Source organism: Onychostoma macrolepis, chromosome 20, assembly GCF_012432095.1.
Source record: "Onychostoma macrolepis isolate SWU-2019 chromosome 20, ASM1243209v1, whole genome shotgun sequence".
Taxonomy (NCBI): domain Eukaryota; kingdom Metazoa; phylum Chordata; class Actinopteri; order Cypriniformes; family Cyprinidae; genus Onychostoma; species Onychostoma macrolepis.
Window position 1 is genome coordinate 18,114,116 of NC_081174.1, and position 256,952 is coordinate 18,371,067.

Sequence of the window (256,952 nt, forward strand, 5' to 3'; positions counted from 1 at the left end):
TTCCTGGGAGGTTCGCACCTCCGGGAGGGACGATTATCCTGTCAGGAGCATCTTCACAGCAACTTAACAGGATCATTTCAAACCCCTGAGTTGTTTTCACAGCCTTTATGGGAATGGTCATTCCAAATGGTCAGAAGGGAATGAAGCAATGCTACATGGGAAAGTGTATTTAAATAACAACAAGGACTCTGAACTCTGACCTTTAGGTTCTATTCGGGCTAAAGCATGACTTCAATACGAGTTAAGCCCAATCGAAAGCATTTGTAACAATGTTAATTATCACAAAAAAAAAAAAAAAAAAAAGAGCAAAAATCAAGGTTACAATGAGGAAAGCAAAAGGGGACAATTTTTGGATGATTTAAAAGGAATTTCAAAAAGCTTGTTTTAAAACTTCATAAAAGACATTTTATAAAATTACTTATATTTATAAAATTACATAAAATGTGTAGTACTTGAGCTGTAAAACTGTTCTTGTAATTTTTAATGGTCATTTTACACTGACAAGGGAACAAAGCTGCAAATTGGATATACAATACAATTCAAAAGTTTGGGGTTAGCAGTTTTGAAGAAATTAATACTTCTATTTAGCAAGTATGCATTAAATTGATCAAAAGTGACAGTAAAGACTTTCTTTTAACTTTCTATTCATAAAAGAATCCTGAAAAAAAGCTTCCACAAAACTGTTTTCAGTATTGATAATAAATGTTCCCTGAACAGCAAATCAGCATTAGAATGATTTCTGAAGGATATAATCACAAACAACTGGAGTAATGGCTGCTGAAATCTCAGGTTTGCCATCACAGGAATAAATTACACTTTACAATACATAAAAACACAGAGAAAAGGTCCGTATGTGATCATTTTTCAAACTAAAACCATGTTAACACAAATATTGTGATTATACTATTAAAAAGTGCCTCATTGTAACCCAAATTATTTCTTTATTTTAAGAAAAAGAGGAAAATATCCATACCAAAAGAAATTAGTTATCAACAATGACAGATTTGCCATCATTTAAGGTTAACTTGTACTGAACCCAGTATATTCATTTAAAAACAAGGGGAATTTGTGTTCTTAATCATTGCTGACAGTTGCTTTTTTAAAGTGAAGGGAATGTTTCACTGTGTGTAAATACAAAGCAGCATGAACACAAATAAACAAATGGGAGGTTTCTCTTTCCTTTTCCCCCAAACAGGTAAACTTGAATGACAACTCTTACAAGTGTCTATGCAACAGGCAGCGAGTTCCTATAAGGAACTTGCAGACTATTTAAATAATACAGAGGTGACATGTAAAACATTTCCTCAGAATATGTAAAGGTTAGCAGAATCCTAAGTAAAGATAAACACAACAACAAAAGTTTTGTGTTCCACAAAACCACAGTAAGAGCTATAGTGTGATGGATGTTCACAGCAGCTGTGCACCAGAAATACTGTGAAACTGATATTGCAGGATATTGCTTCACTTGCCTTCTGTTGTCTGACCTCTAGAAAGCATCTACTTGGTACAGACCACCACAGTATACATTTCCACTTCCCTTTTATAAAAATTTAAATGCAATTCAGAAATCAACAAAATAACTTAATTCAAGTACTTCATTTTTAAGGAACATTCATCGCTTAAGTAACCAAGAAGCTTTGTGATGCTGTGAATTCTGCAATAAGAGCTCAGATAAACTTACAGTGAGTTCTGCTTGACATCCCGACAAAAGCAGGAACACAATTAAATGCTGACCCACCAAGAAGTAAATGAGATGGATTAGCATAATCCCTCAAATGACCCACAACAATGGTGGCAAAAAAAAAGACCTACTTTAAAAGCTGAATGATGCACTGATTCTCCATACTTAAAAAAAACAAGAAATTAAAAAAACAAAACAAAAAAAACTATGTATCAAATAAATGAGTATTATAACTTTTAAAACAGTTTTATTGTTCATGTTTTCACTTTGATTTTTAAATAGGAAAAAAAAAGATAAGTTACTAATACAATGACCATTTAAAATGTCATATGATCAAGAGTATCACAGGAAATCATTAATATCATTAATATAACAAACCTATTTGGTTCCAGTTACCAAAAAAAATGGCACACACGTCCCTCTAGTGGTTAAAAATGTCAGAATCAGAAGGAAACAAATCACTGCAATATTAATATAGAAAATTTTTAAAACCTATACTACAAACTGTAAATGGATACAACATGTATCTAACAAACCACTACATGTAACAGAAAAATGTAGTGTTGGTGACAACACAAAAACTACTAACAACACACTTATGGTTCATTCTTCGTATTTCCAATCTTTATCCTGTTTCAAAGAAAGACTGTCTGTAGAGTAAAAGAAATGGAGCCATAAAATATTCATAGACACAGAAATGTGTCAATTAGGTAAAACATGTATAGTATGAAGCATAACATGAATCATTACCTCGGTGTCATCTGGACTGTGCAAGAATCTCTTGACAGCTCCTGTACATTTGAACCAAACAATTCAGCCGAGGCTTTGAACTCTGCCGGAAGAATGCAACGTGTTAATTTACAGACTGACATGCCAAAGATTTCTATAATCGTGCCTTTGCAATAGAACAACAGCTGCTTCATACCGGGAAAAGAGGGACAACACTGGTCACGGTCTCAGGATCTGCTGGGTCCTTTATCAGAATGCACAGATAGTATATAATGCTGTGCTGAGGTGGAAACATACAAGGGTGATTATTTTTGACTATTTCTAGATCACAATGTCAATCACGCACAAAAGTCACTGGAGAAAACGGCATGTTTACCATATAAACAGCCTCGTTGATCACGATGTCTTTCAGCTTGTTCATCTCAATGAATATCGTACTTTCTCGACCAGATGCATAAGATGAAGAGAGCTGGACACCAAGGGAACCAATTATAAGAAGGGTCTCATGGTCCACCTTCACAAAGTGAATATGAATCATCATCCCAGCCAGAGTGAGGATGATGGCACTCGACAGGACAGTCGTGTTCTAGACATTAAAAAAGAAAAAAAAAGTCATTAGTAGTGGAATAATCTCATTTTAGTATTGGAACATAAGCTTACGAGTTCATATTCTTGCTATTCTTACCTCGGTGAAGAAAAACACAGCATAAGCAAATAACCAAACGAAGCAGGTGTAGATCATCACCTTGCGCAAGGACAGTTTCGGTGAGGTGACTGTAAACTCTCTGCAGAAAGCAGAGTGAGATTGACAGTCTAAAGAAATCGAGTTGCCATTTATGTCTGTGAACTCTTCCTCGGCCATGATGATCACAGTCAGAACATTATATGAATAAAGATTTAGGATTGAACAGCTTTGCTTTGACAGTCATTTGACAACAAACAGTGGAATCTTCTTCTTATGGGGTATGGTGTTGAAACACGAATAGAAAAGTGTTTTCCCGCCACCTAGTGGACTGGGGTGTGAAAAAAAGTAAGAATTTGTTCTAGTTGACCTTTTTCAGGATAGAAAAGCCCATTTAATTTTACGTGATTAAAAATGAGGGCCAGACAGTCGGTTGTTGCTACTTTGTGAAAATGAACACAAGGGACTTTAAACTTTAGGACACTTTTTTTATTTTATTTTTTTAAAAAAAAAGAGTACTTGTTACAGAAATAATATTCTTTAAAACAATATAGCCTACTTCGACAAACATAAGTGTGAACTACATTGTATAGGCTACTATTTACAATGAAATGAAAGTCTAATAGCTTAAACTTTACATTTGACATTAAATAACAGTTAAAAACTTTTAATTAAGTACTTCACGTGCTTTAAAATGTCAGTCTACATATTAAGTATAATTCTTTAAAGCACATCAAAATAAGTTAAAATGTGCTTTAAAAATAATTTGACATTTTAAAGTGCACTTTTTTAAATGTTTGTGTTAAGAAACATGAAAATGTATATTAACGTAATTTCATTAATATTTTCTGCAAGTACAGTTTAAAACAATTTTAAGATCAAGTACACTTAAAAAAACAAAAACAAATTAAGCACACTTCTTTTTCAGACAGGGATGCCCAATGGCAAGTTATTATTCTGTCTCCTCATATGTTCCCACGGATGTTCCACTTGCACCATCTTGTTTTTGAAATCATATAGCTGTTGACCTCTGCCCACCCTGCAAGTAAATACTGCTTGTGGCGAATGGACTCCGTTTCCCATCTGGCTTTGCGGCTGGTAACCTTCGACTTCCGCTCCAGTGAAAACAAGCCGATCAGCTGATCTGACCTGGCAACAACATTCACCCGAATCTACCGGGGAGGGGAATCATTTTACAAGCTGGTGGGGAAAAACAGTTATCTTGACATCAACCGGCTTATTAGTTTGTGTTTATCAAAGGGTCGTTGTCGTGTGCGATGTTTCAGGGAATGCAGCAGCTTGTTTGATGTAAACTGCGGTGTGATTCTGGCTCGAAATCAGCTTGTTTTGTTCGGTCAAAGCTGGGTTGATCAGTGTTGTTGGGTGAACATACTTTAAGGACAGTCTGTACGATACTAAACCATTATTAATTCAGCTGCATTAATCATATTTCTAACCCCCTAGTATTTGTAGTCTTTGAAATTGGAGGTGTTTTTATAGACACGTATGCTAAGCTTAGCTAGCTTGAGTAACAAAGCCCAGGACGATAACACCCGAATGTAGCCGTTTTCTTAGTGTTTACATCTGCCAATAAATACATGTCGATTGTCGTTGCTTGTAGTTCGTAAGTTTAGACACTTTAGACTGCTTGATTACTTTAAAGTCAACCAGAAAGCTAGACAAGTCTGACCTAGTGCTATACGGATGTCAACTGATCTATTTATAGTTCATATTGAATATTTGATTTTAAGCCAGTGTCATAATTTGACATCACATTTCGAATTCCAGTGATATTCAAGGAAAACGAGTAAAATATTTTGTTCTCTCTTGTTATTTTAAATCTCTCTTGTTGATTGTACATTTAGGTTGGTCTCTGCTGTAGTTAGTGCAACTTTGAGGAATATCTAGTCAGTATATTTACTGAAGGATTTTAGTACTTTAAATTCGGTCGCTTCCGTTCGGTTCGCTACATCGCCGTTATATTTAGACGTATAATGAGCAGTCAGGGCTCGTCGGTGGAGAAGGGGTGAACGGCGCTTTGGTTTGTCAGGAGAGTTACGCCTGCGGTGGCTCTGACGAGGCCGCCTTTGAGTGCGATGAATGCGGCAGCCTGCAGTGCGTCCGCTGCGAGCTGGAGCTCCACCGACAGGAGCGCATGAGGAACCACGACAGGATCCGAATCTCACCTGGACACGTACCCTACTGCGATTCATGTAAAGGGGACGGGGGCGTTCCGAACGGGGGTCGCCTGAGAGCAGTGGTCCGCTGTCAGGGATGTAAAATCAACCTGTGTTTGGACTGCCAGAAACGGACTCACAGCGGGGTCAGTAAAAGAAAGCACCCTCTCACCGTTTACCCGCCCTCGAAACCCGCGGAGAAGAACTGCAGCACTGGAGATGAACAGCTGGATGCGTTCAAAGCTAAACTGGAGCAAGTCAACAGCTTTCTTCTAGTGGATGAAAAGGAAGATATGCAAGTAAGTCAGCTTGTGTAACTTTTGAACTTTACACCCGTTTTCCATTTTATACAACAGGGGTGGGGAATGTTGATTCTGGAGCTATCCTCTGGAGGGCCACTGTCCTGCAGAGTTTAGCTCCAACCCTGAGGAAAAAAAAAAAAACTACCTGTATCCTGAAGACCTTGATTAACTTGTTCAGGTGTGTTTGATTAGGGTTGGAGCTAAACTTTGCTGGGACAATTCTGGTCCTCAAATTTGATTGGCTGAGTGGTGTTAAACGGGTGCTCATTGTGAAGCTAATTGAATAAAGCTAGACCAGGGGTGTCAAACTCAGCCTGCCTCCCAATGTGCATACTATCCATCCTACATTCTATGTGACATTAGTAATTTTCAATACTATTTAGGGCAGATAGGGTGGATAGTATGCACATTGGGACGCAGGGTCAGTTCCCGGAGGGCCAAAGCCCTGCAGAGTTTAGCTTCAACCCTGTTAAACACACCTGATCCAGCTAATCAAGTCCTTCAGGCTTATTTGAAAAGTACATGATATGTGTGTGGTGGAGCAGGGCTGCGGCTCTCCAGGAACTGAGTTTGACACCCCTGCTTCAGAACTACTTATTGGAACAAAATCGCAAATTATCAAAATTAAGTTGAGCATGAAATTTGTATTTTATGCCAAAATAAATAAATAATAATAAAAAACGTGATACAAGGAAAATGTGTGATATTGAGTGAGATTAAATGTAACACATTATTAAGCAACATGTTCATTTCCACAACCTGAACAGGTGAAGGATGAGGAGGAGTTTGTGAAGAAATTAGGCTGCAGGCCAGAGGAGCTCTTGAAGGTGGTGTCCATTTTCGGCAACACTGGAGAAGGCAAATCCCACACTCTCAATCACACTTTTTTTTTGGGTCGTGAAGTTTTCAAGACATCTCCAACCCAGGAATCCTGCACCGTTGGGGTGTGGGCAGCACTGGACCCTGTCCATAGAGTGGTGGTTGTTGACACAGAGGGACTCCTGGGGGCAGGAACTAACCAAGGACAGCGAACCCGCCTCCTTCTGAAGGTGCTTGCGGTCTCTGATCTGGTCATCTATCGGACACATGCTGACCGGCTACATGATGATCTTTTCAAGTTTCTAGGAGATGCATCAGATGCATATCTAAAACATTTCACAAGGGAGCTGAAAGCCACAACTGCACGCTGTGGTTTGGATGTGCCCCTTTCGACTTTGGGTCCTGCTGTTATAATCTTCCATGAGACAGTCCACACCAAGTTATTAGGCTCAGGTCAGTTTTGGATGTTTTCTACTTTGCTGTCCTTCTTACCCAACAATAAGTCAGGAATGACACTGAAAGATATGGTAAGCAAAATAATAAAAGCATAATACCTCTCTTTTGCACACACTGTAGACAAGCCATCAGAATCGGCCGAGCGGCTTCTTCAGGAACGTTTCAGAAAGCTTGGCCTCTTTCCGGAAGCATTCAGTTCTGTTCAGTACCGGGGCACTCGAACCCACAACCCTCCGACTGACTTCAGCGGTCTGCTGCGCAGCGTGGAGCAGCAGTTAGACAACAACACTACACGATCTCCACGGTCTGCCGGTGTCATCTATAAAGCCTTGCAGGTTATTTTTTTTTTTCGTTGATAATCTCAATAACACTTTTAGCTCATCAATGACATGAAAGGGTGGAAGAGTTGGTTTGAAATGTTCTCAACTTTTCTCTTAGAACCTTTCCTTTCCTTTTTTTTATCTACTGAAGTGGCCTGTTTTTGTCACATGACTATTTACAAATCTTAAGCTCTGGCCTTGACATATTCCAAAGGACATTTGTGCCATTTCTAGTTATCAGTTGTAATGTACAGTAGTTTGTGTGGCTGATCAAGCTCTTGTTCTCTAGGCTTTGAGTGAGTGCTTCAGTGGAGAGATTCCTGATGAGCATCTGGCAAGCAACTCTTTTTTTCCAGATGAATACTTTACCTGCTCCAGCATCTGCCTCAGCTGTGGGTAAGTCTTCACATCACTACTGATTTCAAATCTGTTTCACATTTTTAAAAGCAACAGTTACTTAGAAGAACATACTCTCTGCTGTTCAAGAGTTCGGGGGCGGTATGAATAAAAAGAAAAAAAAAAGAATTTTTGTAAGTAGCCTCTTAAATTCGCCAAAGCTGTTTTTATTTAATTAAAAATACAGTACAAACAGTAATATTATGAAATATGATTATACAATTTAAAATGACAGTTTTTTTTATTGTAGTATATTTTAAAATGTAATTTATTTCTGTGATGGCAAAGCTAAATCTTCAGCAGCCATTACTCCAACTTTCACTTTTGATCAATTTAATGTATCCTTGCTGAATAAAAGTATTAATTTCTTTAAAAATATATCTTACTGACCTGATTAAATGAAATATGGTAGTAATAATAATAAGATTGATTTAATTCACCAAAGAACTTTAGAGCCTTCTATCTTAAAACTTTGAATTTAAATTCTGCATTTCCAAATTTCATGTGGGCATATTCTCTTCAAATGATCGTTCAGAAATAAAAAATAAAAATAGAGATGCAATGCTCTAAAGGATCCCTGAGCAACATTTAAGCATGTAAAATGAATATTTTTACCTCCCAAAGAAAGTTCTATTTTTACAATTGAGTAATTTACATACACTGAGAACTAAATGGTAGAATCAGTTAAAAGAACCGGTTCAAAGGAGTTATTTGTATGGCTCCACTAAGGTGGCTAAACTAGTAATTAGATGTTTGACTATACTATTTTGACTCTTGTAATGCAGGTGGAAAATTCATTGCATTTACACTCTCCTAAAACCTGTTCTGAATTAAATTTTTTTTTTTTTTAAGTATTAATTTCCTTTTTTTTTATTTTTAGCTCAGGCTGTAAAAACAGCATGAATCACCTACGAGAGGGTGTGGCGCATGAGGCCAAACACCGCTGTCGCTATTCAGTCCACTATGATAATCGCATCTATACCTGCAAGGTAAGACATAAACGATGAAACACATGACCTGACCCTGACACATGCTCTGTGACTGCACAGGTCTGATATTATGTGTGTAAACCTGCTATTCCAGGCTTGTTATGAGAGTGGCAAAGAGGTAATTGTGGTTCCAAAGACGACGGCATCCTCTGACTCACCATGGTTTGGCTTGGCCATATACGCCTGGTCCGGGTTAGTCGTGTTATTGAATTATATTCATAAAAGGTGCATTTAGTTCAGTTCATTTAGATGTACAGGACTAAGTTGGGCTTTTTCCTTTGCAGATATGTGATCGAGTGTCCAAACTGTTCGGTGATCTATAGAAGTAGGCAATACTGGTATGGGAACCAGGACCCTGTTGATACAGTGGTTCGGACTGAGATCCAGCATGTCTGGCCAGGGGTGAGCTGCTGTTTGTCCCACGTATCAATATTTAAATAGCAAAAAGAACAAGCTTTGTTTACTTTCACATTTACGTCTCAGTCCGACGGATTCCTGAAGGACAACAACAACGCTGCGCAGAGGCTGCTGGATGGTGTGAACTATATGGCTCAGTCTGTTTCAGAGCTAAGCGTCAAGCCTGCCAAAGCCGTCACTGCCTGGTTAACAGACCAGATTGCCCCTGCTTACTGGAAGCCCAATTCTCTCATCATTGTGAGTTTTAATGCTAGGCCATTTTAATGTGGCTTTTTTAATTAAGAGAAGTCTTCACTAAAACACTTAAACTTTTTACAGAGATGTAAAAACTGTGGAGTGGAATTCCAAGATAATGATACAAAGCACCACTGTCGGGCTTGTGGAGATGGTTTCTGTGATGGTTGCTCCTCTAAGACACGGCCAGTCCCTGAGAGAGGTTGGGGCCTGGCGCCTGTGCGAGTCTGTGACGCCTGCTTTCAAAACAGAGGAATCCCAGAAGGTATACCAGAATGTAGATAGATAGGTGCCCAAATTTGTGGCTAAAACTGACAGATCTGAAAATATTGACCTTTTTTGCCTCCAAAACATAATTTCATTTCATAATGTTCATGAAACATGCAGATGGTTGCTCTGAGCACAACAAATATCAGATGAAGTGAGTCGTATGGTTTTTAATCTACTTTTAAATGTAATCTCTCTGGAATAGTGTCAATATATTTCCTGAGAAATTCAACACTAATGTTATCCCATGCCTTCTGCAACTCAAGCAGAAGGCTTTCCTTTGAATGTACAATAGCTCTGTCCAGTTTATTTTCCAACTCGCCCCAAATTTGTCCGGACTTTGAGGGGCCAATTCATCATTTTCAATGTTCCAGGAGATTCCTTTCTTCGCAGGTAGTTCCGGCAAAAGTTCGTTTTATGGGTATTGTAATGGCCAATTCAACAAAAACAACTGAAACCTCTTAAATATGTCAAGTGTTCTAACAATTATATAGATAGATATATAGACATGTATTAGTGCATACTGAAATTTCAAAACTAATGAAGAATTTAGTTAAAAAGTGATTGTTTTTTCATAATCTACCTTGCCGTTACGCAAATCAGAGATAATTAATATCTTAAATTACGCCTTGCTAAATACTATAAAAAACAATGCATGATTTACATGGGTTTGAATCATTTTGAAAGTACTACACACTTGGTGTCAGATACTGGTGCAACATGTTGTGATATAAACATGCAGTGTTTCAATCTATAATATCATAATGTAATTGTTTTACTTAGAACTACTGGATGCAGCACTGGAAGAGGAGCAAGGTGGGACTCTGATCGCCAGGAAAGTGGGAGAAGCTGTTCAGAACACATTAGGAGCGGTAGTCACTGCTATAGACATCCCTCTTGGTGAGTTCTTCACTCCTCTAAGAGCCTATAAAAAAAGTTAACATGACAGTATCTTACTACTAATATAAATGCACACTGGAAACTCAGTTAAGTATCAATCTATTATAATGGTAACTAATAATAAACCTTTGGTTTGTTCAAGGAACCTCTTTTGTTATCTTTAGGATTAAGCATTTTAATTTCATAAGAGTTACATACTTGCGTAGGAATATCTCAGCGTATATAAATTATCAAATGCGTTTACTAGGTCTGGTTAAAGACGCCGCCCGTCCAGCATATTGGGTCCCTGACCAAGACATCCGTTGCTGCTACCAGTGCCAGCGTGAGTTTAATGTCCGTCTCTCTATCCATCACTGCCGTGCATGTGGACAAGGAGTATGTAACGACTGCTCCCCTGATCGCCGGGCCGTGCCCTCCAGGGGTTGGGACCATCCTGTGCGGGTGTGCATCACCTGCAACCAGAAATCTGGAGAGCTCTAGCAGAACCGAACATTACTCCGCATAATAAGACACCCCTGTATGTGGCCACAGTGCTTCAGGACGGGTTGGGAGGGAAAAAGCACTGCTCCCGAACCAATGAATCCAATGAATGATTGTTTGAGAGGAACATCTCTGCTTTTTGTCCCAACACTTCATTCACGTCATGCTCCTCAGCTCTACATAAGCTGTTCACAGTTTAACATATGTAATGGCCTACATATTTTCTTCTTTTAAAGGTTAAATTCAGCAAGAAAATAAATCTGTCAAACCCTCGACAATCCTTTGTCTACCATGCAATACGTTACCTGTGGGCAGGCCCAGATGGAACGTTGGAATGAGCGTTTTTGGGAAAATCAGCAGAATGGGTTTAAACATGGTAGGAAAAAAAAAAAAAAAAAAGTGTTAAACATGATCAAAGGTGCAAAATATGAATTAAGTCCTGTGGCTGCAGATCCATATGGGCCTTCCTGTGGGTAAAGGCAGCTAACATATGGCCTCTACATGATACATAGACCGGTGCACAATTATTAATAATATTGTTTACCGTCCTGTTGTGTTGCTCAATTTTCAGTTTAAGGAAAGATTCATTTGCTTTTACCTGTTTAAAACACAAGGTTGTCCATTCCTTTACCCTCCAAGAAACCCTAGTGTAGATTTTAGATTAATTCCTATTTGTCTCTCTCTATTATTTGCTGCCTGTTATGAAACAGATCTGGCATGATCATGCAAAACTATCAGATGTTGTTCAGCATAATTTAAGGACTTCTTTATCATTTGTTTTAAATGTGTGTACTCGAGCAGAATGTTTTTGTTTGACGTTTTTAAAAACGGACCTTTTTATTGAATCACTACCACTGTTGCCGAATCAAACTGCATAGTGACTCTAACACAAAGCCATGATGAAACCACACAGAGGATGTGGCTCTGCATTATCTGTCAAAAGAGATGCCAATCCACATAAATCTCATGTTATCATATGGTAGTTGCTCTTATTTAGCCCCAGGTATGTGTTCTGATCATTGTCACTTAAATTGTTTTCTTGGCCAAACAAACAACAGGTTATTGTAGGCTCAGTGAGGCATTATGTGTGGATGACCGAACATGGCTGACAGACATAAGAAACATGAATATCATTTTATGTTATTTGCACCTTGTATGCCAATTAAATTAAACTTGAGTACCTCTAAGAGTGTGGCTTAAATATAAAAGTGTAAATGCATATTTCTACTTAAAGGGACTGTTTTCTTATTTGTCCATAAAATGAAATTCCTTGGGGTCCAATGTTGTTTTTCATTTTATGGACAAAAACAGTTAAAACATTAAATTCATGTTGGGATTTGAACTAAAGATACAGATAAACAAAGTTTGGATTTATTTTGAATTGAAGAATGGTTCCCCCTCTTGTTTACAAAAAGTTCCAGCACATTTCAAGTAAAATATTTCCAGAAAAACAACATAACATGAAATTGCACTTTTAGGAGGTATGTTCCAAGTGACTATAATTGAGATCTTATATCTAATAAGCTTTTCCAAAAATGTATCTATTGATGATATAACAGATAAGAAGTATTCTGATTCCATCGCAGTCTAATCTAGAATATTACTGAAAAAGCAAAACTAAAGGCAAATGGTAAAATGGCAACATTTTGGTCAGTAAGACACAGTAACAATGATGTATTTACCACACAGTAGCCTGTGTTTTTAGATGGCAAATGTTAGCACTGACCCTCCAGTGTTAGACTGTCCTGATAGTCTTTGTTGTAAGAGTAGTAGTACAGATCATGATGGACAGCCATAAGGAGTCCAGGAAGTCCTCTACTACCACCCAGCTGGGAGGAAAACACCACATTTGGGATCGAGTCTTTCCCTGCAGGGTGGGGCGAGGGGATGGTCCTGAGGAGACGGCTGTCATGGAGGCTCCAGAGTCGGGTGTAGCAGTCCTGACCCACTGCAAACGGCACACAATGAGACGCATTACAAGTATTGTGATAGAACTGACCTGAAACTATGGTTTAAATTTAAAAAAGATATACCAGCAAGCAGCAATCCTTCTGGCTCATTGACATGAATGGGTAGGTAGGCATATTCATTGAAGTGTCCTTCATACTGTTTGACAGACCGCTTAACACGGATGTCCCACAGCTTTATCTGTTCAGTGACGATATAAAGGGAGAATATAAATTAATAATTCAATGCTCTAAACTGTTATTAATAGCATGATGGTCTGTGGTCATTTTAGTTGTTTATCATGGACAGACCTTGCCCAGCATGTCAGCAGCGAGGAGGTAGTTCTCATCCTGTAGCAGTTGGACCGAGGTGATGGCTGACTCCTGGAAGAAGCGGCTGGTCTTCCAACCGTGACTGCGACCCCTGTCACGCTGACGCAGGTCAATGCTGAAGATCTCTCCTGAGCGACAGCCGTTGAACAGCACGGGAGCCTAAAATACAAAGTGTCACACAGATATCTTTGCTCACATGCATAAAGTAAAAAAACGTGAGAAGATTGATCAAATTTACAAAATCTTATTATTATTGAGAGCATCAGCAGCAACCCATGCATACGTTGTGCTACTCTCGTGAAAACACTTTGAAGACTGACATGGAAGAGAAGAAATTGTTGAATAAACTCATTTAAATTTATTGGCGCACAAAAAGTTATCTCGTAGCTTCATAAAATTAAGGTTGAACCGCTGATTTCACATGGACTATTTTAACAATGTCCTTACTACCTTTCTGGGCCTTGAATGTGGTAGTTGTGTTGCTGTCTATGCAGGGTCAGAGAGCTCTCGGATTTCATCAAAAATATCTTAATTCGTGTTCCAAAGATGAACCAAGGTTTTACGGATTTGGAACGAAATGAGGGCGAGTAATCAATGACAGAATTTTCATTTTTGGGTTAACTATCCCTTTAAATAAATATAAATAAATATAATTTTGCATTAACTTCGTATTTAAAGTTGTTACACATTTCTAAGGTGCACTCTTTTTTCGCGTGTTGTCGACTTGGACTTGTTCTCAAATTTAGTGGTATGGATGCAGCATTACACAATTACACAATCATTAATTTCTGTAAAATGTTTTAATGAGGTAAAAATGACAGAGCACTTTAAAATATAGTAAAATTGAGAGGGACTGGAAAGTAGGAGGCGACAGAAAGAGACAGACATGATGCAGGTTAGACTCAAACTGCAAGCATGTGCACTACCATTGCGCCAAGACTTCAGGGTTGCTTGGGATGAAAAATCATTGTTCTTTTCTCACCCTCAGGGCAAACTGTTGAGCTAAAACATCACTGCCTGCGAGGTATGTCGCTCTGCGTCCAGTCACAGCATCCGTCACAATCACTCGTCGAGAAAGGCCTAGGTATATAAATATATAAACATAATATATATAAACAGTAAACTGTCATAATATGCAATATTACTGTTTTCACCATATCATTGGTCAAATAAATGTAGCCATGGTGAGCATAATTTTCTTTCCAACAGCATATTGCAGAAACGCATTCAAAAACTCACCAGTGCTGAAGGTTTTATCAGCCTGTGGGTTGAGGCACCATGCACATGACCAAGCTGTGGAGATCTTAAAACTGCACAGCATCCCTGGTTGATCTGATGAAAAAAGTAACTTCAGTTTAATAAAGGGAAAACAAATAAAAAGTGTTTTTAATTTAAAAATGTGGGAGACCCAAAAGGAAAAGATTTGTACCTGGATTGAAGTTACTGAAAAGAGAAGCAGGTAATAAGCTTACACAGCCTGGGGTCTGAGAAATTCCCACCAAACACAACCTGAAAAAACTTGTCAAGAAACACTTTCTCATCGATTCGAGATGTTTGTGACTACTTTATTTGATTAATTGTCATTAATAGAGTAAATATGCAGGTATGCTCCTATTGTAAAGATATAGTTTACACACTTTATTCAAACTTTCACCTACATTCATATAAAAGTATTTTACATTTAGTCATTTTGCAAACGCTTTTATCCAAAGCGACTTACAATTGGGGATTTTAGAATTAACGAAGTGAAATCTGAATGAAGAAAGACTAAATATTTTAAAATTAAGAGGATATTAACCAATGCCAATAATTGCATATCATAATAATATAGTGTGTAAAGTCCTTCTTCCACCTCCACATCTGTTTTGTGGTAATGTTAACAATTTATTGACCATTTATTTTATTAGCCACTGATTGTGAAAACCCCTGACTCCCCATTACAATTTCAAAATAAGCATAAAAATAATTGAAGATGTAGTTTTTAGCATTTATAATGTTTGAAGGATACAGAACATGAGAGTCTGTATGTGTTACGGACGCCCAGCACACAGAGTTCACCTGAAACAAAATGAAAAGGAAGTAGTTTTCAGTACTATAAAACATCTTATTTTTGGTGAAAGGAATTCATTTTAAGTTCCCCTGGTTACCTTGCGGTTAGTGAAATAAAGGTTATCGCACATCTCCACCGACAGAGAGCCTTTTCTGCAGCCGTGGAAATTCATAATGCCGTACTTGCAGCCTCCGTGTGACACATCATTTACTGTGAAGACTCGCTCACAAGCTGAATCTGCCTAATAAGATGCATCCAGAAAAAAGAAAAAGAAAAACACAGTCAGACTGCCAAAACTTAATCTTCCTTCTGCTAGTTTTTCAAAGAACAGACAACTGGAGGCCAAAACCTCCAGTAACACCTGCCAGCAATCCATTTCCATGAAAACAAAGAGTAACCCACAAATGGTTTGACTGTTCTCAAGTTGCCTGTCCTCAGCAGAACATGCTGTTTTTCCACTGAGAACACATTTAAATGGACTGAGTTGCCTCAGAAATCAAGTTTCAAGTTTTTCCATTAAATGAGAGGCTTACAACAATAAGATGGAAGTTATCTGTGTTCGGGCTGGTGGAGTTGGAGCTCTGCACCTCCAGTCTGTGACGCTGCATCCCGCTGACTTTCACTTCATGGATCAACCTGCAAAATGAGAACACCCTTGGAATCAAATTCATTTTGGGATCCAATTTTTTCCTGGCCAAGAACTTTCTGAAAAGAAGTTGCATCCATAAGACATTTTATGTCATACCTAGAATAGGAGCTTGGGGGCAGCAGACCCAGATGTCTCTTCTGTAACAGCGATGCAGAATTTAGCCCAGTCCTGGGAGCTTTCTGAACATATTAGGGAGAAACAAGGATAAAGTGAATCACCTGCACATCTCAATACAATGATTTATTACCAAAACCCATCCAGCTACTCCAGATATGCTCGTCCATAAAACATCCATAGATTTTTCTCAAAGAACTATACAGTTGGAATTCAGTTCAAAATGGGATACAAGCATTGAGGAATATCCATTTAAACCACATTTACATATAGCTAGAGGACATATTCAGTAATTCACCAACTCGCCTTCCTAGGACCATCATCCTCTGCCAGCAGCGCTGATCTCTTTTTCTCCTCTTCCTTTTTCTGAAGCCCTTCTTTTGTCAGAGGGTTACAGTTGTTGTGCCCAGGCAGCAAACGAAAGTAGCGGTTTTTCTCTGGGTCAAAGTAGAAACCTGGCAACTCTATAAACAATAATGGTCAATGGTTAAGTGAATCATTTTGGAATGACAGGACAAAAAGACGTAAAGGGAGATAATGTAAGTAAAAGTTCACCTGGTGCAGATGAGGATGTTGAGGATGAACTTGCATCACCTGCTGCACTGTCAGAACTAGGAAAATTAATAATGTTAATGGCTAATATGAAGCTAAATAGAAACTTAACTGAAAATAATCCAACTAAAATTTGACCGGAAGGAACAGAACTGCCAAAATCACTGACTCTAGGTCTCAATACTTTAGTATGAACACACTTGCTGATTTGGAATGCAACATACACATTGAAGAGATTGATCACTAAAATAATGACTCACCCTTGTGTTGTTTCAAACCTGTTTGACTTTCTTTTGTGGAACATAAAAGCAGATGTTATGCAGAATGACAGCATTCACTTTGACGGCATCTTTTGTCCATATGATGAAAATGAATATTACTGAGGCATTCATTCTGCTTGACATCACCTTTTGTGTTCCACAGAAGAACATAAACATGTCTGCAACAACATGAGGGCGAATAAATGACATCATTTTCATTTAAAGGTGTGTCTAGGTGAAAAATGATAGACTCTGTCTGTATTAGTTACCTATATTCCCGCTCATCGTGGGCTGAACGGTGTCTGCCTCGCCACTGTGACTGATTATGGTGTCGGTGACGGTCCCTGCCACTCGATCGCCAGTTCCCCCGCTTCATTTCTACTTCTCAGGAGTCATGCCAGTATATCTCAAAACAGATCAATGCCTTTATATATAAACAAAGAGGGGGAATTGTGTATTAATTTTGGTTTTAGCACATATGAAGGAAAACCCACTTTCTGGAGCATTATTTAGAAACTGAGCAGTGATGAAAAACACTGATTTGTTATGGAGCTAAACATGGAGCTAACACGCTAAGATTACTATTATGAACACGCACGTGGCTCGTTCATGTCAACGGTCACTCTTGCAGAAGAGAACTCACGTTCACATATTGATTGATCGCTGAAATAACTTGTAAACTTTACGCAAAAAGAAGAGTCATAATAAACTTAACGTTACCTGAAAAAGATGCACTCGTGCTGACCTCTTCCTGTTTGGAAATATGATTTCCTCATGACACCGAGAATTCCCGCCTCCTTACTGTTCATTGGTGGAACCCTGAGACTTTGCGATATTGAAGCAATGTGACTGGACAATGAGCTGTCAATCACGTTAGGGGCTGTCTCGTTGACATACAGAAACATGCACGAAGCTAAAGGAATTAATAAAAATATAAATAGTTATAATTAGCACAATGTAACTGTGTTTTAATTATGATCGTTGTATGTATTTATATTTAAAAGAAAAATAGATAAAAACAATATAGGCACAAACATGTATACTGTTTATTTATCATATATAATAGTGTTAATTAATTACATTTATATATTTAAAATAGGCCCTATATAAATCCCCAAGCACAAATTGTGTAGTAATGTAGCAACTGCAATAACATAATTAAAATTAAAATCTAGTTAAAACTGACAGATGAATCTTATTTTTCTAAAAGCTACAGGAGGCTCTTATTCTGCTGCTGAATGTAAAACCAACATATGCAGTTTGCAAAAATAGCGTTACTTTATCTCTTCAACTTGCCAAACAAGTAATCTAAGTAAAGATGTTGAAATAATGTTTTATAATTTTGACAGCTCTCGGAAGCCACGCCCAGATTCTGATTCCTAGCATTGTATTGGTCAGACTGCCGGACACTGAGGTCCGTATTGGCTGCTTTTCTTTCACAAGGTTCCCAAAGAACTCAGAGATTTGGAATATTGGGTTACAGTGTGGCAAAATGGCGACTGTCATTCAGAATCCGCTGAAAGCGTAAGTAATTATAAACATTATTTTCGCTCGTTTTCGAAAATGTGTTGTATTCCGCGTGATTTAGAGCGTGGGTGCAAATCGAGTCTCGAAATAGGACTGTACGGACCGTGCATTTTGTATTTCAAGGAATTCTGTCCCAAACGAATAACTGTTTAATCCATGTAGTTTGTCTTTGTGTCTTTGTCTTACATATGTAAATACATTAGAAGCGTTGTGTTCGGATATTAATTTCGCAAATATGCAATATGTGTGCCTCAGCATTCAGCCTCTGATGGTCAGTGTTAGTGCAGCATTATTTCGGATGCAATGCTTTGAGAGTGTAACGTTACAGACTCCGTTGACTTCTTTGCAGGACACCTAGATAAAGCCTTGGCCATATATTAAATCTGAGCTGTCATATGTCTACACGCGCGCTGTATGCCACGCTAAACAACTTAGAACGTAAAATAATCATTTAAAGATTCAGATGCAACGTGGTGAAGTAAATTGATTATATTGTCGTTTTAAAAATGCCTATAAGAAGGCATCGAATAATTTCCCCGTTGTGGCCTATGGAGAACTGACAGACCCTGTCACATAGGCTACACATTTTTGAGAATTGGAAAGTGTCAAGTTGCAGAACGAGTAAAATATGAAATATGTTCATTTCCCTTAAGAATTAATTAGATAAGTTTCTCTAACGCAAGCCCTTTCGTTTTTGTGCACCCACGTAATAGTAAACATTACATCGGATATTGTTTAATATACATTGATATTTGCGTCGTGTCTGGTGAATAAATGCCGTTTTATTTGTGATGATATATTATAGTAATATAAAAAAACAGGCTAACAATCATGAAGTCAAGAGATAAGTGATGAATAACAATGGAATTCCTGTCCTGTTCTCTGTTGTTTGTCTGTTGAAGTGCACGTGACAGAATTCCAGGTTCTATCACATTACATTTATTAGCGCTTTAAGAAGAGGTCAGAAGAGGTTGCCCTTATTAGGCTACTGGCATTTGTCAATACCTTTTGGTTTAGACTGAGTAGTCCCGATGTGGAACTTTGCAGGAATTGTTTTAAGTATTTGATGGAGGAAGAAATTATTTACTTCTAGTGTGACGTCTAATAATCAGTAATCTTGACATTAATAAAGCAAATACATGTCACCCTTTGAATTTCACATAGGCATTTATCTTAAGCTACTCCTACATTGCATAGTGAGTGGAATATTTGAAGTTCTGCAGGCATTTAAAAGAAAGAAAATACTCATGCTATATAATAAATGTTATTGCATTTATGCAATATCTAGTCATGTTTTATATAACATATTATTATATGTGTATGTGTGTATTGCATGACTATATTGCATGAGTAACTACATTATTTACAAAAGTATTTATTTTCTTTGGTCATGTCTTATCTTGCAAAGGAGTGAGCTAAGATTGCATCTGGTGCCTCCTCAAAAAAAAACAAGGTTGCATTACATCCTTGGATTCATACCCGCCTAAATCATAGTTACTTTAGTGATTTATCTCCATTCAAACTCAAGCTGATTTGTCGATGTAAGTGTGTACACTGAGGGGGATGCACCATCTCTAAATGCTGTGGTGGAGCAGATTAGCAATATCCCAGGATCCCTCAGTACCCATCTGTTCCGATGACTAGCTGCAGAGATGTCAGTGGGCAAGAGACGGAGCCCCATCTGCTCCAGATCAGGGACATAAAGCTCCCCTCCCATCCCACCAAAAAGACATCAGGGGGTCACCAGGAGCAGGAAAAGGAGCCATATTCACCTGTCTGAGCCCACCTTTATGTTTTTCACTCTTCCCAGTGCTATCATTCTAAATGCTTTGCGATAAAACAGTAAGCATTTTCCCTTATTGTGTTATGGAGGAATCTGTGAATGTTGGATTTGGTTAACAAAGACTGTTGCTGGTGTAATTTGACTGTTTTGGCTATGCTGTTTTTTTTCCTCTGTAAATCTCATTATGTTGCCCAGGCAATTAATGTGTTTCTTGTCTGGTTGCTTGTTCATTGTGAATGAGATTACTTCCCACCGCCGTTAAACACAAGTGTTGTTTTCTAGCAAGGAGCAGTCATATATATACTGTGTTCAACAGCATTTAGTCTATTCATTTATTAGTGTCTGAGCGGGGTCAGGTGGTTTGTGGTTGTTTCATCTCATATAAATCGAGGGGGCGTTGAGGAGGTGAATATGTGGGGTTTAGGTTAAGGCGCTTGCAGTAGCCTGCTCCCCTCCCCCGTCTTCGCTGTCTGGATGCATTTCGCTTTCGCATTACAACTGCACTACAAACACCGTTGAGCCCGAGGTCTTTGTGTGTCCAGGAACAGGGGTTTGTGCTGGGATAGACTCCACTACTCTAAACCCTTTTCCTGTTTAGCATTTGTTTGTTTTTTTGTATATGCTGTACATATTTTTAGTCAGCTGAAATAATATGGCTTGTAAAAGAAAAAAAAAGAATGGACATAAAAAATAAAAGAAATTAAAAAAAAAAAACTGAAAGGAAAGCATATTTTACATGCCTCTCTTCATTCCATTCCATAATCCATTTGCAAACAGTCTAGACCTCTACATCACCTTTTTTCTTTTCTTTTTTTAAAATCAAGACACTAAATATTTGCTAACAAGGCCGACAACTGCACACTTCAGGACTTCTTCAAGCTCTTCTGGCCTCTCTCTCTTGCTCAAGGCCCTTTCTTTATTCACCACTGAGGGGTTTCTCTCAGAATGTGAGTGATATCATGAAAGCTCAGCGGTCTGATGGGGCACCTATGTTTAGCTTCCTCACAGCCTAGATTTGCTTCAAACTCTTCAAGACTGACTAAAGAGGTTCATAGCAGAGCTGAATTAGGCATTGCATTTCCATTACTGTCACATGATTTCACAAGATTCATAATAAATTGTAAAACTGCAATTTCTGGGTACAACTTGCATGTGAATTACCATCAGAAAAGGAATCTTCTAAATACTTACACTAGTCTGTGGGTGAGTAAAAGCTTCAAGTTTGTTTAACTGTACGTGATTTACCCTTTGAATAGGGATAGGAGGACATTGAAAAGTAATATAATACACTAAGTTTGGGGTCAGTAAAATTAAGAAAAAGTAATAATAAATGTATTCAGCTGGAATGCATTGAACTGATCAAAAGTGACAGTGATTTTTACACTGTTACGAAAAAAATCGATGTCAAATAAATGCAGTTCTTTTGAACTTTTTATTCATCAAAGAATTGAAAAAAATAAAAAATAATAATAATAATATATATATATATATATATCATATTAAGCAGCGCAACTGTTTGCAACATTGATTATAAGACAAGATTCTTAGGAAACTGGAGTAATGACGGCTGAAAATTCAACTTTACAATCAAAGGAATAAATTAAAATGAATATTGTTGTTATAAATTATAATAATCTTTCACACTATTATTCTTCTGTATTTTTTGATCAGTGCAGCATAAGAGGCTTCATTCAAAAATATTACAAAATCTTACCGACCAAACTTTTGAACAGTATATATTTCCAATATTAAAGGGGTAGTTCACCCAAAAATGAAAATTCTGTCATTAATTATTCACTCTCATGTCATTCCAAACCTTTGTCGGAGACGAATTGTTGAATAAAGTTGTTATTTTTGTTTTCTTTGCGCACAAAAAGTATTCTCATAGCTACATAATATTATGGTTGAACCATTGATGTCACATGGACTATTTTAACGATATCCTTTTCTGGGCCTGCAAACATTTCAGTAACATTGCTGTCTATAGAGGCGAAAGCTCTCGGATTTCATCAAAACATCTTAATTTGTGTTCCGAAGATGAACAAAGGTTTTATGGGTTTGGAACGACATGGTCACAATATATCATGTAGTGCTAAATATGACAGTAAAAATAGTCTAGGTATGTCTTGTATGCCATTAAACAAAAAATGAAACCTGCAATTAATGATTAAAATAAATTGAAGCTACATTGTTAAATGCCTAAATTCTGTTGTAGAGGATCAATGCTTTTTGGTATGGCAACTGTAGCCCCAGTAATTAATGGTCAATTGGATTAACAGGCATGTAATGAGTGAATGTAGTGAATGTGGTGCACTCAGTGCCCTGGGTGTCCAGAGAGAGAGAGAGAGAGAGAGAGAGAGACTACAGCTTCTGTTTTCAGCCTCTTCATCTCCCCATAGACACACAGAAAGGAGCTTGACTGTGATGGATCACTCTCTCTCTTCTCACTATGCACTGTGGATGGCAAATCCCTATTCATATCAGCACCTTCCTATCCTCCGGTGCACCACAGACTGTTTTAAAATACCCATACAATCACTTAAAATGCTTATTCTGTTTGGAGAGGGGGTTGACGTTAAAGTGAGAGGTTTTAAGAGGTTTAGAGGTGATGTAGCAGATCAGATCATCACAGAAAGCCCCGCCTCCAAATTAGCACCATTGGTTGAGCCAAATGTTGCTGTGCTTAACATAAAAAATGGCGCACTTCATCTGGAAATCTGGACTTATGATAAAGCATTTGTAGTGAGATTTGTGAATGAGTGATTCGAACAAGAAAGCCATATGATTCCAAAAATTCTAATACAGCATTTCGGTGAAAGCAGATCTTGTTTATTCGCACTGATGAAAAGCTTCCTTAGGAAGTGCTTTGAGACAAGACGTCTCTGTGCTGGTCTGTGTTAACTAATGAAAGCTTAATCACATTTGGAGAGCAGGTTTACAAAGCACGTGTCTAATTGAAATGCAGTGCTGATTATCACGACGGTATGCATATGTATTTGAAAGCGAACAACAATTCTCTGAGCAACGCCTACCTAAGCCAATGATTATTCATGGACACCTGTCCTTAGAGAGAGCATTCGGATTAAATCAAACTAAAGGGGTCATTTGAATATGAAAGACATCTTCTACATCCTTATGTTCTTTTGAGACACAAAGGAGACACCCCTGTTGTTCAAGTAATATGAATATAGACGCTGGCTGAGTAAAGGGGCCTCCAGCCTCTGAGTTACACACAAAACTGTGAATGAGCTGCAGCTCTGCTCTGTTGAATAAAGAATAGGTATTAATTTCCTAAGAGCAGCCCAGGGACAAAGCACATGGCTCAGTGCAGAAGGTTCATTTACAGTTTTCATCGAGGCTGAAACAGGCTGATAGAAAAACGCTTGTTTACAAATGCATTTGAATTGGATGTGTGAAGACTGAATAAATGTTTAGTCTGCAGCTAATTTTCTTTGCTCTACTTCTCAATGAGAACATATTGTCTGCTGCTTTTTGGTCAGACTCAGTGCATTTTCCCTATTTATTCCTATATATATTCTTCTGAATTTTTTTTAGCCTTCTTGTAGCTCAAAGAATAAAGCTTCTGCCAAATGCATGAATGTAAATCATATATTCTTCTAAATTAGATATTGGGTCTAACAATCAGTGCCACCATTTATTCTCAAGTATGAAACATTATTATTAATCATTTATATCATGTAATATATAGTAACAACAATCTTGATAAATCTCTAGTAATATAAAAATGTGAAAATAATAACATACATAAATAACAACCAGAAATACAATCATAGTTGCCATTATTATTAATAAAAATAAGATAATGCTTTTATTGTTCAGTATAATTTTTTTATTATTATTTTGTCAAAATGCAAAAACTAAGTAATAATGTTCTTTTTAATAATAATGACAATTTATTTAATATGAAATATTTTATTGAGTATAAATATACAGAATTAAAATTATGCATAAATAACAAGAACAAATGATTGAATCAAATGATTATCATTATGCAAATGAAGATAATCATATTTTCATTGTTATTTGTTATTTTATCAAAATGCAAAAATACCGAACACTTAATATTTAGTCATATTTTAGAATTAATAATCAAGCAATTAAAGAAAATGAGTTTTACTCTTTTCTTTCTTTCTTTCTGAATTCAATAATATTTGTTTGGTGATTTATTTTATTTTATTTGATTGACTTCTTTAATGATTAACAACATAATCTGCGCAAAATTAAGGTCTAGCCTTTTTCCATTCATCATGCATTCACTGGTCTACATATCTTTAAAACCTCTCAGCTTACAGAAAAAGTGAAATCCATAATGCCTTGTTATGACACCTAGCTGAATGTTTACTCTAAAACATTCCAGTGTCGTGCCAACCCACAATTTTGGTGAACACACAAAGACTTAACCTTTCGCTTTCAAAGTTAAAGGATTTTACTTTACCAAAGTCACATTTCTGTTTCCTGACCACACACTTGTAAAACATGAATCATCTATAGTAGCTTCATGCTCTTAGGGTTGTGGAAATCAAATACTGTGACAGATTTAATAAACATCCCTTCTATTCTCCTCAGTCCATAACTAATCGACATTAAAAGAGTGAAGATCTCAACGACCTTCAAGAGGCTCTCTTCATCCGTGCCTCCAGGGAGGTGGCAGAGAGAATACATGTCTTCCAACACGCCAGTCTAACTGTTTACATAACTGCTCCACTCTGTTGACCAGAGTCCTTGCCTCGAGTGTAATACAGGAGGCCGTGAACACACGGTATGTTTATAGTAGAGGGGGAGGCTGTATGAAGCGTGGTGTCTGTCCACACACAAGCTCTCTCCTTAAGATGGTGCTGATAGACACCGTCATCATCAGCCGCTCATTGGTAAGCACTTGTCATCTCTAGGGGCTGTTATGGTTTTGTTTAAGGTGCTGAAAAGTAGTTATAGATCGGCTCTGAGAGGAAACTTGAGTTGAGAGCCATCAGGGCCGTTTAGTCCAGTGGAGCATGTTGATGATTATGGTGATAGCGGCTTTCCTACAGGTCGTGGGCGCTCTAATGCGGGCCTCTGTCACTGCGACTTACATAATGACTCCTGCAGTCTCCAGCTGATAGCACAGGCATATCGTTGCAGGGAAAAAATGCTCACAGGAAGCCCAGGAAAAAGGGTGCAGTGGAATATAGTGAATGCTGGAGAAAGGAAGAAATGTAGATGTAATCTGGAGGTTTTCGAGATGAATGACGAAAAGAATCAAGAATTCAACAGCTGATTTGGGAGAGGATACTGTTCTCAGTGTCTTTTGGGTAGAGACATAAGGAATTTAATGATTCCGGTTTCTAGTTTGATTTCAAATATCAATTTTGGTTGGTTGGATTACTTTAGTCACTTGACATTCACAATGAAATTCATATTTATTACATGTAGCAATTGGTATATCTCACCTAAACGCATACAGTACAATTCTGTCATCAATTACTCACTCTCATGTCATTTTAAACCTGTATGAGTTACACACACACACACAAACAAACATTTGAAGAATGTTTGGACAAAAACAGTTGAAACAATGAAGCTCAATGGGGTCCAAAATAGGGGTGTTGCAATATATCGGTATTGACTGTGATATTTTAAAAGTGAAATATCTATTTTGTGTTAATAATACTAGTATACATACAGTAATACTGTAAATAAAATAACTTGGAAATTTGTATTTGAAATTTGGAAACTGGTTGACACTCCAACCAATTTCCAAATTAGTCGGTGTTGGTTTCATAACACACTGGTTACTACCCATCATAAAACGGAAAAAAGATTTTTGAATCCTGTAATAACAAAAACAAAACAACAAAACAGGGCATTAGACCCGCCAGTCTGCATGAATTTCCAGTCAACAGCAATTGTTTTTTTTTGGTATGCATTTGTATAGTTACTGATCACAAACTCCACCTCCATACACATATTTTGAGTGTGATTCATTAGGCAAGAAAAAACCCCCAGAATAAACAAAGTTAAAGAAAAATTTTACTGATAGCATTTTTCTCCCAGAATTTATATGGATATCGCAGTAATATTGCTATTGTCAGTTCTTTTGGCCTGGATAATTATGTAGTAAAAATCTGATAACGTGACAGCACTAGTCCAAAACAACAGTGGACTGCATTGCTTTCCAAAATATCTTCTTTTGTGTTTTAGGGAAGAAAGAAAGAGTCACAGGTTTGGAATGACATGAGGGTCATGAACTGTTTCTGCTCATATATACAGATGTTCCAGAATGGTGGCAGTTTTATTTTAATGGAACTGGTTCTGAATAAGAACTGGTTCTCAATTCTCAAAGCTACTTTTGTGAGTAGACAAGGCTATCAAATGTTAGTTGTCTCATTTGTCTTTCTCAGGCCTTTGCTTTTCATACCTGCCTGCTCTTTTTCTCTCCTGCCCCCTCCAGACACTGAGGCTCTTTGTGTCACTATGCTGGGTTGGAATACTCCTCTTTGTCCAGCCCAGCATTCCTCACATATCTGTGTATCCTCTAGTCCAGAGAAGAGTGATCTAATCGAAACAGGAGGCAGTTATGGGGAGAGAAGCCATGCGGGCTGACTCAGGTCCAGTGTATCTCCTGTCTTTCTGTTTGGAAGTTAGTAGTCACATCTCTGTGCCTTTTGACTACCTAGAGAATGATACGGATAACACTGTGGCAAAATGAATTGTGAAAAGAAACATGACCCGAAGGCTCAACAGCACAAAACACTTGAAGCTGCATTTATCTGAAGTGGTATTAGCCAACAGAAATAGCCTTATCTATCTGTCTGACTTAACGTATGGAAGTTTTGCCTGCAATGAGGTCATTTGGATACATTTAATTACTAGCTGAAGGTCCACATTAGTACGGAATGGCATGGTTGATGCTAAATCCAGGTTTCCTCTCCAAATGTGTCTTCCTCAGGCTCGGGGACCAGTTCTACAGGGAGGCCATTGAGCACTGTCGCAGCTACAATGCCCGCTTGTGTGCGGAGCGCAGCGTACGCATGCCCTTCCTGGACTCTCAGACGGGCGTAGCTCAGAACAACTGTTACATCTGGATGGAGAAGAGGCACCGGGGGCCAGGTAGCACATTCTGCATTTACCTTTAAAATAACATTAACGTTAAAAAGTGAAAAGTCAAAATAAGAAAAGTCTTTTATTATTTACTTACCTCCATATTCTTACAAACCTGTATGCTGTTATTATTTTTATTATTATACAATATATTTGTTAAGAGTCTTCACAAAAAAGTGATATTTTTCATACAGTGACTGTTCACAGTCTGTTAAAAGGGTTATATGACGATGCTATAACATTATTTTATTCTAATAACATTATTTTGTGTATTTGGTGTAATGCAAAGTGTTTACATGGTTTAAGGTTCAAAAAACACATTTTCTACATACCATACATTATTGTTGTTATATATATTATTATATTATATATAATTAATATAATGTATTACAAAACACATACAAGGCTTATATACAAATGTAATAATGTTATATAACAAAACACATAAAAGGCTTATATATAATAATATTATAAGACATTTATTAAAACACTAAATAAATAAGTGGTCCACCATACAGTAACTTTACTTTTTAGTTAACACCTCAGTGGACGGTAGGATTATCACTGAATAATGGGTTACATTTCAGCCTGTTTCTGTTGAGAACTATTGAATGGTAAAATTGCAATTTTATGTTTTCTTTTTTTTTTTTTGTGTGTGTGTGTGTGTTTTTTGTGTTCTTGGAGCTTAACAGCCAGTCAGTCATATGAGATTGGGATGACACGATAGTGAGTAAAAGATCTTTTGGGTGAACTCTCCTTTCAATGAAGAGGTGTGGTGTGCTAGCATATATCAGCAATATTTTACTTATACTGCATATGTGTTCATGTGCATTAAATGAACTACAAATTGGATGAAGTGGTTTGTAGGGAGCTGTTGTCTCAAGACACAGTCATCTAACCAAATGTTTAAAATTGGTAAACTGCATCATGTCCAGTCGTTGTACAGTTTTTTTTTCTCACCACAGGCATTTGGAAAGTTGGACTTTGGCAGTGTACACTTTGATTTTAAAATCCACTTAAAATACTGCTTGACTTAACGATAAAGAGAGTGCAATTAAACTGTGTTGGTGTGTGTTTATACAGCATACTAGTGTTTAGGAAATTGTAAGTTTGTAACATGTTAAACAATGCATTGCACTATTCAATGTAATGGGACAGAAGTATGTCTCTAGTCTTTCCACCGCATTCCTTTCCTTATTATCTAACCAAAACAGCCAATATCTAGACATACAGCTGCCAAAGGGAACAATATGCCTGCCGAGAACCGGACACAAATAGAGTCAGCGCCTCGCAACTAAAAGCTCCATAGCCACACCCTACACTTTGTGGTAGACCAGTGTTTATTGGATGTTTTTTTATTCTGGGTTTTTCTTGCTCTCGATTCCTCTATTTTACCATTAAGAGACTGGATACATGAATAACTAAGAGACCATGTACCTCACAGATCTATATAACTGCACAGAATATATGTTGGCCCTGTGAAAACCCCTGATGCCAGCGTTTTCATTTAAGATGTTTTATTCAAGTTCTTGTGTCTAAAGCTCTATCCAGATAAGACTAGTTTTGTGTTTCCCAGAGTGATGCCTGCAAGTGAAAATTTACATTTACATACACTGTCCTTCAAAAGTTTGGGATCAGTAGGATTTATTTTTTTAAAGAAATCGGTGATTTTATTCAGAAAATGTGCATTAAATTGATCAGAAGTGACAGTGAAGACAATGTCACAAAACATTCCTATTTCAAATATATGCTTTTCATTTGAACTTTCCATTCATCAAAGAATCAGAAAAAAAAAAATTAAGCAGTACAGCTTTTTTAAACATTGATATAAATAAGAAATGTTTGTTGTTGTTATGTTATGTTATTTATTTATTTATTTTTTGGAAGGTTTTTATGGACTAATGACTACTAAAATGTAAGATTTGCCATCACCTAAATAAATGACATTTTAAAATGTACTAAACTAGAAAACAGTTATTACAAGTTGTAATATTATTTCACAATAATTCTGTTTTTACTGTATTTTTATCAAAATTAAATGTTAATTCATGTCAATTTTTTTTTTTTTTATCATTTTCTTCAACCAAAGAGCACTTTACATCTCATAACATCCACATCCAAACAATAGATTCTAATCCAAACTGATATATGAAATTACACATATCCTCCATTACTAATTTCAGCCTAAACTTTGTCTACAAAAATAATCCCATCCAAATGGTGCTTATATTGAAACCGTGCTACTACTGTCTAATTGCAGGGTTGGCAGCAGGTCAGATGTACACCTACCCAGCGCGTTGCTGGAGAAAGAAGAGGCGACTTCACCCGCCACTTGACCCCCAGCTTCGCCTTTGTGAACTCCGACTCGGTGAGATTATGATTGCAGCTAATTGTGTGATTTCTCTCAAGCTTAGATTTTGGTTTTGAATTCTTTCTTGCTGCTCTTTTCTCTCTCCATCCTTGCTTCTTTGCTCTAAGGTCATTCAGAGGCTGTAGAACCGGCCCATCTGGGTCTCATTATCCTTCTCTGTGTCTGTGTGTGCCCTGACCGGGCCCCTTTAATCATTTGGCCATGCAGCATTAGAATGTAAGTCTTGGGGACTGATGGGGGGCTACAGAAGGGCTTGAAGAACTCGATAAAGGCACATAAAGGCCTGTCTGTGTCAACAAGAAAGCCACTCTATTATTTTCTTAGCTGTCCCTGGAAATACAATAGGAGTAAAGCAATATAAGAAGCCCTGACCTTCACTTGGAGCTCAGCCAGCATGAGTTTGGCAAAAAAAAAAAAACTGTGAATAAAACCGATTCAGGCCTCAAGTAAAGTGTGATTGCTTTCCAATAATGCAGATATCAGAAGGAGGATTTGAATGACAAAGCAACTCTGGCCAAGTGTCATGCAGGATCCGCAATTCACTCCTCAAGTCACACGACTGCTCTCCTGAGCCATTCAGACATTTTGGCATGATGAATAATTAAGATGCATTGTAGTGTACTCTTAGGGATAGTTCATGCACAGATTAAAGTTCTGTCATTATTTACTCACCCTCATTTCTATATGACTCTCTTTCTTCTGTGTCCTTCTGAAATTTAAATATTTGGGGTATATTTTTGCAGAGGCTGCATTTATTGGCTCAAATATACAGAAAAAATAATCATATTGTGAAATATTTGTACAGTTCTCATTTATTTCTGTGATGGCAAAGCTGGATTTTCAGCAGTCATTACTCCAGTCTTCAGTAACACATGATCCTTCAGAAATCATTCTAATATGCTGATTTGGTGCCCAAAAAGCTTTTTTAATATTATTTTCAATGTTGAAACCATGATACGTATTTTTCAGGATTCTTTGATGAGTAGAAAGTTAAAAAAGAACAGCATTTATTTGAAATACAAAATCTTTTGTAACATTAGAAATGTCTTTACTGTCATATTTGATCATTTTAAAACATCCTTGCTGAATAAAACTATTGATTTCTTCAAAAAAACTCTACTGACCCTAACTACAGTTATCGGGACTGGAGCTTTCAAGCTTCAAAAAATATGTAAAAACAGCATAAAAGTAGTCTCTGCACTACTCTCCATGTTGCTTGCACAGAAGAAAGTCAGTCAAACTGCTTTGGAACAACATAAGTAATATAAGTAAATAATGACATAATTTTCATTTTTGAGTGAACTATCCCTTTAAAGGTATGTGTTTTCCAGAGTCCTGGAATCGTAATATTTACACTATAGCGAGGCATAATTCTGCTCAGTTACAGCAGGACATCGTTCCTACGCTTCCTGTCTGAAATGTGTTTGTGTTGTACATTTCTGGGTGCTCCGCCACTGTAAACAGGTTTGGTGTCCAATATCCAAGCCTGGTTCATAACGACAAGCAAGCAAGCTCGATTCCAATGTAAACCTTCATATGCTGTCTTTTTCTCCACAGCAGATATGGCATGTAGAAGAGCCTTTAATTCAATAAACTGATTCAATCAGCCTATTTTGTCTGCTATATAATCATGCCACTATGACAACACCAAATAGCTGCATCTCAGTAAACTGATATATTCATTATGCACTACATTTGCCATGTGAAACGGACTCCTCAGAGTGATCTTGCTAAATTCTTAATTAAAAGCAGTACATAGTCTTTCCAGTCAGCGCATGCCTTTTCGGTGCCAATGTCGTGATTTAACGGCATGCATAAATATTGCAGTGCTGTATTATATTGCGATGATTAAGACCTTATGATTTGTGTCTGTAGACATCAACCTCTCTTAGCCTCTTGTTCATGATTGGCGGCTGGAAACGGGGGATGGGCGGCTGCAATCAGCCCCTGACTGGCAGTCTGTGCTATTTTCAGCTCCTCTCCCAGGGGAAGAGTGTGTCTCGGCTCAATCAGACACAAAGAGAATAAAGACAAGGACAGAGATTCATAAAAGCATTCTCAATCATGTACACACATACGGAGTAGGAGCATCTCACAGCAAACACATGATATGGCCATCAGAAACCACAGCTTCTGGGAACACTTTAACTCCACTGATGCAGATTATAGATCAGAAAACAATTCAAATATTATGACAGACCTCTAAGGGTGTGTTTCAATCCACTCCTTAGTTTACCAATAAGTGCACTTCTCAGAGAGTCATCCGTTTCTAAGGCTCTCCATTGACAAAATGGTTCCACTGCATTGAAACGTTCACTCCCTACCCAGAATGCACGGTGACAACCAGTGAACATCAGATGTTCCTCATGTGCAGTAAAGGGGAAAAACCTAAGCCAGTAAAAGGTTTATACGGTAATTAGAGGTATTAAAAGAAGACAAAAATGTATAAAGAAATGAATATATTTATTAGGCCAGAAATATGTACAGTTACAATGTTCCAAAAAATTATATTCCAAATAAGCACTGTTCTTTTGCACGTCCTATTAATCAAAGAATCTTAAGAATATCACAGTTTCCTCAAACATATTAAGCAGAACAACTGTTTTCAATGATGATAATATTAAGAGATTTTTCTGAAGACTGATGTAATGGCTGCTAAAAATTTTGCCAACTTTGCCATCATAAGAATAAATTATTTTAAAATATATTGAAATAGAAAACTGTTATTTCAAATTTTAATACAAAACCACATTATTACTGATTTATTATATAAATTGTATTAATAAAACAAATAAATAAATAAAATAAAGCTGCCCTCTTAAATATTGTGAATTTGTTCAAAAAACAACTTGCTGTCCCCAAAACAGTAGTATATGTATATTTTTTCCTAAGGTACTACTGATATTTATTTGTAAGTATTTTGTGTCTTGCTTTATTATATTTATGTATGAAAGTTAATATATGTACATAATCAGTTTTGCTTGATTAACAAAAATGCAAGACAAGCACATACTTCATAATGGCACTGTACATTTAAACAGCTAACAGCAAATGCATGATGCATTATCCACTTTTTATTCATAAGAAAATAGCTTACTCCCATGTTGCAAAATAAGGTGGATATTGCAATGTTGAAAATATCAGATTCAGCTATGTTTGGATGCATGATCTTGCTGTTATGTCATATGTAAATGAGTCACAAATGTCCAAATGCTTAGTGGATCCAGGCCTTTGCTAGTGCTCGATAGTATTTTTATGATATACCAGTTCACATCATAAAGATATAGGGAGGGAAATGAGACACAGCTTTCTCCCGCCTTTCCCTCCATACACACACATCCTCCATTTTATCTTCAGCACCTGGAGCTTTTCACCTTTAATGAGCCTTGAAAAGCTATCCACCCTATAAAAACATATTGATGACTGATGTGTCCAAGAAACCTACCCAAACTGATGGTGGAAAACACACACACACACACACACACACACACACACACAAACATGCGAGCACGCACACATACACACAAACTCTGTCTGCCTGTGTGAAACCGATACCTTCATGAAGTGACTTCAGAAAAGTGATTCAGTGCACTCAGTGTCTTTAGCTGATTGTACCTCTTATTTAGATATACAGTGGGGTCCAAACTCTGGGAAAGAAACATATAGAAACACAGAAATACTACATAATAAGTAATGTATTACAATTTTTTTAACACACCTTTTCACACAATATTATGCAAGTAATATAATTTGTCTCAGACATTTGGACCTCAAAAGGTCCTAAGAAGCTGCTTCTACTGGCTGTTTACCAGACATTCTCATTTTCTACTTCTTTTTTAATGTTTAGAGGCTGAGCTGATGACCAAGAGAGAAGCCCCTGCGACAGAGGCCACGGCCCTGGAGGCACTGTTACGTGGTGATGGGATCTTGGACAAGAGGAACAATAACTCCAAAGAGGAAGAGACACTACTGGAAATTCAGGTAACACATCCAGCTCCAGTTGTTTTGGAAGTGCACGATAATGTATTACAGAGTGGTTTTCAATTGCTGGGTCACAAACCAAAAATAGATTGTAGCTAGGGCTGCAAAAGGATTAATTGCATTCAAAATAAAAGTTTATGTTTACATACTATATGTGTGTGTACTGTGTAGATTTATTACGTATATATAAATATACACACATACATGTATATATTAAGGAAAAATATGTTAGGTTTATATAAAAAATATTTACATACAAATATTTTTTAAAATGTATACATATATGTGTATGTATTTATATAAATATAATAAATATACACAGTACACATACATCACTAATCACGATTAACCGTTTTGCAGCCCTAGTTGTAGCTCTGTTCTGAAAGATTCACAGACAGCAAGGGGAAAAAACAATAATATACAAATAATAAAATGTAACTAACCATATAATCATGAATAATTAGGATATTTAAAGGTGCACTAAGCGATTTTTGGCAAACGATGTTGATATTTGAAAGCACCAAAACAAACACGCCCACACCCCAACAGGACCTCGCCCCATTTTGAAATCTCCACCCCACACGTACGTACACAACCCTGGCAATGACAATTGCGGAAACAAGCGAAGATGACACACAAGCATATTCAAACAAAAGCCAACACAGATAAGTTGTGTGAAACAAAGCAAAATCAATGTTACTCACCTATCAGGAAGAAACAACTGATATTTTCCTCTTTTTTTATCTTCCATCTGTCTATAATCCGTCCTGTGCACTCAAACTGAGCGCTCTCTTCTCGCTATCATAGGCACGCCCCTTACTGCTGATTGGCTACAAGTGTGTTTTGGGACACGGTCCGACACTGTGGTCAAAAGTGTTTTTCAAAAATTGCTTAGTGCACCTTTAAGGCAAAATAAATAGGCCTATCAACTTTTAAAAATGTAAAATACCTCCTATTTCCCTTTTGTTGTGTAGAACTCTACAGTGTTTGGGTGAAAATACATTTCATTCATTTGGTTAAAATGGCGAATACTAATCAATAATTTGGCACAATTTTGGTTTTTAATATATTAAAATATGGTAAATAATAGTTCTGCTGTCATTCATACATTTACAAATTATCAATAATTTTTTAGTTTAAGTCATATATCGAATTTCCACTTTCAATTTTAAAGAGATAGTTCATCCAAAAAATTCAATTCTGTCATTAACTACATGTCGTTCCAAACCAGTAAGACTTTCGTTCATCTTCGGAACACAAATTAAGATATTTTTGATGAAATCCGAGAGCTTTCTAACCCTAATTTTTGTGCGCAAAGAAAACAAAAATAATGATTCAACGATTTCTTCTCTTCTGTGTCAATCTTCGTGTCAGTCTCACGTTCATGAGAGTACCATGACGCATGCATGTAGTGTTTTCAAAAGTATCGACGACGATACCATTCGGTACTGAAATTTTAAAAACATATGTTTCCTGCAAAGATTTGAGCTCTGTTGAGCAGATTCTTAAACAGCACTGGTTGGTCATTGCGTTCATGCGCTCAACAGATACGTCTGTGATTGGCTTCAATTATCATCGCTTCACCCTCTTCAACGAGGGCTCACACAAACACACGGGAGCGTTTGAAAACCGTGTCTATCAGTGGATCCGTCTATGGGCAAATATATTATGGATTGGCTGACGGTGATGGATCAGCTCCCGTGTGTTTATGTGTGAGCGCTCGGTGAAGAGGGTGAAGCGATGATCACTGAAGTTTCATTTACGTTTGTTTGATAAATAATCATTTTGGTTTTGGTTGGAGTGCCACTTGGCATCTAATGTAAAAATATATCATAAAATTTGCATGGGAAACTATTCCACTCAAACATCTAGCACCATAAAAAGCTTCTTTACTAGCTGCATTACTGTATGGTTCAAAAGTACTACCAAACCCAATAGAGATGCTTTGCAAAATTTTAAGGTGATGGCACAGATCATTTTAAGATGCAATCTGCCATCAATCAGCGATATCCGCCATTCACTGTCGCTGTAAAGCCCAATCCATCATCTGAGACCCCATCCACCCCAGCCGAAAGCTGTTTTGCTTCCTACCTTCTGGCAAACAATACCGCATTATTAGGGCAAGGACCACTAGACTTGACAAAACACAAACTGCAGCATGCTTTCTACACAATGCACTTCACATTGCTATATATTTTCACAATATCACACAAGCAAGTGCAGGGCTGCGAGTATAATCTTGTTTTCACACAATAGTTAAATAGAAGTTAATATTAAGTTAACTTACATTTTAAACTCAATTGTACCAGTTACATGATCTGTTTATGCTTCCAAGCGAAGCCACAGGAGAAGCAACACACAGTAGGTGCTGTTTCATTCCTGAATGAATCAGTATCTTTGAATGAATCGGGTGAATGAATAATTCAATGACACACTCATAAAAACAATTCACTTTTAGTGTTTCTTATACTATGTTGCTACGAAATGCCAGCATTTTAAGGACCCCATTGACCATATATGGCAATACATTTCTCCACTTTCTCAATATGCAGACTATTGTCTTTTCTTGTGCAGTGCATTGATCTCAGTCATCTAATCGCTTACCCCAACTTTCTTCATTCTCTGCAGAGGGTGCTTGAGGCAGATGAAAATGGGGATGGTTTCCATGACGATGAAGATTTTGAAGTGGACACACCAAAGAGGAAGCATCGAAACAAAGGCAGGGTGAGTGATGAGCATGACTCATCAAAGTCTGTGGATGGTGTGAAGGAAAAAAGGCAAGTGAGAGCAAGAAAAAGAGACAGCTTGAGACAGGGCGGACGGACACCGGAGAGAGAAATAAAACATGAAAAAGAAAAACTTGTGTTGATCTCTCTGACTAATGGTGTGTGCAGAGACTAAGAAAAGATGAATGAGAAATGATCTAAACAAAAAGAAAGTGATTATATAATGTAATTGTCTATTATTTGTTGATCAGGGTCGAGGCTCTGGGCGCAGGCGAACAGAGGCAGCGGCCAACGATGATCAGGATAAACCCTACGTGTGTGACAGTAAGTGTCAAGTTCATTGCTTTCATATGCAACATTTGTGCCTTAAAGTCTAAGCAACTTGAAATAGATATCATTTTGCATACATTTGAACTGCAAGAGAAAAACTAATTAGGAAAAAAATCATTTGTAACCTAATTTGGCATTATGTATTTGAGTCCAAAAGTCTGAGGCCACTTAGAAAATGTATTTTCAAAATCTTTTTGAATTTACAGGAATTTTATAAAAGAAAAAATGAATTAGAAATATTTACAATTAATCAAGTGACCAAATTTCTGACATTCACTCAAATTAATTGCAGATAATGTAATTTGTATTTAATTATTTTTAATTAAATTATTAAAATGTGGTAAAAGTAGACAGAGACATTAGAGGTCTCAGATTTTTGGAGCCCACTGAATATTAGTATAAATCAGTAGATGTATAACAGTAATATTTATTTTTCATTCCACACTGCTGTCAAATAAAATAAAGAATGTTTATTGTCTCTGACGTCTGTTTTAATCATGGGATTTGAACTATTGTGAATATACTGTTGTTGACTGTCCTACTTTGGGTCCTAAAAACCATCTTTCATTTTTTTCATATGGTACCTGCCTGTGTTTCTCATCTTGGCATGGTGGCCTGTGATAATATCAAAAGCATGTGACTACCCGAGGAGATACTTTGGGTTCCAGAGGCCTCTCTGAATGTAACTTACTTCCTGTATTTTTTTTTCTGTCTCTTCTTTTGCTTTGTGTCTCCTCTGTTTCAGACAGATACAAACAAAAGCATAACTCAAAAACCGCTGACTCAGGTATTCAGCCATGTTGCCATCTTGCTCTTGCTCGCACATGTGGGCTACGCTAATGACAAGGCTAAACACTTAATGCTCATGTCGGGGAGGGATTATTAACATGAATCAGCTGGTTCGGTCTTTTCTCTGTAGCTGCTGCTAATATTCCACTCTGCTTGGCCAAAGCTATCACGCATGGCTAATAACACCGCTGCTAACATAGCATAGTTTGAACACGTAGCCTTTTCATTGCCGCGTCTAGATTGCAGGTCCTGTTCTAGGTAAAATCTGCTGCATTGCTGGAATGATTGACACTGGATGTGCAGTTTGCGGAAATTAAATGCATGTAGTTGCTTCCCTTTTCCATACTATATGTTCTGCCTGAATAATTCCTGTGTCCATCTATATGATTCAGCAGTCTGTACAAAAATAACATCTGTTACATCAAATATATACTAGTAAAGCACATTTTCCACAGAATACCTTGAATATCATTTTAGCAAATATGATTATAGTGATTTAGAATCACATTAGATGAAGACATATTACTGACCACTAAAATCTCACTACCCTTGTGAAAAAGTAGTACATGCTAAAGTACATTTTTAGCATACTTTTTAAATAATATACTTGACTTGAGAAATTAATGTTAAATGTAGGACATACGTAAATTGTATTTTAATTGCAATTAAATAAAAGTGTATTATAGTTTCATAATTTAATGTGCTTAAAATATGTGCATTAGTATGTTCATCAGCACATAAAACTAAGTGTACTTTTTTTTTAGAGCACGACAGAAATGATAAAACAGTGATTTAAAATGTACTTCAAATTAAATTTGAATTGAAAATGACCAAATGCTCTTTTTAAGTGTGTTAAGAAACAGTTGTGAAGGCGTACTCTCTTTAAGTACACTTAAGTGGCTATTATATTATCTACAAGCACAGTTTTTACAAATTTTTCAGATTTGAAGTACACTACAAGTAGACATTTAATACAGTTAGGTCCACTATGGTTGGATACGTAGTGCTCGTTTAAGCATAAATGTGACCCTGGACCACAAAACCAGTCTTAAGTCACTGGGGTATATTTGTAGCAATAGCCAAAAATACATTGTATGGGTCAGAATTATCCATTTTTCTTTTATGCCAAAAATCATTAGGATATTAAGTAAAGATCATGTTCCATGAAGATATTTTGTAAATTTCTGACCATAAATATATCAAAACTGCATCGCTAAGAACTTCATTTGGACAACTTTAAAGGTGATTTTCTCAATATTTAGATATTTTTGCACCCTCAGATTCCAGATTTTCAAATAGTTGTTTTTCAGCCAAATATTGTCCTATCCTAACAAACTTATTTATTCAGCTTTCAGATGATGTATAAATCTCAATTTTGAAAACCTGACACTTAAGACTGGTTTTGTGGTCCAGGGTCACAAATGTAATAATGAAACTTAAAAACAACACAAAAACAGCATTCAAAAGCATTTAACTGTAATACAGTTAGAGTAAAATAAACAATCATCAAGACAAAATGTAGGGCGGGACTTTACCTTATCACACTGAAATTTGATTGGACAGACTCACCCTTGTTTTCTTTCAAATGAAAGTAAATGGTGTTTATGGTAATGTATACAATATTTTGAAAATTAATTAAAATCCTTATGACATTAAATATAAATAAGCGTATTACTTATTATTGTCTTTTAAAATCAAACAAAAATTTCTTCAAATACTGTTCACATGCTTTACTTGGTTTGTCCATCCTTTTTTTTTTTTATAGATTTGTAGTGAGAGAATTTATTACTGTGTGCTTACCTTGCTGGTATTGCAGTCTGCAACCCACAGATGCTTGACATGTTTACTGTATCCACCTGTAGAGAGAAACAAATCTTTTCTGTGCTGAGCTTTACATAATATGACAACCTAAACCAACATGTTCAATAACAGCAATTCATTTGTATACTGTATCCAACACTATGATATAGTTATGTCTGTAATCTAATAGTACAACTAGCATTAACATGTGTTTTCAGTGATCGGATCACAGTCGGATGGTATTTGACCACATTAAAAGCTACATAATTGCACCCAAGACATACAGTATCAGTGACGGATTCTGACCGCATTTAACAGAGGTGTTATTTAATGTATATGTAATATTCATAGTTTTGTTCTGAGGTGGTCACGTTACCAATTACACTTTGTGAATTCCTACAATTTACAGGTACAGTCAGTGCAGAGCACTTGCTACGACGCCTAGCAGCACCTGTACGTGTTCATGAAGACACACTGTGGGGTTGCAGTGCTAATACTGTGCCTTAAACACTGTTCTTACACCCCGCATGTCTCTCTCACTGGCTGAGAACATGCCATGCAGATTTTGTGATAGCGCTTTGACTCCACAGCTAGCTGCTTTGTGAACTCCTTAGATGTGTATTAGCATCCCAGCTTGATTATTAGAATAACTCATTTGAGACTAAATAAGCAGTTTTTGCCAGTAAAATGAATTTCATCATGACTAATTTTCTTTATCATAGTTTGCGGGAAGCGTTACAAAAACCGCCCTGGACTAAGCTACCATTACACCCATACTCATCTTGCTGAAGAGGAGGGTGAGGAAGAACGAGAAACTGAAATCCCCCAATCTCCTCCTGTCCACCACGAGAATCATAAGCGTAAGTTAATATTCATTTGAATTTAAAATAAGTGTTTTGATATCTAGGACCATGTAGATTTTAGACATTTTATGAATGTTGTGTTTATTGTGGGTTACTTTGTGTGTTGTGCCTGTTTTCTAATTGCATATTAATAACATTATTGTAAACAATTCATCCATTCATATGTTTTATTTAAACAACTTTAGCATAGGGACCAATTCTCACTATTAACAAGTTGCTTATTAGCATGCATATTATTAACATATTGGCTGTTTATTAGTACTTATAAAGCACATATTCTGCATGGCCATAATCTATATCCCTAATCCTACCCAATACCTAAACTTAACAATTACCTTACTAACTAATTTTAATAAGCAGCAAATTAGGAGTTTATTGAGGCAAAAGTCATGGTTAATGGTTTGTTAATCATGAGAATTGGACCTTAAAATAAAACTCTGCCCCTTTGCCTTCATTCAATCAACAACTGATGGATTGAATTGTGTTCTTTTTCGATAACCCATTTCACTCAGTTGTATGTTACAATATGAAGAAATAATATGTCGCTACTTATGCTACATTGCAACTTTAATCGTGGTAAAATAATTGTAACACAAATTATTTCTATAGTTAACATCCCTATGTTCTCTTGTCCTTTTTAATTTGTACTCTTTTTACAGCACAGAAAGGGCCTGATGGTGCGATCATCCCTAATGACTACTGTGACTTCTGTCTGGGAGACTCAGGCTCTAACAGGAAGACAGGCCAGGCTGAGGAGCTGGTTTCCTGTTCAGACTGCGGCCGCTCTGGTGAGTCCCTTCACATCACTGTATTCTCTATTACTCACAGTTACAGTATCTGCCCATGTTAGATCAAGAAGGGTAGTTTCACCTCCATCTTGTTTTGATTTCACTCTGAGGGAGATATTTACTATGGCATAGCCAATAATAATCTGGTTGAAATTATAAAAAGTAAGATTTTTTAAAATGAATTGCCAGATGTAGTCAGTAAAAGTATTCAGATCTCTCTCTCTCTCTCTCTCTCTGTAATCAATGTAAAAATCTGTGGTGCTCTAAAATGGGCCAGATTACAGTATCTGTATTTCAGGTCAATAAGACTTTGTCTACAAATCAGATGTTAGTTTTATTGACATAGTAGGTTAAAGACATGTTAGTCTTCGATTTAAAAGAAGCAGAAATGAATAATCATTATACACACACATTATTCTTGCTTTTAAGAGAATTAAATGTGGAAAATTTTGCACACAACTGTAAAACGCCACATAATGATATACATTTATATATCCTAGAAATGTAAAAATCTGAAAAAGCTTTAGTACATTTAATAAAGCCCATATTGGTATATACGTATCCACCAAAAGAAAAATCCCATTTAATGCTTTATCATGTCATACATCAATAGCACATTTCATCAGCTTGTTTGTGCATATCCCATCTTTTCGTGTTTTTTGCTAGAGCATGTTTGTTTGTTTATTTTATGGAGTTTCTTTGAGTTGTTGTGATTTGGGTTTGGCTTGGTATAATGGTGTCATATAGAAATGATTTCCCAGACACAGATTAATTTTACTAGAAAGGCTTTTTAATGGAGAGTTGCCATTAGCAGTGATTTAAACCCAGACTAGACTTAATCTGTGTCCTGGAAACCAGCACAGTAGTTTAGAGATGGGCAGATTACCACTGTTTCCATGCAGTTGTTTATCTGTTGCAGTCTTGGTGTTTATTCATGATAATTCTTGCAGTATTTACAAACATGCTGATTAAAAGCAACATGCGAGGAGAGATCGCTCAGTCGTTTTAAAAATGAATTCCAGTATAAATTACTTATTAATTACTAAAAATGTAATCAGTAATGTAACACAAATACCACAATATGAAAGTAACAGTCTGACTGCATTTGAAAACTTTTGGATTTACGGTGCGTTTCCACTACAGCGTCAAAATATGCGCTCAGTGCCGCTGGTAACACTACAAATGTCAAATTTACGGCAGAGCACGCCTCTGAAAACAATGTTTACACCCTGTTTGCGTTTCATCTTCTTCTTTTCACAGCGATTGGTTGTCACCCGGCGTTTTTCGCTGGATATTTGCATAAAGTCGAGGAATGCCGAACCTTTTTGATGCTCTCGGCCGCTCTCAACGCTTTCTCCGCGCCGCTTTCAATCCCATAATAAGCGAGCATTTACGCTCAACTTCTATAGGAATGAATTGAAAACGCTCGCTGCGTGCCAGTGGAAACGCACCGTTACCCTGCATGTGCAATGAGAAAATTTTATATAAAAATTAATATATCATTTTTTACTTAAATATCTTTTGTGCAACAAAAGATACCATAGTGAAAATAATGCAACTACAATTAATGAATAATATAAATATAAAAAAAATAATAACTATATATTTTTTCTTTTTTGTTTAATTAATATTGGAAATGAAAATACATTTTTCATTAAAAACGTAATCTTTTTTGTTATTGCCTCTAATATAAAAAGTCCAGTTTTACTGCTAAGATTGTTTTGTTATCATACAAAAGACATATAGGCCTAAGTAAAAATCATCTAGTTGCTCTGACTGTTTTGACCAAGGCTAGATCACAGTTCGTTCTAATTAGATTTGGAAGGGAAAGCAGGTGCAATTCTGTGAAAGTGCTGTGGGCGTGTCATGGGATTCAATCGAAACGGAAGAAACCGTTAAGTCATGCCGTTTTTCATGGCTGATGCCAAGACTACAAGGTGGCAGACCTGAGAACATTTGCTCTTTGTAATTACCCAACCAATCCACATTGGTCTTTAAAAAAAACAAAAGAAATTCTGATGAAAAAAAGAAACAATTCCCATGCTTGCATTTAGAATGTGCATTGTGTCAAGTGTAGACACGTGAGCCAAATCCTGCAGTGTTGAGAATGAGCATTTATATGTGATATGGCCTTTTTGTTCATCTCTCTGAGTGCTTGTGTTTTGCGTCTTTTGCTAGCAAATGATCCTGGAAGGGTCCCACATTTATTTTCTTAAATTATTTTGAACTCTTAACATGCTCAAAATTCTTAACTGTTTAGGGCATCAGTTATCTCAGTTCATGTGCGCAAAATATTCTCATATTTATTTTGCTCATATGCTTCCATTCTTTATGTTTTTCGTTCTTGGCTGTGTGATCCATTGCCTTCTCATAATCTAATGGTATAGCAAGAACAGGGAGAGACCAAATGATGTATTCTTCAGTAAAAAAAAAACAAAGTTTATAGGGATAGTTTACATAAAAATGAAAATTCCTTCATTATTTATTCACCTCAAAACCTGTAAGACTTTGTGTTCCATCAGCATCAGTCAGTGAGTAAATAATGACAGAATTTTCATTTAGGGTGATCTATCCCTTTTCATGATTCACTTACAGCTATTAATGCGCTGCAACTTTAATCCACAACCAATGAGATAAGCACATGTTCAGGCAATCAGACATGCAAGCCGTAATGCCTTAATGTATGAGTAACAGCAAAGACTGCAAGTTGTCCAAAGCTCAGAGGAGTGTGAGTCCTAGCTGACTGCAGTGTTACTTGTGTGTGTTTCCACTGTGATGCTGATATGTCCGTCATGCATGTCAGCTGATCGCGTCGGTGGGACCAGGACGAAGAGGAGGACGGGCGGACTTCTGGACATGTTCGGCGACACATCAGAAAGCGAGGCGTCCACCTTTCACGGCTTTGAGGAGGACGACCTGGACGGGCTTCTGTCCGACGACAGCACAGGCTCACCTCAGTACAGATAGACAAAGGAGAAACCTCAAGAAAACAGCATCAGAGAAACTCTCGGCATGTGTCTGCTGCCTGTTTTTTTTTTCTTTTTCCTTTTTTCCTGTTGTTTTGCAGCAGCATGCATAACGGATTCACAACTCCAGACACAATGTTAACTTCAGGAATTGCTTTCAAAGGACAATTTGCAGCCTTTTATAAATTAAGGAATGTTGTTTTTATTGCTTCACACTTCTGTATACTGAGAGGTGCTAGTTATCGGAGGAGCCATTACTTCTGGACTGTTTGTTTTCCGTCATGGAAAATTGCAGGGACGTTACCGATGTGTGGATTACACTTCGCCATGTAAGATAAAATGCCTACTGTGTGGAAATTTACTTTAGAAATAGAAATTAAAGAATTTCAAACCTCAAGGAGGAGAAAATACTCAACATGTGTCTGTAGGTCGGATAGTGAAGAGGGTTTTTTTTTCTTCTTCCTACCTCTGGATAAATACAATATTTGCAAAGAAAGGGATCACGAGAAGGCAGAGAATGGGCTGAGGCCAGGCCCTGATTGGATCCAGAGGGAAGGGAGGACAGTTTGCAGAGAGGTAAGAGCCAGTTGGCATTTCAATGTCCATCTCTCCTCCTTTCTCAGGACAGCTACAAGAACAAGAACAAAAAGTGACAATGAAATTTGAAATCCCATGTTTGCTGGAGGATACATGAAACTTGGCCTCTCCCTAGTTTTGTTGAGTAAGAAGAAGAAAAAGGACTCGTATTTTTGGAGTAACTTCCCTTTACTATTCAGGAAACTCTCCTTAAACAACAGGTACAAGAAGGGGTACAATTGTAGCATATGTGCAATGATTCTCATGAAGGCTTTGTTTTGCAAATAAAATCTGGACCATTCACCTCTGTTAACAGATCCAGCTCTGAGGATTTGACTGTGTATGTGTAAATGCAAATAATAATAATAATAATAATAATAATAATACACTGGATTTCAAGCACATAAGCTTCCTACGTTCAATAGGAAAATGCAGTAAATGTGAACTAGAAAACAGAATACATGCAATAAAAGGCACAATACACATAAGCCACAGGGACGTCACCCAGTTAATATGGGGATATTTCAGTGTATCCATTTTGTATGAACAAAATTAGCTATATTTGCTCTTTAAAGCTCTTCTATTTATTGTTATGGTGAACTCATGTGTCACTTTTGAATTGAAACTGTTGCGAAAAATGTTCCGTATTTCTGCTTTCGATCTTGTCTCTATTTCAGGGCGTTCATTTTTTGAAAACGATAATATAATTTATTAAGATATTGTATAATGTATATAGGCCCACAAACTGTTGCAGGCTAAAGCCGTTGTTCTATAACATCTCCTGATGATATTTCTCCCAGTGTTTTGATGTCTAAACTTTGAGAAAATGTTTCAATGTTTAACATTCAAACTTTAGTTCATTTAATACTAAGCCAAAGGGCAACATGGCTAGAGATGATGCTTGTAACTGCTTCTGTGTCATGAAGACCTGTGGCACAAACCACACAAACACACAGAACACACTTCATGCAACCTGTCATCCATGCTGTGGCCGCTGCTGAGTCCTGTTACTCCAAATGTCAGCCTGCAAGTCTTTCACTGGATTTTGTTACTGAAAAACATTAAACATTTTACATTTTATGAATTACTCTTTGAGTTAATTTTGTTTCAAGGAAGGAAAACAGGGGAGAAGTGACCTCTAATAGTATTTGTACACTTAAGTCACACTTAAAAATGTCTGATTGACACTAAAATATCAAACTAAGTCTGCAAATAAATAATGCTAAACATTATCTCAGTACAAACCACTTTTATGAGCCATTTCAACTGGTTCAAGGTCATTCTAGTGCATCTATGAAGTCAGCTCCCATGGACATTGTTATAACTGTCTTCATTTTGAGTAATATATTGTTTTATCATTTGAAACCTAGCAAACTTATTATTGTGAAATATTTTCTTTACAATGAATAACACTTGGCTTTTTATTTTCTTAATGCATTACAGACATTCATACATGTTTAAGTATGGCTTGTGTCAAAATAGTTTTGGGGGCCATTGTAATCTGTAATTTCAATGCAAATATAATAGACCTATATCAAAATATTGCACATAAAATATTTATTTTCAGTTATTTTAGATAGTTTTTTTCATATTTTATATGTATTGCATCAAGATCAAAATCTTAAAAGGTATAGTTCACCCAAAAATTTAAATTACCTCATGATTTACTCACCCTCAAGCCATCCTAGGTGTGTATGACTTTCTTCTTTCAGATATATACAATTGATATAATACAATTGGGGTTACATTAAAAAAATGTCCTGGCTCTTCCAAGCTTTATAATGGCAGTGAATGGTGGTCGAGATTTTGAAGCAAAATAATGTGCATCCATCTATTATAAAAAGTACTCCACATGTCTCCAGGGGGTTAATAAAGGCCTTCTGAAGCAAATTGATGCGTTTGTGTAAGAAAAATATCCATATGTGACCCTGGACCACAAAACCAGTCTTAAGTCGCTGGGGTATATTTGTAGCAATAGCCAAAAATACATTGTTTGGGTCAAAATGATTGATTTTTCTTTTATGCCAAAAATCATTAGTATATTAAGTAAAGATCATATTCCATGAAGATATTTTGTAAATTTACTACTGTAAATATATCAAAATGTCATTTTTGATTAGTAATATGCATTGCTAAGAATTCATTTGGACAACTTTAAAGGCGATTTTCTCAATATTTGGATTTTTTTGCACCCTCAGATTCCAGATTTTCAAATATTTGTATCTCGGCCAAATATCCTAACTATCCTAACAAACCATACATCAATGGGAAGCTTATTTATTCAGCTTTCAGATTATGTATAAATCTCAATTTCGAAAAATTTACACTTAAGACTGGTTTTGTGGTCCAGGGTCACATATTTAAAACTTTATAAACCGTAATCTCTAGTCGATGACGTAGGCCTAGTGTAAACTCCAGTGAGAAGTGACGAACGCTGAAGCGCAGAGGAGACAGCAAAACAAAACACTGGTTGCGAATTAGAAGTTTAAAACGAGGATTTGTAAAGAAAAATGTCAGAGGATTTTGATATAAGCCAAGAGGAGACTGGTTTTCCTTTGCTGTAAACAAAACTTGGTTCTTGCGAGACTAGCATATTCTCACTGGAGTTTACGCTACGCCTAGATCCTACATCATCCGCTTGAATGCAACTCTCTCATGAACATGCATACGACAGTTAGCGGGCTCTAGACATTACGGTTTATAAAGTTTTAAATATGGATATTTTTCTCACACAAATGCATCAGTTCACTTCAGAAGGCCTTTATTAACTCCATGGAGCCACGTGGAGTACTTTTTATGATGGATGGACTCACTTTTATGGGCTTCAAAATCTCGACCACCATTCACTGCCATCGAAAAGCTTGAGAAAGGCCAGCACATTTTTTTATATATCTCCGATTGTATTCATCTGAAAGAAAAAAGCCATTACGCTTAGCTTGAGTGTGAGTAAATTATGTGGTCATTTTCATTTTTGGTAAACTATCCCTTTAAATCAGGCATGTTTACCTACACTTGCAAGAAATAAAATCAAGACAAACGATGTATGTCTAAATGTCGGCATAATGTGGCTTAATATATTCAACATGGTTCTGCATGTGAATACCAGGGACAGAGCCATGAAGAGGAATGAGGTAGCAACGCTTATGAAACTCCCTGTAGGGAAAGAGCTTCACATAACATCCGACTTCAAGCCAAGGCTCCACATGCTTTCCAAACTGGGAAGACTGCACATGCTTTACTGGGCATCCAAGCAAGAGGAGCCTGCTGTTCTCACAGTTTCATTGAGGAAATGAGCAGGCCGAGGAACTGACACCTCCCTAAGAGACAGAAAGACAGAGAGAGAGAGAAAGACAGACATGTGAGGTTACAGAACCATCTGCCATTTTCCAAACCTGTGCTTACCCTCTCTCTGTGTGTGGAGGGCAGAACAGAAGGTGGAGGTGTTTAGGGGAAACTTGTTTGTTCCTTCCACATAAATCGTGTGGATTTTTTTTCCCGTTCATGTTCCCGTCATTATTAATTTAAAGGGATGGTTCACCTGAAATGAAAAATCTGTCATCGTTTACTCACCCTCAAGCTGTTCCAAACCTCTATGAGATTCTTTCTTCTGCTGAGTACAAAAGAAGATATTTTGAAGAATGCTGGAAATCAAACGGTTGACGGTAGCCATTGATTTCTGTAGAAATCAATGGCTACCCTCAACTGTTTGGCTTCTTTTTGTGCTCAATAGAAGACAGAAACTCATAAAGGTTTGGAACAACTTGAGGATGAGTGAATGATGACAAAATGTTCATTTTTGGGTGAACTATCCCTTTAATGCTATCTATCTATCTGAAAAAAAACTATGTCTGTCTATCTATCTGTCTGTCTGTCTATACCTCCATCCATCTGCATATCAATCCACCTTAAAGTACATAAATTACATTAAGAAACTTTCTAATGATTAGTCTTATGACATTTTATGTTGATTTATGTTTTTCTAAATTAAATTGATTATAGTAAAGCACATCTGAAAATAATCTAATACTCTGAGTTTAGCTTCTCTTCTTTCTGTCAGATTATTCTTTCATCTTTCTCTTTCACCAGGCCATCCTTCATGTCTGCAGTTCACAGACAACATGATGCAGGCTGTTCGGACGTACCAGTGGCAGTGCATCGAGTGTAAATCCTGCAGTCTGTGTGGCACCTCAGAGAACGATGTGAGTGTTAAATCCTAGGGGATGTGTAAAATAGCGTGTGATCATAAAGAAATACTATAGGTGATCTGACATCTCAGACGAAATTTCTCAAAGCTCTTTTCTTGTTTGATATTATCGACACAGCGTGTTGCTAGTATGCATGTTTCAGCAAGCCTGCTCATATGGCTGAGTGTGTGTGAGCTAACAGCTCGGTGACGCCCTCTAATTTTGTAGGATCAGCTTCTGTTCTGTGATGACTGTGATCGGGGATACCACATGTACTGCCTGAAGCCTCCCATGACACAGCCACCTGAGGGTAAGATCACTTCACAGCAGTTTATAACATAATAGATATTAAAAATCATTAATAAATTGCGTTGTTTCAGTTCTTAAATCTGCCAGATTGGTATGGATTGTTGCCTTTAATGCCTGGCCTATAATAACACGAATGCATTAATAATGATTAACATGCAATAATAACGATATTATTTATACAAATGAATAAACCATGTTTTTACATTGCAGTACTTACACTGAAAATACAATAAAAAAAAATTATAATTATTGATACTTTGAGTCGTGCATTTTGATTTTACTAAATATATTTTAATGTGAAAGGAAAAATTAATCCTTTAGCTGAACCTTAATTTCTTAACTTTTAGGTTTGGTGGAAGTTAAGAACTTAATGTTTAACTTAAAAACTCAATATTAATTTGTTAAATGAATATTTTTTTTTTCTTTTTACAAAAATTAGTCAAAAAATACATTTAAAGGGGTCATGTACAGTTCTCTGAGGTCAGCTTATAATGTTATCAAGATTTTTACATCAAAAAACAGTTTATAAGTAATAGGCTGTCCCCCCTCATCAGAACGCTCGGTTTGAATTGGCGTGGAGGATTGTAGATACGGAAGTAAACACCCACTGCTATGATTGGCTAATAGTTGTGTATGTTTGACAGCCTACATCCTACATTGATGAGCGCTGTGGAGCGACATCAGATCCAATATAGTCAGCACAGCATCGTCGTTTAGTTTCAATCTTTCTGAAAATCCTGCATCGTATTGTGCCTTGTTTGTAAAAAAAAAAAATCCATGGTAAAATGAAGTGAACAAAGGACCAAGTGCTTTCTGATGCAGTCTGGAAAAAAATAAAGCTCATGAAATAAAGTTTATTATTTGGTTTCTGCGTAGACTTGCATTTGCGTCTCTTGTCATTTACCTAGTACACGCACAAATTGGTGGGCGAGGCTAAACAGGCAGTGATGTAGAAGCAGGCGTTGATGATCTTCTGCGGAGTTGGTATTTAGCCACTCTATTATGTCTCAAAAAGTGGCATATTCCACAAGCAGTCGTTTTTACAGATTTGCTTCAATATTAACTGTTTTTAGACTAACGAGAAAGTTCTGAGTTCTGAAACTTACAGACTGTTTTTATAGCACAATGACCTCTTATATATCAAAAGATCAAGGAATTTTAATTTCTCAGTTCATGACAAAATAATTTACTGACCCCATGAAATTCTACTGACCCATTACTGAAGACCCCTGTACTACATAGTTACATATATATATATATATATATATATGACACTGATTTACAATAAACCACATGGACAAGTAAATAGATGAGCAAACAGTCACACATTAAAAAAAATACACATGCTATACATGTGAGTCACCTTAGTATCGGTTTCATCCACAGGAAGTTGGAGTTGTCATCTGTGTCTTGATCTGCTGAAGGATAAGGCATCTGGTTTCGGAGAGCCGTAAGCATTGTGAGAAGGTTCTACACAGATACACACACAGACACGCACAGCAGACTCAGGATGAATGTTTGTCTTGGTTTTGCTCTGTAGTTCTCCTCCTGTAGTAGTGTGCAGTGGAGTCTTCCTCTACCTCTGTGTTACAAACATTTTTCTCAACCAAGTCTAGGCAATCGGTAGTCTACCTCACATCCTGCTCACTAACAAATCTAAAGGCAGGTTTGAGTCCAGATTGTCCAATTACCTAGAAACATGAGTCGTTTTATATATAAAAAGTACTTAGTTAAATAGCAACACCAGCACAATAACTATAATATTACAAATGAATGAAGTGATAATCAACCTCTTATACACACATTCTAAGCTATTTTTAACAAATAGCAGATTTTTAGATCAAGTTATCTGCTGTTTCTTCTCTACGTGCAACATGAACTTACTCAGAGACACACACCAGTGGTATAAAGCAAAATCCTTTTCATTTAAGTCTGTTTCTATTCACTTTAATCATATTTTTAATGTGTCTATGATGTTTGTAAGCCCACATGATTTCTAGCAATGACATTTTTGGCTCATAACAAGAAACTGTTTGATGTAAAGAGGATAAATGTGATTAGTATCTCATCTTTCTTACTGGGATCATCATTCAGGTAGTCATTTAGAGCATAGTATCTATGAGTTATTGTGAAAGCAATCTTGAAACTTAATGGCAAAAAATAGTTTTTCCATGTATTGAAGCAGCACTTAGCTTTGACTTCAGGACTGGAAAATAATACTGTTGAGTGTCTTCATTTGTTCTTTTACATATATAATTTTGCAGACAATCGTGTGGTTGGTAAATGACATGATAGCCATCATATAATGCTTTTCCTTGTGCTACGATAGTACTTGCATGCTTTGTTTTGCCTTTTCAAGCCAGCTTTTTTTCTCTAGGTTACATTTTGTAATTATTAAATGTGAATGCATTAGACTGTTTAATCTTTCGTTACATTGTGTCGGACATATCTGGTTATGCTCCAGGAACATTCCAGTTTTGTGTGTCCTAGAACCTTCTATTGTTTCATCTGCCTGTTTGGAGCCCTTCATACCTCTCTGAGTGAAACATCTGTTCACTCCATTTTGTATTTCTTTGCTCGTGATATATTAGCATTTCTATTTCCATCTGGACATTCTCTCATGTCATTCCCACCTCCTTCACCTGTATAATACATTAGAGGCTCTATTTTCAGAGCCAATTCATCAACGCTCTCCAGATCTTGTGATCTGTTGAATATTTTAGCTATGCATTTTTATCTATTTTAAAGGTCATCTACATCACATTTACATTTGTTTTTCAGTTTAAAAAAATTATTAAAGCTTCCAAAATCAAACTAGTTTGATGATGTTTAGAGTCCATTCATATAACCATAGTTAGGCCTTTGGAATAAGACTTTTGTTTAGAAAAAAACAAAACAAAACAGACAGCTGATACATTATGACTTTTCGCACTTAAAATTGTTAACCCATTCTAAATATAAACCTTCAGGTACCTTTTTTCATGTTTTGTAATAGACTGTACATTTGTAAACCCCGGGTTAATGTTCTTTTATGGATATTTGCCTATAATATGAATATTTAATGAGCAGGTGCTATTCAGGGTTATGATTGGTTATTTTTTGCTAAACAACTACCAGTTATATAGAGTGCAGCAGTCAAAATAAAAATCCAAATCCATTTTCTCTGTACGGGAACTGATTTTTAACAATTTTAACTTATAAATTGCTAAAAAAAAAAGAAAAAAAAGTGAGGTTGTTAAATGATGGTATTTGGTGGTATGTTGCTATCCTCATATACCACCATATACCATACAACATTATCCATGATTCTGCAAAGCAAATTGCACCAAAAAGACCCCTTATTTAGTTTTATATTTCTCCATTGTTTTGTCATTTGATTGACTCGTTCACAATGCGTCATGGGATTATAGTTTTTATCCTCATTAAAGCTGTCTGGTACCAGTCTTGTACCTTTGGCTTCAAATCAAAGTTTGTTATGTTCATAGCTTATAATTCTTTAATGAGAACTACAAATCCTATGGGAAAATACTATCTGAACCAAGGGCACTTAAAAAAGTGGACGGGCACTGTTGCACTCCTTGAAAGGGAATTTAACTCAAGATGTTTTGCTCCAGGCTTCATAACCCACTGCTAAATACCCTTCTAAAGTAAAAGTGCAATACTTTTCTTTGCCCAGGGTTGAAAGCAAGCTTTAAAAGACGATAACCCGGGGTTAAGCTAGAAACAGCTCCATTATACCAACTTACCAACAATGACATTTCTTGTATATAATCATCTGTATTCAAACACAAATGTTGACTTTTTAATCCTTTGCAATCACAAGAATCGTTTTGTACTTAGTTTTTTATTATTATTATTATTTCTTGTCTTTTACTTTTATCCTTGTTGTAATGTAAATTTTAATAAAAAATAAAAGTAAAACCAAGTCGATGCTGATTTCACGATTTCTGCCATGCTTACCACTAGAGAGCAGCACGTACACATTAACAGATGAGCAGAGACGCCTCTTCCTCTGTAATGTCATTGGGTGCTTATCTCAGTTCAGTATGATTATGAAATCCTACCACACTAGCTTTATTGAAGTCAAATCTAGCTTATTGAAGCACAATTCTCTGATGTACTGTAGCTATATGTGTATTGCTATGTTCAACTTTTAATAGATGTTTAATGGACCATCACAAACAGTTTGAGCTAAACATGTGTGACACAAAATGCTGTCCATGCAGAGAAAAATGAAAAAGCATTCCAGAGCTCTCCAAACTGAATGTTTATTGAATGTCTCAGGACTTCAGGTCCTACTTTCCATTATCTTGACCTACTGGATCCTCATCTTTGCCAATGAAAAAAAAAAAGCCTAAAAGCAATAAAACTCTTTAGAAATATTTCATGCATAGTTTTGTGCTGAATATGGCACTTGTGCCTCTAAGTTATATTCCACGTTCAGTATTCTACACAGCATTTTCCATATCCAGGATTGCTGCAAAGTCTATACATTCCATTTCAACCTAATGTACAGTTATGAGTCAACAAATCAACTACCTGAAAATGTGTAAAGGAAACATGCTATATCAGCTGCACACATTTCTGTTCTGCCATTTGAATATGTGTTTAAATATGTGGGCTAAAGACAACTGAGAGAATTCATGTGTTCCAGCAGTATAAGTCTATGTCTCTCTGGCAGTGATGCTGCTTCAGGAAACGACGCAAGCAAAAAATACAGAAATGCGACTGGGTGTCCTGCAATGAAAAAACACCTTTCTAATGGGTAGCAATCCCACAAAAACACTTGTCTACTGTTGATATGTTGAAAGTGAAAGGCTGTGATCCCCATATGTTTGTGTTCAGAGCAAATCATCATCATCATACTAATCACAACACCGACACAAAGCAACATTAAGCGCTTACATTCTACACTACAATACCATTCATTAAAGCAAGGGACAAACATAGTTTATAAGGACCAATGTATTGGTTTCAAACATACAGTAATATCAGATGCTTATGGAACCCCATTTCTGCCACACAAGAAAAAAAATTGCTTTGGTAAATCACAATTATGACACACTCAGTCATAAAAGTTGACATTTTTGTAATAATTATGACTTAACGCCAATTATGACTTAGTATCACATCATTTTGACCCGTCATAATTATAAACTAAATAGTCAAAATGAGATACTAAGTCATAACTATGAGATAAAATCAAAATGATTACATTTTTGTCGTCATTATTATTTTTTGTCAATTGTATTATTTTTTTGTCAGTTTTCATCATTTTAACTTTTTGTTATAGATTTTGACTTTTTTTTAATCTAATGATGTATTTTCGACTTTTTCCCTCAAGATATTATGAAATCTCATCATTGAATCTCATAATTTCAATTTATGTCATAATCGACCCTTCGCAAAGACCCGCCCCCCTTCATTACTGTTGTTCGACAAGCCATGGCGCTCTAACGCCACACATCATGTTCTCACGCAGTGAAAATACATCGTGGAGCAAAGAGGAAACTGACAACGCGCTGACAGATAAGACAGAGCAGGTTAGTTTTGGTATGAAACAAAGTCTCAGCTTTAAAATTTTGTAATTTTTTAAGAAACTCAAAACAATAAATGCTGTTTTGTGGCTGTCGTGACAGATCGCTGTAGTGCCTCAGTTCAAGCGGTATGTGAACCGCGTATTTATAGCATGAAATCAACATAAAAGAACATTAGAACTCAGAAGGTATCTTGTTTCATCCGCGGAAAGACGTCAATACACACCATTTTTCAAGTTCAAGTCCACCGAAGTTAATCTACTCTCCTGCCTGGTTTGTTTGTCGGACAAAAATGGCGGATTCGGCGTTATGATTAGTCAGATCGCCTGTCAATCACACCCCTTGCGAAGGGTCAATTTAGATTTTTTTTAATGTTATAAAATAGGCCTCCATAGATGCTCCTAAATCATTTAACTTTGTTATTTGTTTGGACATTTTGCTGTAAAGCTGTTCAGGAAACACACTGACAAAGCAGGACTTGCATCTCCGGGATCCAGCATTCCTCACTGGCGCCGTTTTTGTGCAAAAGCAATATTCTGTGCTCTGAATCATCCTGAAATACTACCACTTTTTATTATTTTTCCTCAATAAAACTGAGTCTAAAAGGTATCGCTCTTCATTATTTTCTCATCTCAGTTAGAAGTATCATGTGCTAATACAGTAGGTGAGTATAATCCTAGTTTCTTCAAAATGGCAGGAGTAATAATGTGCTTTTCCAAACCCCTTCGTTTCCACTTTCATTCTTCATATTCAATGACTGTCCAACAAAAAAATATATGGCGAAAAGTTCTGTGCAAACCTTGACTGAGGGAACAGTCACTGAAAGCCCTTGTCAAGTTCTTCACTCCTTTGGAATGCTCTGAAGATTTGAGACCCATCCTCACTTCATCTAAATGCTTAGCGTTGACATTACAGCACACCTTGTTTTCATATCTGACAATGAATGTTTTTTTAACAGTAATCCAGGGAGACAGTCCCGTCCTTGCTGCAGTTTGGTTGTAGATATCAAATAAACGTAAAATGGTTCTCTAGATGGTACTGATAAATCTGACATTCATGTATGCGGTCTTCGTAGTCACCGATTTAATAGACATAGCACTGTCGTCGTGTGGAGATTTTTTCTTTTTTTGGACTTATTGCATGCTGCCATCTAGAGTCGGTAGCTGTGCGGTGTTCGGGTGGGTTTTGGAGAGAGGGTGGTCCATACACGTGGTCTGTCATGGCCACAATCCTTCCACCCCAACAAACTGCAAACTGCAGAACTCGTCAGGAGGACTGCATGAGGCCTGTCAGTCGTTTACTTGTCAGAGACTTGCCCTGAAACACAATTACAATTAATTAAATATGGACTTTAAAAGTTGTGGTCTTGGATTCGACTAATAATATTCATCAGTAAATTCCAAATATAACAAATAGTATATTTATACATAAATATACTATTTTAATCTGGTCTGACTACCTTCCAGAAAGCCTGATTTTGAAATAAATCTAGAAAAAGACTGGCGATGGTTGGGTTTTTCTAGACAACAGGTGCCACTCACCACACTGCGAGTGAATTTCTCCAGGGATGTGCGTCGACCTTGCTCAGTCTCAGGCTGTTGAGCCGAGGTTAATGGAGGGGAATGGGGAAGATACAGTGCACAACACCAGGTTACAGTGTTAGTAAATAAAAGTAAATGGAAAGCAAAAAAAATTTTTAAGAAAATTCATGTTAATCTGAAATAATCACAATCAAACTGTAGAATGACTCTGAAGTGCTCATGTTTAATCATTACAAGTTGGCAGTGGAGTAAGTAGGCCATTTGATGAGTAAATATTAAGTTGGCTTAGTATGTTTTAATAGGTGCAAGCTGAACACTGAACACTCGTTTGCAAGCAAAGAAAAGGAAATCGTTCAATTCAGGACTGATGTTTTTAGTCAAAGAGAAACTTGAAATATTGTCTCTTATGAAAGAACTGTCTCGGAAAAATGCGCTGAAAATGTACTCGCCCTCAGGCCAATCAGGAAGTACAGTTTGTTTCTTCATCGGGATAGATTTGGCATAATTTAGCATTACTTGCTCACCAATGGATCTTCTGCAGTGAATGGGTGCCGTCAATAATATAATTGCTTCCTTCAGTGAAAAACTGTCACATCAAAATTCATCTACAAATTTGTTTAAGGCTGTTTTCGACTGTTTCGTCAGTGTTTGATATGTGCCTATTTCTTTCCTGATTCTGACTAGACAAGTTCTTCACCGGAAAAAGCAATATTATGGATCGAGGACTTTAGCTGGAAGCAACGGTGTGAAGTAAAAAAATAAAAATAAAATAAATGTGTTAATGATTGATTAGTTTCTTACAACCACACAGATTTTCACTTTACAAGACATTAATTGTTGGAATGGAGTTGTACAGATTACTTGTAGTCTATTGTCATGTTTCTATCTGCTGTTTGGACTCTCATTCTGACGGCACCCATTCACTGCAGAGGTTCCATTGGTGAGCAAGTGATGAACTGCTGAATTCCTCCAAATCTATTCCGATGAAGAAACAAACTCGTCTACATCTTGGATGACATGAGGGTGAGTAAATGTTCATTTTCAATCTTAATTTTAGGATGAATTATTCCTTTAACGGAAAAAAAAGAAAATTATCAGTATCTTTTCTGTTTTTCAACATTTTTTTCCCTTACAGTACTCTAGGAGCGCACTTATTTTAGTTTTTATGGCTGAATGGTATGTGAAAAAGAATACTGAGCGATACTGAAAACAAAAATGCAGAAAAATGATTCAGATTCATTACACGCGGCAGAGAGAGATTGGAGATTGAGACGAACCTTCTTTCTGGCCAGCAGGAGGTCCTGGTAAGCATTGGAGCGCAGGAAACGAGGGTAGCTGTCACTCTTCATCAGCTTGTAGATGTGGTCCTGAAAGAGAAAAAACATTGAAGGCTGACAGTGAGTTTGCAGCCTGGACGAAAGGAAAGTGCCTCATTGCAAAGTAATGAGAAAGAGCCAAGAATCTTCACAAAAACTGCTTTTTGTCCTCATGATCCGGCTTCTATTTCCTTTCAATCATGGCATCAAATATGCACACATGAATAAATATGTAGTAGGTTCTCCAAGGGATAATGTATATCTTGCAGCAGGATTAATTAGACTTCGCTGCTACCTATGACGGCGATGAAGGTGCATGTTTTTTTCCTTACAGATTATTAAAAAAAAAAGCATAATTCACTTGACAGCCTCCTAGCAAGTACCTTGACAGATTCTAAGCAGTGGATTCTGCAACACATTCTTCAATTTTTCTACTTTGTCACTACAAGCTAACTGCTTTCAGAAAGTTCAGTTTCTGGAATAAAATGGATTTCATAATTCCAGAGAGACTTTTCACCCTGGTTCTGAACATTGCTATGCATGTTATATTCTGTCTCTCATCAATCATGTAAATGTAGATAAATGAAGGAGACAGACACAAGGCAAACTCTTTTGAACAGAGCCATGAGGACAAGGACAAGGAACAGATGATCCATCAGCATTATTGTACATCAATCTCCCCGAATAGCCCAAAGCCCTCAACTTCCTATTTCATCATTTCAAAGAATGAAAAAGATTCTGCCTTGGGCACAACTTGTCCCTGAGTGCAGCTTTCATACTTCCTCCGTCCACCAAAAAACCTAAAAGCCCTCAATCATCTGTGAAAAGAATGATTATTGGACATTAGAAAAAAAAAAACATACAACTGTTAGATATCTCCAGATTTCTTCCCATTTAGTTCATACAGTAGGATAATTTTCTCCAAACGTGCAGAAAGGGTGTGGAAATTGTTAAAAGGAACAAAAGCCATCAGTGGTTGAGCTGTACTTCCTGTGACAGTTACTCACCTGGGCATCTTCACAGCTGTAGCGGCCTGGGTCCTTTAGATTCTGACTGGTGCGCTCGTAGCTGTGCGAGTCCAGATTGATGGCATTGGGAGCTCCCTCAGCAAGAAACTCTTGCCAGATCTCCTGAGCACGAGCTGCCACTTCCTGCAGGGGGCGGCACTTCATGTCCTGCACAGCCAACCAGAACCTAAAGAGAAAATAATAATAAATGTCAGCTGTTCAGTGTGTGCATAATTATTAGGCACGTTGATATTCTGGTCATATTTTTTCCCCAAGCACATTTTACCAATTCCAAACCACATCAATCTTAATAACTACTATTAATATTGTATTTAATCATTTATAAGTGATATATATTTGTCCATGAAGGCTGGAAGGGAAATACTTTAAGGTGTGCATAATTATTAGGCATGTTTTCTTTTACAGATAAAATGAGCCAAAAAAAAAAAAAAAAAAGAGAGATTTAACTCCGACTGAAAGTAAGTTTTGGGAGTTCATGTAAAAAATGAACTCCCAAAACTTACTGCCAGATTCTGGAAGATAAATTCTTGAAAGAGTGGATGAGGATGTGGTGCTGGTCTTCAAGAGTCACTCTCAACTTATCTGTCCATAAAGCCTATATCAAAAAATCAGTCTTCATGTATTTCACAACACTTCAGCATGTGATTCTTATTAAGTGAGAGTCATTTTTTTTTTGGGTTATCAACTTTTTATTGTTTTTTTTACATACAACATCATAACATCCATTCAAAACAAAAACAAAACTACAGACATATAATCAATACTTTAAAGAGTCCAGTCAAAAGGGAGAGAGAGAGGGAGGGAAAAAAAACAAACAAAAAAAACAAGTCATTTAGTCTTTATATAATCACGTATGTTAAAGAAAAAACACTGCCAAGCATCGATAGTAGAGGGCTCGGCCCCATTAATTCGCACTGTTGTACAAGTCAGGAGGCTAAGTGATAGTCATTTTTTTAGGATTTTTACCCAAGCAAAGTCTCTGAGAACCGGACACATTGCATATCTGGAGACTCCAGGAAGGTTGCAGTTCTGGAAAATGGTGGCACTGGAGACTAAATGGTTCCTGATGGTTTCACACCTAATTCTTCACCTCAAGTTTTAATTATTTTGCAGTTAACGTGTCTTTTCTTCTCCATCTGTTTTTTTCTGATCATGCTGACCCAATGAGCATTTCGCTGTCCTATGGTCATGCCTTAACTTTGCAAATTCTGGTATTGCATTAGTATTGCATCCTTCTCATGGACATTTAATTATTTTTGACTTTCAGACTGAGTTAAATCTCTTTTTTGGTTAATTTAATCTGTAAAAGAAAACATTCCTAATAATTATGCATACCTGAATATAAGAAGTTTTTCACTTCCAGCCTTCATGGACAATTATATATCACTTATAAATGATTAAATACAAAATTAATAGTAGTTATTAAGACTGGTGTGGTTTGGAATTGGTAAACTGTGCTTGGGAAAAAAATATGACCAGAATATCAATGTGCCTAATAATAAAGCACACACTGTATCGGGCATGGAAGAATGGTGCAAATCAAATTAATTTTGACATGTAGTTTTATTGTAAAAATAAAAATTCTAAATATATACACTAAAAATTCAAAAGTTTAGGTGTAGTAGGATTTTTTTTTAGTACTTTCATTCAACAATAATGCATTAAATTGATCAAAAATGACAGTAAATACTGTTTTTTAAATACTGTTCTTTTGAACTTTCCATTAATCAGAGAATCCTGAAACAATGACCATGGTTTCCACAAAAATATCAAGCAGCACGGCTGATTTCAACATTGATAATAATGATTTCTGAAGGGTCATGTGACGCTGAAGACTGGAGTAATTCAGCTGAAAATTCAACTTTGCCATCATATAAATAAATTATATAGTAATACATTACATTTTTAAACACGCTAAAATAGAAAACAGTTGTTTTTAAAGTGTAATAATACTCCACGATATTATTTTTTTCTCATATTTTTTTATTAAAAAGTCATCTTGGTGAGAGACTTCTTTTCGAAAACATTTAAACATTTTGCCAACCCCAAACTTTTGAATGATAGCATTTTTTTTTTCTGTGCCAACATTTGTAATGTTGATCAATGGCATTATGAGTTTGTTCTCATATTTTGGTCTTCTACCTCCTTATTTCCATGAGAGGCATTTATGTTACATTTTATGGTAAACAAGTGAAGGCCAGACTATCTACAATCTGATTTCAATCATGCATTATGTTGCTGTTCCACAGCCAAGTTCCCTCCCTAAAGCTAATTTTCACTCCCAATTAGCACTTGGCGTGTGTTACTTTTGGCCCTGATGGCAATGGCATTCCCAAAATCCTCAGGAACAAACACCGGGTTAATTATGGAAGTCAGTACACACACAGCCCTCGCTACCCGAGATAGAGGAAAGCAATTGGCCAGTAACTCCTTCTACTCTCATATCACACTTGCTCTGTAGCTCTATAGATCTCTGCAGTGTAGAAGTGGTTTAGGCCCTAATGGGCCCAGGGGAGAGTCAGGCAGTCAAGAGGACACATCACTTTCACTCTCCTCACAGACTGGCAAACATAAGACAGCCCCCACAGAGGCTATTAGATGCCTAGCTGGGGGATACGCAGAGATACGAGAGGGATGAGAGATGCATGGAGACAAGCAGCATTTTATCTCTCGCCCAGTCACTTTACGGCTCCAGTGACCTGCGTTATCTCTGCAGCTCCCTTCGGGGCCTTGCTGTCCTGGTTGGGCATCTCCTGGGGCCTGCTGCTGCCTCATTTGCCCCACAACGCCCATGGTTTGCAGTAGCTTATCACAATGCATCAGCGATCATGCTTTGGAGGTGGTAATGATCATGTATCATCAGTGGATTTACTCACTCTTTCTCATCGCTGATATTAAAGGTCTGACCTTTTGCTTGTCCTGTTCTGCTACATTTTGTGCAAGTCATTAATAGCAGAGTGGGAGGTTAAGACAGAGGGGAAAATGTCACAGAAGTGCAAATGAAAGGAGGACAGAGGAATAAAGTGCTGGAAAACTTACAGCAGGTTCTCGGAGCTGAATTCGGACTCCAGGAATTTAAGAAACTGCTCACGGCCCACTGGGTCCTTTAAAGCCTCGTCCAATGAGAAGCCCCACTTCTTTACTCGCTGTTGACTCGGGTCCTTACTGAGAGAGAGAGAGAGAGAGACGGAAAGAGAAAGACGGTATTTTATTTATTTAACTTGCATTGTTCTTTGCGATATCTACTGACAGCAGCTAGTGCTTTGACAACACAATGTACCATTGTTTGTCATATTAGCAAGACGAGGATAAAAACAAAGAGAGAAAGAGACTGTGTGAGTGTACACGAGATCACTTAATCACGTCTAATAATATCTTGTAAATTAGTTTTTGAATAAGTAACAAGAAGTAAACCACCACAGGAATGCTAATCGTTTTGAAAAACCTAATTCCAACAACTGTTAATTAATTTGATAAGGTAAATTAGTCAACTTCATTTTAGCATAATTAAGTGACAAGAGTTACATTGGTGAACAATGTGAACAGTTACATAGAAAGAAACCCAGAAAAGAAACACTAGGATGAGGGGGTGTGTGGGAGGTACTGTCAGGGCATCTTTGAGGAGCTGCGAGAACGGCTCAGGCAAGCGGAGATGAAGGAACCTGCAGTGTTTTATATAATTCAAAACAACAAAGACTTCAACAGACTTAAAAGTACTTGTGATATTCAGAACAAGGTTCTACATTAGTCGCAATCCTATAGAGAGCTCCACCAATCAGAGTAGTCACTGTTACTATGAAGACATGACACTCGCTCTGCGAATAATGTCATTAAATCAGTCCCCTCACACTCTCAAATTTTCCATCCTAGAGTTTCTCTTGGGTGACCATACATCCTTTTTTTTCCAGGACATGTCCTGGTAGGGATTGCTAAATTGTCAAAAATGTCCATGTTTTGGCTTTTTTTCCCTACTGACATGCTCTACAGTCCTCATACATTATATTTGCATTGCTTTGACAGTTCTCTGTAGATTCCTCCTCCTCGCACGCCACAATTGGTCGACTATGCCTGCATGCTATTATATTACTACTTTTCAGTCATCGCCTTCAGCAAGCAAAATGCCAGATTTACAAATCAAATACATTCATATTAACAGATTACAGCTTTCACAATGGGAGCACGGGCTGTGTGGTGTTGATCCCAGAATTCATCCCATTCATCAAAACGAAAACACCTCGCTCACGCAGTATGTATAAATCGCACACAAAAATTCGGGATCACATTAGCCAAAGAAGAAAATGTTTAAGCTAAATTAACTAAATGAAACACTTCACAATAAGCCTATGCATTGGGAATCACAATGAACATTACAGGACATGTATTTTATTTTATAAATGAATAAATTATTGTTTGCAGACCTCCATGTTATTTTAAAATTGACCCCAATTTGAGAAGAAATCAAGTAAGTAACAAAAGCACAACATAATAATGATACAAGACTTTCGAAATAAAACCAAAAAGAAGCATAACAACAAAACAGATAATAGCGTTTTGACAAATGTGACCCTAAAAATGATCAACGTAATCAATTTCCTCAGCAGCAGTTAAGTCTCTCAAAATGTAAGACAAAGACTCTCAGTTAAGATAAGTGAAATTAAGAAATTCAGACATCCTGATCCCTCTCCCTTTCATCAAATGAAAACTAGACTAGAGAAGAGAGGAATCAATAAAGAGAGATGTGGTGTTTATGTTTTTTCATACCTGGCCTCAAGCTCCCAGAAAGTGACATCATCACTGATCCAGGGGTTAGCTGGATCCGGTACGGTCACAAAGGGGTCATAGTCAAGATACTGCTCTGTGTAGCTCATCAATCTGCAAAAATGGGTTGAAATCCAAAAATGGGTTATTATTTCAAATCATTGTATTAAAGTATTTTTGTCTGTTTTTTATTTTTGGAACCAAATGAACTGTTTTCACACATATATTCCTCCGCAAACGTGGATGGTACACTGTACTGAAATACTCTGACAGAGTTTCCCACACAACCGCATTTATAGCATTAAACTTAATGTGGTTAGATTCCTGAATCAACAGTTCTTATGAGCCTGATTTTGTTTAGTTTATCAAAAACATACAGCGCAACCAATGTAATCTGATTCCCAAATAAATGAATCAAACACATACAGCTTATGATTTGACTGTTTGTTGTAAAGTGAAATTCATACTCTTTGGCATCTTGTAATTAAAGATACACATGAGTTTTGTCTGAAGTATTTTATAAGAATTAATATAATATGTTGACAAAATTGTAGTTTTCGTATTGTTGTTTAATCTGCATGGTTACTGCCAATTAGTCAAATGCAGTAAATGTTGTCTCTAAAACGATTCTTATGAAAATGTTTACAATAGACGTTTCAGTCTAACCATTTGGGAATGGAACTGCATTTCTTTTTTCTCTAAAGTGCTAAAAGAAACATTAATAAAACCAAAAGAGAAATCTGAACTGAACCAATAAATTCTTTATGATACCCATCTTTAATAAGCATAATGTTTCTTAATTAACACATTATTAATGGCAAGTATTAATATTTACTGAGAAAAGTTTGAGTTTCATGGACAGATCAAGAAAGAGGACTTACGTCTCAGCGACTTTGGACATTTTCATACAGTGTCGATCCAACTGTGTGTTCAAGAACAGAATCTGAAAGAGACAGAATACCGTTGCTCACTGCATCTCCACTTGAGCAAGTGAGTGATCGTGCTAAATATTAATAGCTGCTGTGAGGCTGTCGAGAATCAAATTCACACCGTCGCTCGCACACACCTCTTTCTCTACGTCCTCTCTGGTGTCCTTGCTGCTCGGCTGGGAGGGTGTGTGTACAGGACTCTGAGTCTGTGTGTCATCCACTACCCCATACACTGACTGCAAGACAGAGACAGACACAAGAGACAGAGACGGGTCACAATGCAATCTGTCTCATACAGCACACACACAAATACTAAAAGCATAAGCACCTTTTTCACCCTTTGAGGATTCTTCAGGCGGCGGCACTTCCTGATGTCCATCTCTGTGGTGTTGACACACCCAGGCTGACACAATCACATTTAAATCAACCATATAAAAATCGATGATACATTTTTCATTACAATCTTGATTCACACAAATTGCAGAATCCAATAATTATACATATTGTTTCATTTTCTTTCCTTAAAAAGAAACTGAATGTGTTAACAGATCTGCTAACTATGAAAAACTGAGATTAATCACACTTAAATATCTGGTAACACGTTACAATGGGGTTCTATTCATTAGTATAAGCTATCGGAACAGCTAAAATGAAAAAGAGATGAAGGGATAAGTTCACCCAGTAAATTTAAATTCTGTCATCATTCCTCACGTTCCATACTTGTACGACTTACTTTCTTCTGTGAAACATGAGAGAAGATCCTTTGAATAATGTTAGTTACCAAACTGTTTTTCGTCACCATTGATTTCTCAAAACATTTCTTGTGGGACACTTGTGAATGCACTGCGTTATTAAAATAAAGTTATTTTTGTTTTCTTTGTGCACGCAAGGTATTCTCATAGTTTCATAAAATTACTATTGAACCACTGATGTCACATGGACTATTTTAACCTTTCTGGGCCTTGAACGTGTCAGTTCCGTTGCTTTCTATGCAGGGTCAGAAAGCTCTTAGCTTTCTTGTCTTACTTTGTGTTCCAAAGGTCTTATGGGTTTGAAACGACGTGAGGGTGAGTAATTAAATCACAGAATTTTCATTTTTGGGTGAATTATCCCTTTAAGTATCCTGTTATGTTCTTAAGGAACTCTGGTATGCATTTTAAATGTGACCAAAAGAGTTTAATTTTAGTTACTAGGAACCTTCACAAGTCTTTAGAGTTTGAAGGAACTTCTGGGTTCCAATTAGCAAGAACTGGCCTTTTTAAAAAGAGCCTTGAGATTTTCCAAAGTGGTAATCTGAGGAACCCCAATGGTGTTTTAAGTATTTCATTTTTACAGTGTGAAACACAGAAACCCGTCCCACACTGCATCCACCCCTCACACACCACAGGACGGTGAACATCCCAGAAGGCTCTCTCTTGACTATCCAGAATCTTTCTCTCCGTTTTGTCTTTTTTCCTGTCGATCCTACAAAGTCAAAGAAAACACAAAGCTGCAAGATATTAATATTAAACAAAGAGCAGGAAACCTTCCCAATCCACACACTCGCACGTTAAAACATACAACGAGCGAAGCCCTTGTGCTCATCAAAGTTGCAACCTGCCTGCGAGCAGAGCTAATTCATTTCCATTCCTGCCACTTCACTCTTACGTAACTGACATTTGCTGCATCACTCTCTCTATCTCTCACTGATCCTGGTTTTGAGCCCTGAGACTCTTTCATTCGTCTCTCTTTCTCTTCTGTTCTTGCTCTCCCCAAAATTGGGGTTTGCGTCATGAAAAGGGTACTGCGGACTGTGTGATGATAGCGACAGACTGATGATCAAAAATCACAGCAGGGTTGACTTGTGTTTGCAGCCCTCGGCCATCAGATGAGGCTCTTCAGCTGGTGTTTGAAGAGCGAGAGACTGCTTCAATCAATGAGGACCACTCCAAATCAAACACACATGCTAATACGTCTCGCCACTAACAACTGCACTTCAGCAATATTATGATGTTACAACATAATGAGGGCTTGTGTATATACAGTATGTCTTTGTGTGAATGTGTGTGGGCTGAAAACAAAGGGTAGATGTGTCTTCAACACAGAAGAGAGCAGGTATGAGTGAGAGCAAGTGTTTGCATAGTTGTCCTGACAACAGCACTTACTTGACCTGTGCCTCAGCCTGCATGAAGATGAACTCCCACTTCCTTGCAAAAGCCCTCTGTAGTCTCGCTAGATTCTCCTGAATGAGATAAATGAGTAAGTGAAAGAAAGAAAGAAGGAAAGACAACATTTCACTTTCGGTTCATCCATATGTAAGGAAAGCTGTGTTATAGCCTGCTATTTTGACAAATGTAGTAAGTCATCTAAATATTCAGGGCTGAATTTGGAAAAGCATACTACAACTCTATTACTATTAGTATTTCTGCCATATATATGAGAAGAAATGGTACAAACAGTATTTTTATTGTTTTTTTAAAGAAACTACTACAAATAATTAATAAGAAATTATATTTTATTTTACACATTTATATATTATATTTTAATGTTACAAATCTATTTATTTATAATAAATGCTGTTCATTTGAACTTTTCATTCATTAAATAATCCTTAAAAACATTTATCAAAGTTTCCACAAAATTATTATTTTCAACATTGATAATAGACAACTAAATCAGTCAATCAAATATCAGAATGATTTCTGAAGGATCATGTGACACTAAAGACCAGAGTAACGTTTGCTGAAAATTCAGCTTTGCCATCACAGGAATAAATGACATTTTAAAACATATTAAAAACAGGAAGCAGTTATTTTACATTGTAATGATATTTCATAATATTATGGTTTTAACTGTAATTTTAATTAAATGATTGCAGCCTTGATGAGCAAAAAAAGACCTCAAAACATTTCAAAATCTAACCAACTTAAAATTTTATATAGAATTTTGCATATAAAATGCATAAAAATGTATATATTTTTATATTTCTTATTTGTTTTCTTTCTTTTATATAAATATACATTATAAATAGTATATCAACTTTTTTTTCTTTATAGTATAATTGAGACAAATATTTTTGAAAAGCATAAAGCATGCTGACTTTGGCATCACAGCTCAGAATAGTCACTTCAGTCAATCTGCATGTCATAATGCCATTTCAACAACAACAAAAAGTTCAGAAATGAGCATCCATTAGCAAAGACTGAAGCAGGCATTACAGAGGTCCTTGTTCAAGCCACTTAAAAAAAAAAAAAAAAAAAAAAATCAAAAAATCAAAAACAATGTCAAAAGCTCCACAGAGGCACAGAGTTTACGCTCTTTGAGGGAATCAATCTACAAATGACCTACTTATCGTTACCTCTGCACATTAAGCAAGGACAGGAGAAATAAATGACACACTTCACCTTTAATTCTCAATGACAAGGGCTCATAATTGGTATTTTCAGGTATAAAATAACATCTGTCAATAGCTGTGAGAATCCAAACTGAGATGCTTTTGCCAGCAAAACACTTCCATTTTCTCTGTCGGCTGTCATCGCAGTGGGTCACTTACCGCCTCATAGTCCGCCAGCTCCAGCCGGGTCTTGTTCTGCATGGTCCGTTTGCACAGATAGATGGCTGTGACAGGCAACAGAGAGAGAAAGAGACAGGCAGAGAAGAGAGAAACAGACAAGAGGCCATAAGAAACTTGGCCTTATCAACCGTCATGTATAATCCCACCCCTACACACACACACACACACACACATCCAGTGTAAGCCCTTGATTGGATTTAGTATTTTCCTCTGCATCTATCATCTCTGCTTGGCCAGTTTACAGACAGTAGGAACTGAGAATGAGTCACTATTGACCATCAGTGAACATCTGCCCACAGTCAACACATTCTCATACACCTACTAATGCTCGGCAGTTCTCCCTGACTGTTCGGCTGTCAAACAGAGCTGTAATAATCCTGGGAAAGCAGACTGTGGGCTGAACACTGGGTATCCAGCGTCTCTGGGACCTTATGAGTTGTATTAGCTCTCTGAACAACATCTGCGGTAAAGCTATGTGTGCTCTTACGTCACTGTGACCATGCCCAGGAGGGTCCTTCTCTTACCGTAGTCTGTGTTCTCTGGCTCCCAGCAATTAGAGGGCCAAAAGTATGGAGCCTGGGTGGGAAAGAGAGAAATGATTACTCTTTTGTAGATGAGCAAAATTGTAAAATTGAATAGGCAGACTTTGGAGTGTGAACAAAATCTTACTCTAGCCAAAATACACTCAATTGCACTGCTCATTTCTCATATTTTTACATTGAGATTTCCTTTGATGTCATCTAACACTGACTTTAAATAAATCTGTAAAAACACAAATAATTTAATAACACTGTTAAATCTAATCTGTAATCTCACAATGAAATTCCTTTTTTATACTATAAAAATGATGCCTGAATTTACTTGTTAGTTTTTTTTGTGTTTTTCCCCCTTGTTTAGACAAAGTCTATATTAAATGAACACGAAAATACTTATTGGCTCATTGCTTTGGCTAGAATTGTAATATTGGTGCATATTAATAATAACGATAATGATAATTATAATTATATATATATTATAAGTATATATATATACTGGAATCCCAAAATGAATAATGGTTAATTGACTTAATATACAGCTTCAACATTCCCAGTTTGAGTTAATAAAAATATTTGGTAATACTTTATTTTAAGGTGTCCTTGTTACACGTTACATATACTTACTATTATAATAACAATAAATTATGCATAATTACATGCAAGTAAACCTAAGCCAAACCCTAATCCTAACCCTATAGTAAGAACATGGTGTTAATTAATTTTACTCCGTACTTAAATGTATAATTACACTGTAACAAGGACACCTTAAAATAAAGTGTAACCAAATATTTGAAAGTAAGCAATGTTGTCACTAAAAGCAGAGGTCACACATAATATTAGGTGTACTTAGATCCAAAAATAAGTACAATGTACTTATTGTGTTCTTATTTATTGCAAAACACGTTTGCTTCTATTGAGGTATGGGTAAGGTTAGGGACAGGTTTGGTGGTATGGGTAGGTTTAAGGGTAGGTCAAGGTGTAAGGGATGGGTCAACAGTGTAACTATGAATGTAATTACAGATGTATTACAAGTAGTTATTTTTTTAAATATAAGAACAATATCAAAACATGTATGTACACAGTAAGCGTATTGTTTCATTTAAATCATAGTACTTAAGGCCACCTAATATAAAGTAACTACTCTATTTAAAATCAAGTGAGTCTGAAAGAATGTCTGCCATCTGTTTACTAGCCAAAGCTGAAGCTGCAATTGTGATTCTTTTTCCGTGCAGTTATTATATGAAGATATTCATGTTATGAAAGCTATTAACAACATTTGTAACAACTGAACTAACTCCCTCGCCTTTGTGGAGCCAGTCTAAAAGACTACAGGCAGCACAAAGCAAATGATGGTGCATTGAGATCATTATCGTCAGGCAATGAGCTGAGCCATACTCCAGAGAAACAGAAACACTAATTCTCTCCTGAGTAATTAATGAGCGTACAAAAGAAACTCAGATTCATTCATTGGCTTATTGATACTGTATCAAGCTTATTGGAAAGATAGCCTAATGCCATTATCCGAGAATTCGGCTAAAACTCTGGATAAATTACAGTTGGTGTGTTGGTTGATATTGAGAATATATTAATTTAACAAGATACTTCAGTACTGTAATTGAGTATTGATGCATAATCATTACACCTGCACCAACATTTAATTGTATTTTAGTAAATGCTTTGCATGTGACTGATTTTTTTTTTTGTCTCTTTAAAGACAAATTCCAGATTGACATGGTAAATATGGTGGATCAGTGTAATTGAGTGCCTATGAGTAAAGATGGCAGATTTCGAATCAAGCTGTCAAGCTCCAGCTGAGCGACTGCCATTGAGATGAATGGGAATGCAAATTGATAGCTTTCTCCAGGTATTATAGAAATCTTTGGCTGAAGAGAATCTGTTCAATGTTGCAATCATTTCCAAATGAAATGACAGAGCTTTTCACAGCTTTACCCAGCAGTGTTTCTCCTGTGAAACATAAGAGTTACATGAGCTAACGACGCTCAAAGGAAGATGTGCCCTTGGCCATCTCCTCACTAATCATCTAAATCACTGAAAAATTAAGGATCAGCCTTTATCAGATAAGTATCCCCCTTTTTCTGGAGGAAATACTTATTAACACCTCAGATCTTAAAGTGCCCCTATTATGGATTTTTGAAAATTACCTTTCATGCAGTGTGCAACACAGCTCTAAGAGAATGAAAACATCCTGCAAAGTTTTAAATCTGAAAGAGCACCGTGTATAAAGTTATTGTCTCTCAAAAGAAAGAGTCGACTCTGAATCATTGAAACGAGTCCTTTTTAAAACGAATCTTAAGCAGTTTCATTTTGACGTCAACATGAAACATTAGCATATTGCCCGCCTACTTGTTGCCACTAGGTGCCACTTTTGGAGCGTTAAAAATAGCTGTTTCCCCGGTAACCAGAGATGTTCTTACTATAGGGAGATGAGAGGGTCTGTATTACTTATTGGAGAAAGCGTAACACCATGTATTTCTAGCGAGAAATTAGTATTACAGTAATTAAATATTCGTTTAGTTATCACCAAAACTCTTTCTATTTTGTTGTAGATCATTAAACCGTTACGCTGCCTCAGAAGCCTGTCCGAAATCAGTTTCGTGAGATGCCTTCGTGCAAAAACGCTGCCTGCAAAGTCATTGCCTCATAAGGCAGCGAGGCAGCAAGTCAGCTGCCTAAGTTTTCGGATGCAGCCAATGAGAAGTGCCGTAAGCTGAATCCCACTTGTCGCAAAAAGTCAGTGACTTCTCTTATAAAATTGCATTTTTTTCGTGGTAAACTCAAAAAATTGTTCATTCCAAAAGTATTGTTTAGTGTAAAACATGTTGAAGATTAGCAGATAGGCTGTTGATTCATTAAATGATAAGCCGTTTCCTCTAAAAAAGCTGTTTATTCAGCATAGTGAAGCCTCTTCTCCATTGACATCCATTAAAAAAAAACGGCCTCTGGTCTCCTTTCCCACGTACTGCCAGACCGGAAGTGTTAGCTTTAGCCGTTACGCGTTTTCGGCTAATGGTTGCAGGCTTGCCTTCTAGTGGCTTTGCAGTAACGCTGTACACAAAGCAGCACTGCACTGCTTTAAATGAAATCGACTAATTGGACCAATCACTGCAGATTAGCGTCAAGCAATAGACAAACATAATACAACTGTTCAAAAGTTTTAAAATATTTTTTAAAGTCTCACCATGGCTGCATTTAATTGTTCAAAAATATAGTATACATAAATGTATAAATGGTGATACTTTTTTTATTTTTTAAGATTAAAAGAACAGAATTTTTAAATAAAAAAATAAAAAAATAAAATCGGACACTGCTGTCACTTTTGATCCATTTAATGCACAATGCATCCTTGCTGAATAAAAGTAATAATTTCTTTCAGGTTATGTATTTATAGTATGTTAAATAAATCTCAGTAATGTGCTGCCTATATAGAGAAGTGCTTAATAAAGGCAGCTGCACTGATCAAACACGGTCCTATTTGTTCAGTAGGTGTAAAGGTCAGTGGAGCTTCTTCATAGTGTGTCTTAGGTGTGATTTGCACAGTAGATTCAGAATCTCGGCAGTGCTGAAGTGAAACAGGATCACATCCTGGAAACCACAGCTGCCAGGATACAATCCACGTGTTGGTAGATGGATAAGCACACCTGAAAGCGGTATAACGTCCCATCATCCTTGAGGGTGAGAACATGATCAGAGATAGGGAATATGTAGCCTTGGGAGGCGATCAGGCTGCCGATGTGTATGGCCTCCGCTGTAAAAACAGAAAATAATGCATTTGCTTTCACAAACGATTTGCAATCATCAATAAGATGTGTATCTTTCTTCATATCAACACCTACCAGGATCATCTATGTTGAGGTTCTTCATCATCCACTGAACAATGTCAGAACCTGACGTTTAAAACAGGGAAACATATCACCTTATTTTCACATGCAAATGTATGCATAAATTCTCAAAGCCTTGATAAAGATCAAAATCATCACGTGTGTCAAGACACGTTATGGTTTAAAATTCAATGCGTGTCAGATCATTCAAGCTAAATCTACATTAACACCATCTCAATCATGTACAACATCAACGCTTTAGTTCCAAATCAGCTATTAGTTATCCGGATGTGGGCCTGCAGGCATCCATTTAGAGCTGCTCACTGTAGTAATTGTGTTTAGCGATGTGTGCAAATCAAGCCATATCTTAAAGTTTATTCTCTTTGAGGGTTTATAAGGACAAATAACTGTTCTTCCAGCATTCATTATCACACACTAAAGGAATCTGTGAAAGTTAAAGTGGTTAGTAGGATCGACCACAGGGGCGTATGGCTCCTGATCTGTCACCGATTTAAAAAAAAAAAATGAATAAAAAATTCCTCCCTCTGATCTATGAAATGCCCTGGCAACTAAGCACAACCCCCTGTACATATTTTATCAGCACTGACAGTGATATCAATTTTTAACAACATATTTTTAAAAGCATCATTAACTTAGATAAATAAGAAAACTGCTGTTTGAAAGGTGCACTCAGTAACTTTTTCCTCATTAAAAAAGTTTTACACCAACTGTAATGAATAATGCTTTTGAAATATATATTTATTAAAATCAGATGAAGACTATTGTGAACCTATTATGAAACACTTTTGCTTACAGAATAAATTAATCATGTCTGACTGCTAATAATAATTCTGATAAGAGAAAATAAACAGGCTGAAAAGCGAAAGCCAAATATTACTAGCCAATAGAATAAATAACTTGAATTTCATAAACAAATACATACAAGCAAGCAAGCAATCAAACAAACAAACTTAGCAGTGTTCATCTTGTTGCTATACTGATGATTTTCTAATTTAAGTAAGCAAATTAAATTATTTAATTATTTAAAATCAATATTTCATGTGAATGTATTTGTTTATTTACATTAGCTGACTGTACATTAGCCCTTATATATTGATTATTTTACTGAAGGTATAGAAAATATTGCTAAGAAATTGTTAAAAAAATGTGTACAGCTCAACTGCTACAATTAAACTGTACTGTACTGTTCTATCAAATCACACACCAGTTTAAACCCAAACTTTCCCACTCCTGCCAGTATACCTGTAACAACGCTGGGAATCTTGGACAGGAAGCTCTTGACCGTTCTGACAGGCACACCTTCAGTTTCATCTTGGAGGCGTGTGATGATGTCCTCAATCTACAGGAAGAGGGAAGAAAGAGAGTATGTCTAGTTAGTTTGGCTGACTCACATCTACAGTCTAGGCCTGTTTCACTTTTATTTCAGGACCCATATTGACAGGATACAGAATTAACACAGCCCACAAAAGCAGCACAGCAGAAGCGTAGCTGCAAGTGGAGTTGACACTGAATCTATTTTTGCTGTATGTCGTGCGCAGAATTCAGCAGAAAATGCAATGATCAAAATACAGTAAAACAGAAATACTGTGAAATATTATTACAATTTAAAATGACTGTTTTGTATTGATTGTATTAATTGATTTCATTCTTGTAATGGCAAAACTGTATTTTCAACAGCCATTACTCCAGAAATGTATTAAAATATAAACTCTTATACTATTTTCAAAATATTAGTGTTTTTACTGTATTTTTGATCAAATAAATGCAGCCTTGGTAAGCATACGAGACTTCCTTTCACAAAAATCTTAACACTCAACGTAGTAAACCAGAAATCAGCTGTTTCACACTGTCAGTATGAAAGCACAATGCTTATTTTTATTTACACCATTCATTTACACTATTAGACTAGATCTGGTTATTTTACAGCTTTCTCCATGTGTTGTGTAGTATCACATTCTAACCAAACTGTCAATCATGATAGGTGTAAACACACACCTACGTCTCCTGCTGCACACATTACTAAGTACTTGCACGCAAAGCATTGGCCAAATTTATTTATTCCATTTCTATTTATATTCCCAAAATCTTCAACAGCCACAGAAATGCACCTTTCACTTGTGATGGGAACATCTGTTCTCGTTCCTCTCTGGTTACGCAGGCGTCTAAGCATCGGTGGAGGCCTTTGGAATATACAAGCTCACACCTACAGTCTATAAATAATCCCGGCACTGATGAAAACAGCTCGTGGTTTTGCAGGAGAGAGGGAGCGTAATGAGATTAGGTAGCTTTCTCTGCTTTGGAGATTGCATGTTGTCATCACTGCTCTGTGGCGCTCGACGCTCTTTTTTTGCACGTGTCGTGTAGGAGGCGACATCTCAGTTGCTTTGGAGACATTTAATGCATACAGTAGCTATATATAAACAATCAAAGCCAGCCCCCGACCCTTGTGAGCCCATGACAACACGATGCAGCTAAAATAAAGCAAAGCCACTTCAATTCGAGTATAAAGAGAAGGCACATGTCGAACAAAACATACAGCTGTGCTACATGAGGACCCGCCCTCATTATCCCAAAAAACACTCTAGTCATCCAATCCATTACCACGTGAGACTAATTTCCCCTCTCTACCCATGAAAGCACTTCACTTCGTTTAATGCTCTCTATCTAGTGGCTAAAACACGAGTCTATGGCGCAAACTATTCTAAATGGGCCGATGAGTGTTGGCTTGAGTCCCAAGAGAGATCCTGGCTGTAGACAGACAGCACTGCCAGACAGGAAGTCCACCTCTAAAGCCAGCAGCGACAGGGTAAGCCAAAGCAGAGCGTCTGCTTAATACTCAAATCAATACAGATAAAATACTACATAGTGTTTAGAGGACAAAAAATGACACCAGTGCCTGCCCAACAAAATTCTTAAGTTTCAGTAAGGAATCATGGGAAAAGTAGGCCTGGATTATGGCCCCATATACAGTGCGACTTGACCACTAGGGCCCAAGCGCCTATGTTTAGGGGCCATTCATGCAGAAAGCATTTTTACATTTAAAACACAAAAAAGAAAAATGTATTAATTAAGCAGCACAACAGTTTCTAACTTTGATAAGCACCATATCAGCATATTAAAACGATTTCTGAAGGATCATGTGACACTGAAAACTGGAGTAATGGCTGCTGAAAATTCAGCTTTGAATACAAGTGAAACACAAAGCACATTCTTTAGTCTAAAATCTAATTGATATCTAATACGCTAATCTAATATTTAACCTAACAAAACATGCATTTTCTAATTTTGTCAAATCATCCTTTTCGCTTAAAGTAGGATAAATGGTCTGTTACAAAAGCCAGCAGGACTATCCCAGAGGAAAAGGGCTTAATTTTGAGCAAATTTGCACTCGTCATCATAATGAAGCCATGTATCTATCCTTAATGAGAGTGAATGCCATTAAATGAAGTTAACGGATGTCATGCCTTATCTTTTTGAGAGACGCTCTTCACTCGGCTTCATGCTGGTTTGTCATTCTATTTCAGTACAATCAGCAGCACTCACTAGAGAGCTCTTTTTAAGATGGGCCCTTGAGTTGGTACCAACCCAAAGAGCACTTACATATGTCATATTCTGTCAAAACACTGTGCCGAGTTCTTATTAGGTTATCACAGTACCGTCCCCCTCAGAGGCCACCGCAGTGTGTGCTAAATGTAGCAATTAGCGCTCTTGCTTCTTCAAGGAAAGCTGGTGAACCAGCCTCCAGTTCGGGAAGTGTCTGTCATCATTTTCCAAAGAAAAATGACAAGCCCTGGCACATTATTTCACATGTGAAAGAAAATAACAATAACAATAACAATTAACTGTTTTGATGCAGTTAATATTAAAATAAAGCATTAGGCAAGGAAATACAAACTCAAATGGCTCAAATGGGAGAGCATAGCACTGGCAACACCAAATCAGGAGTTCAGTTCCCAGAGACTGCATAAAAATATGTTTTTCATGTATGTACAAATTACCAAAGAAAGAATGTATTGCTAATAAACATTTTAAAATACAATACAATATATAATATATAAAAATATATTTACACTACCATTCAAAAGTTTGGGGTCTGTCACTTTGAGGTCATTAAAAGTATCCTGAAAAAATTGTCACAGTTTCCACAAAAATATTAAAGTCCGCATGAAATCAAAATTTACTTTATTAGCGCACATGTACAGTGGCCGAGAGAGCTCAACGCGCTGCAAATAGAAAAAACACCTGCAAATTAAGAAAACAACTTCATCAATTTGACAACGCACGCGCTGCAAATGCTCAACACAACCAAATAAATGAAGGCACTGCAAATAGAAAAAAACACCTGAAAATTAAGAAAACAACTTCATCAATTTGACAACGCACGCGTTGCTAATGCTCACAACACATTTATTTGCATGTGTTTTCTGAAGTTGCAGCGCGTTGAGCTCTCGGCCACCGTACACACTGCTAGTCTTGATTTGAACAATTAATCCGTGCAAGTTAATCCGCTGAAAATTTTTTTTTTGTTTTGGTAATCTTTAATCAAAATCGGAACATTTGCTTCGGCTCTGGAATGGCATTCCTTCTCTGATGATGTCAGTTTGACGGCTTGGCCAGAATATCCTTAAACACACCCCTCCAACCGTTAGGTTGCTATGAGTCAGAGACAGAGAGGAGGAGCGCAAAAATAAAACCACGCCCTATTCAATATTCCGTTTCATCTGGAAATACATCACTACACTGAAATAAAGTCGGGCAGCAACTTCCGGTTCACACGGACTTTAAGCAATATAACTGTTTGCAATGCATCTTGAGCATCATATTAGAACATTAGCATATTAGAATGATTTTTGAAGGATCATGTAAAGTAACAGCTGCTGAAAATTCAGCTTTACCATAACAGGAATAAATTCATATTCATATTCATATATATATATATATAATTTTTCTTTTTCTTTTATTACCATATTATTTCACAATATTATTGCTTTTACTATATTTTAATAAAATAATTGCAGGCTTATTGAGCATACAAGACTTTAAAAAAACATCTTAACCCCAAACCTTTGAAGTGTATACTGTCCAAAATATATTTTGTGATTGGATTTAAAAGTTTAAATTGAATCCATTTGCTATATTGAAAAAATATATTTCCTAAAGGAATGCTGTTTGCAACATATGTAAAGCATTTATTTGAAATATATTTTAGCAAGGAAAAAGCTAAAAAAAATAAATAAATTAAAAAAAACATCACAAAGTGCCTCGCAAATTGAAAAAAAAAAAAAAAAAAAAAAAAAAAAGAAAAAAAAAAAAAGAGTTCTTTTTAATATCAGTATGTGTCTTTTATTGTTAAAGTGCATGTGGTCTCTTTGGAATTCAGCAAAGTATTTTAAGTCAAGTAGTCCTGTTATAATGTCTTTGTGACACAACTGCACTGCAGATTATCATTGGGGACATTTAAAAGAGAAGCATCAAGTTAGGATCAAGCAACACTCACTCGTCACTTTCCTAATAGAAAAATGGGCACCAAAAGGGCAAATTTCTTTGATCGGAGAACGCTCACTCTGTGTTGCCTTGAGCTTGCTGCAAATGTCAAACACATCGCTGTTTACAGCCTTTTTATTAGGCTTGCTTGAGTAATAAATAAACACTGCATACTGAGACAAACACTACAAAAATTACAATAACTAAATACATTTTATGCAATACATAATATATACATATATATAGTATTTTGTCTATATGGAAACATGTTGATGACGGCATTATCTCGCTGTCTCCAAGAGATCAGAATGAGAGGCAGCCGCAGATGTGGGTGGCTACATATCAGATTCACCCATAAGAGCCCCTTCTCAATCAAGCCCATCTTTCAAACTTGATTACAGCAAGTCTCAGAGCCTGTGAATGGCACTCTTACAGAGGAGAAGAGAAAAAAAACAAGGACAGATTTCCACCTCTACTGAAGCCACTTAAGAGGCAGGTCATTTCTCAAGCAAAATAGATGGTGGAAAAGCACCTTCTTGTGCACTAGCTTGTCTTGCTTGCCAGGTAAATCCATGAAATTAAAACACGCCACTTTGGAGATGCATCAAGTTCGGGCTGTGTAGCAAAGCAGCGTGAGTTAGTTCATGAGACAGGTTAGTGTCGCCATAGATAACAGCATGGGAAGCGCTCCTGATTATAATACCTTTGCAGCATCCTGTGGCTCATCTGCTCAGTCCCTGCAGGAGATATGTGAACAATCGATGCTGTTGATTTTCCACAGCCAGGTCCTGATGAATGACACTCAACCATGTCTACCCGAGGCGCATACTGACGTGACAAGCATTTCTTATACTGAGAGGCGGCATTATGACAGCTTCAAACCCCACAGTGGGATAATAATGTTATGAAATGTGGTCAAAGGATGCCCATAAAGAAGTTAATTGCAAAAAGATTTTGCAATGAACATAACTTGCCAATTAACATCTAATATTGTGAATTCTGTCTCATATAATCAGATGAGATGGAAGTAAACATTTAACATGCTATATCATACTTGGTCACATAGCAACTGACACTAAATAGAATTAAAAAAAAAAAAAAAAAAAAAAAAAGGTAATTGTAACTTTTTATCTCACAATTCTTAATTTTTTTGTTTGCAATTGCAAGTTTACATCTCGCAATTTTTCTCAGAATTGTGAGATTTAAATTCATAATTCTGAGAAATAAAATTGCAATTCTGAGAAATAGTCAGAATTGTGAGATATAAACTTGCAATTGCAAACAAAAAAATGAAGAATTGTGAGATAAAAAGTCGCACTTTTAAACTTTTTCTCAGAATTGCGAGTTTATGACTTTATAACATGCAGTTCCAAGTCATTAAGTCAGAACTGTGAGATATAAACTCGCAATTCAAATTGGACTCAGAATTGGACTTTATAACTCGCAATGGCAAGGTTATATCTCACAATTCTGAGAACAAAAAGTCAGAATTGCAAGTTTGTGTCACGCAATTCTGAGGAAAATCTGAATTGTAAGATAAAAACTCACAATTACCTTTTTTTAATTTATTTTTTTATTCAGTGGCAGAAACGGGCTTCCATGTGGACCTGGCTGATTTAAAGACAATATGAAATAAAATAAATAAAAAATTACCCTGTACCAATTTTCATTGCTGCCTCCCATGTGCGATGAGTGCGGTGGGTTGAAACTCCCAAGTGCATCCATTATGACTTAAAAAATCCTGTATTGTAGTGTCTGTACTCGGTACTGATTTTCAGTTCCTTGCATGCCCCAACAAAATTTGTACCACAGTCAGATCATATCTGTTTAGCTGGCCCTCGAATGGAGAAGAATCTCCGTAGAGCATTTATGAAGCTTGATGTGTCCAACGATTCAATCACTTCAATATGTATAGCTCTTATGCTCATGCATGTGAATAGTACTACCCAGCGTTTGATGTTAGCTTCACCTCTTCTAGTTCGTTGTGCTGTGATCTTCCATGGTCCAAAAACATCCAGTCTGACATAAGAGAAAGGGGGATCAGTACTCAGGCGGTCTATAGGTAAAATCGGCCATTTTTTGTTTCTCTATCTTTCCTCTCAATTTGCAGTAGGTGATGCACTGATGGGTAATGCTACTAATTCTTCGTTTGCCACCAATTATCCACAGACCAGCAGCTCTCAAAGCACCTTCTGTGAAAAGGCGTCCTTGATGTCGAACCTGGGAGTGATACTGTCGAATAAGTAAGGTTGTAATGTGACTACGACCAGGTAAGATTAAAGGGTTCACTTTATCTTTCTCAAAGGCTGACTGGGATAAGCGGCCACCAATCCTGAGTAGGCCTGACTCATCTATGTATGGGCTCAGATTGAAGAGAGGACTGTTCTTAGATATGTTTGTTTTTCTCTCAAGGCACTTTAGTTCATCCTGAAAGGTCTCCTGCTGCAGGCTACGTATTATGACCTCCTTAGCATTTTGTAGATATTCTACTGAATGTAGTTTATGACAGACGTGCCATCCTCTGCATTCCATTGATTTGTTGTCTTTGCTGAAAGAGTGAGCAATGTGTTTTAGTCTTGAAACAGTGTGTAGAAGGCATTGCCAGTCTGAAAACTTCTCAAAGTACATAGTGTCAAGTTAATGGCAGACAACTTTAGAGGCACAAACGCTGATGTCGGGGCGAATTTCATCATCAGATTCAGGATCAACAAGTGACTTGCCATGTGCTCTTCATTAGGTTTTCAGCTAAGATAGATCTTGAAGCAGGGTTGTGGTCAGTAGGAACATACTTCCATTGCTCTGGGCATGTGGATCTTCTTATACACTGTAGTCGGTTGTTCACATACACATAAAATCTTCTAGATTCATTGTGGATGTATCCAAGAACAACTTTACTATCCGAGTAGAAAATAACAGAATCAAATTTGACATCAATCTCATCTGACATTTTCAGCCATCTCAACGGCGACTACTGCTGCACATAGCTCAAGTCTTGGAATTGTAATTTCAGGGCATGGAGCGAGCTTGGCTTTTCCACAAATGAAACCAACGTTTACTTTGCCATCTGTATCAGTGGTCCTTAAATAGGCAACAGCAGCAATGGCAGTGGTAGAAGCATCACTGAAAACACACATTTCTTTTCTCTGTGCGTTGTTGAGAGTGTCGGAGGTGTATGCTCTGGAGATGGTCATTTTTTCCAGTTCTTCCAAAGAGTCTCTCCATGATTTCCATTCTTTGAACATCGGTTCTGACAGAGGAGCATCCCAATCACATGCCTCCATGGTGAGCTCTCTGAGCAAAGATCTTCCTTTAATGATTACAGGTGCTGCAACTCCAAATGGATCAAATAGGCTGTTAACTGTAGATGAGGCTCCACGTCTTGTGTACGGTTTCTGATCATTTGACACCTGAAAGGTAAAAACATCTTTTGAAACATCCCAGCTAACTCCTAAACGTCTCTGCATATGTGGAAAGTCAGCAGCAATGTCCAAGTCCTTCATGTTCTTTGCTAAGTTGTTTTGAGGAAATGCTCTCATCACTTCCACTTTGTTTGAGTATCTTGTGTAGGCGAAGATTTGAAACTGCCAGCATGGCTTGGGTATTTCTTAGGAGTGTGATGGCCTCTTGTTCTGTAGGAAGGGATATCAGGGCATCATCAACATAAAAGTTCCTTTCAATGAACTGTCTTGCCTCTGAACCATGGTCTTTCTCTCCTTCCAGGGCTGCTATCTTGAGTCCCTACATAGTCACAGCTGGTGAGGGACTGTTGCCGAAGACATGCACTCGCATTCTGAATTTTACAACTTCATTTTCTAGGTTGTTGTTTTTGTACCAGAGGAAATGCAAGAAGTTACGGTGGACTTCTCTGACTACAAAGAAATGAAACATTTGCTGGATGTCAGCTGTTATGGCAACTTGTTCCTTCCTGAAGCACAGTAACACCCCAAGTAGGCTGTTGTTCATGTTGGGCCCAGTCAGAGGAACACTGTTCAAAGACACTCCTTGATATTGAATGCTAGAGTCAAAGACAACCCTAATTTGACCTGGCTTTTGTGGATGATACACCCCAAAGATTGGAAGGTACCAGCACTCTTCATTGTCTGAGAGAGATGGTGCAAGTTCAGCATGTCTGTTTTCAAAGATCTTAGCCATGAAGTCTAGAAAATGGTCTTTCATTTCACACTGCAGGCTAAAGTGGCCCAAATCCAACTTTTTGCCCAAATGTGACCCATATCTGATTTTCTTATGACAGTCTGAACAGCACAAATCCGATTTTTTCAAATCAGGCCCAGGCTACTTTGATATGTGGTCCTAAATCGGATACATATCCGATGTTTTGCAATGCGACTTCTGTCTGAACGGCCATGTCGCATTTCATGCGATTTTTACGCCATTGAAATGCGACAGACGTCACAATTCTGCGCTGGAGGAAATCATGCTCTCCTCCTTCTTAATATTCCTCTTCTTATCACTTCGTTATTTAGGCTCCGATTGCACATTAATTTAAAAATTGCTAAACACGCGCAGCATCCATTTTTATTTCCGCAAACACAATGCGCTGCGTCTGATGTCACATCTCCTTCTGCGTATGCGGGTCACTTCAGGGCCATATACGGTTCACACATGAGACTGATGGCAGTCGCATTTAAATGACAATGTGAACAACAGCGCAAAAAAAAAAAATCGCTAACTTCTGAGCAAAAGGAGCATGTGGAGGACCATTGCGCTGTTCCAATACTTTGTGCACCTCAATGATATCTCTTCCAAGAAGGAGAATCTCCTCTGCCTCAGGGTCAAGTGAAGGTATCTTACAAGCTATTGATTTGAGATGAGTATGGTTCCAAGCAGCATCAGGAGTAGGAATCTCGGCTCTGTTGTCAGGTAGTTCATTACATTCAATGAGTGTGAGAAGTGTGAAGCTAGCACTGTTATAGATGGATTCCACAATGAAACCTTTTGCTCTGCGACCCAAGATTTCACATGTTTTCATTGTGAAAGGAGATGCATTTTCAGTCACACTGAATTTGTCCAATAAAGCAGACTTTGCTAAAGACTTGTTACTCTGGTCGTCTAGAATAGCACAGGCTTTCAGCTTCATATTAGGATGATCTTTGCAATATACTTCCTCTGAAACCATTCCCACAGACCTTTGTGCAGCTGGATGTAGCGATAGTTGTGGTAGGGTGTTCATCATCCTCCCCGCCATGCTGTAAGGCAGGGCTGAAATGTTCACCTTTAGACCAGGGTGCTAGACCAGGATGAAGGGCTGCTGTGTGTTTTTCACGGTCACACTCTGAGCAACGGATCATTGCAGTACAGTTCTTTGCTTGGTGTGATGTTGAAGAGCAGCAGCGGAAACAGTAAGTTTTCTTTCAGAAAGGCTTTACGCTCATCTAACGGTTTCTCCCTAAATCCTCTGCATTTGTAGAGAGGGTGGGGTTTCTTGTGAATTGGACACTGTTTGCTGAAGTCTTCTACTGCCAGCACAGACTTTCTTTTAGGAATTGCATGGTCTACTTCTGTCTTGTGCACAGTAACAGGGAACCATTTGGCTTTGGAGGAAAACTTCTGTCCTGTAGGTGGTGTTGTGTTTGGTACAGTAATTGTAAAACTGGGGTCATTTCTCATATGTGCCTCATTCCTGATGAAGGTTGAAAAGAATGAGAAAGGAGGAAAGCTAACATTGTGTTCTTGCTTTTATCTAGACCCTTGTTGCATCCACTTCTCTTGAAGGGCAAACGCAAGTTTCTCAAGAATAGGGGCGATGCCTCATGCAGTGTCCAGGTAAGACAAACCAGGTAGGTATCTTTCCACTTTGGCAGACTCAGTCTCTAACAATAAACCTGCTAGTTCTCTCAGACATTGAGGTTCTCTGTTAGAGAGTTTGGGAAAGCGGTCGATTTTATTTAAGAGTGCAGATTCCATCGCTTCAGCTGACCCATAGCACTGTTCCAGCCTTTCCCAGATCCTGCTGAGTCCTACAGCAGGGTGAGTAATATGAACTGACCTTATTCGTCGAGCATGCTCCGCTGATTCTGGACCAAGCCACTTAGTTAGCAAGTCAAGCTCCTCACAAGGCTTTAAGTCAAGGTCTTCGATTGCATTTGAGAAAGTTGATTTCCATGCCCAGTAATTCTCTGGCTTGTCATCAAACTTGATGAGACCAGCAGTGAGTAGGTCTCTGCGTGCCAGGAACTTGGCTAAATTTAATATCTCTGAGTGTTCAGGCTTTGTAACATATGGCTCATTTCTCATGTTTGGTGAGTAATACCCATTTGAGGTATAGCATTTAGATGGATGAGTATAATGAGTTAAGGCCTTTCCACACTGAGCGTGATGCGATTCGCCCGCGAATGTTGCTGTCACACCGAGCGTGAAACGAATGTTCGCCTTCTGCTAATTCACGCCTGCATGCTATAGGTGGCGCCGACCAACAATGCATTTTTTCTTCATGTCGCGTATGTATCTTGTGTGGTTTACATCGTCTGCTGCTCAATATACAGCATTAAATTAAGATAAATAACTTGTTTTTCTTCATCAGAAACACAAAATATCCATAATGCTTACACGAATACATCTGAAATAATTAGAGGTAGGCTACAATTAGCATCAAGCTACATTTTTGCTCAAAACCCACTTTAAATCACTGAGTGCTTGTCATAACTTCCGATTGTGATCTAAAATGGATTTTGATTCTATAATAGGCAGACATGCACTCTTTGTATGTTTTATAATGGACTGATCGATACTTGCTTGTGTCATAAACATCCTTTATTGTTAAAAAAAAAATAACGAGCTGCATTTCGCTTTTTCACGCTCAGTGTGGAAAGGCCTTTATTGTGTCTTGGCTCTTCGCTTCTTTTTCAGGTGCTCTGACAGGCTCAGAACTGTCATGTGAATCCTGTGACTGAAAGAGTGGCTCACCAAATGAACTGACATGTTGTGGTGTTTCATGAGAAAACTGAATAGACTCTGAGATGGGAGAGCATTTTGCTGTTCTCTGTCGTTTGACTGAAACAGTGGTGTGACGGTCTTGTATGATGCATGATGATCTCTGCTTTTGTATGTATTTTGATCATGAACATATTTCTCAGTTCGCTTAAGTGAGTAGAAATTGGAGCTGATTTTTTTACATTCATATTCAGATGATTCTTCTATGTCAGCTGCATCAACTATGGCCTCAAAGGCTGTAGCTTCAGCTGAGGCTGATTCTGCCTCTTTCTCTTGCTGGAGTGCTTAATGTAGCCTCTTCTACTTGAAGTTGTGCTTTCTTTACTTTTATTTCAATCTCTCTTTGTGCGTATGCTGCTCTTGTACGGGCAGCTTCAGCTTTAGCTCATGCCTCTATTGCAACAAGACTGACTGCTGATCTTATTGAATGTGTTGATCTGGATGATTTAGATGAGCGTGAACGTGAACACACTGACCTGTTCGCATGGTTCACATTTTCCTTTGAAAGCATTTTACTGTAGATTCACTGAGCAGATGAGAAGTTCATTCACAATTGCTGTAATCACTGTTGAATCTGTCTTTTCACTATTCTGCCCTCACTCTGGTGTCTCTCTTCCCAAAGTTAGACAGATAGATAAACTCTTTCCAACACGTAGACTTGTGGGAGAATGCTGCTTTATTCCACACCACGTTGACTGTGTATGTTGAAACAGAGTGAAACTACAGAAAGAAGTATAGTGTAGCTATAGTTATCTCTAAGAATACAATAACGTCTCAATTTACTGTTATTTATGGTATATAGTGCTTTCATAGCTTTAGAAACAATAAATTCAACAAACGAAATCCAAATTAAACAAAAACTTGGGAAAAAAATGCTTTCTACAGATGATCACAAGATGAATTGCTACAAGACTGTAGTGTGAAGTTCTACTTAAATAAGGCAACTAACTGAATTTAACTTAGACTGTTACTATGGTAACTATATTTTAAAAAGGAGCTACATGACTAGGTATCAGAATTATATTCACTACAAACATTAAACTCAAATAGATGATCCAGAACACTAATAATTTAAAAGTGTTCATTGTCAACATTTCTGAAACAACAGACTATTTAGGAATTATGTTAGCGCTTTCAAATCTGACTATATTCTGGAATAAAATGTCCTATTCAAAAGTTTAAGGTCAGTAGGGTCTGCAAGGATGCAATCAAAAGTGACAGTAAAGACTTTAATAATATTACAGAAGACTTTTATTTCAAATAAATGCTGTTCTTTTTACCTTTATATTCATCAATGAATCCTGGAAAAAATTATGACTGTTTCCACAAAAATATAAAGTGTCTTCAACGTCGATAATAAGAAGAAATGTTTCTCGAGCACCAAACATTTTACAATGATTTATGCAACATTAAAGAATAACCATTGATTTTGACCCATATTTGACAGCATTTGATAGCTATTCACCGTCATACAGGTTTGGAATAACATTAGGGTGAGTAAATGACAGAATTTTCTTTTCTTTTTTTTTTTTCTTCTTCTTAAAGGGACATCGACCTCCCTATCACATCGACCTACGCATTCTCTCTTGAGTTAAAAATGACACCCACCTTCAAACTTCTGGCTTTCTGTGAGTGACTTCCATGACTTTAAGAGGCTCTTCTGTTTTAAACACCTGGCCATGCAGCTGGCAGATGAAAAAGCAGGTATGCAGGTGAAAGCTGGTCTCTGCTGATCTCATCTCTCATCAAAAAGCACTTCTGTTCTCTGTACGTCAGAAGCAGATGTCTAAATGCAAACTCTCCACCTGGACGTTCAAGGTTTGCAGGATTCAAAGTCCTGCATAGAGCAGGCTGAAAGAACTCAATAGTCAGTCGAAAGTCCCTGAGGTAGAGGCTCAGTCCAAAACTATACCTTATGGATTGCTCTCTTTAAAAACTCATAAAACTCTGTACGGTTTTGAGGTCATTTCTGGCCTCGGATGATCATTTATGCATGCACTCTGAGATTAATTTTTTTCATCCAAAGGGTTTGTGAGAGACTGCATTACTTCATCAATTCACAATAGGAGCAGATTTAAAAAATTTGAGACAGAAAATGTATCTTATTTGCTGTGCTTTTAATTAAACCACTATTTGAGATACTCAAAGAATCTGCACACATATGACAATGATTGAGTTAAACTATGATAAATAGGCAATATTTCTGTTAAACGCTTTACTTTTTTCCCCAAAATGCATTTTTTGTTACTATATGCTATATAGTTTTGGTATAGCTGACAAGCATCAAAAACAGAGCTTTTGCCATTTCCACACTACATTTTGCTCTTTGCACTGTACGTGGCTGCTTCACCAATTCATTTCAGCTACAATGTCACGCTCTTTCACAGAGAAATGAGATTATATTCATTTAGCCGTCTAGATGATGGTTATAGCACCAGAACTCATTCACACTCTCATAAATGTGTAAAATAACATGCAAAATTAGCATATAAACTGCAATAATACCAACTCACAAAAAACATGTATGCCAAAATGTATTCTTTTATGCTAATTAATGTTAAACCCCTTATGAGATAATGCTCTATACTTTGGCTCTATGTTGAATTTCTGAATAATTTAAGGCTTTTATTTTGCTTCATGATTAAAAAAAGTAACAACACAGAAGGGGGTAGCAAGTCTTGGACGGCATTGAAAGAACTTCCAGGTAGCCTGGACCAAGTAGGCTGATCTTACTGCAGAAATCAATGCTCAGCAAGTCAGTGATGTAATAGTGTAGTACAGTGCATGTGAACCGCAGCTCTGTTTCAGGCTTCCATGATTTGCAATCAAATGGGTCTTGGTTAAGCTGGAAAGATTTGCACACAGGCCCTGCAAAACACCACAGGATAATCCACAACCCTGAGGTCACCTCTTAAAAAAATCATTATAATCGCAACAAAGCCTGTGTGTTAATCGCCAGGTGAATGGATTGCCGATCGCTGCAGGTTTCTCCAGTAATTCATAATTAAAGTTAAAAAAGCTCCAGTGTACAACTGCTTTTGGATCACATGAAGGTCAAGAGCAGAGTCGGAGCTTTGCAGAGAGCCCAAGTGCGCACGGCTGATGCTTTTGACAGCAGCTGTGAGATGTGTTTCCTAATGGAAATATGATGACAGGGTCGTCAGGCTTTGAAAAAAGCCTCAGACAGTTTAACAACCTGGATCCCGTCCTTTATGGAAATGCACACCCTTGATGTGGGGCTCTTAAAGGAATATTCCTGCTTCAACAGAAGTTAAGCTGAACTGACAGCACTTGTGGTATAATGTTGATTACCTCAAAATATCTATTTTGATTTGTCCCTCCTTTTCTTTTAAAAAGCAAAAATCTGGGTTATAGGGAGGCACTTGCAATGGAAACTAATGGAGCCAATTTGTAAGCATTTCAGCAATACACACGAGACAAATGCACATGATTTTAGTGTGAAGAAATTGCTTACTAACCTTTTTTGTGTAGAGTTATATACACACACTTTTACAACATTTTGACAATCATGTGACAACTAAAAAGAAGAAAAAAAAAGATTTAAACAGCTTTACAGCTCAAATAATACAAAGTTTTGAAGACAAATTATGCTTTTATAAAATTACAAGCTTCACATTTTAACTTTTAAATGTCCCAAATATCGGCCACATTCAATTCCATTCTTAATACCTTACCATAATCTCTTTTTTTAACCTTTTTATTACACCATTATGTCACAAATGCTTTTACAGAGATAGTTCACCCAAAATTACAAATTTTCTCAATTTACTCACCTTCAGTAGTTTCCAAACCTGAATGAATTTCTTCTTTTGAACACAAAAGAAGATGAATTGTAACTAAACGGTTGCTAGCCATTGACTTTCATAGTATGGAAAAAAAAAAAAAAACCCAGCAACTTTATGGTTACCAACGCTCTTCAAAATATCTTCTTTTGTACTCAACAGAAGAAAGAAAAGTTTTGGAACAACTTGAGGGTGAGTAAATGACAGAATTTTCATTTTGGCGTGAAATAGACTATTCATTGCACTTAACTTGTATTAAACCCTGGATTTCATTCACTATGTTTCAATTACTCATTTGTTCATCCATTCATTCTTTGTGCTGGTGGCCATTCCAGCAGTGTTTTTGTCTTCTGTTGGTATTGTAGGGAGCGAATTTATTTCCTTATAAAATTAATTCTGAGGCCAAAACTCAGGAACTCTCCCAAAGAGAGCCATGCAATAAAGCCATGAAACTAACCTAGAGAAGATATCTCCAAAGACAATGAAAGATCTCCAAAGAGAACAAAAGATCTTCAAAGAGAACAAACACCACCCTGGCCAAACTTATCTCCTTGATTATTTACGACCCCATTCTCCCCCTGCCGTCTCTACCTCTCTCTCTTTCCCCCCCAAAAAGTTTCACTCAAAGTTCATTGAGAATAGCTATATACCTATCATGTATCTTGTGAACCCGTTGTTTTTCACCTCCATGTTTGGTATCATTTTAAAGGTCTCTGTGCGATTGGTAAAGTAGTCTCAATTTCACAGTAGTCACTTATATTATGGGAAATACTGGAAACTTAAGTGAATTCTGTACCTCTGTTGTGGGGGCAGTCTCCTTTCAAAACCTGATAAACATTGCTCTACAGGTGTGACCATTTGGGGCACGAGAACAGCTCCTAGAGAGGTTTCTCATCCCCCACACACAGATCTAATCTGTTTGGGGGCAGAGAATAAATGTTTATGGGCCTTTTGTTCTGGTAGTATTTAAGGGAAAGTTGCAAATCAGTCAGCGCGATTCTGTAGCCAGATCAGCCCGTAGTGTGGAGGGTATTTAATATGTTCCATACTATGTATTTTCTTCTTGAATTCAGGTAAACATTTTACTCTTAGATTCATATTTGAATAACTGATGTTATGTATTTTCTTATTTTTGAATTCGCTTCTTATTGTTTTATTATGTAATTGGCATGACACGTTTACCTGACTAATAATAAATTGTTATATTTGATTTATTCTGAACTGTCCTGAAATCATTATGACTATTAGACTGTGAGGAGGCTTTTACGGCCAGGATAGGTCAAACTGAAGGCTCATGAATGAACGGAGCAGTAGGCACGTCATCGGAGACCTCAGATTTATGTCTATCGCTGATGTTGGCAAGTTGTACGAGAAAAGACTAAGTAAACTACACTTTTTGTCACAAGCAAGCAGTTGGCGGCAGACAATTAGGTATTAGTCTACCTACATCCTCTGACTAACATCGGACTGGAGAATTTGTGATCATGAGACCGGCGCCTTCGGCCGACGCTATAGGCTCAAAAGAGACATTAGGTCCCCAGTGAACGGATAATTGAAAGTATGGGATGTCGAGGATAATCAAATATCTAAATTAATATATAAGCGATATTTGTGATCAGATTTGAATTAGAAGTACAGTCTCAATTTAATGATCACTTGGAATTGGAGTCAGATCAAAATTGAAACTAAATCCTGATAAATTCAGAAGCGCAAGTAAAAGACCGAATGCACATTAAACCTTCGACCAGGCCGCTGGATTCCGTTGTTTGGACTAGCGGGTGGATCCTTACAGTATCTACTGTAAAGTGAAGAAAGAACGATCTAAAGTTTTCACCAGTCGCACTGTTGACTGATTCAGAGACATGAGCATTTCCTTAAAACAATTCACTGCTCTCTAATCTCAGTGATTCTCATGACACGGCCCACTGGAGCTGAACAGCAGTGGCATCTAAACAGAGCCTGAAGCAATCCAGCCAACAATGTCAGAACATAGCACACATGAATTAGACACAATAGCAAGACTACAGCAAAGGAATCAATGCCAAAACTGACAGAAGCTCAGCGAGCACCAATTTAAGACAACAAGAAATTACAACTGACCCTGTTGACTTTATTAATAAAATGCACTGGCAAGAGAGAGAAAAACTTTCTCTGCCTCTAAACAACTTATATTGAGATAAATAGGAATGGTAATGTCTATAAAAGAATAAACGGCAATATAAAAGCCCATTTTACTCTCCAATCAATTCCTGATGGATAAAACAGGTCTCTCTTTATTTCACACCGTATATTCTGTTTCCAAGTCATCCAGGACACCAAATCAGAAATTGCAGTAGCTTGAGCTCAGTGCACTTTTATTGCATCTGATCCTCACAGCACTTTCAGGCCCATATAATTTGAACACACTATGCAAACATCCTGAAATACAGCATGAAAAAAATGTTTTATGGTGAGAGGATTGAACCTGGAGAAACCAGAGCCTCTGAGATCCAGTGTTGTCTCAGAGATCAAGCTACACCTTCTTTAGCAATATAGATAATTAAAAAATAATACGAGATTGCTTATTTGAATGATTTTTACTCAGTGAAGTTACAGGTGTGATTAGGTTAATTTACATTAATTATGTCATAGCAGGATAATCTTAGGAAGAAAAACAAACAGACAGAACATGTCATATCACCATCAACACAAGCTACAAACATTTTCTATCTTTGCTTACAAAGTAAATATGACTGAATATGAAGGTAATAATGGGGAGGATAGCATGTTAACTGCTGATATGTAGCCATGGCAACATAAGGTCCAAATTATTCGAAAGATAGAAAAGAAATGCCTAATATAGCACTGGATAAGTGTGTAAATAAACAACACATTAAATTCATATTTATTAAATGTAGTATAACTCTTATAAAATTGCATTTCATTCTAGACTCCCCAAAATAATAGACATCAATCAAGCTTGATATTAGTCTCCATAACAAGCCTGTTTCTGTAAATAAAGAGCTATGCCTACGCCATACATGACTGACCATCTTTTCCCTTGAACAGAAGGATGACAATTTTTCCACACAACATTAATATTTACAGTGCAGTGCCATCAGCCAACTGGCTTTAAAACATCGCAGGTGGCTGGGTTCATTACATTCTTGTCTATAATTAGATGACTAGTGATGACAGATGGACAGAGAGTAAATACTTTAAAAACATCCTGACACACCACATTTTTTTTCTGTGGCATGTTTTAGTGCCATTATTTTTGGATTTTGGTCACATTTTAAAGGCAGACACAAGTAGAGGGGGGACAGGCAATCATCAGACTTGAGCAAGGGGGTCCCAAACTTTGACCAATAATTTTCCATGACTAAAGGTCTTTATTTTTTGAGATCATAATCATCAAGAACAATTTCTGAAGAAACCTTTTAAAACTGAGCATAACTAGAAAAATGTGCACTACTGTTCAAAGGTTTGAGGTCAGTGAGATTTTTATGTTTTTGAAAAAAGTATTTTTTTTTTGTTCATGTCTGCACTGACTTGATTAAAAATGGTAATATTTTCAACAACTGTTTTCGACATTCCTGAGATGGCAAAGCTAAATTTTCAGCCAATAATCCAGTCTTCAGTGTCACATGATCTTTCAGAAATCATTCCAATATGCTGATTTGAAGTTCAAGAAATGTTCAAGAAACAGTTGTGCTCCTTTATATTTTTATGGAAACCATTATACACTTTTTTCAGGATTCTCTGATGAATAGAATCAACTTAATGTAGTAAATATTTATTTCTTTCAAAAAATAAAAAGTAGTGAATGAAATGTACATAACCTTTACATAAAGATTTTTATTTTTATTTTTTATTTTTTTTACTTTCTGCATGAGAACTATGAATCCAGATGTGGCCAATGTGTCTGGAGCTCTGAGGCCACAGATCCAATGTAATAGTGGTCCCTCCAAAACCCTGTCTAGAAATACAGTGATTGATTACAGTTTCAAATGTGAAGTACAGTAGAATAAACCTACACTGGACCTTAACAGAGCATGTTGTGAAGCTGAGAAGATCCCAGATAACACCACAGATATAGACCACAATACCGGCACATTAAAACATTAATCACTAAAAAAAAAGAGTGTGACAATACTTCTGCAGATATTAATCACTGCATTTCGTTTTGCTGATATCAATCACTGTATTTCACTGACATTAGCAAGCGTTGCATTTCATTTTACTACTTATCGACATTATTTAAATATGTCAATATCAATCACTGTTTTCATTTCACCGAATTACTCTACCGACATTAAGGCTAAATGTGTCAAACCTTCAGAAGCTCATATGAGAGAGTTCTGGGTGACTGAGCGAAATGAATGGAGCAGACTGGGATAAAACAGACAATGTGGGAGTCGTGAGTGGGTAGAACTCAGCCGGAAAAGCCTTGGCAAGGACTGGAATTGAATTTGTCTCTGCGTATCGGCACATTTTTGATTCTCTGCAACTTTCATTTCAGGAGAGAGAACGTAGGATGTGTGGTCTCTATCAGATCAGATTGAAGGAAAGGGAAAAAAATAACTGAGAGGGGGCACTGTGGAAAGCAGAGCAAAACGTTTGATATTGACCTATTCTTGTTTTTTTCTGCGAGATGAAATGAGACAGCTGGTGTACGCTGTGCTTGCTGTCAGTTGGACAGCTTTCTTCTCCACCCCATTTGCTTTGGACAGTGTTCAAATCAGTAGCATCTGATTCCACATTCTCATTGATCAGCCACCGCCAGACATAAAAGTGGGATACAAAGGGAAGGATGCTTGGCAGCGACCCACTCAGCCAGAGCTCGGAGCCATTTAGCGGACTGCAAATTAGACAAGGTGAAGCTGGACCGTGGCCCCTGAGATCTCGCCCTAATCACCGAAAGCAAATGGGTGATGTGTGAGAAAACTAGACTGAAATATAAAAAAAACTGATTTGGCTGATTTAGACCGATAGATGTGGAGAACTTAGCCAAAGCAAAGAGGAAATTCTTAAAAAGGCATGAAAAAGTACAGCCTCTGCATATTTCACATAATTGTTAAACATTTATACAAGCATACATTAGTATGACACTCAAACAGCATGTTATAATCGCAACAGTCCAGTGAACAGAATGCTTTGGCATGAATGTAAAAAGAAGCATGGCAAACAATAGGGACCCTTTCATCTATTATTTCCAAAAGAGACGCATCTGATTATCTGCCTGCGTAAACATAAACAACATCCACATTCCACAAATCCACATTTCCTGTGCTTGTTATACATCTGTGGCCATTGTGAAGCGCTGTCAAAGCTTTGCCTTTGAAGACTCGTAGAGAAAAACAGCAAAAGAATTGGAATTTCATTGGTAAACAAGCATTAAAGCTTGAGCTCAGCCAGTTTAAGGGAATTAGTGTTGAATAATCATTACCAAATCAGATACACATAACATAAAATATTACAACTTATGCACACACACAAAATGCAAAAGCACAAGTGAACTTCATCAAGTCAGAATGTGTAAGTCACATTGTTAATATGCACTACAAGGAATGAATAATGCATAAAAAATTCACAATAATGTATTACAATAGAGTACTACTTATTTTAATGTTATTTCAGCTCAAGTTTGAGAACAAGGACAGATTTTGTTAAATATTCAAATGTTGTTAACACGTTTAAGATAGTATTTTGTACTTTCTCATTTAAATACAACTTGCACAGTAACGTTCAAATGTTTGGGATCAGTACGATTTTTTTAATACTTTTACTCAACATGGATGCATTAAATTGATCAAACGTGACAAATTATACATTTATATTGATATAAGTGATTTCTGTTTCAAATAAATGCTGCTCTTTTTTTAACTTTCCATTCATCGAAGAATCCAGGAAAAAATGGGACCCGGTTTCCACAAAAAATTAAGCAGCATAACTGTTTTCAAGATTGATAATAATAATACATTTTATTGAGGGCCAAATCAGCATATTAGAATAGTTTCTGGACTGAAGTAATGATGCTGAAAAATCAGCTTGGCTTTCACAGGAACAAATTACATTTTAAAATATATAAATGTAATGCAGCCTTGGTGAGCATAAGTCTTCTTTCAAAAACAAACTATTTTTACTGATCCCCAAAACTTTGAGCAGTTGTGTAAAATAAAATAAAAATAAAACATCATAAACTTTATTAAATTAGATTCCATCTTAATAAAACGGACTCAAATTAATGAATATGATATAAGAAAATATTATACTAGAGTATTAGATCTATTCTACATTTTCAGTATATTTTTAGACAAAAACGTGACTGGAAAAAACAGTGTAAAAATGATCACTGGTCTGGGTTGTTCACCTGGAGACTCTCACTCACAAGGGGTGGAAGGTCATGCTTGTGATTCTGATAGAGATCTTTCCTTCAGTTTGCACCTCCTATTTTTACAAGATCCCTCAGAGGCCCAATTACAGCATGCACTCTCCTCACCTATTTGGCTATTGAACGGACCGTCCAAACTAAAGCCTACTGATTGCCAAGCAGTTTTGGTTTTGTTGGCCTTATAACATCATTAGAGACATTAGAGGAAGCAGTTAGCCCGTCTCCGAAACCCTTGACTAATTAAGTCCCTTGTTATTGTCCTGTATCTACACAGGTACACCATGCTCTAAAGTCCAGCTTCAGACGCTTTGTGCAAAAAGGGCCAAACAGAATAACCAGAGCCAAAGGCTACAGTTTCGGCAGTAGATAAATTGGAGAGGAAGGGAATTATTGATGTGCAACTCTACTGAAATGCTGCTGGCTCAGCAAAGCCCAAGCATCTCATTCATTTTGGTGGTGAGGGAATGTGTGTTGTAGCAGCAGATTACGCCAGTTGTGTTTGACAAATGCATTAGGCTGGATGGATCAGCAAACAAAATATGATCCCTGCAGTCCTTTTAAAAGCCTCCAGCTCATTTATTGCCATTATCCTGGAGGTAAATGGTACAGAAAATGGGTATTTTCAGAAAGGACACCATTAAAGGAAAAGTGAAAGCTTCCTTTACAGGATATATACATATGCAATCTCAACTGACCCATTGACAATCAATAAAAGACAGATAACAGCCTCCTGTTGTTTGATTTTGGAAAATGAACATGCCAATGACTAAACATTTCTCAGCATTGAGCAAATTCATTCATTTCATGCCTCATTTTGATCAATATTCCTATATTTAAAATAAATACAAAAAAATCAATTACAGTATGTCCTCTATTTAAGGTTCATGTTACCACAAAAAAAAAAAAATCAGTGCCTTTTGCAGATCTATGAACGGGACCCCAGAAAATACACATGCACCACAATAACAATATTTCGAAAGATTAAATGTTATTATACACATTAATATAGCATATCTTAACATAATACACTATCGTTCAAAAGTATGGGGTCAGTAAGACTTTTTGTTTATGAAATAAGTCTCTTTTGCTCACCAGGGCCACATTTTATTAGATCAAAAATACAGTAACAGGAGCAATATTGTGAAATATTACAATTTATTTGAATATATTTTTAAAATGTTATTTATTCTTGTGATGGTAAAGCTAGATTTTTACACACCCCTCATTTTCACAGAAGAAGCTGAGCTGTGAGCTGTATAGTGTTTTAGACATAAAAATATATTAACAATATAAATGGAAACAATATAAATTTTTATATCCAGGGCTTATCTTGGTTTACTGAAGTACATTATCTACAGTGTCTGAACAAGGCACCGTTCCCTTTTCATCAAATAACTAATTTTGTTTGTCTTGGTTAGTCATAATTTTAGTCTCTTATGACCCGTCACCATTGGTAAGCCATGAAACCTTGAAAAATTAAAATAAATGGACTGATCAGGGACATTAAACAACAATTTCAACCTACTGCACACTGTTAACAAATCATATGATATATGAGGAAGAAAACACAGCAGCAGGAAGGAGCCCTGGCTTCTCCCTGCCTGACATCCAGTAGTATTTAGAGGAGCTGAGCCGTGATGGCTCCATGTCTCATCCTCACGATCTCCATCGACCCATCTGTTCAGATAAATTGATGGAGCTCAGAAAGCATCTTCTCCTCTATGAAGTCCCCCCATGAGCTAGCAATTAATTTGCTCCCAGACCTTGAGTTACTCCCAGTGCTTGCCAAAAACAGGCACACTGATTTGCTGGCCTGTTCTGCCACAGAGAGCAGTTCTGCTCATGTTTACACGGGGTTAACAAACACATATCTGTTGGTTTGGACAGGCTTTGCGAATAAAATAAAAAGGAACAAATTAAAAAGGTTTCCTTTACAGAGGATGCCAGTAAAGGAGCCTGCCAGTCATATGAAGTTATTGTTCAAGGTATGAAAGTATTGTTGATTGCAATGGTGAATGGCTTCATACGTGTATCCCACTTCTCTACCTCTCACTGCCCGCTTTTATATCTTCTGCTACCTGTCAGTAAATGTTTATATGCTATATATACACACTCCTTCAGGATGTGAGCCCAGGACATCTGCCTTCAGCTTGTTTTTGTATCTATTGTGCTATATGCATCATCATTCATTTTTGTTTTTATTTGTCAACTCATTATTGCATTGCATCTTATTCCCCCCACCCATTTATGTCAAGCAATAGTTCAGTTGCACAGCAAAGGCCAGCCTCAAGGTCAGATAGATGGGTAAAAGCCTAACTTGTGAAGTTCTGAAAAGAGTCATGGAAGACATGGCTACATTCATTAAAAAGGAATTAAGATGAATAGCCATTGTAAGGCACTGCCATCAGAAAGTAATTTCTTTTCAGCACAGTACGACCAGAGATAGTGACAGGCCATTACAAGTTTAGTGCCTGACGCTGATGTCCTACGGGAGGACACAGAACAAAAGAGACAGAGGCAAAAAGTAATGTGAGAGAAGAATAAAGGCGAAGGCAGTCAAGAGTAGTAAACAGAGTATTAGGAAGAGCCTAACAGGGAAACGAGTGACTATTCTCAAGACCCGGTGATGGATGGTTTTGTCAGCCACGGTTATTTTCGGTCCTCTGGTGATCTCTTCATTATTAAGGTTTGGATGCACAAGCATGAAGTTACATTTTCGGGCCATTAGCCTCTTTGAGAAACCATTAACCCTGACCACTTTAATGTAATCTAAGGAAAACTGACCTTGCAAAAAAAGGAAAAAGGAGAGCAAGAGAGACCTGTGGTGATCCTGAATGGTATGCCGGGATTCATGATAATTTTGTTTTGCCGTCTTATCTCTTATGGTGCAGTAAATTATTACAGTCACTCAGGAACCATGGCTGAGTATTGATCTGAGTATAGGATTTGCATGGAGCCAAACCCTTATCTATCCATTCTCTAAATGAAATAAAGAATACACAGATGAGGGAAAGAATAAGTCCATTAACATCATGCAGAGCAAAGAAATGAGTCAAGTAAAGTTTAATTTAAAAACAGCATCATCCAATTAGCACAAAAAACAGTCCCTTTATTATCAGTGCGTGTTGTTTGCAACCTTCCACGGTCTAGAAATAGTTATATATACACACACTAAAAAAAAAAATTAAAGAAATCTCTTAAGGCTGCATGAAGCTTCAAAGGCTGCAGTTATTCAAATAAAAATACAGTAAAGACTGTAATTTTTACAATTTAAAATAACTGTCTATTTTAATATGTAATTTATTCCTGCCATGGCAAAGCTGAATATTCAGCAGTCATTAATCCAGTCTTCTGTGTCACATGTCAGTCACATAGTCTGAAATCACTCCCTATTCCTTATATAGTGCACTACAGTTTTGTGCATTAAACTATGCAAACTGTAGTTTAGGATATTAGGCCTTATTCTTCATTGCCATGTATCCCTATAATCTCCAAATCAGAGTACTTTCCAGCTCATTAGCCACTAAGAACATTAGTGAAGCTTTGATTGGTGTTCAAAACTAATTGAATTTACATATTTTACATAAATCTGACTTGTGCTCCCCCATCAACTTTTTTCCAAACCTGATGATCCACACACAAAGAGATCTCCCTGTCCACAGCATGACATACACATATAATTCCACTATGATTATTATCACAATGATGACAAGGAAGATGCCAGCTGGTTATGAAAGCTTATCATAACGTTTGAACCAATTAGAGACATCCTGGTGTGAATCAGTGACAAATAGGTGACATGTGATGTGTGTCCTAAAGCAACAAAGTAATCACTCTGCAGCCAGTCTGCCCCGTGGGTCCCAGTACTGCTGCAGGAAAGGCTCAGTGAATCTATCTGCCTGGATTAACATGCTCAGATAAGGCTCGAGTTGACAGAAAAGCCAATTAAAGCTTTATGAAAACCTGCATCTATGCACTCAGTGGTTCAATGAATTGTGAAAAACAAAGTCAATATTATCCCATGAAACTACTGCAAGTTAAAGCTGGTGGTCAGAGCTGCATTTATTCAGCACAGAAGGTCATTATTTGTATAAACAGCAATGATATTTAGGATAGTTGAAATAAATGAAAATATTTATATATTTTAAATATTCATATATATTTTAACATTCATATTTCAGTATTTTTATACAGTATCAGCATATTAGAATAACTTCTGAACGATCATGTGAGACTGAAGTAATGGCTGCTGAAAATTCAGCTTAAATATATAATTAGTATTATAATATATATATATATATATATATATATTTATGTATTTGCGATCAAATAAATGCAGCCTTGGTGAGCATAACAGACTTCTTTGAAAAAACTTAATTATTAAAACTTATTCTTAATTATTCCAAACTTCTGACACATTCTCTCTCTCTCACACACACACACAGATTGCAGTTGGATTCAAAGACTGTTGTCATGTTGAACAGAAAAGCTAAGGTAAGCAGAGACAAACATAATAACAGTGGAGGATGACTCATACAGTTCATTTAAATCAACAAATACAAATTTTATGGTGCCCTAAAACATTACATCATGTTATTAAAACTTAATTTTACAAATTGCATATTCAGAAGCTCTCTTCACTCCTCCACAGTTTGGCTGGTTCTACGCTGTAATCCATTCAAACAAAAATGAGCATTTAATATGACACAGCAATAACATTTACCCCAGAGGTAGTGCAACCAGCATATTCTCCCAGCCTGTTGGAAGAAAATACATTCAAATGTTGATACTGCCTAATGCGATACTGCTCATTTACAGATTGATTGTTTCACACTGTATAAACAACTACATTTTCTAGACATTTCTTCACCATTATTCTAGTATTTGGTACAACTGATCATTTAGAATATTTTTTCAGTATGGTATTACAGACCGTACAAACCCTTGAGCATCTGCAGGGACTGAATATCTCTCCTAATGTATCAGTCCCAAAACAGACCAAATGTGGCCACATACAACATACTGATATTTGGGACAGTTGAATCAAAAATAAAATGCTTCTAGATAATGTATATATGTGTGTGTGTGTGTGTGTGTGTGTGTGTACATTTCTTGTAATATAAAGTGATTCCCTTGCTAAAGCACTATATACAGTAAATATACAGAGAAAATATGCAAAATTCTCTTCGAATACACATAAAAATGTATAATTCATGTATACATTCTTGCATCCACCGCATTAAATCATATAATGAAACAAATATTCACACACCCAGCATTTGACCAACCAACAGATCTAGGTCACTTTCAAAAATGGAACATTTAATTTTCCAGTTGCCAGTACCAATTCCAGTTGCAGGATATTGGATCATAAGGAACCGAAAAAAGTGTTCAATAATGCAAGACTTCCTCTCATGAACGACAAAACCAAATTCATCCAGTGGTGAAGCTGTGAATGGATAGAGGATCTGCTTAACTACAATGTGAACACTAATGTGATTTATTGTTAAGGTGTTGAAACATTACTCTGTGGCAGCTCTTAATATAGATACACCAAAAACTGAACCTAAAAGTCACACAGACAAAGAAAAAGGAGAGTGTGGGGGTGGTGTACAGTACATTGCATGCAGTACGAGTTATGTGTCTCATATAAAATAGCATATGTTAAGATCTAAATTCTGTCCATGACCCAAGCCAGCTGGGCGTTGAGTCTCTCTCAGAGCGCGCTGACAGCACAACAGGTAAAGAGAACAGAACAGCCGGAGGCTGAGCAGAGGTCAGTCTTATTTTTTTTTTTAAGATAACCTGCTATGAGACTCTGTTTCAGAGGCACAGATCTTCTCCCAGTTCTCACTGTTAAAGCAACCGTGAAAATTACCTGACCTCACACTTCTAATATTTAGACATTACAAAAAATCCTTTTAATCAGTAATTTGGTCTTTTTTAATTAACAACAGACTTGCTTATTGGTTATGTATACACATACATACACATATTCATACATGTGATTTTCTTTTTTAATACATGTGAAATTCTTTTTAATTTATTAGTTGTAATAGTTTTTAAAAGCACTGTGCATTACTTTCATTTAAAGTTTTAGATGTCATTAATTATTTTTTTCTCTTTGTTATGACTGTGTAAAGTACTCTGAATTGCCATCATGTATGAAGTGCTTTATATAAATATACATTTTTTCCTTGCCTTAAGCGTAAAGGCATTTTTTGTTGTTGCAGCACATACACATATAGGGTGTGTTTTCACCCCACCGCTGTCCATCTGCTGCTCAGACGGGAATAAACTTCACCCAGTGTCAAACTCATGAATTTCATGTCAAGTTCAGAGCATGAAACAGCAGCATCCTCTGAATACTCGATTCCGTTCCATTTCCCATATCGGTACCCACGTCCTCTCTCACGAAGCATAATGTAGCGTAATTAAAAATCCATTAAAAAATAATGACCGCAAGGTGCAAGACAGCAAAAGCACATCTTGGATGCAGCCACGCTGTCTGTGTTTTCACGCCCTAGTTTCCTTGAGGCATCACAGAGACCACTGGTGATAGATAGTCTAACACATGCAATGAAGGTTACCACAACAGGTATGTAATTATTATAGGCAGCGTCAGAAACAAGCTTCTTTACACCCGTTTTTTCTCACATTCTTCAGCTTGAAGCAGGCTGACTTTTTTAATCATCTGGCCTGTGTGCTTTGCACACCTGTATAGAGTTTTATAAGTAAGCATTTCAACTCAAGTCACAAATACGGCTGTGACATTTCTCAGTATTTATAGCACATTCCCAGATCTTCTGAATTCACTCCAAAGATGTTCTTTCTACACATTCCTTTATAAATATGACAAAAGAATGCACCAAAACAGGGAATTGGCAGACTTGCATATTGCACTTCACACCAACTTAAAATAAGATAACTGGCTATTTCATTCAGCAACCTAGCAAGTTAGCTAAGAAATCACAGTCTGCATTAAATAAATATTTGCTAGATGTACCCTGCTGAATTAAAGTGGATATTTGTGAATAAACTAGTGTTTGGCTCAGTTTTAATCAATGCGGTCTCAAAATAAACAGCTAACCCTTCTGCATGATGCGTTGAGACATTGTGATGGCCTCACCCAGCTTGAGCATAAGGAAAAATCTTTTGAGGTGAAACGAAGTGTTCTCCACTCAGTCATCCAATTTAATGGCTCTCTATGGGGTGGAGACTGCTAAAATCCCTGCCCTTCTGTTCTGGGTTCAGACAGACTCCTTAGGTCTCATTGATTTTACTCCTTATTAAATCTGTAATTATCTGCAAAAGTGGTGTGTTAAGGTGAACTTAACCCTTTCATGCACTGTGATCAGTTATTTAAAGGTCATGTTGTTTAGGTTTAAATGGCACAGTTGTATTATGAGGTAGACATTACTTTATAACATCATAAGCACATTTAATGCAATTAAATCATTATAAAGTTTAAAAAAATGACCATCAGAGTAAAAATGATAGATAGATAGATAGATAGATAGATAGATAGATAGATAGATAGATAGATAGATAGATAGATAGATATCTAATACATTAAAGTATTTATGGAACTAACCATGAGGAAGACAATGTCATTGTTCATAATGAGACTGAATTAACACAAATGAAAGCTGACAATGCAAAGGTGATTTCAAAACATCAGCAGTTCTTACCTGCAGAGAAAGCACAGTCTGAACGTGCTTTGTTTGATTACTGTCCTTTGTGTAGTCTGCTATTATTTTTCCTTCAGATTTATGATAAAACCCCCCCAGCACTTCTAACATCACATCATCTAAGGGTGACAGGCGCAAGATAAAATGTCCTAATTGTTAATGCACCACTATGGCAACTTAACCGCCCTCTAAAACTCATTCAAAGTGTTATCGACAAATAAGTTATTTTGTCGAGCACACCCTTTTGATGAGCACAGACTACAGTAAGAAAAAAAATATGACACAAAAAGCGCCGTTTTGACAAGTGCAACATTACCGTAAGCCATTTCGCTGTGGCTTTTTAGAAACATAGCAGAATTTCACAATGTCAGCAGGCCTTATCAAAGCAATTAATCACAGCCTTGAGTGAGTTACATGAAAAAGCATTCTTCTCACTCATCACATCAGACTCACAAAACACTGTAATGTGATGGTGGAAACTCTCATCACCTCTAATAACAACCAGCTTACAATAACCCCCCGGTCAACTCTGTAATCATCGGGACCAGTGGTTCAGGCCGGTTCCTCCGCCTGTAAATACAGGACCAGCGCTTAAGCAGAGCAGTTGTGGACGTGGTTTTAAACAAGGTGAGGTGCATTTGCTGCAGTCCTGTTTTGTGCTTCAGCTGGTGAAATGGTACAAGCAACCTCATTAGGGCTGACACACCAGCATCCTCCGAGGGTGCCCGGGAAAATTGACAGGCTCATTACCGCAAGTCTCCTTGAGTGTCGAAGTTTTGTTTAAGGAGAGATGACAGTTCTATTTACCCAGAGCGCCTCCACTTTACCTCCACTCTCAGACACAGAGGAAAACACCGCTGATATGGGGATTTAGGGTTTGAAGGTAGGCATTGCACTAAGCTGCTGTTAATATGGAACACTAAAATTGTGACATAAGCCTTTTGGATTGTTTGTCAATCATCTATGCGCATGCTAATTGACTCGCATGCAGGGAGCTGTGGACCTTCTTTCATCCATTGTATTCAAACCCTCATGAATCTGACGCTGAATGCTTTCATCTCTTTAAGGAACTCATCCAGTGTGGTTGGAATGCTTTGCCCTTGATAAGGGAGCGAACTGCTGTTCAAGAGAATCATTGTGATCGTTAGTAGCCTGCAATTCACATGAGAGAATGAAAGCTCTACAGACATCCCCTTCTGACCAAGATAAAGCAAGCATCTGTTTGAATGATTTCAATGAAAGCTCGCTGGAATATGAACCACCTCTGGGTTAATGAAGCTCTGCATTCCCAGACGAGTTTCTGTAAGTCAGCTGGTAGTTCCCAACCAGGGATACACATATCCCAAGAGGTACTTGAGCAGGTTTTAAAGGTTATTTGATAAGCAAATACATACATACATACATACATACATACATACATACATACATACATAAATAAATACGGCAGAAAGAGTAATTGTAGCATGTTATTGTGAATTAACTCAACCAGCTAGCATTAATCATTTGCTGACTGTGATGAAACAAGAATATATTGTTTGATTTTGGTTTATTAAATCTATAAAACAGAAAACATGCCTTCACTATCACAGACAGAAAAGAAAATAATAAAATATATGCAATGTGGGTAAGTTTTGTATGAATTTGTATGGGTAACACTCAAATATTTCAAATTGCAACAAAACACATGGAAAAAGTAAATAAATGTTGAATGCAAATTTGCAATTGTTTCCCCACTATTTATGGATTTGTATATGTAACAGTTTCTGCCCCCCTGTTGCAGAAATCCTTTGATGATGTTCTCATTAGCATTAAGTAAAATAAGTGAAGTACATGCTGATAAAATGCATACTTTGACCATGATTAGAATAAAACTGTGTCAAATGAATACATGTAAAAGTAAAATATATTTCCTCAAGGTTAAGTGGATCATTAAAGATTAATTTAAAAACAGAAGGCTGGATGATTACGGCCTCCATCATCCTGTACAAACTAACAATCAGAGGCTTACTTCAACATTACAGAACACTCACATCTGACAGCAGAGAAAGAAAGCCGAGTCAGATCCGTAGGGGGATTTTTTTTGCATTCTGTTGCTAAAGGCATTAGGATCATTATTCTTCAACCGAGAGGAGACTCACTTAAAAGACATTAGATGCACATAAAAATAAGGGGAAAAAAATGTGTATCTAGTGTTTTTGCAGCAATGAATTAATTGTTTTTTTTGATGCTCAATTTAGAATGCAACAGGCATGGCGAATGTGCATTTAACAGATGTTATTGCAATTTATAGTCTCATCAAATTTAATTTGCTGTGTTAATTTTGGCTTAGGGCCAGGTAACATTTGTAAGTGACTTAATATGAGAAAGATTAGGAAAGGGTCACTTGTCCTATTGATGTTGCAATTAGATTGTGGTATTTGATTGCATTTAATTTTGGTAAACGAATAGATCCTGTCTAATTGATGCATGGAAATGCAACTTGCTCTTTTATTGCATTTCAAGTAAATGCAATGAACATGAGGCTATAGCATTTCACTGGCAAAGGCTAGTACTGTAGGTCTGTGGATTTTGCATTCATTTTAGCTCGAGGAGTGTTCGGCGAATTGCAGAGTGCGAGGAGGTTCAAACAGCCAGTGAGTCATAAGGAGACTCAGTTCATTATTAGGGAAACAGTCGATTCTAAAGTCAGGAGATGCAGTATAGAAGTAGGAGCATTTTTGTGACAATAGCAAAAAAGAGGGACAACAAGCAAGCTGTAGAGAATAGAGGTGTAAACTTACAATGCTGTGGATGAGGACAACTGTAATGGTCACCGATGAAGGAAAAATATTCCAGCATGAAACCATATTTTCACAGTTATGGGGAGTCCCTTTAAAGGAATAGTTCAACTCAAAAATTTAAATTCTGTCATCATTTACAAATCCGTATGAGTTTCTTTCTTATGTTGAACATAGAAGAGGATATTTAGAGGAATGCTGGTAATTAAACAGTTGATAACTTCCTACTATAAAAGTCAATAGGGTCCAACAACTGTTTGGTTCTTCAACATATCTTCTTTTGTGTTCAACATATAAGAAAGAAACTTATACAGAGTTGGAATGACATGAGAGTGAGGAAATGATGACAGAATTTTCATGAGGTAAACTATTCCTTTAAGGCAAATCAATTCACTTGGTGGCCATTTTGGTAATGCCTCTAAGCAGTACATTCTAGATCAGCTGTTTTTAACCTTTTTAATTGGAAGGCCTTCCATTGTTCACACAATATTCAAAAGACCCCCATATTGGTATATTTAACAAACTGTTAACCAATTAACAGGAACTGGGAATGTTGATTTATTAAATGAAATAACCTGATTCATTTTGTGATTTCAGAATTTTCAAGATTCCAATTCTTTGTTTTTCAATGAAAACAGTTATTGAGGGTAAAAAAATATGAACCTCATTAATACTTGATTTTATTTATTTTATTTATTTATTTTCATTAAACAAAATAATCAAAAGGCAATTGTAGATGCCATTTTAAGCATTTCTAATTCAAGTAGCTTCTCTCCATTATACAGTTGCAGTGAATATCTAATTAAGAGTAGTGAAACAAACTAACCTTTTCAGTAGCTTATTTTATTTATTCAGTGTAAATGTATCGGTTCAAATTTCAGATTGGTTTATTCATTCAAGAACTCTCGCTTTTCTTGTGCCAGAAAAATAGATCTGTATTTAAATGATAAAATCATCATTAGTTAACTTATATGTTTAAAAATGACTCCAAGAAGGGGCATCATGATGGGATAGATCAGGCATCCTCAAATCTGGCCCACTCCTGCAGAGTTTAGCTCTAACCTGAAACAAACACACCTGAGCATGCTAATCAGAGTCTTCAAGATCATTAGAAAATCACAGGTAGGTGAGTTTGATCAGGGTTGGAGCTAAACTCTGCAGCAGATTGGCCCTCCAGGGAAAGATTTGACAAACCCTGGGATAGATTGTAGCTTGGTAAAGTTTTCCCCCAACACTGACATATGCATTAGCAATTATCTTTAGTTTAGATTTGAGAGTGTGTCTAAAAATTGTTCCCATGCAGCAAAAAAAAAAAAAAACCTCCCAGAAGAGATAAGCACCACAGCAGCAGCAACCATGTGTAAAGCATAAAGCTGTGTGCGAGTTTGCGTGCGTGTGTGTGTGTGTGTGAGAGAGAGAGAGGATATGGAGTGTAGGAGAGCGACAGCAAGACAAGTGAAGGAGAAAGACAGAAAAAGAATGTTTGTGCATCAGTGTGACAAAAACTGAGAGCAATGGAAGGAGAGAGAATGTGAACGCCTGTGCGTAGGAGAAAATAAAGAGACAGAAGAGAGGAATAGAGGAAGATGGAGTGGACAGCTGAAATTTTGCAGAAAGAGTGAAAATGTGAACAGGCTTGTCATTTATTTCAGTATGATGGGCTAATGAACAGTGGCTGTCATTCGAGACGGATTGTACCATGTCCAGGTCTTAATAGAGCCCACAGACGGAGGAGAGGGTGAGATATATAAAATCTATACTTATCTCTTGTGGGCAGAGCATCTGCTCAATCTTGCTTTGGTTTTTTTTTTTTTTAAAAGGAGCATGGGCATATGCCTTGCATTCACACTGAAAACTGGAAGCATATGGACGTGGTGCAGACAGACCTCATGTGATTTGATGTCCCCAGTCCAGAACAGAAGCTCAGCCTGGGCTTGCCCCACTTTGTTGACATGTAGCTAAAGCAATAAAAAGGTGTCAAGCACACAAATATGCTCTCATTTTATATATTACAGATTATATTTTTAATAGGCCTGGCGAAGATGAAAGTGCGCAATAAAAGTAAGCAATATGATTAACACAATTAACTTATTTGTAAATGCTGTTATGGAATAGTCGTCGCTCTATCACGTCGCTCCAAACATCTATGACTTTCTTTCTTCTGTCAAACACAAAAGATATTTTGAAAAATATCAAAAACCAATCAATTAACTTCCATTGTACGGACAAAAAAAAAAAAAAGCACTGAGGCATTTCTCAAAATATGTGTTGTGTTCTGCAGAATGAAAGTTTGGAATGAGATGGGAGTAAATTATGACAATTTTAATTTCAGGGTGGACTATAACTTTAAACATTTAAAGGCTTGGTTGACAGTTTTTTTTTCTAGGCTTGATTGTGTTTATGGGGTGCAGACTAACGTGTTAATGCTTCGTTAAAAAAAAAAAAAAAAAAAAATATTATTTTTCACATAATTTACCTTTATTCCACACCGCTTTGTCCCTTCTCCTATAAACGCGCTGATCATTTCCTGCTTTTATGAAGCCCCTCCCTCAGAAATATGCAATGGGCTCTGATTGGTTAGCTAGTCCAGTGTGTTGTGATTGGCTAAACCTCCTCTAGTGCGCATCCTCTAAATGTCCCGCCCCTCACCTCAGCTGCATGTGCTCTGGTTGTGTTGTAAACAATGGCGTCGTCTATATTGCTGATCAATTTGAGCCCAAATGAGACCCAGAAAATATTAGTGAAAAGGATCGCGCAGAACCTGTGCAAGCACGGCTCTTAATGGTATGTTTTTTTTGTTTGTTGTTGTCTCATACTTTTAGATATGCTGTTATTTGTAAATGCTACTGCTTCTGTTAGCTTTTAATATACGGTTTTATCCTGATTAAAGCTTTAATACAGTACGGCAACCGCACGCGCGTTCTGAGCTGGTGATCTGAATGAGAGATTGGAGATAGAGAGAGAGAGAGATGCAGAGCAGGGTGACGAGAGGAACGAGATTGAGAACCGTTGCTTTAGAACATTGATTTTGAAACTTGTGAATCCTTTGGAATCGTTAGAAGACAGAATCGAGATTCATATATGAATAGATTTTTTACGTGCATCCCTAGTTTTCTTCCTCTTCTCTAAAGCAGTGCAGCATGGCCTCGCTCCCTTTGTTGCGTGTTCCCGGGGGCGGGTTTTGTCTGGGTTTGTGATGTCGCGAACCCGGGAAGTAACACGTTTTAGTCCCTACAAGCCGTTTTTTGTAGGCATTAAACTGCCAGAATTTTAAAAGGCGAGATCTTCGTTTGCATTGAACTTTCAGCGCTGCAACTTTGCAGATATTGTTTATGCTCAAACAGCAACATTACACACTAACTAGCGTTAAAAAAGTGAAATCACAAATCAACCACCCCTTTAAATTTGACAAATTTAATTCTGTTCTTTGCGATTTCTGAAAACTGACAGGCACGTTGAGTCTTATATCTGTTCCTCGCATTTGCAACGTCATTTACATTTATTAATTTAGCGGACACTTTTACCTCATGTCGTTCCAAACCTGTATGACTTTTGTTATTCTCTGGAACAATCCCCATACAATGACAGAGTGAATGGGGTACAGTGTTATTTTGGACCCCACTGACTTTCATTATTCTACAAAAACAGTTGCAAAAAAAAAATAAAATCTTTCGTGTTCCACAAAACAAAAGAAAGTCATACAGGTTTGGAAAAACAAATGTGAATAAATGATAACAGATTTTTTGTCGGGTGAACTATTAATGCGAATACCAGCAGATGACATTATCAGTGGCAAATATGTCCTAACAATTTATTTTTTCAGACAACTAAAATAAAAACAACAACATTCACTTGCATACGTTCCAATGACAGGCCAGTACTTTCATGTCACAAAACAAATGAACACACAGAAATCTGAAGGCGGTTCTCACTCCTGTACATTTTCCTCTGTCTCCCTTAGGCTTTCTTCACAATGGACAATGGACTCTGCAAAAGCATCTTAATGAGCTCTTAAACTGTCCCACAGCTGTCTTCATCAACCATTCATGCACACATGCGCTCAAATTTACAGAGCTGCGCCCTTCAATGCCAGCCTCTAATCCTGCCATCCCACACTTCAATTATTTATCCATCACCCAGCCCGGCTTTCTGGCACTTTCTCTGTGATTACGGCACTTGTCTCTGTGGCGTGACTATGTGAGACAGTTCAGTACAGCAGTGCTCTGCCCGTGTTGAACCAACCTGGATTAAATGCACCATTACACTGGGAGCTCAAATAGGCTTGATTTCAGAAGCCACCTCAGAAGCATACATGAGAATAAAACTAATGTAAACTGAGGTTACTGCCTTTTGCTGAATTAAACAGGAAAGTCGCAGGTCAAGGTAGGTAGCTGGCATACAGAATGCCAACGAGGTGCAGGCTATGACTTAGTGTGGACAGTTAAAATGCCAAGGGCAAGTGTTTCATTACTGCTATGCTAATCCTTCAATGCTATATTGGGCTAAATGCTGTTCAGATAGCCTAACCTTTAGTAAACATGCATCAAATGTCACAATCAGTGCTCTTCACCTAAATCCCCCTTTCCCTTTCCCTTTTCCGCTCCCTATCTCACCTTTTCTTCCATATTTAAAAGAAACAGCAGCCCACTGGCACTCGATTACAGCTCACCAATTCAAACAGCAACCAGCCTTATCGGTGTCTGCCAGTTGAAACACTTAAAAGGGAGTGTGATGACAGGAGAGACATTCATAATCAAGGGTACTGCATTCTGGATCACTGAGGCTTTGAGTCTCCGTTAGATAAGATGAACATTTCGCTCGCAGCCAATACATTGACTGCAGCACATCATCAATCCATCTACATGACTTACGAGAACAAAGATTCTCTGCGTCAACCAGCCACAACAAAAAAAAGACCTAACATTCCTCACTGAGGTTACAGGACGGAGTATCACAGGCCTAAATTTAGAGTTGTGTCCTAAAGCATCATCCACAAGAACTTAGAGCAGAGGTCATCGAACTTATGACATCAAGTGCCATTTAAAAAAAAACTGCGCCATATCATCCCCTAAAAAAAAATAATGCTGGATGTTGTGTTTCCCATCATGCACCACGATATGAATAAATCATGTAAATTACTGCTTCATTGTTTACTGTTCTCTGCATTATTTGCACTTGTAACTTGGAGTGAATCTTAATGATGAATTGCTCACCGTAGCATCTCCTCATTTATACAATGTATTTTTCTAAGAGCAAATAGAAAAATGCAATAGACTGAACTACATCACCATCATGTGGGACCCACTGGTTTACTTGCACAGCAGTTTATTATGCAGCAGGTTTATCTGAAGTGTAGCCTCCATACTCCTCATAAAGCTATGTGAGAATCAGGATGGATTACTGTAGTATTTTGGCATACAAATGTGAGGTAATCTGGCATTGCTAAAATAAACAGATTTAATATTAATCTTTCACACTCTTAAGCCAATGGCATTACCCCATATGTGCATAAGTATGATGATGCCTGACCTACTGAGAAGAACTGAGAGAGGAAAGGATTGAGGTGCTTATACTTGTGCATAAAACTCCTCCAAACAAGACCATATGGGAAGGTTGAGCAGAGAAAGAACTAGAGCTAATAAAAGAAAAAAAGAGAGAGAAGAAGCGTAATCTAGAGAGAAAGGTTTTTCAGTGTCCATTACTGGAGCTCAATCCCTTAGGACAGTGGCTTCCTGCTGGTGTCTTTGAGGAGCAGCAGTGCTTGTCTGGGTAAAGTTTGCATTTATTAATCATGGTTTCATGAATGGCATCTGCTGGGAATCCTATTTATTTGACAATAACACAGTTTAATCATGTGTCAGTTATTTCTATGAAAATAAGCTTTATAAGCAAGGACAGTTCTAGAAGAACTTTTGACATGTCTTGCACCAGACACTTTTTATACATCACACATCTGGCCTCTGTACAACAATAGGTTTTAGGATGTTCTCCATAAACACAGTGAGACATTAAAAAAACTTGTATATACTCACATTAAAAGGGTCATGAACTGATAGATCAAAATTCCCTTGATCTTTTGATAATATAAGCAGTCATTGTGCTATAAAAACATTCTGTAAGTTTCAGAACTCAGAATTTTCATTAGTCTAAAACCAGCTTGTTTAAGCCAGTCCGCCAACATGACAGGTTGTAGAATGTGACACTCTATGATGTAATAGTGTGGGTAGACACCGCCTCTGCAGAAGATCATCAACGCCTGCTTCTACATCACTGCCTGTTTAGCCCCGCCCACCGATTCGCACACGTAATGTAAATAAAGAGAGAGGCAAATGCAGGTCTACCAAGAAACCAAACAATAAACTTTATTTGATGAATTTGGACATCCATGTGCTGACTATATTGGATCCTATGTTGCACCACACAAGTGTGAGTAACTTTTCATTACGTGATCACTATTGCTTTGTCTGTTATTACAGATCATTTGATATGTACTCAGTATTATGCTTTTTTAACTTAAATCATAGCAGCATCCATCCATGAAGGATCTAGGCTGATAAACATACACAACTATTAGCCAATCATAGCAGTGGGAGTTTCCTTAAAAAAAAAAACATACATAAAAATAGCCTATTACTTCTAAATTATGATGTTTTTTTTGATAACATTATTGATAACATTATAAGTGGACCTCATAGAACAGTACAAAATAAAAAACAAAGGCAGTTCATGACCCCTTTAAAGTGGGACTCAACAAGTCACATCCAAGTCTTTGGGGTGTCCCCTTTTTTACTTGGGGCTCTAAGCATGTGCCCAGCAGCCACTCTGAACAACTTGGCAACCACCTAGCAACACTCTAACAACTAATAAGAATAACTTTTCTGAACAGTTTATGTTACTGTGAATTTTTCAAAATGACTCAGCACATACCAACTCTACTCAAATATCTGCTGAGATGTGCTGTTTGGAGAGATTGATTGTGTAACCTTTGAGAAAATGTGTGTGTGGGCTAGCTTTTCAGACAATAAACAATTAGGTACATGACGAACCAGGTGCTCTTTTGAGAAGGTGCATTGTAAGTACAGGTGTATCTTTCTATTGTTCACGAAGAGCCTTCGATAAAAATCTTTACACCTAATGCGTGAGGCCTGGCTCATAACAGATTCACAAGAAGTGGTCTGTGCGCACCCATAGTATGAATAGGTCTTCATGCCATTTTCATAGAATGGCTGCCTTTGAAATGGCCGCCTTCATTATACTCGTGAAATAACACCTTGGAAAGTACGGCTCTGGGTCTTTTTAACTGCAAATGATGTGATTGTTTCAGCATACAATAACCTGCATACAGCCATATGCTAATGTGGCCCAATAGCGGATTGTCCAGAAAAAAACTGCATACTGCAACAATATTAGCATCTGTTCTTCTTATTCTGAGCCTAAACACAACAACAACTGAGGCTGCTGATACTAATCTCATTGTGATTTTAAAGGGATAATCAAAAATGAAAATTCTGTCATTGTTTACTCACCCTTATGTCTTTCCAAACTTGTATGCATTTTTTTCTTCTTCAGAACACAAAAAAATATGTTTTGAAGAATGTTGGTAGATAAATGATCTCGGTTCCCATTGACTTCAACTGTATTTTTGTCAAAACAATGCAAGTCAATGGAAACGGAAACTGTTTGGTTGCCAACATTCTTCCAAATATTTTAAGTTTCACAGAACAAAGCAAATACAGGCTTGGAATGACATGAGGGTGAGTAAATAATGAGAGAATTTTCAGTTTTGGGTAAACTATCCCTTTATTTTTTAGTAGCTATTAGGTCAAAGAGGTCGTTGTCTTTTAGATTTACTATGAATATTCATATGACAAACTAAAAAGTAATGCAGCTTGTCTATACCAGCCGATATGCATAAATTGAAAAACAGAGATTTAGGATGCCTGCTCCACCTCCCCCCCACCCCCACCTCCCCTCCTGAATGTCCTTCATATTGGAGCGTTCCGCCGGGATACATCATCATGTCGTGACAGCACTTCAAGGCCCCAGCAGATCAATAAGTAAATGACTCTTTTTGTGTGCAAACAAATAATCAAAGGGTGAGAAAAACATTGCCAGAGCTACAATGACCCTGATATATACTGTAGCCATCATGGGGATGGAGGCAGGAGCTAACACGCCAAAAAGAATACGGATGAAACATGAGGCCTTCCTCTGACCTCAAATGAAACCGTATAATTGCTTACTCGAGAGTTTAATCCAGTTCAGCAACCCCCTCGAATGCTCCTCAAATAGTGCAGGTGAACGGATCCAAATCCCTGCCACATCCCCAAAGCCCTAACAACAAATTCTGTACAAATTCAGCATTTGCTAAAGTCCTGGAGGCAGCATCTGAGGATAAAGAGGGAAACATGAATTGATTGTGTAAAGCACCAAACAAAATGTGCAGATTTGGCATTTTATATTATGTGCAGAGGCGAAATGCTGTACATTTGAAGGATGGCGAACTGTTATCTGTCATAAACTAATTGGTTAAGTGTAGAAAATAACACAAATAAGAAATCCGCCCAAAGAAATACTTGCCTGAATAAGTTCAACAGAGCTTGAAAGATATAATTAACCGAGCTGTCAGAATTCACACAAACACTCAAGGATAAACCTGCTTACAATACACACACACACACACACACACACACACACACACACACACACACAAGCAAGAGCACAAGAACAAAGCAATAATGGGGCAACAGTCCTTTCTGTCTGCTTGTGTGAAGTGGTAATGAGGAGCACATCAAGCTACTGTACTGCTGTTTTATAATAAGTCGTCTCACTTCATCTGTCTATCTAGCACCAGAACGCTCTTCTTCAGCATCTCCCCACCCTCCGTTTTATCATTACCCTCACTTCATTTTCATGCCAAATAAAATATGGAGAGAGACATTTTTCACTATGGTTGTTTCTCTTCGAGGGGCCCTGAGCCAAAAATGGCCACTGTAGCGCAGACTATGGATGACAGTAATTAATTACAGCTGAATATGGTATGATAATAGGCTCCACTGATATAATTAGCTTCAAGAGCCTCCAAAGTATATTTCTGCCCACCTGGTTCATCCTTTATACCTGTAATTAAAAAAAGATCATTTGGGAAAGATTTGCTTTGTTGCCTCTTGATTAGATCTAGCAACGTTCAGCATGTTTTTGTCATGGTCTCTCAACAGGACACAGTCGCAGAAAACCACATGCAAATTTGAAATGGTGGTCGTCTAATTTGCTGACACAAAGGTTGCAGGTTTAATCCAAAAGAGGTCTGACCCAGAAAATTGAGTTGCAGAAACCCCAACACTGTTCTGTGACCACTGGGCTCTTAAACAGGACACTAAACTCCAGATTGCTCCAGGGACGGTCTCTTGTACAACGCAATTAGCATCACTCTGAATAATAAAAGTGGCTGCTAAATGGAAAATAATTTACTTTCATTCACAAATAAAATATTAAAGTCATATTCATCATAATACGTCTGACTATTGTCTTTTAAATTGTAAAATTGGTCTATTAATGTCACTTTTTGCTCGTATAATATAAGGCAATTTAGCTATCATATTTTAAGTTAGGTTTGGTTAAGCTACAAGTGAACAGCGGTATATGATACTGACAGGCAATGTGTCAAAATGCACTGTGATATTCCCTCAGTTCAGACAGTCACACAGGTCATATCTGTGGCTACCTGCAAATCATCGGCTCAGTTCCCTTAAAACAAAAAGAACAAAGCTTTAGCGATTCCCTAGTCAGCTATGTTTTCCTGAGATCGGCCGGGAAAATTGCCTGAGCCTTTCTTAGCTGTAAACATGAACGTGAGACATAAATCTTGTGAAAAATATTTGTCGGTTATCTTCTGCTAGAAAACTTCACTTGATACAAATTCCCCAGCATGCCAGACACCAATACTCTCTGGCTAATTTATCCATTCGCTGTTGGGTATGTGTTCTGGTTCTGATATAGTGAGCCTATTGCTTGAGTGAGACATCTCTACCGTCGGCAGCTAGCTGGAATCAACAAACCATTGAATGGAACAAGCCTGTTTCAAAATTACAAAATGGTTGTAAAACCAGCGAGCCTACAAAGAAAGGTTAAAAGGTGCATGACCTGTTCAATCATAAAATGACAATGAGAAGAGAATCAAGGTGGACACACACTGAAATGAGACTGACAGTGATTTAAAGGGCATCTGAGGTCAGCACAGAGCTGGTGACACTTGAGATGTGACGGGAGAAATAAACGTTCCTCTGAATCCATCCCTCTGCCTGATTAATTCAGCTGGCCATATTCCATTCCACTGTACAGAACTGCTCAAAGGATCTCTGTCTACCTCATTTAATATAGATCACATCCAACCTTACCCAGCTTTATTCGATTAAAATTATTTGATCCAAAATACAGTACATTTTGTGAAATACAGTTTTCTATTTCAATATAATTCCTCTAAATTGAATTTTCTGTCATTATTGCAGTCTTCAGCGTCACACAATTCTTCGGAAATGATTCTAATACGATGATTTTCTGATTATTTGATGAATAAAGTTCAAAAGTACAGTATTTGTTACATTTTTTTGCAACATTGCAAATGGCTTTGCTTTATCTTTTACTGTCTTACTACTTTTGATCAATTTAATGCATCCTTTCTGAATAAAATCACTAATTTCTTTCAAAGTTTCTGCTGATCCCAGATATATATATTTGAGTATCTTAGCAACATATCTCACAGGAACTTTAAATGTGCTGAAAGTTCAGCTTGCACATTCCAGAGATGGAAAAATAGCATGGGAAAAGATACATTACTGACTTGTTGATGACTTTCACCTGCAGCTTATGTTGGAAAAACAGCTTCCCATTCTAATTGCTGTTTTGGGGAAAATTGGCAGATAAGTTTCTGCAGAGGCAGACAAACAAATCCACATATCTCGCTAGATAAAACTGCACTGGGAACTGCCATAAGAAACAAGATCCAAAGGATATTACATTTATATAATACAATAAAGCCTTGAAGGTTGCCAAGGAAGTCAAATGCACAGAACCACTCTAAAAATACTCCGTTGCCCCCAACAGAATTGTTGATAAGCGTGTCAGATTCTCACTTAGTTCTGTACATATTTGAAAGGGTCAGTGGATGTCAGGGAAACAGACTAACCTCGAGGCATTTTGTCTCATTATATTTCCTCAGAAACAAATAATAGCCTTCATACAGTCAATAAGGTTGATTTCAAAGCATTTTCTCTGCCAAAAATCAGAATAAAAGTAGTACAAGACAACCTACTGGTTGTGACCATACATTTATTACTCCCCATGCAGGGGGAAGAATGTCTTTTTCAAGCCGTAAGAACACAGCATGTGTTCGCGCACCATAACAGAACACACCGAGCTTGCTGTCTGCTGGAGAAAAGCTGACTGAGTTGCATATGGGGAAGAAAAAGGTCTCCACAAGCCACTGAACTCTCTCTTCCATAGTCTCACGCTTGTTCTCTGCATCTCTCGCACATGGTAATGATGTTCGCCCCGTGGGGCTTTGCATGCTCTGTTAATGAGTAAATTCATCTAAGTCAGTCCTGTTTCACTGCGCATCCAGGTTAATTGTGTCTGTTTACACATGCACATGATATCCCTTCTTGTTTCTCCTCCCAAAGCAGAGCAAAACTAAGATGAAGTGTGTACCAAGACGCGACATCCACTGCAACAGTGCGCAATAGAGCAGTCAGCCATCACTGCGCGCTCTTAAAAATAAAAGGATTTTTTTAAAGCAATGCCATAGAAGTAACAATATGGGTTTCACAAAGAACCTTTAAGTACATGCACACACAGTTCTTAAAAGACCCATTTTGGAGAACATTTTAATAATCTAACTTTTCTGAAATTAAAAGGTTCCAGGGATGTTCTTCATGGAACCACAGATGCCAATAAAGAACCTTTATTTTTAAGAGTGTAAGTCACCGCGAGAAAGAGAGAGAGAGTCTGTGGACTCATTTTCCAGGAGAGACTTCCATGCCATCACTCTTGACTGGGTATTTGTCCGTTTCTACACAGAAGAATGGCACTCGCTGTGAACTCATGCCCTAGGGATACTGGGCATTTCTTCCATGTGCCTAGCGCATATTGTGAGCCATCTGGCGCCCATCTCATATCCCTGTGAGGTAGCAAGTGACTAAAGAAACAGCAAGCTATCAATCAAAGAGCCAATGAAATCCTATCATTGCAGGTCAGTGTTCTCCATCCTATATAAGTTCCACACAATCCTAAAATGATTGACAGCTGTATTCGATGGACTTTCTCTTCATATCTTCTCTCAGTGCAAAGAGGTTTTCCTGTTTAATACATGTCTTGACTCTTGCAAAGGTACTAAGATTGGGAACGTACTGTACAATGTGTCTTATTCATGATCTCACCACAAGACTTCACCGTTCAAAAGTAGACATTTTTCTTTTGTGTCAACCACACCCACAACTTAAGAGCCCCAAATGTCATAACAGGAATTACTAAGATCCACTGATGTACATGAAAGCACTGTACAGCCTGAAATTTTTTTAAGCTGTTGACACTTGCGTTTTTATTAACAAAAACATCCAAACTTGGTCTAATAATATTCATCAACATAATAACTGTAATGCCATTTATGAAATATTTACAGAGCACTGCAAAATTGTCTTTTTACCAAGTTTTTTGTGACTTGCCATCCAGTACAAATATGCAAAAATGCAACAAATTTAGAAGCAACACTGCATAAGATTAAGACTTTCATAGATTGCATCTTGAAGTTAAGTGTGTTATCTTACTGCAGTGGCAGATGTTTTCACTTGTTTTTAACTTGTTTATACTTAAAACAAGTGTAATAAGAAAAATACACTCATATTGAAGATGCATTCTCTGAAAACAAGACTTAATATCTTATGCCTGCTGCTCTTTCAAAAGTAAATTTGCTTTGTTTCACAGAATTTCATATTTTTTAATTGGAAAACAAATCTCATTAAGAAAAGGATTGTAGTAATATCAGTGGTGTATTTCTTAGTGGCATGGATGTTTCATAATTAACATTTTATCAAGATACTAAGCAAAGGGTCCCCAAAGAGTGATTAGTATAAAAATTGTTTGCGTCTTATTGGCTTAATCTAAAGGTGCACTCTCCATCACCGTGCTTCTCTAGCAATTTGGCAATTTACCCCAGTCTTGCTGCAGTTGGGCTCAAAATCTTTGCGCCAGCTTGAGCTGATTATCTCCACTCAGATAGAAGCAAATCATTTGGCATCAAATATGCTTCACTTGATTTTCCATAAAAGACTTGCTTGTGGGTGGTCCATAGCTAACTGGTCAAGCAAAAAAGATGACACAAAGCAAATAAGTAGTTTCTACAGAAAAACTCAAGTTAAAAGAGAAAATTGGTTGTTATCAGGCTAGTATGGGTTTGTGATCCGATTGAGATGTTGAAGAATGCCAACATTATGAAATTCATCACTCCCTGACAGCTGTTTTCTCATCGTAGATCAGAATTCATCTTAAACACACAAATGATCGATTACAGCAAACTGACATGGTGAATGGATGTGACTTTCTCTTAAAAAAAAAACATTTTGACCTTTAAATGTAGGAGCAGAGGTTTACCACTGGAGCCACGGATGGTATATGAAATGCACAGCCATAAATTCTTTGCTCTATAAAATAACACTTCATGGTTTTCTATATGCTTATAAGCAGACACTTTTACATATTTAGGCAACTTCTCTTTACTCACAGAGACCATGAAGGTCAGGGAAGAAAAGAAATATTCTATACACAAAGAAGCTGAATAAATATCAAGGGATGACAATGCACTAGCAAACAGCGAAATAAACTCATTCAAATTCAAATCCAGTACTGAGCAATATTCATGACTCTGTGTGTCTGCCCTACCCTCATTGTATATATTTGCTGACCAAATTCCTTTCGCTTTCAAGCATTAGCTTGCTGACAAGACTTTAAAGATTGCAAATCTGAAGCATATAAAATTTAAAGGCAATGCAGCAGTACCTTTCTGTAAGCAATCATGTTGGGTGAATCCTCATCTGGGTCGGCTATGCCCACTGCACCTTGGTCCTGAGAGGCCTGGGCCATGCTTGGTCTCTTGTTCTCTCTTTCTGTCTCTGTGGGGAACAGAAAAGAGATCAGTCAAACAGAATAGATTCCAGTGTGTCGCCCAGACAATGAATTAAATATGTACAGTTGTTTGTGTGAAAGTGTGAATGAGATTTGAGAAAGCACATGGGAGTATTTTCAATAAAACATTTCTTAAATTTCACTGTTTCTCAAGACTTGGGGAAAAAAGCAAACAACATCCTGGACTAATTCACGATGCTTTTGATTCCTTCAATAGCTCATATTCACTGTCATAGTGTGGAAATGTCTGGACCTTCGTAAGAACCGATAAAAATAATAAAAAAAAGCTTTTATTTAGTTCCACTGAGGAAAGAAAGTCCTGCAGTAGGGTTTTTCAAAGTGTGGGGCCATTGTAAGAGCAGCATGGAAGACTGCCCTAGTTCTCAAATCTTTTACAGTTTCACACATTCAGTTTGAACACGCTGATGATACATATGGGAACCAGAATGAATTTCTTGTTCTGCAGCACTTTATGGAGTACTTGTACAGTATAAATCAGATATAAATGGGTGGAGGGGAATATTTTCAAAGAACAATGGCTTAAATTTCAGGCTATTCAGTTAACGCATGCTTTATGTGACTCCCTATCAGATGATTCTTGTGAACCATGTTATAGAATATAGAATTTCACACTCATAAGGTGCATCATGCACTATTCTAAGTCATTTTATAGTATTTAGTGCCAGTAATGTGTACATGCAAATTTTTCATTATGTAGCCAAAGGGGAGAAATGTATTTATTGGATATTTTAAAAGCTAGAACTGTCTATAATGAAAATGTTTATTTGCAAAAAAAAAAAAAAAGTGCAAAAAATAAAGAAAAAAAATGGTCTAGAAAGAAAAAGTTCCTTCAGTGTGATTTTCCTCAGTTTAGCGTTTAATGTTTGGAGATCGTCTGCTCATGCACAAACTATGGTCTCGAGATTCGCGCCCTTTTTAACGGACAACAGCTGTCAGAAATCAATATCATATTTACTTAAATGACAAAAAAACCGTGGGTGCCGGAATAACGAAATTATACCTAGAAAATACATTTGGTTATGTCCACCTCTAATTAGGCTAACGTTACATTAAATCTGTAAGTTCACTTGTTGTCAGGTTATGAACGCAGAGTGATTCCGCTTCCAAGCTTCTAATAGGTTACTCAGAAAGCGATTTATCGACCACTCATAATTAGAGTCAGCAGAGAAGACAATAGATCAGTTTTCAGTTTCACATAATGGAGAAGGTATGTTGACATACACATCATTCTATATTGCCAATATAGGCTACTGTACGTGTAGCTTTTTAGTGGAACATCTGTTTGGCTCCACTACAGGAATTAGCGTCTTAACTGAAACAACAGAGAGGTTTTTGAGTCTTAAACTTTACTCTATAAAATTGTTGTTTATTTTACATAATCAAATAGCTACAACAAACACGCTTGCACACTACATAAACGATGCTAGAAAAACCTTCCCGATTAAACCTCGATTATTTTAAGATGTCTAGCATTTGTATCTTACAAACAGTGGGAAAAAAATGTCTGTTACCACAAAAAGCACAAGCTGCACTTCGCCACACAGTACAGTATACTGTGTGTGTCACCTGCACGAGTGCGCTAGAAAAGACAGAAGATACTCAAGTATCTGCTCGAACCATTTGTGGACTTATTTTCAGTAACCCTCAATCGGTTATGCTCTTCCACGCTGGCCACATGAGGAGTGCGCGCTCACAACAGCTGTTTTGTGATCAACACCAGCGAACCCAAAGGTAGAAATAAATTAATTTGCGCGTGGGCATGATTTCCCAGCGCCGCATTGCACTACAAACATGTGCAGCTATTTAAAAAAGACAAACAGCTGCTTTCAGAGCGCAATCCCCACAGGAACACCGGTCCCAATTCACACAGCACTCTACAGAGCGATGCCGAATATAGGAGACAGAAAAACCCTGTCACTGAAAGACACGCGCCAGCCTCAATACAAGCAATTGCGCGCGAGGCGACAGGATGATTCACTTCAAACTCACCAGCACTTCGGGAGCCACTTGAATCCAGCGCTGGACGTGACAATTGATCATTCAGCGCCGGCGAACATGGGTACAAGTTTACAGTGGCACACAGTCACACACAAACAACTGATGACTGGAAGAGCGCGTTACCTTAGTAAGTACCGCCTCGTCCACTCCTCGGAGCTCGATTTCCCCTCCTTAGCAACCAGAAGAGAGCAGGTTCATGATCTAACTGGCTTGAAGAGACTGTGATGAGGATGAGGATGATGATGAGGATGCTGATGGGGTGTTGGTGGGAGGAAGATGATGAAGAGACTCCAAGGAGCTGTGCAGCTGTGGAAAGCAGTGGGTTCCGTCCACTCTGTCGGTCTCTTGCGCGCACTGGATCCCAGCGTGGGTGGTCGCTGCGTGGAGTGGAGTGCTCAGGTACAGTGTGAGGATCCTGGCGTGTTGTGTGTGTGTGTGTGTCAGAGGCAGGGAGGGAATGAGGGAGGGAGGGTGGGAGGATAAAAGAGGGTGGGGGTTTGGGGGTGGAGTGTCTCCCTCTGTAGTTTCTGGCAAGCAATTTTGAAACATGTATTTTGTTTATTAAGAGAAAACGCTTTTGCAGGCATAGCAGTTTGAATTTCTGTCATGTGATTACAAACATTCAGTGGAGTAATCAAGTCTAATCTCTGTTTTTCTCTCATTAGGACTTCTTGCTACATTAAAATTAATTAGACAAACTGCGGGGCCTCAGGATTAGGGTTTAAGAAAAAAATGCTGGATCCAGTCACAAGGAACTGTAATACATTAACACATTTTAAAGCATTATAAGTTGACTACGTAAATGTTAGTAATTTCTTATGCCAAAAACAAGACTGTAAAATATGTAAAATGAGCAACACACTGTGACCAGTGAGCTTTGTGTCCAAACTCCTCCATCCTTCAATAACAGCCCCTTTGCAAAGAATGCAACATGTGATATTTCACAAAAAATGTGCTGCTCAAACGGTTAAGTGTCAGATTGAAATGATTAGGGTTTCTTCAAAAGGATGTGTAGAGATAAACAGCCACAGAAATAACCAAAACTAACGAGCTTAACTAGTCATTCTGAACCTGCATGAGAATGCTGTCATGCAGTGATGATTGGATGTCACTGCAAAAACCATTACTAGACACTGCCCTAACGTCAAAGGAAGCAGACAGGAAAAATATACAGTAAGTCCATTTTATGCTTTTAAAACCAGGCACTGGAGTTTCATTTTATTTATATGTTTCTTACTAAAAATGCTGTTCTATCAGAATCAGTGTTGGGGGTAACGCATTACAAGTAACGTGGGTTATGCAATCAGATTACTTTTTTCAAGTAACTAGTAAAGTAACGCATTACTCTTTCATTTACAAGAAAGTATCAGAGTTACTTTTTGTTACTTTGTTTTCCCATTTATTGACTGACAACTCTCCTGTCCCCATGTTGGGACAAATCGGAAGCACAGAGGCGTTGTGTGCGCTGTGTGAACATGATATTACTGTAGTTCTAGACTAAATGTGAATGTGCATTAATTCATCTCGCTTGCAAAAAAAAACTGATTTAGTATTCATCCAAATGAATTAAAACAATGAAATACAAACTCAGAATATGACACAAACCTGCAATAATTAAATGTTAAATAACACAAATGTATCCAATCCCATTTTATTAACCGACGTCTTTGCTGCTGACCTTTGATGATCCAGTTCAACCATACTAATAAGCAAAAATGACTTTAGATAAACTATCAATTGTGCTTCATTTTCATTTTTTTGTTTTTTTTATTGAAGAATGTTGAACCTTCTTATACTGTACAGACGTGAATTTACTTTTCCTTCAGCCTGAGGTTTATTCATTACACTTTTTGTTGTGAAAGGGCTTTTACATTTGCTATAAATAGAACTTATATTAAAAAACAAACAAGCCCTGCTCATATTTAAAAAGTAACGTAACATTACTTTCCAGAAAAAGTTACTAAGTAGCAATTAGTTACTTTTTTAGGGAGTAACACAATATTGTAATGCATTACTTTTAAAAGTAACTTTCCCCAACACTGATCAGAATACAATGTTGAATGGCCATCAATGGAAGATTATGTTTTTCATAGGATCTGGAATCAAAGGGAAGAAAAAAAGAGGCCGTTTATTTTGTCAGTCATTCTTAATCAGTGAGTGTGACAGACCTGACTGAGGAGGGCAAGATTTCATCAAAAACAGTTGTCAGGTGAGAAATGCTTGACTACAACTGAGCCGTTTCAAGATGGCTAGTGGGGCGCCATCTTATGTCACTTTAATCAAGCTGAAAAGTCTATATAAAAGCTTTTTTGACTGGGACTAGAAAGTAGAGTAGAACATTCTGAAAGTCAGAGTTTTTATAGGACATCAAGCGCTTTTATCTGAAAAGATCAAGGGAAATCAGATTCCTCAAATATGATCCCTTTAAAACAGAGAAAGAATACATCACATATCTGAGAGATATGGGGAGCCTGAAAAAGCGTTTAATATATGTTGCACATTGCAAAATGGATATTTAATACCACTGCATTGATGAGAAATGGATCAGATGGGTTCAAAAAAATGGAAGGAAATGTTCATTAAATGCATCGCAAGTACACGCTGTTAATTCATCCACATCAGAATGTCACACATCTGGACCACAGAGACCTCACAGAGAACACAGTGTCTTTTGTCTCCTGTTCTTGAGGAAGCCTCCAGGTCCACTCATGCAATCTGCTACTTCACTTGTCTGCAGCATCCCATACATCCCATACATATGCACACACACTCTCACACCCAAACCCCCCTTCTCTTTTTTCCCCCCCACTGGCTCTTAATTGGCCTTCTGGCACAACTGAGATGAAACCTACCCACTGGGAATCCTGATGGAGTTCTGGGAGTTGCTCTTTACTTTGTTACATTTTCTTCCAACTTCTGATAAAAGATGATGCAATAAGGAGTGATTTATAGAAAGAAAAAGTACACCTTGCAACTAAATAGAGTAAGGTGTCAGTGATAAATATTATATATATACAGTATATAAAGAGACAGTGTTGCTCAAGACCATTGCATTTACAGTCTAGCAAGGGCCTTTGTTATCAACCCTTGACCAAATAGCGAGTACTCTACTATGCAGAGAACAGCCAGGAAAGGGCTAGTTATCAGTGCCAGGAAGTGTCTTTATCGCATATTCTAACCAGCCCCTTCCTGAGCCCTAGGTGTTAAAACAGCTCTTACACTATTTTTGGGGCTCTCTGTCCTGCATTGTTTTAGTCTGGATGTATAAAAGTGGCACCGCTGAGCACAACTGTATTTACACAAGTATACACTTTGAGGCTGAACAATTGGTTGTTTTTAAGCTATAATACGATAAACTTGCCCCATGCTGCGATTCAAAATACGGATGCTCCAAACAGGCATTAGTAGATGCTCAAATGCTTGCTTCTTCGAAATCAATACCGTCAAAAGCCATTAGGGAGGAGTAATTGTTCATCATGTCTGAATCACAAATGTATTCAGCCAACCACTCACTCAAAGAGGCATGTTTACACACATATACAGTCATAATGGACATTGGCGCATAGCGGCATCAGCAAAAATTGTCAGTATCAGAAGCCCACCCACTCCAGGCTAGATTAATTATTTAGACTAGTGAGAGATGCAAGAAATGCACAGAGGTGTTTCCCTATCTGCAGTAGTTTAATTGCATTGCACACACACACACACACACACACACACACACACACACACACAGTCATCTCACTAAATTAGCTGTTTTCCAATTCATACGGACAAGAAGTGATCTTCCATTGAGCTGCAGGATGAATATCTGCTTCAAATGCAAGTGTTTCCTCCTTGCTTGCACTGAGAGATATTTCCGTCTTGAAAGTAATGTTCCAATGTACATTAGGTAACATGTTACAAGAGTGTTACATTTGCAGTGCATTTATGTTCTTTCCTACCAAAGAGACCTGCAGGAAAGGGCACATGTTGCGTAAGTGCCAATTACTAGAGCAGGTAGCTTAGAAAACAAGTCAAGTGTTAAAGTCTGACTGTGCCTAAAGCAATAAAGAGGTGTCTAGTATTAAGCTAAAATGAAACCTAGTGCACAATGTTAATACCAGCAACAAAATTCGTGACCAAAATGATAATCAAAGAAGGTTGTCTAAAAAAAAAAAAAAAAAGCAAGATATTAGAAAAAACAAAAATGGTTTCATATATCAACTGAGTCAAAAATGCCACTGGGATCCTCACCTAAACTTATACTATTCATAAGAGATTAATAACGTGAATGTTATTAATAGTCAGCATGTCTAAAAATACTGTAGACAATAAATAACTAAAACAAAGGTTTCACAACTTTTAATGCACTCAATGGCTGAAATAAACAAAATGTAAAATTTTTACCAAGAGAAAAAAAAAAACTGACACTACTAGTGCACATTGGTACTGCAAAATTAGTAGGTTAAGGTACAGTAAGAAAAGGGTGTATTTTTATGGCATTGGTTCTTTGTCTAATTTCTCTCCTGGTTCTTTTCTGTGATTAGTGCAAATTGTGAAGAGCTCAGTCTACTGACAACCGCACAGAATTCTGACAGCATCTACAACAGCCAGCACTCTTGGGAAGAGCTCTAAGCCCTTTGCTCCCACTACTTGTTCTACAACATGTTTATTTCAAGTGCACTAAAAATTCCCCATTGCATTGTTCAACCTAAGTTCCCGAGCAGAGGACACTCCACTTCAGTCTGGTCTGAGCACTCAAGTCTTCTACATGTCCATTTCCAATAGTCTGAGGCAGATAATAACACCATTGACATTTGCTCGCTGATATATCAGAAATGTCTTCTACCACATGCATGAAAATCCAGCAAGGTTATTTGACTTTCCTTGCTCGGGCAGTAAACGCTGCACAGACTTCTGGCCAGAATCGGCCGCTGCAGGTAAGAGATGCCCTTTCCATTATTTTCCATTTTAGGTTAATATTAGCATTTCCACAAAGAGAAGCAGCTTAATTCTACAAATTCAGCTACATCACTGCCACTATGACATTAGACGGGATTCAGCGGCATGCGGCAACAGTCACGGGAGGGTTAACGTCACATTCACAATCAGAGGCAGATCAGCAGGAGGACGTGAGGAGCCCTTGGCAATCCAGCCCTGCTCTTCAACAGGCTTTGCTGATTACTTACTGCAAGGTGCAATTATCCTCACCGTTACCGTGGCAAAAATCAGCCTCTCCCACAAAAGCACAACACTGATGGAGAGAAAGACAAAAACATGAAACAAGGGCACAGATTGCAGCAATAATAATGAACACGAGGAGACGTGGAATGACATTCAACTATGGCATTTAAATTAATTTATTGGCTCAGAAAGCAATGGCAAATTACACCTCATAGAGCAGGCGGCAAGCACGAGCCATTTGTTTTGACCAGTTCATGAATAATTACAGCACCTCAAATCAAGTTTTTTTTATTATTATTTATTTATGAAACCTTAATACTGTAATCACTGGAAAGTCTCTTTTTAAACCTCTACACTTTACAAAGAAGATGAACAGTATATGTAAACAGTACTTTTTGTTTGTAATCGTAATGCTCCTTTTTAAAATGTGCACATCATTAAAAACACAATTCTTTAAAGTTTAGATGGGAGAATATATGGAGTAACGTCTAACGACACAATATAAAAGAGATCTAGGAAGGGAACACCATCCCAGCCTCGTCTCTCTCAAAAGTGACTGCATACGTAAGAACAAGAAACAACATCAAAAGCCATATGTTTATGCATGTCCATAAACCAATAGTGATAGATTTCTACAAAACAAAACAAAAACAGTGCAAAGAAATTCAACTCAGAAAGCTAAAAACAAAAATAGAAGAGATAAGAGAAAGAAAGAATAAAAAAAATTTCACATTCCCACAGTCATTTAATATTTACCTTGAACAAAATCATTTAGGTGTTTAAAAATGATAAAGGATTGAGAATGTTGGAAAAATGCATACCAAACCAGAGGGGAGAGATGCGAGAATAAATAGCAGTCGTGTTTTCTGCAGTCAGGGAGTTTGATGCTCTTGTTTCACCCTCCTGACTGAGGCAGCAAAACCTGGAAATGAAACTAATAATCTCACGTCGTTCTTCACGTTGTGCAGGTCATCCCTGTTTACAGGGAGTTTCGACCGAGGCAAAATGTTTGGCATTCTTAGTGTGTCATTCTCTGCTGGCATCGGGAGGCACTTTCTGAGACACTTCGAGTGATTCCTAGAACAGAATCGATTATGGCTGCTCACTGTTCGCAAACTCAAGTCAAAGTAGCCTCCGGATCCATTGTGCACATCTTCACAATACTTAAAGTTTCCAGAAATTAACTCCATTTTCATTATACTGAGAAACCAGCTAGTGTTTCCTGCACAGCATAAACAGGCCCTTCAAACCAGAAAATGGAGAGCTATACAATATACATTACTTGGGTCAGTGATATAAGTAGGGCAGGATGTTTGGTCTTTGATGACTGACCTCTTTGCTCTGGGAATGCCACTATGTTCAAATGAGGGACTGAGGAACTGACAACAAGAGCAAAGTGCTATAACCGGGTGTGAGATTACAGAGCAGTTGTTCAATATTATTGATCCCAGACAGTGAACCAGGCTCTTAACTAAGCCGTCCCTCTGCTTCCGCGCTCGTTGCGCGATGATGGCCACGGCACCCGAGAAACGACTCTGTGTGAGTGCATTCTTTCTGAGGCTAGTTCCTGTGAGCAGCCCATTACATTTTTCATGAGAACTCATGACTCCTGTTATGCCTCTGAAAAGGCTCCTAGTTTTTTTTGTTTTTCCCTTTTCTCAGAAAGGCACCTCCTCTCATCCCTGATATTGAATCCAATACCCGTGTGTCTGCTTTTTATAGCATTATCTCTTGTTTGAATGGAAGGTTTCCATCACTATGGGTGTGTATAGGCAACGTGGAAACAAACTGGAATAGATTAGAGCTGAAGTCAAGTGAGACAATCACTTATAACCACTAGATGGCACTAAAGCAACACAATAGCAGACTAGGGCACCACAACTCGCACAACAAAAAAAATACTGCAGCTCAGGCAGAACTCTACTAGAAATAAAAATAATACCAAAAATTAAAAACAGAGTCCAAATGAAGTGACATCCCCTTTTGAAATAAACACTATTCACAGATGTCCGTTGTACTGCACGCATAAAGAATCAATAATTGATTGCTCAAAACATAAATGGAATAAATAACTGAACTGTTCCCAAAATAAGACTTGTCCTTAAATTCCAGACTTGTAGGATCATCAGCGTTCGTACCACAGACTTGAGATGTACTTCGAGGCAGGATATTGCCAAAGTCATTATGTATGCGCAAGTCCGGTCTTTAGGACAAGAGTTTAGACTCCCTACTATTGCTTCAATTGATGTTGAGATGAAACATCACAACACAACACAAGTTTTGACTTCATTATGAGCAAATCACTTCATGCCGCCTCAAAAAAAAAAAAAGGTGTTCCTTTTTTTGAAATAAATGATGGAACATGAAGTTTGTAGATTGGTTTCGCCAGAACATGCGGACAGGCTTCCTACAGTTTGGGAAAAAAGCACAAACTCCAAAACCACAATTTTACGACTGGATGCTGAAATATGGTCGTGTAGCAGAGGAGTCTTCTACTCTGGCTCTGAGGCAGGGGGTCTTCATGGGGCAGGACTATAGCACTGTCCAAATGACTGGAACCAAATGTCAGGTTGTCAGTCGTAAGTAGGGCACAGGAGGGACAAGAGAGGAACAGCCTGGAAGGCAGAGGCTGGCATCACAGCCAGTTACTAGTCACTCCTGTGGGCACTTCTAATGATGTCCCGGGGGATCTAGAGAGAAGTCATCACAGGAAAGGGCTGAATATTTGTATTTTTGCCCTCCCCTGACTTTGAGCCATGTCAGAGTTGGTCATTATCGCCACAGTCTGTAGAGGAATGCTAATGTGAACATCAAATTATGTTGAATTGTGAATGGACAATTCTCAATCCGGTCTCACATGGGAGTAAAAGTCTCTCCCACGTCTGTCTGGTCCTCAAGAAGTCTATTGATCTTGCCTGTCTTCTGCAGATGGCTCAGTTCAGATCGATGGTGTTAAAGACCCACTCCGTGAACTTCTTGAGCTTGGCAGCGGAGTTTTGAGACTCTTCTTGCAGCCTCTGATTGTCCTCCCAAAGCCTCTTAACTTGTGCCTGCAGTTTCAATTTCTCTTCCCTTTCCTGAAGAACAAACAGGAAAAACAGAAGTGAGAGAATGATAAATGTTAGGGTGAATACACTAACTTTAGATTTAGACAGAGCTTCTGTTTACAACAGAGTTACAAGGGTTGTATAAGTCAAAGAGGTACTCCTCACTTTCTTCAAGTCCTCCTGCAACATCTTCACCAAAGCTTCCAGCTGAGAAACCTTTCCACTGTAGCTTGAAGGCCCCTCGCTAACAGAGGAACCACAGTTAGGACAAAATGGATGATGTGCAAAAAACTACAACATAACTAAAACCACAAACATAAATTACACATTGCATGGTGGATGTACCTGGGGGAGAGTCTGGTGTGTGGCACTGGCTGCAGCTCTAGATGCTGAGGACTCAGTGAAGTCTCTCCTCTCTGACTGATGTCTTGAGAACTAAACATAAACCCTCTCTGCACTGAGAGAGGAATGGAAGAAGAGTGTGATGGAGTTGAGAGAGAGATGATGATGATGATATGATGACAAGCAGAGCATTAATTTAACTGTGAAGGCAGCATTAGGCAAATGATAAAGCAGCACCTCGAGCTGAACACAGACGCACATTCCAAGACATAATTTCACATCTGTCCATCAGTGCAAGTCCTCAGGGGACATTCCCATTAATATCACAGCAGTTCACACATTATTCTAAATCCTTACGTTTCAGAAAATCATGATATGACCAAATAGATTAATCCTTAACCTTATAAGCCTAAATAACTGTAAAGTTTAAAGACACATCAAGTTCTTGATCAGTAATGGGTGTTTCTTTAACTCTGGCCACTTTTGGCTCTGTGATCTGTTATTAAACTCCCGTAAAACACTTTTCACACTCTCAACAGGTTGTTTAATTTTACAGTCCCAGGAAACATTTTTTTTTTTTTTTTTTTAAATGAACATTCCAATCACAAGCACCATTCCTTCTAAAAGTTCATTTATGGGTGGTGTTTAATAATATTTTGTGGTGGTAATGACAGTGATGGCAATTTTTACATCTTTGGAATAAAATGGTCTGTAAGTTACATATTGTAGCTTTAAAGGGATAGTTTAAATTCTGTCATTAATTACTCACCCTCATGTCGTCCAAACGCATAAGACATTCATTCATCTTCAGAACACAAATTAAGATATTTTTTGATGAAATCCGAGAGCTTTCTGACCCTGCATAGACAGCAACGCAACTGACACGTTCAAAGCCCAGAAAGATCATCTTAAGGACATCTTTAAAATCAGTCAGTCTCTGCCACCATTCACAAGAGTTTACAAGCAGAGGAATGCACACGCATACATTGTGGGCGGTGGAGACTGACCCGGAAGAGAAGAAATCTTTGAATAAAGTTATTTTTGTTTTCTTTGTGCAAAAAAAGTATTCTTGTAGCATTATAGTTGGACCACTGATGTCACATGGACTGTTTTAAGGATGTCCTTACTAGAGGTCGACTGATTAATCGCCACCGATAGTTGATTGCCACAACTATCGGTTATCGGCAAAAATCCATGCCGATAGTTTTCCGGTTTCCGGTTTGCAACCGTTGCTGGAGTCCGCTGGCATTATACAGTACGAGAGCGGCCTCTAGAGGCGGAAATCACTGACAGCACGTGTTGTTTATTTTGACACGTGACACTGCGCGCTGCACAGAGCGGGAAACTCCAGACTCGCATTTAAATACAGCCGTCAGAAAAGCCTGCCGCGGAACAGAGCGACATTCACATAGTTTTCTATTAAATTACATTATATTTGTCCCAAATCGTTGTGAATGTACATAATGACTTCACCCTAGGCTATAAATTATGTATTGTGCATTTTTCAGCAAAACGTTTGTCTTTCTGTGGCTCTAATAAAGTCTGTATACTTCATATAGAGAGCTGTAGTACAGATCGCGCTCTCTCTTTCCGCTTGCTCTGTTTTTTTAAACACCGAACTTCAAACTCATTTATGCCACATTGTTCATTCTTGAAGCAAACTTATGTCCGTTTGGTGATTAAATAAATTGTTTTAGACCGCCACTTGATTTGAACGCAAAGCGTCTGGTGTGTGTGTGATACCTCTGAGTTCTCCTAGACGCAGCGCTGCGCTTTTGCCCGGTGTGTGACTCACTTTTTTTTTTTTTTGATTAGATAATTATCAAGTGTTAAAAAATAAAAGCAAATAAAGTGTTTGAGTACACATACAATATCCATATGTATGTAATTTTAATGCTATGGCCTTGTGTAGAGCATGGCTGTTGAAATTAAATGGTAAATAAGAGTCCATTCGTAGCATTAATGAAAACTGTAAATTTTAAAGTTTCTTCTTTTAACATTAGCAAACTATGAAATAACTTTAATGATCAATATAGTAAATAATATTAATATTTTTTATTCATTTACAAAGTATGGTTCAGTACTGTTGCTGCTTTTTTCACTTTTTTTTAGCTCTCTTTCAGTATCTATTTTGAAAACTATCGGTTGATTAATCGGTATCGGCCAGTGTGGTCCAACCTAGCTATCGGTATCGGTAAAATCTTTACTATCTTTCTGGGCTTTGAACGTGTCAGTCGCATTGCTGGAGGGTCAGAAAGCTCTCGGATTTCATCAAAAATATCTTAATTTGTGTTCCGAAGATGAAAAATGGTCTTACGGGTTTAGAACGACATGAGGGTGAGTAATTAATGACAGAATTTTTGTGTGAACTATCCCTTTAACAATCAAACCCTGGCATATAAAAGTGCTCATAGTTAAAAAATAAATAAATAAATAAAAAACACTTAGTTTTAATTTAACAAAAAGAACTCTCCCTCCTATGAAAGATGGACAGGTGGATTGTGCAAAGCTGTGACATAGCTGAGGAGGAGAGATAAAGAGAAGAGAAAGGGGCTCACTGCGCTGTGGTCTCCTCTCACCCTCGAAAGCATTGGCAACATCTACGAGGTGGGTCCAGTCCAGGCCGCTGTCTGTGTCTGTGTCCGGGAGGGGCATGAGGCCCAGTTCAGGAGGAGGTGGTCTCTGTCGCTCGTGCAGGTCTGCTAGAGAGGTGTCAGACGCCGAGAGGTCACCTAACACATAGCCAATGAGAAAACATGAGGTGGTGTGTGTGTGTGTGCGTATGTGTGTAATTGTGCGCTTTTGCCCAGTTAGAGCTTGTGGAGTGTGGAACTTACACAACATAAAAGGACAAATCTAGGGAAGCACTAACTTTAATTAATGGAACTACATCGCAATGTACTTTCATAGCTTGCGGTACTGAGTAAAAATCTTCTCAGACAATAAAACATTTAGCAGAATTTACTTTTGAAGTTGCATTTGTGTCTCATTTTTTTCACAAGAGTTTATTTGAGATCAAACAATAATTGGTGGAGCTCCTGGAGTCATGTCTCGGACCCCCTGTTGATGACTCCAGGCTTAATAGATTTGTTCTATGATATTTTGCATTTTCAGGACATCTCTATAGATTGTGCTAGACTGTAACAGCACTCTGACCCAATCATGACGGGTTGTCTCACCATGCATCTTGATGCCCATTTTGTAGGAAGGTCTGCGCAGTGGGGCGCCACGGGTGGTCGGAGATCGTGGAAGGGTAGAGCAGCTAAAAAGCACATCGCTGGCCAGAGCCTGCTCCAGAACTGAATCTCCCAGAGACGGCAACCGCTGACCCCGGTATATGCTCTCATCTGACAGGGTGCGGTGCAGAGAACGCCGCCCTGAGCTCGCTGGACCTGAGGAGGACTGCAGGGAAGAGTAGGGAAGGGATATATGATTGATGTCACTGACCCTCTGCTACCATTCCCAAGAACAATAACTATAATTATAACTATGTTAGCATCCATACTGATGTACAATAACATTCGGTTTATTCTAAGCATGTGTTCTTAACTGCATGGATTCTTATTGTGTGAATGTCTGTTTTTATCATTCATCAAGCTGGGGAAAAAGCATTTTGAAAGTGGTTCTTCTGTGTTATTATCATTGTAGTTGTGGTATGGAATTGTTATTATTTAAAATAAAATTTAGAATGATTTTTAAAACTACAGCATCTATTTATCGTTATTGCTATCATTATAAATTAAACAGGCCTTAATCCTCATTTTTGATAATTTTATTTTTCTGATAAAATGTACAGTTAAAATGTGATAAAAAAAAAAAAAAAAAAAAAAAAGGAATTTGTTTGTAGACTGTAAATTTAGCCAAAATGGTAAATAGATCAATAAGACTATAAAACAGTAAGAAGAATCAAAATAGAAATAACAATAATAATCACCATCATTACTATATGTTTATTTCACAGTAAAAAAAATTGTATTTAAAAAAAATAATTTATAAACGCTTAAATACTGCAAACTCAAAGCAGTCCTTTCAATTTATTAAGTTATGTCATGATTTTGATTTTATTTTGATGAATCGTTCATCCCTAATACCAGGTATAAACATGATGTGATTGGCCAACCTTACTCAAAAATGGAGCACACTGGCATAGTATAAGAGTTCTTTTAGTTGATGTACCTTGTCCTTGTGCTGCTTGGATGGGGGACTTTCTGGCGTGACAAGTTTCTTCAGATCTTCTTCCACTGTAGACTTGCACATGGCTTGAGGAGAGTGCAGATCCCTAAGAGAGGGCCTGGACTGAGAAGACCCGGGGTCTGCTCCCTCACCCTGTGGTCTTCTGAATTAAAACATTAAATTTGTTCATTTTAAGCCAATTTCTTCCACATTTACAGGATGAATATTGCACAGATTTCATTTCACTGTTATTACGCTTCTTCTCCAGAAGGGGGCAGTCATGTATTGGTAAAAAAAAATAAAAAAATACAAGAGCCACCGAGGAAAACAAAAGCTAAAATCTTTTTTTGACAAAAGATCACACATTTATTGCCGCTGAAAAGGAAGGTCAGAGAGAGCAAAAACAACTAGATCAAACTTAACTGTCTATAAAACAACTTGTGACAATTTGATCCAACAGGATCCAGCTAGTCCATGATTTATGAACTTGAACTTGTGACCGTTTCCCTGTGTGTATCTTTTCAAGCATCTCTCCTTCACCCCTTAAAAATCCTCTCACACATCTTTCGGCCATCCATAATCCCCACAGCCGAGCTCCTTCACTTACTTGCGCGTGTCCCCAAAGTCCACAGAGTTGATGGTGCTGCCTGGTTTCCTCCAGCCGATCAGGTATTTACTTGTAGCCCCCTGGCGCGGATAGAAACTCTTAGGGCCAGGTGACACTGAGCTCTGGGACGAGGAAGAGGAGGGGGAGGTAGCTGAGGAAGACTCTTCACGTGGGGAGCTGTGACTGGAGCTCAGGACTGCAGGGCTGACAGAGTGGCGTGTGCTGAGGAAGAGCCAGATAAGGGAAAACATGTCTAGACTACCTCAGAAAATAAATCACACACATACTTTATAGCATCATATTTGTAAAATATTACTAGTAAAAACATTTGATACAGTATATTAAAGAACTGCATGCAAAACTTGAAGGAGGTCTGAGTATTTTCTAGGTTGTTGCTAAAAAAAAAATCTCATGGCAAAAAGCACACCTAGAATAAGAGGCCATGTCACTCAGACTGTAGGAACTGCCATCCCGGACCAGTAGATGGGTCGGTGGACTTCGGGTAGTAGGAGGCCCATCTGCAGGGGACACTGGGGACTCGGCAGCGGGAGGGGACCTCTCAAGCACCCTCCGGCTCCCTTCTGTGGGGCTGTGCCAAGGTGAGGGGACTCTTTCTCTGGCACTAGCAGCTCCCACAGCTAGCAGAGAGCTGGAACTGCCATGGGTGGGGCCGTATGATGTAGCATCGATGCCGCTGTCAGCTGAAGCGCCCTGCAGGTAGCCACCACCACCCAGACCGTTCGGCTCAGACTCCGGCTGGTCTCCCATCCCTCCACTGCCCAGATCATACCACTTGTCATCGCTGTGACCCCCACTAGATGCGGTACTGGAGAGTGTATTACTGCTGGAGTGGGAGTACGGACCTTCAGACTGTAAGAAAAGGCCATATATTCAGAAAGTGCTACACCAAAGCAAATTAGGTTGCCCATCACAATGCCAGAGCAGCATATAAGTCGATCAACAAAATGTGGTGCAACCAACATGCTCAAAAAACAACAACTCATGAATGTGTGCTTTTAATGACAAGGCAAAGTTGTAAAATGTGGTGGTGTGCAGCTCCTCAAAAACTATGATATTTATCAGTTCATAACATTTGGATAAAGACTTTACATTGAAAAAAACATTTTATTAAAATAATGATTATCATGTAAAATCATGTTAAGGAAAAATATTTCGTAACAAAAGAGGTTTTATTTGCTGCTTACTCTACATTACATTTTCAGAGTAATTAAATTAAAATGTTTCTTGAAAATGGCATGAATATGCTTTCAAAATCAACATGAATACAAAGAATACATTTGCTCATATTACTGTTCAAACGTTTGGGGTCAGTATGATTTCTTTTCTTTTTTTTTTTGCAAAAAGTCAGCATTTATTTGATCAAAAATACAGTAAAACATGCAATATTTTGAAAAATATTACAATTTTTAAATAACAGATTTTTATTTAAATGTAAAATGTTATTTATTTCTGTGATGAAAGCTGAATTTTTAACAGCCATTACTCCAGTTTTCAGTGTCACATTCAGAAATTAATGACAATGACAATTTATTTATATGGCACAATTCATTTAAACTTCTGTCAATCAATGTGCTTTACAGTAAGTCATTAAAAACAGAAAAACACACAACAAACAAACAAACAATGAAGTTATAAAATCATACAAATATCCCATCAGCCATACGCTTTAGAAAATTAAAATGTCTTTAGCCTGGACTTAAAAATATTAACAGAAGAAGCTTGTCTAATGGAGAGTGGCAAGGTGTTCCAAAGCCTGGGGGCAGCAATACAGAAAGAACGATCTCCCCTGCACTTAAGCCTTGACTTAGGGATAAACAATAGACCAAAGGGATCTAATGGGTTAATACTCAGTCAGTAACTCACAGAGATAGGTAGGGGCCAAACCATTTCGAGATTTATAAACGAGGAGCAAAATTTTAAAATCAACTCTAAAAACAAACAGGCAACCAATGTAGTGAGCGTAAAATAGGAGTAATATGCTCCCTCTTAATTCCATTCAAAAGTCGAGCCACAGCATTTTGAACAAGCTGCAAACGGGATAAAGCTGTTTGACTAATCCCAAAATAAAGTGAGTTACAGTAGTCCAGCCAAGATAAAATAAAAGCGTGAATTACTTTTTCAAAATCTTTAAAAGAAAGAAAAGGCTTTGCTTTAGAAAGCAAACGCAGCTGAAAAAAAGCAAACTATGACAAATTAATTTATTTGATGGTCAAACTTTAAGCCATCATCAAAAATGAAACCCAGGTTTTTTACCCATGATTTCAGACACAGAGACATCCCACCCAAATCCAATTTCGGTGAATCTGAAATTTCAGACGGGCTAAAAACAATAATTTCAGTTTTCTTTTCATTGAAAATTAAAACATTTAATGAAAGCCAAGCCTTCACATCCGCCAAGCATGCCATAAGAGACTCGAAACCCACAGAATTTAGTTTAACAGGCAGATAAACCTGAGTGTCATCCGCATAACAGTGAAATGACAGCCCATGTTTTCTAAGAGGCAGCATTCTAGTATGCTGATTGGTGCTCAAGTAACATTTCTTTATAATATCAATGTTGATAAGATGCACTTCTTAATATTTTGTGGAAACCGTGATACATTTTTTCAGGAGTCTTTTAACGAAGTTCAAAAGAACAATATTTAATTTGAAATATAAATCTTTACATTTTATAATTTTTTACTCTCATTTTTTATTAATTTAATGTGTCCTTGCAGAATAAAAACATAAAACAATATTTCAAAAATGTTTTTTAGTATTATATAAATATATTTAAAGCTGCAGTCCGTAAGTTTTGCCTCTTTGTCGGCATCTATGTTTAAAAACCTGGAATTGCAAGCTGCTTGCTGAATTATCTGGCTTGCATGGGTTGTGAATTGGCACGGCACCAGAGCGGAGGAATCTAATGTTTTGAGGTGAATGTGTGGCTGGCAGTCAGTCACCGCACCGGTGTGGATGTTTACTGTACTTCGCAATCACAGATTCTAGCCTGTGTCTTGGAATATATGACCCAAATAAGAATTTTCACTGTATATTGCCATCTGAACAAGTAACAAGTTTGCCACATTTGTTCTGACCAGCTGAGGAAAAAAGCATTACCATAAATCGCGCTACCAATCTAAAGATCAATTAGCTCATATCACATCAAACCGTGCAAAGTATTATTATTGTTAAACTTTATTCTCAAATTATTAATGTTAACAACATCAGCATTGCATGACAAAAGCAAATTATTCTCCCTTCGAACTGGTTTTCTTTAAATTACAAATCTTGTGTAATCCCAGGCTATCTGTAATCAGAAGCACATTTAAAACTGAAATATAATTTAATTTCATTCACATGTGTTTCATAAACACATAATCCTCTCTAGATTACAATCCGCCATCAAAATGATACATTTAATTATTCTATCTGCTGTGAGAAAAGGCTATAAACGATCCGTCACCTGCAGGATCCTCACATACGATAGCATACTAGCCAGGATAACTTCTTTACGTTTACAGACGTGACATAATGACGCAGTGCCATGCTCGAATTTCCCACCAAAACCTACCTGTACTATTCAAATTAGAAAACATTATTATAAGCTAACCGTTGTGAATCGGGTTAAAAGTAAGGTGATAGTTTTGAACACTGGCTGGTTATGTACTTGCTCAAATATTGATTTTGGATCATTTTTAACCAAAAAAAGTTACGGACTGCAGCTTTAAATATATATAAATATATTTCTATAAAAAAAAAAATTACAAATCTTACCGACCCCTAACTTCTGAACAATAACATATTATTGACCTAGCTGCTAAGGTGATCTAAATGGATTTCAGTCTTAAAAGATTACTTTTAACTAACCTTCAGACTGACATATTAACTTAGCATTAACAAACTCATGTTTGTGCTATTGTATAGTGCACTTAAAGCTCCTTTAGTGAAGAGATACCACGCGGCATCATTTTTAAGAGCGGTTATATGCAGCAGTTCGAGAACCCACCTGGCTGCCCTTCTTGGGTGAAAGGTGAATAACCTGTTCCTGTCTCTGGATGCGTGGGCCGCCTGAGTAGGACGAGCTAGACTTAGTGACTGGAGCATCTACAGAACATAAGAGATAAGAGTGCATTAGAAAACAGGACATTAGACGGTACTTAACAGAAAAAAACCACTCTGGTGAATACTAAAAATGAGGGCACAACAGCAGAGAGGAAACCGACACACTTGAGACTCATTTAGATGAGCAATGTCATAAACAAAACCCGAAGTACACATGCATACGTGCACGCACACGCAATGCATACATGCACACATTATAGAACATAATTCCTTCGAAAAGAAAAGAAAAAGACTGTTTGATTTCCAAGCAATCTAATTTGACCAATATAGCTAACATAGTCTGGGCTGATTTCATTACAGGATATTGAGTGTAAATGAAACTATTGTGTAATTGTTGGCCGTTACATAATGGCCAGCATAACAAAAATAGATGTTACGAGCAATTAAAGCACACAGACTTCATGAGGGGGAGGGGATGGATGGACAGGAAGCAGAGCGTCAGAAAAGATACAGACTTGAAATGATCCTAAAACATCAGACACTTTGTGCGTCACAGTTCACACAGGCTGATTATACAGGCTATAAAGACATAATCGAGTAGACTTCATTCTGGACATACATTTGTGAAAACATTAGGGGAAAAGGTCATTTCTTTGTACAAGAATGAGCCACTGCATTTTGTCAGAGGGGGGCAATTCCTTTCGAGCTTTATGAAAAGGCTTTCCTTCCCCTCTTGACACCCCACTTCCTGTCTCTACCTCCCTTCAGCGATTCAAAGCAGAGTTTTGTTTGTTTTTCAGAATAATAATACCTTGCAGTATCTCAGAAGTCAAACTCCGTTTGAACAAACCACAATCTTTTAAGACAAATTCATTCTTTAATCAATTCAAATTCATTCCTGAATAAACAATTCTGTGCTAGCATGCTTTAGAAAAATGGAGCATCGCTTCAGGAAAAGTATCTAGAATTTACTGGGAAAAGTATAAGCTCAGATGTCAACGAGCAACATAAAATGACAGAAATCTGCCAAAATTCCTAAAAGTAGCCCTTGTATGCCTCATGATTTTGGTCAACAGAACAGATCTCAAAAAATGTTTTCACTGGCCTTCCACCCTCTTCTCTTCCTTTTCCATCTTCTTATATTTGTCTTCCTCTAATAACAATTTCTGCATTACTTATTCATCAGTAGTTATTTCTTATACATTCCTAAGATTATGGAAAATTTATATAGATAAATATCAATATAAAATATTTATTTTTAATTTAGTAGTTTTCATTGTGGTTCAAGAAGAACTTAAAGGGATAGTTCACCCAAAAATGAAAATTCTGTCATTAATTACTCACCCTCATGTCATTCCTAAACCGTAAGACTTTCGGAACACTAATTAAGAGTCAATGTGACATCAGTGGTTCAACTGTAATTTTATAAAGCTACGAGAATACAAAAAGCATTCTCGTAGCTTCATAACATTAAGAACCACTGATGTCACATGGACTATTTTAATGATGTCCTTACTATCTTTTTGGGCATTGAATGTGTCAGTTGCATTGCTGTCTATGCAGGGTCAGAAAGCTCTCAGATTTCTTATCTTAATTAGTGTTCCGAAAGTCTTACGGGTTTGGAACGACATGAGGGCGAGTAATTAATGACAGAATTTTTGGGGTGAACTATCCCTTTAAGGTTCTTGAGGTTCAAAGCCAACCCAAAAGACAAAACCGACAAAGGTCAGCATGTCCTCTTATGTCCTCTCATGCTCCGAACAGTCGACTGCAATCATGAGAGCGGCGTATAATTCTAGGCTGCAGTAACATTTACAGCACGGGTCATATAGTTGACTGGGCCGAACGGCTCAGATGTGTTTTGCGTGGGCTGGACCCTGCTATTACCGTCCGGGTCTCTGAGAGGTCACATAGCGGAGCTAAGAGGGGTCAAAATGTGGAGGTGGGCCGCTTGACCACAACACTCAGAGAAGCTGAAAACAGAAAGATGGTTTCAGAGAAATATACAAAAGAGGGGACATAAACAGAGACAGAAAGTGAGAGACAGAGAGACACAGTGGAGGCAGCAAGACTGCCTGCAAGTCCTGCAGTCTAATAAAAAAACAAACCAAAAAAACAAACCAAAAAAAAAAAAAAAAAAACGGGAATATTCCTGTCAAAAACAGGAGACATGTGGAGAAGCAGAGGAATGGAGAGAGGAAGAGAAACAAGAAAAATACGCAGAAAGGGGGTGGCAGTGTGAGTCACAGCACACTTGGACCTTGAAGAGTGAGAGGAGAGAGGGGGGGGGGGGGTGCTAGAGGCACACAAAGCGCTGCTTACACAACCGTACCAGCAGGAAAGAGGAGGTATTTCTGTCTTCGCTTGAACCCATACACAGCCTGCTGTTCAGAGACACCGTTTATGTTTGCTGCCTTTCACTGGACACAGCTTACTTTCAAAGGCTATGCTTGATCTATCGAGCGCTCTAAGGTTGACCACGGTTATACAAGAGAGAGGTATTCAGGGGGAGGGAAGGATCAGATGATCTGCTGTGTGTTAGAAGGGCGAGAAGACCGAACGGAGCCGACCTGCTGTCAAAAACAAGTGTGGCCCAAAAAAAGGAAGCCGTCAAGGCCAGGTGGAAATATGGGATAACGAAACCACATAGCCTACAGCAAGGCAACAAGGACTCAGATGATACGTTTCAATGCATTGGTTTTCATGCTAGCACGTCTGTTTTAAAGAGTAATGTGTTTGCCCAAGGTTGGGTTAAAGAAATGCGTCACTTTCACTGTTTTATAATGAAAGCACTTAAGAAGAAAGACTAGGTTTTTACATATCTTCAAGTGAATTTGAGTGGCGTTTGCCTGCGTGGCCGCCACTATGCTAAGGTGTCGTGGGTGGTTGCTTGGACATTGCTATGCGGTTGCTAAGGTGTTCTGAGTGGTTACTTGCAGGCTCAAGTCAGAAGAGTCTGCCCTCAAGTCTCTTTGATATTCTGATCCTCAGATCCTTTCTTCAATGTAAGTCTATGGGATTTTTTTGCCCACTTTATCTTTCACTAGGTAAAGCAAGTCTGGGCTCTTCCAAAAGTAACATCATGATTTGAGGAATGTCTGTACCATCAGTGTCGTTATTGTTAACTAAAACTACTAAAAATTCGATTTCGGTTATTGGAATTAAGTTGAAATAAAAAGGTATAAATATTAGATTAAAAATGTAAACTTCGAAAACAAATGAAAATTAGAAATGGTGTAAAAGAAATACGTTTGAGATATATTACTAAGATTAGTAAACTGAACCTATATATATAAAATATTAAATGTATATATAAAATATATATATATAAAAAATAAAATATATATATATATATATATATATATATATATATATATATATATATATATATATATATATATATATATATATATATATATATATATATATATATATATATATATATATATATATATATATATATATATATATACACACATACACACACATTTAATATATATATATATACACATTTAATATTTTATATATAGGTTCAGTTTACTGTATATGTATATATATATATAGTGACGGATCGGTGGCCCTCCCCCTCATCATCACCACCCCCGTCCCTTATTCACCGCCCTTCACCAGGCTCCCGACTGGAGTGGGTGGATGAGAGGCGGCGTGTGATGAGGCACAGCTGGACTGAATGAAGCCTCATCACCGCCGCTGTTAAATGCCCAGCGCGCCTCTCCTCGAGAGACCGGTCTCTTCCCCCGTGCATGCACGCTGGTGTCCTCGTGGGTCCAGGAAGGGTGCGTAGAGGGACATGTGAGCTGCAGAACCCGCAGTCCGGGAGAACGCCGCACCCGTATTACGGCCGTCGGGCCAGGATGCCGGGCCGATCAAGTCCCGCCAAAGGCCGAGGAAGAAGAGGAAGAGCCGCCGCTCAGAAGAAGCCGCCGCCCCTCGTAAACCGGACCAGAGCGGGAGCGCGTGCGGCCACCGGACTCCGCCCCTTCCCTGGACCCCTTCCCCTCCTGGAACACTGCCCTCCTGCACGAGCCCCCGCAGCACAACGAGGACACCAGATCCCCCCCGTTTATTTTGGACACTTCTTCCCCTGGACACTTTATTTTATCAATTTTGTTTAATAAAAGCCTCTCCGAGGCCTGACGCCACACCCACTGTGTCTGTCGTTGGCTCCTCCCGTCACTATATATATATATATATATACACACATACATACACTAAAACTAATAAACTGACAAAAGTTTATAACAAAATTATTAAAAATTAAACTAAAATGAAAATAAAAGCTGAAAAAAAAATAAAAGCTAATTAAAAATATTAATAAAATCTATAATAGTATACAAATACTACTAAAATAAGCATAGCACAAAAGGTGTAAGCAAGTTGATTATACAAGTAATATAAAACTAAACTACCTGTTGTTAATTTTTAAAATAATTTTTTTTCTAAAAGGTACAAAATAAAGTTTCCTGTATAATTTGCATCATTAGCTGAGAGACAATTTTTCATATGTAAGCAAAATGGACATTATAACTGAAATATGGTCATAACTGAAAAATGAATCAGAATTAAATCAGCACAAATCAAAAGCTTGTGAATCAGAATTAAATCCAGTCTGCAAATTGAAAAAAGGTCATATTTCCATTATAAAAGCATCTAATTTAAGAAATGCTTGAAATCAGCTTCGAGGATGTGGTGTTACTGTGAAATAAAGCAGAATTTTTATTTTGTTTTCTGAGTTTATGAATTGTGTCACGCTTTCATGAGTCTAGAAGCAAAGTCTATAATCACGCTTCATTGAAATATCCAGCTCTGAAAGCCTCAGAACCCAGTAATACATCAGCAGTACTATTTCTGTCATCATGCGTTTCAAAAACGTCAGTTTTTGAATATTCACTGCCATTCTTCTAAGTCCATTCTCCTTTTCAGTCTTTCATTCAGTTAACTGTTTTGTTTAGCTCATTCATTTTTTCCAGCAGCCTTCTTCATTGATCTCTTCTCCTCTCACTTCCAGACACCTTACATTTATCCCCCTTCCCTTTAATAATTCATCACTGATGGAGTGTGGTCTGACCTGATGTCGGTTTGTCAGAGCTGTCCTCTACTCTGGGCCAGCTGGGTGTCGACTTGCCACTGCTTCCATCCTCTGCCCCCAATTGCCGCTCCGCTGGGAGAGGAGAGTGCCTGTTGTGCGCAAATCTATAACGGAAACATAAACACGCATATGCTGTCAATCGCTTGCATCATTTTGCGGTCGATGCCAGAGTCATCTTGTCATAAATAATGCTGTGTGAAAGCATGAACAGATAAAGCGGTGAGATGACTGGGTGATTAAGGGATGGACGGTTAAGAGCTTAAAAAGAAACCAAAGACAAAGAGGAGGTAGACAGTAAGAGGAGGTGTTTTGTAGAGCCTCACCCCTCCGGCATGGACTTCTGCCTCCAGTGAGCAGAGCTGCCTGAGCCCGTGTCACTGGAGCAGGAGAGGTTACTGGGGGAACTGCGGTTGTGCGGCGAGCGGCCCAACATGAGAGAGGAGGTCAGGGCATAGTTCTCAGAACCTGGAGACATCCTGAGAGAGGTAGAGAAAGAGCGATACACACAAATACAGATAAACACGAGAGACAAAAAAATGAAGGGGAAGTGCAACTTAATGAAAGCTTCACTACATACAGGCAACCATCGAACGCACCTTTTAGAGTCCAGAGGTCGGCCGTCACTAGACACGCTGCGGGGGATGGCGGCGGCTCTTTCGGGCCGCTCGGCAGAGAGGGTCTTGCCCATGCTGGCCCCCAGGCTGACGGCACGGTTCGGGGTTCCGCTGTGACTCTGAGGTGAGGCGGTGAGGGACTGCTGTGGGCTGGATGAGGTGCGCTGCCATTTGTTGTTATTGCTCCGGAAAGGAAACTTGTACTCAAATGAGCCACTCTCATTGCTGCCCTTGTATTCAACGACTGGCATGCGGTGCAGTTCTGAACAGCCCCTGCAAGACGAATTAGGCAGTTAGTGGCAATGAAGAGCATTTGACTCGCTCTTAATGGTGAAATCAGCTATGTACACTGCTGTTCAAAAGTTGATAAGATTTTTATTTGTTTTGGTTGCACTTTATTTAACAGTATGTGTACTAACAATGTACTTACCTAAGAAATTAATGGGTAATATAAGGTAACTACATGGGTTAAGGTTAGGTTTAGGGTTAGTGCTTAGTTGTTGTTAATAATAAGTACATAATATGTACATGCGGAACAGGACTGTAAAATAAATTGCTACCTTTTAAAAAAAAAAAAAAAAGAAGTCTCTTATGCTCACCAAGGTTGCATGTATTTGGTCAAAAATACAGTCAAAACAATAATATTGCAATATATTAGCATAGTTCTCAAATAATTGTTTTCTATTTTACTATATGTGACCCTGGACCACAAAACCAGTCTTAAGCCACTGGGGTATGTTTATAGCAATAGCCAAAAATACATTGTATGGGCCAAAAATCATTAGGATATTTAGTAAAGATCATGTTCCATGAAGATATTTTGTAAATTTATTACCGAAAGTATATCAAAACTTCATTTTTGATTATTAATATATATGGCTAAGAACTTAATTTGGACAACTTTAAAGGCGATTTTCACAATATTTAGATTTTTTTGTACCCTCGGATTCCAGATTTTCAAATAGTTGTATCTCAGCAAAATATTGTCCTATCCTAACAAACCGTATATCAATGGAAAGCTTATTTATTCAGTGACGTATAGATCTCAATTTCGAAAAATTGACACTTAAGACTGGTTTTGTGGTCCTGGGTCACATATTTTAAAATGTAATTTATTCCTGTGATGGAAAAGCTGAATTTTCACATGCCACATGATCCTTCAGGAATCATTCTAATATGCTGACTTAGTGCTAAATAAAAATGCTGAAAACAGCTGCTTGATATTTTTGTGCAGGATGGATGAAAATAAAGTGCAAAAGAACAGTATTTATTTAAAAGCTATTTATTATTATTTATTAAAAAGTTACTGAACCGACTAACCAACCAACTATTCTAGCTAACTAAAATAAACAACATTCTCTCTGAAAGGCTTATAAACCTCTAGGCTCTTTTAACATTTCTCAAAACTTAAGTGACAAATTAAACTGTAATTTTAGAAGGCATTCTCAATTTAATTCTCAATGGCGCATACAAACCAACTACTGAATCCTGTAACCAACTCGGAATAAATACACACAGGCTACAAATATGTGCCTGCACACGGAGCTTTTGTGTCAAGAAACAATAAATTGGGTGTCAAACATCACCTTTGCAGGCTAATACTGTACCCTTTTTGTGGCTCAATCCAGTTTTAAACCCAGAGGACATATAGAGGAGTGTCAGTTTTTAGTTTAGACAAAAATATAAACTGTCAAAAAATGGAAAGGGGAGGTTTTCGAAAGATAGTAATGCACCAAAAAAAAATGTAAAAAAAGAACAGTGAACAAATAAAAATCCGGTGGGTCTAATGATTTGTAGTTTAGACCCTGATCATTATAACCTTCAAGTTGGCACGGTGCCTGCAGGCAAGCCTAGACTGGGAAGGCGGATCTCATCTATTTTGGTTTGCATGTGTGGGCACAAAGGTGCAATGTTTTGTATTGTTGTCTTATTACAAAACTTGGAACGAGTGGTTTACTTTTCTACCTGACAAAAAAAATAAAAAATTACTGCTTACTTATTTACCAGGATTCACTCAAGAAATAATTAATCAAAACATTAACTGATACTCAGACCTACCTGCGAGGTGTGGCATCCTCGTGGGGTGGTATGATGACAACTTTCACAGTTACGGAGGTGCGGAGCAGGTCTATCATTTGCTCGTGTGAAAGTGTTGCCACAGCCACCTTGCAAATTTCAACCAACCGGCTGCCTTGTCTCAGCCCCGCTTGCCAGGCATAGCCATACGGCTCCACCTCTGCCACGATGCCTTCGTAGTTAACGTGAAAACCAAGTTGACCCAGGCCGTTCCTCCGCAAGGTCATCTCAGAGGTCTCACAGCCTTTAGTGAGGTGCTGAGAGAAAAGAGCGAAATAAAAGATTGATATGACTTGACTGACACTTTTTTTTTTCTGGATTCTAAAGCAATTTTATGCAATTTAGAAACAGATTTACTTCATTAGAGATAGAAAAGCTTGTCAAAAATGGGCAGAGTGGATTGGAAATGTCTATCACAAGTTATTATACCTCACTGCAAATCAGGATCAAAGCTTTTCTTCCCTCAGAGTGTATAAAGAAAGCTCTGCTGCTAACACGTTTCATGACTGTGATGGAGATCATGAGCATTCAATTCGCCAAGTACTAGTTACCATGGCAACAGCTCCTGCACTTGAAGAGTGACATAATGGGCAGGGGGCCAAATCAGGAGTACATTCAAGCCACGGTACAGTTATGCAAAGGCTCTCATATTCACCATTAATTCATACAATGAATCATATACAACACAGCCATAATTTTAAAAAAAACTTTGAGCTTGTGCAAAAGCTTGATTGTTATAATCCCACTTGGGTATAAACTAAAAATAATTAAGAACCAATAAACAAGATCTCAGGTCTGTGTGCTGTGTATGTGACTGAATGAAAACTAAATTTAAAAATGATTATTATTATTTGTATAGCGCTTTTAACAATGCAAATTGTGTCAAAGCAGCTTTACATCAGCTTGATATAAAGCTGGGTGGCTTTATATCAGCTTTACAATATTTAGACGGAAATAGTAAAAATAAAATTATCTGTCATGATTAGGGAGACAAGATATAGCGAGACAAGATTAACCGGTAGAAATTTGTCAACCAATAGAGATTTTCTGCTACCGTCTGTATTGATATCGTCGGAAGAGCACTTCGCACTTCGCTGCGAAGTGCTCTTCTGCCATACATTATAGTCATCATTTTTATCCGCTTAGAAAATCGTCACTGTTTATTTTGTGTCACCATACTCGTGTAACTACTCATGTAACCATCTTTAAATAGGGAAAACATGGAAGTGTTTGGTGGCTTCTAAATTCATCCCTGTTTGGATCCTAAGGAATGAATGGTGCTGCTAAACGCTAGCACAGTGGTGCCGCACGCTAGAGCGATTGAGTGCACGCAGTGAGACGGGAAAGGTACGTATCAACTCTTCTAAGTTGAGGGAAGAACATATTGTAATATGGAAAAACGGTGGCGTTTTCCTTTAAATAAACGCATTTGTATGTGTCAAAATGACCATCTTCCCAAGTATCCCCGTAAACAGTAATTTAGGTCTTAAGTGAAAGCAAACAGCTGAGAAAGAAAACATGTGCAACAGTATAATGAATCCGGGCAGCTCTTAGAGTGACAGCAGTATAATATTCCCGCTGTCTGTCATTCACGTTAATCAAACAAAAGAGAGAAAAACTCACTGCTCTTGTCTAAATCAATTTTGTAACTTTAAGAAGAAGAAATATATATTTACACAGTGAAGAATATGCAGTGTTTTATACATTTGATTACTTTATACAATGTATACATTTCTTATTTGTTCTACTGTAGTTTTTGCCCTATTGTTTGTAATTAGTTTGTTATTCTTATTTAATTGCTGACTGTTTACTTGTTTACTTTTTTAGGCTAGTATTAGTTTTTGTGATATTGACACTGGTGAAAAAAATTATTAAATTTCTATGATATCAAAAATTTTAATATCATAAAGTCCTCATTTAAAGCAATAACTATATTGTGATTTATATCATTACCGTGAAATAAAATTACACGTATCATGAGTCATATTGCAAGATTTTGGTTATATTGCCCACCCCAGTCAAGATACTGTCATGCAACTCCAAACTTACCTCTAAACGTTTGATAACCTCACGGAAGTCTTCTGTGTTGTTATTAATGGAGCGCAGGGAGATGTTTTCTCCACGTTCATAGTAGATCTTCATGGAAGCTGGGCTCCCCAGTGTCCAACCAATGACATCTCGGACAGCACAGTTGAAGACAATAGCCTTGGCTTCTGGGTCCACCAACACTAGAAAGTCATTTGAAATGGCCAGCAGGGCCTCCAGTTCTCCTCCGGCTCCATGGTCCTCGGCGTAAACAGTCCAAGTGATGGACCCTGGGCTACGCAGCTCTGCGCCAGAATATGGCCGGGTCTTCTCTTTACGCTTGTGGGCCAAAGAAATAAAAGGAAATTTGCCTGAAGGATCGATAGGTGTGCTTGTTACGTGCCGTTCAGCCAGGTCCCTCAAGTACTCCTGTCGCGTCCGAGTGGCCATGGCGCGAAACTTCTCCGACTTGTGGGCTGCATTTTCAGCATTGATGACCTTGGCTAGCAGGAAATCTCGAAAGACTGTGGATTTCGGGAAGGTTGCATCCTCGGGAATAGGCGGTCCAAAGGCAGGTACATCTCGTGAGCGAGCCACTGCCACGCTGTGAATGAGGGGATGGGGATAATGGAGGCAAAACAAGAGAGAAGATTTCAAACAATGAGACAAATTGCTCATCACATGCTCAAGATAATTGCTAAACCATTCTCAAACTTCCCTAAAGGCCCTCATGTTTATGCATGAACGAAAGACAATGTGGCTGCTATGAAAATTATGAAACCAAGAGTCAAAGTGTGAAGTGGGGACATCAAATACTTTGCCAAATGGGAATAGGAGGAAATTATCAAAACAACAAGGATGGCTATTATACTGTGGGCTACTTCACACAGTGCTAGGAAACTCAGACAGACCCCTCATATTCTACAGAAGAACCTTTTGAATTCAATTCCATCTCCGAAAACCTTCAAATTTTTCTTTCTACCTCACTTGCTTCATCTCTCCCCTGCTTTTTCCTTTCATTAAGCCTCTGGAATGGACATCTAAAGCTTCCTGCTCTGTCTGGTATGCCTGGAACTCATACGCAACTAGCCAGGCATAGCAGTAATGAGGCTGGACCGAAGAGAGCCACTACCTCGATCTTACAGTGATACTGAAGGAGGAAGACAAAGAACAGTGAGGCCCAGAAGTTGCTGGTAGAGAGAGGGGGGCCAAAGAAAGTACTGCTGTCTGTGCGTGGGTTTCATCTGTAAAAACAATGAGGGGAAACATGTACGTGTGTGGTAGAAAAATGAGCTTGCAAATTCATCATAACATAAACTTCTCCCAGCAGCTTGCTGAAGTATGGACTGAGACAAATAACTTGTTGATATCTAATTCAGTAATATTGTTTCTCTTTCTTTGCCTGCAGGGATAAATAACACAGGCTTGGTGAAGATTGAGGCTGGTAACCAGAAGGTTGCTGGCCTGATTTCCACAAGAAGTGAGCCATAAAATAATGTACAGCATGGTAATTAATGATGGTATATGATTATGATCATGGTATTTTCCTTGATAATCCCTGGTACTTTGAAACAATATAATGGTATTACCATGAAACACACAAAAAAACATTATACTTTTTTGTAACTGCTTATTTTAAATCTCTCCCATCTAACAAACATTGAAATAACTTTCATTTAACACGTTATTGCCAAGCAGTGAGTAAAGAGTTGTTAGTGTAAGCAAATCGAAGTGTTAAACTGCTGCAAGTGTTAATGGGATGCGTGTTTTCCATAACTGACAAGAGTCCTCTGTCACACTTGGTATCATTTGAAACACATTTTCACATCTCATCGGTTTTAAAGCATGGTACCTTAATGCACTTCAAAGAACAGGATGGCTTTACCATGGTTCGTTTCCAAAAAAAACAAGGTATGACCACAACTTACCATAGTAGTAAAACCTACAAAACTTTCCCTTTATTTTAAAGGGGTCCTATTACGCTTTTTCACTTTTTGAATTTTAGTCAGCGTGTAGTGTGTATGTTTGGGCATAAAAAAGATCTACAAAGACCCTGCTGGCTAGTTCCTAGAACTACGCGGTGCGAAAGCCCCTATATATAGACGCCCTATTCGACAGCTCCAGGCATGTAGATGCGGCCACCATCTTGGAACGGTCCACTTGACGTCGTTCACCATACTGTAGGTCCGCACAGAGCCGTTGGGTTCCCAGACCATCGGCTGTGCAGGATTGTGGCATCTTTCGAATATTCAGTGATTACTATGGTGTCAATGACGTCAAGTTCAACGCTACAATATGGCAGACGGCTTACGTATAGCAGCCCATAGAAACAGTCGCTAATGAGGCATCTACGTATATAGCCAAGTATATCTATGGTTAGAACGTCATCTATGTATATCTACGTATATCTATGGTTAGAATGCATCAGACAAGATGACGAAGAAGTGCTGCTGTAGCATCAAGTTTTCAAAAGTTATTACACATGCACCTGAATAATTAGGGTAAACGTACCTATTGTACCCATTAACGTACCCATTAAGCACACTTCCAATTTTGAGATCAGATTATAAAAAGAAAAATAATTTATTATCCTACTTGATGTCTTAACCAATTGATATCTTTGTTACTATATACCTCCTATAATTTCAAGTCAATCAGATGATGTGTTCACACTGTCTGGCGGCCATTTTGAAAGCTGTCTAAAAACGTTCACCAAAAGAGGAGCCCCTTAAATGTGCATTTTTTAGATGTTTAAATCTTTATTTTGGGTAAATTTCACTACTTACTGTAAAATTAAGGGATTAATGTTCAGACTTTTGCATATTATAACCTGGAACTTGGATGTGGGAAATAATTACATTAGATCCAAAAGATTTTTAGCAACATAGCGCAGATGCTACAGAACACAGTTAGCTGACTAGCTGTATAGGATTGTGTGCTACACTAACATATTACTTCACAGGCATTACTGGCTTGTACTTTTACATCCATAATATTATAAATTGACAGTTTATTGCTGGTCTGTGGTTTTACAGTGCTGTAATTTTTAAAGATTTCATATTTTATATATTAACTGATGGTTGTCACTTTAAGTTAAGTTAATCGATTTTCTATGGATTCTGTCAACTCAAATCTGCAGACTGGCTCTGATCTTTGGCAACTAGCATCAACTTTTCCGGACTGTAGATCTGTGGAAAATCGGGGCAAAAATCGTGTAGTGTATGTATTCCAGCCATAAGAGACTATAGATAAGTTGACATCCATTTAAAAAGAGGTTTCATAATGAGGCTAGTTTCTATGTTCATCCCCATGAATTAAATGTTTTATTAGTTTGTTTTATTGGTTTGTTTTATTTGATTTTTGAATGTGTTCCTTAGCTGAACGTGGACTAGCCTAGATGTTGCAATGTGCTTAGATGACACTTCATTATGAATATATAACTAATCGACTTGAATGCCTTGTTGCTTGATTTTAGTGTTGTTGTTTTTTTGTGATTGACTTTGCACCTTTAAAAATATACATGTTTACAGTTATTCTTTAAAAATTTTCCTTAAAATAAACAAGAATTTTTAATAAAACATGATGTGAGCTTAATGAGATCAGGGGTGTGCTTAAAGGGTACAAAAATGTACCCATTAAGCACAACCAGACTTTTTGAATTTAATGATGTATATCTTAATTTAAATGCTTTTGTCATTTAAAATAAAATTAAATATTTTATAAGATTAATATTTTATTTTAACATAACTTTTTGTACTGAAACCAATATCTTGTGCACTAAAAATGTCTCGGTGTAGATTTTGGTGAGCTTAATAGGTACGTTTATCCTATGTATGTAAATATGTATGTTACTATTATGAAAACGTTTTTATAAATTGCTGACAGTATATTACTGGACAATAATGTAATCTGCAGAATTTACACTTAAATTATGAGACTTAGACAATGTTTCCCATACATTGATTTATTTGTGGCACCTGCCACAATATCAAAACTGACCGCCACAAATAGATTTTCCAAAAGGCTTTGACTTCGTTGAATAAGCATGAGCACTGCACGTTTCAAAATCGAAATACGTCATGGGTGTTGACGTGGTGTCACTGACATGGGTGTCACTGTATTTCTGAAGGAAACCGACTGTCTTCAGAAAAATTTGGATGTCATTTTAATTTCATCTTGCATGTAATGTCTGATAAAGCAGCGTTTGTGAGCGGAGCGCTTCGTGTACAGCGGTACCGCAGAAACCTCGATCTCTCCCACTCCAACAGCGCCTCCTGCTGGCAGAGAATGAATTTGCAAATATATGTCGCCACAAATAGAGTGTCTGGGAAACACTGGACTATGGTATAAATAAATTCAATTGTATAACAGTTTCACTGCAATTCATGTTATAATGTTAGAATTAAAGAACAATAAACATAATACATATTACCGTTGCACTTATCTGTACATAGTAAATGCAGTTATTTTAAGCGGTTGTTGACATCCTATCTAAAACGTGATTTAGCCCAAAAAACAAAAACAATAACGTTACCACTCTAATATGTCTTGCAATATCCATGCGAGCAAAGGTTCGGCGCGATCCTATTGTCTGATATTCCCGGGTTCCGAATCCGGCTCAAATTGATATGGCAATATTGACGCCAGACGGAACTTGCTGCTTTGCCAAGGGGCGGGGCAGTACTGAAACGCCGTCTAAGCTGTTCGCCAATCACAACGCACTGGAACAGCTAACCAATCACAGCACATTTAGTTTTCGGAAGGTGGGCCTTCATCAAACCCAGAACTAATTGAGCCGTTTGTGCCAGGCTGGGGAGAAAAGGTATGGTAATATTGTAAATTATGTGAAAAATAATGCATTTTTCAAACCACCAAGCATGAGAGCATGTTCTAGTATACCCCCAAAACAAAATTAAGACTTTGTAAAAAGAGCATAATAGGACCCCTTTAAATCTCTGCATTATATTATATTCTGTTTAAGCATAAAGCAGTCCAAACACCCACAATTGTGCTTCACCAATGGCATACAAAAACCAAACTCTTTATGAGTGCGCGGACAATAACAGTCATCAACATTTTTCAAAAGCCAGAATAGAACAGTGCACATTCCATCCACACATAATCCACTTCTAGGCATTGAGCGGTTATTCAGTGACTAACAGCAAGCGGGCTGACTTTATTGTTGCAGCCGACCCCCTTGGCTTAGGTGGAGAGGCAAACTGGATTACATATCTGAAGTATAAATACACAGCGTGTGGGTTGGTGGAGCATCCACTGCCCACAGCAAGGAACCAAAGAACCTCCACACAAGCAAATAACACCCTGACCCACTCAGAAATACACAGGTGTACAAGTATCGCATACACAGAGCAGAGTTCTCACATACTGTCAACTTGTTCAAAGGACAAACCCAATCTGATACACTAATTTCCGGTATAACATTCAAGGTTTCTTTGTAAACAATCCGCTTGTTAAGTTTGACGTCATGTGTCACCACTTCCGGGTCCAAACGCTCTATCAGATGCCACAAGAAAACAACAAAAGGTACGAATATACACTCAGAATGTGATTTAATACAAGCAAAAAATTATAATCCTAACTTATCTCCATACCAAAATCCCAGATGGCCAGACAGCGATTCATTTTTTTTTTATAAATCATTAAAATATTTGTGTCTGGGACGTCATACGAACGAGACCGTAGTGTACACTAAGTTTTACAAATTTTAGCTTAAATGTGTAATATGAATAAATAGTGCTCATTGATGGCTGTTGAGATGGTTTTCTCAAGTTAAAGTAGAGACTTGGACCCTGAAACAGCATTCCTTACGTCACGACTCAATCAGATACTGTGAAAACAACAACAACAGCAACAATAATTTATTGTAACAATCATTTTTTTAAGTAAAATACCTTCTGTCGTCACACTACCATTCAAAAGGTCTGGGATCAGTAATCTTTTTTTAATGTTTTTAAATAAGTCTCTTACACTCAACAAGGATACATTTATTTGAAAATGCACTAAAATCAGTAATATTGTGAAATATTACTAAAATATCAACTGTCTGCTATTTAATATATTTATTACAGTGCCCCACACGACATGACCAATTTACCAACTCATTCCCTCGGTTTACTAAAACATGCGCACGATTTACTAATGCGTTCCCCCATTTTAAGTGAATTGTGTGCATGAAATAATGAATTGTACTTCCTGTCCACACTCTCATAAACCTGTTGCTGCTGTTATGTTATGGACAGAGACACTTTATTTGGGTTTTATTTTGAGTTGGGAATTAGTTATAGAGACATTCTCAAAAGCCTTTCAGCATTGCATGGAATCATTTTAAGTGAGAGGCATCTACATCAGTTTACACATTTCACCATGTTTAAATCTATTTTCTGTGCTTATTTTGGGGGTAAAATTGCAGATTCCATCATATTTAATTCAGACAGCAACCTCACAGCAACATAATTGCGTTTGCTGTGACACTGCAGACTCAGCGGCGTCACAATAGCAATGCAGGAAAACACTGCTGTACAGACTGTTTGCAAAAAAGCATTAACAGCTTCCGCTTTGTACAACATTACCATTTACCTTGCCATTTCACTGGTGGCTGAGAGGTTGTCTGACAAAATTATAGGGCTCCAGTGAACAGTGTTAACCACTTTAGTACACCCAACAGCAACCAATAAAACAACAGGAGGGTATATAAATCATTAACTCTCTCCATAAACACCTTTAATCACTCTTCATACCCGTGTTTCACCTTTACACGAATAAACAGAAACGCGAAATGCTTACAAATGAAAAACCGGAAACCAGCTGAACCCACCTGATCCACTTCCTGACTTCCATCCCAATTCCTGTCTAAACAGTCCAAGCAGGTTAATACAGCAAGAGTGGCCACGGCTGAGGAAAATTCATGCTCACAAGAAGAATTGAGTGTGCGATTGAAGGGGCCATGAGAGGGAGGGAGCCCATCAGGGAAGGAGGAGCAGGGTTGTCGGGTTTAATCGGCAAGCCCCCACAAAGCCCCTCTCATGAGAGGACAGTTGGCAAGGGTGCGCATGTAGCCCTCTCATTTGTTGTGTGCTCCGTTTAGCTTATTGTTCCAGAGAGGTTCGGTCAGGACGGGCCTTTGTAACTTCTGTACTTTCAGAGCTGAACAGCGATGAGGCTCCCTACTGGGTATAATTAAGACGACACACAATGAGGCCCATCAGCAATTAAAACCTCTATTAGTTTCATGAGGCAAAACAGAAAGCAAGCAAGGGAGAGAGGGAGCGAGCGATTATGTGAGCGAAAGATTAAGGGAACAAGGCACAATGAAGATATCAATAATAAACATCATATTTGTTGCCCGTTCGGTTCAGATAAGCACACATTCTGTCTTTTGTTTGACTCATAGTAGCACTTTTGAGGTTGGACTGCAAGCAATGCAACGATCAACAAATCGTACTGATAAACAGCCCCCAGTAGGCGTGAAGGAAATTAAGCCGGCCTAGCTCATTTGAAGTGGTTAAGAGCAGTGCTCTCCTGGGTAATGTGCTGTACGACAAGAATAATAAGCTGGCCAGAGGACATCAAGCAAGAACATAACCCACCATGGGCAAGAAGAAAATCCATTTCTCCAAAAATAAAACCAAAAACAACACCACTACAATCAGAGGCTGACTGATAATGGATGCTGGCGTTAAAACAAGATGGGGAAAAGCTGATTTTAAATGAATAGGCCACTATTTTTTTATTAAAAATTACTCTTTTTATATTTGAACAAAATATTAAAATATTTGTTTTTATTTACACTACTGTTCAAAAGTTTAAGGATTTTTTAATGTTTATGAAAGAAGTCTCTTATGCTCCACCAGGGCATTTATTTGATTAAAAATACACTAAAACTCTAAATTTGTTAAACATTATTACTATTAAAAATAAATTAATACAAAGTTTGAAAAACAAAAAACAGCAGTAGTTGAAGCCTATTGTAACAAATGTATCTCCGTAACTTTGAATCAATTTAGTATGTACTTTTTGAATATATTAATTTTTTTTAAAAAGAATCTAGCTTTCCAACAACAGTGCAAATGCCATTTATTACAAAATAACTTTCAACTTCAACTAGGCTGTGAGTGTTATATGAACAACCAGTCATGCAATCAAAATTGTGGCTTTTAGTTCAAGTCTACCAACTAAAAAAAAAAAAAAAAAAAAAACACTAAAAAGGCAAACAAATTCAGCAGAAAATTGCATTGACAATTTACAGTCTTTCTATTCAAGAAAAACAATCCAAAAAATATTGATTAATGCTCAGATTTTTTCTCCAATTAAATGCTCCTGGGAATGATAATGTTCCAATATAATAACACCAACATCTACAAACCAATCATGTTCAAGGCATGATGCAATTATAAAGGAGTTCAACGTCCCACCTAAACTTCCTGTTTGAAAAGAAAATTCATCAACACAGTAATGCAAACTCCACACATCAATATATTTCATGGGATTTTTAAGCCTCGCAAACCTAATTTCATAAAGTGGTCCACAGAGGGTTAAGTAAACACAGCAGGTCTCAGTTTACTTTGAGAAGTGAATGAAAGTTACATAGAGTCAGATGCCAATTCAGTAACTGCTCTGATGGATTCAGTTATTGATTCTGTAGAATAATTTGAATTAGTTTTTTCAACCGATTTATTACTACTCTGGTCTACACTGGTTTTGCTGTATCGTACAGTGTTGAGCACTGCTGCTGACACACACTAGGGCTTTTCACACTTGAAACTGTTAACCTGGGTCATCCTAAACCCTGGATAAGCGGAATCCTGGGTATTCATTAACAGACGTTTCACACCATACATTGCTAAACCCCAGTTAACATTCTTATTTGCATATTTGCGGCGTCACTGTCTCTGATTGGAAGAGCAGCAGGCAACCTGTTTACACGTCTTTTCCCGCATCTTGTCAGTTATTAAAAACTTTGCCGCTTATGTCTTTAGATCAGCGAAGACTGAGGAACAGCTGATCAGCTGTACAGGCAGGGATAGCCATTAGTGCTGGAAATCCATTTATCCTTTGCTGAAACTTCTGCGTCTTCATGAAGAGCGGAGGTCATGGTTGCTTAGCAATGGCAGACGCCACTGTAGCGCAAGCTACAGCGCTTTGGAAAGAAGGAGAAAGCGGAGCGCTTAGAGTTTTAAACGCGTTTTTAGGCGCGACATGTGAACGGCCTCATGACGCAAAAAGGCAAGAAAACAAAGACAAAATAAGAAAACAAGGAGCAAAGTATGTGAATATTTCTTTGAATCTCTATCAAGTGTGGAGATACATTATTGTTTACTTGTACAGTAGCGTAAGAATAATACTGTCTCCTATTCACTCCAGTTCACAAGCTTTCCGTCTTTTGATATTTCTTCTCACCGGCTGCAGTTTAAACGATGCGCGTTTCCTGTTACTTGAGCCTCGCTGCTCAATTTCTGATTGGCTGTCTGTTGCCTAGCGTCCAGCAGCAACCAGCAACAAGCAAACACCGCTCCGTTTCACACTGAACAAACTTAGCACCGCAATGCGGGGTTAACACCACAAATGCGGTGCTAACCCTGCTCCGGAGCAGGGTTTCATAATCCCGGGTAAAATGCGGTGCTAATACCGCTTTTAAATTACAGGTGTGAAACATGTCTTTGCCGGGGTTAAAAGCGGTGTTTAGAACGACGATAACCAGGGGTTAAGCGCAGTATGAAAAGCCCTACTGAAAGTCACTGACGTAAAATGCATCGCTACACATAACAAAAATAAAAAAATCCACCTGGACTTTAACGTGTAAGAATTTTTTGCAGCTAAATAAATGTCCAATCCACTCACCTGTAGCAGGTGTTTTCGGAGCAGGGGTTGTGCGCTCGTACAACCACAAAGACATGCTGAAAGTGTGAGCGGATGTTCTTGGGGCTAAAGGGCTTTGCTCCAGGCTCTTGAAACACGATTGTGACGATGTCGTTTCCGATGTGTCTTTTCCTTAACAGCTATAAAACACAAACAATATAGTCGTACAAATGCAATGAAATCTGTAATGTACTGTAACAATTAAAAATTTCTATTTTAATATTTTTAAAATGCAATTTATTCCTGTGATGGCAAAGCAAAATCTTCTGCAGCCATTGCTCCATTCATCAGTGCCACATGACCCTTCAGAAATCATTTTTAACATACTGGTTTGGTGCTCAAGAAACATTTGTTATCAATGTTGAAAACAATATTTTTGTGGAAACCATGATATATTTTTTTTTCAAGAGACTTTAATGAATAGAAAGTTCAAAACACTGTTTTTGAAATAAAAATATACTGTAAAATTATAAATGTCTTTGCTGTTACTTCAATTTAAATTTTAACTGCATTTAAATTGGTCAATTTAATTCATCCTCACTGAATAAAGTTATTAATTACTTCCAAAAAAAACATTCTGACCCCAAACATTCAAACAGTGGTGTATGTGATAGTTTAACAATGAAAGTAAAAAGATCAATTATTATAATGGTGTTCGTCATTGGACAGCTTACCTGCTGTTTGTTATTGGGCGTGTAGGGCAGCATTGTAGACACATGGAACATGATCTCATAGTCTTTAAAAGTTGTGAACAAAGAATGTGTTCCGGTAGAGTCCGCTGCAAGAAAAAGCTCACGTTAACCTTTCATACACAGCTTTTATATAACCATCTCCTTTTCTATTGTTAAACGAAGAAGGATTTCTGTTTTGTCTGTACAGTCTAAAGACTTTGATCATACGGTCTCATTTATTTAACACTCCTTGACTTGTTAGGGCAACATATGGCTCCCGCTCTTTTAAAGGACCCCTTTTTTCTATTGTTCACAAACAGGATACTATCGCTCTGGACCATTGCGGTACAAACTCATTTTCTCCTCAGTCCCTCCTTCCTGATCTCTATACTCCACCTGACTCCGAAACCACGTCCTAATCCGTCAAGCCGAGATCAAAGCTTTCTGACAACTCTGCCGCCCTTCTCGGCCATGCTAGCAGCAGAGGGGGGAATGTAAGGGGTAAAATGTCAAGTCTGATAAATGGAATTAAAAGCATTCTTGTGATCAGCGACAATATTTCTTATGGTCACAGGGGAGAAGTGGAGCATGGCTGCCAGGCACGGCATGCATGACTGGGTCTCGAATAAGGGCACTGGGTTCAAATTGAAACAAACCAGAGGATAGAACAGGAGATGATTGTTGGCGTTTAGATCCATTCCCAATTAATCACAACCTCCAATTGTCAATAAACCGCTGACAGTAGAGGGATGTATTTAGAACGCGCTGCAGGCTCATTTGAGTGTGATCCTGTTAGAATTAATTAACTAGCCCTATAGACTACTAGACTGACATGAGGCCAGAGATTCAATAGCTGTTTTGCCCCTTTAGCTACATGCTGTTTTAATCACACAATAAGCCCCTTTCAGGCTTCAGTGGCAATTAAATAAACCTTCAAGATGATAAGACTCACTTTTAGTGTCCAGTTGGGCACGGTACTTGGAAAAACCCTTAAGGCGCACCCTTTCCCCCAGCAACTGCAGGAACTCTTCTAGGGCGGGACCTGCTGCCTCATTATTGTACATCTCCTCCTCGCTGCTCTGGCCGGCCTGACAGTACATGATTCCCACCTTCAGTTGGAAACTGAGCTGCAGAACAGATCGTAAATAAAGACCATTAGCCCACGAAAAAACAGGAACAATAGGAGTCAATATATATTCTGTTATTTGGGCTACCAATTTAATGTGCTAATTTAAGATACAAATAATTAGTAAAAATAAAAATATAATATAAATATAAAAGAGCAATAAAGCATTAGCATATATGAAATACCACTTAGAATAACCACAGTCTTTTAAAAAAAGAAACTGTCTATCGAAAATTAGTCTTGAAAAAAAGTAATAAATACATTTATTCATTACAACAAAAAATTGTTTTGCATTGCATTTACACATTTAAAAAAAAAAAAATGTAATTTATTATTTATAAAGGAACCTTTTAATTTTGCTTTAATGACTACAAAGGATGAAAATAAAATGAATGAAATTGCATTTATTATAATTATTAAATTTAATGTTTCAATTGTAATTCATTTACTTCTATATATATATATATATATATATGACTGATTGATACAACCCAAATTCTGGAAATATTGGGAAGTTTTTCTTAAATTTGAATAAAAAGAAAACAAAGACTTTCAAATCAAATGAGCCAATATTTTATTCACAATAGTACATAGAGAACATAAATATTTAAACTGAAAAATTTTACACTTATCCACTAAATGAGCTAATTTCAAATTTGATGCCTGCTACATGTCTCAAAAAAGTTGGCACGGGGGCAACAAAGAGCTGAAAAAGTGAGAAATTTTGAAAAGATTCAGCAGGGAGAACATCTAGCAACTAATTAAGTTAATTGACATCAGGTCTGTAACATGATTAGCTATAAAAGGGATGTCTTAGAGAGGCAGAGTCTCTCAGAAGCAATCTCTCCAATCTGTGAAAGAGTGCGTAAAAAGTTTGTGTAATACTTTAAAAACAACGTTCAACGTCAAATTGCAAAGGCTTTGCAAATCTCATCATCTACAGTGCATAACATCAAAAGATTCAGAGAAACTGGAGAAATCTCTGTGCATAAGGGACAAGGCCGAAGACCTTTGTTGGATGCCCATGGTCTTCGGGCCTCAGACGACACTGCATCACTCATCGGCATGATTCTGTCATTGACATGATTCTGTCATTGACATTACTAAATGGGCCCAGGAATACTTCCAGAAACCACTGTCGGTAAACAATCCCCCGTGCCATCTGCAGATGCCAACTAAAGCTCTATCATGCAAAAAGGAAGCCACATGTGAACATGGTCCAGAAGCGCCGTCGTATCCTGTGGGCCAAGGCTCATTTAAAATGGACTGTTTCAAAGTGGAAATGTTCAAAGTTCTATAGTCAGATGAGTCCAAATTTCACATTCTTGTTGGAAATCATGGACTCTGTGTCCTCCGGCTAAAGAAGAGGGAGACTTTCCAGCGTGTCATCAGCGTTCAGTTCAAAAGCCAGCATCTCTGATGGTATGGGGGTGCATAAGTGCATATGGTATGGGCAGCTTGCATGTTTTGGAAGGCACTATGAATGCTGAAAGGTATATAAAGGTTTTAGAGCTACATATGCTCTCCTCCAGACGATGTCTATTTCAGGGAAGGCCCTGTGTATTTCAGCAGGACAATGCAAAATGTCTTTGTTACGTATGGTAACCCTCGTTCCCTGATGGAGGGAACGGAGACGTTGAGTGTACGACACTAGGGGTCACTCTTGGGAGCCCAAACACCTCTGACATCTTTGAGAAAAGGTCAATGAAATTGGGTGTGCAGAATTTGCATAGCTGTTCACACCCGGATATCCAGGTATAAATAGGCCAGCGTAGCATCTGCTCACTCGTTCTGTTCTGAGGAGTCAACAAGCGTCTCAACCCACTCAGAGGCAGTTCGGGGTTGAGGCAAGAAGGAGACAACGTCTCCATTCCCTCCATAAGGGAACGAGGGTTCCCATACGTAACCAAGACGTTCCCCTTCTGTCGTTCACTTCGACGTTGTGTCGAGTGTACGACACTAGGGGTCCCTATACTAAACGCCACAACTGCCGAACTGCGTCACGAGTCCACGGGGGCGCAGATGTTGACAAGCCAGCATGTCATGATCAAATGCACCTCTCCTCCTCGTAACCTTCCAACACCCAAGACTTAAGACCTCACTCTCCAACATCCAGGAGAGCTGCCATAAAGACAAAAGGTCCCCTCAGCCGGTTAGCCTTTTCCCTATAGTAATACTCACCATAATATATCAGCTGAAAAGTCTTGGTGGTGAATGTTGGGACAGTGACTATTCCCATGGGGGAAAGGCACTATGGAGATCACATCCTACCCGATGGGGAGGTAACATGTAAATATCCACCTATGGACTTACAGAGGAAGTACCACATAGGGAAGATTCTGAGGTGGGCACCTCGTAAGGGGAGAACTACCAAGAACCCAGAACCTGTTGACAGGCAGAACGTCTGTCTAGGGGAACACTGATCCTCAAGGGCAAGTCAGTGGAGAATACACACATGGGGCCGCAAGAGGAGCCACTACCTGTGGAGCACTAACCTAATACGAGAGTTCACTCAAGGGGACTTACCTCGTAATGGGTTCTAATAGAGAGTTCCTCCGCCGAACTCCGCTAAGTGGAGTGCTATACGATGGAAAGGTAGTCCAGAGTTCATGAAAGGAACCTGAGCTGGACTGAATAAGCGAATAACCACCCTGTGGGGAGTAGCACTGGCAGCAAGCTCTACACCCTACCAGTCTCTTGAGTCAAAGAACTGACGTTTAGGACTCTAGAAGAAACTGGTTCCATTCGTAGATTATAATATCTAGCAAATGTATTAGGTGTAGCCCAACCTGCAGCTCAGATATCTGCTAAAGACCGTTTAACCGTTAACAGAGAGGGCTTGGAGATCCCCCACCCTCTTGACGGAAGTGAGCGCAGTCAGGAGGGCCGTCTTCATAGAGAGGGCACTGAACTCAACTGACTGAAGGGGCTCAAACGGATCTTTCTGTAAGGCATGTGAGACGACAGTGAGATCCCAAGAGGGAATGAGACATGGCCTCGGAGGGTCCCTCCTCAGGGGGATTCGCCAGGGAGAAGCTGATGCCATGAGCACGAGCTCCGAGAACCAGGTCCGGTTGGGCCAATGAGGGGCCACAAGCAGGAGCTGCTCTCCATCCTCCCTGACTTTGCAGTGTCTGTGCAATGAGGCTCACTGGGGGGAACGCATACTTGTGTAAGCCCCTGGGCCAGCTATGTGCCAGTGCGTCCATGCCGAGAGGAGCCTCGGACAGGGAGCACCACAACTGGCAATGGGTCGATTCCGATGAGGAAAACAGGTCCACCTGTGCCTGGCCAAAGCGACTCCAAATCAGCTGAACCGTCTGAGCTGACTGTGCCGTAGATCAAACGACGAGGCTTCAAGAGGTGAATGACTGCAACTTCCCCGTGAAGAGACGCTGCATTCGGCTCCGAAAAACAGAACGAGTGAGCAGATGCTACTCTGACCTATTTATACCCGGATATCTGGGTGTGGCCAGCTATGCAAATTCTGCATACCCAACTTCATTGGCCTTTTCTCAAAGATGTCAGAGGTGTTTGGGCTCCCAAGAGCGATCCCTAGTGTCGTACACTCGACACAACTTCGAAGTGAATGACAGAAGGGAAACCACATACTGCAGCTATTACAACAGCATGGCTTCATAGTAGAAGTGTCCGGGTGCTGAATTGGCCTGCCTGCAGTCCAGATCTTTCACCTATAGAGAACATTTGGTGCATCATTAAATGAAAAATACATCAAAGACGACCACAAACTCTTCAGCAGCTGGAAACCTATATCAGGCAAGAATGGGACCAAATTCCAACACCAAAACTCCAGGGCCCGTATTCATGAAAGATCTTAGTGCTAAGAGTTGCTCCTTAGTAACAAAATTCTAAGAAAATTCTTAGAAATGTGGGTGTTTCCCCTTAAAATTAAAGAAAAGATCGTAGTAAAGAAAAAAGTAATTCAGAAAGCATCTTAACCCTTAAAAGAGGTCTTAAGGTCCAAAATTGTTAGGAGTATGGACAAGGACTTTTAAGAGGCTTAAGAGTTTCTTTAGCAGTGGAGAAAATGGATGAAACATGAAGAGGGAGAAGAAATGTGTTGCACACAATGCATAACAGTGAGTTAATAAGACGCTACACATTAGATCGTGCAGGGATCATGTTTGTGACCGATCTTATTAGAGACACGCTAACATCTCAGACACCGCGCAGAAATGCCATAGTGCCAGAAATGGAAGTGACATATTTAGCAACTGGAAAAATGCAACTATGCAGCAGTGATGATCTGGGTCTGTCACAACCTTCTATAAGCAAAGTGATCACACAAACAATTACAGCACTTTCAGAACCTTATTGTGTCGCTGTTCATTTCCTATAAAATATGTTAAGTATGTCAGCATGGTGAATAAAAAATAAGAATATATATACATATATAATGTGTGTGTGTCTGTGTGCGTGTGTGTGCGTGTGTGTGTGTGTGTGTGTGTGTGTGTGTGTGTGTGAGAGAGTGAGAGTGAGTGAGTGAGTGAGAGAGAGAGAGAGAGAGAGAGAGAGAGAGAGAACACGGTAAAACAGGAAAAAATATGCCTGTAATTTCAAAGTGAAGGCTTTTAGTAGACCCAACTCTTAAAAGCGCTCTTTTATTTCCTTCTTGGACAACCAACCAATCACAGTCTTCAAAAGACCCTTCAATCACAGTCTTCAAAAGAGCCCCGCCTCCTCACTGAGATTCAAGTTTTTGTCTTTTCCTCGCTCAGAGTTGCTCTCAGATTGGTCCTGAATCACTTTTAAGCTAAGACTCCTAGTTAGAAATTTTTAAGCTAAATTAGGAGCTCTCTGAGAGGATTCTTAGAATCTTTAAGAATACGGGCCCAGAAACTCATAACCTCGATGCCCAGACGTCTTCAAACTGTTTTGAAAAGAAGAGGAGATGCTACACCATGGTAAATATGCCCCCGTCCCAACTATTTTGAGACCTGTAGCAGGCATCAAATTTGAAATGAGCTCATTTTGTGCATAAAATTGTACAATTTCTCCATTTAAACAATTGTTATGTTATCTATCGTCTATTGTGAATAAAATATTGGCTCATGTGATTTGAAATAGACAGATAGATAGATGGATAGAGATAGACCGATATATAGATATATACATAGATAGATAGATATTGATATGTATGCATGTATGTGATATACACACGCACGCACACACACACAGTATGTCCACCACAATATGTTCTGTGGGGATGATTCTTCATTTTGTAGTTATTACCAAAATTATAATAAAAAAAAAATCTAATTATTGACACCCCAAACTATCATACATGCATAATAGCATATTATTTGTCAGTTGTAAGGGAATGTAAGATCATAATACCCCCTGTTCATCCAGTTTCATCAGCTGCTCTGTGACCTTGGGTGTGTTGAGAGCAAGACGGAGGCAGTGGGCATTGAGCTCAGGTACGAGGTATTCCAACACCTCCTTTAGAGGCAGGCCTCGAGCCAAGCCATGCTTGGAGGTGGAGGGCACAGCATCTTCCAAAATGGAGCCCCGTAAGGTTGTTAACTATAGACAGAAGGTTAGAGATATGACACAGAGATGTCTTTGTATTATTGTTTTAAATACATGTAGGCATACATATACAATTATCTGTATACATTTCTAAATTACAGGTGAGACTCGAAGGGTGGGTGTTCAATACTGTTACAAGATTTTCTGAGAAAATTAGTACTTGGTACTCCAGAATCCAACATACTATTGTCTTTTAATACCTGCTCATTATGTTTCAGAGATCTCAAACACCTGAAAAGGTGTCGTAATGAGTGGGACAAAAGTTTTATACTAAGCTAAACCACGTCTGCCCACCTGCCTGCCTCAAAATAGCAGTGGAAAGATTGCCATGTTGGGCTGAGCGTCACCTTAGTCACAAAGCTATTAAGGCCCATCAGAATGCATGTGAATCATAAGCAGTTTCTATAAATCATGCCAAAGGCTGAGGTCACATTTAAGAGCCTTTTGTGTTATAATTAGAGAGATCCATCCATTTAAAGCTGCTGTCAAAAGCGGTGTGATTGAGAAGCAGTACGGTGACGAGCCAGTCAGAGCACAGTGTGATCTGTGCCGAGCACTAGCAGAGAGAACTCGCCTCTAAACATGTTATATAAGATAGCAGTGGGCGTCAGACCTGGATCTCACTCACCGCTAACTGCTTAGAATTAACTCTCTTTGTGCAGGCACGAGGATGCACATTGCATTCAGACACTAGAACAACTATATATGCCAATGGAATTGGGCGGTGTGAATGAGTGCTCACCCCACTGGTTCTGAAGATGATTCTGTAGTTGTATTGCTGGCCATGCTCTTTGTGATCCTCCAGTTTTTCCCGACGAATACTGACAGCTACCGGTCCCAGCGTCTCATCGACACCTAAGTAGTTCCAGTGCTCTGGGGATTTTAATAATTTTTCAATTAATGATTCATTAACTTCATTAAAAACTGCAGCAATATAAACAAGTGCCATAAATTATTAAGTACAGATCTTATTATAAACAAGTTAAAATAAACATTTTTAAATGCAACATTGCATTTCTTTTTTTCTATTGCCAATTGAGTTAAAGTGGGATAAATCAATAATATGTACCGTATTGTCCCGAATATAAGACGACCCTGATTATAAGACGACCCCCCTTTTTCCAGATGTACCTTTTGGAAAAAGGCTTTTTGAAAACCAAATCTTGTTTTTCTTTTTGTTTGTTTGTTTGTTTTTCTCTCTGTAAAACACTTTTTTTTTTCTTAAATTATTTTCAAATTGCATATTTTTCCTATTTTAATTTTTGTTTTGAAAGTATGGTAAATACTGATAAAATGTACCAACAATGACATTGAAAAATATACACTTTTTCATATACCATTGAAATAACAGGTAGCCCATCTGAATTATAGAACATTTAGGCTATCCATCTCATAGTAGCCTACCAACATTTTATTATCAGTAGAAGTGAAATCTTATTGTAGTCTTCAAATCTGGGTATAGTCTTATGTTTTAAAATCACTTACAGAGGAAGTTTGGTTCCATCAGTCACAACTTTACAACACACATTACATTACATATTTCATGGCACACTCGTTATATGCGTTTTTGGCGCCACCTATTGTTGTGGGTGTATTACTGACATGTCAAAAGTCTAGACCCCGAATATAAGACGACCGCGTTTTTTCACATGTATTTCCAAGAAAAAAAACATTGTCTTATATTCGGGACAATACGGTATATAAATTTGTCAATTTGAAAAGTTATTAAATAATTATGTAACTGCAACATTTAACTACATATATAAACATGAAATAAATATTAAATACATCTGCGTTTTAAATGTGCTTACATTTTCAATTCGAAAAGTGATTTATTTACATCTTAGTTTTGACTTAAAGGGATAATTCTGTCATTTATTACTCACACTCATGTCGTTCCAAACCCGCAAGACGTTTCTTCATCTTCAGAACACAAATTAAGATATTTTTGATGAAATCCAAGAGCTTTCTGACCCCGCAACTACCACATTCAAGGCCCAGAAAGGTAGTAAAGACATCCTTAAAATAGTCCATGTGACATCAGTGGTTCAACCTTAACTTTATGAAGCTATGAAAATCCTGTTTTTGTCATGGTACTCTTGTGAACAAGCATCGATGTCTTGACACGAAAGATGAAGAAATTGTTGATTAAAGTTGTTAGTTTTATTTTCTTTGTGCACAAAAAGTATTTTAATAGCTTCATAAAATTACGTTAAACCACTGATGTCACATGGACTATTTTAACTGTTAATTATTTTTAACTACCTTTCTGGGCCTTGAAAAGTGTCAGTTGTGTTGTCTATGCAGGGTTAGAAAGCTCTCGGATTTCATCAAAAATTTCTTAAAGGGGTGGTTGACTGTTTTTTTTCTAGGCTTGATTGTGTTTATGGGGTGCAATCTAACATGTGTTAATGCTTCATTTAAAAACAAATACCAGGAGGAATACTCGGACTGATTTAATTTTAATTTTAATATTATTTTGTTTATTTTTTCATTATATTTAGTGATTAACCTCCCGTTCTTGTTCACAGTATAATGACATTCAATCATTGCACGCAATCACAGAGAATAGCCTATAACTCGATTAAGATGATCAAACTTATTTTTAATTATCGTCTATGGGCTGGAAATATTTCGTTATTTAAATCAAAGTCAGCACATGAAAAATGTGAGCATTTTATTTAATACATCAAGTTTGCCCTAAACCTTTAATTTAATTTAATTTAATTTAATATGTTGTTTGCAAAGTTTTCTTGCTGTTCTGTAATGAAATAAGGTGATCAGACAGTGAAGAATTGCCTATACACATACAGTATGGCTTGCGCGCTTCTGTTTAAGTTACGAAATACGCATCGGGATATCTTGACAACATATTCCTTGGTTTCATAATACTCCATTAATTGTTGTAAACTGAGATTGGTGTCTTTAGAAGACGTATCTGTGCTGAATTCTACATAAATAATCCACAACAATGCCGTGCTATGGGTACAGCCATTGATAGAGGCTGCAGTAGAAGTTCTTTTAGGGGCCGTTCACATATTGTGTCTTTTGCGCGCTCAAGTCCATTATTTCATTAAACTGCCAGAATTTTAAAAGACGATATCTCCGTTTGCATTGAACTTTCAGTGCTGCAACTTTGCAGAAATTGTTTATGCTCAAACAGCAATATTACACACTAACTAATGTTAAAAAAGTGAAAATCGCAATCAACCACCCCTTTAATTTGTGTTCCGAAGATGAACAAAGGTCTTACGAGTTTGGAACAAAATGAGGGTGAGTAATTAATGACAGAATTTTCATTTTTGGGTGATCTATCCCTTTAAATCAATTGATCATTGATTCCTTTTTATGTGGCGTGGAACTCCTAGTCCTCAATACACAACCCTAATTTGCATAAATCTCTCCATTGAAAAAATATTACCAGTACATCAAGTGTACCATTAATGCAAAATGTTAACACTCACCTCTCAAATAGAAGTACTTCCTGTAATAATAAGCACCCAAGTCCACATGTTCGACTATGTTGCTCTTTCCACGATCATGATGGAGACTCTTGCCATCCTTGGGGGCTTCAAGAACAGCCACCCCTGCATTGCTAAAATGTGTGTTGGGAGCTCTTTCAGGGGATCCTTCTTCATCTCTGGAAGAGCTAGAGGCACCACTGCCGATACTTCCCTGTTTCGAAGGGCTGATGTTCCTCTCTCCTTCACCACCAATTTCATTCCGGAAACATGGGCAGCTGAGGACCAAATCGTTGCTCTTGTCATCACCTGAGTCTAGAGAAGGCCCGTCCTTGATGTTGAGCTCTTCCTGGCTGCCACAAGGTGAGCCGTAAGCCCCGCTTTGGTTGGACGAGAGAGAGGATGTGTTGGAGGCCGAGGCCGCGGCTGCAGCAGAGGCACCAGTGGTGGTGTTCTTCCGCTTCACGGCACTTTGCCGACTCTGCACAGCCTCGTTCAGGTCAAACAGAATACTCTGGACATCAAAGTGTGCGAAACCTTTCTGGCAGACCCATGGTTTAGGAGGAGGACCTACATCATCAGACTTTCCGTCCTCTGCGTCGGAACCAGCACGTGACGAATCACCTTCGGCTTTGACGCTACGTAGCTTGCGGAATATGGACTCTCCACCCGTCTCTGACTTTGAACGCCTCTTCATGTGTTTTTCTCTTTCTTTCAGGCGACTGGCAGGACTGCCACGAGGAGGGCCAAGAGGTCCGTCGGGCAAGTCAAGGGCAGTTTGTTTATGAGCTACTGTCAGCAATTCGCTTAACTTTTCAGGGGCAGGGCTGCGCTGGTCCGGAGCGTCGGTCTGATAGCCTTTGAGCATGTCGAAGAAGCTTTCGCCAGACACACCATGCTTGTCAATGGACGAGGTACTGCCGTACTCTCGATGCATGGGCGTCCATCCTGAGAAAGACCAGCCCTCGCTACCATCACCGTCTAGTTCACTTATGGTGATGTCACTGTTGCTGCGCTGCCGTATACGCCGCATACCCTTCCGGGGCGACCCAAGATACCCATCGGGTGAGAGGAAGCGATTGTCTTTGCCTTTGCTCTGCATCTTGTTCTTCAGAGTGTTGTGAATGTTCCGCAGCATGGATGAGTCCTGAGGGCTGATCAGGTGACCGAGCTTGCTTGACAAGTTGCTCTGTGCACTTCCTGTGGTGGTGGAAGGGGAATCCGTCTCCACTGTGATGTGCCACACCCCACCTCCATTTCCACCCCCTCCTCCACTTCCTCCGCTACCGCCATCTTTCCTGGGGGGCCAGTCGGCGACCCGTGCTCGGACACCCATTTTGGGAACCCCGGGCGTGCCAGTTAAGTGTGTGCTTTCACTGCGAGGGGGTGGCGCGCCTCCATTGGGCAAACGCAGACGGCGAGTATAAAACTCATCTGTGGCGGGAACAGAGCCGCCCACAGAGCGTTCAGTCTGTGAACGCTTTAGACTGGTCATGGTACGGCTAAGTGGCGGAGCTCAGCACTGGAGCATGCCCGCAGTGTAGCTGAAATAACGAAGCTTGGGGAACATGGGCAGCCACTCAGCTGGAGAGGCCAGAGAATGGAGGACAGATAATGGCACAATGAATGTGAACTTTAAAGTGAACCTGAATCAGGCATGTGTGCTGACCATTAGGTGATCTGACCTTCCTCCTCTCATCCCTTTGTGCAGATCTGAAACAGAGAAAAATGAGGACAGTATAAAAATATGGTAATCATAGCTGATATCTTGATGGTTAAAATGGAGAAATAAATAGAGAGGTAAATAGAAGGGCCATGGAGGAGATAAAGCTCTTTAAGATGACAACAACCACAACCACACAGCATCATGGAAATTAAACAGAATGGCTATACCCACCCACCCAGGTAAGACAATTTTTCATGAAATTCATTCAAGTGGTCAAATAATATTTCTTTATTATCCAGTTCCAGCCATAGTTCAGGGTGGCAGGCTTTTAACTGCAAAATTGTTCATATATTTATCTGCCACTTTCCTGAAAGTACAATCCTGGTAACATCAGATTAAATTACTGCAGGAAATTGCAGTAATATTGATCAAATGAGCTCCTATTGGTTGATACTGGATATTTAAAATGTATTCACTCATTTTTCTCTATTTTTAAATTTTAGACTTTCAGATAATCATTAAAGTTGGCATTAAATGAAAATGTAATTCTGTTTTTTAAAATTACAATCAACTGCAAGCTTGTATTCATTTTTGAAGTCCCTTTCCTACATTTTTTTGATAACCAGTTACACTCAGATGTATATCACATCACAACAAGAAAAGATATGCCGCTACTTCCATTTATGTGCGACTTGCAAGAGTACCTGCTAAAAATAAACATCTCATCTCAATATATCTCAAATATTACTAATTTCAAAATAAATGTTCACATATTTCATTCTTAACTTTAGAATGCAATGTTTTTCATTCTAAAAACATGAGTTTTTAATTTCACTTAACATGTAATATTGAAAAATTATTGCATTTGTTTTAACTACAATTTTTTTATACTGCCATAACCTGAAAATAATTACTGGCTTAGTGGTACTGAGCATTTTAATAAATGTCCCTCAACTCATTACGCTGGAGGAGGGAAAAGTATATTAACCTGGAAAACCCTTGACACACTTACAAACTGTGCTTTAACCTTGTAAGATTACCAATGACTAAACCTAAAATGAGACCTGGGTTCATGGTCACAGGTGAAATATGAATACAGCAGGTGGCTCTACATGCGTATAAGGCCTCATCGCTTAAATTATAATGCACTACAGATGAACATTGTTCCCATATGACAGGAGAAGCTCTGAAATGTCAGTTTCCTTGGTTTCCTGGCAACCATCTGCCGAGTGTTGTGGTGCAGAGCGGTGGTGCTGCTGGGTTAACCTTAATGAGAGAGCTGAAGCCCAATGACTACACACACCTACATAATCTGCCACACGCACCACAGGAGAAACAACCCTGGGAGAAGAGCAATGCTTCACGACAGCGTAGACATTGCGTAAAAGATTCAGAGTATGAATGAAGAGCTAAAAATATCAGATGAAAAAAAAAAAAAGAAAAAAAAACATAAGGGTAAAACAAATGACCTAATATTCTGTGTTTGATGACAGCATGCAGCACAAGAGCAAGAGTAAGCATTACTACTTCAGCAAAATAAAGAAATCTATTCCCAAATAGGTCGGTTGACTGAAACAATAGACATCCAGCTGAATCACTTGACATTTTGAGTTTATGAATCACATTTGTAGTGCTAGACTCTATGTATGCGCTGATGAAAACATGAGAATCTTCCTTCCGGTGAGTCCTGACCACCCGATGGCTGGAAGGGGTGTGTGGAGCGCTGGGTGTGACGGCACACTAACCCCAAAACACACTCGCACACTGTAGATGAGGTCATGGGTATTTCCATTCTTTGAGAGAGTGCTTTTCCTCTCCCGTCTGCTCACACTCAGAAATCGTGCTGTAATAAATTTCGGAGGTTGCAGCACAGGTGCTTCTGCAAGGCCGAGAGGAACTCTGTGGCTTAGTCATACACAGCTGCCAAATTATAGCCCAAAGTATGACAGATGGGGGCAGCGCGGGCTGACAGATCCCATGTAACCAGCTAATGAGGCAGATACCTGTGACGAGCTTCACGAGGGAGACTGTGAGCAGGGCAGAGATGACTAACACGGCAATGAGAACTTTAACTCTGAGAACAAATCTCTGACAAAATGTGACCTTATAGCACAAGACTTTCTATAAAAAAAAAGACATACTAATAGAAAATAGTGTTGCTTTTAGATATAACAATAACAATTTTCCCTTACACAATAACATTCAGAGATTCTGGGGTTGGCAAATATTTTTGAATGGCTTTGAAAGAAGTTTCCCATTCATTTAAAAAAACAAGCAGTAAAACAGTAATATTGTGAAACATTCTTATATATTTAATTATTTACAACAATAATTTATTCCTGTGAATAAATTTTCACAGACTAATTTTCAGCAGCCATTACTACAGTATTCAGTGTCATGTGATCCTTCAGAAATCATTCTAATTTGGCAATAATGCTGATTTGAAGTAACTTTTTTTTTTTTTTTTTTTTTTGATGAATAGAAAGTTCAGCATTATGTAATAATGTAGTCTTTACTTTTATGTAGTCTTTTAAGTATTTACTGTCATTGGGTTTAATGCAGCTTTGCTGAATATAAGTACTGAAATAACTTATTTTTTTTAAGTACTTTTTTTTAAATAAAGTTTAATCTTAAATTTTAGATAAACACAGCTCCTACTCTTAGTAACCATTTAAATGTTGTTTATGTCACATTTCCAGTTCACCAAGTCATTATCTAACTGTAACCTGAAGCACCCTTAAGGGAATCACATCAATCCAAGCCTAAACCAACATCCCAGCTTTAACTACTACACTAATTGGTTTGCACTTGACAAACTGAATCAGATGTGTTAGCTTAAGCTGGAAACAGGAGAAAAACATTCTGCTGGGGTGAAAACAACTGTTCAAATGTGACCTGCAATAACCAAGTGTATGGTTGGACTGACTGAATGAATGAATGAATGAATAATGAATAAAATAATGAATGAACATTGAATTAAATTCCTGAAAGAATCTGGTTCAGTCTGCACTAAAATACACACAGAGGTACAAACAAACCTTTATACAAAAAGAGAGCTGAAAAAAGAAAAAGACTGACAACAAAAAAAGAACAGTGTGGAAACAAATTTCACCCTCTTTGTGACCCCTAGAATTAAGCTGCCTGTTTTTCCCCACTTTGCCTTTATGAAATGTTCGTTTCACAAGTAAAATGAGCAACAGCGCTTTTCTCCACAAAGACAGGCTGAGAGACTCAACTCTAATATAGTTTTAACGCCCACCTACTTCAATAGCATCCACTTTGCAAAGCCTGCATTACCATGACAGATTCAGAAAGCAGTCAATGCTGAAATTAGGGGCACAAACATTTAGCCAGATGTAACGAACAGAGATCAGACTTTCTCTTCATCTTCACCTTACTGTACTTGGGCAGATCAAGTTTCTCATAAACAAGTTGGCATCGCTAATGTGTAAATGTTAATGATCATGTGGCGATGCATTCATCAACATGACAAAGTTGAGGAACATTTTGAGGAAGGTTGATTTTAATAAATGCTCTTTTTGGGTTGGGAAGGAGGCGGAGTGCTCACGTTTTCACAGTACATTATTTTCCTTCCAAAAGATTACAGAGAAACTGGTTCCTCTTTAGATGGCCCCTTCAAAAAAATTGCATAAAAATATGCAAGATTTATTCATAAAGCAAAAGAGTAAGTCCCAAAAATGTGACGGCTGTAAGTCGTAAAAAAAAGGGCAGGATTTCCAACCACAAGGAAGGAATTAAGAACGTCTGGAGGCTTGGAGGAAACGTGGTACTGGGCTGAACTCACTTGAAATCTTTCTTCAAAACCAAGAAAGAAAAACAATAGTGTTGAACACACAAGAACAATTCATATAATTGCAGCCTTTCAGACAAAAGGACAACCGCTTTTAGGCAAACAATGTCCTCCACACAAGCTCAACAAAACTGCAGAGACGTGAATATTTCCAAGAAGACTTTTTGGACCTTTGAAAAGAGCACATTCCTTATTCATTCATTCAAGACCTAGCACAAAACCAGCACAACTGTAGGGCTCTAGAAATTCTGCGATGCTGAAAACATGAACGGCATCACAGAATCCAGTCATAAAAATAGAGTATACTGTATAAAGCAGAATGTCACAAGATATGGCAAAAACCTGGATGAATATATCACAATATTAAAGATGAAGTCATGCCTGTTCTGCATGTCTCTGTGTGAATGAGGATTTTGTGCATTCATTTTATTACCACCATTTTGTTAATAAATTTTTATTACTTCATAAAACTCAGAATCCAGAAAGAGTAAACCAGACATTTCTGGGGTTAAAAAAAATAAAAAATAAATAAATGTGGAATAAATAAATAATCTGGAATGAATTAATAAATAAATCTGGAATAAATAAATTAATAAATCTGGAATAAATAAATTAATGAATCTGGAATAAATGAATGAATGAATCTGGATTGAAAGAATCTGGAATGAAAGAATCTGGAATGAAAGAATGAATCTGGAATGAATGAATGAATGAACGAATGAATGAATGAAAAAGTTCACAAATTCTTAAACAGTTAAAAGTTTGAAGAATTATATTGTTTAGAGATCATTAAATTTTTTTAAACTATACAAACAGAAGAAAATGCAAAACTGAAAACACAGGATTTTGGGGGGGGGGATATATAGATTTTATAGGCCCTACAACTGGCTTTGTCATTTCCTCTTTCACAGCCACACTGTATTCCCAACTGTAAAAAAGGCACTTTCTCTCACCCTGTCACACGTACCTCGTCTTCGCTTGGCTGGCTGATGACATGACCCATTTTTGAGTCACACCTTCAGGCCACGGAACGACAACACCTGTTGTGTGAGGTGTGAGGACCAGTCGAGACGCTTGGCTCAGACCACCCCTCTGCACGCAGCTGCAGCCTTACAGGACGATGATTAAAGCTTCAGCATGTGACTCACCTCATTCCAGAGAGGAGAGAGCGCGAGGGGGACTGTCAGGAGGCAGACAACATGTCTTCATCTCTACTCTGATAAATAACTCCTGCAGTATCAATAGCGACCTGAGTTTCCTACTGCCGTGTCCTGTTATTTGAACTTTGTAGCGCTGAAGAGAATGTGAATGATGTGGTTGTTGCGGTAACCATCTCATTCCTTTGTGCTTCCAAGTGCACTTCAGGTCAAAAGCTGGGAGGCATGACAGTTTATGAAATGTGCTACAGACGAGAGACTATCTGCAATAACTTTTTTAATACTGTGGTAGTGAGGCATCAATGACATCAATCAGAAAACTAACTGCATCACAGAGCAAATAGCAAAATAAATAAAACCTTTAAAAAAAACACTTTTTTGAAATGCTGCAAGTGATTTTAGATTTTTTTCACAACATAAATATACTTTATGAAAAAATTATTATTCATGTTGAGATTTGCTGAAGATTACATGTAACAGTGTTAATTGTTTTGTTTTTTTTGTAATTAAAAACAGAGGAAGTAAGTAATTAAATCTAATCCAATATAGGTTTATCAATATAGATATCCAATATAGATATAAAAGATATTTCAACAAAGGTAAAATATGTGACCCTGTACCACAAAACCAGTCTTAAGTCGCTGGAGTATATTTGTAGCAATAGCCAAAAATACATTACCACCGATTTTTCTTTTATGCCAAAAATCATTAGGATATTAAGTAAAGATTATGTTTCATGAAGATATTTTGTAAATTTCTTACCGTAAATGTATCAAAACTTCATTTTTGATTAGTAATATGCATTGCTAAGAGCTTCATTTGGACAACTTTAAAGGTGTTTTTCTCAATATTTAGATTTTTTTGCATCCTCAGATTCCAGATTTTCAAATAGTTGTATCTCAGCCAAATATTGTCGTATCCTAACAAACCATCCATCAATGGAAAGCTTATTTATTATTATTTATTTATTATTATTATTATATGTATAAATCTCAATTTCGAAAAATTGACAGTTAAGACTGGTTTTGTCGTCCAGGGTCACATATACACACATACATATATATATATATATATATATATATATATCATTAATTACAAACCACATTTATTTTACATATAAAATGCCATACTTGCATACAAGGTAGTATGCAGGGCAACATCCAAAAACAACTGAGGCCTTTAGACTCCATTTCAAACAGACAAAACCTCCTTCCTTTACAATCACTCATCATTTTTCCCCCAAATTCTACCATTTCAATGGCAACCTGTGGTACACCTCAAATCATGAATTAAGGAGGAATGTGCTTCTGTTTTGATGTGTACAGCTGGGAACACATAGCCAGATTTGCAAAAGCAAGACAAAGTGGCGAAGCTGATTTCTTGTCCTCAGTTATTTGCCAGGCAGAAGGTATTCTGCCACATTTGTGAGTGATTACATTTAAAGGCTTCGATTTTGTGTGGGCAAAGGAAGTCATGAGCAACAACATAATCCCGCATTAACACAATATTTAAATGGAAGAAAATATGAATGGAAAGACACAGGTTCGTGCTGCCTGGTGGTTGATGATAAAACCCCTCATTTTTCACTCATCAACCATGGAAGACGGTGTTTACCCACTAAAGAGGAACCACTCAGCTGACTGAGGTTGATGTGGTCTCCCACGCACCCACCACATTTTCCTTGCCATCCTATTTCTTTTTTCCTCACACTCTCCCTCCTCCCAGTCTGTCTGTCCATCTCTCTTTCGCAATACAGGAAAGACATGAATGAGAGCATGATTCTCACTTGCTCTACTGGGCCAATGATACATTGTTACTACATCTAATCATCCACCAAAAAAAAAAAAAAGAATTTGTTTTGGAGTTACACTAAGACAGGAAAGAATGAATTAAAAAAAAATCTTGGATAATTTAAAAATACCAATAAATCAACCCAATTAAATACTGAGCATAACTAAAAACATGGATTTTCACTACAGAAACTAATGACCAATAACTATTATTTATAACATTTCCAGGCTTGGAAATCAGATTTTGTTTTAAATATTTGAGTAATTAATAAAATAATTAAATCTAATAATTAAATATCACCACTACTACTAAGTTAAGTTAACATATACAGGTGCATCTCAATAAATTAGAATGTCGTGGAAAAGTTCATTTATTTCAGTAATTCAACTCAAATTGTGAAACTAGTGTATTAAATAAATTCAATGCACACAGACTGAAGTAGTTTAAGTCTTTGGTTCTTTTAATTGTGATGATTTTGGCTCACATTTAACAAAAACCCACCAATTCACTATCTCAACAAATTAGAATATGGTGACATGCCAATCAGCTAATCAACTCAAAACACCTGCAAAGGTTTCCTGAGCCTTCAAAATGGTCTCTCAGTTTGGTTCACTAGGCTACACAATCATGGGGAAGACTGCTGATCTGACAGTTGTCCAGAAGACAATCATTGACACCCTTCACAAGGAGGGTAAGCCACAAACATTCATTGCCAAAGAAGCTGGCTGTTCACAGAGTGCTGTATCCAAGCATGTTAACAGAAAGTTGAGTGGAAGGAAAAAGTGTGGAAGAAAAAGATGCACAACCAACCGAGAGAACCGCAGCCTTATGAGGATTGTCAAGCAAAATCGATTCAAGAATTTGGGTGAACTTCACAAGGAATGGACTGAGGCTGGGGTCGAGGCATCAAGAGCCACCACACACAGACGTGTCAAGGAATTTGGCTACAGTTGTCGTATTCCTCTTGTTCAGCCACTCCTGAACCACAGACAACGTCAGAGGCGTCTTACCTGGGCTAAGGAGAAGAAGAACTGGACTGTTGCTAGGCCTGTCGCAATAATCAATATATTGACTTATCGCACAATATATGTACATGACCTCAATAATTTTTGGTGATGCAATATATTTCCCATTATATTTACATAAAAATTAATGTCACCATGTATTTTTGCATTCCACTTGTGTCTTTTGCAGCTTCTTGTACATGTCATGGTCACTATTTATTCAATTTTTTTTAAGGCATCTAATATTTTGATTCTTAATTTTCATGATCTAAATGTTCTTATTTGAAAGTGTATAGGCCTTCTTGCATTATTATGCTGTTAAATTATGATTATATATTCAGTGGAATAAAATTCTCTTAAAATGACAATAATATCGCCTATCGCAATTATTTCTGGGGCAATATATCGCACAACAAAAAGTTGTTATCGTGACAGGCCTAACTGTTGCCCAGTGGTCCAAAGTCCTCTTTTCAGATGAGAGTCAATTTTGTATTTCATTTGGAAACCAAGGTCCTAGAGTCTGGAGGAAGGGTGGAGAAGCTCATAGCCCAAGTCCAGTGTTAAGTTTCCACAGTCTGTGATGATTTGGGGTGCAATGTCATCTGCTGGTGTTGGTCAATTGTGTTTTTTGAAAACCAAAATCACTGCACCAGTTTACCAAGAAATTTTGGAGCACTTCATGCTTCCTTCTGCTAACCAGCTTTTTAAAGATGCTGATTTCATTTTCCAGCAGGATTTGGCACCTGCCCACACTGCCAAAAGCACCAAAAGTTGGTTAAATGACCATGGTGTTGGTGTGCTTGACTGGCCAGCAAACTCACCAGACCTGAACTGGTATTGTCAAGAGGAAAATGAGAAACAAGAGACCAAAAAATGCAGATGAGCTGAAGGCCACTGTCAAAGAAACCTGGGCTTCCATACCACCTCAGCAGTGCCACAAACTGATCACCTCCATGCCACGCCGAATTGAGGCAGTAATTAAAGCAAAAGGAGCCCCTACCAAGTACTGAGTACATATACAGTAAATGAACATACTTTCCAGAAGGCCAACAATTCACTAAAAATGTTTTTTATCGGTCTTATGAAGTATTCTAATTTGTTGAGATAGTGAATTGGTGGGTTTTTGTTAAATGTGAGCCAAAATCATCACAATTAAAAGAACCAAAGACTTAAACTACTTCAGTCTGTGTGCACTGAATTTATTTATTACAAGAGTTTCACAGTTTGAGTTGAATTACTGAAATAAATTAACTTTTCCACAACATTCTAATTTATCGAGATGCACCTGTACATACATTTACAGCTACTATTCTGAGTGGGCCAGCAGCGAAAAAAAATCCTTATTGCTGAGCCCTGTGGTGTAGAAAAGCAGCTTTAAAATAAATAATCATATCAGTATGATATAATTATGCAAACAAATTTGCCGTTTCTGCCCATGCACTGAACTGGAAAACTAGCAAACTAAACAAACAAATGAGAATGTTTCTTAAGCACATTTCTCTGAAAAGGTAATGTGTTGGGTGCAATATGCTAACCCTGAAAAATATATATTTCATTAAATTTTTGAACAAGCAGCATAAAACTTTCATTTAAATGCAGCAATTCATCAGAGGTGAGCAGCATTAATTTCCAAACGCACCACGGTGAGTCTGGACTAATCTCCGAGGCGGTGAAGCTGTGTCATTTCACCTGTGATGCAAGCATCAGAGATTAAAAAAGCCAGCAGATTTCCTCTCCTCTGTCTGCGTGATTGAGCCATCAGCGCATGAATCATCAGCCGGCAGAGACAGGAAGAATGAAAAGCAGAGCTCGCTGCTAATCTTTTCTAACAGCTGTGATCATACATACAAACACGCGTTGCTACTTCATTGGTGATTCAGCCGTACACATGACAAGCTCACACTCCGCTGGGGATCTTGGGTAAAAATCAATACCACCCAGTGATGGAGTTTACCTCTGTGGTATGTGTGAGAAAGCCTGAGTTATGTGCAAGCTCCAGGAACTGATAAAACCAAAGAGAAAATCAATTGAAAATTGCCTGAAGTTGTTCATGAAAGATTTATCTATTATTCCCCAAATAATATCACCATATTCCAAAGACTTTCTTCGTTGGCCATTCAATGGACTGGCATCCACTGAAGCTCCACTATAGATTTGACTCATTATTAATAAACAGTGTGATGGAGGTTTGTTCTTGGGTCCAATCACATATTTTTTGCTCACTGAGAGATATGAGACCAATAAAATGGCCCATCTAATAGGCTCTTTCTATAAAAAGATCAGTGAAAACTGACAGAACTCGTGTCAAAATACACGATAGACCGAACAGCCAAAAAGAGAAAAAGAGAAGTTATGTTTGTCTCTCTCGCACACATAACTGACAAGTATTCAATCTAAAGGCACAGTGTGCAGTATGACATTAAACAGGAAAGCTGTTCCATCCGCTCACATCAGGAAATTCACTGACATTTCCTAAATACATATTTACAGCACACCTGTTTTTTTTTGGGGGGGGGGGTATTTTTTATTTTTTACAAAAGCCAGTGCCATCATCTATAAATAAACTGAGGTAATATGCTCAGCAAGGCCATTTTAAAAGGCTTCATTCAACCAAACAAGGTCACGTCCCGTGAAAATGAAAGGGGTATGTTGGCAGAGCAGAGGACATCATGTTTGTGGTATCGATTTGCATGAACTTTCAGCTGGAGCTGCTCTCATGGTCTCCACTACAGTGAAAAGTAAGCTGGATATATAATACTCAACCTCAGTCAGTGCAGCTGCAGATTGTTTGTAGAAGGTAATCGAAAGCCAGGATACACGGTGGGAAGGACTGTCATTTAATATAACACGATCCCTAACCTCTGTACTACACAAAGTTTAGCCAAAACAAAGCTTTAATTAGCTTAAATTCAGCAATGATTTTATTCAGCAAGGATGCATTAAGTTAATCAAAATTACCAGTAAAGACTTTTACATTGTTACCTAAAATGTGAAAACAAACTCAAATTAAATAAAATGCTGAAATTACTGTTGTCAATATTGACAAAAATAAAATCATTTTTGCAGTGTTGTAAACTACCTTATGTGCAAATTAAATGTTTGTATCAACTCATTTTGTTCAAGTGTTTAAAAGTATAGCAATTGAATTTGTTAGTTTGCACTCTGTTGTTAATTTTAACCTTTAATATTATACTAATGTAACAAATGAGAGGATTTCCTATATTTATTTATTTTAATGCCATATCAGCAACAATGGCTATATTCATGGCAACATTAACAGTAACATTTCAATAATAATAATAATAATAATAATAATAATAATATTATAACATAACATTTTTTTAAGAAGCAATCACTATACAAAAACATACAAGTAACAACAATAGTATTGATTAAAAAAAATAAAAAACGCATAGAATCTTTCAATTTAATCAATATATGCTAAAAATTCTAAATTTCTTCCAGGAGAAAGTCTTAAAAATGTCTTTTAGTATATTTTCTGAGGAAAGATTTTAGGATTTCCAATATAGTTTACAGATTTTTTTTTCCTTAAGAAGATCTGATATGTACATGAAATTTTAAACAATAAAAGTGCATTTTCAATTATAATTGAAACTAGACATTGTTGGGCTGAATTTATGTTGGACTCCTTTTTTTGTTGGAATTTTTTTTATTTGTAAAGTAAGTATTTTTATGGGAAATTTGTTGACTAAAATGCTGAAAAAAAGTTATTGTTATTATTGATAAGTAAACCAAAGGATAAATAAACTAATAAGTAAATAATTGATAGATTTTGTTAGTCAATTAATTAACTAATCTGAGAAAAAAAAACTCAATAGATTATTCAATAAAAAACAATAATTGTTATTAGCAGGCCTGTACAGTACAGCTCATTTTTTTGCTGCAAATGACGCAGAACGCAAAAAAGGCAGCAAGCAAAACTTCCACCGGACTGATTTATTCATCTTTAAAAGAAAATCATAAAAAGCATGGCAAATTCTCACAGTTGATGAGTGCAAAGTCTGTTTTATACCAGAAGTACAATCCAAACCATCTCTAAAAATAATAAAACAGATTGTTTCCTCAACTGAGTGCCCTTCACTGCATGATAATGGCCCAAAAACAGCGTTACAAATTAACACTGCTTTCCTCACAACCAGCCCCAAGGGCCTCGTACATGCCGTCAACCGTAAGCACGTCAACCAGACGAACCCTGGCTCCCTCTACGAGAGAAACATCCACAATTCCACCGACAGTCCCTAGCAACACAGTCACAGGGATGGTAGGAGGAACAGACGAAAATAGCTAAGAGAGAAAGAGAGAGAAAAAAAAACAGCAGGAGAAAGAAAAAGAAAAAGAGACCTCTGTGGTGTAATTAACAGGAGAGGCTGTCAAACAGCCTCACACCATATAATTCCAGCCTTTCGGAGAATCGCATGAAAAAAACAACAAGAGGGAAGGAAAAAAATAGAAGGCCAGAGATTTGATGTTTCATTGTGCAGCTATCAAATGATTTTTAGATATTAACGGCTAATGAAACAGAGGTGGAATTTGTTGTCCGACAGGTTGATTTGGTCGCTTGTGTATTTAACTGAATTACAGAAAGTCTGTTAGTCTATGAGCACGTTTGGCCGAGGTGTAAAGATGATGGTATCGCTTATATAAGATGCGTGGGAGTGAGATGCTTCGACAACCTTAAACTAAAAATGAAGTTTCTAAACATCCACACAAACTTCAGTCATGTGCTATTTGGACTCCAAAAGGAGATTGGTAAGTCACTCTGACGATGCAAAAGGAGAGGTGCTCTGCCACTGCTATAAAAAAAAAAACAAAATCTGTCTGGATATAGCTATGAATTGGGGCGCTCCCTCCGCTACCACAGGTTGGTGTAGGAGGAAACATATCAGTGAGTCATTACATCCAAAAATGGCTTTGCAATGAGCAGCAGTGCTTCTGATATCTGGCTCCTGTACTGGTCTGTGTGCCACCGCCATCCAAACACACAACTGTGTCCTGCTTCCATTTCTGGGAGGCGGACCATCTTATCTCGGGTGCAAGCTGACGATCACCCAGCGCAAGCTTCTGGCTGGTTGGTATTTGTGGCACTGCAGAGGAAAGGGACGGAAAAACAAGAGTAAAGAAATGCGCAGATCCTCACTGCACCAGATTCATTTTTTTCTGCCTGCTTTGCCAGAAAGAAGAACACAGATGAGATGTCACAGGTTGTAAGTTGAACAGTGTAGACGGTGACTCAGAAAGCCACTGTGAAGTCAATCCAGCTGTTTCATCCTTGTGCCCTAGAGCGGGTACCTTACATCAAGTTGCCACAAAGAGACTATTCTTTAAGACCCATTGTAAATCTTCTGTGAATAAAAAGCAGGTGATGAATGCATAATGACTAGAGATAGACAAAAGTTTTCCTGCCTATTGTCAGTCCCAAAATTACCAACAGCTTTAATGTTTTGTGCAAATAATAATATATTATGTACTTTTTTTTTACATTTACATTTAATCATTTAGCAGATGCTTTTGTCCAAAGCAACTTACAAATGAGGGAACGGAAGCAATCAAAACAACAAAAGAGCAACAATATATCAGTGTTGTGACAAGTCCCAGTTAGTCTAGTTAGTCTGCAGTACACGTTGCAAGGTTAAGCGTAGATGGAAGAGATGTGTCTTTAGACATTTCTTGGTTTTAGCAGATATAAATGCAAAATAAGTGTTTATTTACCTGAATTATATTAATGAAATAAAATTCAATTTTGAAAAATGCAGAAATGCATTAAATTTATCAGTGACCGTAAAGACATTAATAATATTACAATTATTAATAATATTACAATTACAATGATTGACAAATGTAATACTATTTCAAATAATTGTTTCTTGAGCACCAAACTGGCATTTCAGAATGATTTCTGAAGGAGCATGTGACAATTAGAAAAATATATGTCACGATATTACTGTAGTTTTGATTAAATAAAAGCAGCTTTGGTCAGCATAAAAGACTTCTTTTAAAAAAAAAAAAAAGATTTAATCTTTCAAAAAATCTTTCTGACCTCAAACTTTTGAAATATAGAGTAAATAAATATTCTAGTCCATACTCAAAATACTGCAGTCATTTATGAGCATGTTTAATATGACTATTGGCATTTTGCAAAACATATTAAAGACTTGAATCTGAAAATTATGTAATTTAATAAAACCATTTAACAGCGCTCCAAGAAAATTGAAAAGTACAGCAACTGCTAAAGATCAGCACTTCTATATACACTTCAGCACTTCTAAAGAATACCAGCTCTCAAAGAAATCATCATAATAAGACCTTCAGTAGCTGAAAAGTTCATTTTCTTAATTAAGCTCACCTCTAGTTGCAGGAAACAATCTCCCAAAAACCAGAATATAGACAATTAATGACTCACAAATTCAAGAAAATGTCAGCATTTCCAAACACCCAGCACTGCGCAACTAATTACACACCTCCGATTTGTGTAAGCATATATTTTAAATTAGAATCAACAAAATGTAAGCACTATTCAAGGTAAAGTCTGGTAAATGGCAGGTCTATAGACTCCACCATAGACTGTGGAGCAGACAGGAATGGTGTGAAGACAGTTCTCATCCCTTTTCTAACTCTGTGAATGAATCTCACTGTGCTGTTCCAGTCTAAGACCTGGACAGGTCATTAAGCTTCCTGGGCTGTAGCCAATAGCACCATTTTCCTCTACTGGGAGTGTATGGTGGCCAAAGCGGCTCGTATCGTTCACACAGCAAAGGAAGGCCTCTTTCCCCTTTCTAGAACAGGAAGAAATAGGGAAGAATGGCAAGCAAAAATGTCAAATAAAATGTACAGCTGAAAACTGAATCAGCACTCAACTAAGCAACAGTGACTCATTACTGCGAGCTGAGGGCAAAACTAGAATACGTCATTATTTTATTATTATTTTTATCCATTTGTTAACCTACTTTAGGTGGCCTTATGATAGGAAAATCTAACTACTGAGCCATTCTCAGCACATTTCTGAAACTTCCTCAAATCTGTTGAGTTTCACAGTCCCCAAACTGGTGAGGAGAAACCGGCTGGGAGCTGCGATTATAACAGCATGGGAACTGCTGGGACATTTCTCTCCTCTGACTCACAGTGACACCTGAAGCTGTAAGGGGCTCATTCACACGGGATGCGCTCTTGCATTCCCTTCCAGAGCTTTCAAGGCACAATTCAACCAGCCATTTCTGTATTGAATTTTCTTTCTCACATCTACTTAACCGCTTAGCCACTGCTGATCGCTTTCACAGGGTGTTCAGAAACATTTTGACTTTATAACAAAAGGTCCGAGACCCCTGAACTCTGCTGCATTTTGTTGTGCTCTGTCGAGGTGTTTCTGAATGCAACTTTTGCGAACAAACCCTAATGCTGCTGGTGTGAAGATTCAGATAACAAAAGCCTCTTTGTGCTTGGGTTGGACAGCAACGACTTCTCTCCTCCTGAAGGCTTTTGACAGGAGCTGTCAGACTTTGTTCTCCCAGGCGGGGAAATGGAGGAAGTTTCTCAGAGTAAAACAGGATCAACCTGGAGGTCTGAAGGTAAACACACAGTGAGTTCAGAGAGAGCGAGCAGAGCCACCCTCTCCGAATAAAGGTCCTATGAAAGGTTGGATTTCCTCTCAATACAAATTAGAATAACTTCATATTAAAAAGAACTGTGCGAGTGAAAAGAGTTTACAAAAGTGTAATTAGATTTCAGTACTGGCTAATGGACACAAAAAACACAAGCATTGATTCTGATCTTTTTACTTGACCGGCCCAATTCAGAATGAATGGCAGAAATGTGCAAACAGGAAAGTTAATGGTAACCTGGGTCACAGAGTATTGAAAAGTTATAGTCAATGAACCTTATGTGTGAACATAATTGTGTTTACTGCCTAAACGATGGCCAGCTGAAAAGTGACAAAGTCATGGGATGACAGTTTAATAAATACACTGCCAAGCTCAAATCAATCATAGCTATACGACAAATGATTTTTATTTCATTATTATTTTATATAATAAACATGAATTATTAACATTAACATTCATATTTTATTGGTTTATTTATAATTGAATTAAAAAATATTTGATTGGTTTATTTTAGTCTTTTTTTCAGCCAATGGACTTGTGGTTTATTTGTAATTGAATTATTATTTTATTGTTTTATTTCATTTTATTATTTTATTTTATTTAGCCAGTCAACTTGTGGTTTATTTGTAATTGAATTATTTTATTTTATTTATTGTTTTATTTTAGTCTAGTCTAGTTAATTTTTTTCAGCCAATCAACTTGCGGTCCACTTTGAAATCTTCATAACCTTCATAACAAGAAATAATAAGCAATCTCGAGTCTCAGTCCAGACATTCTCTTCAGAATTGTGTGTTATTGTAACTAAATTGTAGGGAAAAGAGAGACGGTCATCTTTTACACAATATAATACGTCTGTGACAGTTCCTCATATGAAATGCTCTAAAGCCGTTATGTTAATAAACACTGTATCAGCATATGATGAAATGCACCCCACTCAATAGCCTCATCTCAAAAAAATAATATTTTCATTTATCTGCTTTACAGGCCTTTCAGATAAATCAGCCGCTGTTAGCTTCTAGAGAGATTTTAAGATCCATGTTCTATGCAGTTATCCCTGTAGAATATTACCATTATCATGGTTTTACCTCTAGTCCTGACTTTTACTGCTTAACCCACACAGGATAACCAAGTGTCCTTAAATCCAATAAATGGGATCTAGTGTTTTAAACTGATGCTAAAATGCTGTCTTTGGACCTCTTGCGGTCCGTCCTCCTAACCTCCCCCTGGTTCAAACCTCCACAAGTTCTTAAATCACACCTTCTGTGTGCACCTGCTTTTTCTGAGTGCCCTCCTGTAATTTCCCTCCACGGGGCTTGTGTAAAAGACTGAGAGTGAGTGGGTGGAGACCAAAGCCGCCGTGCGGCTGCGAGGTGATGAGGGGAAGGTAAATGCAGAGATTTCAGGACTGATTCAGCTCTCTGCATTTATTTTGATAAATGAGGGTCGCCTACTCCTTTTCTCTATTTAACACAAATGCTATTGAAGAAACAAAGATCTATGATTCAACAGAAGTACTGGTCCTCCATTAATTAATCAGGCTAAACTGAGACAAGAGTGAATAAATGCTGTCGAGGTCTTGTTTTAAAGAGCAAGCAGCTGTACTCCCTGACATTTAGTCTATAAATTCAATTAAAAACGAGCCATTTATTCCTAAAAACTGAAGTTATGTCAAAGAAGGGCAAGAAAATAACCCACAGCTGAATCTTCAAACCAGCACAGCATCTGACAATGTTGACCAGGATATAGATCCATTCATCAAAAACAATGATGATGAAGTATAAATCATGACAGTAAAATGATGCATAAGAATTAAAGGCAAATTTTAATCTGGAGATTAAAACTGTAAGCAATGAGTTGAATTTTTAATATAGACGGGTCTTTTTAATCACCATTGTAACCTACATTTTACTTAATATTTTAAGCAGAAAAGAAGCTGCATATAAATTTGTGCTCTAAAATATAAATAGCATTTGTTTCATTTAATAATAACTGTTTTCTATTTTAATATATTTTAAGATGTAATTTATTCCTGTGATGGCAAAGCTATGTTTGCGCACAGCCACATTTAATTGAATTGCTAGGCGACTCAAGATTTGGGTCTTGATATGTGCTGGAGACTTAAGTCTTATCAGCTTTGAAAGGAACAGCTCACTAAAAATAAATGCCAGTTTTAAACAATCCATTTACTGTCATTAAACTCTAAAGGCTCGCTTAAATGGCAAAATACTCACGACTGACTCACCCACCTTTTCACATTTCCTGGCTTAAAAAAAAAAAATAGTTAAAATTCATTTTCAAAAGCAACTTCATGTTCCAGTTCTGAAATATACTGCAGTGCTCAGTTGTTAAAAGCTCAAAGTGGACAGGTCAAATTGCCTGAAATTAAGAGCTTGTTGTTTTTTTTGTTTTTAAACAAGATGAAGAACAAAACATCCTGCTCTGATTTGTGTAGGCTATGTCCGCCGATTCAAATTATTTGAGCCGTGCCAGGAGTGTAACCAGACAAATCAGGTTCACAAAGGCATGGCAAGTTCATGCTTGCACTGTGGTTTTGGAGATTTCAGTGTTGTCTCATCAAATGGTGCATAAACCCAGGGTGCACAGTAAGATAATAGCTATTGTCATTTAGCAGTTGCTTACTTGTCCAAAAGCAATACGATCCAACAGGAAGAAATCTCCTAGGAACATCTTGATGTTAAGTGCTATATTTAAAGTCTCCAGTTCATTCTTTCTAAACACTAGCACAAATCTTTAATCGAGCACTACTTAAAAGCTTTGAGACCAAATAAAATATCTTGTAGAACATGGCTTCAATGATTCTTCTGCAAATTCAATGCAATAATAGCAGAAATACGGACCTCTAATTTACCCAAAAATGAATTTTCAATGTATGTATCTATATTTTCTTTTATAAAGAAAAATGGTAACACTTTACTTAAAGCCTTTATGTATAATGCATTATAAGAGTAGCTTTAACGCATTAATTATGCCTTGTAAAGCACCTTATAATGCATTGTACAAATCTCATGAATAATTGTAAATCACAGGTAAAACATTATAACACTTATCAATTTATTGTTACACTATGCATTTTAAATTCGGTTATAATTATTTACGACAAGATAAAATGCATTACAATGCACATTATGAATAATGCATTACAACCTTACCTTTAATAACCCTTCATAATGCATTATTCATATACATTAAGGGTTTGTGTTCCCAGAGCAATTATCAATTATATATTTATATTGATATAAAAGCATAAAAAACAAATAGATATTAGTAGAGAATTTAATAATAATAATAATAATAATAATAACAACAACAACTTCTATTTGTTATTAATATATTTTTGCTATGTATATGCATAATTAACTTATTGATATTATATTAACTTCTAATAATAATAATAATAATAATAATAATAATAACAACGCTTCTATTTATTATTAATATTATTTATTTGTCTTGATATTTATAATATTAACATATTTGTATTAATTAATAACAACAACAACAACAGGATTTATTTATATCAAGATAAAGGTCCAGTGCCTGGGATGCTTCTGCCATCGTCACAACATCAGGTCACATGGTGCTGACAGACTGGTGTCATGGGAAATATGTGATATGAGACCGACAATAATCACTCTAGAATCCCGCAGTGCTGCTGCTGAGTCCATGAGAAATCCTGCTAGCAAGAAACAGCATGTACAAACCAACCTAAAACCTAACTCTATACATATTTGTGTATATGTATTTGTCTAAACAGACCAGGAGAGCACCAGTACTGATTCAATAACTCTGCAATAGAGCGCACTTAACTAAGACCTAAAACGAATCATGGCTTTGAGCAGGAACATCATTATTGATTTATAGTGTGTCACTGTGATGCCCACAAGGTGCTATAAACTTCAGCACAAGCGAAAAAGACAAAATCCAATGGAAGTACTCTGGTCAGTATCCATGGTGATCAGCTCAGAAAGACTGAAATTATGGCGCTTAAAATCTCAAAGCAGAGATGCACTGATTGGACTATATTATATAATGAAATGTAATATATAAAACCATACACCGCTTTTAGTAGCCATCAAGCAAAGTCCAGATGTTTGGAGAACTCATTAGTCATGGAGGCAGTCGACTGATCTTCAGTTCCATCTGCCGAGGCCTGAAGCAGAACTTGTGCTCCGAGATCTCACCGAGTGTGTGCGGACTGGAGCGCTAGCAGCCATTATCACACACCCATTCATTTCCTCTCTATTGTGTGCCTTTCTTTCCTGTGGACACTTTCAGCAGCTCAGACCACCCCCGTGACGCAAAAACACCACTGTGAGATATATACATACTGCTCTTTTTAGCTTTATAGAAATAATGTGCTTATGTTGGTGAACAGTTAGCCAGAGACAAGTGGTTAGTGCATTGAGTTGTGCTACTCATAGTTGACGTATTAAAAATCCGACAACTTCTGACACCCGAATGTAATATTTTGCTAGCTTTTGCATACGTCAAAATTTCCTGAACCTACTCTGCATTTTCCCCTCTATTGTTTTTTCTCTTTTACTGTTCCCATCAATAAAAATTAAAAAAAAGTAAAAACCTGTTTTATCATGTAACCATGGATACTGCTCAATAACCAGAGAAACCTGTTTGGGGTGTTGAAACGCTTCCCACTATAAACAAATGCTAGTGATGAACCAAAGCCAACTTTTAATATGCTTGCTTGGACTATCCTTTCCTTGAGTATAGTTGCTTCCATCTCCTTGATTTTTCCTTACTGTGAATCTACAGGGAGCCCCATCAAATCCCCCACATCACATCTGACGCTTTACCACTTACTCGCCCACTAAATGCCAATCATCCGCCCCATCTAGCTTTCTGTGGCTGACCAGTCTGAATCTGTGGACATGTGAAGCTGCGCTGGAGATCTCCAAAAACAGGGGGAGGACCTCATTTGTCAGAGAGCCCATTACCTATAATGAGCCTCAAGCTGGGACAGATGAAGCTTGGGATCAGTTACATAAACACTGAGAGAGAGGAATTCCTTCAGCTTATGGGGGAATGTCTTGGAAAACCATTCAGTATTGGTCCACAGAAGCCTACTGTGGGTAAAAATTCAACTGCACATTTAAATTGATTTGGATGTTCTTCCCAAATTCTGGCACCTTTTGAACAGTGAATTTCCATGATTTTTCTAGATGTTTGTGAATGATGGATTGAAATTTTTTTTATAGAGATTGCACAGGTGACGCAAATGTGACTTTTTCCATGTTTAAGCGCATCAGATTTTGCTCCCCCCATGACGTGGTAAGGGGATCTTATTATAATATTACCGCCCCTTAATCTGCAAGTTTCCACCCACAACGCTGTCTTAGTATTAATAATATAATGCTAATAATATAAAATACTTATAAGACTTAAACATAAAAAGGTTTGACCCAAAGGGCAAAAACTGAGTTTGTAGAACTTTCTAGGTTTCATCTCAGAAATGAAACCTAGTGTTAAAGCCAAGTCCATGGCTAGAAAGGGGTCAGTGTGGGACCTGAAATATAGCTGCAGAGCTGCTCCTCACATTAGAGACAGATTACCCTGAGAAAGGCCTGTCTGCATTCCTCCAGAGCAGGGCGAGCAGTGACGGGTGGGAAGAGGAAGAACCCTGTTAAAACCATAACAGCGGTCGAGCCAAAACCACACTATCCTACAGCTGCTTTCACAGCATCTCGGCCAAGCCCTTCTCCAAAAAAGAAAAAAAGTCAAATTCCTTCAGTCTGGGATTTATTTATTTCAGCCTTTGGATGGTGTTCACGTACCAAGGGGCTTTGTGTTTTTTGGCCCCTGATGTCGTATTTGTTTTTCTGAGTATTTTCATCAGGTTTTCAAGCTCCTCTCGATGGTGGGGATTGAACAAACCTGTCTTTTGAGCATGTCAGATTAAATCTGAAAACCATTACACAGAAAGAAGCTTGAAAAGTGTGCATGAGGATCCAATATTATTTGGCGGACCACCAGGAGGTTTCCGGTTTCCACTCCAAATTCCATATGCCACGCTGCACCGCTGAATCATACAGATACCGCAATGAACAGGAATGCCAAATGCACTAGTCCTTCACTATCAAGTCCATACTAAAATAAAAAAAGACCACTCCTGTAAAACCAAGAACCAACTCACTTTGTCACCTTCATGTTGTCAGACTGACAGGTAGCTGCTGTTGAATGCTTATGTATTGGTCATGGTTACACATTAAATCACCTGATGGTTCATTAAATTAGGTCTTAAGTGATTTGGGTAAACATAAACACTGATTTATATCAAAATTAGGGGTGTAAATCAGATGGTTCGTCACGATACGATATCGATTCTCAGACCCAGCGATACGATATTTGCTGATACCTCAAAAAATTCTACGATACGATTCAAGTATATCGATCGATATTATATACCCTTTTTAAACAACTATCTACATTTTTATTAACTCACAAACGCAACCAAAATATATAACATGACATGAACATTTATCTGAAATTTTCACATCCTGTACCTCAACTGGGACATTCAATAAACGGTGCTTTTCAGGTTTTTCAGCTCAGTCTAAAAGAAATTCAGGTATGCTACAGAAGTGTAAAAATCAAAATGTAAAATAACTGCATAGTCTTCATTGTATAAATTAAACATAGATTAATCATTTTTGATGTTACAAAGGTTATTTAGTGAGGAGCAGTGAGCACTTGTATTATTCTTTGACAGCATTAGATATATTAGTTTGCTTTCACTTTAAGAACGAAAGCACGGATTTAATATACTAATACACATGTGCTTTCTTTCTCAACTGTTTACATTAAGATGTCTGCCTAACCGACTGTGCTTACTGGGATATTCGCCAAAATGCACATTTTGATGCAATTTTGTCTGTATCTATTCATCCATACACAAAAAAGCGGAAGAGAGCTCAATTTAGTACTCACGCTGTGTAGACGCGGCAGTCTACGCAGAAAACTTCACACAGCGCTCTACTGTTCCTCAAACAATCCCGAGCATCTTTTATGCTCACCTTGTGCCTCCGGGCAGTCCTTATATTTAGTCCTGATACGTGAGTTTGAACTAGAATGCACGCGTTGGCGGTAATGCATAGACAGACATTATGTGAAAATGTGGACATAATGTTCTAAAAGAAGGATTTAACAGAGATGCCATAAAAGAACCAGTTTAAAATTTCTATTTAAGAACCATTCCATTTAAAGAACCAATAAACAACAATTTCCCAAAAGAACCTTTCTGTAATTTTTTTTCCAACTTCGCAATAGCCGTCAAGACTAACATGTGCATCCCCCAAAGCACAGGATGCCACTCAGGCTGTCTTTTCCCTCCGAGTCTACATGCATCAACAACTGAACATAATGAAGAGAAATTATTTTTTTTAAAAGTTCACAGTATGTCCCTAGCATTAGCCTGAAACCAGCAGGTGCTCCATTACCATGTGCACCGTCGTCAAGTAATTGAGCTGAAGTTACCCGTGATTAGCTCACCCATCCTGAATTAAACCAAACACAGTAATGCTACATTTGAGCTTGGTGCAGTGAAAGGGCACAGCATGGTTTAATACTGCACCATATGAACACCCTCAAACTCCACGTGAAGTTACTTTTGAGTGCATTCTGAAAAAATCCGGATCTGAGGAAAACATTTCCCACATTAAAGAAAATGGGATAGTGCCAGGTTCTTCAGCAGCGGCAGAATTCCAATTGTTACTGGAATGTCGAACCCCCAACCACATTACAAGTCATAAAAAAGATAAAACTCCCCATTCTCTTCTGTGAGGTCTAAACGTCTGCCAAGTGACAGTGAATGCCAGTGCTCAATAACGCAGGATATTTGGTGCCCAGACAGTTCATCTGTCTTGGTTTTGTTCTTTCAAGTAATATCAGCGATCAGACTCAGAAAACAACAAGAAGCCTCACACTTTCAACAGTTCCTGAAGTTTACTATATAATGAGTCAGACTGAGTATTAATATGCAAGATGATTCAAAGCACCAATACAAGACAATACCAAACAGAATGGGGCTTTATGCCCTCACACCTTCCTGCAGGACACACAAAAGCCCAAAACCCTGGAAGTAATTATCACCTTTTTATACCTCTTACATAAGCACCCCTGAAATGATCCACAAAACTATTTGAAGCTGTAACATGCCAGAAGGTGGAAAGGAATCAAGTTCCCAGCGTGAAATCAACACCTTTTTATCGCATGTTTTAAAAAAAGTTCATTCAATGTGCCAAATATAAGTTACTGTAATACCCACGCTCAACTCTAGTGCAATCTCTTACCTACAGAGAAGAAAACACAAAGCGTTTAACATAAAACCCAACTGAAGACCTGTGGTAGGAGCAAAGATATATGGGACCTCTGTACACTCAGGATCTTAGTGGGTCTGCCTGGGGAGGCTAAAATGCCAAGTTAATTAGTGCAGACCTCATGATGAGCAGCTCTCTTCTCTTCCATACAGCTCTCGTCTGCTCGCCCCACTGAGACATTTGGGTTGTTTTCAGACGTTTTTCTATTGCTTAGTCCAAAACAGTTTGATTCTACCTTCCAACCCTTTGGTGCCCCTTAATTCACGTTGTATTATGTGGTTCCAAACTATTTTCACTCAGAAATTAAACCTGAAATTCTGAAGACAGACAGACTGTGAAACAGTATTTTCTTGTAAAATGCACTGTGTTATATTTATAATTTTGAAAAGTTCTTTTTACAGTGTATATTTTTATGATTCATGTTTTTGTAATTTTGCTTTTACTATCAAAATGTAACAGAATGCCACTTATGTCTGTTTAAGAAAGCTGCGAAAGAAAAACAAATTTACTACAAAAGGCACATTATGATTCAAAAAGTTAGTTCAGATTGCTTTTTATAACAACTGCAAACTGTACAGGAGTCTGTATTTTTGGCAAAATTGTTCTTATACCAGAACACATTTCCATTCTCAGTAAATATACAAAAGTTATATGCTAGTATGCATTTCCAAATTCAGCCCCAGTGTGTTGTGCCTAATTAAGACGTGGTGTTAAGATCTCAAAACCATACCCAAGATTAAAGGTTTTGCTCTAGATCTGATGGAATCTAGTATATGCACAACTATGAGTCCCGCTGCATGTTGAATGCCAAGTGTAAATGTCAAAACTGAAGTATACTTTGGGATTTAGGACACACTAGGCATTTTGAACCGTGCCCCCAAAGCAGTTTGTTTGACTAGTGTGATTGCTCCGTGTCACGCTCCAGCCCTGGCTCGGTTGGAAGAGGTGGGCCAGAGCACGGTTCGGTTGGGCTCGGGTGCGGTACACATGCAGTGTGAGCACTAACCGTGCCAGACAGAACAGATACTATTTTGTGTGCGCTACTGTCATCAATACGACTGTAAACAAATTCTATTACTACTACTACACTTTTCAATTAATTTAATTCAATCAAGTATATTTAGGAAATGTAGTTTGCGAGTAAAGCTGCAAATTATTTGATTAACGTCAGCTGCCTCTGTAATAATTCTCTGATACATACATGTGAAAATCAATGCACGGCATAAATGATAAAAATTATTAATTATTCGGCAGAATATTAGCGAAAGTGGTTTTCGCCATTATCTCGTACATGACGTAAGCCTGCGTCGGCCCAGAAAGTTTAGTGCAAGTGTGAGTGCAGGCAAGCGGGGGAGTGGGGAGGGGGGGATAATGCTCCGGTTTAAGGCAACCGTGCCTAGTGTGAGTACACCCTTAGGCTAGCTTGGTTATTTATCTTCAGCCTTGAAGTGATAATTCAGTATATGGTCAATAACTACAGTATGTTTCCATCACCCGCATTTTGAAGTATCGCATCAGAAACAAGTGATGGAAACGCTGAATTTTGAATAAAAATCCCTAAATTCGCAAAAAGGTTTTTACCTTTTAATTGCCTCCCAGAACTGTCTTACTTGACTTTGTTTCCAAACATCAGACATCCACCTCCGAAAGCAATGACCACATTTATTGTACTTTGTCTGATCGCTCTGAGGTGCAAGTTATTTTTTATAGTTGAAAATAATTATATTCAGTGGCTTCTCCTACTTTTCTTAGTGATTATATATATATATATATATATATATAGTGTTTCAGTTTACCAGGAAGTGATGATTTTGTTCTCTTTGACTGATTGGATGGAAACGATGCTTATTCGCAAATGTTTTATGCGATATTTCAATTTTGCACATAAGTTAAATTCACAACTTTGCATGGAAACCTGACTATTTACAATACTCATGATGTTCCAAACCTGTACAACATTCCTGAGGCAAAATTTTCAGATTTGGCTGAACTATCCCTTTAACTCTGTAGCGGATGCAAACACCAAAAGACATTTGAGAAATTCTTTGAGGTGAAGAAATCGATGTGTCTATCATGTCTGTAGGTGAGGCTTAAAAGACATTCAGCTGTTTTTCACTGCATGCCTGGGAACTGACTGTGCGTGTTAAGAGGGAAGCTGTTATATCTGGAAGAGCAGTGAATGCGAGAGATTCCGCCAGTATGAAATAAATCAGCTCAGCCACAAAACAAAGTGAACTGCAGATGCAGGAGCAGCGGACTTCCAACTCCCACTGCGGCCTCCAGCTCCTCAGGGAGTTTGACTCATTCCCTATACGAAAGATTCACACAAAGCCAAGATATTACTGTTCCTATTGCAGGTATATTCTCATAAATGCAGCTAGTGAAATATTGTACCACACCTACCAGAAAGGTTGAGCTGGGTTTTCTTTCCAGGATAAGCATCTTAATAGGTGATTTGGTTTTAATAACATTGGCTGACTTTGTTTAAGCCACAGATTTAAACGTTACGGAAAAAATTAGCTTTAACTCTTGCTATTTCCTTAAGTCTGACATTATACATAATCCCAGCTCCTTTTCCTGTGCATAGCAGTAGAAATGACAGGTGCTATCCTTCATTATCTGAGTGCACTTAAAGCACTCTATACAGTCTTCTGATGAGGCTTAATTGGACACATCCGGAGTTTTAAGGTAACAGCCATATAATGCATTCGCATGATGTTAGAATTTATTGTTGGCTGGTGCTGTGATGGTCGATACCGTTGCGGTGTGATGGAGACCCCCTGAGGAACCCTGAGGAAAGGGGGAGTCATGCTAATGAAAGCTTTAGGTCATTCCACTTACCATGGACTGGGCCTAATTAAAGCTCAGCCTTTATTCAGGCCTGAAGTCCTGCTGCTGCCGCTGTTTCTCTTAGCTGCTATTGTTTTCATGATGTCCTCTGTGACAAACAAGTGGAGCTGAAGGGGTGATGCCACCGCAGCCTGGGGATACTCATTGACTAGAGAGTTCACTACCTAGAGTGCTTTTCCTTTAATTTGCATAATTGTGTAAGGCACACAAACCACAATTTTCATAAGCTTGGCATAAACTTTAGAGGCAACAAAAGTCACAAACAAAAAGGCCAATCTACAACAGCTTATAACAGACGGCAAAAACAAAAGCTTGGGCTTCCTACTACCTCACGATACAATACACATTGTCACACGTCATGATACAACATGTTGCAATGCATCATAATACCATAATTGGATTGTGACTGAAACTGCCTTAATTGTGCGTCTTTTAATTCCTTTTACACAGAATTGTTAGACACAATTTCAGTGCATAAATAAACATCAATTCAAGGATCTACATGATCAATACAATATAGTAATGTCAATGTGATTATAAATATATTAAGCAACCTTATTACTATTTTTACTTAACTTAAAATTAATTATATCAGGCTCAAAAACTGGTTCATTATTATTGCATTTCAAGATATCATTGTCATCTTCTGCAGAGATCCTCATTTAAAATATTGCTTGCATTACCAGCTCTGCATTTATATACAGGTATTATTATTCTGAAAGGAAAAAGCAAACAAAATTCAGACCACATATTACAAGCAATATTCATGACAAGCCAATACATTTATATTTATTGGGTAGGCAAGATGAATATTAAAACCTTCAGTGACATGATCTGTATCCTCCTGTTTCTAAGGCAATTAAAATGAGACTGACAAGTCCATGTTTAATGACTGTGAGAAAAGTTGTAGTGGGGCTCTTGGGTAATCCCTCTTCTGAGCACAGTGCAGATCCACGGGGCACAAGCCATGTGATTCTTTGACAGATGTACGGCTTTGTGCCACAAAAAAAAACCCTAAAAGAAAGGCCTGCTGCTAAGCCTTTTCTCAAATGCCTTCATCCATGCAGCTAACATCCTAAGAAAGGGTCAAGTCATTCCTTGACTACAGACATCTGGGTTGCTCCATGCAAAACAAAACAATTAACTGCGGGGGCAGGGACTTCAATACATCTCTACAGTGAAGGAACACGAGGCAGCTCAGAAGCACGCTGCAAACCCTGCCTCAAGGAACGAGAAGTTCATCTTAATAGATGGCTGTTTCCGTGAGCTGACTTGGCAGGAGAGATGTTGACGAAATGCTGCTCAGGACATCCATTTTAGAGAAAGGGGATTTAAAAGACAATAATGACTGTTTATTGGTAGCTACAAAATAGGCTGCCCAAAAGTACCTAACCAGATATTGACATGTCAGGTTGCTCAAACAAACATTTCTGAACTGGCATAAATATAATAATATATAATAACATAATATATTTTTTATTTTTTTTTACCATTCTGCCATTTGCAAACACAAATATTAGGGATGGGACGATTACACCTACCTCCCGATTCGATACTATCACGATACTTTGGTGCCAATACGATATGTATTGTGATTTTTTTTTAAGAATTTCTATTTTTAAGTATTGCGATTCGATATTGCTGTGTGTTGCGATTTTTGTTTTTAACTCTAGAGTCTAGACCATGGGAAAAAGTTGAATGATATACTTAATATACAGACTGTCACAATTTATAAAAAAAAAAAAAAAAAAAAAACATCTTAGCAGTCACTATTGCGAATCGATATTACAATTTATTGTGATTTTTGTTTGCTTATTAAAGACTAGACAGTGGAAAATAGTTGATTATACCCTTAAAAGAGACTGTATATGATGAGTCATATTAACAAAAACAATGCATCACATCTTTCTAAACTTTTATTTCAGGAGCATACACAGTGTATATATAAAGTACCTTGAACCATGAAACTTTCAAGTACCAAAACCCTGAACTTGCACATGAATATAATAGTCAAATGTTCAACAAAATGAGTAGAAAAAATACTTTCTGAAATAAAATAAGTAAGGGATAATCAACAGCTAGCTGTGTATTAAACGATTTGAATGCACGACGTGGAGGCGAAGAACCACCCGACGCGCAGCAAAGTGCATTCAAATCGTTTAGTGCACAGCTAGCCGTTGATTATCCCGTTTATGCTATGGTCATTTGCCAGCATTCACATTAAAGATGTTAATAATATTTGCGCTGCAATATTTGACCGGAACGATAAAAATGACGGTTATTTTCATCTGTATTACTATTTAACTGTAACTGTATGTTACTATGGTTACCAATGTTTATAGGAAGCGCATTAATATAGAACGTGATTAAACTGACCTGGAACTACCTGTGCAGTTCAACGAATTTAATCAACACCTGCCAGCCAATCAGAATCGAGTATTCAGACAGACCATGGCATAAAGTGCTATGTTACTTTGCATACAGTTTCAGTCATGTTTTCCCGGCAGTTGGGATTCAAAACGTGAAGGTGCAGAAAGAATTCTGGAAGAAGTTTGATCCTCTGCCTCCGTCATGGTTTTGCTTTCTCGCGCCGGCTTTAAAGGTCCCATGACATGCTGCTTTTTGGATGCTTTTATATAGGCCTAAGTGGTCTCTAGTACTGTATCTGAAGTCTGTTTCCCGAAATTCAGCCTTGGTGCAGAATTTCAGCCACAACGAGCCAGTCCCACAATGCTAGCCATAGGCTCGGATGAAGGAACTAAAAAAATAATTCTGTGTTCATTTGTACATCCAAACACTGAGCAACTGCCATGCTTTGCTCGTTTGCAAGCCATGATGTCTCGAGGGGAAAAAAAATATTGCGCTCGCCTCGCACGGTAGTAGCTCATTTTCTCATGGGCGGGCAAAGCAGAGAAAGGGGAGGTAACCTTTCCCCGTATGACGACATAAAGGGAAGATTCCAGATTGGGCCATCTGAGCTTTCATTTTCTCAAAGGCGAAGCAGGATACCCAGGGCTCGGTTTACACCTATTGCCGTTTCTAGCCACTGGGGACCATAGGCAGGCTAGGGGAACTCATATTAATGTTAAAAAACCTCATAAAGTGACATTTTCATGCCATGGGACCTTTAAACGTATATGACGTCATGTAATGCAGCGGCACTGCGCACGCAGAACAATCCTTGTATGACATCAAAGCACCGCGAGAGCTACAGAGAGCAGACGGCTTTCGAAACGCTCTCGCGGTACTTGGATGTCATACGCTGATCGTCTGTGTGGTGCTGCTCCAAGTTGAACACACATACATTTTGCCCTCTGTTGGAATTACAAAGCGCTAACTTCTTCCCACCACCTCTTAAGAAAAATAAAATAATTAAATAAAAATCGATTCTGAGGTAAACCAATCGATTTTTAAATCGTTTTAAAAACAATTTTTTCTCCCACCCCTAACAAATATATTAGGCTATACAAACACACAAACAAGGACATTACAAAAAAAAAAAAAAACACTTCATTGTATCCATTGGGAATTGAAAAGTGTGTGATCTGAAATTAGCCATTTTGCAATTATTTTGCAAACTCCTTCACATTCATGTCATTCCAAACCTGTACGAGTTTCTTTCTGTGCATCATAATATATATAAAATAATAATATAAAAATATTTTGAAAGTCAATGAGATCCAATGTTGACTTGCGCAAAAAGGTCCAAAAGTTGTCACTGTGGTGGTAACTTTTCCAAAGGTACATTTTTGTATCTTTTTTACCCCTTAAAAAGGTACTAAATAATATGTACCAGGTACTACACTTTAGGTAATAACATGTACCTTAAGGGTACTAATATGAACCCCTTAGGGGTAAATAAGATACAAAAATGTACCTTTGGAAAAGTTACCACCACAGTGACAGCTTTTGTACCTTTTTTTATCAGAGTATAGACAAAACCAGTCAAACATTTTTCTAAACATCGTTTGCACTGCACAATAATAAAAAAAAAATTAAATACAGGTTTGGAATGACAAGAATGTGAGTAAATGCGGTGCAGTGTTTTACAGTAGCTATATGAACATCATATCTGTTTCTATGTAATGTATTTTAGCAAGACTGTATTGATTAAACCACCATCCATCTGTTTTATAAAGACCGTTACATAACTCCAGCTCTCAGATGTCAATCTATCATTAGGGCCAAAGCAGCACATATGGTCTTTTAATACTGTGTTTTCAAGCCCAGGTCGATGTGAGTGAAGTTCAGAGAGCAGCAGGGTAGCTGCACTTAAACATCTCTGAATGTGTGTGTGTGTGTGTGTGTGTGTGTGTCTAGGTGAGAAGTCTTGGGCACTGCTTCATTTCCCACTAATGCATTTCCTATACTCTTTCAGTCAGCAAGGGAGAGCGAAAATGAGATCTGAATCACCGCTCAGAGTTAAAAATAACCAAGTCATGGTCAAGCATGCATTTCCTCTACCTGAAATCTCTATATGCGCTTCTGTTGCGTGATGTAAAGTCTCCAATAATTGCTTTGATTAGAGAAATACTCACTGGCATCATTAGTGACGCATCATGCGAGGAACAAAGCTCACGTTCCTCCAAGTTGCCAACAAATCCTACAGAAGGCTCAGCAACAGACATTTTCTCCTCTAGCACTGTCTATTAAGATCAGAGGAATGTTGCAGGCACACAGGAGAAAATGACTGCTAATTACCATCATTACACAGCAAGGCCGTTACCGCCGCTGCATCCTCGTTTCTAAGGCAACAAGACAAACAGAGGATGCTGCCTCGCAGTTTTCACCCACCTGAGCAAAAGTCAGGCAGGTGTTGTGAAATTGGGAATCAAGCCAGTGAACGAGAAACAGAATTTTAAACGTTTGTCTCCAGATGTTATACCACAGACCTGTTCACAGTTCTACACTGGGATTTTACATTAGACACTCTAACAAAAGCTATTTAATAGGCTAAATTACAACCTCACTCACTAACGGACTGTTATTGCCATGCGGTTGCCAGGTTGAACCAAGCAAAAAATGCAAGCTCAATCACACAACATAATAGCGCACTTCTCTACAACTCAAGCAGCCCAATTTGATGCATTGTTCAAGCACAAACAGTGCACGACAAGTCGCTAAGTTTAAAACTTAGGGTTGTGAGTTTGTTCAAAACCCTAAGCCTAAAAATGTTGTAATATTTAGACTACAAGCATGGGTCGTGGTACTCTCGATAATGGTGGCAGACTGTCCTGTAAGAGAAGAAATTGTTGAATAAAGTATTTTTGTTTTCTTCGCACACAAAACGTATTCTTCATAAAATTATGGTTGAACCACTTGTGTCACATGGACTATTATTTTAAAGATGTCCTTACTACCTTTCTGGGCCTTGTCGGTGGTAGTTCCCTTGCCGTCTATGGAGGGTTAGAAATAGGGCTGCACGATATATGACAAGCTACGCAATATCACGTTCAATATCGCAGCCGATTCGTCTGCGATTCTCAGCATGAATTGCGTAGCTTGTCGGTGAACTACGACTGAACTGAAGCCGTCACGTGTATTAAATGGCGCTCCATTTGAAAACAGGTGATGGAGATTTACTGCTAATCACGGAACCGGCTTTACTGACAAGATGCGCATGACAATCGCATGCAATATATCATGCAGCCCTAGTCAGAAAGCTCTTGGATTTCATCAAAAATATCTTAATTTGTGTTCTGACAATGAATAAAGGTCTTACGGGTTCAGAACGAGATGAGGGTGAGTAATTAATAACAGAATTTTCCTTTTTGGGTTAACTAACCCTTTAACATAATATCACTTAATGAAATATATAAATATAAGTTGTAAAATTGACAGGCAGCATAACAGGCCATGCGGTAAGATCTGAAACATGTCACTGTGTTTTTTGGGTGAATTTCAGGTCACCACAGCTGCCATTTTTAAACTGTAAATTTAACAGAATACTTTGTAATAGTGCAAGTATGACCAAATGTTATGCTTTATCAAGAAATACTTCAATTTGCCCAGCTTTTAAGAACTGAGTGAACCTCTTTTTGCAGCCTTGCCAGTTGACATGGTGATTTCAACTTTGTATGAACAGACTGGCATTGTGAGGGAATGATGAGATCGGAATGATGCCAGGATTTCAAAGAGAGAAAGAATTTTAATCCAGAGAGGAATGTCTCATGCTAATTTCTCAACATCTGAGATTAAAAATGAAGGAAAACACAGATAGCATTACAGTACTTTAAGTAGCAGCTTATAAAATGTTCATTACCTATATTGAGCATTACAAAAATAATGCAGGGAACTTTATGCTCAGCTGAACTGAACCTGTACTTAACCTGCCCAGAAGCACCTGAGCTGTGCAGTACAAGTTGCCATGGTAATCTGCTTCCCTTAAAAGTGAGTCAATCCTGTACTTTTAATTTGATAACTCAAAAATTATACTTGCGAGTGAACCTACAGACTCTGTTTCCATTAAGGCTCACAGCTTCTTGTTTTTACTAAAAATCCCCACAGATTTTTCAAATGAGGTTAATCAGTTTAATCTGCATATCATAAATTGTGCTGCTAGGAAGATACAGGGTACGGTCAAAGTACACTTCCTAAATCACTTTCACTTACTTTTATTGCTGATTTGATACCAATAATGTTTAATAAACCAAAAAAAAAAAAAAGTCCAAACAGGTGCCATTTCACCTAACATTTTTAGGATTCCAGGCACTCCTGGGTTTTTAAACATTTCTCATTTTCTGAGAAAATGCCCTAACAAAATTTTAGCTGAAAGCGTTACCCTTACAGCAGACAATGAGTTGCCTGTGAGATCCCTTTTATTGCTGTCTGTGGTTTCTGAATTACAGTAACCACATAGCCAGACACACAAACACATCTGTTCACAACTCTGAGGCAAAGAAGCAACAAAGCCACAGAGTAAATGTATTCCACAGAGAGTAAACACACTTACAATCACCCAAGGGAAGTAAACAAATGAAATTTGGTCAATCGCTGCTCTGAGTTTTAACTGACTGACCATTATACAAACAAGCAGTTAAATCCTGCTTACTTTTGCAGATGTTCATTTGTGAACCTGAACTGGACCAATCTTCAATTCCTTAAAAAAAAAAAAAAAAAATTAGAATAGCTGACAAGGTATTTAAAAAATCTAATCATATTCACTGTAATATTCAAACTAATACTTTAAAAAATATAGCCTAATATATTTTAAATCAATAATATAATAATAAAATATTAAAAATAGTTTGGAACAAACTACTATAATCTACTATTCCGCTGCATAATTATCTATTGTTCTCAAATCTGTGTTGCCTTTGGCAATGACAGATGCAAACAATGAGTTAAAGTGCTCAGTGAGTTTGTCGTGCCTCACAGCCATTTTTCTAGCAATTATCCTAAAAGTGGCTCTTGTAGGGCATTGTTTCATGGTTCAGGTACTGGGCAAAATTGTTTGCATGACAGATATTCTTTGAAGTAACACTAGAAGTAGTGGGATCACAACCACAAAAGCTGATCACAAGATCTGAGTGCTCTTCCAAAATGGCAGCTATCTAGACACCTTTCCAGTGCTCTGATCAAAGCAGGTTCAAATCATTCACTGGACCCGAATGAAAACGGCCCACTTGTTTTGAATGAGTGTGCACCAAATGCAGCTTGTCATCAGAGTGAATCACTCTTTTCAAAACATCTGAATGACAATGGAAAAACAGTCGCTCCTGGAATAAAATCCCAGACGAAATGATCACGGATGTATGATATTATTCATGAATGTGGCTGCATTATCTACAGAAAGTCTGTGTTATTAAAGGATGCATTTACCGATGTTAAAGGTGGGGTAAGTGATTTCTGGTAGCCAATGTTGACATTTGCAATCACCAAAACAAACACACCCCTAACCCAAAAGGGTCTCGCCCCTATTTTGATAGCTACGCCCCACACATACGTACGGCAACAATTAGTTCTGTGAAACAAAGCAAAAGCAATGTTACTCACCTATCGAAAAGAAACAAAGCAACCTCGGCGTTTGATCGCAGGCCTTCCCGCTACTTGAGTTCTCTCCAGCGCTGGAAAGCTGATCCGATATTTACACGGGTTCTACTTTTGCCTTATCGTAACACCATGTCTACATCGGACGCAAGTGGCGCGACAAAATACTATAGAACTCATTATAATCAGTGATGCTGTCTACACTGGATGCGACGCTGTGCCGCGACAAATCCCCGACAGAAACTGCTGGCACGTTCTATTTATGGCATATTGACACAAATTTCAAATGATTTGTAAACATGGTGTAAGCCTTCTTTTGTTCAGCAAACATTTTCCTCTTTTGTTTTTTTATCCGCCATCTCTATCTTTCTGTCATCGCTCAGCTAATGTCCGTCATGTGCACTGAGCGCTCTCTCCTCGCATCATGAGTAGACACGCCCCTTACTGCTGATTGGCTACAAGTTTTTTTTGGTACTAGCCCAACAAAAGCGTTTTTGAAAAAAAAAATGCATACCCCACCTTTAAACCAACTTTGTATTGTTACAATGAGGGTAGTACAAGTAAAATGAACAATGTGATGTGACTTGCACCAAAAATATTCCCATTTATTTGTATTATAGCAATAGTCGGATCAGAGATACCAAGATAGAAAAAACAGAGATACCAAAGTATACAGTAAAATGCTATAAATTAGACCAACCAAGCTAGAACAACATAAAAACCCACAATATTGCTCTCAGCAATATAGGAACATCTGTAAACAGCATGTCCCAGTTAGAACTAATGTGTGTCCGACAACAGAGATGCAAAGCGTTTCATCCTCCTTTACCCAAATAATCATTAACCTTCACTTCCTGGTGACAATGTTTGCTTTGAGTCACAGAAAACCTAAATTCACACGCACACGAAAGTGTGGCAAGGGATGCAGAGGGTACTGGGGCATGCACATTTGATTGTTCCTGTGTTTGCTGGCCTTTGCTACAGCTCAAAGGGATGACCTCACCTCTATTGAGTCCAGATCCCTCTCACTCATTCCACATGGCCAGCCTCGCCCATGACCCTCTGCTCACACCTTTTCAAAACAGCATAGCAGACTTCCTGCTGGAAGGGTTACAGAGTTTAAAATAGTTGCAAAGGCAACAAAAATAAAAATTCGAGAAAATCTAATTGTCGTCAACAACAAATGAGAAAATCTGATTTGAATCGATATGCACTTTATCAGAGTGCATCTCTACAGTACATTCCAGTGTGTCCTGCACAGCTATTCGGCATCAACAAACGTATGATGTATGAAACACCAACAAATGACTCATATGAGCCAGTTCTTTTTAATGAATCTGTCTCAAATTCAGGTTTTCAGTCTGAATCAATTAATCAATGCAATGCATTATCCACAAAATTGAACTTGGGTATAAACAGTAGTGCTTTTCAAAACCTTTTAATGTTTAGAGATTTTGAGTGCTTTTTTTTCAGTTTGGATAGAATTAAAATGTCTGGCATATTCTGATTCAAACAAAGGCTCTCTGACCCTGTGACAGTTTTTGCTAAAGAACACCACGTTACCAGACTGCCACGAAAGCAGTGTTACATATGACATTGAATTGATTTCACATGGAGATACTTGGTTTCCTGGCAATGCATTCACTTCAAGAGAGCCAGTAAGAACTCACCGGGTCAGCCAGAAGTTCTGCTGATATCAGCATATCAAAGATAAAGAGCAATGTCCACACACACACACAAAACAAGAAAAAGCACTGAAAATAGACTGCTGCCAACACAAAGTTTATAAGTCTATTAGCACAGCTACATCTTTAACCACAAAACCACTCAGCCCTGGTGCAAATCCATTACAGATTTATCATTCACATAAACACTAACACTGAAAGTGGATTAAACAGTAACAATATCACAATAGGCTGGAGATCATTATAAGCAGATTAACACTAAATAAAATAAGCTTACATTAATGGTGTGTGAAGGAGGTCTCAAGTAAATCTTAGTAACCTAAATCAAATTAAAACTCAAGTGAACCTTTATATACTCGAAGCTGTGAAAATACTGCTGCAAGGTGAGGTCAAACAGATGACATGTTACTTCACCTAACCATTAATAACCATCTACTGCTGTTTCCCCTGAACACGTCTCACTCTATACCACATGTAAAAATGCAAGGTCATAAAATAAAATAGTAACAATTGAGGAGCTGTCAGGAGGGAAAAAAACATGCAAATATACCCCAATGACAAGCTGTTGTACCCTAATGGCACATTTTTTTAGGGTCCAAACATCTGAGCCCAGAATTAAAAAGTCTAATTTAAACCAGTTTCCCGCTGGAGTGGCAAAAAGGTTGCCAAGCTCCGTTTCTCCCTTCTTACCTAATTGAAAACGGAAAAGCTGCAGTCACTCCCACCAACTCCCCAGCCCAATTGGATTTAGAAAAGCAGCAAAACAGGTATTAAATAAGAAGTGGGTACTCTTCTGAACATAATTAGGCTCTTAATCGTTTTAAAGCTGTCTCACCCTGTGTTTATTTTAAACTGCCTGAAATGACACAGATTGTATGCAGGTTGCATAAGTTAACCTGATGAAATAATTAATCAAACAATCTACCATTTTATTTTACCAATTTGACCTACACTTATAATCAGGGTTTATAATCCATCCATTTGCAACCAGAATACTAGTCTGTTAGCAGTTAGTCTGAAGCCAGTGATTATGTCATTAGAGAACATGGTGACTTAATGTTTTGTAAAACACTGTAACCACTAACACAGTGTGGATGTAGGCCACACAGAAACAAATGTAATACATAGGAAGACCTGCCCGACACATTCCACTCTATTACAACAGATTCTAAAGACGAACAGTTGAACTAACTGACCAATAAACCACATCGCAAAGCTGTTACTAGGAAACCACATTATGAATAAGGGATACAAATAACGTGTTCCAAAAGACACCGTGTTCAAAATGAGATTAGGTTTAAAATAGATCAAAAGGAATCTTGAAAAGCTTGGAGAATATGACATTGACAATCTCGCATTTATTAAACGGAGTGATTTCATCATGAAAGTGGATAAGTGACTCTCCTTAAGATGTTTGCTTGAGACATTGTGTCAGTCCCTAAAAATCTTCCATTTCATATGAAGGTGAATCACCACTGATAACGCATCCAAGCAATCCTGACTTAACTAGGTTTCGGTCTGCAAAAGGCATTAGGTTTACTTTTTGATAGGAAAAAAGCAACATTACTTCAGAAAGGTTCAATACTGAGAGTCTCAAATAAACTGCATCAAAAACATAGTAAGAGTCCTGCATCTCAAATTCCTCAGCGCTCATTTCTCACCTTCAATTTTCAACAGACTGTCTACATGACTAATGGCTGCATAAATCTGAGGCTACAGCCTGCATTAAGATGGAGCCCAAAGTGGTAGAGGAGACAGGACTGTAATTATTGAGTCCAAAAGTAAGATGGGTGCCTTCAATACTAATTTCAGCATTTGGGTGCCATGTTAACACCCATCCTCTCTAGTGCAAGAGGCTGAAAATCTCTGCTCTCCTGCACGGAACACAACAAGCGGCGTTAGGCAGATGGCGAGACAGTTGGTGGGAATATCAGCGATAATGCAGATACAATCTGAACCTTCAACTGTTTCTTTGCCATTCATCAGATCGGCATCAACAGTTGCTGCTTCCAGGAAGATAGGAGATTAAATGAGGTGGCAGTACAATATGCTGGAAATTAGTACTAGTTGAAACCACCAATGGCTGATGTAAAAGAAAATACAAATCTATCTTTTTAAGAGCGTGCAACTTCATGAACTAAATATAGCAATTTGGGTGGGAAAAGGTCCTTTCCTTTTCCTGTTTGTGACAACGCTTATGTCATAGTCACCTGTGGACACTTATTTGGATTTCATTTGCACTGACTCTCTTAAGGGGATTTTTCACCCAAAAGAGAAAATTCTATCGTCATTTACTCACTCTAAACCCATAAAACTTTTGTTCATCTTCAGAAGACAAATTCAAATTTTTGTAATATTCTCTAATCACTTTTGTCCATCTATTGAAAATCCATGCAAACCAAAACTTTCACCCATCAAAAAGTACAGAAATTCGTTATAAAAATAATCCCTATGAATTGAGCAGTGTGCATGTGCAATAATCAATGTTTATATGTGAATAAAAGCCTAAATTTAATCGGTTCATCACAAAAAGCAAACATGCAAATTTTGATTAGATTTTCAATGGATGACATAAAATTATGAAAACATTTTTATCTTGTTTATGTATGTTCCGAAAATTCCGAGAGTCTTATAGGTTTGGAACAACATGCAACATGAGGCTGAGAAAATTATTACAAAATTTTCATCTTTGGGGTAACTAGCCCTTTAAAAAGCTGCCCAAATCCCAAAGCAATGTGCATTTGGATACGTGCGATATAAAATTGCTTCAGAGAATATAACTAGGACTGGACAAACACAAAGATGAGGCACTGCATCATATATTCCAGTGCAAATCAAGTCTCAAACATCAAAAAGTAGGACCATTATGGCACTTTTCCACTGCGTGCTACGACTCTGCTCAGCTCGGTAAGCTCGGAACGGCACGGCTCAGCTCGGTTTGCGTTTCCACTGCAGTTTAGTTCCGCTTTAAGTGGGCGGGATTATACATAGGTCGTTGCCAAGAGCAACCTTTTTCATTCCGCGTCGCCCCATCAAGCTCTCGCTGGATCCGCTCCTCGGCTATCAACGAGAGGAACGTCTGTACTTCCTCAACAGACCACGAAACAGCTATTCAAACAGCTCGTTCAAAACAGTTGCGTCCAATCCTACGATGGCTGTGCTGATTTAAATCTAGCAGCTCTGGTGTCTCGTAGCGCAAGTTCAATGACGTAGGTGGTGACGATTCTCTCCGGCTAATCAGTGATCAGCAGGGTTTACACGTCACATTTTGGTAGCGGTATGGCCCGCTTGGAACCTCAACCGAGGTGGTACTGAAAAAAGTACCAGGTACTGTACCCAGTGGAAAACCCCCCAAAAGTGAGCCGTACCGAACCGTACCGTGCCATACCATACCATACAGTGGAAAAGCGCCATTAGATACTGTCTGGTGATTGGATCACATCTGATGCAGACCTGTTACAGAATTAGATTTGGATGTTGTCTGCTGCCAAATCTTGAAAAATATACTTGCATAACTGAACAACTGACATGATTTTACATAAAACAAACTTCCATAGCAACAGCATATATAGAAGAACAACAGGAGAGGCTGTTAAGCGATCAACCTCGCACATAATTTGTTAAGCCTGAGGCAATGATTAAAACTTATTTGCCCAACCTTAATCCAGCACTATCTATAGAATCTGTAGCCACTCTACATGTGAAAAAATTCTTGATAATCCCTCTGCTGCCAATCATCCACCCAGGCGTCTTTTTCCCCTCGCACATTTCCTTTTCTACATGTTTCACAACATGTGCGTGTCCACCTACACACTCCCTTTCAATAGGCTACTTAATATTGGAAATGCGACACTGCCTGCAGATAACTGCATCCTTGGCATTCTTAGATAGAGGCTGGGGAAAGAAAACATTAAATCTAAGTACGTTTCGCACAGTATGAATAGTATCTGCTTGCTACTAACTTTATCAAAATCAAGTTATTAATACAACATTGTTTACATCTAAAAATCTTTTTAAAAAGGCATGTAGCAGGTGATGTCTATATAACAAAATGAAAATGGGATCCATGCTGTTCCACAGGTGGATTTAACAACAACAAAGTGAAAGTCTGAAGGTGTTCAACTGAGAAAAAAAAAAAAAAAAAAGTCTAAAAGTGGTCAGATTGTCTACTTTTAGTCAACCACACCAAGACTAAACAAAAATAGTGGCAGTCCTGTCAAAGGACACTGCAACATCAACATCTCAAGGACATGATGATGCCAATGCAAAGTTCCACCTTTGTCATTTTTAAGGTCTTGTGATGGTCAGCATCTTCCATACACCTAAAGTTAAAAAAGGGAATGCCAGAAAGCACTTCAATCAGGGACCTGCTCTTCAAATCCACCCCCACACGAACTGCATTTAGAGCCTGGCCAATACACAGTGAGCACACACCACCCACACAACGAAGAAAAGACATGCAAATGACAAATCAGCAAAGCCCTCACAGGGAGAAAACTGAGTGAAGGGCCATTAGTCAACCTACAACACAGACCTCACAATTTCAACATGACAAAATGTTATGCATAATAAATGGGATGCGATCTACAGCCCAATGACTCCTCCAGTTGGACACCTGATCTGATTCTCAGCTAATGCAGCAGATTCCATAGATATTAGCGTCCGGGATGAGTCTGCGATGGCCAAAAATGCTGTTTGGTAGGCAGCTCACAAGTTGTTCTCAAATATGATAGATAGATAGATAGATAGATAGATAGATAGATAGATAGATAGATAGATAGATAGATAGATAGATAGATAGATAGACTGATTGATAGATTAGATCTGCACTTTTTGATCAATTAATGTGCAAAACTTCTCAGATCATTTGTGATTATTAAGAATTTTTTTAATAAATTCTATAGAGACTGCACTCAAAAAGCATCAACTACATAAAGAAATGTATATTGGCATGGCTAGAAAAAAAAGAAAAAAAAAACCATTACATTATTTCATGACTTTTCCAGGCCTGTAAATCACACTTTAATATTTCACTTTTTTTTTATAAGAACTGAAAAGATAAGAATTTAAGTATTTCTGAATTATTTACCAGTTAACCTTTACCAAGCAACTTCTGGCTTAACCATGCAAAACACACGAGTCAGATTTATGTCTTTTCATAAGTTGCTATCTATATATATTATTACATTCTCTTCTGGACTGATGCAATAATGATTAAATGTGCATGTGACATGCACAATCCATGTTGATGAAGTTGCTCGGCTGTCAGCTGTTATCGACTGTGATTCTGTGTTCTTCCCACATCTGGAGTTAAGACCAAAACTCTTCAACTATAACCGTACCATTTTCACCTTGCGCTGTCTTGTTTATCAAATTGAGACCGAATAATCTCGACACATAGGACCACGGTTTATATTTACATTCTGCCTGCTATCGTTTATCAAAACAAGATCGTTTTCACTGCAACTTTCTGATCCAATTTTGTTTTCCTCAGATAATCAGGTGAGCCGAGATCATTCGCTAACCGTCGCAACTCGCTGGAGAGATAAAACGAGCATTTTAGCGTGTACAAAGACACGCTTTCTTCGACAAAACATATCTGTGGACCCCTTTACAGATATAAGCACGGTTCGGAGTTGGCATGAATAGTTAAATCACAGACATCTTACGAACTCACCTTCTTCCCTCTCCACCTCTCGCTGCTCTCGTGAGGTCTCTTCTCCCACAAAATCTTGCGATAAAAGTCCGACACAAGCGTCTCTCCGCCTCGTAATATTCGCCAGCGGAGTGCAGTCTGCGCGCGGCCGTTATTCCTGCTGTTTTCCCGTGTGTCGCGGGAGATTTTTCAGTGTATTGTTGTATCTACTCCAGCAGCACTACCGTTGGCCCCAGCGTCTCGTTCACAATTATTCAACTTCGAAGTTCATACAAAAGTTGCAGCTCCGCCTCGCGCTGCAGCTGCTGGTGAGGTCACTGCAAGCCGCTGCTCCGCTTCGTTTTCAGGAATCTCGCGATAGCTGAGCGCAGAGGGGAGCGTGATTTGAGGCTTTATCTGTGGGAATGGGCCCCCTACGGACAGGGTTGCCGTAGCAACAGCACAATTTATGTGCTGCACGGTTATCACGCGACTGGTACTCTGTTGGTTTTGACAAGAGTAGCAGGGTTGACCTGTCCAACATGTGCTTTACTAAATCTGTGTATTGTGTTACTAGCATTGGTGACATGTTTTATCCAAAGCATAATGATTAACACTTTGATTACTAGTAAGAACAGTTAGTGTTTTACCTCATTTGAAACCCTCTCCAGTTTAACCTGTAGTACTATGAGCATTTTAAAATTATTTTTGCTATTTGCAGTGTTGGGAAGTAACAGAATTACGTAATTTAATTACAAAATAATCTGTTACAGTTACTGAGAAAAAAAAAAGTGTAATTAAATTACGGTTACTTATGAAAATATTAACGATTACGAAGGGGTTACACATACAGATTTAGTTGATTTCTTTCCCAAATTGCATTGACGGCTTTAAAATATGAGACACCAATGTTGCAGGAGTTTAGGACCTATTTATGTATATATGCTTTATTTTTTAAGATTAACTTTTTTTCCAAGGCGTTGTTAGATGCCAGTGTTTCTTGTCGTAGCTATGCAAAGATTTGATTTCAAAAACAGTATCATAACTATTAAACTATGATTTTAAATATGTATTTAACCTCAGAATGATTTCAAAATCAGTCTGATTTTGTGGTGGCTGTGCTTTAAAATCAAATCATTATAATTTTAATTTAAGTGATGAAGGATTTTGAAAGTCTGACAGTAATGAGGGTTCTACTAAGGTTAACCCTGCATGGTCTAAATGTTGAAAAACATTCGTTAGAAATTTAGAAAAGTAAACAAATCAGTTGCATTACTTTAATAAATTTAATTGATTAACAGATACACTACTTATTACATTTTAAATAGGGTAACTTGTAATCTGTAACCTATTACATTTCCAAAGTAACCTTCCCTGTTAATGTAAACATAACAGGAAGTAGTTTGTGAAAAACATACTGTGAAATGGGTTTATTTTCAGACAATTAAAAAAAAAAAAAAAAAAAAAAGTTTGCACAACTAAAATACCATCACAAGTTGTTTTTACCATTAAAATTTTGTGTCTGAATATAAACACAAAATAAAGTCATTTCACATTATATTTTACACAAACTGCCACTTTACGCCTATAATTTCATCCAGAAACTTTTATGATGACTATTCCACTGAAACCGTCAAAACTATTTGGTTGCAAATAATTAGATATTCATTTTTATGACAATACGCTAGCGATTGTTTATAGTTAAGGCTTTGGTAACTTGACATAGCAACCTTTCATAGGTGTTATGTAAATGATAGGTGCATGCTTAAATGTAACCATAAAGTGTAGAGTGTATTAAGTGTATTAAGTGGGTTTGTCCAAACTTTTGTGCAATATTTCATGTACAATTCCTCATAAATGCTTACTCATGCCTCATAACTCCTCCAAAAAATGTTATCAGAGTTATCACATCAAGTAAATAGATTTCAGTGTTAAAATAACATTTAGTTTGTCACCATGACAACAGGCTTGCAGTTCCTCTTTAAAATGACTTCATTTTGGTCAAAATTACTTAATTTAAATACTATGCTTCAGATTTTAGTAAAGCTACTACCACTGCAGCACAGATTGTCCATATCTGAGGACAGATGTTTTAATCCAAGAGAAATAAAGAGCACATACAATCCAAAATGTGATGTCCTCATTGAACACATGGGAGGAGGTTAATCTCTTTAAAATGAGTGTGCTAGATTCCATACTCTATTTTGTGAAAAACACCATTAACAAACAACATGCTGCTCTTGAGAATTAACTCAGCTGCTAAATTTCAGGGAGAAAAAAAATGAAAGAGGTTTGCAAGGATTATCATCATCAGAAATCATAATGTCGAACAGGTTGCTACCATCTGACCATTCCTTCTAAATTATTTAGGAATGTCTTTGTCCTGTTTGAGCGATCAATACTTGACGCCCCCTACATGTTGACCACACAACTGCATGTGTGACCTCACATAGGAATGTCTTGTCAGGGATGCTGGGGGAACAGGAAGAATGGTCCCATTCATTTAGCTCCACTCAAGCGATGCAGATACTCTAATACAGAATGACATGCAGAAAGGTGACAAGTTGTTGCTGAGCACACAGGGTCTTTGTGTGACCCAATGAGAAGTGCAGTGCAGAGAGCGTGTGAGGCCTTCAAAATGGCTGATGCGCTAGTTAGTCTTAGCGATTAACATAATTTAGCATACAATTAAGCTAGCCCGTGTTGTTTATTGTTCATATTTGTGTTATTACGGTATATTGATAGAATCAGCAAAGTAATTACCAAATGCCCACAGAGAGAGATTAATGACTGTCAGTTATATTCACTATGTGTGTTCCAAGACTTTATTAGCATTTCCCTCAGAGAAGCATTATTAAGTCCTAATGCAAGTTGATAATTGCAGTCGCAATAAGAAATCATGATTATCTTTTCATAGGTGCTCAGCGCACAGAGTGCGGTGTAGAGAATGAAATTGGAGATATCCGTGCTGAACGTTTCTCCTGCTGCTCTGAGATTCACAATGCCTGAGTCAGTATCCTAAGGCACTTCCCTGGCTGCTTCCCAACTGACTCCAGGCCAAGAAACACACAGGCACATTCAGTGTTTTACCCACTGAAAAAATACATTTGTGGAGTTATCAAAAAGGAAAATTTATATTTGTACATAATTGGTTTTCAAATGGTATTTCATGTAATATTTGAAAGCTCAGGTAAAACGGAGTAAAAGATTTGAAAAAGGATAGAAAGACAGACAGATAGATAGATGTTGAATTTTTATTTTATAACACTTATCATATTATATACTGAATATATAAATAAGTCTATATTGTTATTATATATATATATACAGTGGGGCAAAAAAGTATTTAGTCAGCCACCAATTGTGCAAGTTCTCCCACTTTAAAAAAATGAGAGAGGCCTGTAATTTTCATCATAGGTATACCTCAACTATTAGAGACAAAATGAGAAGAAAAAAATCCAGAAAATCACATTGTAGGATTTTTAAATAATTTATTTGCAAATTATGGTGGAAAATAAGTATTTGGTCAATAACAAAATTTAATCTCAATACTTTGTTATATACCCTTTGTTGGCAATGACAGAGGTCAAATGTTTTCTGTAAGTCTCCACACACTGTTGCTGGTATTTTGGCCCATTCCTCCATGCAGATCTCCTCTAGAGCAGTAATGTTTTGGGGCTGTCGCTGGGCAACACGGACTTTCAACTCCCTCCAAAGATTTTCGATGGGGTTGAGATCTGGAGACTGGCTAGGCCACTCCAGGACCTTGAAATGCTTCTTACGAAGCCACTCCTTCGCTGTTCGGGCGGTGTGTTTGGGATCATTGTCATGCTGAAAGACCCAGCCACGTTTCATCTTCAATGCCCTTGCTGATGGAAGGAGGTTTTCACTCAAAATCTCACGATACATGGCCCCATTCATTCTTTCGTTTACGGATCAGTCGTCCTGGTCCCTTTGCAGAAAAACAGCCCCAAAGCATGATGTTTCCACCCCATGCTTCACAGTAGGTATGGTGTTCTTTGGATGCAACTCAGCATTCTTTCTCCTCCAAACACGACAAGTTGAGTTTTTACCAAAAAGTTCTATTTTGGTTTCATCTGACCATATGACATTCTCCCAATCCTCTTCTGGATCATCCAAATGCTCTCTAGCAAACTTCAGACGGGCCGGACATGTACTGGCTTAAGCAGGGGGACACGTCTGGCACTGCAGGATTTGAGTCCCTGGCGGCGCAGTGTGTTACTGATGGTAGCCTTTGTTACTTTGGTCCCAGCTCTCTGCAGGTCATTCACTAGGTCCCCCCGTGTGGTTCTGGGATTTTTGCTCACAGTTCTTGTGATCATTTTGACCCCAGATCTTGGGTGAGATCTTGCGTGGAGCCCCAGATCGAGGGAGATTATCAGTGGTCTTGTATGTCTTCCATTTTCTAATAATTGCTCCCACAGTTGATTTCTTCACACCAAGCTGCTTACCTATTGCAGATTCAGTCTTCCCAGCCTGGTGCAGGTCTACAATTTTGTTTCTGGTGTCCTTTGACAGCTCTTTGGTCTTGGCCATGGTGGAGTTTGGAGTTGGACTGTTTGAGGTTGTGGACAGGTGTCTTTTATACTGATAACGAGTTCAAACAGATGCCATTAATACAGGTAACGAGTGGAGGACAGAGGAGCCTCTTAAAGAAGAAGTTACAGGTCTGTGAGAGCCAGAAATCTTGCTTGTTTGTAGGTGACCAAATACTTATTTTACCGAGGAATTTACCAATTAATTCTTTAAAAATCCTACAATGTGATTTTCTGGATTTTTTTCTCTCATTTTGTCTCTCATAGTTGAGGTATACCTATGATGAAAATTACAGGCCTCTCTCATCTTTTTAAGTGGGAGAACTTGCACAATTGGTGGCTGACTAAATACTTTTTTGCCCCACTGTATATATATACTGTATATATATATATATATATATATATATATTGCAAAAATGTATATTGAATAAATTATGTTAAATATTTTTATAATATATTGCGCATTATACATATAATGTTTAGATAGATAGATAGATAGATTTTCTGCCTATAGTAAGGTAAACCAAGATAACACCAAATGTACATTTAGTTCTGCATATGGAAAGAAAGATCAAGCAGGCTTCTCTCAGCCTTTTTCAACATCTCCAAGCAGGTATAAAGGAGAGATGAGAAGGCAGAGTAGAAAGAGTCTGAATGCTGTGAAGTTCTCTCAGGGTGCTTAGCATTCCACATTGCGCACCTCCAGAGCTCAGAGAGCCAGCGTGACTCACTCTGGTGTGAAAGCACAGTGTGGCGAGGTGGGAGGATGACAACAACACAGTGCTTAGCAGAAGTGTCCTGAAGCTGGACCCCCCCTCTCCTCACCAAACGCCCCCGCTGCATGCGCACGCACCCCAAAAATAATACTAAAGCACATCTTGTTTCTCTCTCTCTCTCCTAAGGATGTATTGGTTTATTTCTCTCAATGCCTGGCAAGTTTTTGTTCTGAGCAAATCAGTGATTAAATGAGGATAGGTGAGAGCCAATTGCACGGAAGTATTTGGTTATGGCATGACAGGATTATCTAGGAAAGGAAAACTAAAGGCTGTTTTAAAGCTCTCCCTTTCTTTCAAAATCAGCTTGATCCCGGATCCAAACCTCGGAATGCTAACAATGGGGATAAAGAAAAAAGATTCAATCTTGTTTAAATCAAAAGTGAGGCTAATGACAGTAGCTGGATTAAAGTTCTGCTCAAAAATGGGAGTCAAATGTGTTCTCATGTAATCTCCAGACTCTTACATGATAACTGTCATTATGTTATCTAAGTCAGCCCTTCATTTTTTAACGTCTTTATACTTCATCATGTGTGGGGGGCTTGAGTTCCCTCATGCAACTAGACAGTTGATGAGACCTTGTGAGATGTAAGAAGTCAGATTATTTAGCTCAGACATTTCATTAGCGGCACTACATGGAGCTCTTTCACTTGGCCCACACTCTCTCAGAGATGACTCATAATATTAGAGCCATCGTCAAGAGAACACATTGTGACACCTGAATAGATTTACTAACAAGCCTTACAAATGCATCCTCACACACGATGCACATTTAAATGAAGTATTTGGGTAAAAGGCAAACAGCAGAATTAGGCAAATCAATGAGCCTTTTAGTAGAATATGAAACATTTGTGCGTTCATGTGAGCCAACAGGCTTAGAGCACTCCAATAAAATTAATGAAGATAAATGTTTGTTTTTGTAAATAGATGTACATGCATGTGAAGTATTGCATTGCTATTTTACATAAGTCATTCTGATTTATCATTTGAGAGTGTGGGGTAACATAAATAATATTTCCTTTTGCACATAGATAGTTCACTCAAAAATGAAAATTCTGTCATTATTTATTCACCCTCTTGTATTTCCAAGCCTATATTCGGCCCATGCAATTAAAGTTACTTTCATAGTCACTTGGTTAGTTCATCTTAGCTCAGGTCCATTAAACAATAGGCTATAAAAAATAAATTTTTTGATTTAAATGATCTATTATAAATGAAGAAATGAACTTTAACTAAGATTAAATGCTTTAGACGTAGCCTTATTGTAAAGTGTTACCAATACATTAAACATTTTTCAAAATATCTTCTTTTGTTTTCCACAGAAGAAAGAAAGTGTTTGTAGGGAATGCAGTTAGACTGTAACATTTTATTGTGTAATCGTTGCATCCATCTATGTGTATTACTTGCTCACAAACTAGCTGCAAACATGAGCATGTACCATAATATTTAATTAACTCTCTGTCAAAACTTCATCCAGCTGTGTACGGCCTTGAAAGTGAGATCTGCTTTGCTACAAAATGCACAAGCAGAATATTTTGTTTCAGAGTACTTTTAAAGTACCATTAATAATCAGTAGCATCAAGGAACAAATTCTTGATCTGAGAAAAAATAAAAAACACCATGACCTTGATAAAATTGATCAAATGAACTGACCTCATTATTAAAATACTTCACAAATGCTGAAGGATAATTTCCCAGTTCTGAGCATTACGTAAAACCGCAAACACATTATTCGTCCCCTGTTTTTTCCCCGCCAGGGTTTTATTTTGCATAAATACATTTCAGCTTTGCAAAACTGCCTCCTAGTGTTGACTTGTGGTGTTGCACTTACAAAGAATTGTATCTCCAAATTCCTCATTATAATAATAAAAAACCCTTTTCATAATTAGATGTTTATTCATAACTATTCGACCCCCTAAACAGAATCACAATATAACAGTTTATATATAAATAACCACATACGCATTTAAATTTCTCAGATTTTTTTCATGGACATATTTCATGAAACAACAAGTAAACATATCAGTATTATTCAAGAGTTCATTTAAATCAACATAGTACAATACCACTTGCACATATAAATGCTGCAATAGTGTAATATACATTGAATCTTTAGCAATACAACCCATGTCATTGCAGCGATGCACACCACCATCACTGTTGGGCATCACAACGGTTCGGTCTGCATACATTTCACTCAAGTTTGTATGGGTAAGATGTTGATTTAAGCAAGAGAAAAACATTATTCGGTGTGCTGTGATGAAATTAAACCACATCAATTCCAGAATCATTTATAGAGTAAAAGTTGAAACATTCCAACTATTCTAATCAGCTAAACAGTGATCGTTGATGGAAAAAGACAGCTTGACGTAATATTGGTATAAAATACCACATTAAATGATACTATTTGAGTAAATTAGTGAGTAACCTCAGATTAATGAGATAAAAATCATTGCATTCATTTACAATCACAGTGGACCAGAACTGGTAAGCAGCGTGTTTAGTGACAGTATTTTTTACAGTGCTTTTACAGAAAAGAAGCTTAGATTGTTACAGTGGCGTGTGAAGCTTCATCAATTCATCACTCAGGAATACATTTATTACCTTGAAAGGGCATTAATTGGTCAAGTAGGTGCATTCAAGGTTTTAGAATTCAAGAATTTTATAGAAAGCCAAATCAGGTCTGAATAATATTCACATGAAGTCCCATAGCAAAACACAAGAAAGAATATGTTAACATGGGCGCTCCAGCCATACAACCAGGAACAGTTCACCCAAAAATGACAATTTGCTTAACATTTATTCACCCTCATGTCTTTCAAGATGTAGACAAGTTTGTTTTTGAATCGGAATAGAGTTGGAGAAATTTAGCAGTACATCACTTGAATGGGTGCCGTCAGAATGAGTGTTTAAATAGCTGATTAAAAACATCATCATAATCCACATGACTCTAGTCCACCAATTAACATCGTGTAAAGTGGAAAGCTGTGTTTATTACAAACAAATCATCATTAAGACACTGCTTTCTCTAAATCAAGAGAGAATCAGATCAAGCACTGTTTACAAGAGAAAAACAAATGTGTTAGTGTATTTTGTTGTGAAAAGACAATAGATGATGGACTTTCAGTATGGATTATGGAACTTTCATTCTGACGGCACCCATTCACTGCAGAGGATCCATTGGTGAGCAAGTGATGCTAAAAGTAATGCTAAATTTCTCCTGTTATGATGAAGAAACAAACTCATCTACATATTGGATAGCCTGAGGGTGTGTAAATATTCAGGACATTTTCATTTTTGATTGAAATATTCCTTTGAATAAACCATTTTGTCAATGCTGCCTTAAAAAACAAGTTGATTGAAGTGTAATTTAATATAACGTGTGACTGACTCTGAATGTGTGGCTTGAATGAGCGTAACTAAATAATGTACAACTGCACTGCAGTGGCCTTTTGATCTTGTTTTTCGTATACATATACAATATCCTTTAATGTTCCAACTTAATTTATAGTAACTATAAAACAAATAATGAAAAAGAAACAATATTCATAAGAATCAGCAGGAAATAAGCCATTAAAGGCACCAAACACTGTTTAACAATAACTGTCAATTTTGCAAAATGATATTCAAAATGTAAATGCAACATAAATATGGAAATCAACTGAAAAAGTAGTCATGTCACTGCCTGTCCTCAGCACCAGCAGGACTTACGGGTGTCGTCGCTAACATTACACAGTCCTTCCTGCTCCTCCAAAACAGCGAGATTGAACTCATCATTCATGGATCCTCCCAACAAATCAAGATCCTTCTTATTGGCTTGTAAGACTAATTCAGCCAATCGGGTGAAAGACTAATAAAGGAAAGATAAAAAAACCTGATTAGCTGTAGATAATAAAAATGTGCAAACAAAAGGATCAGATGGTTGCATGGCTTCACCATTCCTCAAATATTTAAAAAGAAACAAGAAATATATGAGAAGAAAAAATACAAAATTGCACCTCGGTAATGTTGTGGTTGGTAAAGGCACTTGTCTCAAAAAAGTCCATTCCATAAGCCTTGGCAAGCTGGAGCAAAAAAGAAGAAAGTCTTTAACCTCAGACATTAGATATAAGGTTTGTCAGATGACAGAGTAATGTGAAGTAAATAGCAGTATGAATGAAAGATGCAGTGCACAGGAGGGAAATATTATATATATATATATATATATATACACACACCTTATTTCCCTGTTCTGTAGCTACTTGTCTCTTCTGTTCTTCATCAGACTTGTTCCCAACAAGTATCTTCTGCACTTTCTCAGGGGCATACTGATCAGAAACAGAACAGACGAGAGGAGAGACTCAATACAGGCAAATGGATGGAGCAGAGCAGAAACAGACAAATATTATATGAGACATAGAATTCATATAACAGAACCAATATGCAGTGCTTTCATAAAGTTTTCGTCTTCATTTTTCGTTTGTCCTCTTGTGGGAAAACATGGAGCCAAGTTTTAAATGTAATATATGAATAACACAGTGGAGTCCAAGTCCACAATGAACATTTGAGATTCAAATTTTTTGTGTGTGTGTATTTCAGTGTTTTATTTCTAATAATAATACACTTAACTGTATAATAACTTAACTGTAACATGAAAGAGGCAAAATAAGGGAAATTATTAATATTAATAAAAAGAAATAAAAATGTTTTGGTGCTTTGAAAAAACAATGTCGGATTTACAATTAGGAAAAATAAGTAAAAAGTAACAAACTTGCTTAGAAATAAGAAATAAGTTGGTCCCAGAAATAAGTGCAACATTTATTTTTTACATCATAATGTTTCTATGTTTTACTTTTTCCTAAATCCCAAAACTTTCCATTTCTGTTCATTCGATTCAATTTTAAATCCCAGATGTGCAGAGCAGCCTCTAACTGCTGTAAGTTAAAGAGAGAAAGAGGGGCGGCGGAATTTAAATGATGAGATATTAATAAGAAGCAGGTTATATTTAGTTACAGTAAGACAGATATGCTTTAAACTCCACAGCCTCACCTCATCTACATCACTGGCCCACTTCATGATGTGCTGGAACGAGCGCTCGCTTGTGATGTCATAAACTAGAAAAATGCCCTGTTGATACAGAATCCATTTCAATCCACCCATACATAATAATGAGTTTATCAGTGTATTATCACTCAACGGACACCAACAGGCATCTGTGTTAGATCTGACTCCATTATTAGATCAGTATATGAGTCAGTGAGATGTGTGAAGATCACCTGTGCTCTTCTGTAGTACTGCTTAGTGATGGTCTGATATCTCTCCTGACCTGCTGTGTCCCTGCATACACACACACACACACACACACATCTGATTAGCAGAACCAGTGGATCAAACGCTGTTATATCATCACAGAAAAATAAAACATACCATATCTGTATTCGTACTTTAATGCCATCTATCTCCAAAGTCTTCATTTTGAAATCGACACCTGGGGTAAAAAAGAAAATCATTTCACAATGATTTCAAATCATTTGAAAATAAAATAAGCACTCTTTGTCCTCATATTGACACAACTCATCTGTTAAATCATCGTCAGGCTCTAAATGAAATCTGTCAGTATAATCAGTGCTCTCAGGAAGTGTACTGAACCGTTTAAATCAGACTCATAAAAAGGCAGTGAAGTAATAAAGAATAAGAATAATAAGAAAGAAACAAAAATAATATGCTTAGGTCATGCTTAAGAACTTGCAAAATGTATCAAATTTACAACACAGAACCTAAAAGGGTGGAAATAAAGAAATAGCTTACATGGAAGTGTCAATTTTTTTTTTAAATATATATTTTTATATTTTACATTTTATCATCCAGGAGTAAGATAAATACCACAAAACAGCACAGAATTAATTAATACTTGTTAATACTTGATCTCTGTTCACCTAATTTAAAAAAAAACTAATTCACATGAATCCTTCATTACGAATTCTGAGTTTTTGCATATTTTATGCAATTTCTTTAAAGCGTACTGCGTAGTTAGAATGACGTGTTCTTGAAAAGTGTGAAACCATAATGAGATCTTGAGCCCTGAAAGAAAACACCTCTCTTTTAAACCGGAGGCAGGCAAGAAAATAAAGCCACAGCAAAACCACAATAATAAATGGGTATCTGTCAATAAGGTCCACTGCAAGACATTCCAGCTCCCGGAAGAGTTGCTTTTCTAGGAAGTTCCATTCTCAATAACAATTATGACTCCAAAACAACAGTAGTCGGTGTCTCTTTTATTTTTAACATGCCCTGGCAGCAATGTGATTAAAAACAAGATTAATTACCCAATTTCTTAGTTAGAGAGACTAACTTAGGCAGCTTGTATAGAGGCCTTCATATCAAACACTATTTTTTTCCCCCCAAAGGATTCAATTCAGTGTCTGCAAGCAGAATGGCATGCCACGCACAAGAATATGCAAGTACAAGAAATTCTAAAGTAAGACATGAGTACCATCTTGAATACAGTTGAATGCCATCCACAGAGCTCCATATAGCCTCCTCTTTATTAAACTGCATTAAATAAAGCAGTAGTGTTAGTGCCCTGAGCTTTCACACAGGGACACACCAGAAAGGTCATCAGTACAGCCACTGAATTGGTTGTCCTGGGGCAAAGAAAGATAATGAAAGAGCTGTCCTTCCAGTCCTCTCTTCCAGAATCTCAGCAGTGAAAGGACAACAACAATGCTGTGAAATACTACAAAATAAAAGAGAAACCAAACCAACCTCTCATAAAATGATGCAAATAACTGTAATCCTTTTCTCATTAAAACAACAACAACAAAAAACACTCACATGAGATGAAAACACCAGTGAAACTGGAAACCAGTTAAATAGCCTATTAAAAGCTGTTTTGTTTTACATAAAGTGTGTCCCTTTATTGGAGCGGCCATGTTGGATCACATGACAAGCTATTCACTGTACCTTAGTAACCCCCCATTATTGGAAACTTAAGCTCATAGAATAAATTAATCATGGTTGACTGTGAACAGCACATTTACACAGTATTATCATAATTGAAAAACTATTGCTAACATCCCATTTTAACTATTGTGACATACCAAAAAAAAAAAAAAAAAGAGTGCACCTTTAAGAGGTTTTAGGTCAGATTTCCTCAGTATTCTAAAGGGCAGTTCTAATGGCTTCTTGATTTGATAAACCAGCTTTCATCCAAAACCCTTTTATTTTAATCAATACTATGCAGAGGTGTAAAAAGTACTGAGAACAGTACAGATACTACACTATACTTGCTGAAAGTATAAAAAAAGTTGAAAAATGAAATGCATTTTTTAATGCAGAAGAAAAAAACATGTCAAAAATGACTATTTTCTCATTGTTCTGACTATGTAAAAATCATAAAGCAGAAGCTAAAGTAAACAAATATCCTGAAACCTGTTACCTGAATATTTTCAGTAGATGATTAGAATATAGTGATTTTTAGACTAAAAATCAAGACTACTTATGAACCGTGTTCACACTTGACTCATCCATCTATAGCGATGGTTAACATAAAAAGGCATTAGGCTACTGTGGTTCAAAGTCTGTGTCTAAAAGAGATAGTTCACCCAAAAAAAACTATTTTTTAAACATAATTTAAATCGCTCTTGTCTTTTATTTAAGTTGTACTTTTAAGTCTACATAAAAAGCATTTCTTTACTTTGTAAATGTAACTTAAGGTTTTACTTTAGTGTTTACATGACAATGATGTACTAAAAACGGCAATGTTTTATCTTTTGGTTTTTGAAAACGACAATGTTGTCAAAACGATCTGCAATCACAATTACTAGCAAAAACGACTAAAGATGCATCCCAGGCCAGTAGTTGGCAATGTCGCTTTGTGAAGAAACACTAGACGCCTGCCTGCACAAAACGACAATAAATTTGCGTTTTTATAGTTTTCACTGAGACCATAACGGAATAGTTTTCAAAAACTTGCACTTTGAAACCTGTTTTCAAAATGTGTATTTTTCAAGCTATTTTCAAATGCAATTGTTGTGTAAATGAAAGGTCAAAACACATATAAAGTTTTCTGTTTTTAGTTGATGTCGGTGTCGTGTAAAAACCCCCTGATGAAAAAAAGTACAATTACTTGGATTTATTAGAACTCGAGTAAATTACAGATTCCCCAAGAAATATTAAATCACTGTAGTAAAATACTTTATACCTATGATACTGTAAGGTTTCTGAGCCCCCAAAAATAAAGACAATTAAAGCAGACCTTTAAATGAATGGCCATTTGACAGACGGTAATAAGTATTAAACTTGTCATAATGTGCCATAGCTGTAACAATTGAATCGTGACTTTGACACTTTCCTTCTGAGACAGTGGCTAATTGGAAAATGGAAATAATTTGAACAAGACAACAGACAGATATGCTATGGTGATTAACACACACAAATTTAAACACAAGTCCAATTTCTGTAGTGTGGACAGCATCATAAACAACTGACTACAGAAAGCAATGAAACAGAATTGAAGCTCATATCTTCTAATTTGTTATCTTCAAACTAATCAATCAACAGCTGTTTTCTATAGCAAGAATAATTTTGCATAACAGCATGTTGCCTCAAGGCAATAGATAACATCTAAGAACCATTTGCTAATGCTTCAAATTAACTTGGAGACCACACAGATATCTCTTCCACTGTGAATAATGTTTCAGTACAGCGCTAAGGTCCTTGACAGCCTAGTATCATAATATATATGGGTCATAGCCCTGCGGACTAGAGCTTATTGAACCATGTTTTAGAGCAAGACACCGGCCATCTCTCAGGACCAGTCAGACTAAAGCTTTTATCTCCTGCAGTTAAAGATTGTTCTGTATCACATCACTACTTAACCAAAAGAGATCCATCCCAGCATATTAAATAAACAGCGAGACAGACAGCAGGCTGCAGGAATGAGTCAGTGCCTCTGATTCTTTATTGATTTGGGGGATATGATCATCAGAAACAATAGGAGGGTCTTATGAATCTTATGCCTGATTTCAAGAGTAAGCCACTTGATATTATTCGCTCCCCTGGAAAAACCGCGAGAGCTACACAACAGAGCATACCCTGAACTTTTGCAAACTAACAGCCTGACATTCACTCCACACCTAATGAAGCATGTGATTTAATTGAGGGATAACATTTTTGGTACGGGTTCAGCATCTCAAATGCTTCATTAAAGGAATAGTTTGGCCAAAATGTTAATTTTGACAGCATTTATTCACCCTCACATCTTTTAAAACATACTTTTTTTTTTCTTCTGTGGAACACAAAAAGAAGATTTTACAGAATGACATGGATTTCACAGTTCGCACAAAAATAACAATTGAACCATTATTTACTCACCCTCATATCATTCCAAACCCATTTGACTTTCTTCCTTATGTGGAACACTAACTTAGATATTTAGCAAAATGTCCAAGCTGCTAGTTTCCGTACAATGAAATTGCATAGGGACAGTTGTGGTCATCATTCATGTTCACTGTATGGAAAAGAGCAGCGAAGACATTCTGCTAGATAGCTACTTTCACAGTTTCCATGGCAGCAAAAAGGTTTGGAAAGGCAAGTAAAGAGTGACCATTTATTTTTCATTTTTGGGTAAACTATCCTTTTAAAAGACCTTTATACATAGTATAAGTGAAGTGTTAAGAATGGGTTTGTAGTTAAAAATAATTAAGTGTCCTTATGCATATTGCAAATGTATAATGTAAATATGTAAATAATCTCTCTGTTCATCCTCTTCGAGTGAGTAAATTGGCTGTTGTCAGGACGTAATGTCAGCCCACTGGGAAAATGTCCCACTAGACCAAACGCACACTATATGAACACCAAAATGAGAGAACTTTTTAGAACCAAATTTTGTTTTTAAAATAAAATAAAAATGATCCTTATGCTGGGAGTTCTTGAAAGTGCACAGTGATAAAATAGTCCCTTGATAGAAAACAGTTTTAGAGATCGCAATAAAAAATCTTTACATATTTCTCACGGCTGAGACCAAAACTTTCAATTTAGTTAAACCTGATTCCATTTCATATCAGTATTGTAGAACTTGCATAGAACAGCATGCATGAGTTGGAATGGCTGACAGGACACTTTTATGCATCAATATTTTAGTGAAAATGCATGCAAAAACACACCTGCACTTTCTGTGTCCTCACTGCCATTCATGCAACCTATGATTTTATATTAATTTTGATCTCTGCATTTTATTATCTAGAACATCTAGAATCTCTAGAATAAACTAAAACAAACACTACTGGGTTTGTGACAAAAACGCAACATTTTAAGACTTCACACACAGATACAGTCAGGCATCTCAGAAAGAACTAGAAGAGGTTGTGTGAATGCATCTCACTATGTGGTGTAATTCTCAAGCCATTCTTTTCACGGCTCATAGACTATAATGGCCCAGCGCTGCTATGGGTTTTCTTATCGGCATGTGCTGTTTGTTCTGCAACTCTTTGAACGGATGCATTAAAGTAACACTCTTACCGATGGTGGAAATGTGAGAGGGATGAAATTCATTGTCCGTGAATCTGCATAATAAACAGGTTTTGCCGACCCCGGAGTCTCCGAGAAGCAGGAGTCTAAACAGCACATCATACTGTTTGGCCATGGTGTCTTATGGTCACAATTAAAGGAACTCAGCGTCGGGTTTCCATGTCCACCCTCTTCACAGTATCATCTTCTCGCTTTTTCCATCGACCGGTCCGTGCTTACGTGCCGATTCCCCGAAAGACTGTAGATGAAGCAGGAGTCGATGTGAGCAGAAATCAGTCAGGAACGCCGCTGCTGTGGTGGTGGGTGCGGTGGGCTACAGAACGCTCTCAGTGCGTTTCGCCGACATCCTTCACACCTCAGGAAATGGGTGGAGATTACTGGCACACAGCATCATGATTTTGATACTGATATTGACCTAGATTAATTTTATATATACCGGGACTGCGTGGATAAAATGCATCTATAGATATGTTAACAATCGAATATTGTCAAAATATAAAAATTGGGTCATAAAACAAATTAAATCTGTAACATCAGCCTTTATACCGTCATAAATTCATAGCGGATCTGTTTTCGCCTGATTACACCCAAAAAAAGAAAAAAAAGAAAGAAAACGCCAAGGGGATGATAGTTGTTATAATTAGCGATGCCTGATTCGTGACCGAATCATTCTTTTGAGTCGAATCTTTTCGATGAACCGGACTGAACGATTTGTTCCACGAATCGAATCATTCTTGAATCACTTCAACCGAGGACTGTCATTTCAGACCTGTTTTTTGAGACATGTCTTCAATATGTAGAATTTTATTACAACGTGTAAACGTGTTTTCATTCAAAAGATGTAAATTAATTTTAGTGTGTTTAATGTAAACACAAATTATATTTAGCTTCTAAATGATTGTTTGAACTGAATCATGGACAAAACTAGGACACAAGGAATTAAGTTAATGATATTATTAATAAAACATTTTCTAAAAAACGAATCAGTGTTGTGTGTCTACATATGAGGACACATTAGGACACATAATATGTTATGCAAGGTTTTTTATTATTATTAAAGAAACAGAACTGATATTGTACAAACATTAAAGAGCATCTACAAATTACACATTTCACATGTAACCACTGGTCTATAATATATGTCATTATATAATAGATCAGTGCATGTAAAACCCACACGCACACGCAAGAAAAGAAAAGAAAACACTTCCACATAAACCAAATATTAAATAAGTGTATGAACAACGTGAAAAATAAAATACAATTATAAATAGCCATGATTAAAACAAATGTTGCATTAAGAATTGTTTTAATGCCACGCAAGGATATTAGGCACAGCGTGATACGTATTGCGTCATGACGTAAAAGAATCACTGAATCTTTTTTTTTTCCCAGCCATTTCTGACGAAGAGCTGCAGAGCGTCTCATCACTATTACGGCTTTCTCAAATGTGCCTTCAGGCTTTCCGTACTTGAGCTGTAAGTCACTTGACTCCATTGAGGAAACCCCTCCCACGCTGTCTTGACACTTGCTCTGCTGGAAAACTGCTTCCTTTCTATTACAGTGCATGTGTTTTGAAATCTCATCATGGAAGAGGCGTCTCCTCCTCTGCGATGCTTTCGTGAATCACACTCCTCTGAGCTTTTCAACGATGACGGCGTGCAAACGGTGACCTCGAAAGAACAGGTGAGCTTAACTCTTAGTATTAGTTAGCTAATTGGTATTAGCGCAAAGCTAACTGTCTACTTACTCTGTTTCTGTGCTTCATCACTTTGCTGAGGGATACAGTAGTGCTTACCAAAAATCATGCAGGTTGTTCTGCACACGTGCAGAATGTAATGATACTACTGCCATTGCATCCAGCTCACCTAGTACTTATTACTCTAGTTTTATTACACTTTTGTAAATAGTATAGGTTCATTTAAAGGGATAGTTCACCAAAAACCGAAATTCTGCCATCATTTACTCTGCCTCATGTTGTGAACACTAAAAGGAGATGTTAGGGAGAACATGAACGTGTTTAAATGATGTCAGACTTTTCATGACTGAGTGAACGTTTGCAAACGTTGGTGAATCTGCTCATACTTCACTGGTTTATGTTATGTTGCACTGTAGTGTATGACCTGCATTGTTATATGGGTGCTTGACAGTTAACCATGAGAGGTTATTATTTATTTAAACTTGGCAAACAAAATATATAGTATTATTAACTATGTAATCGTTTAAAGACTGTATTACTTTCAGTTTCCTTCATTTTTAAAATAAAGTGTGACTCTTATTGCTCTGAATTTTAGGAAAGTTCAAACACTTGGAATTCCAGTATGCACTATTAAGCCGTACTGTGATTTTCAAGATGAATATATAAGGCAGTGTGTCTTTGCGTAACAGGATGTAATGTCAGCCACCCATATACACAAGCAGCATTGACCACAGTGGATCTTTCTGTCTGCATGTCATTTGGCTTGTTGTCACATTTTCTATTTGGTTAATTCACTTCCACATTTTTTGTTTCTGTTTTATCATTAAATTTAGAGAAAAGTTGAACGCAGTATTCAAGAGGTGTACAGTGTTTACCAGCAAATTCACACCTCACCGCAGTAAGTAAAGTTTAGCTTTCTCTGGCCATTAACACAAAGCGGGATCTCCACAATATTGTTAAATCAGTTCATTGAGCTTCAGTGTGCTGCTTTTAGACAGCAATCACTGTTATTCTGTACAAGTACAATATGTGACCCTGGACCACAAAACCAGTCTTAAGTGTCAATTTTATGAAATTGAGATTTATACATCATCTGACATCTGAATAAATAAGCATTCCATTGATGTATGGTTTGTTAAGATCGGACAATATGTGGTCGAGATACAAAAAAATCAAAATATTGAGAAAATCACCTTTAAATTTGTCCAAATGAAGTTCTAAGCAATGCATATTACTAATCAAAAATTAAGTTTTGATATATTTACGGTAAGAAATTTACAAAATATCTTCAGGGAACATGATCTTTACTTATTTTGGCATAAAATAAAAATGGATCATTTTGACCCATACCCATTTTTGGCTATTGCTACAAATATACCCCAGCGACTTGAGACTGGTTTTGTGGTCCAGGGTCACATATGTTCATGAAAATGTCTTTAGCAACAAAACCAACATTAGATTGTCCGCTGTTTGTGTCTGCTGTGTATGTTTTGTAGCACAGTCTTTTCATTTGTATTATTTTGTAGCATCACAACATATACAGGGAACTAGCCTATAGATACTAATTTAGTAGATTTGGTAGGGCTGGGCAATACACCTAAAATTGGGTCTCAATATTTTTCCAAATTCTGACAATAATCATATATCTCAATATTTTTGCATTTGGTGATTTTCTTCTGGTCCATTTAAAAATGAATACGACATGATCTGGATAGACAGCTATAGTTTCTAAACACATTCAAAATGTTTAGTAGCAAAAACACAGTTAAATATGTGACCATTTACTTCTTTTAATTAAGTTAACACATAAATCTAACAATATGTTAAAAGAATACAAAAAGTGCATTCTGACAGCTTCTTGGAAGCAATGAAATGTACATTTTTTGCACATTTGACAACTGGGGTGAATTATGCAAGTGTTTCACAAGTTTTAAACCAAGAAGAACACAAGTCTATCAACGGTTTGTGGTTTAAGAGATGCTCTGTGGAATGACACTGTTCCCAGTGGCACTAAAAACTTTCAGATGGGGAACTAGTTGCTAGAACACAAAAGTACTTCTTGGCTAGTTTGTAGGAGATGTGAAATTTGGTGCCATCTTTAGCATATTAATCTTAGTTTTCAACAATGCTTTATAATCATGATATTCTGTAATTGACCCTTCACAAAAACCCGCCCCCTTTAGTTGCTGCGTCCATGGCGCTCTCACGCTACACATCATGTTATCAAGCAAAAAAATAAAATAAAATGAAAAATACATTGCGGAGCAAAGAAGAAGCTGACAACAAGCTCACAGACAAGACAGAGCAGTTTACTTTTGGTATGAAACAAAGTCTCAAACAATAAATACCATTTTGTGGCTCTTTATTGTGTCGTTACAGATCGCTGTAGCACCTCAGTTCAAGGAGCATGTGAACCGATTATCTCTTCCTCTTTGCTAGTTGTAGCACAGAATAAACATGAATGAACATCAGAAGGTTTCAACTGCCAAAAAACATCAAAAAACATTGTTCCAACAACGTTAATTTACTCTCCTGTCTGGTCTGTCAATCAAGCTCCCAGCGAAGGGCCATTTCATATGAATTATCGGACTATCATATGATAACATCTCTGATATTCCATACTAGCCTCTGGTACATCTTCACCTTCTTCCACCACAGCATCCGGTCTGTGTATTTCAGAACTTCTATACTCAGAGCACTTGTACCTGTAGATGAAATGAGAAAACTTATGTAATCAGACTGCCAGACAAAGATTGTATAACCCCAAACATTTGGACTAGATGCTGTAGTAGCACATCAGCTGTTCTGCCGCATATCCAGATGGTACTTTTTGCCTCTGTTGTCAAATTTACAACTTTTCTAATTTTACACTCCAGTGGAAAAACACATATGTAAGCACTATGCTTACAGTTTCTTGCATGTAATATGATAATGACAATATGTTATTGTAGTGTTGTAAATGGTAAATAATTTTTACATAAATACTTAAGAAATATACACAGCTGTTGAAAAGTTTGGGGTCGGTATAAATGAATATGTTAATTCAGCATGGATGCATTAAATTGATCAAAAGTGACAATAAATACATTTACAATGTTGCAAAAGATTTCTGTCTAAAATAAATGCTGCTCTTTTTAACTTTCAATTCATCAAGGAACCCTGAAACAAATCATAGTTTCTACATAGTTTTTAGCAGCACAACTGTTTTCAACATTGATAATTATAAGAAATGTTTCTTGAGCACCAAATCAGCATATAATGCATATAAGGATTATGTGACACGGAAGACTGGAGTAATAGCTGCTGAAAATTCAGCTTGACAGGAATAAATTATATTTTGAAGACTGTCAGTTTAATTACACTTAATTTTAGGCATGACAGGACAAATAAATTATCCTGCAAAGCATTAATTCATATGAAACTTGCCTGGTGAAGGCCATACGTCACTCTGATCAGTTTGTCACAAATGTAATGACTGTGCTTTCTGTGGCCCAGCAGAGAGCAGCAGAGGAGAGAAAGGACAGGGGTTAATGATCTGTTCTTTCAACTGAGGTACCCTCAAATTAGACATGCCCCAGCACCTCTGCAGCCAGCGCTGAAGTCAAGCGTACTGTGTAGGCTGTTCTGACTCATGGACTCTATCATTTTAACACTGCCACTGCCTTTGATGGGGATAATTGGAGGATGTCAGCTCAGTTGTTGAACTTACTTTGTACAAATAAGTTGTTGCCTTGTACCAGGCTATTATAAATCTTGATGAAAGTTGAAATTGATCATTTGCCAGTATGTGAATAGAGAGATATGTTTAATGTGAAAATGATTTATAGTTTGCAATATCTAGATTCTAATAAAATGATTAAATCTATGATTCTACAATCTACTTTTTCAGGCCTGCTTTACTGAGGGAGCAACACTATCATTATCTGAAGAAAGGTTTACGTCATCTCTCTGATGCATATGAGGTAAACAGTGTCTCCTGAAAAAACTTAAAGCAGTGTTGTTTTAGTATCAACAATATACTATTATAGTTTTTGTTAATATTTTGCGTCATATTTGATTTTGATATATTCTGGGTTTTTTAATATGTCTTAATAGTATAGCTTTATAATATGTCTTTATTATATGTTTTTATTATGTTTTAGTTTTTTTAAATTTAGTTTATTTTAGTACTTCAACTTGTGATTTGTTTTTTGCGTGTGTGTATTTTATTTTATTTCAGACAGTTCATATTTATTTTTAAGTAATGAAAATGTTTAATGGTTTTAGTTTTAGTAAAAGATAATAACACTGACTTAAAGGGATAGTTCACCCATAATTAAAAATTGTGTCATTATTTACTCATCCTCATGACATTCCAAACCTGTATGACTTACTTTCATGGGTGGAAAACAAAAAAAAGAGGGTACTGTGTGGAAAATGATTGAAGAAAAGACTAATCATGAATCATGAGAATAATCACAAATTATTTTTGTTTTATTGACAGATAAGATACAAAAAAACTTTTGAACTTATAAAAAAAATAAGTAGAAAAAAACCTCATAATATTTTCATGTCAATTCAGTGTTTTTATTGAGCAGCTTAGATATTCTACTAAATATCTCATTTTGGGTTTGACGTTAAAAAGTCATACAGTCATAGAGTTTTAGATGGAGTGACACAGAGGTGAGTAAATGTGTTTTTATTTTTGGTTGAACCCCCTTTAACCGGACATTAAAAAACAGTTGAGTTTTATTAATAACACAAGCACAAAAAACTGGTTTACACAAAGCTATTAAAGATCTACAGCCTTGTGATACAATACGTGTGCATGTGGGTGGGTGGGTAGGTAGTTGAGTTTTTGTGTGTATTTGTTTGAGAACACCATGTTCCAGAGCAGTTCTGTGTGTGAGACTGGTGGTAATGGCTGCTGAATCTGCATGTTGTCTGGCTTCAGTGTTTGGATGCCAGCCGGCCTTGGCTCTGCTACTGGATCCTGCACAGTTTGGAGCTGCTAGAGGAGCCTGTGCCGGCAGCAGTTGCCTCAGAGTGAGTACTAGCTCTTCTCTTCACTATCAGAGTACACGTGGCAGTGAGACAGGTGCTTAGGTCCCCTTACCAAGTTACTATCCTGGTCTTAATGTGACCACTACAGATAAAGTCAAAGTTGCATTACAATAGTAGCTATGACGCAGATGCATTCTTTCTCCATGTAGACTATGCTTAGATCACTTTATAGCTGCTGGGTTGAAGGATTTTACATCGTGGGTGGTTATGACTTTCAAACAGACTGAAATAAAAAAATAATAATTCAAATGACTGTAACACAGAGGTGAATTCATAAGAAGAATCTTTATGTAGTCATGTTTTTGCTGTGATTTTTACTGTATTCTTTAGTGATTTTAATGCTTTTTCTGAAAGTGATAATTTAGCCAAAAAGAATGATCACTTTTTATGCTGCATTAATAGCAAATTTGAATTTAATGGGAAAGTCAAGTTAGAGATTTAAATGTATTTAGGGAACTCTATTATATAGTTGGAATTATATTTATATTATTTCATAAAAGATAATTTTTTTAAGTTAAATCAATTGATATCTGACAGTATTGCATTTTTAATGAGCTTGTTCATTTTGCATATTTTTACATTTAGATTATCTTTACTATAATTTAATACTCACTTAGTTATTTTTAAAAACACTAATAATTCAATAACACTGTTAAAATGAGTCCTGAGAAAATCTCAAACTGAATATCCTTTTTTTTATACTGTACAATATAATGTTGTGATGCCTACATTCACTTTCAACATGTAAAACAATTCATTTTAATTTAAATATAATTTAAGTTAATTAGACAAGATGTTATAGAATTTCAATATCTGTCATTTATCTGTTATCAATGAAAACATGAAAATAATGTTTTAAAATAAAGGTGCTTCCCTTATTATTTTAGGATATGGCTTTTTGCTTAAATTTTAAATTCCTATCACATTTATATGCCTGTTGTTGTAAATATATCAACGTTAACAATTGTCTGCCAGTGTGTGCCAGTTCCTGGCCAGATGTCAGAGTCCGACAGGTGGATTCGGTGGAGGTCCGGGCCAACATGCTCATCTGGCTCCCACCTACGCAGCTGTAAACGCCATTTGCATCCTGGGCACAGAGGAGGCCTACAAAGTCATCAACAGGTTTCACGTTTGCTTTGTATTATCACCTGTTTGCCTACAGATGTTGTGTTGATCATATTACCATGGAAACACATTATGTTTGCCTCCTCCCCCATCAGAGAGAAGCTCCTGGACTTCCTGTACTCTGTGAAGCAGCCAGATGGCTCCTTTGTGATGCATGTTGGCGGGGAGGTGGACGTCAGGTGAGCTCTTACCGTTGTTCCAGCAAACCCTGAAGCATCTTCACAACAGTTGCACATCTCTTTATTCCCATGTTCTGATGTTACTGTGCTGAAGCATTTTTCAAGAGTGACCTTTTACTTTTCCCAGCAGACAGATTAGTGCTAGAAACATTCTTCATGTTCACTGTAGGTCAGCGCTGAACAAAGAAAGTCACTTTGAAAAGTAATTGGATCTCACAGGCTTTCAGGCTTATTCTAATAATGTAGCTTGTGGTTATTAACATGCATAGATGGTGATCATTGTCTGCCTGTTGACTCATGGTTGCTCTTGTGTGTGTGTCTGATCTGATAGGAGTGCATATTGTGCCGCTTCTGTAGCTTCACTTACCAATATAATCACCCCCACCCTGTTTGAGGGGACGCACAATTGGATTCTCAGGTAACTACTTCCACATTCTCTTTTAAAACATGCCAGTTTAGTTGCATTCAGATTATCCTAGCCAAATTTTCATAGTGGAGCCAATGTAGGCACGCTATGGGCTTGAGGTATGGATCACAAATGGGTTTTTTTTAGTTCCATGTAGGCCCTATCTGAATTAGCCCACGTTAGATTATATATGTGATTCCGATTGGCTGATTCAAATATAGGGTGGGTGAACCAAATTGGTGCTCAAATTGTGCCAATATCAAGCCATTCGCCCCACCATAAAAGGTTGGCTGGTTGTTGGGGTCAGTGTTATTTTAGTATTATTTACAGTGGGGAAAAAAATTATTTGATCCCCTGCTGATTTTGTACGTTTGCCCACTGACAAAGAAATGGTCAGTCTATAATTTTAATGGTAGGTTTATTTGAACAGTGAGAGACAGAATAACAACAAAGAAAATCCAGAAAAATGCATTTCAAAAAAGTTATGAATTGATTTGCACTGAGTCAAATAAGTATTTGATCCCCTATCAATCAGCAAGATTTCTGGCTCCCAGGTGTCTTTTATACAGGTAAAGAGCTGAGATTAGGAGCAGTCTCTTAAAGGGACTGCTCCTAATCTCAGTTTGTTACCTGTGTAAAAGACACCTGTCCACAGAAGCAATCAATCAATCAGATTCTAAACTCTCCACCATGTCCAAGACCAAGGAGCTGTCCAAGGATGTCAGGGACAAGATCGTAGACCTACACAAGGCTGGAATGGGCTACAAGACCATCGCCAAGCAGCTTTGTGAGAAGGTGACAACAGTTGGTGCGATTATTCACAATTGGAAGAAACACAAAATAACTGTCAATCTCCCTCGGACTGGGGCTCCATGCAAGATCTCACCTTGTGGAGTTTCAATGATCATGAGAACGGTGAGGAATCAGCCCAGAACTACACGGGAGGATCTTGTCAATGATCTCAAGGCAGCTGGGACCATAGTCACCTAGAAAACAATTGGTAACACACTACGCCGTGAAGGACTGAAATCCTGCAGCGCCCGCAATGTGCCCCTGCTCAAGAAAGCACGTGTACAGGCCCGTCTGAAGTTTGTCAATGATTCAGAGGAGAACTGGGTGAAAGTGTTGTGGTCAGATGAGACCAAAATCCAGCTCTTTGGCATCAACCCAACTTGCCGTGTTTGGAGGAGTAGGAATGCTGCCTATGACCCCAAGAACACCATCCTCTCCGTCAAACATGTAGGTGGAAACATTATGCTTTGGGGGTGTTTTTCTGCTAAGGGGACAGGACAACTGCACCGCATCAAAGGGACGATGGACGGGGCCATGTACCGTCAGGGCCAGGGCATTGAAGCCAGCCAGAGCATTGAAAATGGGTCATGGATGGTTATTCCAGCATGACAATGACCCAAAACACGGCCAAGGCAGCAAAGGAATGGCTCAAGAAGAAGCACAAGGTCCTGGAGTGGCCTAACCAGTCTCCAGACCTTAATCCCATAGAAAATCTGTGGAGGGAGCTGAAGGTTCGAGTTGCCAAACGTCAGCCTCGAAACCTTAATGACTTGGGAGAGGATCTGCAAAGAGGAGTGGGACAAAATCCCTCCTGAGATGCGTGCAAACCTGGTGGCCAACTACAAGAAACGTCTGACCTCTGTGATTGCCAACAAGGGTTTTGCCACCAAGTACTAAGTCATGTTTTGCAAAGGGGTCAAATATTTATTTGACTCATTAAAATGCAAATCAATTTATAACTTTTTTTTTTAAAATGCGTTTTTCTGGATTTTTTTTGTTGCTATTCTGTCTCTCACTGTTCAAATAAACCTACCATTAAAATGATAAACTGATCATTTCTTTGTCAGTGGGCAAACGTACAAAATCAGCAGGGGATCAAATAATTTTTTCCCCCACTGTATGTGCGATTATAGAGTAATGTCTTGAATTATAATATAATATAATTTTAATGTAAGTTTCATTAGTAGTTTTCATATTTCTGTTTAGCTTCATTCATATTGTATAATTAAGTAAAATAAATAAAGTAAAATAAAATATGTGATCATATATGATCCCTATAAATTTGATGTCATCCCATATAACATAGTTGTAAAGAAAAACTAATTCTGAATTTTTTTGGGGAAAAAACAAAACATTTTGATATCAGTAAAAAGTATTGATTTAATAGGCTTTAATGGGCTTTTCACTCAGAACATGTTTTGCATTCTTCTGATCTGCTTTTCCATGTTTTTTTTCTATGTAAACATGCTCTAGTCTAGACGGACACGTTAGACCATTGCATTCACATCTTTTTGCGCATGACATCCTAAAAATGCTACACAAGTTAAAAAAAGTTTAACTTTTAAAAAACGTTAATTTGTCCTATTCCACTGCCCTCTGTTTCACATTTTAAACACAAAAGCATGTTCTGTCCCTAAATGAGTTCAATCTCAGACAGCACACACAATGACATGACACTTTGACTGATAAATACTGTGATGTTGTGCTTTCCTTCGGCCTTCAGCTGTCAGAACTGGGAGGGCGGTTTAGGTGGAGTTCCAGGGCTCGAGGCACATGGTGGCTACACCTTCTGTGGTACTGCTGCTCTGGTCATACTGGGCAAAGAACATATGCTGGATCTCAAAGCCTTGTTAGTAAGTCCTTTGTCTTGCCTTGTTTTCCCTTTGCTACAGTTCCACGTTTTATTTAACCTGACTCTTCCTGTCCATTAGAGTGAATAAACTGAGGTTTATGAGGTGCGTTAAAGGTCAGTTGCTTGTATCCTGAACGTTGGAGGAGAAGCGTCTCATTACCGGTTCCTCAGGGACACTAAACATGCTTGGAAATATTAACATCGGTGTGCTGCAAAATTGTAGATGCTTAGATCAGCAGATCTCCAGGGTCTTTGGCAGACATTGACATTAACAGTCCCAGTGCACAGGCAGATTTGTCTTAACGATAAGGCAGCAGCACTAATGATCCTCCTATGCTGATACTTGTAAACCAGTAAATTGGAGGCTTTTCTCTCTTTTTCCTTCATTAGCGCTGGGTAACCAGCAAACAAATGCGTTTTGAAGGTGGATTTCAGGGCCGCTGTAACAAGCTGGTGGATGGGTGTTACTCCTTCTGGCAAGCAGGACTATTACCGTTACTCCACAGGGCTCTTTTTAAAGAAGGTGAGCGGTCATCCTAGAAAAACAACTAACATTTTTGCTTATATATGAAATGTTTGGCGATTATCGAGTGATTAAAATACTGCAAGATTCGTAAGGTTACAGTTTCCATTCATTAATTTACACATTTTTGTCTGCGTGTTCTTTCTGATGTACTTTTTGTCTTCATTTGGATATAAAAGCACATGGGGTAGTGTCAGATTTAGTAGATTAACCTATGAAAATATTATTGTGTGTGTGTAGGAGACTCAACGCTGAGTGTGAGTAGCTGGATGTTTGAGAGAAAGGCTCTGCAGGAATACATCCTCCTCTGCTGCCAGAATCCTGGTGGAGGCCTTCTGGACAAACCGGGCAAGTGAGTACAGCTCTTCCACCGCACACACACACACACACACACACACACACACACACACACGCACAGGCACACACACACATACTGTGGCATTTGTGGTTTACGGGGACTTTCCATAGGCGTAATGGTTTTTATACTGTACAAACTGTATGTACTATTGCCCTACACCTAAACCTACCCCTTACAGGAAACTACTGGCAATTTTTGAATTTCATAAAACACCGTTTTGTATGTTTTTTTTGTTTTTTTTTTTAAGCCTTTTGTTTTACGGGGACACAGGAAGTGTCCTCATAAACCATATATACCAGTACACACACACATATATATATATATATATATATATATATATATATATATATATATATATATATATATATATATATATATATATATATATATATATATATATATATATATATATATATATATATATACACATACAATTTTTCATCACATTTGCTACCCAATATCTTAAAGCTTGGCATAACTTGAAAAATGTAATATATTTAAAAATCACACTTTTAAAATTAGATGTCCTTATACAGTATATCCAGATTCAAGATGGTGGGAGCCCTGGTTCTTCAAGTTAAAAAATGTTGAGGGGAGTGAATTAAACATTTAGAATTTATTTTTATTTTTTTAAACTTATTTTAAGGCTTGTTTTAAATCATATATCATTACGATACCATTAAAATATATAAATTAAATATATACTAATTTTGTTGTATTTTCTTGGAGGTGAAAGTGTATTTATGAAGTGTAATTATTATATACTTCAGTCATAAAGCATGTAAATTTTATCATGAATATGCATCTGCTCAAAAACATTTCTTCAGCTAGATATTGCTCATCTAGAGTTTGTGTGGTGCAAAATGTTTTGTAGTGATGTCAAATTTGTGAGTGAATTGATTCGTTCCAATGAATCACAAATGGGATTTTTAATGATTTGTAAATATCCTTTTCCAGTAACGAACAAAACCACAAACATCTACCTGGAAAGGTCGTGGAAAAACCATTGGCTATTGTAGGCCATCACATCTGTCTTGTTTAACCTTGTGGATCAAACTAAAATAAAATGTCAACGTTAAAATCGGAAAAATACAATTATCTTGGATTTTTTTTGTCCATTTACTAATTATGCAGACCAAACTAGACTTTCCTAATAGTTCCTCACTGATTCCCCACAGGTCTAGAGATTTCTACCACACGTGCTACTGTCTAAGCGGACTCTCAGTAGCACAGCATTTCGGAAACAAAGACCTCCACAATGAGCTGATCCTCGGTCGAGACGAGAACAGACTGGTGAGAGATACTGAAAATTCAGTTGACCCAACTCAAATTGAGATTAATGTACTAATAATAACTAAATGTTCTCATATTTCTTCTATCCAGGCACCAACTCATCCAGTTTACAACATCTGCCCAGAGAAGGTCGCCCAAGCAATTGAACATTTCCACCGGTTACCTGGTCCAGTTCAGACAGGACCTACACCAAGTGCAATGGACCAGTCATAGACGTTTCCTCTTTTTCTATTAGAAACATATTTGGGGGTTTGAGCTAGCTTGACCTCACGCAGAGGCTTCTTCTGTAAATGCTGTAGCCAAATGTCCTTTGCTGGTCTGTACAGCATCTACAGATGGGGAAACACTCTGAGGGCCTGATCTACTACAGTTTCAGCATGGGGTTATGGGTTTTAGCCAGGGAAAACAGTAGAGACTGACTAGGCGAGGTGTTCTTCATGCACCAGTCGTTGATTTGTATTTTATTGCACATACCAGCTTATTTTGGGCTTTGGTAAATGTTTCTCAGAGTGCACGTGGCAGTAAGTTCTGGACAGAAATAAAGACTTGGATGGAAGTTTGTTTTTATTTCCTGGCTGGTGTATTGTGGATGAACTATACTCACTGTGGGCAGTCCATTTATTTGACTGTCATCTCTAATTTGGAGTGCTGTTTGACTGAAACGAATATGGTAACTGCTAAATACGTAGATATAGTTTGGGTATAACAGACTCTCAGCTACTCAGCCACGAGTACAGTGTTTACATTTTGTAATCTTTGGCTGCAATTGAAAAATATCACCTGTACTGTTCAATAAGCTTTTAAACTGTATTCAGTCATGCTTTTAATCTTAAAATGCTGGTATAAAATATCAAAACAGTATGGCATTTTATCATAGTACATTAAAGGAACAGTTAATCCAAAAATGAAAGTTCTGTCATTATTTACTCACTCTCATGTTCGTGGTCCAAACCTGTATGACTTGTTTGACACTGCATTTTTATGTAAATGAAAGGAAATGAGAACAAAGGCTGTAGCATAACAAAAAAAAAAAGTAATTAAAGTAATCCATAAAATTCATCATCATCCAAGAGTATTCAAATGGGGTGAAGGCATCTCCTGATGTGAGCATATGAAGTATGAATGAAATTTGAGAACTATGATGGAGGGGAATGAATTCAACAATTTTATTTGTTCCATACACAAAGCTTCACACATCTGGTTTACAAGACTTTGATTAAAGCACACACATAATATACACCAATTTTATGGTGCTTTTGTTTTTTTTGCCAGTTTTTAAGTTTAGCATCTGAGCTTAGTGTTTGAAAACTCTAGCAAAGTCATACAGGTTGGAAACATGACTGAGTAAATGATCAAGAAAAATCTACTCAAGCTGTGACTATTGACTTGAAGACCAGCCTCATAAAATATTGGTACCGTTTAAAACAGCAACCAGGTTTTTTTTATTTTTTGCCAGGGCAAACTAGGGGTCTTTGTGATGACTTAAATAGATTTAAAGTAAGACAAAGGCATAAAAATACATATTTTAATTCTGAAAAGGTCATATATAAAAATGCCCATGGATATTAAAATACTATATTAATAATGCCAACGAATATAATGCCAAGCTCTAAAATATTTAATTTATTTTTAAAAATCCTTGTCCTTAATCCTTGGGCAGAAAATCACAAGCATCTAGAAAAGTTATACAGACTTCAATCAAAAAGATTGAGAACCAAAGGAACCACGCATCATATGTAAAGGATAAAATAGTTTTATTTATATTCTCATTGTAAAGGTAGGCCTCAACTTGCAAGACAACTGTTGGCAGTATGTACAACATACCTGTAATTTCCATGGAATGGAATCAGACAAAGAAAGACCTACTCAGTTTACTAATGTACTAAGTGGAAAATATGGTAAAAGATACACGCGCACGCATACACTCATGTCTCCTAGACACTCAAAATGCAACTTTTGTGGTGTGCAGCGGTCAAATTTCCGATGAACATTTAGAACATTTACCTTTAAAAGTCACGACATGTATCTACTCTTTCAATATCGACTAGCTTTGTGGGGGGAAACATCATTTGGAACGTTTATATTCCCAATATGGAGTGAAATACATAAAATACATGTTTGGGAGGCTCAGATGACAGATGCAAAATATATGCTATCCCACTTATTTTTTATCCCCCTTGTTTTAAATGAAAATCTCTTTTTCCCCAACCTGTAAACTTTACTACATCAGGCTAAAACAACAAATACAACACAAGCTCAGCAGCCTTCCCATAAAGCATTTTTTTGTTTGTTTTTTTGTTTTTTGTTTTTTAAATAAGGGATTTTATCGATAACGTAAAAACGTATCACTCATCCCATAGGTCTAACAAGGGGTACATTGATAGATGCTTCAAAAACATTCCTTTATGGAAAAGTAACAAATATTTAGAAAGGCAAACCACTCAGGACAATTCAGCTAAGGGTAAGTTCTAAGCAGGCTTTAAGATATTCAACAAAAAAGTATATTTTAGCAGTGCTAGGAGCTGTACGCCTCATTCAACCCTTTGGATATCCACCTGGAGGGATTGCAGACAAGGGTACAAAAAAAAAAGAAGAAAAAAAAAAAGCATCAAGTCCTTAAGTTGCAAAGCTGCCTCATTTTGGGTTCAAATCATCGTTTGTTGTTGCGTGTGCCAGGACGCAAGATGGACGAACAGTCGGAGAGGGAGGGAGAGTAAAAACAAGCCGTTTTCCGTGAGTGTTCTTCCCGTAACAGGCGTCCCTCTCTCTTGTAAACCTGGCGGATGGTTCTTCAGAAGTGGAAACGAGGGTTGACATTCACTGAAAGAGATTGATCAAGGTGGTTTGGGGCGATTGAGGTACACAAAAAACAATTAGAAACAGACCATTGCTGTAACTCTCCCTCCCCTCAGAGGAGAACTTCGTGGAGCAGGCCGAGGATCCGCTGTTTAGCTGTCCTCCCCACGGGGCTTCTTCCGGGAACGCTGTTCCTCCGGCTCAGACTCCGAGCTCGAGTCGGAACCACCGTCGAAGGCCGATACAGCGCTGCCCTTGGGGTTGGTGTACAGGCTGCTGTCTGAAGAGGAGTAGTTGGCCTGCAGCTGTGTGGTCCCCTTGACTTTCTCCAGTGCCCGTACTGGAAATTAAAGAGAGAAGACGTTCTATGAGGCACAATAGAACTACAACAGCCAAATTAGACTTAGATCGGCATGACCAGATGACAAAAGTGAGGAGTAATGCAGCAAAACCCACCTTGTTGCTCCAGCAGAGCGTTCTGCCTCTTCAGGTCGTCGATGTCCTGCTGGTGTGTGTGGTTTTTCCGTCGCATGTACTGGATGTACTCTGTGGCTTTGTCTAGGATTTGAGCTCGGGATGCCTGTTTGATAGATTGCTGTCAGCAACAAATGAAAAACTAGAATTTGACGCAAGGAATACAGTTACATTGCACACATATGAACCCAAACAAATTCTAAAGCCCAAAGTATACTTCACTGTCGTACGTGTACGTTAGTGTATGAGCACAATTGAATGCGCAGCTTTTTAAAGTATACTCTATTTGATGTTGTGCGCGAATGCGGGCGGTCGACGCATGCGCTCTAGAAAGCTTCATCCATGTCCAGTGTCTCTATTGTCTACAGATAACAAATTTTTTGAACTCTTTTAAACCAAAGCTGGGCTATCCCATTCCCTCTTGCTCACAAGCGCTTGCCAATGCGCATGTCTGTTGTTGTTGCAGTCTCCGCTATTTTGTTATTGTTGTTCTGTCTCTTTAGTTTCGTTTTCTACTGTTAAACAACAGTCTGGGACAGTGTTGCCACCTTGTGGAACAACTGATTACTGCAAAACAAATCTAATGCACATGTACAAAGTATGTGCATTTAGAAAAACATTGGGTGGTGCGCGTACTATTCTGATGACGAAATTCACATGACGCGGACTGTATGCTGTTCCTCGCACACGTGTAAAAAGTGAAGTATACTTTGGGCTTAACAATCCCAAATGAAAACACACAAACTGCTTAAAAATCCCCTATTTTAATAGCTACACATCTAGAAAATCCTGGCCAACACTGATAAGCCAAAAATGTTCATGTTTTGACTGATAACCAATAAATAGCTGAAAACTCGACAAAATGCATCTATGAAATGAAAATTCGAAACACTTAAAAATATTCTATTAAACAAACGCTGACATCACAACATTATAATTTACAGTACAAACACATATACTAAAGATTTGTTAAAGATTACATTTAACAGCATTATTAATCATGCTTTTAAAGATTATATCAGCCAGTAACCAATACGGTACCAATATATTGTGACTAGAAATACAGCTCTATCATAAAGGTCAAATTATTTCTACTACATTCTTGAACCATCTATTTCCGATAAGAAACACAAGAGGAAGGAGAAACCGCATTTCCCCTTGTAATGGCTTCCTGGCACCACGCCTGTACCGGGATCACATCAATCAGTCTGGCCCTACTCTGCTCCCAATTCTAATAATGCTTTTCATTCACACCTCGACATGAAAATCCCATGCTAATCATCTCATGATAACATTCAACGTCATCGCATTCAACAAACAGATTCAGTGTAACAGAACATTTCATTAACAAAAAGCACATTAAACAAACATCCTTTATGCCAACTTATGCTCCTCATGGTTTTACCAGTAACATTCACCAACCTTTTCCCCTTGCAAGGCGGGAACGGAATCCCGAAGGCTGTGAAAGCTGTCTTTGATGTGGTCCCTACGTTTGCGCTCCAGCGCATTGTGATGTGCCCGTTTGTCTGCCTGCAATGAGAGAATCACAGTGGCTTCAGCCTCTTCGCTGGTCATGGTGCCATTGGCTTATAGTGTTATAAAGAAACATTTATAGCTTGACTAATAAACCATGTAGTAATACAGACCATTAAAAACTGGATTCTATTGTTTCGTCTTTAAGTGATCATGACAATTGTAATAGAGACATGCTGCATAAGGAGTGTTTTTTTTGTTTTTTACAGCTTATTCTTCTGGACTATGTTGGTCAGAACATACATAACTAAATTAAATCCTAAAAAAATAGCTAATTTAAAATGAATTGATCTGCTTTCATAGGACAGAGACTGCAATTGTACGATCCCTCAAAAAGTCTCTCCGTTGGGTCTCATTTTAGTACCCTGAGACTGTTGCTCTGAGAAAACAACATGGCTACTGGAGTCCAATGTCACTGGGCTTAGCCAAGACACTGTTATTACATAAAAGCACAGCTGTAAAACCGGTTTCGAATCCAGTGACTCATTAACAAGTGCCTCTTTTGCATTCTGTGGAAAAAGAAGCAAAACGAAAGCAGTTATCTGAATGCTGAAGTGCCACCGGGCAGCACAAAGACATTCCAGTGTCCATGCGCCACCTGGAAGAGCGAGGTGTGGCCATAGTGTTACTGGCAGATCCAGGCTGTCTGTCTAATGTCTAAAATGTTACACAGTACACTGCCAATGTCAGGATTGAGTTACATGCACGTGAGGTGGCCAAGTGCTCAACAGGTCAAGGGCTATAGTGAAAACTATCCATGTGGTTTCTCCACAATTCTGTCATAAAAAGCACAATGTCTCCACAAAATTAAAGGTGTGAAGGGCTAGAAGTTACATTTAAAAAAACGACAAGTACTATTACTGAGGAAGGCCTTCTCAGAATATAGTCTACAACATGTGCTCCTCCTGTTGTCTTATGATCTCAACATCCTGATAACAAAAAAAAAATATTTCCTCCCAGCACAAAAAGAAGGGGGAGATAAACAGGACTTTGGGGACATTGCAGACCTTGTGTCTCCAGTCTGCCCAATGAAAACTCAAGGCTAGTAAAAACAAACCTGCTTTGTGATGAGTGCTATTTTAAACATCTCGCTATGAACCCAATCGACTCACCTTTCACACTGACTAGTCACTACTTAAAAGTGATAGCTGATTTAAAATTAAAGCTTTTGTCAATTTACTTACCCTCATGTCATTTCAAATCTGTACGAGTTTCTACTGTGGAACACAAAACCATTTTTAAGCATTCAGTGGAAGTCAATGAGGTCCAAATTTAATTAACTTCCACTGTATGGACAAAAACAGTTGAAACATTCTTCAAAATATCTTCTTTTTGTTTGAAAATCATAAAGGTTTGGAACGACATGAATGTGAGTAAATGACGACGTTTATCCCTTCAACATCAAAACATGTTTACAGGTTGGGAATTAAAAAAAAATGGCAATGCAAATTACACTACTGTACTGTTGAAATCAATGATCTAGTCTCAGTTTTAATCTAGGGTGCGAAGGGGTCTACAAACCCATTTTCTAGTTAAACAAAGCATCCCAAGTACAAACAGGTTAGAGCTACACATGGTACTTTAAAAGTCCTTGTGCAAAAAATGGGTACAAATGAGCTTTGAGTTGACACTTTAAACCAGCGGTTCCCAATCCCAGTCCTCCCGCTCTGCATATTTTGTATGTCCCTCTTAGTTAACACACCTGATTCAGATAAATGAACTGTGTTCAGATTAATATGATCCCTACACAGTGTTCTTTGCTCCCTGCTCCATGAGCAGGGGCAATCCGTTGAAGTTTACTTCACTTCGGAACATTCATTAACGGATTTGCACAGTGCATCGTGTTCACATACAGACAAAACTTAGAGAAGTGTGAAGTGTGCATAATACACCTGCAAATAAATATTTAAATTCACGTCTCGCACACTTTAATGCCCTTTGTATGGAACATATACGCTCGTTTCGAACTGGAATCATGGCGGAATATCCGGTAATGTCCATTTCGCAGGGCACTTACGGTCGAATAGAACAAACGTCACACGTGATAAGAGAAACATACGAAATGTGCAGAGCAGGGGGGGGCGTGAGGACTGGGATTGGGAAACGCTGCTTTAAATGTTTAAAATATATACCGAAATCATAATGGTTGGTTAACAGACTGTGGTCCCATCTCCACAAAATCCCAAGAAATTTCCAAAATGCATTGAAAGCTATAATGGCATCATTTCAAAGTGATATTAAATGACCTAAGGAGATGGTCAGGCTTTTTTTTAGTTTTTGAAAATGGCCAAATTTGCATTTTAATCCATTTTATACAGTTTCTAATAGATATTTAAGTTTTAACATGGTCACGTCATTTAATTGAACCACTCAGCAATGTAGTTTCAATTTGATTTATCAGATAAAAAATAAATTTCTCTCTATGCCACCTTTGCATTTCTATACTACATACATCTCTTTAAAAATGCTTGTTTGTTTGTCATTGTGATGTGTAATGGCAAAAACAAAAGCATTATGCTTTAATAAAAGGACCATTACAAATGCATGAGTAATACAAGGTGTGAAAGCTTAAAAAAAAAAAAAAAAAAAAAAATCAACTGCCTTAAAACCTCACTGCCCAAACTGGAAATTTTAGTTAACTTCAAATGATATTTCAATTAAAAAAAATGAAAACTGCATCATCATCAACTCCTTCATCTTGTTCCAAATCTGTATGACTTTAATACACAACATATATAATATTTAACAGAGAATATCAGGGACTGACAGACTCAGTCACCTTCATGGCATCATTTCTCATTCTGCATTTCACAGAAAAAAAATAAATCAGACAGATTTGGAACAATATGATGGTAAATAAACAAGAGTTTATTTTGGGGATAAAAATTCCAATTAGTTCATACATGCCTGTTTAAGTTTCTTCTACATATATATATATATATAAAACACACATGGAAGTTTATATGTATACGTATGTTTCTTATTTTCATTTTAACATTTTCCTATTTTCTATCACTGTTTTGTCTGTGTATTAATGCTTTGGTAATACACAACAAAATGACTTTGAAAACTGAAAAGGGGGATGTTCCATAGGTTGAGGATTAATATTTAATTTTGCTTATTTATTCATACACCGTCTAATCTAACAAAAACAAGATCTCATTGGGGTGAAATCCATACATTACAAGAGAAACCCTTCCGTAGTATTAACGTCGTCCAACTAATACGCAGTATACACCGCTAGCGTCGCGACACACAGGAACGCTCGACAGAAGCGAAACCGTTCGCTGATTATGACGCGAGCGTTCTAGCGCATCGCGTCGCGCGCTCGCAGCGTAGATGCGGCTCTCTCACGTCCATCCGTCCCTCCCTTCCTCCTGCAGCAAGTGCCCTGCTGTCGAGCACTGAGCTCCCTGAACCGACTCAAAACAAGCAGACGGTGTGCTCATTCAATCCACCACATCTACCCCCTTTTAGGCTTGATTCTATCTTGTTTTGTCGTCCACCGATGCAAATTAGTTACGGCCGTTCAGTACCTACCCGGAAATAAATTGTAGCTAATCTCAAAAAGAGAAGCAATTTTCGGCATTAAAGGCTAAACTGGATTAATTGCTCCGCTTATTACGCACCACAGAGTGAAATCTCGGTGATTCTTCCTGTAAGAAAACAGAACAGAAAAGTACAATTGTAGCTACAGCTGTAAGAGAGATACTTAACTAGCTATTGATGGATGCAATGCACTGTTTTACAACACAGAAGCGCAAATGTAAATATATGGAGACAAGTATAAACTCGACCCCCGTGGGTAATTGCTCACGTGGCTTGATATTCTCATTAAACTGGCTGGAAAATAAATTCAAACGCTAGGATGGCTAACTAGCTAACAGGCTAGCCTCGTATTGAGGCTCAAGTATCGAAAATACAAGAGGTTTCATTCTCATACATGCAGAGTACAAACACAAATAACTATACTCACATCACTATCGACCTCGATATCATCGTTGTCGCTCATTCTTCGGCGAAGATAGAAGAATTTACACGAAATGTTGTTTTGAAAACAACATGAAATGGGGCCCAAATCAAATGAACAAACAGGAGAGATTCACTGCTTACACGAAACGAGATCAACGGACTCTCCACACGTGACTCGCCTACACACGGACATTTACCGTAGCGTGTCATGCCTGTTATCGCGGCGCAAGGGATTATGGGATTTGTTGTTTTTTTTAGAACTACTTGGTCTGTCGATTTAACGTAGAAACTATTATATACAACTACAACACCCAGTCAGCATTTCGGAGTTGCGTCTCTACTTCGTGTTGAAGGAAAGCCCTTTTAATGAGAATGCTTCGTGGTAATTGTAGTTTATTTTTTTGTCGCGCTACAAGCAAGACACGTGGAAAGTGCTCAATGCTGTTTGTGACTAATATGGTGATTACTAATGCTACAAATATGTGTGAGTAATACTACACGATAAATATTTAAAGCGTTGTTAATATTCGTATTTTATTATTGTTATTAGATCAATAACAATACAAACCAAAGACATATATACTATTAAATAGATGAATTACGGCTTAAAACAACAATAAAACAACTTCTAAATAAACTTAATTCCTACACTTAGTTATCCTTCTGAAATAATAGCTAAAGTTTGATTTCTATTCATATATTTTGATAAAATGTATCTCTTTTTTTTAACTAATCATGAGGTATAGAAAATAAATTCACAGATTAAAAAAAAAAAAAAAACTTGGCAAATATCAACTACATGACCAGAAGTTAATGAAAAATATTTGCAAAAATTTACAAAATCTCATTGTTTTGCTGTTATGACTGTGATTTTTTTAAATAAAAAATTAAATAGTTAAAACTTCTAAATCATAAGATAAATGTATAAATAACATTGTTCATAGGCTGACATACTATATAAAAATGCATTTGTTGACAATAAAAAATACATTTTGTTTAATGATCAAAAAGGCCACATATCTTGTTATCTTATCACATACATAGATAAAAATACAGCTGACTATTATCAAATGGCATATTCTAGTATTTCATGATCCCGGTTACATTCCTTTCCCATCTAGGGGTTGGGGAAAAGGTGCAACAAACAAAAAGAGGTTTTTGGTGGTGATCTTCACTCCTGTCCCTGCCAGCAATCACACACGGATTTGAAATACAATTGATTTGTTTTATTGACTCTTCATTAGAAGAAATAAAAGAGGAAGCAAGAAACTTCAAGGAGGGGCCAGGCCAAAACAACAAACAAAAGAGGTCTAAATGTTGGGAGGATCACACTCTCTTACCTGAATAAAGAAAAGACAAATAAACAAAACTTTTACCTCACTCCCTATCCGACCAAAAACAGGAGAAAACACAATTAGCAAAAGAAAATGGCATCCACCTCTCTACGGCTCTCCAAAATTAAATGCAGGCAAAGGAACTTGAATAGTATATAGTTCAACAGAGTCAGACTATAAACAGGTTAGATTGGTTAACAAAATAAACACTTAGTAACACAAACCCAGACTTCAGGCCCTCACAACAGTCACATGCTGGGGGCAGGAGGACAGACTCTCAGCTTCCTGGCGTTCCACCTCAGCTTTATCCACCAGCTCCCATCTCATCAACCAATCAGGTCACCCCAGAGCTTGGTTTTAATTAGGCATAGCTGATGCTCATACCTGGCTGAAGGGACGACAGAGAGAGAGAGAGAACAACCAGAGAGGGAGTACAAAACAACACAATGCAAAACAAAGAAAACAAAGTACAACCACATTGCACCAAATAAATAAATAAATGGTGACCACATACATAACAGATGTAGTCAGGGAATTAAACAAATACGTCCTGGGACATAACAATTCCACTTAACTTTTATATATCATTCTATAAATCAACAGTAAACTAAACGCAACTGTCAGACTTCCTAAAAGCAAGACAGACAGTATATTTTTTCCCTCTCTTCTCAAAATAGTACTACAGATAAGGAGCTTAAACAGTGGATTATATGAGCTGCTGGATCAGTAAAAGGGTCAAAACAAGCACTTTGTGTTCACTCCCCCACAAGGTCAGAGTACCAAATAGGGGGACTTGTGTAAACACACAAATACTGTCACTCACCCGTTCTCACTAGCCTATCTTTATTCTGACACACCCTATTCCAGAAAAATAAGGACCCTTTAAATGAGACTGTCCGAATGAATAACCCAATTTTCAGCTGTAATTGCGATTAAAATCCATTATAAACTAACTTCTTGTTTACTCATCATGCTGCATTAAATTATTCCATTTTAAAATTCTTCATTATAAGCCATGCACATTTTGGAAGCCATATTGGTCAAAGATTGTACATGGAGTGTCAATACTGGGAATGCATTGCAGTCCTAAGGGCAAAAGCCCTTTCATTCATTCTTATGATGCTCCCTCCATTAGTAATGATCCATTTTTGCCCTCCTAACTGTCTGTTTTCTAAACACTAGTAGTGGCTGTGGAGAAGGAAACAGACTACAGGAGACTGAAGCCGGGATGAAGGGTAACCGCTCTAAAAAGCAGCTTTGTCTATGTAGCAGGGCGCATATGAGCTCAGACAATCTGCGTGACCCACCAGCACCCTTCCCCCATACCTCCTCAGGGGGGCTCTGCTTCACTGCAGGATTAAAATCTCCCACCCTGTTCCCTTTCTGAGAAATGCAATGCCATGTTGTATCAATTAAACACAAAAATATGTGTACTGTCATAACACTGCATAATGTTATAAGTACCATTATAAAAGCTTGCAAGTATTTAAAAAAATAAAATAAAATTACAGTTCATAATATGGATAATGTTAGTCATTTAATTTTGTTATACCATAAAGTATAGTGGAACTTTTCAGATTATTTTCTGTTTTAAACACGTAATGTTTATAGTGTATTTAATATTCAACACTAGATGGCAGTATAATTATGCTTTATGATTAGAGGATGTTCAGCTGTTTAAAAAACATTTGACTAATCCACATTTGTTGGTAATTATAGGCTATTTAAAATAAAATAGTGTAATAATACATTAAAATATCTAACTGATCTTGATTCATTAGTTGTATTGTTATTGATAATAACTTTTTTTTTTTTTTTTAAATATATCTAACCGATCTTACCCAAATGCGGGTAAAAATCGGCTGTGGCGGGTAACGTCGTCAAATCACCAGCCAATTTGGCGGGTTACCTTTCAATTTCTTGGGGGATGTTAATGCAAGCCAAATCTGCGCAGGTTACAGAGTGCATGCATAGGCGACTATGTGATGAAGTCTGGTTTAGTGCGCATGCGCATTTAGAGTGCGTTCTTTGCATGATTTAGTCTATTAATATGCATTAAGAATGATCACATAATTCAAGATAAGGGGGCAGAAAATGTATATATGTATTATCCATTCATATAGTTAATCAATATCACACGAAGAGTGCCGTTTTTTCTTAAAAAATCAGCATTTTTACAAATGTGATATTGATTTTATACAACAGTTCAATAAACAATAAGTTAATATCAAAAGACTTACGTTTTAGTCACCATATTGCCTGTTTTTGCTCCATTTCGCCAACAACAACAACAACAACAACAAATCGAAACACAGCCACAGCGCTGTTTTGCGTCTCTGAGAAACATGACGGTGTTTCGTTCCTGAATGAATCAACTGTTTAAATGTTTCGGTTCAATAGCATTTATTAACAGGCGGTTTTAATTTTACATTTAAAGTATCTTTTCATTTCAAATATCAGTATTCAACATTTCATGTTTAAAATATTAAAATTTTATTTATGCATTTGTAACTGCAGGTTAAAGCATTCTATGTCCCTCTAAGCTGCATTAACATGTGAAAATACATCTAAATGCCATAAACTTCTGCAAAGATTAATTTTCTTGATACTGATTTCATTTGTTTAGTAACAGCCTAAATGTATTAGCCTATTATTATTATAACTGATTGATTAAATGTCAGAATTTGACTCAAAAGGTGATGCACGCTTTTAGAAAAAATGGCTTTATAAAAGGTAAAAATGCCAATAAAAGGTTAAAATCAATTTAAACTTATTGGAAAAGATTAATTTCTATCACTGCTGTGAACTGACCACACAGAATATGAAGAATATCAAAAACTTTAGGAGTCAGCTGTCCACGGTAGTCCTTAAGATATCCGCACAATAACACACTCAGCAAACTATCGTCTAACTATCTTTATCGATAAAATCCCCAAAAATATTGAGATAGGCTATTTTTTTTTTTTTTTTTTTGTCAATATCGCACACCCTTAGTAGCCTACTGACACAAAATTATTTGCAACGGTCGCTTTGTCACGTCCAGTGTAGACAGCCTCAAGCTATTAGTTTATTTCGTTTTGTTGTTGTTGTTTGTTTGTTTGTTTGTTTTTTTTGGCTAGTAGAAGTTATTGGCTAGTAGAAGTTCAATCCCTGAGTGAAACATAAGGTGACCAGACGTGCCACTTCCCGGGACATGTTCAAATAACCAGGTTTGGGCTGTTTTCGCTGCGCAGATCGATCGTTGACATCAAAGTACCGCGAGAGCGATTCGAAGCTCGGCTCCGCAGCGCGAGCCTCCGCTGACTGCGCGCGCACCTCCCCAAACGGACGAGGCGTATTGTTGCGATAGCCGTTGTACTATTCTTTGAAACGACAGGGGGCGACTCAGAGTAATTGCCCTCTAAAACCCAGGAAACAGTGGTGAGAAGAAGAATTAGCAAACTCGCCCTGCGTCCCAATGTGCATACTATCCACCCTATCTGCCCTGAATAGTATTGAAAATTACTACTATCACATAGAATTTAGGATGGAGAGTATGCACATTGGGACGCAGGCTCGGTGTCTTGCATAGAGCTGATGAATATTAATTTCTTTAAACATATTAGGCCTAGTGTATGTTCATTTGGAGGAGACACGTGAAAATGTTTATTTTTAGTAGGCCCTACACCTCACCATACCCACATTACAAAAAGAATCAAAGAATCATTTAAAACAAAACAAAGTTTGAGATTATTTGTTCCATTAGAACAAAATATTGTATTTTGATATAGCCTAATAGGCTATGTATGAAACTAATAAAACTAAATTGATTGGTTTATGTGAAGTAGTATTGAGTAGCCTACTACTTCTTGGTTTTTAACAGCGGCTGGCAACCAATGTAATTGGTGCAGTTTGAGAGTGTGGTTAAAATGCCCTGAACATATTCTGTTGTAGATAAACTTTTATTTCCTTGCTTTACCTATAGCCTATAGCCTATATCTTACTTTTATTTTACTTATCTTTAATTTTTATTTCAGATTAATACCTTGATTTCTGATTTACTTAATGGAATTTATATGTCTGTTTCTTGTTTTGCTAATTTGTCCTCATTTGCTTTCACTCCTATATATATGTGCTGGAGCTCATTCACTGAAATCTTATTCTGACTTGTAGGCCTACTTGCAATATTCTAAAGAGAATATCTTGGTAGATTTGAAAGATCTTAAGTTCTTTAGAACTGATACAGAGTCAGAACAGATTAAATATGTCCAGGTTTATGTTCCTCACTTCAATGCCTGGAGTATCGCCATCATTTCTACTGTATAGATTCCCAAATGATTTGATGTTTGCTTTACTTCAATAATTTTCTGGTCTGGAACTAAAAAAGTAGCCCCAGCATGCTCAGTCTTTTGAACCATCTGTAAAAACTTGCATATACTGGGAATATTGGTCTTTAACATAGACTGAAAATGCTGATTCCAGGTCTACTTCTCTCTCTTCCTTTATGACTTCCAAAAGATGCAGATCTACTTGTGGTGTAATGTATCTCCAACAAGAATAGCAGTGTGCAGAAAATGGTAAAACTGTTTGCACTACAAACCAGTGTGTTCATAATTAAGATAATACATTAAAATAATATGGTAAAACATTGTGCAGCTAAAAATAGCTGGATTCGGATGAAACCGAAAGTCAAACTCATAAAATTTACAAATGGCCACACCTCTTACGGGAAAAACAATGTGGATCTGAAAAAAACTTTTGGAATCATCTTGATATTATTCACTCCCATTTCCTCTGCATATATTTTACTACTCCACCTGAAGCTTAATCTAAATATTTTGTCTTGTTGGAGTAACAACCCAATTTGCTGGGTAAAATTAACCCAACATGTCCTGTCCTATATTTACCCAGCGCTTGTGTTTGAAATAACCCAAATTTTTTAGAGAGATCATGCTGAGACCGAGCTAGCTAGCCTTTTGCCCAGAAAGAGCATACATCAAAACATAAGTTGTTTAGTCGTTAGATGCTGACTAACAGGAATTATTAGAAGTACTTGTTTTTTCGATTATGTGGTTCTACCATGTTGATGTATTTGTGAAATCTTCCACTGGCATCTC

General features: G+C 37.6%; 9 protein-coding genes across 26 annotated transcripts; 3 read left to right on the forward strand and 6 right to left on the reverse strand.

Annotated features, from left to right (window-relative positions):
* Positions 1-444: 444 nt before the first annotated feature.
* Positions 445-3,395, reverse strand: pigh (phosphatidylinositol glycan anchor biosynthesis, class H). The gene is made up of 5 exons (XM_058756014.1): positions 3,096-3,395; positions 2,787-2,996; positions 2,607-2,690; positions 2,432-2,513; positions 445-2,331 (listed from the first exon to the last, which is right to left on the reverse strand). The coding sequence occupies exons 1-4, from the start codon at positions 3,270-3,272 to the stop codon at positions 2,439-2,441; spliced, it is 546 nt and encodes a 181-aa protein (XP_058611997.1). The 5' UTR covers positions 3,273-3,395; the 3' UTR covers positions 445-2,331; positions 2,432-2,438.
* An 859-nt stretch (positions 3,396-4,254) lies between these two features.
* zfyve1 (zinc finger, FYVE domain containing 1) lies at positions 4,255-12,058 on the forward strand. The gene is given in 12 exon segments (XM_058756118.1): positions 4,255-5,117; positions 5,120-5,568; positions 6,339-6,843; positions 6,967-7,181; positions 7,456-7,562; positions 8,443-8,551; positions 8,646-8,743; positions 8,836-8,953; positions 9,035-9,205; positions 9,287-9,467; positions 10,253-10,369; positions 10,617-12,058. Coding segments are annotated over 12 exon segments (2,334 nt in total). The 5' UTR covers positions 4,255-5,086; the 3' UTR covers positions 10,850-12,058.
* Positions 12,059-12,198: 140 nt separating this feature from the next.
* wdr21 (WD repeat domain 21) lies at positions 12,199-17,571 on the reverse strand. Its single transcript, XM_058756119.1, has 14 exons — positions 17,474-17,571; positions 17,023-17,177; positions 16,497-16,552; positions 16,248-16,405; positions 15,924-16,006; positions 15,712-15,814; positions 15,276-15,419; positions 15,137-15,186; positions 14,558-14,637; positions 14,368-14,460; positions 14,111-14,208; positions 13,108-13,287; positions 12,883-12,997; positions 12,199-12,797 (listed from the first exon to the last, which is right to left on the reverse strand). Exons 2-14 carry the CDS (start codon positions 17,127-17,129, stop codon positions 12,565-12,567), a joined length of 1,500 nt encoding a protein of 499 aa, XP_058612102.1. The 5' UTR covers positions 17,130-17,177; positions 17,474-17,571; the 3' UTR covers positions 12,199-12,564.
* A 564-nt stretch (positions 17,572-18,135) lies between these two features.
* Positions 18,136-52,737, forward strand: dpf3 (double PHD fingers 3). Of its 7 annotated transcripts, none has more exons than XM_058756004.1 (12): positions 18,136-18,277; positions 27,010-27,170; positions 29,422-29,529; positions 33,380-33,513; positions 36,142-36,237; positions 36,491-36,563; positions 37,315-37,356; positions 39,881-40,018; positions 40,681-40,809; positions 48,438-48,550; positions 48,764-48,845; positions 50,231-52,736. In XM_058756004.1, the coding sequence occupies exons 1-12, from the start codon at positions 18,246-18,248 to the stop codon at positions 50,296-50,298; spliced, it is 1,176 nt and encodes a 391-aa protein (XP_058611987.1). In that variant the 5' UTR covers positions 18,136-18,245; the 3' UTR covers positions 50,299-52,736. The 7 variants fall into 7 exon arrangements, 6 of the variants coding, with proteins under 6 accessions (XP_058611987.1, XP_058611988.1, XP_058611989.1 ...); XM_058756007.1 differs by lacking the exon at positions 18,136-18,277 and adding an exon at positions 27,846-27,887 and having other exon boundaries at positions 27,031-27,170; positions 50,231-52,737; XM_058756008.1 differs by lacking the exon at positions 18,136-18,277 and adding an exon at positions 27,854-27,887 and having other exon boundaries at positions 27,084-27,170; positions 50,231-52,737.
* A 365-nt stretch (positions 52,738-53,102) lies between these two features.
* On the reverse strand, positions 53,103-121,610 carry rgs6 (regulator of G protein signaling 6). Of its 3 annotated transcripts, none has more exons than XM_058754910.1 (18): positions 121,299-121,610; positions 119,031-119,143; positions 73,145-73,241; positions 71,897-71,947; positions 71,702-71,808; positions 68,031-68,082; positions 67,486-67,550; positions 66,098-66,174; positions 65,336-65,417; positions 64,282-64,356; positions 64,091-64,189; positions 63,906-63,967; positions 63,028-63,138; positions 61,306-61,431; positions 58,246-58,432; positions 57,200-57,289; positions 55,923-55,976; positions 53,103-55,698 (listed from the first exon to the last, which is right to left on the reverse strand). In XM_058754910.1, exons 2-18 carry the CDS (start codon positions 119,112-119,114, stop codon positions 55,648-55,650), a joined length of 1,470 nt encoding a protein of 489 aa, XP_058610893.1. In that variant the 5' UTR covers positions 119,115-119,143; positions 121,299-121,610; the 3' UTR covers positions 53,103-55,647. The 3 variants fall into 3 exon arrangements, with proteins under 3 accessions (XP_058610893.1, XP_058610894.1, XP_058610895.1); XM_058754911.1 differs by lacking the exon at positions 121,299-121,610 and adding an exon at positions 121,167-121,293; XM_058754912.1 differs by lacking the exon at positions 55,923-55,976.
* Positions 121,611-125,444: 3,834 nt separating this feature from the next.
* sipa1l1 (signal-induced proliferation-associated 1 like 1) lies at positions 125,445-213,036 on the reverse strand. 6 transcript variants are annotated; one of them, XM_058754905.1, is made up of 22 exons: positions 212,682-213,036; positions 204,382-204,429; positions 169,088-170,797; positions 166,366-166,496; positions 165,429-165,617; positions 159,897-160,071; positions 158,948-159,051; positions 158,256-158,413; positions 148,422-149,001; positions 146,355-146,629; positions 144,279-144,569; positions 144,006-144,158; positions 143,662-143,786; positions 138,520-138,617; positions 134,938-135,380; positions 134,511-134,732; positions 133,907-134,066; positions 132,910-133,132; positions 132,289-132,462; positions 129,734-129,845; positions 129,554-129,632; positions 125,450-129,418 (listed from the first exon to the last, which is right to left on the reverse strand). In XM_058754905.1, the coding sequence occupies exons 3-22, from the start codon at positions 170,577-170,579 to the stop codon at positions 129,275-129,277; spliced, it is 5,328 nt and encodes a 1,775-aa protein (XP_058610888.1). In that variant the 5' UTR covers positions 170,580-170,797; positions 204,382-204,429; positions 212,682-213,036; the 3' UTR covers positions 125,450-129,274. The 6 variants fall into 6 exon arrangements, with proteins under 6 accessions (XP_058610892.1, XP_058610891.1, XP_058610890.1 ...); XM_058754909.1 differs by lacking the exon at positions 204,382-204,429 and having other exon boundaries at positions 125,445-129,418; positions 132,310-132,432; XM_058754908.1 differs by lacking the exon at positions 204,382-204,429 and having other exon boundaries at positions 125,446-129,418; positions 132,289-132,429.
* Positions 213,037-219,721: 6,685 nt separating this feature from the next.
* rab15 (RAB15, member RAS oncogene family) lies at positions 219,722-229,129 on the reverse strand. The gene is made up of 7 exons (XM_058755858.1): positions 228,469-229,129; positions 223,375-223,435; positions 223,224-223,284; positions 222,997-223,074; positions 222,186-222,275; positions 221,967-222,032; positions 219,722-221,818 (listed from the first exon to the last, which is right to left on the reverse strand). Exons 1-7 carry the CDS (start codon positions 228,590-228,592, stop codon positions 221,660-221,662), a joined length of 639 nt encoding a protein of 212 aa, XP_058611841.1. The 5' UTR covers positions 228,593-229,129; the 3' UTR covers positions 219,722-221,659.
* Positions 229,130-229,844: 715 nt separating this feature from the next.
* Positions 229,845-242,649, forward strand: fntb (farnesyltransferase, CAAX box, beta). Of its 2 annotated transcripts, XM_058756927.1 has the most exons (13): positions 229,845-229,955; positions 230,042-230,163; positions 231,010-231,074; positions 234,066-234,138; positions 235,110-235,201; positions 236,195-236,341; positions 236,440-236,523; positions 236,855-236,941; positions 239,445-239,574; positions 239,964-240,096; positions 240,337-240,448; positions 241,633-241,747; positions 241,838-242,649. In XM_058756927.1, the coding sequence occupies exons 2-13, from the start codon at positions 230,065-230,067 to the stop codon at positions 241,958-241,960; spliced, it is 1,260 nt and encodes a 419-aa protein (XP_058612910.1). In that variant the 5' UTR covers positions 229,845-229,955; positions 230,042-230,064; the 3' UTR covers positions 241,961-242,649. The 2 variants fall into 2 exon arrangements, with proteins under 2 accessions (XP_058612910.1, XP_058612909.1); XM_058756926.1 differs by lacking the exon at positions 229,845-229,955 and having other exon boundaries at positions 229,962-230,163.
* Positions 242,650-243,484: 835 nt separating this feature from the next.
* max (myc associated factor X) lies at positions 243,485-250,757 on the reverse strand. Of its 4 annotated transcripts, none has more exons than XM_058756371.1 (5): positions 250,527-250,757; positions 250,180-250,206; positions 246,440-246,547; positions 245,000-245,123; positions 243,485-244,883 (listed from the first exon to the last, which is right to left on the reverse strand). In XM_058756371.1, exons 1-5 carry the CDS (start codon positions 250,560-250,562, stop codon positions 244,696-244,698), a joined length of 483 nt encoding a protein of 160 aa, XP_058612354.1. In that variant the 5' UTR covers positions 250,563-250,757; the 3' UTR covers positions 243,485-244,695. The 4 variants fall into 4 exon arrangements, with proteins under 4 accessions (XP_058612354.1, XP_058612353.1, XP_058612356.1 ...); XM_058756370.1 differs by having other exon boundaries at positions 245,000-245,138; positions 250,527-250,754; XM_058756373.1 differs by lacking the exon at positions 250,180-250,206 and having other exon boundaries at positions 250,527-250,751.
* Between the last annotated feature and the right edge of the window lie 6,195 nt (positions 250,758-256,952).

Bases quoted from the DNA above. Each gene is read 5' to 3' on its own strand.
- pigh (XM_058756014.1), bottom strand. From the start codon at position 3,272: ATGGCCGAGGAAGAGTTCACAGACATAAATGGCAACTCGATTTCTTTA. The intron at 2,997-3,095 runs GTAAGAATAGCA...TTTAATGTCTAG, and splicing joins CTGTGTTTTTCTTCACCGAG to AACACGACTGTCCTGTCGAG. The intron at 2,691-2,786 runs GTAAACATGCCG...TTTCCACCTCAG, and splicing joins TCAACGAGGCTGTTTATATG to CACAGCATTATATACTATCT.
- wdr21 (XM_058756119.1), bottom strand. From the start codon at position 17,129: ATGAAGCGGGGGAACTGGCGATCGAGTGGCAGGGACCGTCACCGACAC. The intron at 14,461-14,557 runs GTACAAATCTTT...TTTTTTCATCAG, and splicing joins TTTCAGTAACTTCAATCCAG to ATCAACCAGGGATGCTGTGC. The intron at 12,998-13,107 runs GTCTGTCCATGA...GTCACTGAACAG, and splicing joins CTGCTGACATGCTGGGCAAG to ATAAAGCTGTGGGACATCCG.
- dpf3 (XM_058756004.1), top strand. From the start codon at position 18,246: ATGGCGACTGTCATTCAGAATCCGCTGAAAGC. The intron at 27,171-29,421 runs GTAGCACATTCT...GTCTAATTGCAG, and splicing joins GAAGAGGCACCGGGGGCCAG to GGTTGGCAGCAGGTCAGATG. The intron at 40,019-40,680 runs GTAAGTTAATAT...CTCTTTTTACAG, and splicing joins CCACCACGAGAATCATAAGC to CACAGAAAGGGCCTGATGGT.
- rgs6 (XM_058754910.1), bottom strand. From the start codon at position 119,114: ATGGCCCAGGCCTCTCAGGACCAAGGTGCAGTGGGCATAGCCGACCCA. The intron at 67,551-68,030 runs GTAAGAGAAGGA...TGCCTGTCACAG, and splicing joins GCCAGAGAACACAGACTACG to CCATCTATCTGTGCAAACGG. The intron at 65,418-66,097 runs GTAAGTGCTGTT...TTGACTTTGTAG, and splicing joins CAGGCTGAGGCACAGGTCAA to GATCGACAGGAAAAAAGACA.
- sipa1l1 (XM_058754904.1), bottom strand. From the start codon at position 170,579: ATGACCAGTCTAAAGCGTTCACAGACTGAACGCTCTGTGGGCGGCTCT. The intron at 138,618-143,661 runs GTCAGACCACAC...TATGTTCTGTAG, and splicing joins CTCTGACAAACCGACATCAG to ATGCTCCAGTCACTAAGTCT. The intron at 129,633-129,733 runs GTACATCCACCA...TTCCTCTGTTAG, and splicing joins CACACCAGACTCTCCCCCAG to CGAGGGGCCTTCAAGCTACA.
- rab15 (XM_058755858.1), bottom strand. From the start codon at position 228,592: ATGGCCAAACAGTATGATGTGCTGTTTAGACTCCTGCTTCTCGGAGAC. The intron at 223,436-228,468 runs GTAAGAGTGTTA...TTTTTACCCCAG, and splicing joins CTCTCACATTTCCACCATCG to GTGTCGATTTCAAAATGAAG. The intron at 221,819-221,966 runs GTGCAATTTTGT...TTCCTTTATTAG, and splicing joins CCAACCACAACATTACCGAG to TCTTTCACCCGATTGGCTGA.
- fntb (XM_058756927.1), top strand. From the start codon at position 230,065: ATGGAAGAGGCGTCTCCTCCTCTGCGATGCTTTCGTGAATCACACTCC. The intron at 236,342-236,439 runs GTTTCACGTTTG...CTCCCCCATCAG, and splicing joins GCCTACAAAGTCATCAACAG to AGAGAAGCTCCTGGACTTCC. The intron at 236,942-239,444 runs GTAACTACTTCC...TTCGGCCTTCAG, and splicing joins ACGCACAATTGGATTCTCAG to CTGTCAGAACTGGGAGGGCG.
- max (XM_058756370.1), bottom strand. From the start codon at position 250,562: ATGAGCGACAACGATGATATCGAGGTCGATAGTGAT. The intron at 246,548-250,179 runs GTGCGTAATAAG...CTCTCATTGCAG, and splicing joins CACCGAGATTTCACTCTGTG to GCAGACAAACGGGCACATCA. The intron at 245,139-246,439 runs GTTGGTGAATGT...TGTTGCTGACAG, and splicing joins CCGCCTTGCAAGGGGAAAAG to CAATCTATCAAACAGGCATC.